We start from the raw sequence: 288,358 nt of genomic DNA on the forward strand, positions 1-288,358 counted from the left end.
TCTCCTGTACGACTACGATATGGTAATGTATCACACTTTTTATAGTTGCTGTACTTTTTTGTTATAATTATTTGAAATGGTGTATTGGTTAGCATAGAATACGTATGTAGAAAACTAGATAAATACATTTCAAAGCCGTAGAGCTCGAAATGCGTTTTTTTTCGGAATTTGAAGTTGTTACGCTCTTGTCACAAATGGGCGACATGTTTGTGACAGAAATAAATATAATACATAATATGTATACCTGAATTTGGAACATGACCATTAAAATAACCAGAACGGTTTTCCCTGGTCGTTTCTAACTCATTATACGAACGCTCTACTACATATGAGTTTTAATGGTGGGTAGGTCTTGACATTTAGATATACTATGGACCAGCCGATTCTACCTTCTTCTTACTAAGGTTAAATATTTTATATTTTATATATATTTTAAATGTCACATATAAATCAACATCCCTATCACCAATAAGTAATGGTATTGGTAAATAGGTTAAGTTATGTATTATATGTAAAGTGCAGGTTAAATTGTTAGTAAAATAATACAAAATTTTAGTATTTCTTACTCTTACAAGGGCCTTTTTCAGGATGCTACGGTACTGAAATTATACAATTCATATTACATTATTTCAGTAGCACAACGCTCTTATGGAGGCCCTCTATTTGGGTGAATAATACATGGTATTTACGAAAAAGATGTATATTTCATTATTTGAGATATTGTATTCATGGAAAAAACACATTTTTATATAATTTAATGAAAAAAAAAACAATAAAAAAAACCACAACAAAAAAACACGTTAAATGTTTTAAGGGTTTCTAAAAACTACTGCTTCGCATTCGGTTGTGTTTACAAACGGTTTATGGAATGGATTGGAATGGAATGGATTGGAGACTAGCATAAAACAGTCAGCCACAGCCAACTGTTATCTGCTAGTTATCAATTATTTTCACCGGGTCATTTGGGAGGCTAAATTATCTTAATAATTGTTTGAGCTTTTACGTAAACGCCAACCTTATTCCTGCTGGAAAGCTTTAAAGCTTTCCAGCAAGAATTCAGGAATTAGTATTTTTAAAGTACTGTGTATTTAAATACACAGTACTTTAAAAATACTAATAAGATTTAAAATCATAGGTTCAAAGAGGGCAATAACACCCTACGGTGGGGGCTAAAGAGATATGTTGCGGCATATAGGCCTAGGACACAGAAATGAAGGCTAGGAAGTAGACAATATATTTATATTCCTCCCCTATATCTATATGGTCACATTCTGGAAATTTAATTTCCTGAATCGACGTAATATTTTAGTAGGAGGTGCTTGACCAAAAAAGTTTCGGAACCTGTGGTTTAAGGTTATACAGTCATTGTTTTTATTAAGGAGTCTATAAACTGATATACCGGTGCAAAAGACATCAACATCAAAAGTATTTTAGGTTCCTGGTTCAATAAAAAATATGAAATTGTAAAGAAATTCTGGAGTTCTTTTGCCAGTTTCGGTTTTAAATCCGAACTAGGGCGAGCAATTTAATTTTATGACGAGGGTTGGTTTCAGGTTTCGCGAAGTGGGTTTGAAAGGATGTGTATTTTAACCGTTAAGTAAAGTGCTGCGATAAAAGGTTTGCCCCTTGTTCTTGAGTAACAATGCCAGCGAAGTGTGAAAAGTCGGCCAAATAAGGAATGGAGGTCGTGTTCAAAAGATTTCCGGATTTAAATTTTTTTCAGTCATTTTTAGTTCTTAATTATGATATAAACTGGTATATTTAAGAAGCTAATTTTCACGGTGTTAGTTAAAAAAAATATTTCAGCATCGAAACCATGTTAAAATACATATTCCTATAACGTTTCGGACATCCTTGCAGCGCTATTTCTCTGGGTACCAAATAATCCAAAAATAATTTGATGTCTACGTCCCATTTTTTTTCAACTCGATTTAGTAACTGGAAAGGCAAAGGTATTATACCCTATTCTATAGAAATGTAATTTTTTACTGTTTAATTCTAAAGATATCTATCATTTGCGTGTTTAAAAAAAAGTTTACAAGTATTCATGTATTTTTGTGATATTTTAAGAAATGTTTCATGTTTAAATGTTTATAAATTGTATATTTTCCTTTAAAATTAACAACTTTTTGCGATCTTATTTGTACATTGCAATTACATGCCTCTGCATAGATAGATTCTGACTTTGATAGAAAAATAAAGAAACTCATCCACTACAAGAAAAATATTTCTCCAGATATACGAAATTTAATACTTAAAAATAAATGAGTCACTTGAAGCGCTGTCTAGGGAGTAGGCAGGATGAGGGGGAAGTTCTCAGTTGAATTCCCTAATTTTCCGAGACGTGTACTCCGCCGCTGTTGGCAATTTTCTTCCGATAATTCATGCGTTACCCACTTTTAAAGCTGAGATCTTTTTCCAACCTCCTTTAGATGACGGAATATAATTTAATTTGATATGTGAGTTCGTTCGTAATTTGTTAGCAGTGTCAATTCCAGTTCTGTGCTAACGAGATTATTTAGAAAATCGTTATCGAATTCAGGAGACGCGTGCTTTTTACAGCAATCCATTTTTTTTTGTTTTTGTTGATAACCCTAAAGGAGACCTAATACTAACACAATAGCGTTTTGGTGCAAACTTTGAAATTTCTCCATACCAGAAAAAATACAAATATACTGGTTTTTAAATTGACCTTATTTTGTGCATTTCATATCAGGATTAAACTGGTTTAGTAGGGCATTGTTCCTGTGATATGAGTCATGGAAAGAGGGATTGTGGAAAGTGTACGTGAATTCATAGACTGACCTAAAATAAAAACAAGAAATTTAGCATAAAGTTTAAGCGTTATGACACTTTTCAACAGTTCAGCGATTTTAAACATATTTAAAAAAAAATAAATGCAGCTAGTTATTTTGCATTATTAATTTCTATTTATTAATTATTCTAAGCATTACTTATTAATTTTTATGCTTATTAGTTACTTTGATATTAACTTTGCTATTTAAGGTCCAATATACGATAAATCGCAATATGATTTTCTTCAAACCCAGCTAACATTTGGGGTAATTTTATTTTTCGCTTAAAACACCGTTTTTGTATTGAAAAAATATGTTTTTTTCGAAACAAATATATGGTTTTGAAAAAAAGAGTAATTGAAAAATAAGGAATTTAAAAAATTTATACAAATATTTTTTATAAGTTGTATCCTAAAAAAAACGAACGTGGAAGGACGTCTTAGCCCTCAACCCTCAGCCCTCAGATTTAAACGTTCGAGATCTCGGCTTTAATTAACTCCTCTATTATAAATTATTTTGCTTCAGTTTTCTTCATAAACTTCACATAAATACGATAAAGTATACGTCCAAAAGTATTTAATTAATTTGCATAATTTCATTGACGCGAATAATCAAAACGACAAATAAAAAATGTATCAAAGGAGAGATAACTTTGCCGCATTTTAGATTCGTATATTGTTATTCATTACAAAAAAGTGACTACTCGCACTAATAAAAAAAAGTTTATATATCTGAAAAGACATATTATATAAGACGTATTTGGCTCAAAATTGATATTCTTTATGCTTTGACGATAAACAATTTGGCACAAGTAAGAGAAATGTTATTTGTTAAATTAAAGTGATAATAAACTAAAGTGATTTATTTCGTTGCTGTGTTTTTAATGAAAAAAATTGTATTACAAGATACTGAATTAAACGAAAGAACGAATTAATCAGTGCCTATTCGTATAATTCAAAAATAAATAATAATGAATTCAACGTAAGAGGGATTATTTTAATGAGGCTCTCGAGCAGCTCAGGACTCCGAAGGATATAAAGAAAAACAAATTCAAACTGTATTTTGTTTCCCCCAAGGCAATAATACTTAATACGGTGGCCCAGATCAGATAATACAAAGTAGTGCTTGAAAATGATAAAATTTAAAAAAATGTTTATGCTTCATTATTTTAGAATGATTATTTCATCAAGAGTGTCTAACCTCTACGTTCGTACCGCCCCAGCCGTGGGTTCATAAAATACAAAACAAAGTCAGATAGCGTGTGGTTTCACGATTGGGGCATAAATTTTTTAAAATTGTTAATATTTATTGATTATGTGCGTGCCATATTATTAAAATGTTAATATTCAGCTTAAAAATTAGTTTATAATTTTTAAAAAAAAATAATTAAAAAATCTCTACAGGATACAACTTTTTCATTAATATCTTACTATTCGAGCTAATTTCCACAGGCTTGTATAAGTACGATTATGTAACCGCGAGTACTCTAGCCTCTGCTGTTTTTTTTCTTTACCAAACCACTATTACTTTTTAAAATTTCCTTTTCTATTATGTCATATACCTCCAACTTTATTTTACAAACGTGATAATTTGTATCCTATTAAATATATTGTACTTCTTGATCAAAGTATTTGGAACGTAGTACAAATAACCTTGTCTTGACGATCAAGTCAACATCGTGTTGATCCGATCTAGTGCTCTAAACATCACTGGTTGCGGAAAGAGGTCACAAGAATTTTAAGACAAAGACCATACACAAAACGTGACATTGAAAGGTACAATTCGTGTTGATGAATCTCGATTTCCGGCACTCTACAAAGGGTCAATTATAAAGGTCACTGTCGACGCTCCTCCCCATTTATTTATTAGTTTTTTTTTATTTAATTTTCTTTATGAGGTGTAGAGATTCTTTGAACGTAAATATTTTGTTTTCTCCACACACGTATTTCAATTCACGTAAGCGATTTATGTTTAAAAATAGGATCAAGTTGTGGTGAAGTGGGATCAAACTTAGTAACTCTGATTCCGCGACACTACTATGTGTTCTAAACCCGATTGCAGTTTATAAAAGTAGGTGCAGGATATATTTTCTTCTTTTTCTTCTAACTATTATCGACAACCAATGGTGCATAGGGCACTGCATTGTATTAACCCAGTGTTATCTTGATCGTTACTTAATATACATGAAGGCAAGGTGATCACTCCTGCGCTTCAGGGAACAGTCCAGGGTAATATTAAATAAATTAGAGTGCCATATCACTAATATATATTTTCACCGCCCCCCCTGGGAATCTAAAAGTAGCTAAACAAGCTAACCATTACACCATGGAGGCGAACAATATATGCAGGACATATCACCATACATAAAAATCACCAGGGTTGATTTCTATCCATACACATTTTGTATAGATAACATATCTGGGATACTTTTATGGGTGGATATAAAATAAATCCATATTCTTGATATGTGATATCTCTCGAAATACATAGTAGGTAACGGCGAGAATTAACGTCGCCTCTGGGGAGACATTTTTTTATTTCCTTCCGTTCTGAGTTGTTGCGGAAATTGGTCTACGACTCGCGTGTCAGGCTTTCCCTAATGGATGGGGATACATAAAAACACTTTTATTTGTAGATCACATCGCAAATTCTAAATGAATTTGTTTATACATTCTTAAGTATCACTGGTCTGTTTTTGGCTGATTGGAAGATAATGCTTCTCAGTTCTTCTCAGCTCGCGATTATACATTTATTTCCTACAAGAATTTTAGTAAATAAATATTAAGTTTTATAGAAATATAACTGTGCATAACATGAACCACTTCAAATATTTATAATGTAAAAAAGAATAATGCTTTATGAATACAACATGATCGAATAATAATTGTGCATGAAATGAAAAACTTTCAATATTAATAGTTCAAAAATTATGTTTTATAAATATGATTGAATAATAATAGTGCAAAACACGACTTTCAATATTTATAGTGCACAAAAATAATAATGCCTTATGACTATGGTTGAAAAGTAATTTTGTATAACATAAACAACTTTCAATATTTATAGTGCAAAAAAAGAAAAATGCTTTATAACTATCGTTGAATAATAACTGCATAAGACGAACAACGTTCAATATTTATTGTGCGAAAAAAGAATAATGCTTTATAAATATGATTCATTAATCACTGTGCATATCATGAACAACTTTGAAGAAGAAGAATATGGAAGTCTTGGCATTTACGGGGCTTACGACCGTCATAGGCTGGTTTAAGTGATCACTTTACACACGTGTAACATTCACCAATTGTACCCATTATTGACAACCACACTACTCAAATTCTTGGAAGTTCCATATATATGAACCAATTTAGAAACCTTGTTCATGAATCACTAGAACTTCACTAGAGACATCTATTGGTGAGATGTAAAGAAGCTTTTTATTAAGCAGAAACTCTTATATTAGTATGTGAGATCCGAATCCTGGATTATAATCACACACATGAGAAACGCCAGAAAATACCATTTTCATTTTTATTATTAATCTTATAATTTGACCAGATAATTTATTTAAATTAAAATTTTATTAATTTTATTATTTAATTTTTTATTTTATTTATTTATTTCCGTAAATGCCCAGACTTCCATATTCTTCTTCATCTTTGATGAGATATCAAAAAATAATATGAAAATAACTCCTGTAATTGGAGATAATCCAGATTTTGTGAACAAGTATTTGGACACACTCAAAATGTTGTAAATAAATTATCTGGTCAAATTATAAGCTTAATAATAAAAATGAAAATGATATTTTCTGGCGTTTCTCATGTGTGTGATTATAATCCAGGATTCGGATCTCACATACTAATATAAGAGTTTCTGCTTAATAAAAAGCTTCTTTACATCTCACCAATAGATGTCTGTAGTGAAGTTCTAGTGATTCATGAACAAGGTTTCTAAATTGGTTCTCATATATATAGAACTTCCAAGAATTTGAGTAGTGTGGTTGTCAATAATGGGTAGAATTGGTGAATGTTACACGTGTGTAAAGTGATCACTTAAACCAGCCTATGACGGTCGTAAGCCCCGTAAATGCCCAGACTTCCATATTCTTCTTCATCTTTGATGAGATATCAAATAATAATATGAAAATAACTCCTGTAATTGGAGATAATCCAGATTTTGTGAACAAGTATTTGGACACACTCAAAATGTTGCATAGCCTTGTATTGTAAGAGTAAAATTATAATTATATGGTACATACTTTATTATTTGAACATTTCTAAAGTTGCGAGGAAAGAATCTAAAATCCAAAATCTCAAATGTTCAGGAGATTTTTTTTTGTTGTTAAATTTTTTGCTCACAGTTTTAAGGGAAGAAGACGTATTTTTTTGATCAAATATGCTATAGATTGTTCTTATGTCTCACGCTTCAATTCTTTTACAAAAAAATATTGTATTCGTAATTTGTGATAATTGATTGATGACTGGAGTATAACATTGACGTTATCATGCCAGGCTATGCCAAATTGTAGTTTGTGTTGAACCATATTGGGGAATAAATTTCGGACAGAATATTATACGATTTATTTACTTTTAAAACTTATAATAATAATAATAAAACCCTTATCCGCACCCCAACGGTGCATAGGGCACTGCTTCATATGAACACAGTGTTATCTTGATCGTTTACACACGAAGGAAAGGTGATCAGCCCTCCGCTTCAGGTAACAGTCCAGGGAAATATTGAATAAATATTACAGTGAAAAAATCACTTATATTTATTTGACCCTCTGGGAATCGAATCCGGGATCTTCAGAACGGTAGCCGAGCGTGCTGACCATTACACTAAGGAGGCGGACAAAACTTATAAACGCTGATAAAATAAAACAGCCTTTAATATATTAATTAATTAACTCTAAATCAATTAGAACCGAAAGTTGGGTTGATTTGCCCTTGTTTAATATGTCAATTCATAAAGAAAAGCTTTTATGATTTTGTCTTAGGTACTTGTTTTGATAGTTATGTAAACACACGTACTTTTTTGCTGCTTTATATGTTATACATTTTTTTGTAACATTTTTAAGCTTTATAGTTTTAACCAGGGCTTTTTTAAACCAAAAAAGTTCCCGAAACTCACTTCACATCAAGCATTTTACTATATTTTTTTTTTTTTAAATATCATTTAATATTCATTAAAATACCATATTTTATCATTTTGACGAATTATAATAAAATATGTAGATCGTAATTACGTAAGCGCAAAAATTGTATTGCTTAATTGATTTTTAACCAATATTTAAAAACTTAACATTCAAAACTGAAGCATTCAAATATGTTCTGTTATACTAAAACCAAATCGTAAAAATGGGTTTAAAAATGTAAACCCAGAAAAGCTTATCAACTACAAAGCATGACAAAATGTTTTTTAATCAGCACCCCTTCTGAAAACAGCCACCATGCCCTACGATGTGCACCTATTTAGATTTTGTATTAAGTATTTAAGAAACAATTGAACATACAGAAAAATTGTTTTAATCGATCTGAGGAGAAAAATAATATTAAAAATAGTCTTTCGTAACAGCACAATAGGAGTATTATGGAATTAGATTTCAGTTTATATTATTATCTTCATATACTGTTACAGCTTAATTTAATACCCGAGAAATACAATAGAAATTTTATCGTTGTTTTAGTAGAAAAGACTTCATTTCAGGGTTTGATGATAAAATGGAGATTTTTATTTTTTGCAGTGAGCATTGCTTGAATATTTAATATGAAGGCGGCGGGCGGATGGTGTTTATCACTGGTAGGAAATGTTCCGGACATAACGTTAATTGTGCGTCACGAGATTCGTTCACGTCGAAATGACGCAATGTGAAAGCTGTCGGAATAATAATTCAGAGCTGTGCAGTGATTTTCACAACATTTAAGGCATTGACGGGAGAGTGACATGAGGTTTTGCATATCTGGTAAACAATATGGAAATTCTGCACAATGAATAAATTACGCATTTAAATGTTTATGTGCGAAGGATTATTTTTTACGAGGCTGAAATGTAAAATCGTAACAGCCTGTTCTCTACTTTGTGATATTAAAGAGGAAAATCTTTTGTCTCGGACGTTTTTTTGTCAATTACATGAAAAATAACATCAGTTTTTATTACTACACACACATCTTCCTTTGTAGTGGTGGTTGTTCGATTCCTAAGGGGTTAAAATAAATGTTTGTGATTTTTCACTCAATACATTTATTTACTTAAAGTATGTTTTCTAGGGATGGAAAAATTGATGAAGATATAGAAAGGATAAGAGTGAATGGTAAACTGAAATCAGTCATAGAGAATAAAAACTTTTCAGCGAAGCTAATCTGGCAGTGCACGATGGAGTCCTGGTTCCATCCTTAGTGTATGGAAGAAAAGCATGAGCTGGCAAAAGAAGGATGAAAGAAGACTGAAGACAGATTGGTGTATCGTTCTTATTTCTCTGCGTACCCCTACAGTAAGAGGCGTGATTGTTAGTAAGTTAGTTAGTTATATTTATTTAATATCACCTTGGAGCGCAGGATGGATTATCTTGCCTTCATATAATTAACGATCAAGATAACACTCGTCGATACGATACATTGCTTTGTACACATATGAGTTGAGGATAAGGATTCAAAGGAACATACATACATTTATTCCTTATTTTATATATTTTTATCATTCTCTTGTTTTTTGTACTCGATTTTTTAGTACCTACTTATCTTTAGAGTTAATCATATTTTTTGTTATTAAAAAACGTATGTAGTAAATTAGTTTTGTCATGGGAACCACTTAAGGATAGAAAGTTTCGGAACTTCTCTCTATATCATTTTCAATCACCTTCCGTATCACAACACATGTAGTAAGTAAGTCATGTAGTAAGTAATCGATTTCTATGCAAGATGTGTATTGAAGTAAGTATATCTTAGGGTGAAGGCAAACATTATGTTCGTTTATATATATATTTAGTATTGTACCCTTGCTGTGTATTTCGGTATCGTGGTTTGAATCCATGACGACGTCATGGGGTGAGATGATCTTATGAACAACCGTCCCTTAAGGGATTGTGATTGTAAGCTCTGTTTTTCGCCCTGACACAAAAATCAGCCCTTTCCTCCTGCAAAACCCTAAACAAATACCATTTGAAATGTGAAACTATTTTTGAAGGTAGTTAGAGCTTGAAAAGCTACAAAAAGATGATTTTGTTTGTATCTATCTGCTGTTGCTGCTCAAAACAACAAAAGTGATAAATCACTTCTTTTATCTTGACTTAACAAGTCATGTATATATATGTATACCATACTTCCATTTCTGTTCTCAAAAAAATGTAATTTATGCTGTGATGACTTTAATATTGATTACAAACCGTAGGGGGTTCAATTCGGTATCTGTGTACATAAATTTGAACGCACTGAAAATATTGGGAGTTTTACAGTTGTTGAAATAACAGAAGTTACTTAATTTTACGAAATTGTGAATATCAGAACATTAAGTGCAATCGATGTCCATTTCCCTTTTCTGAACGTAAAATCAACAATCAGAAATTACTGAAACAACTTTGAAGAAATCGTAAACAAATTTATTCAAGCCTTTTCGACAAATCGAACAAACAGCATCGAATGTTTTCGCTGCAGAAACATTGCCGTTTTATTGCTGAAGTAAATCAGAAAGATTTATATAATAGGTACCAAAAAAAGAAAATAAAAGATTGCTTGATTAGTATTTTTGTATTTCAAAAAGATAAAATTGATATTTCAAAGAGAATTAATTATAATAAAATACACGTTTTTTTTACAATTAAACACAGAAAAAAGTAGATAAAAAATTTGCACATCGAAAAAAATTGGTATATTTTTTATATTTTGTAAACTTATCTGAACTGGACCAAAGAAGAAAAGTGTAATTTTAATCAACAAAATAATTTTTAATATAAATATTTTTTTTAATGAAAACATTTTTTCAGTGACATAAAATTTTATAAATAGATAGATACATATGTTAAAATTTTGGTCTTGTAAAATGTACAAGATTCAAAATATATTTTAACCTATTAAGTCAAACATATTATCATGTTTTTGAAGTAAGCTGTTTTAAAGTTTAGAATCGTTTTAGATAGATGTAATTATTATTATCGGTAGGTTCATGGTATTTGAAAAAAGTATTGGAAATACGCTATTGGCTATATGTCCACTTCAATAAAGTATATGAAAAATATATCGAGAAAAAAATGGTTAACAAAGATTTAAATATATATTCACATGTTTCTGATAGATTTGATGAAATGAATACATTTTATATCTAAATTCATGTCATTTAAAAACACATATTATATATTTTTAAATGGAATAAAAATTGGGTTTACAGAGCTACAAGTAATATACTCTGTGGAATGTAATATAAATCACAATACTTATGTAAAATAATACACATACGATTTAATATCATTAATATAATTAAAAACGACATACAGAAATATTGAGTATATATCATTGCATTACTTCAAAAATTTGTCACTCGTGTTGGGTGTATATATATTTTATAAAATAAAGCATTAATAAGTAGGATAATTAATATGCATAAAAATAATACAATAATAAGTGATATTTATAAGTATTATTGTATCATAATATCATATTAATTATAATACTCCTACATTACAGTATTTATATTTTTACTTAAAAAGTTAAAAAAGAGGCTTGCTTTCAAGAAAAGCGATTTAAGGAAGAATGATTAAGTTATTTACATTTGTAATAAAATAAAATACTACAATCGACAACCGCAAAGAAGACTATCATAATAAAATGCACGCAGTGTCTGATTTTTCTTATGCATTGTTAATTATCATAGCTCTCATAGTCTTGTAAACATCTCAAGTGTTGTGCACAGTTTCTGGGGAAGAAGGATGATATGAAAAAATATTTGTAAAATAGCATTACGTTAATAATTATATTTTAACATGGTAGGTACATACGTTGATAAGTTATGTAAGTGTAAAATATTATATGTTTACGTGTAGTCAAAAATTAAATACATGGTACCTATCTAATTAATTAACATTTTAGATTCTTCATATAAACATTTTTTTAGTATTCCTTTAATCAATATACCATTTTATTTATGTTACTATTATGTGGACAATAAGTGTGACCAGGCAATAATAATAATAATTTGGATAATTTGTATAGCGCCATTTTCGTAAAATACTACCTCAAGGGCGCTTATGGACTTCGCAGGCAATTGTGGACTTCGTCATGTTTTCACTGGGTTGCTTGATAAAAATATCATCTTTGATTTCTAGATTATATTCATGCGATATAATGAAATATACAAATGATGGTTTCAATAGTTTGGATTTTTGACTACACGCGTATGTAATAACATGTGACAAAAAAAATCATGATCAAAAGTCAATAAAAATATATTTTGACAATGAACAAAGGTTAATCCAGGGTTTAAAACAATTTAATTTGCACTTAAATATTAATATGAAAAATCGTTAATTCACCTTTATTTTTAAATTTACAATCACAAACAAAATCAGAAGAGTTTTTCCAATAAGGTTCACAATGATTTCTGTTTAAGTAAAAATAACATAAATCAACAAAAATAACTACTTCAATCGATAGCCGATAGTGAATAAGGTAATGATGTTAATATTATGCAAACCTAACAGGTAAAAAGTATTTTCCCTCAGTTAACACACAGATTTTTTTTAAAATTTTAGTTCATGTAAATTGTGCAGGTTACTGTACACTTACGAGTAAATATGTTTGGATTTATAGGTTAAAATTATACAAAACTATGAATAATTATTTGCTTATAAGAAACTAAATGCTAGAGATGTATAAAATGCTACTAATTATAGTACTAATAGATATATCAAATTTATATAAAAATGGTGCGCGTTTAGATATACATAGTGTAAAAATATACAATGTAGAGCTTATTATACATACATATAATGTTTTGGGCTACAAGGAAAAAAGGTTATACTTAGAGAAGAAATATATACAGTTTGTTTTTGAAGATTTTATAGTAGGTATACAGATTTTTCACTTCGAATTAAACGTTTAACAAATAAAATTGAATTAAAAAAAAAAAGTGAGTTATAAATTGCATTTTATAAAAACAGATTGAGTTTTTTTAAAAAATACTCAATGATCCAAAGTACCCATTGAAGTACAGGTACACATCGCGCCCTATGACAGCGCGCCACGCATTTTGCTAGTCTTAAGAATATAAGATGTTGGCAGATATTAAAATTGACGGTAATATATTACTAACATGAATATATATTTTTTTAATTCTTGATTTTTTTCCATAATGCAATATGACGTCCAATGTGTTTTGTAAAAAGCCCAATTTGATTTTCCAAACGTCCATTTTGATTTGTAAAACATCCGATCTAAAGTGAAAAACCTGTTATAATTATTACAAAAATTTAAAGTATATTATATTGAATTTGTAGTCAACGTGTGTTGAAAGATTTAAATTAATTATATACTTATCAAAAAACTATAAATCATCATTGTTAAGAAAAAATACAAATTCGATCAATTAGTATATGGGTCAGATATTGATTGACATCAGAATTTCGTAATTTCTTACAATTCAACATAATCTCATTATAAATATTTTTAAATATAGAAATAAAACTAATTTGTACGTATTTAGATGATCAATACAATTAGTTTCATTATCAATTTAAAAATGAACCGTACAGTTTTTGTTCGGTGCTATTCATATTTATAAGTTTTATTTTTGATGGAATAGAAAAGTTAAGGAAGAATATTGTATTCGTTCTTTAAAGCGATGATTTTCTATATACGTAATAATTTGTGAATGTCTGTATATATATGTTTTCTGTTTGGATAAAGATAATTCATATATGAATATTATATATTAGATTGTTGAGGTTGAAATATTTGGCCAAGGATACTTAATAATTAAATTAATTTTAAATTCCGTAATAATTTATTACATATTGATTGAATACTTTCCCAATTATAGTAAACATTGTAAGCGATCTGACCACAGAGTCCAAAATGACAAAAAAGGAGAGAAAAAAACAGGAATTCGAATTTAAAAGAAGGTCGTTTAAAGGTTATCTGTTTTATCCATATTTCCTGTTCAATAACTAAAGCGTCTCATTCGCATTCATGTATCAACCCCTAACTCTGTCGATACAAACCTCATAATTTAGAAACGTAAGTTTTCGTATACGAAGTTTGAAAGTGATGCTGAGAGCATTGAAACACGTGTCGGATATGTAAAAGTTTAGGGATAATTTATGACAAAACCTTTAAAACGAAAAAATCGACCGTTTATATCTTTGACTAAAAGAAACTAATATCTCTATATTTAATATTTTACAGGTGAGATCTTGAAACCCAATTATTAAACTTCCATCAATGCAAATAAATTTTAAAAGTAATTTTATTTGAACTAGGTACTTAAAATATATCATATTTATTTGTTTAATTGAATGTATGAGAATAATTAAAAAATTACGTTTTATTCATTTAATTTATTACATAAAATTAGGTTACAATATTTTGAAAATTACGAGTACAGGAAACATTATAATTTGTTTATAACGGAATAATTCGTAGATAAAATTCATTTCCATAATTTTCTTTCTTGACATCCCATGACTTCCTTAATGCCTTAGTAGTCCTTTTTATATTATAATATTTTATGTATGTATTGTTAAATGAGATTAACTCTTTCGCTATTATGAAATAAATGTTTTAGTATAACAAAAATTAACCGGGTAACTTTGATTGTCTGTTTGATATTTTTTAGGTTCGTCTAAACTCTCACACTAACATAAAATCTCACAATTTATTCGCTGTCTTGTTTTAAATCTTATAAAATCACAACTATTTTTTTTTTAACAACCTTACTATTTTTTCTTAAATAAATAACACAACCGAAAAACGTTCACCTATTTTATGTGTAAGTTTGCAAAAGGTATGTTCATAAAATTAATGTAGAGAGATTTTTAGTTGTTTCAATACGTATTTATGTATGAAGATGGTCCAGTGATTTATATGTTAAGGTTTTCAAATTTTCCCAAGATCTAAAATAAAGATGTTGAACAAAATTTGTCGTTTTCAGGATATTGAGAAAACATTTTTTGTAGAGCAGAAGGGGGAAAATTTAATCGCTTTTCTTTTCAGATTTTCAGATACTTTCATAGCTCCGGGTTATTACGAATGATTAGACATTATAGGTTTTCAGGAAATCGAAATATCTCTGGTTATAATTATTACCAGATTTACAAACTAATACTAATTGCACGCCTAAAAAAGCATAATAATATAAAATAATCAAAATGTAAATTTTTTTCACAACGCATTTTCAAAAGACGTGTTACATATACTTAATTCAATAATTATTGTTGTTATTTATTTTTCTTGATACAATTTTACTCAAAAACAAATGAAAATAATAAACAAAATATATCACGCATTCTACAATTCATTGGTTATAACACTTAAAAACATATTTTAATACTTTTTTGTACGTATGTACATAAAGCTATTATTCAAGCAACTTATTTTTTGTAAGTTTTTTCAAATACCAAATTTATTGTGTTCAATATTAACCTATTTAAATTTGATATAATAGTTACAATGGTTTAATTCAAATAATTATTTGTAATTTTTTTAAATAAATAAAGAACGATTTCCAACGAACTAAAAAATAACACTCATACATAATTAATTTTCGTAAGTGTTTGGCAAGAAGTAAATATTGATTATATTTTTATTTATTCAAATAATTAGTTTGATGTTCATAAGGCCGTAAGTCGGGGACTTCCGTAATTTGATAATGTCATACAATGTGGATTAGATGAAATTGTTCCAACTTTTGACAGCATTGCAGAATTTGAATTAGGAGGAGCATTAAGTAATAAATATTTTCGTTATATGTATGCCAAACTAATTTAATGAGAGGTAGATTAAGAATATTATTCAGGGTTAAGTGATTGAACGTAATGTTTTTTATGGTTAGAATTTATTTATAAGAGGATAATTAGATTTAATGGTTAGTATAACTTGAAATCGAGATAAAAATGTGACCATCGTCATAACAAAACAAAAAATAATTCATGTGTTGAATTATATTTTGGTTTCTGTCTGTCTACTCTAATCAGATGCACAAGAGGTGTTAATTGCTAATTTGTGAGTGATAAATGCCATTTGTATTACTTACGTCAAATGCGTCCGAATGAGTAAAATTTATAGCTCGTAGAGTCTCGGTTTGTAGGTTATAATAAGCAAACTATGTTTAAGTTGAGTTATCTTGAGTTTTACTGGTGGAGGAATTTCTTTCAGTTCTACGAACACAGACGATGGGAGGTCTGGAGATAAATCTCATGGGTCCATTAACCAGCGGGCGATCTGGGGTGGGTGGGTAGGGGGAGGGGGTGCAGTAGGACGCCAGTGGAGACCCCATGTTAAGTAAATCCATTAAAATATACGTCACGATGTATGTAAAAACAATATTGCGAAGGTTTGATGCAATATTATACCTATTATAGTGGGTTTTCCATCTATAAAGATATAAAAATAAAGAACTAACATTTTAAGTATAAATATAAATCAGATTGAATTGAAGGAAAATGATGGTAACGTAATGTAAAACAAGACCAGTCTGAGGATGTCGGTTACAACGAAACCCGGTCAATGGTAAAATAAAATATATGTGGAAGAAATTATATATTTACTTGTTTTAATATTGTATGTAATGTAAAAATTTAGCTTGATGGTTTCAAAATAAAGGAATAGATAAAAAAATATACATAAAATTTATTTTTATGGAATGAATTGTGTAAAGGTACATTTTCCTAAAAACGGAAGATTATTGATTAACTTACTAAATCATTATTTTTAAAATCCATTTTTTCTAAAACAGTTTTTGATAAATGAAAAAAATATTTATAAAATGCTAATTGGAAAATAAAGGTACTGACAATCACAGTAATCCAGTCTCAAGTTTTTTTTTTAAATCATAAGGAAAAATAATCATTTGTTTTACAAACATCTACAGTTCGGCAATAACTTGCTTAAAATCGTCAAGTGAAAGAATTCAAATTTATTGTTATTTGTGATTCATAAAAAATCCCATAAAAAGTACTAGTCAGTCGGAAGTAATGAGTAAAACCTGTAAAATTTTACGAAGTGTATGTAACAACATAAAACTACAATATTCAATACTAACTAATACGAACTTATACTTCCAATTAGGAGGATAGAAATAAAAATGAAATGTTGGCAGAGTTTAAGATTACTTAAAAAATGCGTCAATAGTTTATAATTTAAGTGCGATTATTAAAAGATTTGCTTAAATACATTTTATTTAAAATAGGCTTTGAATTAGGGCATGCTTTACTGTATTTTAATAAACCCTTTTATCGGTAAAAAGGTTTGTAATAATCAATAATTTCGGCAAATTATTACCTACGTGATACCTATGTGATGAAATTTCTATAATCCTATTTGATACCTGCTTGATTTTTCGTTATTATTACTTTAATTCAATTGATTAAATAATGCATAAAGTAATCAAAAAGAAAATAAGATGAATAACTGTTGCTGTAATGGAGGTATTTTATGAAAATAAAATGTATTTTTATTCCTTTATGATTACGGGTAAACGGTATTATTTTATATTTTGACCCATTTTCCGAAATTTTTCCATGCCCTATATTAATTTAAATAAATCGTTTTTCATATATCGCTCACTCCTTTCAAGAACGTCATAAATCAAAGAACTTGATTTTTCAGGAGAACGCTTTTAAAGTTTTAAAATATAATACAATGTATTAAAAATATATATCAAGCCACTTATTGAAATTTTTACTGTGCAACAGATCTTTTTAGGTAAAACCTGAAGGTTTTTTCTCCATTGGAAAAATATATAGTATATTTAAAAAAATAATTAAACAATACCTTTTTTTCAAAATGCAAAAACAACACTTTCTGCCCTGTAGCGGGTAAATATTAAGCTAAAAATATGCGGCTTTTGCTGGGATATAGTACATTTTCTGAGCATTCCGAAAACACGCACAACTGAAAATTGACGATTTTTGATTTATGACGTTCTTGAAAGGAGTGAGCGATATGGTTGATTCTTTCTACACTTTATGCATTCGCCAAAAAATTGTGTAAAAATATGATATCATCATGAAGTCTAATATAGGAATACTACTTACTAATCTTTATAAACTTGTATTATTTTTTGACATCTCATCAAAGATGAAGAAGAATATGGAAGTCTGGACATTTACAGGGCTGACGACCGTCATAGGCTGATTTTAAACCAGCCTATGACGGTCGTCAGCTCCGTAAATGCCCAGACTTCCATATTCTTCTTCATCTTTGATGAGATCTTAAAAAAATAATATGAAAAATACTCCTATAATTGGAGATAATCCAGATTTTTTAACAAGTATTTGGACACACTCAAAATGTTCTTTATAAACTTATTGTAGAATTTTGTGTATTTCTAGCGAAAGCTAGACGATTTTCCTAAGATAATTGCTAAGATCGAGTGATATCTACGATATTAACGTACGTGTTTATTACGATTTGTAAAGATTAAGGCATAAGATTTAAGCTTCGAATAGCAACGATTCAGATGCTCTGCAATTTCATCAATTTCAATCATATTCCCAATTCATTATTCAACAAAGGAATGTTTTAATTGGTTTACAGCTAGCAGAGTAGGTACAAGACTTGACAAAGTATATTTTAATTACTTTCTTATATTAATGCGAATGTAATTTAACCCTTAACTTACAAATAGGTAGATACATTAAATATATATTAATTATTTCAGTTTATAATCAGCTTTACGAAGTAACACCAAAACATCTAAAGACGTACATTGAAAATCAAGTTAACTCAAAAAAGACTACGCTATAATATTTCATAGTAAAATTGCCTATCTAATGAGATTTAATGATTATTTTGAGTACAAAAGGCAAAATATACGATTTCCGAAAACACACTTGGAGCAAATTTCAGCAATCACAAAAAACAACCCCTTAAACACACGTTTTTTTTTGCAAAATATGTTAACGAGTACACAGGATAATGCCTCGTACTCGGTAGCTCACAACATTTACACAAACAACAGCTTTTAGGTAAGGAGGGTTGTGCTCGAAGGCCCAATGCCGTAAAAAGGTGCAATAAAATCCGATTCACGTATTTGTTACGTCGAAATCTCTTATCATCATATCCTAGCGGTAGAATTTATGAATACAAAATCGTTATTCGTAGCTTTAGTACTAACGTACCCGTTCGCTTTGTCGATTCGCAGTTTCCCCCAATTCGAATGATTTTTCGTTTTAAATATTGGACATTATCATATGTCTGCCATTACCGATCAGTTCTCTAGTGTCTGACGGGGTGACGGGGCCGGTACTAATGTTAGCGGAAAAGCTAGAGTAGGTATCCTTATTGAACATCTGCATACGTCTAGCTTCGTCTTCGATCCTATCGGACATCGAGTAATCCTCTTCCACTATCTGGCCGAGGTGGTGGTCGCGGTTGGCGTCGCCGTTGATGGCCACCGGGTTCACGAACCCGTGGTGTATGGGGGTGATAGTGTCTTCGGGAGACTTGGGGGAGCGAGGAGAGCGCGGGGACATCTCGTCTCCTGGGGAGCTCGTCTCGCCGAAGCCGCGCTCCTCGCCTTCCTTCTGCATGCGGCGCTCCCTTCGCGTGTGCTTGGTCAGCATGCCTCCCGTCTCCACGTCCCTCTCGAGCCGGTGTCCGGAGCGGGAGCGCGTCAGCTGTCGCTGGACGTAGTCCTCCAGATCTTCCTCCTCCTTCTTGGATATGTACTTGTTGAGCACGACCAGGAAGACGCCGAGCAGGATGGCGAAGAGGCCGCTGAAGACGAGCTCGTTCCACCAGCCGATGTTGGCGAGCGCGCTCCAGGAGCTGACGTCGTCCGGGATGAGGCCGGAGCCGACGAGGAAGAGGCCGAGTACGATGAAGACGACCCCCACGTGCAGCATGCCGAGGTGCGTGACCTTGGTGTCGAGCACATTCTCGCCGGAGGGCCGCTTGCGCAGCTGGGAGCGGCGCGAGCCCGCGCGGTCCAGCGAGCCGTGCGAGGCGTGCGGGGACGTGAGCCCGGACTCGGTGCTCTGCAGCGAGTAGCGCCGCTCCTTGGCGCGCCGCTGCTCCTCGCGCCGCTTGCGCTGCCGGCGGATGGCCAGCGCGGACTGCAGCCCCACGGCGTGCATCCTCGGGCCCTGCAACACGCCACACACCATCAGTCACCGCTACACCGCTACACCGCCACGCCGCCACACCGGCCCCCGGACACCGCGCTCCTTAATACTAACTCTTTCTCTCATAGAGTTTGATACACCACTTTGCCATTTCAGAAATCATTTTGGCCCATTGTAAAATATATCGCATTCCACATTTTCGCTGGTCGGGTTTCTCAATTAGATCTGTTAAGAGGAATTTGGCGAGATCCAAAGTGCTCCTGGGATTCCTCGAAATATTATTAACGTACTAAGGTTTTACGACTCTACTTTCGGACCTTTTCTTCTACTCTCACTTTGTATTATTATTTCATTCTGTTCATTTCATTCGCAGACATTTGGAAATTAGATAATATAGGTATGTTTTGAAATATTACGCGCTGCATGATTGTTTCCTTTATCCTCGAGAATTTCCGCAGAAATTTAACACCAATGTCAATCGCATTATTGAGAACGATTATGCTATTAGCGCTGATTTTCTGAGGGAGAAGATGGCCTAATAGATGGTTCAATGAAACGGAAGGTGTTATAGCGTCAGATTAATCTGTGAAGTATCTTAATCCATTCCAGTTTAGTCAATAGTAGTGAGTAGAAACTGAAGCTAAATATATATTTCGAAAATACTTTTTACTGTCTTTCAAATTCCATATGTATGTAGGAGTACAAAAATGTAAATATTAGGAAGCGATAAATGTCGTTTGATGATCAAATATTTGTTTTTTAGACTAATTCTGGATAGAGTTCAACACTTAATGGAACAAGCCGACGATAAATGGTATAACACAGCACGCACAATGAATCATAATAAGAGTGGAGGTGTTAAAATCATAATAAACATCAAATGTCGGATATTTAGGAAAATATAAACACCGCTGTTTATTATCAATTAATATCTTCACGATCTTTTAGTACAAACACATAATATAATATTGAGATGCGTATCGAATTGCGCAGGATGGCAGTACGGAATAACTCGAACTAATTATTGCCATCGGTTTAATTGCCAACATATCGGTTTTATATAGATAATATTTAACAGCTGTATACTTAACTATTTAACTTCGAAGATGCGTAAATATTTGATGGTTTTATCATATTTAATAGTTTTACATATTATTATTTCTTCTTTTTCTAACCCTTATCTTCACCGAATGATGCCTTGACGGAGTGTTATCTTGATAGTGTGATCTTACATAAAGGCAAGGTGATCGTGCCTTAGATACTAGTAGGGTAATATTAAATAAATATTAGAGGGTAGAATCACTAATACGCTTCCCACATGTAGAACAAACTCTTACAAGGTTCCTATATTTATCGTTCATCAAAATTAGTCAACGATGAATATGGGAATATTGATATGTTCTACTCGACATTGCCAGCACTGACATCGCGTACATAGTGAGTCGATATTCATATCGTGGTAGGTGTCAATTTTCACATAATTTGTCTTGGACTTAAGCTTTGATCCTTCCCTTTTCAACTTTTCCTCCATCCCGTCCCTCAATCAGGTATTTATGTAAATTATATGTTTGAAATTTTGTAACTAGAATGTTACAAATACCTCTCTTTTGTTACTTATTAATGTAAATGTATATATATAACTGTTCTGTAAAATTTCTAAATGAAATAATTTTATACCCCCCCTTCCTGGGAATCGGATCCAGAGTCTACAGTACGGTAGCTAAATGCGCTAATCATTATACTACGGAGACCGACAATATCCAATCATATTGATTTATTAGTTGATCCGGTTTTCGTAGAAACCACACATAGTAAATAGGTTTCAGAATAACAATATTGTTTACGATCGGTTAGAATAGACGAATGTTGAATGTTTGCTTAGATTAAAGGAATAATGTCCGATCCAGCCGACTGCACGTAAATGTTTACTGAAAACGTTTAACGGTAAAGTAAACGGTGGCTGAAAACAGATGAATATTTGTGGATCAAACCGCTATAAGGTTAGAGTTGAGAGAAAACAAGAAACAACATGTGTGTAACAACCTGAGTTGATTAATATCGATTTCGTGAATTTAACATTTTCGTAACCTTTAATACCAAAACCGCATAGCTTTTAATATTTTGTAAAGGTGTATCAACTTGATATAAAACATTCTAAGATGAAACTTAACAAACACCACAAACATATACAGACTAATCAATGGAAAACTAATCATGATAACTACCTCGTACCACATAAATATATATGTTCCCCTGTAATATGTATATTTTTATAAATATATAACATGATACTATAAACAAAAAAGTCCCTCTTCAAGCACAAGAGCGCAGTGTCTTTTTTGGAGAGGCTCAGCGCATCTAAAATTATAAGATTGTATTAAGTAGAAATCTATAGAAATTGTATGGAAAAGTAATTATATTAAATAAATAAAACATATCATTATTCCCTACATGAAAGAAGATTAAAATTTGAGCATCCTAGGGCTTACAGCCTGGCATTTGGCTAGCTAAAGCGATCACTTTATACACTTCTGTAACGTTCACCATTCTGCCCATTATTGAACGTTCATACTGTGTAAATTATTAAAACCTGTAAATATGCGACGGTCTAAAATCCTTTCGCATACCAGTAGGGTTTTCGATACATTCGTGAAGTATGGCCGATTTTTCAGTTCAGCGATTAATGATTTTTTTAAGTAAGCTTATTCCTTTTAAACATATTAAGCTATCATGAGTTAATGAAGTACCTACAAAAAATTAAGGATCCAAAGTATAACAGATTTTTTGTTACACAATCCGGTACCTAGCGCCGTGAAGCGGCTTTTTTCTACTGCTGATATTAAATAACTTTTGAATTGTCTGATTTCGACGGCTGTTAACATTAACATAATTCATTCTAACACTTTCGTTGAGCATAGGGTGGGAAAGTAACGTTTTCCCCTTCCCCCTGCCCCCTCCCGATTCAATGTAATATTACTAGGACATGTTTTTTGAACGATCTGTGAAAATTTATGAACCTACTTTTTATCAAGATAAGTTATGATTGATGAGATGACGTCTCTTTGCTTTATGTACCATATGTACGTGCGGTTACAGTAACAAAAAAGCGATCGGAAATCTCACCACCGAAATGCTGTACCACAAAATTGTGTCAACAATTGACGATACTTTAGTTTTCTGGTTTTCTAATTTTAAAAAAATCTATAAATATTTTAAACCCTTATTTGTAATACTTGAAAATGTAATTAAAACTTATTTGAAAATTGGCTATAAAACAATTTATTCAAGTACTAGTTTAATAAAAAAATGTTAAATAAACTTAGATATATATTTTTTAAACGTGAACCATTATGACGGGGGTTTAAAAGTTTTTTATATTTAATTTTTCAAAGATATTTTTTATTTTATTTTTATATGATACCATTTTTTTAAAATTAATACACCCGCACGTACAATTTTACCACCTGGATATATAATACAAAAAATACACAAGTTTTAACGGGATAGGTACCAGCTTTCCACAAACATTTACACATATATAATTTGTCGTCACCAATTTAATAAAATGTTTTTTTTTTATAAGCAAATTTTGCTGATAAAAAATGTGATACTCACATATTTAAAAGAAACTACAAAGAGAATATTTAATAAGAGAATCAGTTTGTATAGAATATAATGTCAACTTCGATATTCCTTCATTAAGATAACTCTTTACCGTGAATAAATATTATGCAAAACAAACTAACTAACTAACTAACTAACTAACCATCACGCCGCTTCCCCGCAGGGGTAGGCAGAGAGAATAGAGCGCCACACCACTCTGTCCTTAGTAATTAACAAACAACAAACATTTTTATCCTTAACAAACACTTTTAGTAATTTGCGTCACATTTTAATCGTTTAAAATTTTCAAAGATTGTCGGGATATCTCTTTATGAGCACTTGAGATGTTCACTTGATTTTCATTATTTTTATTGTTGTTTTTAGAATATTTCTGAATAGTTGGAACCGGTGAGTTGATTATTTTTCTAATTATGTTTAATTTTCAGAAACCTTGCATTTACAATCGATGTAGTTCAGTATGTATCCAGTCGTCAGACTACCACACCCTTATGTGGGGTACGGGTCGGTCCATCGTTCTACAAACCTTAATTTGATCCAGTGTCGCAATTAAATGGAATATCCAAGCTGATGATGGACTGTATATCAAACACATAGTAGATCATGACATTCCTTGATATATTTTAATTGAAAGTATATTAGGGTGGGTTTACTTTGCACCAAGTCAATTTTTTACATTATGTACGCTTGTCTTTAGCAAAATCAGATTTAATTTTTTGAGTTCTTGTTTAACCAACACCAAAATTATTATAACAAGCCATTTTTATAATTTTTTTTATGAAAATCCACATACCACGCTATTTTCATTAGCCAGGGAATTGACAACATTTGATTTGCATTCTCTCGTAAAACTATTGTTTATTAAATTTTGAAATGCACGTACAGTCATACCTAGATATGAGAGACATAAGTACAACTTCTTTAAAATAGTTAAAACAGTTGGTAAAAGAAGGATGTTAGTAGACTGAATGCAGTCGAAATGATATCTGTCAGACTAATGTGCGGCAAATGTTTGAATGGTGATATACAGAAATAACGCTGAGATAAGCATTATCGATAAAAATAAGAAAGGTGTGTTGAGATTGTTTGAACATGTTAATTAAAATGAGTGAAGAAAGAACTGTAAAATATATAAAGTTGGATATAAAAGCAGAGGAAAACCGAAAAAAACTGAGCATGATAAAGAACACTTGAAAGTGGTCAGGTCAGGAGTCGGAATAATCGGCGGGTAGGAGATGCATGAACGTGAAAGATGCGAAAATTATTTTCAAAGACAGATTAATGTGGCGTTGTATTCTCTCTGCCTACCTCTGCGGAGAAGTAGCGTGATGGTTCGTTAGTAAGTTTCTCTTTTTAAAAGAAAAATATCCCCAATCTCTTATATCCAGGTTGGACTGTAGACGTAAATATCACAGATTCCATTTAAAAATGTGATGTCACGTTCTAGGCTTAATTCACCTTAGACCAATGAAGTATTCCACGTTCTAGTTTAGTGCGACATTTTTTTGTAAAACGATAGTATGCAAACAATGTTCGTCTTGTAAGAATGTCACTTGTTGAAAGGGTACCGTTTTTGGTACAAAGTAGGCCCAAATTACGGTAACGTTAAACACCCATGCAACATACACAACACATAAACTAGATAAGCAGTGTATTGAGAGGGAAAGCGAAACAAAGGGAACGACAACTTACCCCGGTAGATGTTTTGCTAAATGAGATATCGCTCACTCCTTTCAAGAACGTCATAAATCAAAAATCGTCAATTTTCAGTTGTGTATGTTTTCGGAATGCCCAGAAAATGTACTATATCCCAGCAAAAGTGGCATATTTTTAACTTAATATTTACCCGATTCAGGGCAGAAAGTATAATTTTTGCATTTTGAAGAAAAGGTATTGTATTTTTTAAATATACTAAATTTTTTAAATATACTAAATATTTTTCAAATGGAAAAAAACCTTCAGTTTTTAACTAAAAAGTTCTGTTGCACAGTAAAAAGTTCAGTAAGTGGCTTGATATTTATTTTTAATACATTGTATTATATTTTTTAACTTTAAAACGTTCTCCTGAAAAATCAAGTATTTTGATTTATGACGTTCTTGAAAGGAGTGAGCGATATGTCGGTGAATCACTGTCAACGTTCTCATTATGGAAAAGTTTCAAATTAGATACTTGTATTTAAAAATATATATATTATATCTTATATGCGTTTGACTATCATGAATGAGATTTCGGAAATTTTACCTGAAGAGTATTCCAAAAAATAACAACTCTTTGACTATGTAGTGTCGATATTATACTTTAGATTACGTATATTTTTATTCAGTGATATTTTTTTTTACTATTGGAAAATATTAAGATCCGAACAATATAGATCAATACGAACAATAGGAACGTCTACGGGTTTAAAAAATACCTTAGTTCTTAGAAAAAAAAAAAAAACGAGAGAAGTAAAAGTTACCTTAAATTATCTACGCAGATAAATGCTTTGTAATAGACTCAGTTCAGCGTAAGACTAAATGGTATAAAGGCGATCCAACGTTAATATTCATATTTGTGTAAATATTTTTTTAAACAATAAACTCTCTACAGTAGAATTATATATTCATAAAATTAAATCTGTGAAAATATTAAAAAAAAAAGAAGTCAATCAAATATAAATCTCGTACTAAGCATAATTTTATCATATTTTACCCACTAAGTTCTTCATACTGTAGGTTTTTGAGAAATAAAATTTGATCATTCTAATCTTATTGCTTAAACATTTTTTTCTAATCAATTAATAAGTATTCAATTTTAGATTGAAGAGTTAACGGTAAAAAAAACATCTTTGAAAATACTAAGTAGCAGATACCCCAACGCAACTTGTCGATATAAAAGTGAAAAATTTTCCCGGATAACTTTAAATTATAGTACATATCAATAAAATCAAAAAAAAATTCCATGTCTGAAGGTAAAGGGTAAGCGTACAAATTTTATTCAGATTGCTCAAAGGGTGTAAAATATTTAATTTTATAGGTACCTACCTATATTGGATACATACGTTCATAGGAAATAACTGTCACATATGTACTATAAACAGGAGAAAGTATTATACCGACCATAAAATAAGTAATAACCATAAAATGGAAAACAAAAGAAAAAACATAAATTTGCAGCTCGCCATAAAAAACTTAATATCTGAAAATTTATATATTACAGAGATGCTCATTAAATATTATGCTATCTAGAAGAGTTTAAAATATATGTAACGCTTTTCAGTTATTTACTTTATCCTGTACTCCTTCAATTACGTTATCTATATCTTATCAAATATAATAAAGACTTTTCTACATATAATTGACGTTCAAGTTAACACCCCATCGATACAATCGGCGTCATATTCATCATTGGATGCAGATGGGGTTCAGACGAAGAAGACGTAAATTTTGCAAAAATATTTTATGAACCATAAAATGATAGCTATTAAAAAAAAAACAACGCTGGGATATTGCCTATTCTTAAGATGCCTCGTTTTGCAATATTGCTGATGAGAAACAAAAATACGGAGTTGTTTCTCATGCTCTTTTGGCTGACAACAGTCGATATATTTTATTTCTCATCAGCGATATTTGAAAACCAGGTATCTCGAGAATAGATAATAAAGCAGGGTTGCAAAAAAACGGTCAAAAATATATCCTTTTTTATATATTAAATTGTTTTTTTTTTTTTTATAAATACAAGAAATTTTATTGCATTTCATGTTTTTATTTAGAATAAATGAAAAATTAAACGCACCGTTACCTGATTTGTTACAAAAATGTATTAAATACAAACTCACATTTGCAAAATCGATAGTATCTTTTTTTGAATATTGAATTCCTAGCTGTCGAGTACGCAGCATTAAAGAAAGAATTTTAATGTAAATAATAGTTATTTTTAACCAATGAAAAAATAGCTAAATACACAATGTTAAAAAACGTTTCAACTACAATGCTAGTGACCCCGATTAAAAGGCATTAAATTGCCACAAATAACATGGATTTATTTCTCGAATTTGATTCTAACTTATTCAGCTGTAATGATACTTACATTCAGAATGTATAAAAATAAACTTAACAGTGTAATAACAGAGGAGAAAATATTTCGCACTAACTAACTAACCATCACTGATAAGCAGAGAGAATATTACGCCACACCAATCTTTGACTATTCCACATTTATATATGTCCTCATATCCGCCGTTTATTCCAACTCCTGACCTGACTGCTTTCAAGTATTTGAAATGCTGGATTATGGCAATTTTTCCTCGGTATTCCTCTGCTTCTATTACCAATTACATTCGCCTCATATTTTTTCTGTTTTTTTTCACTCATTCGATTTCCGTGCCGAAACTATCTCAAAACACCTTTCTTAATTTTATTGATAATGCTCATCTCAACCTTGCATTCATTCCTTATATCACCATTCGAAACGTCTAGCATAAATTGTTTCCCCGCACATTCGTCTGAGAGATCGCTTTTTGATTGCATTCAGTCTACTTTCATCCATCTTTTGCCATTTTTTTACCCTAGTTTTACTTACATTCATTTGTATGTTGAATATGCCAATTTAAACTTGTATTTGATATATGTAAGTAAACTATATCATATTGTATTTAGTGTCGTTTAAAAGTATTTGACTAAAAAAAATCTCAGTGAAAATAAGATTCACTATAAAAACAACATAGAATACTAATTTTAGACACGCGTTGCAACCTGGGATAACAACTTTCACCTCTAAACGAAAAAAAATAAGACTATCCAAATTTTTGTTGGCCAACGCTGCATTTAACTTTACTTACGGGTTGTTTACCACGATTTTTATCGATATCTTAACATAAATAAAGATGTTATTGTGATGGACAAAATAGACGTTTGGGTATTCACAGGGATTACGACCTATCGTTGGCCGGTTTAAGTGCTTACTTAACTAACTAAAACTAGCTTAGGTTCAAGTGTTTACTTGACCAACTACATAAAACTAGCTTACTTTATATGGTAAATCAATGGTTAAAAAAATAGTGGTACACGGTGTATAAGGTAAATACTCAAGCCTATCAAAGTGGTAACAATTACAGTAAATAACCTGACTTCCGTATAACCATTTTGATAACTTCTTAATTTTTTGTATTAGTTGATATATCGATAAAGATCTTAGTAAAAAATCATATCCTTTTACATTGCTGTATAATTAGATGTTGCCATTTTACTGCAGAAAGCATTTTTATTATAGAGCCGAGATTATTGAAAAAAGGGTGCAATATTTTCTGGTCGCACTGTAATCGGGAATAAAAACATCTGGCTAGCACAATATCATGATAGAGTGCAGTTAGCGTGGAGAGGAAGCGGAATATGCGTTTTGGCGTGCTTCAGCTATAAATACTCCATCAACATCCACGGGAATAGAAACTTCAATCGGACCATTCTCAATGAACACAATAACGCCGCGTACTCGTATTGCCGATCGATTCAAGTGCCGTAACTGGGGTGACCGAACTGCAGACATGCAGCGGACCACTTCAATTGCTGAGTAAAAATCTTATCCGTATAATAAACTGACAGTATCAATCGTGGTTATCATGTGTGATTATCATCAGTATCAAGTGTGAATATTAAAAAAAAACAATATGAAGAAAATGGCGTTATTAAAAAAGGCGCATGACTTTTTGCGTTTTGATAATGCAATAGTGTGTCCTATCACTTTCAATTCAAACCCTGATCCGCACCCCAATGGTGCGTAGGGCACTGCATTATACAAACACAGTGTAATCTTGATCGAACACACGAAGGAAAGGTGATCAGCCCTCCGCTTCAGGTACCAGTCCCGGGACCTCCAGAACGGTAACCGAGCGTCCTGACCATTACACTACGGAGGCGGACACTTTAGAAACCAGGAACTGTTTAATAATCAAATTGATTTTGGATAATTTATATAGCACGATTTTCATCTCAACAGTGTTTACACAAACGTCAATTATGATACAAAAATGATTAATTTTAGATTAAAAAAAATAATAATAAAAAACGCCGTCGTGGTTGAAAAAATAGTTTTAAAAGAGGAATATATCTTTTTGTTCCACTCTTAAATTATAATTTAAAGGAAATATAATGAAATTGAGCTTTATCCTTCGATATACAGAATTTAAAAAATCATGGTTCTCATCAATAAGACGAGTTCTCTGTTTGCTTTTAATAAGGTTATTGCTTGAAAAAGATTGTTCCCATAAATACGTAGTCGAAGAGTCGAAGAACCTTCCCGCGTATTGTACCGGATCCGCACTTAAATGGTTAAAGAGCCACATGCGGCTCCGGGGCAGTGGCGGTACTTCCATAAAAGCCCTTAAGCCTGGCTTGGCAAACAACTCCGAATAAAAATTACCAAATCTGCGTCAAATGATTGAAAATACATAAATGATGTATGGTTGTTTTCAAATTATCGCGCGCTTGTTCGTTGTACTGGAATAATCTAGCTAAGAATAGCGGAGATTACAATACATTGTTTATCTTTTTAATGTTTTTTGGGGGCTTACTGTACTAGGAATGGTAAGAAGTGAAGAAATCATAGGTACGTCATGTATTCACGAAAGTAAAAAATAAAGGCTTGCCTTACTGGTAAACCCTAGGCACGTCACTGCTCCGGAGCCACACTTTTCCGACCCATGGTATAATACTTATATTATTAACGTGTATTAACACGTTTCCGTGTTAAAATGTGCTGAAGATTGTATTATATTTTTTAAAAATTCTTTTAAGATATCAACCTGTCGTAGACGACCATAGTGTAACTATGTCATTAACTATAAGAGAGTTAAACTTAGAAGTTCCGTGAATGTTTGAAGAACGTCGTTACCGTGTAAATATTTGCGCTCCTGCGACGGAGTTAATTGTTTTCCGGGAACAAAAGACTCACTTGTCTGCTGGGTACTGATATTTAACTTGCTTTTGTGAGGAAATTTGCTGACGAAATCACGCAACGTACCCAAAACAAAGATAATCATAATTTAATATGTAAAACAACTACTTTGTCCTTGATACCAAACAATGTTCGTCGTATAATATTCTGTATTGTGCTGCACGTGTTATTAAATGCTAGGATTTAATACGCATATGAATTTCTGTAATGCCACTGGGTTCGCAGAAACATATTTTATTATAATAACATACGCCCAACATACGTTAAATTGCAACTAAAGTTTCTTTAAACCCAGATAACATTCGACATAATTAAATTTTTCTTAAAATACCATTTTTGTATTGAAAAAAAATAGGTCTTTCTTAGTAATAAAAACATGGTTTTGAAACGAAAAAAATGTTAAATGTAAGGAATAAAAAAAAATCACTATATATTCTAAAAAACAATAATAATAAAAATATATTCTAAAAAAAAGTGTCAAATGAAGCCGGACGCTTAATGAATTCTATTATTGCGAGAAAGGCCTTAACAGATTCAATGTGATTCGATAGGATTTTCAGACGGTGAAAACAGATTTCGTTCTGAGGATTATTTTTTGTATGGAAATTTTGTATGAAAACATGCGAAAAATTGCAATTTGAAACAGGAATTGCTGGAAAGGAAGAACAGTGAAGAAGAATAAACTTTTGCAGACAAAGCCGTTGATTATAAAATGTTAAGCAAACGTAGCGGGCGTTAACTACGCAGGAAATTTCCTACCCTATCTCATAGTAGATAATCAATTTTCCTTCAGCTTATCGGCAAACAAAGCCCCTCAGATTACGCAGTAATGGTAAATGGTTCGCCAGAAGCTAGTAGCTTGGAGTTATCAACACAAGTACGGTAAGTACATGAACATACCTGTATACGTAAATATATGTTCATAAGAAGATTTTTGTACATTTGGCGCCAGACAAACTATACTTTTTATTTATAATCGATACGACCTTATGCGAAATAATCTTAATTTATATATAATTTTTCTTTTAAACTAGTTCATTTCATAAATAAAGGCAGAAGAGGTCATTTGACTTTAAAATATAGTTAACATAATAAAATAACAGCTATATGGTTTTTTCTACATACATTTTATTCGACCAGTTTGTTTACCATTTGTAAGTATTTTACCGTGTATTGTTTACCATTTATAAGTATTTTAAATAATCCTGAAATACTCATATACGTCGGATAATTTTAAACTCCTTCAGATTATCAAGATTTCGTGAAATCACAGCATAGATTCAGAAATTTATTAAGATCGGTGATGGGTGATCGAATTAAAAAATCAAATAAAGTAACGACTTCTTTTAAATAAGTCGTAACATTCGGTTTTTGGATACGGCCGGCCAATGGTTTCGACAGAGAGCACAAGATTAAGCTCAAATGATCTCATTTCAAAGTTGCGAGTCTTTATTTTATGTATTTTTTAAATAAATACTTTCCAGATTTTACTACATCATTTGATCCGTATTCGCACCCAATAGTGCATAGGATACCCTATCCTGGGTATATCATAGAAGTGGGATGTATTTGACGTATAATTTTTAAAAACTATGCTTCTCTGCATTGTATGTATGTCCCTACAAGAATCAACATCACACACACACCCTCTTACACACTTCACACATGCACATTTTTTATCATAAATACGTGTTCATTTGGTAGATCTACACTAAATATTTTGTACTAATCTTTATGTTTCTGTGGTTAACTATAATCGGCTTGTTTAATGTATATCTTTTAATGTTTTGTTTTACCTACATTTGTTGCTGTTTTTAACCCAAATTATATAAAAAAAGAAACAAAAAATACATGGAATAAATGCACCAGTTCAAGAGTTCGGGATGGAGGAAATTAGCGCTATGTGGAAAGGGAATGAAAAAGGAATAGTGGGAAAAGGAGAGAACAGAAACGGATGGACACTCGGAGTTGCGTACCCTTACAAGCTTGCGTAAGTTGTTTACTTTTATATTATTTATTATGTAGAAAGTATTAATTTTTGATATTTCACATTATTTACGTCGCATGTTCATGCAAGATAACCTTTGTTTGATAAATATTATGTTACGGATATAATTATTCCGAATTTTAAATTAATAAAAATAATAAACCCTTATACGCACCCCAATGGTGCATAGGGCACTATATCTTATAAACGCAGTGTTATCTTGATCGTTAACACATGAAGGAAGGGTGATCAGCCCTCCGCTTCAGGTACCAGTCCAGGGTAATATTGAATAAGTATTACAGTAAAAAATACTTTTATTTATTTTACCCCCCCTGGGAATCGAACCCGGGACCTCCAGAACGGTAGCCGAGCGTGCTGACCATTACACTACGGAGGCGGACAAAATTAAATTTTAAATTATAAAAATGATTCAAGCGTTTGTCGAACGCAGAAAAATATTCCGAAAATAAACATCAACAAAATATGATTTAACTGAATCAAATGGATTTATCAGCCAGTGAACAAAAATAACATTTTTGATTAAAATCTTTACTGTCGGACGAACGCAGAAAAATTCACGATGGTTCTAGAAAAAAATCAGTTTTGCACTCCAAAAAATTAATTCAATAAAAAAAGACGGCTTGATAAGATTTTTGAAGCTTGTAAAGAGTCAAGTCATAAGCAGGATAGCGAATGTTTTGAAGTTTATAAAGTGATCACTTAAACCAGCCAATGACAGGCCGCAAGCGTTGTAAATGCTTAGATTTTCGCAATCATTTCTTAAAATACCTGTTCGTTTCTGCTGAGATATCTATAATACCCACTTATTAAGAATCCGTTTAGGGTATTTTATTGGTGTTCATACATATGGAGATACTCAAAATATAGGGAAATAATCTATTAGTAGTCGATGCGGTTGTTAATCAGTATTTTGGTGTACCATGTGGAGTCTGTTGTGTTTTGACTTATTTATAGGCAAAATTACCATGCTACGGCCTGTATACAATAACAATCCGTGGAAACAACAAGTTCTTTGCGATTTTAACGTGTTGTATCGGTGTTCTCGATTAGAAACAATACTAATCGATGTAGTAGAATAAGAGAGATAGCAGATATTTCTATAAGGGTTATATTGTTACCAAATACGAACATGTAATCTACACAACACCGAACAAATAAAGCGATATTTACCTGAGTTTTTGAGACAAAAAGACGAACAAATCTCCCGGTGAGTTTCTTCTCCAAGCGCTGGTCCAAAAATCACTTGTATAACCGATTTAAGTCCGACACCCTAATATCTATCGAATATATCACAAAATCATGTCAGTAAAAGTCATGACACAGCCATAAAGGATTGAATTTTGTAAGGATGAAACGAAACTTTTCTTGGTCGAGAGAAGAAATGGTTGCCGAGTTTTACAGCGAAGGGTCCAAGAAAACTGATAATATTACCATGTTTTGTACACAGAAGAATAAGGCTTACGGTTTCGCACAGTAAATTTTGATCCTTGCGATGGTTACAAAAAGCTCTTTGTGTAATTAAATTTTAAGTCCGTATTCGCTTGGACCCGAGCGGCGTAAACAAAATAAAAGATGGAGGTATGCCGACAGCGCTCTAAAACCTCCCGATCGCTCGATTTTCACCCTTTTTCCAGCGAAATAGTTCGTGAGCCGCGGGGAATCGCGATTATCTGGATGTTTTCTATTTTGGTTATTTGATTTCTAGACCGTTGTGGCGGTTTGCACTATATGTTTTGACGTGAAGAGGCCGGACGCGGCCAAACTGGATGGACGCTCGCTACGGACTGGCAAACGTGACCAGAATCCGTCCGGCTGGGTGGAACGAGCTGCGCGCGTCGCCTACGTTGTTACGGGGTAAAGCCCTGTTTCCACTCATATTTTCAGAGTCAGAAAAAGAGTAAGAAAAAGCTGAAATAAATTAACAAAAACGTTTTTTTTAAGTATGAATAAATATATCAAATTGAAACAACCTGCCTCCAGTTTATGTAATTACAATTCTGTATCCAGTCGAGTTCAAAGAATCAACCCCAACTGAACCAATAATTAAAAATAATGCAAAAAAAATAAACGAAAGTAATTTAGAAAATTAAACAAATGAAAATAATTTAACCCATAATTTAACATAAGATTATCGAATTTGTTATGAAGCATAAATTGAAGGTGCAACTTATGTACAGTAATAAATTATTTTTCGTCTAGTCTTTATCCACACCTAAGTAGTGCATAGGGCAACGCATCGAAGCATGATATTCATATGATCACAGGGTGATCGGTCCTGCCCTACATATTTTTGGATCAAGCAATAGAATATATTTGGTGGGGAAAAAGATAATGTAAGCAAAAGAGCAAAAGAGAGACATCAGTGCTTTATGTAAAAAAAAATGGAAAAGATATAAAGGAAATTGATAATATCAGCAATATCTGGGCCATTTGGAATCTCGTACCTGTTCTCGTATAAGTTCATGATAGCTACCACGAAGGTCTTCGAGTCCCTTGAAAGAATGAATATAATAACAATTTAATGATTAAAAAAATCATAATACTAATCATGATAGTAATATTTGAATAGATTAGAGAGTTGTACATAGATGAATCATCAAGTTATAACTTACGCAATAATTACCTGCACAAATATATATGGTTTATTCACTTCTTCTTCTTGGGCCTTGTGGCCTGTTTTTAAGAGAGATTAGTCTCCTGCCATGTCGATTCCTAGCTATCGATCCATCTCTTTGGTGGTCTACCCGGGAGTCAACTTCCATGGGGTTGGCCGTATAGTGCGATGTAAGGGAGTCTGGATGGTTCCATTCTCCTCACATGCGCATCCCATTGTCTCCTTCGTTGCCTTCCCCACCTAACGACATCTTCGATCTCGCATATTTCCCTAATCCTGGCGTTTCTTATTCTAACTCGCAGTGTTTATATACGGAGTATTTAAGACTTCGTGTATTAGTGTTATCTTCCAAGACAGATACACTTTTGTACAAAGCTCGAGTATTTGTTCATTTTGTTTGGAGTGGTGAGTAATGAGGATTGATTGGTATAATAACTAACCCTTTAAAAACATATTTTTATTAATTATAAACTTCTAAAAATAAAACATACAGGTGTACATGATCGATAAGAGATAAAAATTCAACTTTAAAATAATGTAAAGGGTATTATAATTACAAAATAAACGTCTTTTTTTCGCAGTTGTCATAAAGCGGCGTGTGAACGAACCTTTATGAAAATGGCATCCGTTTTCAGTTCTGGAGAGGGCGGGTAAAGCATCGCTAGTTCCTAGTGATGGGTGGAGAGCTGTCCTATTTTTACAATCCCTTGTTTGTTTTGCCGAGATATTGTTGTTTAACAGAAACCAATTTGTAACGTGTACAGGAGACGCCATCTTGAGTTACAATCATTGATATAGACGGGTTTGCTTTTATGCGTTTATATTCCGGAATTACGAATAAACTTAATATAAGATACATCTACATACGTACATTTTGTAAGAAAAATAATATCATTCTTAATGTTTTTACAAACAGTTAAAAATATTATCGGTATGCAACGCTAAGCAGAAAACGGGTATTTTTTCTGTAAAGGAAATATCTCGCGAAACATATTATGGTTCATGGCTATTAGTGGGTCTCTTAGGAAGAATAGGATGTGGTTACACATAAGTGAATTGTTCGGCGTCACTTCTTCACTTACAAAATGATTCTTTCACTTTCTATATTTCGACTTTAGAAAATGAGGATATTTGAATTTTCGTTGACCGGGAATATAAAATACATGATTGTTTTATGTGAAATCATGCAAATGAAGTCCCTTATATTTTTGGTTACTGTAAATGTAACATGTATGGCCAATAGTATACCTAGAAACAACTGCTTATAATACAGACATGTCATATTTTCTTCATCTAGACATTTTGATATCGATGTATAAAAAAAAAAGATTTTCAAATTTTCAGAATTATCCATGACTTACAAGTCAACAGTTAGGCTGGCGTTTGAATAATAATGAAATAATGAATAAAAATTTGGTAAGGTGTAATTTAAAAACGCAGCCAATTCGATTCCAGATAGTTACACAAATCTAAGCAATATTTATCATCAATTAATTTTGGTATTTTAATAAACGTATCATACAACACCATTATTTTTTAAGTCACACGCCAATACAAACCTGATAAGTAGGATTTTTCTTAAAATATATAAATATGCAAATATATAAATATATAAATATTTATTTATATATATATATATATATATATATATATATATATATATATATATATATATATATATATATATATATATATATATATATAAATGTATTATTAATTATTACTTTATACAATTATTATTTTTTCCGTTTTCAAGCTATTTTTTAATAAATATTTGAAACGTTTCACCATTTTCAGGCGTCAAAACGACAACCGATAATGGACAAAACGATAAATAACCCAATCTGAATAAAGTCGTAACAATTCAAAGATTAATAGCTCGTAATAAATGGGTTTATGACAATGACAATTTTATGTGTAAAGTTATCGGTCAATTATTTTTTTGGCCAGTATTTTTTTTCCACTGTCCTGGTCTGTACGTCGGGAGGAATGGTATATAAGATGTCCATTTCATTCTGTAAAAATAAAATATCCATCAGTAAATATAATGTGGTAATTTTTTTTTAGATAAAGATGTCAAAAATCAACATTTTAGAAACATTTTGACGCAGGTTACATATAGAAAACATATCGGAATTAAGGCGGATAATCAAAAGCCCGCAACTTAATTTAGTTAAACCCAGGTCAAAATTAACGTAATTGGATTTTTTGCTTTAAACACTGTTTTTGTAATGAAAAAATAAGTTTTTATTCGAAATAAATGTATCGTTTTGAAAAGAAAAGAGTTATTGAAAGGTTTCAATATATACTCTAAAAAAATTGCGCGGATAACACGTGTATTTCAGCCGGTCGAATACTGACTTTGAATATTTGAGAGTACACCCTTAACGTGTTTAAGGGTCTTTTGGATGAGATTCCAGAAGTGGACTGTATGCAGTGGCGTGCACAGAGAATTTATTAGGGTAGGTAGTAGAGATAGGTAGTAAGGTTAGCTAGGTACAACTTACCATACTTGAGTGGACAGTAGAGGTAGGTTGTAAAGAAAGCTGGTACTACTTAGTAAGGTAGGGTAGGTGCTGGTAGCGTTTTTATATGTCACGCGGGTAAGTTAGGATAGGTACTACTTTTCTGCCTATACGGAAGGCATGCCCCTGACTGTATGATAACTGACTGTAGAGAATGGATTACTACAATTGGTTTATTCTGGTGAACAGTTACTGACAGCTGTTATTAAACGGAGTTTCCACGGAGCAAGAATATTACGGAAAGATGACAAAGAGTATGCGTTTTACGTGGTTTTAAAAGTATCCAACACCAAAAAATATATTCAATGACTACCTGATCAGGGTTTCCATTCCAAACGGGAAGTCATACGTGTCTGGAATGTGAACAGAGTTTTCATCTTGTCCTTCTGGAGGCTTCAGCGCCATTTCCTTTCCCCATGCTTTAAGACCACGGTCTTCTGCTGATCCTAAATAAAATAAATGTACGTTAGTAATATTAGTACATAACCACTTACCGAGTTTTTGTCTACCGGTTTCGAGACGTACCCGTCTCTTCATCAGGACAATCACTACTACAGCATGCAAACAATACTACAAGTCACTACCATAGGTATGGTAGTGATTGTTTAGACGTGTAACTATTGAGGATAAAAATTTAGTATAAAACATCCTCAGATGTAAAAATTCAAATCAATAACTCATGGTAAAGAAAAGCGATAAGTAAGATCACAGCACAGCTAAGCGCTTTTAACACACTTGTAGCGGTCGATAAGGCTAACAACAGTAAATTCTCAGAATCCAAAAACTGCAACTATGTAGAACAAAGGAAGCAGTGACCGGGAACAAAAGAAGTGCACACGTCTAGTGAAAGGCAACCTGGATTTGTTTTGACTAACATGTCAACAGACTTTGATCCTCAACCGAGACAAAGGAACAAAGAGTTCCCAAACGATATAAAAGGGGTACAGCCCGTGCCTCCACATCTCATTCCTCCGCCAGGAACGCAGCTACTACGATCGACATCTCATTCCTCCGCCGGGAACGCGACTACGAAGATCCACATCTCATTCCTCCACCGGGAGCGTGACTACGAAGAACGACATCTCATTTCTCCGCCAGGAACGCGGCTACGACGATCGCCATCTCATTCCTCCGCCGGGAACGCGACTACGAAGATCCACATCTCATTCCTCCGCCGGGAACCCGCCAAGTAACACCGACGCCGTCACGAGAACACCGCATCAAGACCTCGCTACGATCTCCAGTCCAGCACCCTCGTCAACATCACGAAGATACTCCGGTCAGCCCGACAGTCCATCTACGACAACGCTACAACTACATCGATTCGACTCCGTCACGTTACACTACGTCGCCGCTACACTGCACCACTTCATGTAGCCTCTTTCGACCAATAAATACATATTCAATACGTCCGTCTTCTTCCTCTTCACCACAGCCCCAAAGTGGTGACCCCGACGTGATCGTCCAGCGTCCCCACACACATCCCCAAACACTTTATAGTCATGTATACAGAACTACAAGATATATAACACAAAAACACACTTAACAAAACCTGACACGTAGGTACCTTTTTTGATCAAAAGAACTTTGATTACTATGCAATAAAGTTGTACACCTGCCTCCATTATATAAATATAAAGTCATTAAAAATGAAAACTAATTATAAAAGTGCTATTCATAAGTGAATACTGGAAGTGGGTAGATCTGAAAAAGATCGCATCATTCAGTCATGTCGTATTTGATTGCATAAAACATTTTTTTTACATTATAATTTTATAAATTAATTTTACATAATGTGTCATCGGCACGGGAAAACTCAGTGAGGGCACATTATTATAATTTTTTCTCATTTGGAATAATGTATATGATGAAATACATATAATAAATTAATTAATTAAAGGACGAAGGATTTCATGGTTTCAGAACACAAATAATTGTATGGTACTCTGTGGAGCAGCTGTCTATAACAAGAGTCAGTTCACAACATTTACAGTGTGTCCAAATACTTGTTCACAAATCTGGATTATCTCCAATAACAGGAGTTATTAATCATATTATTTCTGACATCTCATCAAAGATGAAGAAGAATATGGATGTCTGGGCATTCATATATATATATAGAACTTCCAAGAATTTGAGTAGTGTGGTTGTCAATAATGGGTAGAATTGGTGAATGTTACACGTGTGTAAAGTGATGACTTAAATCAGCCTATGGCGGTCGTCAGCCCCGTAAATGCCCAGACTTTCATATTCTTCTTCATCTTTGGTGAGATGTCAAAAACAGTAAGAATCAGTTCAATGAAATTGTGAAAGTCATGACTGAAAACAGGCACAGTAGGTACATGAAATTCAAAGCGTGATAAAAAAAAAAAAAACAAATTACCCGGAATGACATTGTCTAGAAAGCATCCGGTGATTCCTCCTAACAGAATGGATGTGGACAGTAGGACACTCAACACAGAGTCCAATATCTCTGATCCTGTGTGAATGACTCCAGGGTTTGCTTCCATCCATTTGCTCATCACGAGAGGGAAGAATATGGAAAACCCGATAATGTATAGGTTCCTTGCGCTGTTCAAGTTCACAAATTGCAAAGCAGACAAACCTGAAATGGTAGAAAATAATGTACAATAGGTATGTTATAAAAAAATTCAGTAATAATAATTGTGATAATAATTGTGTCGGGTTGTGGTTCCGTGGTTAGTGTCGCGGACTCTTAAGTCAGAGTTTCTCGGTTCGAACCCATTCTACCACACTTTGATACCCATTTCTAATAATGAGCCGCTTAGGCTCACAGAAATAGTATGAAATTTAAATATTTGTGTAAATAATTAAAACACAAATATTTCTCTTTAAAAAAAAAACAAGTTTTATTTAAATATTATTATTTATTAAATCGGATACTGTATTATTCACACTACAAATGAGATGTCAATTTAAAGGTGTTTCAACTTAATATGAAACATGGAAAAAAGGGAAGAACGATACATGTTTCACGTCAAGTTAAAACACCTTTAAAGTTTTACTTCACTTGGAGCTTCATTTAAACTCGTTCTGACGTATACTATGTTTAGCAATACTACAACGCACAATAAAACATTGCAATATATCAATTTTTATAAATAAAAATTAAATTGTATGAAAGTTTAACACTTTAATTCTGCTAAAGTAATACACCGATTGCTTCGAAATTCAGAATGCAACGTTGCATTCAAATACCCGCATGTTTTTAAATTATCGATGTTATGGGTGTTTTTACCCTTGAAAGGGTAAAAAAAATTAAAACCACAATTGCAGCGTCATCCGTAGAACGCAATACTAAACATTGCTCAAGGCAGACAGCGTGCTCTTTGATAGCTGCTTAGCATTTTCAATGCCATTCGCAAGCATTGTGAAAATAGACATATCTGGAAAATCTATTGTTTCTTTTTTATTAAACTAGACTTAGCCAAAGCAACGTCTGAATGGGTAGAGTTTGTTAAGTATAAATATCTGTAATTGGGAGCTTTTTTTGGCGCAATATTTTCTCTCTGACTGCTGTCATATTATTTTATATCAAGATGCCTTTTTTTCTTCTTACTAACCAAATGCGGTAATCATCCCAAACATGACGCAGAAGAGTCCACCAACTATAGGTTCGGGGATGATTATGAAAACGGCTCCGAATTTGCTGATTAATCCTTGAATAATCATCAGGATCGCAGCCCATTGGATGACTCGACGGGAGCCGACCTAAAATATTTGAAAAGGTAAGCGATAGGTTAGATTGTTCAATTTTATTTTAAGTTGTAGGACAATGCAACTAATCGTGAAAGGCAAAAAAGAAAGTGGGCAGAAGGTACATTTCCTGGCTCCAGAATAAACGAGATTGGATGGGGATTAAACAGTAGAGGCGCTGTTTACAGCTGCCCAAGACAGGGACAAATACTCTTATTCTCAAGTGAAAGTCGACGTCGAGGGGATCTGACATGGCCTATAAAGAAGAAGAAGATGATGAACATATTAATAATTAATTAAAGACATTTGTATGTTATAATTCATCATTACAACATATATACGCCCTAAATTTATGATTATAATGTACGTGTAATTTATAAAATAATATTTAATTAACCTGTCTTCTACGGAGGTTCTATGTTCATTATGCTTTTTAGAATCGTTTAAGTAGCTTGCGCTAAAAAGAAATAATTCATATTACGCTTTTTAGAATGCAATTAAAAACCTAAATATACAATTATCTTCTTCATATTTTTTTAGTGGCTTTTCACCCTTCTAGAGTGTTCTGGTCAGTGTTGAGTTATTAAATAGAAATTAATAATAAACATTGAAACATAAATCTACAGACCATATAGACTTTGGTACAAATATTAAATCTAGGCAGATTTAATGTAAAATAATGTGATGAACACTAACCTTAGTGACTCCAATAGCACCAACGTTCTCCCCGAAAGTGTTGGTTCCATTACCAGATCCCCATATTCCCGCTAGCATGGTACCGAATCCTTCAACAGCTATACCTCTGTTGATGGCGTGTAAAGGGGGAGGCGGGGCAGCTATTATGAAATCAACAGTTCATAAATAAATTAATTCAACGTTAAAAAATTATAAAGAAACTCATCAATCATATTTGGGATATGTCCAAATATTAAGATAAAGTTATCTCAACGGTGATTAATATTTTTTTTGACATCTCAATATATTTTGATTATTTAACCAGGCTATGATATGGTATTCACAGGTCATAAGCCCTGTAAATACCCAGACTTTCACTTTTTTTTCATCTATGTAAGGATGTCAAAAAATTGTAAAAATAATTCCTTTGTTGAGAAAATCCAGATTTGTGAAGAAATGTTTAGACACACTCAAAATATTACAAATAATATATTTCAAGAAATATAAGTCAGGCCTCTTGTCAAATAAATGTGTAAATAAAGTAAATCAGCGTATGATGTGATCACTCTACCAAGACGACAGCACAATCTAAGTTCTACAGATGTAAGTATTCTATCTTCCATTTTGAGAAAAAATGAAAAAAAACTCATGTTTGCTTACCGCACATTCTGGCAGTTGTAGGGTAATAGCTGATGGACTCCACAGTGCAGGCGAGAACCCCGGCCAACATGCCAAGCACTCCGGGCAATGTCACAGTCGGCCAACCCCATTGACCTAATTGACACAAACCAACCATCGGAAGAGTGAAGAAAACAAATAAATTATAATCTATAAAAAATAATATCATTTCGTGGGTGTACTGGCAAAAACGATAACTTGAAAATATGCAATTTTGGCTTGATGCTGCATAAACTGGCTAAATACACTAATTAGTTTGAAATGTCATATTTATGTGGTTTTATAAGTGAATTCAACTTTAAGTTTAATAGCGGGTATTCAGGCTAAAAGTTTTAAATAACAGTGATTTTAGAGTTAACGTTTTTTGCTAGTTACGATTACGATTACACTCACGATTTATTATATCGGACTCTGGATACTTTACGAATGTGATGTCAATTTTAAATGAGTCTCAACTCGATAAGAAACAACTTCCCTTTTTATGAAAGAATATTAATACTGTCAATAATCAACTGGTCAAAAAAGAAGTAAATATTTTTTGAAATGTTATTTCAGACTCTGATTCCTAAAAAATATATGTGAACTAATCCGAAATGAAACTCGCCTATATTAAAAAAAAATAGGCTTAATAAAATCTTCACACATCTCTCAACTAATGTCGTAATAATCAGGCTACTTTCTGAATGTATAGAAAACCTTAACGGTGTGCGAAAGACCATTGTATAAATACAGGTTTCAAGAATTAAAGCAATATGGATATTTAACAATGGGCAGAATGGTAAACTTTACACAAGTGTAAACAGTGATCGCTTTAGCTAGCCAAATGCCAGGTCGTAAGCCCTGGGATACTCAGACTTCCATCTTCTTTCATAAAAAGGGAAGAATGGTACATGTTTCATATCATGTTGAGACACATTTCAAACCTATAAAAAATGCTAACCTGGGTATGGAAACCTGAACCACGGTGCGTCGGTGATGATGGAAAGCTTTAGATCAGTGCGAGCGGGGTGACCTGCTGGGAAGACATCGGTGAAAGTCAGAATACCACACAAAGACCACATCAGAACGATCGTCAAAAGAACCTGAATAATCAATAAAATGCAAGCTTAATTTTATAATAACCAAACGAGACAATAAAGCAACAAGGACTCCCTATCAACTGGAATAGTCAAAGGAAAAGAATAGATCAAAGATTAAAAAAAAAGTTTAGCAGTGAATATGAAAGTGTATGTGTGTATATTTATAAATATATTCCTATTTATAATCTCCTTACGTAGAAAAAAACCCTTTGACCACTCTCATTAATTCCTCTCTTTTCCTTCTCCTTCCTGCAAAATCTATTTTTTATACCATACCCTTACCTTTTACTCCCTTCCTCACACACACACATTCCTACTCTTTTTTCATTTTATTTTTTATCTCTTAATGTTTTATGATTTATAACATAAATGTGGAATCGTTTAATTGACTTTATTTTTATATTATTTATTTATGTAACTTTTTTTTATATACTTTCTTAAATGTACAATTCTGTGCGATTCCCAAACAAATAAAAAAATATGTACATAAATATATATATATATATATATATATATATATATATATATATATATATATATATATATATATATATATATATATATATATATATATATATATATATATATATATATATATATATATTCCAGCTAAACATTAAAATTTACATATATTGCTTTAAAAAGAATATTATTTACTCTCCTCTTACAAATTATCGCCTTTCATAAATTGATGTGGCAATCACTTTATGGTAATATACCTATACATTTTAATCAAAGTTTTTCTTGATAAATACCACTATTTACAGACAGACCAAAACACTACAGAAATAGTGGTATTTACCACGTAAAACATAAATTAAAAATAAATTATTGTATCATGAAATTGTATATCTATTGAAATTAATGGGGATTTTTCGGTGCTAAAACAAAGACATTGAAGATTGAAGACGTTGTTAAATTTGAAAAAGTTCACTAAATTAAATATGAACAAGATGGTAACATTCAAAGTTTAATTTGTAGGAATACAAGTCAAAGGAAATTTAATCAAATTGGCACGTTATGCAAACCAGCAAGAAATAATTACTTCTTATTAAAGAATATCACTTAAAGGACGACGTGATGCGCATTTAGAATAAAAAGATACTTCTCTAGTACGCAAGGTGACAGTAATTTTGGAATTTAAATAAACAATTCATTTCCAAAATAAAATTAACTGTTTCCGCTCAATAATAATAATAACCAAAATTGTAATTTTAAGTAGTACTTTATCCTGACGCAATAATACAAATATAAAATTATAATTGTCAAGATTTCATGGTATATCAAAAATAAATTATCGTAAATTAAAAAAAAACTTTACGTGTTTAAATTTAGTATAATATTATTAAAAAGGCATTAATAATTGAAGACATTGGGTAGTAAATTGAGGAGTAAATGCCATAAAAATAATGAGAATACGGTAAAATTATGAACTTCCATCTCTCGGGTAGTTTAATCCATGTGACCGGCATCATAAAAAGTGTTCAGAGTTACTTTTTTGTGTCAAAAATAAAGTTTTAATTTTATATTACGTCCATCATATTGTAACTTATAACCCGATATAATAAGAATAAGTAAACTTACCGGAAACAGTTTGAACAGCGGGAACCATTTTATTTGAAGTCCGACTGATTTTCTGTATGCGACGATAGGAAAGTTCACTTCTCCCATACATTGAGAGAAAATTGTTAGCAGACTAAAAGTTCTGGAAAAATAAATATAATATTTTTAGTTCGTATGTGATTTTTTTTCACGCCCAATATAGGGCGGGAAGTATTATTAAATATTATTTCAAGGGGTAATTGATGCGTCAATGATTATAATCGTAGAGTGTCGTTGGCCATTTGTATAGAAATGTCAGTTATGCGCATCTTTACGACATTTTGAGTGTGTCAATACTTGTTCACAAATGCAGATTATCTCTAGTATAATATGTGAATTTAATCCAAGATTCGGACCTTACATACAAATAAAAAGTTTTTGGTTAGTAAAAGCTATTTCTATTCCAACAAAGATACTGGTAGTAAACTCACATATACTGTGTCATGAGTTTGATCAATAAATATAGGAGTTCCGAAAATTGAGTATTATGGTTGTCAATAATGGGTAGAATTTGGTATATGTCACACGTGTGTAAAGTGATCACTTAACCAACCCTATGGCGGTCGTAAGCTCTATTAATACTCAGAGAACCATATTTTATTTATTTATTTAAACTTCATGTACAGAAAATATATTGGCGGGCTTATTGCTAAAAAGCAATATCTTCCAACCAACCAAAAACAGACAAGTAATATTGGTCAAAACGTTTGATACCATACATAGCTGTTTGTAATCAGAGGGTAGAAAGTACTTAACAAAAAAAAACTAAAAACAAACATAAATTACAAATTGATGATAAAAAGGAAGGCAAAGGAAAAAGGGAGTTTAGGGAAGGAGGTAGAGGGAAAAACTAAGGGAGGAAGTTTGATGGACAGTTAGGATTCTAATGATAGATAGTAATGTCTCAGACCTTTCTTAAAACTTATTAGAGAAGGTGCATTTTTAACAAGGAGAGGTAATTCATTCCATAGTCTGGCCGCTTGTACAGATAAGGAATTACTGAAGAATGATGTGTTATGGCGAGGAACGGAAAGTGTTCTTTCTTGTGAAATTGAAAGGAATGGAAAATATTCTTCTTCGTCTATATTGAGATGTAAAAACAATGCGAATCTTAATTACCTTTGAAGGTTTTAGAAGAGATACGTGTTTTAAGACAGTTGATGACTCTTTTCACAATTCGTAAATGTATAAAATGAATGAAATGTATTAGTCGAGTTGGTGTATTATTGACGAGAGGGCACAACACTAATGAGCAAAATGAGGTGGATATGGCTGAACTCATTCATACAATATAATCAAAAGTACGACAAAAGTTCTCTACATCAACCAATTAGGGTTCCTGACAAGAAAAATGCCTTAACGAGGACCCTGACAAGGGAGGGGAGATTACAAAGAAATATCTATATACAAAACTACGTAATTAATTAATTAGGTTTATTTGTGCTATATAGAAGGAAGAATGTTTAGATAGGTACAGTAACTAGACAGTTATTGAATACTTTCAGGCAATATTATGGATTCTGTATTCTGGACGAACCATTTCAATCTAAAAACTTGTTATCCATCTTACTTAAATTGAAAAAAAAATGTACAGTTTTTCTAGCACTAAAATAATATTTATATTTTTATATATATATATATATATATATATATATATATATATATATATATATATATATATATATATATATATATATATATGTATATATATATATATATATATAAATATATTTATATAAATATAAATATATATATATATATATATATATATATATATATATATATATATATATATATATATATATATATATATATATATATATATATATATATATATATATTTAAATTATTTTTTTTAATGACGTGTTCTAAAATTTACATTTAGGGTTTATTTTGATGGAATTTTTTTATCACTTGTAAATAATTTCAGTGTTTTTTGTTTCGTTTTATTAAAAAGATAATTAAAATGTATCTTCTTTAATTATTACTTTAGAAAAAAAACATGTGATATATTGGAGGCTGTAACAGTGTTTTATTAATATTACCTACTGTTTTATATGCTATTGTTTTCCAATTCAAGTTTTAGTTTTATAAAAAAAAATTAATAAGTTATCGGAAAAATTATCGACTGTTGTGAACTCGCAAGTTTAATGTACGGGAGTTTTATCAATATATACAGAAGTTACGAAAAATGAGGGCTGGGGTTGTCAATCATGGGTAGAATTGGTGAATGTTACGCGTGTGTAAAGTGATCACTTAACCAAGTATATGACGGTCGTACGCCCTGGAAATTCCCAGACTTCCATATTCTTCTTCACATATGTTGAGATTTCAAAATAAGAAACTATTAATCTATGGGAAAAAATGCATTTCAGTATTTGTATCAACGACAGAAGCATAATATTGATTACACTACGCTAACTCAACTAAACTTTTCATCAACTGTCTATAGTTCGTAAATACACTATTTACCCTCAATACCACTTCTAGTATTTAAAATATTATAATATCAATCGAAAGTCATGAAATCTGTTTATGTATAATATATCGCTCACTCCTTTCAACAACGTTATGTATATTTTATTTATTGTTTCGGCATTAACTTTGTGGTAAGACATTATACAGACAATAACAGACATTATACATATTCATTATAAGTTATTATACAGACCTGAATGATGGAAGTTTAACTTCTGAAACATGTAGTCTTTAATAAAAACTCAAGTGGTAAAAAACAAAGTGTTTTCTTTAATTATTATAACGTTATGTATATATAAAAAAAAACTTGTTTTCCGGAGATCTTTTTTTAAGTTTAAAAATATAATAAAATGCATTAAAAATTAATATCAAGCCACTTATTGAACTTTTTACTGTGCAACAGATCTTTTTAGGTAAAATCTGAAGGTTTTTTCTCCATTTGAAAAATATTTAGTGTATTTAAAAAAATAATTGAACAAAACTTTTCTTTAAAATGCAAAAACACTTTTTGGTCTGTAGCGGGTAAATATTAAGTTTAAAATATGTCGCTTTTGCTGGAATATGGTACATTTTGTGGGCGTTCCGAAAATATGCACAACTGAAAATTGACGATTTTTATATATGACGTTGCTGAAAGGAGTGAGCGATATGTAGAAATATCGAAACAACACCAAAATCATAAATATCATGAGCATGAAGTTCTTCAAGTCCATAAATATGAAAAGCTCATCGATTTAATATTTTTTACATTTTCTTCTTCTTAAAATTAATACCATTGGGAAAAGCATTTTCTTGATGTTGCCACAAGGTCTTAAATAATTCTTCGACTAGTGTTTTTCTACTTCTCTTATTGATAAACCTCGCCCAACAAGCTAAGAAGTTTATTCACAAGAAATGGAAAAATAATAAAGAAAATTGGTTTCATTTATTAGAAAGGTATTACCTGTGTTCATAAAACAATATGTAGATAGTTATGTTGGTACTTTGCAGTGGGAACGAATAACGCACGTCATTATCCTGAGTGCATGAGGCACCTATTATCGACCCATGTACAGATAGTTCGCGTTAAAGATATCTTTCGGAGAATGTAAGTTCATATTACTCGCAAACGTCAGAATATTATTCTACATTTTTTGACAACTCAACATAGATGAAGAAGAATTTGGAAGTCTGGGGATTTACAGGGTTTACGACCGTCATAGGCTTAGTTAAGTTATCACTTTACACACGCGTAACATTCACCAATTTTACCCATGATTGACAACTACACTACTCAAATTCTTGGAACTTCTATTTATATGGTTTAATTTCGAAACATAGTGCTTGAATCACTAGAATTACATTAGAAACATGTATTGGTGAGCTGAAAGAAACTTTTTATTCAGCAGATACTCTTTAATTTGTATGTAAGGTCTGAATCCTGTATAATACATGAGCAAGTTTCTCATGTATTATACAGGATTATATTATTGTTTCTTGTAGGTACACGAGAAACGCCAGAAAATAAACTTTCCATTTTTATTATTTTGGCTCATAATTTGACCACTTAATTTATTTACGACATTTTGTGTGTGTACTTGTTCACAAATCTGGATTTTCTTCAATTATAAGAGTTATTTGTCATATTATTTTTTGACACTCAACATAGAACTCTATGTTGAGATGTCAAACAAGTAGATATTTAACCCTGATGATGACAAGGTTCTAGTTGAAACCGGTTGGAGAAAAGTATAAATAAAAAGTGGTGAGAAAAAAAAAGTAGTTTTATTTTATAAAGTTTATAAAATGTGCCACAAAGTATCTGCGAAAAACAATTAAGTAATGTAAGTTTTTTTAAGGCGAGTACGATATTAGGATCAGTTAGCTAACTTTGCAAGTTGTATTGTATCTGTGGCAGAGTCGGGGGAATGCGGAGCGCTACAGATAGACGGAGTAGTGCTTGGTACACCGCATGCATAATGCCACATTGATGAAATGGGACGATCACCTGCAAACTGATTGAATAGTCAATCAGCATTTTATCTAGTTTGATGCAGCTTCCCGCTTTTACGCAACATGCGATAATTACAAAAAATCCAATTGCAATAAATTTACCCGAAGAAATATTGAAACATCCTTTTATTTATGGCCCAACATACAATAAATTCTTTGAACCCGGGTAACATTTGAAGTAATTATTTTTTTTGCTTAAAATAACGTTTTTGTATCGGAAAAGTAAGTTTTTCTTCGAAATAATTATATGGTTTTGAAAAGAAAAGAGTTATTTAAAGGTAAGGAGTTATAAAAATACTTTTTCAATATATTGTATATTCCGGATCGTGGTCCCGTGGTTAGTGTCGTGAACTCTTGAGTCAGAGTTTCTCGGTTCGACCCCACACTATCACAATTTGAAACCTATTTTAAAAAATGAATTTAGGAGTTCCAAAAATTTGAGTAGAGTGGTTGTCAAACATGGTAGAATGGTGAATGTTGCACATGTGTTAAGTGATCGTTCAATCAGTCTAAGATAGGTCACAAGCCCTGTAAATACCCAGACTTCTTATATTCTTCTTCATCTGTGTTGAGATGTCAAAAAATGTGAAAAGAGTACTCACCCTGCAGCTATACCCCAGTGTTTGGAGGCCGCATCACCAGCGTTTTGGAAGAGGGTTAGTCCGACAAGAGCCACAGTTGGTGCAATGGTGAGAGGCGTCACGAAACGCAGAAACTGACCAACCAACCCCGTACAACCTGACGTATAAAAATGGATACACCAATACTACAATATGGTTTCAGCAATTTTTATTATTTTGATCCATTCTTATTTTTAATTTGAAAACAAACATGCTATCTTAGTTAGCATTGAATTCAGTGGTTCTTAACTGTGTTGGAGGAACCGTAATCAGTTTTATATGCACGTTCACCGAACCCTTAATTGGAAAATTTATTCTTTTTTTGCTCGACATAGTATGAAGGGATTAACATATTAAAAAAGGTATCGCACAACGTACAATCACAGTTATTTCTAATATTAATATTTCTACAGTTACAATTCGACTATTGGGCTTATATGATATTCTCCGATTTCGTAAATCATGACACGTTATGACAATAGATCTAATAGGTATATTTGTTATAACTTATTTGAAGTCCCATCCCAGTAAAAAAATGTACTATGCGTAGTACGTGCATTATTTTAGCGTTTGAGGGACGATGGCGTGGAATGCTTTTCCATCAGTAGATAGAAATACAGTGAGAGAGGTGATCTTTAAAAAAAACTAGAAACAAATATCGCTCACTCCTTTCAAGAACGTCATAAATAAAAAAAAACTTGATTTTTCAGGAGAACGTTTTTAAGTTTAAAAATTTAATACAATGTATTAAAAATAAATATCAAGCCACTAATTGAACTTTTTACTGTGCAACAGATGTTTTTAGGTATAACCGGAATGTTTTTTACTTGAGTTAAAAAATATTAAGTATATTAAAAAAATAATTGAACAATACCTTTTCTTCAAAATACAAAAACAACACTTTCTGCCCTGTAGCGGGTAAATATTAAGTTAAAAATATGCCACTTTTGCTGGGATATAGTACATTTCTGGGCATTCCGAAAACACGCACAACTGAAAATTGACGATTTTTGATTTATGACGTTCTTGAAAGGAGTGAAAATTATCATTTTTTAACGTTGAAATATGGGAAATAGCTACCTATAAAGACTTGGAACATGGCGGATACTGCGATGGCGCCGGAGAGCTCGCACATCCTCTCCTTCCAGACGTGTTCCTTCTCCGCGGCACTCATGGCCTCTAGGACCTCGGGGGGCGGGCACTGCCACTGCGGCAGGTTCAGGATGGCCAGGGTGGGCACCAGGAAGGAGATGGTGCCGCCTTGCACGATGGGCAGCCGGCAGCCCAGCGAGGTCTGCAGCAGGGTCACCAGCCCTGGTCAAAGGGGAAGAGTATGACGATAACATCATTATACTATTTATCATTAGAATCCCAACTGCCTATCATACCTCCTCCCTTTCCTTCTCTAATTCCTTCTCTGTACAAGCGGCCGACTATGGAATGAATTACATCTCCTTGTTAAAAATGCACGTTCTCTAATAACTTTTAGGAAACGTCTTAGACATTACTATCTTTCATTAGAATCCTAACTGTCCATCAAACCTCCTCCCTTAGTTTTTTCCTCTATCTCGTTCCCTAAACTCCCCCTTTCCTTTGCCTTCCTTATTATCATATTTTGAAATGTATGTTTTTTTAAATATCAATTTGTAATTAATGTTTTTTTTTATGTTCAAGTACCTACTACCTCTGATTGCGAACAGCTATATATGGTATCAAACGTTTTGATCAATATCACAAGCCTGTTTTTGGTTGGTTGGAAGATATTGCTTTTCAGCTGTAACTTATATACTTATTTCTTTTCTGTATATGAAGTTTAAATAAATAAATATATAACATGGATTAGCTAGGAACCGATTTAAAGCGGGAGACGCTTATAAGCGTTAGATGCAAAAAAAACGTTGTACAAATCGGAATACGGTTTGTGGTTACTTGTGATTAGTATACGACCTTAATTAGTATACTGATTAGGTTCGGGGTTGATGAAAAAAACGCCCAACAACAATATGTTAGATGATTTGAAGCTAGTGTAAAAACGGGGTTATAATGGATACAGATGATTACTCAGCATGCAACATGTTTTCATATTTGTCAGAACTTGTGTCATTTGGCATTTATCATATAATCATTATATTAATTAAACGAGTACGAATTATAGAGGTGTCATTATATTGCAATGTGAATATTTAGAGTATGTACAGATACTACCTCGAGGGATTTGTTATCAAGATGATTGATTTGAATTATGTGATAGATTGTTATCAATGTTCTTTTACATTTTTGATAACAATCTATCAATTGTGGACTGGAACCTGAAATGTTGCGCTAATTACATTGCGTTTAAGTATGTAGTTTACGATCACAATGGCACTAAACAAATAAAACATTGTAAAAATAAATATATTGTTCGAAGTAGCCACCTTAATCATCGAGTCTGTCCAAGATGGCTTCACACGCAACACGAATATGGTGTGATGGTATGTTGTCCCATTCTCGTCGTTCATTTTTGGTCGATACTTTGGCCATAGGAATATACACCTTAATAGACCATATAGAAGAGTCCATCGGGTTTTAAACTCACGAAACAAGGTGGCCATTGCTGTGAAGAAATGAAACTAAGAACTTTCTAATGTTTAAAACGTTGGGTTTTACGGGTTTATAGGATGGTGCCGAGTCTTGTTGTAAATCAATCGAAAACAACGCTCCCTGCACGAATGTGTTCTTCGTAATCTTTCTCTTTTGCCAGAAATATATTGTTTTTTTGGGGATATTTTGAACCTTGAATTACTGAAAGTGTCTTATATTTACCTGTGACAAAGATCATCGTGGCTATTATCTGTCCTCTTGCTGGATCACTTTCTTCCATACAAAGTGCTGGACAGAGTATAAACGGGATGGCCACTATTGCTCCGATCATAGTTAAATAATGCTGAGAAAAAATGAAAATCTAGTTTAAATTTTGTAAATTAAAAGCACTGTTAACTTTGTGGTATTGTAATATATAACTCTCCTTATCATTCATCGTTCACTTTGTGTAATACCACATAAAATTTTAAGTGGTATTACACAAAGTGAACGATGAATGATAACGATAGTGTTAATCTAGTTTATATTTGTAGCCCTTAGCTTGCTTTATTTTACCTCAAAGTGGTGAATCCTACTTTATAACTAGTGTATTTTTATGAGTTTATGTAAATAATAAAACGAATAAAAAAGTACTGATAATGACCCTTTCTTGAGATAATATCGTAAACACCAATTAGGTCAAGATCGGTTTTTAGAGCGTTATAAATATATATTCATTTTCACCTTTTCCCCCCTGATCATGCGTATATTTTAAGTATTTTGATAATTGGCGTTTACGATGTTTTTCCGTGGAACTACAAACTTTGCATTTTTCTATTTGTATTCCCACTGAAAAAATAATTTATTGATAATTATTGTGTGATGTCATACGACCTCGAACAAAATATTGTAAGATAAGAACCTTATTATATATTTTTTGGTGTATTAGAAATAAATAGTAAAATTTAAGCTTATAAATTATAATTGAACTCGTATGTGACGGATATTAAATTGCATTCAAACCAAAAAAAAAGTTCATGCATCTTTTTCTTGATACCTACGATTTTTACGATGTAATATTATGAACTGATTCATCTGAAATTTGTTTTATAAATTTAAAATAAAAAAAGAGAAATATTTGTGTTTTTATTACATACAAAAAATTTCAATTTCATACTATTTCTGCGAGCCTAAGCGGCTCATTATTAGAAATAGGTATCAAATTGTGGTAGAGTGGCTTCCAACCGAGAAACTCTGACTTCTGAGTCCGCGACACTAACCACGGGACCTCAACCCGACACACGTTTTAACGACCTTTGCAAGGTTAAATTTACATCATACTCGTAAATCGGTCTCTATGCGAAAATAGACTTTCTTGCTTACCTGCAAAGCCATGAAAATGCACAGGTACCATGGGGGAACGTCATCTATACCATATGTGATGTCGGTTTTCACTTCAAGTTTTGGCGGTAAACCGTTTGAAGTTGAGTCGACACTCTTTTGTGGTACAGACTGAAATTTTTATTTAAATAAAAATATCGTAGTCATACAGGAGAAAGTGACCAAGTGCATTGTTTTACAAAAACGTGATCATTGACTATTTGATATCTTACTAGCTTAATATTGCCTTGAAAAAATCCCAAAGGATTTTAAACTTAGAAGTATAATATATTGACTTGTTAAAAATAACTAACTGCATTGATGTTTATTTTCTTGCCAAGCAAAAGTGACTTAAATGGCCCTCCTGAACATTTTACGTTTTGGTAGTTGGTCACTTTCTCCTGTACGACTACGATATATGGTATAATACATTACTGCCAGTAAAAGTTATAACCATCAACAAATCGCTCACCCCTTTCAAGAACGTCATAAATCAAAAAACTAGATTTTTCAGGAGAAGGATTTTTAAGTTTAAAAATGCTCCACATTGTATTAAAAATAAATATCAAGACACTTATTGAACTTTTTACTGTACAACAGATGTTTTTAGGTAAAACCTGAAGGTTTTATTTCCATTTGAAAAATATTTAGTATATTAAAAAAAAATATTAAACAATATTTTTTCTTCAAAAAGCAAAAACAACATTTTCTGCCCTGTAGCGGGTAAATATCAGTTGAAAATATGCCTCTTTTGCTGGTATATGGTACATTTTCTGGGCATTCCGAAAACATGCATAACTGAAAATTGACGAATTTTTATTTATGACGTTCTTGAAAGGAGTGAGCGAAATGTGTGAATTATAAACATAACTCGAGAATTAATACAACATTGAGCATCTTCATAAAAACAGAAACATATTAGTATAAAATTATGATACGGCAAAATACCGTTATCTTCTTCCTTGCTTCATCCCAACTTACGCCTTTAGGGTCAGTACCTAGGATTGTAGGTCCTTCTATCAACGTCACCTAGGTTATGCCTTCAAATCATGTTATCTTTCTCTAGCATCCATGATTTTTTTCGACTTCTAGATGTCTTTCGAGAAATATATATTTATAAATACATATATATATATATATATATATATATATATATATATATATATATATATATATATATATATATATATATATATACAAATATATATATATATATATATATATATATACAAATATATATATATATATATATATATATATATATATATATATATATATATATATATATATATATATATATATATATATATATATATATATATATATATATATATATATATATATATATATATATATATATATATATATATATATATATATATAAATATATATATATATATATAAGTGAGGTACTTACGCTCTCTGGAATGTCTAAGTTAATGTCGTCGGCATGGGCGTCCATCGTGATCAATACTTAGAGGTCCAATCGATTGACACTTCGTTGTGATCACGAGTCTCGTCGCTGACTGATTTCGGTTGATTAATACTGCAGTCGCAGTGCTGCAATAAGATTGATACGTTAACCCTTTAAACCAGAGTGAACTTGAGTAGATAAATGTTGCCAATATGTGATTATTTTAAAGTTATTTAGACTATTACAAATAACTTTTCTAATTGAAAAATTGACAGCAAATAAGGGTACATTTAAACATACACATCATGTAATAATATGGTATATTTTTATAGGTAACCTGTAGTCCAGCATCTAGTTCAGGGATTGCAAACCTTTTTCGCAAGTGGGTCGAATTTGTTTGTTTAAAAACATCCATTTCGCAGGTCACATAGGTTGAGTAGTTAAAACAATAATACATACAGACTATTTTATTTGTGTTATATCTGTGAAATCGGTGAGACGTTTTGATTCATTTTCCAAACGTTAGTGCTGTCACGGGGACAGCATAAAGAAAAAAAAAGCACAGTTGACGCCGGGCATTCTTTTTTTTTAAACTTTTTGCTTCGTGGGATAGATTTATCAGATATTTTTTGTAGATTTCGAGGTGCGATTTATCCAAGATGGCGTCTTTTTATTAAATGAAAGCTTTAAATAAAAACAATCAAATATATGTATAAAAGTTCAAGCGGGATAAATAATTTCTCACGGGGGTCCCTCGTTCGCTATCTCTGATCTAGTTTATTAATTATATTTTTAAAAAATCTCCTAACAGAGGTGTTAAAGGAAAAAATATAGAGAAATATATTTTATCCAAATAGAAATTACTTTGTAATTTATAATTTAATATAGTTTTTATTGAGTTAACTGTCGTTTTGATATTCGGAGTAATAAGTATATAAATATTTTTTGAGATTTTCAAACTAGTGTTTAGTGAATTAGTAAAGCAGTGTTTAGATTTAAATTTAGCAATTGTTTTCAAATTAAAATTGACTTTCTTAATCAGTTTACTGGTGAGATTATAATCGATACAACAGGTCTAATATAACGAATTTAACGAGCATATTAATGTTTTTTTGCATTTGGGTTTTCCGAATGAAATGGGGCCCTAGGCTTCAAGTAGTTTTTTTCTAGCGTATGGAATAAGGCATTAAATTAATAAGGACTTTAAAAATTTAAACTCGGAAATTCGAACACTTTGTTTATTTTATTAATATTTACAATCGAATATAACAGGCAAGAGTCTTCGAGATAGAATCAGAAACGCCAGGATCAGGGAAATATGCGAGATCGAAGATGTCGTTAGGTGGGGAAGCTAACAAAGGAGACAATGGTATGCGCATGTGAGGAGAATGGAACCATCCAGACTCCCCCACATCGCACTGTACGGCCAACTCCATAATAGACGACTCCCGGGCAGACCACCAAAGAAATGGGCCGATAGCTGGGAATCTATGTCGCAGGAGGCTAATCACTCTGAAAAACAGGCCGCAAGGCCTATAATAATAATAAGAAGAAGAAGAATTGATTTTGTCGTCTTTTGTGACAGATAACTGTTAATTTTGATGTTTGATATCCTTCATAGTTGAATTCCAGGTATGACTACATAAATTTTTTCACGTGTTGTATTCATTTTTTTGATGTTTGACCTTTTGCCTTATGTAATCTATTATTTTTATTCAAATAAAAAGCTTTTGAGAGCACTCAACTTTGTCGTTATATGGATAGTCTCTTGAACACATAAAAAATACATATTTAACCATTATAACTCACTATTTGCTTGTTGATTTATACAAATTAAATCAACAAGCTTCAATTAAGTCGGGTTGGGTATGTATCCTGGAGCTGATCTGAACTACAACTGAAGTGAGATGATATTGGCATCAAGACGTAAGCTTCGCAAACAAGAATTAATTCACTGACACAAATATATTTCCTTCACGAACAGGGCCGTACCCAACATGCAGGTTAATTAAAATTCTTATTGGAAAAGCCCCTTAGATGTGCTAAATTATTTTAAGACACTTAGACACGAGATTTTTTTACGTTTCTATTCCCGTGTATTGCAAACCGAATTAAAAAATTGTTTTATATTTGTCATCGACAATCCCTTTGTCTCTATTTTACCTGCAGAATGAGCATATATAAAAAGAAGCTCCGCGAGATATTCTTTTAGAAATATGATTGCCAATTGCAGGGAATGAGAATTAGCGGTGTAAAAAATAGTTGATTATAATGACCGCTTAAAACGCATGTGTGTTTTTCCTCGTTCGCCTAGCGTGTGTTTAAAAACCTTAGTACGAGTTTCAATCCTCATCGTGCATGAAATATTTTTTAAACAAATTAAATCTTCTACTCTTCTAGCAATATTACGAATTAAATTCCTTAAATATGGAATGTATGTAATGTATGGAAGTGAAACATGGAGTTGGCAAAAGAAGGATGAAAGTAGACTGAATGCAGTCGAAATGCGATCTCTCAGAAGAATGTGCGACAAAACGATGTATGATAGATGTTCGAATAGTGAAATAAGGAAGGAATGCAAAGCTGAGATAAAAGCATTATCGATAAAATTAAGAAGGGTGTGTTGAGATGGTTTGGACATGTAGAACGAATGAGTGAGGAAAGAACGGTAAAAAAATGAAGCGAATGAAATTGCAAAAAGGAGCAGAGGAAGGCCGAGAAAAACATGGCACGATCAGGTATGCCAAATACTTGAAAGTGGTCAGGTTAGGAGTCGTTATAATCGGTGGGTATGTATGAGGAGATGCATGAACGTGGAAGAAGCGAAGAATGTTTCCAAAGACAGAGTGGTGTGGCGTTCTATTCTCTCTGCCTACCCCTGCGGTGAATTGGCGTGATGGTTAGTCAGTTAGTTAAATTCCTTAAATTTTATTCCGGTACGTAAATAGTTTCATTTTGAGTGCTGGTCCTCATAATTATGATTGTAGTATAAAATCATGTTATCAGGTAGGCCCTTTATGGCAGTTTACAATACATTGGATCATAACGATTATGGTACATATTTATAACTGGTTAAATAATTGTCACATACTTGTCATTAAAGGCAAACATGCAAGATTACCAGCTTTATTTACTTATCCCATTTTAAACTACAGAGTGAGCTAGTACAAGATTTTATAGATAGGAATTGTTGGAGCGGTGCGCAAATCATGGCCCCTCGAAGGATTCGGGAGAAATTTTGTGAATATCTGCTGAAAATGGATCAAAATTTAATGGCATGGCTACAGAATATTTGTTATTTAAGGCAATGAATAAGATAACTAACTAACTAACTAACCATCACGCCACTTCGAACGCCACACCACTCTGTCTTTGCAAACATTCTTTGCCTCTTCTACATTCATGCATCTCCTCATACATACCCGACGATTATTACGACTCCTGACCCGGCCGCTTTCAAGTATTTGACATACCTGATTGTGCCAAGTTTTCCTCGGTCGTCCTCTGCTTCTTTTTCCAGCTACATTCGCCCCATAAATTTGTTTAACCGTTCTTTCTTCACTCATACGCTCCACATGTCCAAACCATCTCAACACACCTTTCTTAATTTTATCGATAATGCTTATCTCAGCCTTACATTCTTTCCTTATTTCATCATTCGAACATCTATCAAACATCGTTTTGCCACACATTCGTCTGAGGGATCGCATTTCGACTGCATTCAGTCTGCTTTCATCCTTCTTTTGCCAACTCCATGCTTCACTTCCATACATAAGGGTTGGAACCAGAACTCCATTGTGTACTGCCAGTTTAGCTTCCGCTGATAGATTTTTATTTGCTAAAACTGATTTTAGTGCACCATTCACTCTGTTCCCAGCATTCACTCTCCTTTCTATGTCTTTATCAATCTTTCCATCCCTAGAAAACATACTACCCAAATATATGAAATCATCTACCTGTTCCAAAATCTCCTAAAGGCCAAGGGTTTTTTAAAAGTACAGTTTAAAAAAAATGAAACTCATATTAAAAAAACATTAAACATGAAATAAAAGTTAACGGCTCTCAAATCCTCCATTGGGTAGTATATTTTTGTCAAATAAATATTTTCATAATCTTTTAGATTTCAATTTATAAGATATAGAGATTTTTATTTGATATATTAGTGAATGAATTTGTTTCATAGAAAATATGATGGTACAAAATAAAATTGTTCGTCGTTCGTTATTCTATAAACTTAAATGTTACAAGTAGGTACTCAAGTATTATTGTGATAACAAAAAAGTAATAATTTCAAACATTTGAATGTAACGGAAAAAGGTCCAAAAAATGTGGAACGCTTCACGATTTTGCGTGTCATCCTTGCGCAGGGGCCATGCTAATCTTCTCTGTATCGTTCCAATTTTAGTATATGTACTGCCGAAGCGAGTACGGAGGAAGAAAGTTTTGAATTGTATATATCCTACTAACTAAATAACCAACCACATGCGAGTTAACGCGATCTAAAAAAGGTGCAAAACACGGATAAGTTGTTTGAAAATATTATGCTGTTTGTTTGACAGATGTCGTTAGTCTCGCAAAAACGCTAAAAACGATATCCAATGACGGTTGCACTCTACCGGTGTAACGTCGAACATTTTGAAATTGCATTTGTTTTGAAAATGTAAACAAATATTATTTTAGAAAAATCAAATTGTGATATACACCAATATTTTAATTCAAAACTATTTTTAGGTAAGCCTCCGTAACTTGTGCTTAAACATAGAAATCAAGCTTTGACATAACGGGATGTCGAACTTAGAGCTTTTGACTCAAAGGTCGAAACACTAACCACAACCCTACTCTTATCATTATACGATTGAGATGTACAGTAAAACCCCCTATAACGTTGAAATAGGTACCGCATTATCAGAGGGAAGTGGTTAATTAAGAAAATCAATCAGCGTAAAAGACTGTAATGAGACATTTAATACACAATTTAAAAACATTAACCTCCCACAACGTTCCCATTGATAAACGGGGTACCTATCTCAACGTTATGGGGGGTTTACTGTATTTTAGAAATTCAAAGCTACTGTCAAATAGGCTAAATCAGTGTAACTTTAAATCACAATTAAAATGTATTTCTTTAAGTTATTTGGTTAACTAGTTTTTTAAATTTTCTGTAGAGAAGCCATTCTTCGATACATTTTCTCCTACAGCAGGATAGAGCGCTTATCAAAACTATTAAAAATGTTTGTACATTTTTTAAATGCAAACCTTCATTTGTCAATTGCTGTCATAATTAAATTAAGCATTTGACTATCTAGACACATCATATATCTGTGAAAGAATAGTTATTTGATTCACTCGAATGAAGGACATAAAAACTGAAGAAGGATAAGTCACAAGTTTTAACAATTAAGAAATATGGATGTATTTGAAATATCAGTATGATAGTTTTCTAATGAAGAATTAAAAATGACATGTATCCGAGATGACCAGTTCCACAATTTCTTTACAGAAGGTGGTGCAAAGTATTACCCATGGTGCAATGTACCCATGGTGTAATGTACCCACTACGGTACTTTATTATTTGTGTTCCAGTCTTGTTAACCTTAATCCCATGTGCCAAAATGAGAAATAGAAATTACTCATCGGGAATATTATATCAACGAGTATATATTACTTATGTATGTAATGTTTTGAAAAAAATAAAATAAAAATTATTTCTCAGCCTAAATCATATTTTCCATTACATACTTGTTTGTAATTTTGTAGAATTATGTTCTCTGCTGCTTTCAATGGTAGTAAGCGGGAACTAAGTAGTGAAAGAGTGGGGTGTTAAATTGTAAATTTCAAGTATTCAGTACTTCGAATTTGATTATGTTTCTGGTGTATTTATATCCATTGTTAAGCAATATATCCAAAATTAAACACGGTTATTGGATTGAATTCTACTTTCATTTACATATATATGTTAATATGTGATGCGTTTCACGTTAATAGTGTTTGATAATATCTTAGGGGGAGGTCCGATGTCTTGCAGGCAACCCGCTTGCGCAGCGCGGGTGTAAACTGTGCGACCCAAGCAATACGATAATATCTTAATAAGACAAAACGCGTCACATATTATCATATGCATATGTAAATAAAAGTAGAATTTAATCCAATAACCGTGTTTAATTTTGGATATATTATCCAACCGTCTGCAGTTACAATAAATTTATATTCATTATTTATTATGTGGTCATAAAGGTTTGTATATACAGTGAAACCTCTATCTATCGTTCCTCGAATAATCGTTTTCCCGGATGTGTCGTTTATTTCTTCTATCCCGACTCAATTTCATACTAAACTAAATCGAATCGATCGTTTCTCTATCACCATTTACCGCATTTATCATTCAAATTGAGCTGCATATTTGATACATTTTGTCTGTTTTTTTACATTATTTCCAATTTTCTTACATTCAACGGCAACATATGGGATAGAAACTATCGAAAGCTTGTGTAACCGATAGCAGGAGAGGTCAATATTGATGAAAAGGAGCCGCTGCCTGTACCTGCATTTCCAGAAGCGTGCACAATCTTTGAAAGAAAACTTTCTACAACGCACATTCAATAACCGATGCTGAAAAAAATACTATTTGCAAAGCCGAAAATATACTATTGACTTACGAAAGTAAAACAGTTAAAAAATAAAAGTAATTTTTAAATTCCATTCAGGTTTGTATTTTTTTTAAATAAATACACTTGCATCTGAAACATGTATTCCTCTTAGAATTTTAGCCTACAAATGGTTATGCAGATTGTGAGGACGGTACCTTTACTCGGTCGTATCTATTTGCGTATTGACCTCTTAATCCCGCATTCATAGTTTATTTTAAAAGGTCCCTTTAAAAACGATAGATAGAGGTTTCACTGTATTTCTTTTTGGAATAGGTCAAGTTTGCTTTGTTTTTTTTTCCTAAACAAAACTTTTTCTTAAAACCTCTGTATTGTTTCTTTGATGATAATTTTTTTAATATGTGGGGTATTTACATGTGGACAAATAAAAGATACAAATGTACGAAAAATACGTAACATAGAATATATTTTAATCAATCTTCAAAAGGCAATCTATATTTCATACATTAAACATTATCACAATAAAATATGTAGTGTTCAGTAATCAATTTGACCATTACTACATTATCATATTGTACATTGACATATTATTATACATTATACAATATTTAAACATGATAAATTTGTTCAGATTGTAATATGCTTGGATACATAATGGTTCAACTTTACAATGTACATTTTGAAACACTATATGTAATACTGGATTTACGCACACATATTCGTAATTGCCTCGTCACTTGCGAATGTGTAAATGTGGATCAATAGATGCACATAGATATTTCTAGTGGTTAACTCATTCAAAGAGCTGTCAATGCTGTAAAAATAATCTCATTATCATTAGGAATCAACCATTACTCTTTACACAATATTATTGATTTAATCCGTAAAATGGCACTTGGACACAATTTAGCTAACAAAAGCTCAATATCTGTTTTTTTCCATCTGTGGAGTTGACTACTTTACAGATTAAGCAGAGTACATGATATGTTTTCCATTTGTCTATTCATATTTCATTATTATTAAATGTTTTTTTTTCCTGAAATTTCACAATATTGCCTTTTTAAAATCTAATTAGAATTATTTTGGGGTTGTAAAAATAATGAAATATGAAGATACTAAAGGTGAATTCACCTAAAAAGTATAAAAATTTAAAAAAAGTAGGAAATATATAAATCGTCATAACGTAATTAATTACAGGACAATATCATTGAAAGCGATTTTTTTTTGTAAAACTTTGATTGCTTTGTTCATATCACACTTCATTATTTTTAAATGTTTTATTTTTTTCATGAAATTTCATATTATTGGCTTTTTTAAAAATCTAATTTGAATTATTTTGGGCTTTGTAAAAATAATGAAATATGAAGATACTAAAGATGAATTCCCCTTAAAAGTATAAAAATTATAAAGTAGGAAATAGAAGAATTGTGATTTTATTTTAAAACTTTGAAAAAAAAAACATTTGAGAAATGCAATAGCATTGTAAGTCTTAGTATTTTTTACTTTTGCAAATAAGATTGACCAAAAACTTTTTTATATTTGTAAAATTAATGAAGTAATCGCTGTCTAGTGAAAGCGATTTATGAAGTAGCAAGGTGTTTATTTAAGTAACAAACTTTGACAAACAGACTGCATCTTGCTAAATGGAACCTACTTTAGTGACAAGAAGATAAAAACGTAACATTAGCATTTTTTATTTTATTTTTCTAAAATATTCTCTTACAAGCGTTTTCAAAATCACCAAACAACTTTAAGTTTTTTTTTAATCACAGGATTTTGAACAATAATGCAAGTTCAATAAATTAGTAAAATAATAAAACACCCCTTTTCATCACTTTATCACTTGAATGCTTAAATCTACTAACTGTTTAATAACCTAGCGGAATCAGTAGGTTAACCAGTATTATTAAAATCACAACATAAGTATAAAAACTGTAACCTACAAAGAATTAGAAATAATGAAAAATATAGCCAATATAAAAAAGCTGAATTCATAAATATTTTTGGCCAACAATTAAACATGAATATAATGAAATCATTGACATTGCAAGATTTTTTACCTTTTTGGAAGAGTAGTTTATGTATTTTTTTATTGAAAATGTGAAGTATTTCACATGTAAATCTAGAAATAAAAATAATAACATATTGCAATAGAACTTAAGACAAAAAGGAATTTAATTTAACGAATGGTTATAAATTTTATTTCTTTTTCTTCTTATTATTTAATTGATGTTCTATGTTATCCCATAATGTGTTGGAGCCAGAAGAAATTGCTGGAGTTGATTGTACATTCTTGGTACTGCCAAGCAGTTTAGTTCTGTTTTGAGCTTGGTTGGCTACAAGATTTTGGTAAACCTCTTCAACAGAAAGTTCCTTGGTTGCGTATTTGGCTTTCTGCGGGTCTAATACTTGAGACTTCTTAGGCGTTATGGGTGGTGGTGCGGAGGTTGTTTCTCTGGCTTCTAATCTCCAGTTGGATTCATTCTCAGACACTTTTGGTTCTAATCTGTCTGCATTCTTCTTTTCAGTTTTATTTCCAGTTTTAAAAGTAAACGAATCAAAACCGAATGTGATAGGTTTTGGTTCCGCAATATCGGTTACATTTTTGGGGCACGTAACATTCGTCGAATCCGAAGATAACCAATCTAATACTTTGTTCTTGGCACTTGCACTTATTATTCTACGTGAACTGTGGGACGAACCGGGATCTTCATTGGAGTGATGAAGAGTTGCATTCTGACGTATTTGTCTCCTAAATTGTAACAGTGAATCGTTGCTATCTTCCGAAGATTCATCCGTCACTTGGTGTAACTCTACAATTTTTTTCTCTGGTTTCTTGACTCGGGTGGGGGAGGGGGAACCTTTTTGTGGAGCAACCTCCTTTTCTGGTTGTTTCTGAACACCCATCAAAGACAAAAAATGATCACTCACCTTTACGTTTTCTAGAACTGTTTGCGGTTCCCCGTGCAAGAAGCGTTCAAACATACTTTGCATCATGCAATTTCTTTTCATTTTCCTGTTTAATGCGGAAGAATGTGCTACTGGTTCGCTAACGGGAACACTTTTCCTTTCAGCTTCATTAGGAACAGGGGAACTGGATTCTGAGACAGATTCGAGGGAATAAATAGATTCATTTGCAGTGTCGAGGTCCATTGCTTGGACATCCTCAGATATATTGTTTACTTGGGAAGCAATTTCTGTCAGAGTGGCGCTAGGAATTTTGGACTCGGAAGGTGCATCAGTAGTCAGAACTGCAGTAGGAATAAATTCTGCCGATTCTGGATTGAGTGTTGTTTGTGAATTATCTAAATTAATGTTAACATTTTCGGCTTTGAGATGGGACTGTTTATCAGCACTTAACTCCATAGTTCTATCTAGTAAGAGACCCTGATATCCAAATGCCTCTTCTATTTTATCATTGGAGTAATTAGGAGCTGCCTAAAAATATAAAATATCATTTATTATGAGAAGAACACACAATCGTTTATTTATATATATATATATATATATATATATATATATATATATATATATATATATATATATATATATATATACATATATATATATATATACATATATATATATACATATATATATATATATATATATATATATATATATATATATATATATATATATATATATATATATATATATATATATATATATATATACATAAATACATATATATATATATATATATATATTTATATATATATATAAATACATATATAACATATCTCATTGATGTTTAGTTAGGCGTTAACCAAAAAATAATAATAATGAATAATACGACAGCAATGCTTAATAAACAATAATTACCAAAAAACTGTATACGCAAAATATATATTATAAGAAATGCACATAGGGCAATGTCATACCCATAACACATTTGGGGCACTGAGGGCCACAGGAGTTTAACCGACATTTGATATTGGTTTAATCTGAGTAAGCAGTTAGATGAAAAAAAAAATTTATGTATTACATGTTAAATCAAACACTGATGTTTTGAGACTACTAAGTTGTATTTTATAGTTAAAAAACATATAAAAATCAATTTTGTGACAATTGTTTCGCCAGATACTTACCAGAGCTAACATTACAAAATTGTTATATTCCAACTTCAACTATAATCGATAAAAGCTTTCAGAAATATTTAAATTTTTCCCGTTTTTAAACCGCATTTTTATTTGGTATTCAAAATACATATCACCGATGCATGCGGAAGTTTTGAGCACCGTAAGCGAAAGGTTAATGTTAATTCACATAACTCCTGAATAGGTAGGTACCTACGAATGAATGTGTATACCTGTTTTGCAAATTCCTCATCTCATAAAAAAAAGGTTTATCAGTGTTGGAATATAACATGCAATGGTTGAAACAAAGAAATATACTTACATTCCTTAGCATTGTAGTAATAAAATCTAAATTTGGTTTGGTAATATTCGTGTCTTCATCAGCAGTCAAATCTATATCATACGGTAGGTAATTGTCATCTAAAAGAAATATACATATTTAAATGGTAAACATAGTCTTAGTTGGCACATGTAACTAAACACATAAGGAACTATCTAACCTGGAGGCAACGACGCATCTTGAGACATTTCAGCATCATTTAAATTTAATAACTTTAAAAAAATCAAAAACTGAAATAACTGTCAAAGTTTTAAGAAAAATTCTATGCATGTTTAAATAAAAATTATTGTTGCAAAATTTTGTAGATACTAAGTAAGAACTTTTTATTTATTTACCTTTTTTTTTGGAAATCGATAAGGAATTTAAACAGAATATTAAAGTACCTACCTTTAATAAATCTGGAAAACTTTGGGCAACATTGGACAAAGCTGAAATATTTCATTTGTCGATTTCTACTTCTCCATAACTGGTGCAGTGTAAGAAGAGAATTTTTTTTCTTCATTTTGTTACATTGTTGATTTTAAAGTATATATATTTTTTTTATCAGTTACATACTGTGAATTGTTTTGCTTTAGCTAGACAATAAGACAGCATTAGTGAAATTTATTTTTATTTAATGCAAAACCTTGTTCTGTCTTTAAATGTTACTTAAGGTTAAATTTTACTACTGATCACTATTCTGAAGTGTCAAAAATGCATTACTTTAATATGTTCAGCATAATATGCATTTTAAAAAGTTTTTCCCGAGATTTTTCAAACCTAATTCTGATTGAAAAGCCGCTATACATTGTTTTTTAAAATAAATTTTGAAATTCCAGATGCATAGTACTTCTATCACAACAGTCAGCATTATGTTTATTCTAAGAACCAGAGAATTGAAGAATTTATAATATATCGCTCACTCCTTTCAAGAACGTCATAAATCAAAAATTTTACATTTTCAGTAGAGCATGTTTTCAGAATGCCCAGAAAATGTACTATATCCCAGCAATAGCGGCATAGTTTTTGGATTTTTAAGAAAATGTATTGTTTAATTATTTTTTTAAAAATACTAAATATTTTTCAAATGGAGAAAAAACCTTCAGGTTTCACCTAAAAAGATCTGTTGCACAGTAAAAAGTTCAATAAGTGGCTTGATATTTATTTTTAATACATTGTATTATATTTTTAAACTTTAAAAACGTTCTCCTGAAAAATCAAGTTTTTTGATTTATGACGTTCTTGAAAGTGAGCGATATTCTTAACATGCACATAATAGGTATGTGATAAGATAATATTTAAATGTATGTGAAATATGATAAGATTTTAGGTAGGAATATTAATTGATATATCAATTAATATTCTTTAGTACAAATGAAATATAAAAGGAACTTTTTTAAGTACAGAAGTTTGACATTATATGAATTATTACCATTCCTTGGAGGTGGTGGAGGAATTTCCTCCATTGTTAGCAATTTAATATTAATGGAAGATTTTTTGTCTCGGTGTGGATTAAAATCACAAAGTTGATCCAAGTCAGATAAAACATGGCGTTTACTATTCCACGGGATTGCCATCTTGTGTATTGCCTGGAATCGAATTTATAATAAATCATTAGAATTTTGCTGGGACATGAATTAAAATGCGAAAGTTGATATATTTATTGTTTTTCATCATTCATGTACCTCACAGATGAAAAATATTATATTTTTAAAGAGGATCTTTTGATCATCACAAATATAGGCTATTAAAAATTTAATTCAGAATAAATATGACTGAAAAACAAAATTCATAGAACATCAAAATAATAGGCAAGATGTACATTACATATATACTAACTACTGCACCATCACGCTGTTCCCTGCAGGGCTAGGCAGAGAGGATGGAACGCCACACTCTTCTGTCCTGGCATACACTCCACGCTTCTTTCACATCCATACATCTAGTCATACATGCCCTCTGATTATGCAGACTTTTGACACCACCAGATTTTAGGTATTGATTGATCTGATCGTGCCAAGTCTTTTTTGGCCTTCCTCGTTCTGTTCTCTCCCTCACATTCGCCAAATGTATTTGCTTAGTCATTTTCTCGTTATCCATTCACTTCACATGTCTATAACACCTTAAAGAACTCTTCTTAATCTTTGCAATTATCCCTTGTTCAGCCTTACATTCTTTTCTTTTATTTCATTAATGAGACAAATATCACCTAGATTTAGGAAGGTGTTGTGAGGGCCAATAGTGTTGCATTAATAATAAATGAACAACAACACAAAAAATTGTCCCTTCGCAGTCGGAACAGCTTTGTAATATTTCTTAGTAAAGACAGTTTTTTGATTAACAGAAGTGTAGAACATCAGATGTCCGTCGCCACATTATCAGGCAGTTGGAACAGAATCGTTTAACTATTCAATTTTGTCAAATATATGGAAGAATTTAAATAAACATTGATTCATAAAGCTTAAACAATATTTTTTACAATAACAATGATAAAATTGTATATTGCTTCATAAACTAATTATGAAACCTAAGAGTTGGTCATTTGTAAATAATCTTTTAATAGCACATTGTTTGCGGGAAACGCTTAAAAGCGTCTTTTACATACTGTTGGTAGAGAGTGGGAGACACTTATAAGCGTTCTATTTACTTATTTTTAGTAGAGCGCAAGTGAAATTTTAAACCCTCGTATAATGCATTTCGATTTGAAATATTTTTATTTTTGTCTTGCACTAAGCAATACATTTTTCTATATTAAAACAGCATTTTTTTAAATGCAGTTAAAGAATTTTTATTGAAAAGTTTTAAACACATGACTATATGACTATAAATATTTTGAAAGATCAACATTCACCTAACGTTTAGTCACTAGAGAATTTTGCCGCAAGTTGGATATTATGATTTTTACTGTAATGCTAATTTTTATTTGAGGAAAAGAAGTAAAATCATGCGAATATGTGTGCCAATCAAAAAAATTCAATACAAAAGTCGAAATTCGACTTAAACCATTATTTACATACTTATGTATCTCTTACCAAATATTTTATCTTGATGTTATTTAGTCTGAGGTTTATTTACTGCGACCTCTCGCAACAAAAAAATACATCTTTGTTAATAATATAATGCAGACTGGAATTGTACTACACACTCAAGTACAGACTTGACACTGGCAGAAATATCCCTTTATTGGGTAGTTGCCATGAACCAGAAAAAACATATGTTCAGCTGTGTGCCTTACAGGCGAACAAAGGTTTCCGACATTGAGTGTTTAAAATATTTAATGCATTAAGTTAAATCAAATAATGGAGGATTACTTACATAATGAAATATAAACGAGATAAGAAACATATTTTGTAATAAAAGAAAAAAATAGCTGTATTATGTTGACAAAACATTTAATAAAATCATAAAACCAGAAAAAAATACTATTAGGTAGAAGCAAAAATAACAGCTTTTGCTTTCCAGCATTATAAATAAAATACGATATTATTGCACTAACCTTAAAATTAAACACAGATTGTGAAAAATTAAAGGAGCTATGAAAGATTTCAAGTAAAAATTAAGAGATTTAAATCACACGAAGTGCAAGAACCCATGGCATGAGCTTTTAACAAGACCTAAATTTTGTTTACATTTAGTAAAACGAAGTAAAAGCAAAATTAGCAACTCAAACCACTTTACGCGTCAGATTGTACCATAGACAAGTAATTTTGTTGTTGTACCAGAGACTATACATTGCCATACGTCAAATATTGTAGGTACTACTTAGGTACCTACTGGAAAATCACTATTATCGTGTCAGCGTCCGTTAGCCTCTTTGTAAGCGGGCATTTTGGTTTCGTTTTTCTCTTTTAAAATTCCGAATGAATGCCTCTCATCGAAAAATATTTCGCGGAATATTTTCTAATTATGTAAATACGACTGTATGAATTGGCTGTTAAACGATGCAGTTGTTTATTTTTATTTTTACCTTAGTACGCAGTTTTTGCTTGGGATTCGACCATTTAGAATTCCGGGAGGACAAAAGGGCAGCAAACAATGCCGGAGAAACTTGCGTGTGCTGGCAGACAATTACTTAATCGACAATAAACTATAGACCACACTAGACCGGGGGTCAGCAACGTACGTCAGCACAGTAATTTGAATCTGACTTAAATAAATATATAAATGCATAAAAACTAATGTAATAACTTTGTTAACAAATGAATAAGTTTTTATTGTTTCTATATTTTAAAGGTAAAAAATTTAAATCTGAATGTTAGTGCATCACTTTTAATGAGTGTTTTTCCCAGTCAAGATTTGGTGTAACTGTTAAAGCTAAAATTGAAATAAAAGTAACACATTTGGAGTTTGTATTTATTGACATGGAAGCTGTTTACATTAAATGACAAGATTACATCATATTTTGATATGAATTATAACACCGAACATACATTTTATAATAAATTTTGAATACACGATCACATTCATAAAGGAAAACATTTTGTGTTGAGATTGTATGTGATAAAATTTTTCTTCAGAAACTGGAAATACAGTAGTTACATGATTCACGTTCTGAATTTCGATCCCAATCTGAGACAAATTGTGAATATGCTGTTACCATACATCCCGGGTCCTTATTTGTACTGATTTGTGAAATTGGTTACTTAGGATACTTATACAAAATGTTATAATGAGACTTGACAAGATGCAATGTTTCCATCATGATAATGATTACAACTCATATATTTGGGCAAACCGTACATTTAAACTTAGACCGTTAAGCCGCTTGTGCACTACACGGAATTTTACCGTCCGGCAGTCCAGTTTTGAAAAATAAAAGCGACTACGACAGTTTAGCGTGATCGAATTTACGTATTCATGCACCGATCAAAAGTACCGATCCGAAGAAAGATGGACAAAAGCAAAAACCAATCCAAGCCAATCATCGTTTTATCACGTTAACTGAAGTGCCGGACGGTAAAATTCCGTGTAGGGCACAAACGCCCTTACTAAACAAACTTTCAGCTAATAACGCCATCTATTTGAAAATAAGACTACTGGAAAATATCACTTTCATATCATAGTGGAATTTACAAATACTCAAAATATTTTACATTTACTATTCAGTATTTTTTGTTGTTGTTAAATAACGGTTTAGATTTGTGCGTGCGCGATGGAACTTGCAACAATTATATATTACTTAGCATCTTCTGTCCGATACAGCGGATGCTTCAAATGTCTCTATTTTTTGGTGCTCATGGTCTCATGGTCCACCTGTATTCTTGACTCACAGATTGAGAACTTTACTCAGACTGACTTGAGCAGTATACTTTTCTCTCCCCCATGAAACGAACATAAACATATTTTCGATTGTTTTATAAAATGTGTAAAATAATTACTTTATGATGGCGGGCACCATTTTAGATTTTTTGTTATGTATGATAACTCTACTATGGTTGAAAAAAAATAGGTTATTGTATAAAATATAAAAAAATATTTAGATTCTCACATTCATTCACAATAATATTTTTTACCTTAAAAACACGTTAATCTATAGATTTTAACATTAAATACATAAACACAAAACATCAATCAAATACAGCATAGGTAGATATTCTAACACAATAATAATAAAAACCGAATTTTTCAAAAGGACTTTTGTAAAACGTAAAACTTTGTTCTGAACCTTATACGTACCGAAACGGTGCACAGGGCACTGCATCGTATTGACGCATTGTTATTTTGATCGTTACTTACATGAAGGCAAGGTGATCACTCCTGCGCTTCAGTGACCAGTCCAGGGTAATATAAAATAAATATTAGAGTGTAAAATCACTAATATTTATTTTCATCCCCCCCCTGGGAATCGAACCAGGGACCTCCAGCACGGTACCTTAACACGCTAACCATTACACCACGGAGGCAGACAAAAACTTAATCTCTCTAAATTGTTATGAGTACCTACCTACCTATGTGTAGTATCTACCATATATATTTTGAAAAAATATTTTGGAGCACATTAATTACATTTTAAGTTAAAACAATGTACATATATTTAGTTACTTACTATACATAAATATATTTAGTTACTTGGAACGATACAAACAGGTTTTAAAAAAAAATACGATGTTAATTCATTTGAAGCATCATAATATATTTTTATATTTATATATATTTAATGTAGTATCAAAAGTAATATCTCAAGAAAGATATTACAGGCTTGGGGATTAAATGTGGAGCCTGAATGGTCACGTGTTATATTACCTAATTGATGGCTTTCTGCTTGCGAATATATTAACTATTAACTGAAAAACCAACCCTTATTTACGAGTATGAACGCAGTAGAGACTTCCAGGCTATCATGAATCAAGCGCGCTGTTAGTGAAAAGCAGATTTGTATTTTAACTGCAAACAGTAAATGGTCTAAACAGAAAAGTTGATCTCACACACTTTGTCTTTTTTTTGCACGTTTAGAGTGTTCAAGTTTATTTAGAGATACTAATAAACTAAAGTTTGAATCAGCTTTAAATCACAGAGGAAACTAGTGAAATCCATTTTAGCTCCATTGTGTAGATACAAATTCCACCGGTATACTTTTAAGTTCAACCGTAAAATGAAGAGAGTAATGTTGAAATATTCTTTGTTAAATATTGAACTTCCCATATAAATGTTCTAAGGGTGAAAAGTGAAAATCCTATGATTAGGCAACAAAATGTATATATATATATATATATATATATATATATATATATATATATATATATATATATATATATATATATATATATATATTTAGATATATTAATATTTATATATATATATATATATATATATATATATATATATACATATATATATATATATATATATATTTTTTAATTAACATACAGGCGGTAGAATTAGACATCGTGCGTAGAGTTGGTAAAACGATCACATAGTCAAGGGTGTAGGTATGTGATGTAAGTTTATCCGGTTAGATAAATAAATAGATACAACATTTTGGGTGTGTCCAAATACTTATTCACAAAATCTGGATTATCTCCAATTACAGGAGTTATTTCCATATTATTTTTTGACATCTTATCAAAGATGAAGAAGAATGGAATGGAAGTCTAGGCATTTATGGGGCTGACGACCGTCATAGGCTGGTTTAAGTGATCACTTTACACACGTGTAACATTCACCAATTCTACCAATTATTGACAACCACACTACTCAAATTCTTGGAAGTTCTGTATATATGAACCAATTTAGAAACCTTGTTCTTGAATCACTAGAACTTCACTAGAGACATCTATTGGTGTTATTATATAACTATTAATTGATATACTTTCCCCGGTAAACACTATAAACGCCAGTTAGGTTTAGATGGTTCTTTATCTTGGTAAATCTCCTCAAAATACACGTTAATCATGATATTTGGGGTGTCCTTCCATTGTTTTACACATTTCATTTAAGTAAAATGGAGACTTATTAAAATGATGAAGTAAAATGATCATTACAAAAGTGGAGTTTACGATGCTTTGCAGAGAAATCTCTTTATATATTATGTTACGTGGTTAGGTATTCATTTAACTTTTTGTAATTAAGTTATTATTAAAATACCTCATTTGTATTAATTGTCATTTCTTGGTGATACATATGACGAGTGAAATTGTTATATATATTACAGTATACTATGGTCCTTATGTTATATATATTACTAACTATTGTAAAATGTAAGACATTTAACATTCACCTATTTAATATTACGTATATACTCGTATATATAAACAATGGAAAAGCATTTCTTATCTTATTTTAAAATCGTAACATCAATTTTTTATATTTTTAACTTTTAAATATCTATCATAATTTATACACAGTAATCAGGAATGTGCACAATAGATATTTATGTTATATTTACTAAGTATAATGAATAATCATTTAACATAATTAAAACAAATTAATAAATGATATTTACAAAAGTACATACATTTATTTTCACGTATCTTAATTACTTGTAATTGTTTAAAAAATACTTGTATTTTACTCCTTGACTTCGATTAGGTACCTTAACTAATAAGGTTTAAAATAATTGAGTACTAAATTAGTTATTGTTGTTGGAGGGACTTTATTATATTGTGTAAAAATATACAGAATAAATTATTAATGTTACGATATTTCTTAAGGAGAAAATTTAAATTTATCTACACTACGAAGTTAAAATGTTAAAGCCGCATGGAATGATCCCCTGAAATTAAATATGAATTAAGTTAGTATTGAAACATGGACAAACTCCGCCTCCGTAGTGTAATGGTCAGCACGCTCGGCTACCGTTCTGGAGGTCCCGGGTTCGATTCCCAAGGGGGGTAAAATAAATATAAGTGATTTTTTCACTGTAATATTTATTCAAAATTACCATGGACTGGTACCTGAAGCGGAGGGCTGATCACCTTTCCTTCATGTATCAACGATCAAGATAACACTGCGTTTATATGACACAGTGCCCTATGCACCATTGGGGTGCGGATAAGGGTTTGTTATTATTATTGAAACATACTGCATGCAAGTGTGTGCGCGTTTATTCAACGCATTCTCACTAGTACGCATGAATAATGGTCTGGAAGGTGACATGGTAAACGTTTTCTCGAATGCATATGACGCAGGATCTATTTTGTTTCTATCGTTTGGTATTGTCTATAGTGTTTTCCGTTAGTCATGCATTTGCAGCGATCCGTTCATCGACGGTTTTTCGTCGCTCATCAAAGAAGCGGAAATCATTCATCCTATGTCGAATGTCGCGTATTTGAGTTATTTTTGCTTACAATAAGTCATGGCAACCCAAGATGAAGCGATCTGTCATGTCGCTCACTCCTTTCAAGAACGTCATAAATCAAAAATCGTTCATTTTCAGTTGTGCATGTTTTCTGAATGCCCAGAAAATGTACTATATCCCAGCAAAACAGGCATATTTTTAACTTAATATTTACCCGCTACAGGGCAGAAAGTGTTGTTTTTGCATTTTGTAGAAAAGGTCTTGTTTAATTATTTTTTTTTTTAAAACTAAATATTTTTCAAATAGAGAAAAAACCTTCAGGTTTTACCTAAAAAGATCTGTTGCACAGTAAAAAGATCAATAAGTGGCTTGATATTTATTTTTAATACATTTCATTATATTCTTAAACTTTAAAATCGATCTCCTGAAAAATCAAGTATTTTGATTTATGACGTTCTTGAAAGGAGTGAGCGATGTGATATTCATGGTTGCCAGGTTGAAATTCTGAAAATTACGGTCGGCCAGCTTACATACCAGGAAAGAAAAAAAGCGAATAATTCAGCTAGAAGTAATAGAACTAATGTGCATTAAATCAACGCTAGTGTGTAGCTGCCAATTTAATAAAAGTGCTTATATGTATCACTACTTCGATAACAGCATGTATCTTTCGACCAAAATGATTTGTTTGCTCTATGAATTCTCGCAAGTGTGCAAGTAAGCTTATTAAATTACATGGTAATGATGATGTAATTTAAAATATATCATAATACAATTTCAGTGGTCCCACTTACGGAATTAGTATACAATCTGAAAATATTTTTATCAGTCGAATTTCAGTAAAAAGGAGTTTTATATATTATTAAATCAAACGATATAAAACTTTCTACAAAAAGCATTTCCTTGGCTTTAAGTTTTATCTGTTTCAATAACAGAAGCCTTAAAAAATTTATAATTAAACAACGGAATTTATACTTAAAGTTTTTTTAAAAAAAAAATTAATGATAATAATTTGACTAGTTGATGAATAATCAACAAATATTTTGATAAAGAAAACCTACCCTTCTACGTATGTCGACAATCTGATAGCTATATACTACATAGATACTTAAATCATTTTATAGCTTTTGGACTTGGAATTTCTGGTAATTATTTAATAAGCAGTACGCTTTTTATGTGGATCTTATACTTATTTTCCTTTTTTTATTGTTGTTCATAATAACAATAGATCTGTCATTTTCATTTATTTATTTAATTCAAAGTTTATTATAGTATAACTACGTATTATAGGTAAGATTTTAATTTTTTAAACCTTTATACACCAATGCTCACTGATATGATAGCTTTGCACTTCGCACGCAGCAAATCACATCTGAGGACTTAATTCTCCTTGGAGGTGCTCACGTACGTTAATAATAATTACTCGTTCAAAAGTGCAACAAGGTGCCTGAAGGAGCTCTTTTCAATCTGGAAGCTCAGGCATCGTGGGATGCCAAGGCTTACATTGCCGGAAAGGAGAGGTTGAGGAAGACCTACAACCGTGAGTTGTGGAATTTGATTAACCAAACCTCTAACCATCCGTGGATGGATTTGGATTGAAAGAGGAAGATAAAAACCCAATTCACTTTATTTTCAAAAGTGGGTGAATTATCGTTTTCTAGTAGAACAGAGTAAAAACGAAGCAGGGTTGCTGCAATTTTTTACTCTGGAGGTGGGGGAAAAAGAACAACCCTGATTGTGAGTGTGGAGCTGAGCAGACCATAACACATAGTGCAGGACTGCCGGCTCAAAGGTTTCGATGGTGACCCTCGGGATATCCAGGAGGCGACCCCGTAGGCGGTGGACTGTCTTACAAAACTGGAGTCAAGACTTTAATCCCATAAGACACAACACGTATGCGTAAAGAAGAAGTCGGAGCCACAAGGCAAAGTAAAATAAAGTTAGTATCGTTTTCAACATATTAAAAGAAAAAACAAGATTTTTATTTGGGACTATCTTATACACCCTATACAATTTCAAAGTTTAAGTTTGTTCAGAGCTCCGATATTGATTAATAATTGGTACTTATCTTACAATTTACACATTTATATAAAATTGTTATTATCTACACACGAACAATAAATTATCTTCATGCATTGAACAACATTATCATGCATTGAAAAAATTGAAGTTAATTTAAAGCTTCAATACCCTCGTATCAAAATATTTCACTTATAACCATTCGTAAATTTGAAAAAAAAATATCCATAATCTTTTGCAAGGTATGCTAATGTTTATATGGTTATATATATTTTGGTTTTTATGATGCATGAAAAAATCATATTTTTACCAGCTAATTTACATGAATATTACATATTTAAATACTAGGCATATTCAAAACATTATTAATACAATATCACCGTTGATGGGCACAAGTACAAAATTAAAATTAATACTTACTACTACTGCTTTCACAAGTACATCAATTTGTAAACTAGTATATAAATATTAATAAATAATCAAACTGCATGTAAGGAGTGAATTCCATACCAGAAAATTATTATATGAAATTAATGTTAACTAAATCTTCTAAAATTTTTTTATACAAAATGTAACTATGGGCTTATCTTGTGATATTATTCAAATAGTTCTCAACATGCAAAATGAAAAAATATAGTTTTAAAATAAAATGTCATGTGTTTTTTGAAAATAACGTATTTTTCTTATTCTTTCATATACCTATACACACTTGTATATGCACAGGTAAAATATTATATTGTCATAAAGTAATTCATTTTATAATTTAATTTCAAAATGTTTTGGTTCGATTTTCCATGAGAACAGGGTTTCCACAATAGTTACATGTACGTTGTTTGTCCTTATTATAAACAGACTAGAGACATTCATTTTAATTTAAATAAATTACATTAACATATACATATTATTAGTGCTCTCAGATGTACCATTAGACAAATCTTCACTTATCTGATCATCACTGTATACAGCCTATGTATGCCATTTTCATCATTCACGTTTATCCAAGTATAAACAAACTAACCTCTTCCCTACGTATCTTCTTCGTCATGCCTTCGAATCATGTTTTCTTTTTGTAGCGTCTACGATTCTTTTAACGAAGTTGTGTTCACCAAATAAAACTTAAATTAATAAGGATAGATTACCACAAAGTGACTGCCGAATCAATCAATGAAATTATTATTTCAAACACTGGTTTATTCATCAGGTTGGGCCACGTTTGTATGGAGAAAAAATAATTGTCGGGCATTGAAAGAAAAAGGTGACAAATAATGCTTTTACCAAAATTTTATAAACATCGGATATCATCTCGGCTGTCCAAACTTGAAACACAGTAAGGGACATTTTTTTGTAGTAGGTTTTTTTGCATTTTTGGACTAAGTAGAATCTACTTAGTCCGAAAATGCAAGAAAAACGTACTAAAAAAAATGTCCTTTACTGAGTTTCGAGTTTGGATAGCCGATCTTGTGCCTCAAATATCCAAATCAATATTTCAAAGTCGATCCGTAATTGAATCAATTAATGAAAAAATAATTCAGCTGATATAATCCGGATTGTGATGGTCATGAGATCCTCAGAAGAAAGAGAATCCCTCTACAGCTCGTAGTCGAAGTCCCTGAAGGTGACCATGGGCGCGGAGCGGTGCGCGCGGCCGGGCGGGCAGCAGCAGCGGCAGGGAGGCGCGGGCGGCGGCGGCAGCGCCCCGTAGCCGGCGGGCAGGTCCTGCTGCGAGCGCGCGCAGCAGCGCCGCCCGGAGCCGACCAGCGCCGGCCAGCGCGGGCGCGGCCCGCAGCCGCCCGCCAGAAGCCCGGGCCGGCGCAGCAGGTCCGGCGTGTCGCACGCCACTGGAACATCGCGCAAATTACACTCGCAGAAGGGAACCACAAACATACCGTCTCTACAACAAACTAGACAAAATTATCGAAATCCTTTAGTACACAACCACGATACACGATTTACACATAACGAAGGTTTGATGGTCCCAAGAATTCACAATAAATATGGGAGTCGAACTCTGCAATATATCGTTCCGAACACTTTTAATTTGTTGCCGTTAAAGGTCAAAATAAAAAATGGAACAAAGGCAAAATAAAGGAATAGGTAAATGATCAACAGTTAATTTGATGAAATTTGTAAAATGTTTATATTCTTAATTTTTTTCTCTTTTTTGTGTCTATATTAGGTTGAAATCGTTAAAAACAATAAAAAAATTATTAAAAAAGAACTCCACCTGGGTCTCTGCAAAAAAGTTCAAAACATGTATAAATTGTGATTTAAATAAATGTATACAAATAAAAAAATAAAAAAAACTTTATAATACCTGTATAATATCACTCGGGAATAATATCTAATTTAACATTCTTAACCTATAAAGGATTGTGTATGACCGATAACCGATATAATCAATATTTTCATTCTTCATTTTCTTTTGTAAAATTCGCCTTCGTAAAAACGTTGTTTTCGTAAGTTACAGCTCTTAAAAGCAGATACATAAAGGGATACGCCCCAAAACACACCCGATGACGCAAAATTTTATGACGTATGTATAGCGTTGCCTGTTTTTTGTTTTATTAAAATATCTAAAGTTTAAACCTTCATATCTTCCTTACTTCACTACAGATATCAATAAGAATGTTACCGATAGTCTTGTGATTTTTCATATTATTTTATTAGCTAATACATCACGAGAATGATCCATTCTCCGTCTTATTCCTCATTACTGAGGGTTGTGATGACTCTCCATGGTATCTCTAGAATATTGATGATATTTAATTAATTTTATGTTTAATATTATATCGAGGTTTTACTGTATATTGTTTGTGTCCTCATTATTTTAAATAGTGTGAAATTATTTTTTCCCTTTTAACTACATTACGCAATGCATAATACATCATTCAATAGATACAGTATAATTTATATAATTTTGCAAGTTTATAAATTTATGTTCTCTGAAAGCAATAAAGCTTCGGAAAGATACATCTTCCACCCTCCTAATATTTTTTATTTGTCCATTATGTATGTACTTTTCTAGGCTTGTACCGCTTTATTTTTAAAACTATAAATATTCCAGTTTGGTACTCTTTTTTAGGTAACGTGATTAAGTAGACATTACAAAAGGGATAATCCTTACGGTCAGAGCTGCAGCTGGCCAATAGTGATGTTTGGGACACTTCCCTTCTGGCTCTCGCTTCTCTCCTACCTGCCTCTTCTCCTTCCAGCCAATATGTCAGCATTTCTCCTTTACCCTGAAACGAAATGACCATAAAATGTGATTGAATGACACACTATAAATAAAGTGTAGGTACATACACAAAATGACAAAACGGATATGGATAAATATATGGAAGGCCTGTGGAAGTTGGTCAACAGTCCGGCTTCTTCTGCGCAGTTTACTTGGTTTTCTCCCAGTAATATGCAAATGGTGATATGTTCCTGATTGGCCCACACTAAATTATCCCTCCTGTTCCCAACACAGATTAAAATAGCCAATAAAAAAAATCAACTCAATTATCTGTAAATTTTATACTAAACCTGGAAAATAATAATCGCAACTCTCATCTAAAAGAAAAGTAACAGATAAAAATATTTCTGACAGGTTCACTCCCTTTTAATGATTTTTTTAATCTTGATAATTTGGTACAATACTGGTTTTGAATCTAGACGTCGCTGTTTTGACAAGATGGTAAACAAAATAACATTACTCAAACAACAGATTTTCTCTTTTTCATGATTTCCAACTGAATATTATGAATATTGTCGATATACAAATATAATAAAAGCACTAGTACTTTAGTTCTAAAACAGCAGAATTTATTATGCCTCACGGAATACTAAGCCTGAAGCTGAATATCATATAGAAGAAAAATGTTTTATATTTAAGATAGGATAAGACATTTGAATATTTGGGAGCCCCGTGTAAGGGATGATAAATACGTATTGGATTGCTTTAACTTGTGATAGTGTATGGGTTACAGTCTAATGAAATATTTACACTCGTAAAAGTGTGTTGACTTTTCTAACTTGATAATGTCACCTTGTTAACCTTGTTATATGCAATGTAATGATCAGACCGGCTCACCCTTGAAAAAACTTTGGGATAAAATTTTGCGAAGTTCACAACAATACAAACATACTCTAATATTTAAAAAACAAAGCCATGTTAAGTATAACGTCTTTTTGTCTCTGAAAACAACATCTTTTATTACATCGCTTGTTATTTTATTGAAAAAAAATGTTGCTAGAAAATGACTTTTAAGATAAGATATGACAAAATGAAAATTTTGGGCAATACTGTGACTCAAATCCTGTATCTAAATGCGCATATAAAGTATTTGAATAAATAAGATAAAAAAACCCACTAATTATAATTAAAGTGCAAACAAATTTTATGACATTAATTATTAAGAAAATAAATTACCTGTTTGAAAACTCTGAGCCTAAATTCCATTCATAGGTTTATAAACCACTGCACCCAATATACATGTATTGCAAAATTATTTAAAAAATCTTTGACGTTTCGTTATTTCCAAAAATTTGTGTAATTTTTTCTTATTTTTGAAATAAGTAAACTAGTAAAATAATTTAATATCAGTAAATAAGTAAAGGAGTCTCAAATGGTAACCATTATAATCACAAAAAATAATCAAACCGAAAAAATTGTTTTCTTAATAATCCAAAATTTTTTTTTTGTTGTCACCCTATTTATTTATTCATTGTTTATTACTAGGCGCATAAAATAAAAAAAATACAAATGTTTAGATATTGTACATGGGGCACATTTATATTAATACAATATTTTTGAATGTACAGTTAATATTACGGATATTCTAATGATCTATATTATTTTTAAAAAAAGCTAACACACATTTTTTCTGACCGATAATTATTATTTTTCTTTTTATTTAAAATTTTCAAGCTAGCTTGTAAATTTAATTTGATGACTACAAACTATTTTAGTTTCTATTGTATTGTAGCAATGTAATTTTAAGACCGAATGTAATTTATGAGATTCCTTCGATCAAACATAATGTAAGAGTACTTTAGGCGTTTTCATTTTGCATTCAGAAATTATTAGATATTAATTTCTCTTGTAAAATAAACAACCATAAGAGAATCATTCGGCGTTTTATTGCGACTAGAAAAAGCGAGTTTGCCGTTTATGATATCGCTTTAATATTTAAAAGCGTTAAATAAGCCGGAATTGATTTTAAAGGCGTAGGAATTTCTAGGAAGAGCTCAACAGGCCGCCTAAAAATTTAAAAGATTTATTTATGTATTATTTTATCGTTGTACGATATAATTAAATTTGTACAATGCAAATATTATCTTACCTAAAACAACACCCCCCCAAATCCCTGTCTTGTATTTTCAAATTTCGTACATGGTTATTTAAAGAGTGTTACAAGAAAAGCATGTAAGGTAGGTGACCCAAATAAGGCCTACCTTATTATTTTTATTTTCTAACTAGTGGGTTTATAATAACAATCCACTGGTAATTTAAAGTATAAATATTTATTTATTTAACTTTGTAATAATTGAAACCAAATTGCTTTAAACACAAAAATCACACTTTTGTGAACACAAATAACTAAAATGTCACTTTGGCCTTATTGGGAACCCTGTGTCTTAATAAAGCCTAATTAAAAATAAGTAAACATTCAACTTCTTAATGAATAAAAAACGTTTTCAATACGTATATTAAATCTAATGTGATCCCATTAATTACTTTTTATCACTATAGATCAGATTTAACGAGTTATTTATCATGTAAAAGTACTATATTAATCAGCTTTTTCATATTTTTTTAAACAATCTGAACAGTAAAATATTTGATCAGGGGGTGTGAGTCCAACACACAGCTCATGATACCAACCGCCACAAGTAAGACATTGTCGCATATCATCAACTCGATCTTCTTTACAAGCTGGACAGTACCAAGAAGGTTTATTATCGTGACGTTTTGGTTTAGATTCCGTAAGCTTATCTGCTGTCAAAGAAGCAGTCTTTACTGAAGTTCGCTTTCGCGTTGCAGCAACTGCAGGTTGTGCAGATGTACAGCCAGTAACTGACGCTGATTTAGGTGTCTTTATGTTAATCTTTATCATGGATGAAGTACCAGAAATATCTTCTACTCTTGACGATGGTACAGTAATCTGTTTTATGGAATTCGTAGCACTGTCGCCAAATAAATCTTTTGTAACCTCTTGAGCCCTGTAATTCAGAGACTTCTTGAGTGGAGCAGTCGCTACAACTTTAAACTTAGGAGTTGGTAAAAATTCATGAATCTCACACGTGGTTGATTGATTGTCTATCTTCTGTGGAGTTCCAGCATTTAGATTGTTTTTTAAGAGCAAGGACAGTGGCAAATTCTCAGAATCTGTGTCTGGCCCATCTCGACATTTGCAGTTGAAATCTGGAGGTAAACTGTCTTGGAATTCTGGCTTTAGTCTCTTGCCTTTGAACAATATCATTGGCGAAATAGCTGATCCTATAGCATTTCCGCAGTCACACTTTCAGCATGCTCATTCGCTATTTGATGAACTCTCTTTCTTCCTTTGGCTGTCAGGACTTCCTGCTGATGATGCAAAGATATGCGACAATTTTTTTCATCGATGTTGTAAATGCTTTCAGGTTTATGTTCAATTCCAAGTCACACTTGGTGATACTTTTCTCACCGACATAAAACATTGTCCTAATAAGGCCTGTACCTGTGCCGTAATAAGGCCTTTACATTTTTTTTGTAGGCCTTATTAGGGCATGGCACATGGGTAAACAAAACAACAATTGTATGGAATACACCGATATTACAGCTTTTTGACTTATGTGAGGAGATGGCTACACGTATAATTATCCTATAGACAAAACACAGCACACCGTGTACAAATAAAAATAAAAATACTTACTGCTTAAACTGCCAGAATTTTATAAAAACAAGCGTGCGCTCCGCATCATTGTTGTTTTCGACTGTAGGTTCCAACATGCTCGCGGCACGGGCCACTTGCTGTGCTTAGGGGTGTTAGTTAATGTACACGCACACATCTACAAACGTTCATGGCCATTTGAAATCGTGAAGCGGGAAATTTAAAAAATAGGCCTTATTAGGACATAGGCCTTATTTGGGTCACCCACCTTATTTAATTAGGGTTTATTTCCTTTCCTCTGTAACCGTCACAATGACGTTAGTAATTTTAACCATTGGTTTTTGTATTTAAATGGATTTATTTATTCCATTTTTTTTAACCCTTATCCATATTGACGCAGTGTCATCTTGATCGTTGCTTACATGAAGGCAAGGTGATCACTCCTGCGCTTCAGGGACCAGTCCAGGGTAATATTTAATAAATATTAAAGTGTAAAACCACCGATATTTATTTTCACCCCCTCTGGGAATCGAACCCGGGACCTACAGCACAGTAGCTAAACACGCTAATCATTAAACCACGGAGGTGGACGATATATGGAAAATTATAGTATATTCGTGGTGAGTTGGGGTCCCGTGGTAAGTGTCGCGGACCCTTGTCAAGTTTCTCGGTTCGAACCCACTCTACCATAATTTGATACCTATTTGTAATAATGAGCCGCTTAGGCTCACAGAAATAGTATGATATTGAAGTATTTTTGCAAATAATAAAAACACATAGTAAACTAGTAGTGTTAAAACCAATCACATCGAATATATTAAAATAGTGTATCTGAACTGAAGTCCTATTTCACAGTGGAAAAGATTATTGGATATTAGCGTCTATCAATCTGTATTTAGGTGTAGAATCCAGAATACCAACCGTAGTGTTGGCAAATGGTGATACCGCTCGGGAGAGCAGCATTTATTCGAACGTAAGAAACGGATTTATTATGGAGATAGGTAATCCAAGACATTTATCCTAATATTATCAAGGCAATGTGATGTGCGGCGTAGTATTATGAATAGGTAATATTGAGAGAAAGAGCATTAAACTGAAAGATAAAACAATTTACACACACACAAGAGCTGCAGAATAATGTCAATAGGAATAGTATTTATGTATGAAAAGTATTTCAAAATCAGATGACTTTAAAATGGGGTATAAAGTTTCACGTGTAAGTTTTCATTAATTATGTGTAACAACACCTGATGTTGTTACACATAATCAATATCTAATGACGTTACAAAAAGTTAATGGTAAGAAAGTTCACGGGGTACATGGGACTATACCAACTATGTTGTGGCTTGAATGGTCTTATGCAGTGGTCGACAACACTTCGAAAGACTGGTATTTTTTTTTTAATTTTAATTTTCAAAAGTTAAAAATATATTATTTGTTACTTTTAAAAGTTCTTTAAAAACTTTTACAAATAACAAATAATACATTAACTTATGTGTAAATGCTAATTTATTTTATAAAACAAACATGTTTACTTACAAACTTTAAATTGAACTTAAAAAAACATTACTTTCTCAATTTATTTTTGTAATTGTTATTTTCCATGAATTTATAAAAAAATAAACAAAAATCATCAAATTATTTTTTGACATCTCATCAAAGATGAAGAAGAATATGGAAGTCTGGGCATTTACGGGGCTTACGACCGTCATAGGCTGGTTTGAGTGATCACTTTACACACGTGTAACATTCACCAATTCTACCCATTATTGACAACCACACTACTCAAATTCTAAATTCAAATTCATATTTTCTGGCGTTTCTCATGTGTGTGATTATAATCCGGGATTCGGATCTCACATACTAATATAAGAGTTTCTGCTTAATAAAAAGCTTCTTTACATCTCACCAATAGATGTCTCTAGTGAAGTTTTAGTGATTCATGAACAAGGTTTCTAAATTGGTTCATATATATAGAACTTCCAAGAATTTGAGTAGTGTGGTTGTCAATAATGGGTAGAATTGGTGAATGTTACACGTGTGTAAAGTGATCACTCAAACCAGCCTATGACGGTCGTAAGCCCCGTAAATGCCCAGACTTCCATATTCTTCTTCATCTTTGATGAGATGTCAAAAAATAATATGAAAATAACTCCTGTAATTGGAGATAATCCAGATTTTGTGAACAAGTATTTGGACACACTCAAAATGTTGTAAAAATCATCAACATATTTTTTTGGTATAAAGACTCTAAAGGGTCAATTTAAGTTTAGAGAAACAATGGTTGAATACTAAGAAGACGTAGAAGTTCTACTGAATATACAGATAAATAATAAGATAAATTTGTGAGACAGTGGATCGAAACCATAGGTCGTTTTGATGAAAAATGATGTAACGAGTACCTTGATCATGGTGAGTCCCCTCTCGGTGCAGTGGTACGGAAAGTGATGTTACCTTGATCATGGTGAGTCCCCTCTCGGTGCAGTGGTAGCCGCCCAGCTTGCGCAGTAGGCGGCACGTGGCGGCCGACACGTGGATGCGGAGAGGCTCCCCGGCGGACTCCATGCGGCTGGCCGTGTTCACGGTGTCCCCGAACAGGCAGTAGCGCGGCATCTTCAGCCCGACCACGCCGGCCACGCACTGCCCGGAGTGGATGCCTGGACAGAGGAATAGAGCTTATCAGCGAAAAATTGTAGCCGGAGAAGACAGCCGAGACATCTTCGCACAAAAATTAACGGCCCTGAAAATACAATACGTTTAATCACAAACATTATTACTTGAAGAACAATATCTTAATTTCAGCAATTACAAGCAATTACAATTACCAATTGTTATATGCGCTTTTGTTCTGTTATAATGACAATTAAGTACTTTCCTTAAACAATGGACTGGCCTTTATACCCCACATATAAATGATTTTTGGGGATATTATAAACTGTATGTTCATACCATCGCTTTCCTTAACAACTGACGTACAGTTTTCTTAAAATTTCTTATGTGTTAATTAGAAACAATAACTTTATCATAATTTCACCGTTAGGCAGATTTTGAGTATTTCAACACATTGTTTGCGGGAAACGCTTTAAAGCGTCTTTTACACACTGTTGGTAGAAAGCGAAAAACGCTCATCAGCGTTCTAATTGCTTACTTTTGGTAGAACACGAGATGCCAAAAAATATTGTAAAGATCGGGATTAGGTTGGCAGTTACTTGTTATTAGGTTGCTTGTCATTAGTAAACGACCCTAATTATTTTACGAATTAAGGTCGAGGTTGATAAAAAACTGCCCTACAACAATGTGTTAAAATATTTTCCACCCGTTTTTTTTAATGAGAAATAAAAAAAGGGAGACCACTCCTGAGTGAAAACCTAATATTTTAGATTAAATTAGGTGTAATTTTCACACGTAGAATTCTCTTCTGTGAAATTTGTGAAAACGTAGACACGACAAGTAGCAACACGATATATGAAGAATATGGCATGTTTTGAAATGTTTGCACAGCTTAAAAAAATTGAAAAAGATCATTTCTTTAACTGGAAAGTAAAAAAAAGCTTGTTAAAAGTAGATACATACTTATATATAAATGGCAAAAATATAAAAATGGAACTTGTAAAATATACATGTGCCTTATGAGAAACGGTTGACGAATTTCAAAAGCTGTCTTCTGCGCGGAATATAAATGTTGATAAAACTTTTAAACAACTTTCATGCGCCGATAACTTGATAATAATAAAAAAAGTATTCGTTATTTAATCCAAAGTTAAAATATCTTAATTTTTTTTGGTTGTTATAGTTCAATGAAACTCCTTTCACTTCCGCAACTCAAAATCATCCTGACGGAAAGAAGTTACAGTCGAAGGTACAGGAAGGGGTTATAGGAATTGAAAACGTAAAAATGTCCAGAAAGTAATCGAAAAGCTGGAAGAGCAACGTGTATCAGTAAAATACGTGTAATCTATCGTGTGTGTAAAACAAATGTCAACAAAAAAATAATTTCTTTATCATGAATGTCATTATGTTCCACACCGCTGAGGGATTAATTTTCTTTAAAAAAAAGTAGAGGTTATTTTTTTACCTATCCTCAGCTTCAGTCTGGTTCCTGGTCTATGTCTGACTTCGAGCCTCTTCACTCTCTCGAGGAGATGGAGCGCCATGGAAGCTATTTCTCCAGCATGTCTGTCACCATTCCTCAGTGGAAGACCAGAAACCACCATGTAAGCGTCTCCTATTGTCTCGACCTGAAAAAAAGATATTTAGTAAAATAAAATAAAAACAATGCAGTTTTTTTCCATATATGTTTTATTTGACCAGACAACTGGTTTTCATTGTAATAGACGTCATCAGACTAGTGATGTCGGTTACGACGAAACCCGGTCGCCGGTCAATTAAATTCATCTGGAAAAAAATTAATAGTTATTATTTTATTCTATACAATGCATTTCCACTAAGAAATGTCAGTATAAAACTTAAGATATTTAGTAAGCAAATAATACAGGGATAGGCCCCTAAAATGTCCAAAATTTGTATCCATGGAAAATTAACTATTAATATTCTGTTCCACGACGGAACTTATGTGTCACTCAAAAATAACTAATGTCGGAACTCTAAAATATGTGAAAAAGTACAAAAGTAAAAATTAATCGGTAGGTTTTTATTTAAAAATTAAATATGCTAGTTTTATTTCGTTATGAGTCATTTAACGTCACAAGGCTATAACAAAGATTTCAAACCTCAGAAAATCGTAAAAATTTATTCGACATTTTTTATTCAATTGTCATCATGTTCAAACATATAATTTTTTCAGTATTCTTTCTTCTTTTTATATGCTAAATTTCTCTTTTTCAAAAGCAAACAGACTTCTAAGGTTAAAAGATCTATTTTCACAAATATGCATTTCGCGAAAATTAATAAAAAAATAGTGACACAGAGATCGAACATTATATTAATGTCACTAGAAATGGAAGGTATACATTATGATTATGCAATTATATCAATGCTATAGAATTTCTAGTGTGTGTTTCTTAAACGGTTTACTCGTATCTATACTAGACTAATGCAAGCGATGTTGCAATGTCAAAAAGTAAAAGCCAACAAGAATACTGGATAATATTTATGTTTTTATAGAGATGGGATTTCATCAAAGCCAAACCGGATAGACCGCTATTTGCATTTATGAATTTATTCGACCGTCGAAAGAGGCTACAGGAAATGTGAATATAAACAATTTCCCCCTGTAAGGAAATAACCATAGAAAAACTACGGTTTGATATACGTATCACGAGTTTGTTATCCCTACTGCGTTGGGTCGGGATGTCGGGCAGTACAAACACAGCCTAAGCCTAAGGGATAGGGGTTGGTTCTAGCATAACAAACCTTGATGTTTGTTATAAATCTGAGAGATCAGATAAAAAATACTTGACACGATCAGATCAACAGAACCTCAAATCTGGTGGCGTCAATCAGAATCTATGTTATCAGAGGGCATGTATGACTAGATGTATGGATGTACAGGAAGCGAGGAGTGTATATCAGGGCAAAAGAATATGGCGTTCCAACCTCTCTGCCTATCCTGCGGGAACGGCGTGATAGTAGTGTTAGTAGTAGTAGTAGTAGTAGTAGTAGTAGGACTAGTAGTAGTAGGAGTAGTAGTAGTAGTAGGAGTAGTAGTAGTAGTAGTAGTAGTGAAATACTCATCTCAAAAACGTCTAATTTTACAGCTATGTAAACAATTTTATCTTTATATGTACTTTGTTCCTTTACAGGAATATTATTACGAAATTATCTTTGTACGTTAAAAAAAAACAAGAACATATATTTTAATTCACTATATATCCTAGGAATTAGGTAGTTCTTGAGATGTTTATCCCCCTTTGAAAGCTTAACGATGATGTTTTTTTCTTGTTTGTTTTTATTTCAACAGGGCATGTAAATATTATTCTGGCAATGTTCAAAACGTGTCGGTGGTTAACGGATTTATTTTGAAAACAATCAAACTTTAATCAATATTCCGATGAATAGAAAAAAAAAGAATGTGTTTCCGCGATGATCAGAAATAAATAAATCGAAAGAAAATATTTAAGTTATCGATTGAAACTCAAAATAGTACAACGGTAAGTGGTACATTTATCACCAATTCACATCCAGCGTAGATAATATCAAAAGCAAATCTATGCATGTACGAGTATGTGAGGATGTTATTGCGTTTTGATGAAACGCTCTTTTGTTATCCTTGTTGGGGTTGAAATAATATGAGAAAGGGGAGTAATAATACGGTTTAATAATTCTAACAAAATATTATCTTACCTTGTACACGTCGTAGTGGGAAATGATGGAATCGCAGCACGTATACAGGTCGTTTAGGAGTTCCACAACCTGTGAAAAATGTTGTTTAAAAATTAGTATTTTGAATTTTGTAAAAGTGGAATACTATGTAAAAAAATAACATATTATGATATTTATTACACAAATTAAATTATATTTTATTATATTCTCAATATTGTTAATATTTAAAGCATTTACTTTGTGGTTAGTCATTTTTACTTATTTTTTTTTTTTACAAAAATGTTAATAATATTAGTATATAACCACTCACCGTGATTTTTACGTCTACCGGTTTCGAGACGTACCCGTCTCTTCGTCAGGACAATCACTAACACAGCATGCAAACAATACTACCCTTCACCACCATAGCACCATTTGAGTGTGTAAATGGTGCTATGGTGGTGAAGGGTAGTATTGTTTGCATGCTGTGTTAGTGATTGTCCTGACGAAGAGACGGGTACTTCTCGAAACCGGTAGACGTAAAAATCTCGGTGAGTGGTTATAAACTAATTTTTTTAACATTTCTGTAAAATAATAAATAAGTATATTTTATTAATTCGTATTTTTTCTGTAATTAATATTCAATAAAATAATAACTTCTATCGCAATGAGTCTCCGTAGTGTAATCGTCACATTTTTCTGTCCTGACATACACTCCTGGTTTACACATCCGTACATCTAGTCATAAATGCCCTCCGATTATGTTGACTTTTGACACCACCAGGTTATTTCAGTTTTATTCAGGATTTTAGGTTCTTATTGATCTGGTCGTGCGTTCTCGTTCTGTTCATATTCTCCAAATATATTTTATTAGTTATTTTCTCGTTACCCATTCTCTCCAAAAGTCCATACCACCACTGTCTTCGTTCACCATACATTAAAAATAATAAAAAAGGTTTTAAGATATTTTTCGACGAGTTTTGTTAATTTAAAAATAAATACTCATAACCCAATTCATACAAAAAAGACATAAACTCAATTTATTTTAAATTTTAAATAATGATTTTCGAGCAGTAGATACGAATATTATATAAATATAATATTTCATTAAGTCATAAATTTTAACGAAACATACGGAAATACAAACATACAAAAATACGGCAATCATGAAATAATTTTACATTTCATTTCTGGATATTGTTTATTGGAAAGATTTATAGCGTCAACCGCACAGTTAACTTTCACCGTATGTCAGTTTTTTAATACAAATTCACCTAAAATTATCCTCGGTTAAAGACTAACGAGAAATTCAACCAAAAGAGGGATTTAACAAAGCATTTAACCACACCTTAATTTCAGATTCATTTGATGTAAATTATTTTTGGTGAACCTGCTTTGAAAATAAATTAAACCATTCATCTAATCAAAAACACATGCTTCCTGTAAAGAAAATGGAAGTTGTTATTTTATAAATGTCACGTTTTATTTGAGAGGGAATATTTCTTGACGGGAAATAAATCATTTATTTAAAAAAAATAAACAATTTATTAAAAAATAAAAATTAAATAATTTTTTATATCTCAGCATAGTTGAAGAAGAATATGGAAGTCATAAACCGTAAGCCCTGAGCATTTGTAGGGCTTACGGCTTACGACGAAAAAAGGGAGGAAAATGGAGCCGCCGTATTATTGCGTCTTCTTCTCGGTCTTCTCGGGCTGAAGCTTGGCCAAGGTGTTGTGCAGGACGCTTCCCTGAGCGATGGTAACGCCGAAGAGCAGCTTGTTGGTTACGGCGCGAATTCTCCGTATTTTTACCAAAGGACTCATTTCACTATTACGTATATAGGTGGTTTAAGCTGAGATTTTTTTTGTATACATTTATTTAAATCATTTTATTTTTGCAGAGACCCACCAAGGCACCTTGTGTGTCTTGTCGGTGGAGTTCTTTTTTAATACATTTTTATTGTTTTTAACGATTTCAACCTAATATAGACATAAAAAGAGAAAAAAATTAAGAATCTAAATATTTTACAATTTTCATAAAATTAACTCTTGATCATTTACCCATTCCATTATTTTGCCTTTGTTCCATATTTTATTTTGACCTCTAACATCCGTCGGCAACAAATTAAAAATGTTCGGAACGATATATTGCAGTGTTCGACTCCCATATTTATTGTTAATTCTAGGGACTGTCAAACCTTTGTTGTGTGTAAATCGTGTATCATGGTTGTGTACTAAAGAATTTCGATATTTTTGTCCAGTTTGTTGTTCAAATGATGAAACATCGATCGTTTTTATATGAAATGAGCGGAAATCTGACTAACCTAAGGCGTAAACCTGGTATTTGGCATATATACTTGTGTAACGTTTAACATTCTACCCAATACTGTAGAAATACCAATACATTGTTGTATTTCATCTCCTCAGCTGCCATTAGCACTGATGAGAGAACCAGGATATAACATATAAACTCATCGACTCTTTATAAACGATACAAAGAATTTGTTCATGTTACTTAATCCGCTCGATACCAGAGATTCAGTTTAACTCATGTTTATTGAGAGTCTTAGATTTAAAATCGAAGCTTCTCTCTAGCATATTAAATTTTTAATCTCCGCTTCTAATGCTGCAATAAAGGTGGTGTCATCAGCATACCTCAAGCTTGATATTACATTCCTATTATGATTAAACATTATACATTAGATATACGATAAAAGAATGTGAATTTTCGAGCGTCTGTATGATTTCGAAGACGTAATTTAATCATGATACTCTATTTTGAAATGGGAGAAGAAGATCCATAAAAAGCACATTTTTGCAATGAAAAAAAAAGACAAATATTAAGACATTGCCAGTTTGTAAAACGAACAAATATCTTTGAAAATAATAAACTTCAGTAAACACATATTAAAATATTATTTTATTATTATTATTTGTTGCTATTTATTTTGGTTAGATGTTTTATTAACAAATTGGTTCATACGTTAATACAAACGTAAATATGTAAGAAATAAAATAGGAGATGAATCTCAATCGTTAATATTCTGCAAATATAAAGTAAAAATTTATTGAATATTAAAAACCAGGCTAAAGAATATGAATGTGGTTAAATTAAGGAAAAAAAGGGTAGACCCGAACAGTCAAGGAAAACCCTAATTTTAATAAGACATTTGACATTTTTAATTACAGATTCATGGATGTAAGGATATAATAATATAAGTTGCATCTTATCTTTAAAAAAAAACATAAACATGTTTATTTAAATTAATAAAATATAGTATAAATGTAGTCTTTTTTCGAAATATAGGAGTTTAATAAAGTATAACATCGTTATTTGAAAAAACATTTTTTTTTCAATTCAAACCCTTATCCGCACCCCAATGGTGCATAGGGCACTGCATTATATAAACCCAGTGTTATCTTGATCGTTAACACACAAAGGAAAGGTGATCAGCCTTCCGCTTCACGTACCAGTCCAGGGTAGTACTGAATAAATATTAGAGTGAAAAAATCACTAAAATTTATTTGACCCCCCCCTGGGAATCGAACCCGGGACCTCCAGAACGGTAGCCGAGCGTGCTGACTATTACACTACGGAGGCGGACTAAAAAGGCGGAAAAAAAACAAATTAAATGTAATAAATTTTATTAAGGAATAAGTACTTACAATAAAACAAGATGTTACATACACATTAAAATTCAAAAGAAGAACCTTGAAATTGAGACTTTGAATATTTACCATTTATTTATTTTGATAAATATCAAAACAGTACAGAAATTGATATCGCACTCAAAGGAAATTTGGCTACCAAAGTTTAGTTTCAGAGACCCACATATGAAAAATATAGATTTTGAGCAAACAAGACCTCACAAAAGCAGTGCGAATCAAGATATTCGTTTTTCCGCTGCTACTCGCCCTCTGGGACTTCCCCTATCGCCTTATTATCTGAACAGAAAACGGAAACCGAAATCTCGTATCTAGACGACGTTTCATCTCTGATTTTTCGTTCAACACGTGTTTTGCAATATCAAACACGAATGATACCCCCCGTAATAAATGCAATGAAAAAGTAGGTTCTGTATAACCCTATTCCGAGGGCATTTATCCGAGGGGACTGCTACAAAGCATCGCATTTGAAGATGAATAGAAAAATATTGAGCTCGAAAAATATTGCGCAAAAACATTCTGTGAAATCAAATGTCTTTATATTTGGGCACTTACAGTGGCGTGCGTTTCATGTAAGCAAATACGAGTAAGTAATACTTACTCTACTTTTGTAGAAAAAAAACTACGATTGTTAAGAAAATGTTAGTTTAACAGAAAAAAGTCAGGGACAAAACGAACATTATTAGAATTTGGAGACTTGGAAGTAGGGTAGTCGTTCGTGACACGTTTAAAAAAATGTTTCGTCGCTGTTTTTTCTTCTGTGTACTCTGATTAAAAATTCTGTACACGCTACCCATGTTATGTAACCTATATACCTGCCGTCTTTTGTGTGCAAAAAGTACGTGAACAATCGTCGATGAAAACAAAATAAAATTGATATCGTTCAAATTGTTCTATTGTTCTCGCACTTTTTGTACATTCGGATACTATTTTCAATGTGCTGAACGTTGTAGTATCTATTGAAAATCCGATAAACCTAAGCTGTTTATTTATTGTAAACATAAAGGTTCAAGTGAACAAAACAGTTGATTAATATTATTGAGTTAACCAAAAATAAATTATGATGAATAAAAATGAAATTCTCTGCGTTTGTGGGTAAAAGACGATTGGGTCTGTGTCCATAGACACGGCTGACTTAGAAAACAACCCCGCACTATAAACGCTCCTACGTGTGGCTGAAAGATATTTAAATTATTGAAAACTTTGTCAAGTTTGGACATTATTTCAGATTGACTGACCACTAAAGGTAAGGGTCGAAACTAATATTGAAATGATATTAAATTTCATTGGCAATCGCTATTTTCGCTTGATCTTTACACTAAGTTCAATTTTCATTTGCAACTTCATTAAAACAATCGCAAAAAGTGCCATGAGCTTTGAAAGTTACAGTACATCCATTCGGTCGTAAAACAATATGTTGCGACTGCAAAAAAATGTGCCGGATGTCTTGCAGTATATTCGGCTATCCGGCTTGTAAGTCAGTCGGATATCCGGCATCCGATGTCCGACTAAATTACTATCCGTTTCATCACTAATTTTTACTATGCCGTTTAAGTTTGTTACAAAATATTCAAAATAATTCTGAAATAAACAGTTCTGAGAAACTGAAAAAGTTTAATTACAAATAAACTACTTAAGACGGAGTAATTAAAGATTATCGAGTTCGAAAATTCATGGAAACAGCTTATTCAAAGTTGGTTCAAAAACTTGTCTAACTTCAGTTTTGTTATCCAAGTGTTTCGGTTAGGAACTAATAGCATCAAGCTTAGTTACATCAAAAGTACGTTATTATTATACCCACTTAATACAGGTAATTGCTTTTAATCTGGTTCACTGTACAAAATATTCAAATGTTAATAAACTAATTAATAATTATTTATGATTTGCCTTCAGAATTACTTCTGAATGATAACTTTCATTTCAAAAATCACCCTGCTTACTCCACTCGGCTTTTACATAATTAATGAGGCCCAGGTACGGTCAATAAAACATTTTTAATGTGATTACATGATTGACGGTTTTAATGGAAATCATAATCACCAATTCGACGCTTCAATAAATTGTGAGTGCTCATGCAATCTTTGAATAGTAATTTTCTGTTTTTTTTAAACAAAAAAGGGTTCCGAAACTCACATCATGTCAAGCTTTTTACTAAAAAAATATATTTAAATATCATGTAATTATTATTGAAAAATTAATTTTGACGAATTATATACATATATTGTAGATGATATGAAATGCATGAACATTGTTTCGTGTGACTGATTTTGGAAATAAAAAAAAACATCTGTGAAAAAAGGTGCCGAAACGCCGTTCCAACGCGTTATTGTGTCGGGCTGTGGTGCCATGGTTACAGTCGCGGACTCTTATGTCAGAGTTTCTTGGTTCGAACCCACTATAAAACAATTTGATAACTATTTCTAATAATGAGTCGCTTAGGCTCACAGAAATAGTATGAAATTGAAATATTTGTATAAATAATAAAAAACACAAATATTTATCTTTTTCTACATACTTGAAAAAAAGCCCTCATAATTTCTATAATTAAGAAAATTGTCAAACGTATTTAGAAAAACATATATATGAATATTCAGTTTTTTAAAAACAAGTTTTTAATTTTCTTATAAGCTGTGATATGACTATATTCGGGCGTAAATATTTAAAGTCGTATATAAATTTTCACATTTGAAAAAAAAAAAAACTGCGTAAGTTTAAAATAGTAATGGAAATTTTATAGTTTATACCTTCAATTTTATATGTATGGTAAAGAATTCCTCCTAAGAGCATTTCAGCCTCTCAGCTATAAGGCTATAAGGCTATAAGGCTATAAGCTATAAGGTCGGTATCAATTATGAAAAAAAATAATACATCAAAAAATAATTTTGATAAGAGCTTGTTTTCAAAAATGTTGTTTATCATGAATTATTGAGTTAACGGTGTATATTTTCACTGAAACTAAAATGAATACATAAAACAGAATTTTTTGTGATACGGAATACAAACCCATTGATTTTTTTTTTCATTTTTCAAAGTAAAATATGAAACGTTTGCGAGTATATTTGATAAAATGTTCATTATATCAATAGTTTACGATAATAATATGATGAAAGATACAGAGATCCAATAGAATAAAATTATAATAAAATATTTACTGAATAGCGGAGGTGCGCTCGTTTTTATCTTCGAAAATAAACCATACAATATAAACTGATATAAGTACATTTTATAACTCAACCGCTTCATACCAGAATTTATTTCATTTTATAAATAATTAAATAGTTTCATGAAACTATATTTAAAAGTGGTTCTACGTACTCGAACATACAAAAAAATTAAATAATATCTGATAAAAAAATAATTTGACTATGTTTGAAGAAAATTGTACATGAATATTGAATTTTTTTTATTATAATAAATATTTTGTTTTTATTATTCAAATACTTATCGTTTTATTATTTATATATCCTCAGTGGTTATTCATAATTTATATATATACATATGTCCATGTATTGTAGTCGTATTATGTATTAAAAGTTATCATTGTATCAAACGGTAAAAATAAAATAATTTTACAAAAAGCAATGAAAGAATGTATTAATCGTCTCCAAAATATATTGATTGCAGCGTTTGACTACCATGCTGAAGATCCCGTGTTCACAAGTAGGGCGGTTCAAAGTAAAAATTGACGGTTTTTTTTAATGTAATATTTCCCTTTACTGGTTGGTATCTGAAGCATATGACTGATCGCCTTACCTTCATATGATTGACGATCGAGATAATATATCATTGTTAGCAATAATCCTTCATTACTTCACGTGTCCAGCATTTGAGAACAATATTTTAGGCACATTCAAAATATTGTGATTTATTTGAAATCAATTTCTAATATGCTTAAAGTAAAATGAAAATATGTAAATATTTAAAACGATTCTGTTAAATATCTTCTTGTTAATACTGGTTTAGAAAATAAATCTTTTATACAATTATGTTCAACATTTTGTTATTTATACTGGGTAAGACTTCAAACAATGGAGACCAAATTAAAAATTCAAAAGAAATCATATTTCACAGCTCTCACTAATAGCATTAAATTATAAGGCTACCTTCTATAACATGTAAAATGTATAAAAAGATGTGTAATGAAATAATTTGGCAAACAAATATAATAAATGAACATACTTAAGAATGATTGTGAAATATACTTTAAAAAAAATATCCTTGCATTTTCACAATGTTTTGTAACCATTATGGTTACCATTACATATGTTAACCATTCATGGTTACAATGTTTTGTAAGTAATCCCGCCCCTAAATTGCGCCTGCTCGCGTTTTAATACTATAATAATTCAATTCAAATAAAAAATAAATTAATGAAAGCAATTAAATTAAAGTTTGTAAATAATTGGATTAAATTATTCACAAACTTTATAATCTTCGTACTATACATATAATATGTCCCCTTCATTTAATATCTCCATACATAATAAAAGTTACTCAAGGTACTAACATTTCGTGAGACGAATTTTGAACGATAACTTTATTGTTGAAAATAAGTGCTGGGCGTTGTATAAGGTGTACATTAATATTTATCATTGTGAAAATGTTTTGGAAAAAGATTGATGTCTTAAAATACTTTCAGTATGGCGGAGTTTTTGCACAATATAGGAATACATCAAGCTATGATTACAATATTTAAAATAATGAACAACTAATGTCAAAAATATATGTATACACATTATAAAGGCCGAAAATCTTTTGGTAGAAAGAAATTTTAACGGTATCTATCTCTCATGAGTAAGTGCTGGTATTATCCATTTATTCATAGCTTTTTTCAAATGAGTTTCTCCCAGACAGATATGCATCTGCTACGATAAATTAGAGATGGGAATACATAAATATTTTTTAAAATCATCTACATAAAATAAAATAAATTCCATTGATTTTGTATGGTGTTTTGCAAATGATTTTAATCCAATGTAAACCAACTACGTAATACTTACGCTTTAAAGCTTTCAATACAAGTCCTCAAAAGAAATGTTTCATAAGTTGTCAAAAGGAAAATGAATCAAATACAGCATAAATTTGTCTTAGAAATGTTAAGCACAGCTGAAGAAAGAGGAGAAAAAATAAATCATGAATTATTTGAAATAAATTTTAACTTCAACAAGGGAGTTATGAGAACAACAGGAAGAAAAAGTAGTGAAATATGGCCTGTAATTTGATAATTTTGAAGTAGTAGGTAAAGTTAGTTTTTTTTATCACTGAGCTTTAAGAGAAGTAGACGAAGAAGAGTGCGTAGATAGAGTTTTTAGATATTGTACATTGTTAAAATATAATAAAAGAGCTAATTTTTTTCTCAAAATGTAAATGTAGTATTTTTATCGTTTTCATCTTTTGAAGTTAAATAAACTAAAATATTTAATAAAAAGTGAAATAATTGAAAATTCCATTCGGCCCAAGTTTCGTTCAAATACACAGCCGTGTAAAAGTACTCGTCGAACAAGTTTTCAACAACGTTTATTTTTATGATGAGAGGTTTTGAAGGGGAATGTTCTCCTTTTCTTGTCATCAGGTTAATGTCCTATGAGACGTAATTAAGTCTAAGTGCTAGCTTTGGGGTGTCAATCAAAACTGATTGTGTAATTGAGTTTGATTCCATTAACTTAAGTGTTTGTTTGTTATTATGCTAATGTTACTCACACCAATATTCAAAGGTATGAATGATGCTTTATTTCTCGCCGAGAGTACTTATCTACCACTGCCAAAGGTGAACGGCAGAGGCCTTCATTTTCAAAGTTTTGGAAAAAAAAATGTTCTTGCTGCAATTTTCGTTTTCTTTGTCAAATTTTAGAATAAAGGATGTCATATAATATATAAAAAAAAGAAGGTACACGTGGTCAATAATTTAGAAAGTATTTTGTCAGTTGAGATTGACTATTTTATGAAGGGATATGTCACAAACATCGAAGATATTTCTTTAAATGCTATGAGTTTGATATTTAAATAATAGTCGGAACTATAGAATATTTGTCATTTTAAGGCGTGAGGGTTGAGTGACATCAATAAATAAAAATATCACATTTTAAATTTATATTTTACTTGGTAAATACCACTTTTATTATAATCCATTGTGACACCTGTTTCGATGGATTTAGCATCATTTTCAAACATACGGTATTTGAAAATGATGCGGAACGCATCAAAATTCGTATCAACATAGATTTAAAAAAATAGTGCTATTTTTTACCAAGTAAAACTTACAAAATTTCTTATTAATTTCAATTATTGATGTTTTTTTAAAAATGGATCTTTAAAAATGGAAAATGGCAATGACCTCCCTGTAACTATATCTCGCCACCCCCTCTGCTCCCCGATGATCCCACCTGAATCCAGCCGGCTTCACAAATTTGTATCATATTTTACCTCTAAATTATTTTGCGGAAGGCTTTTTATATTTTCTATTGTAAAATATCAATCTCTTAATAAAGCGTAAATTTAATACAAATATAGGAGCAAAAATTCAGTGAAATTCTGTAATCTGTATTATTTTATTTTTGGTTATTTAAAAAAAATAATATTAAAAATAATTCCTAATTGGAGATAATCCATATTTGTGAACAAGTATTTAGACACACTAAAAATGTTGCAAGAAAGTTGACTAGTCAAATTATAAGCTAAAATAATATAATGAAAAGGATATTTTATAGAGTTTCTTATGTATGTGATTATAATCCAGGATTCGGACTTCACATACAAACGAAAGAATTTCTGCTCAATAAAAAGATCCTTTTATCTCACTTTAGATGTGTCTTGTGAAATTTTAGTGATTTAAGCACTATGTTTCGAATTTGAACAATATATATAAATATATATACATTTATATATATTTATATATATTGTTCAAATTCGTATCAAATATATATATATATATATATATATATATATATATATATATATATATATATATATATATATATATATATATATATATATATATATATATATATATATATATATATATATATATATATATATATATATAGAAGTTTCAAGAATATGAGTATGGTGGAATTGGTCTTCAATGCTACATGTGTGTAAAGTGATCACTTAAACCAGCCTATGACGGTCGTAAGCTCCGTAAATGACCAGTCGACCTTCCATATTCTTCTTCATCTATGTTGAGTCAATTTTTTAAATAAAAACTAACTCCTAATTGGAGATAATCCAGATTTGTGAACAAGTATTTAGACACACTCAAAATGTTGTAAATAGTGTCTTAGTGCAGAGTAATTATGTATCAAGATAATATATAATCTAAGCTTTCTGCAAAATGTATATAATTTCGGGGATGTATGAAATTTCATACACTACGCAGCTTATATCCCTTGAGAATAACGTATTCGAGGAATATTTTGTATCCACTTACATATAACGGTGTTTAAAGCAAGCTGTTCAGAATAATTCAATAAAATTGAACAATGACTTATTGATACCAAAGTAATATTGACAAGATAAGCCATATATAAAGAAAATGTATTATTTTTTGACATCTCATCAAAGATGAAGAAGAATATGGAAGTATGGGCATTTACGGGGCTGGCGACCGTCATAGGCTGGTTTAAGTGATCACTTTACACACGTGTAACATTCACCAATTCTACCCATTATTGACAACCACAACACTTAAATTCTTGGAAGTTCTATATATATGAACCAATTTAGAAACCTAAATGCCCAGACTTCCATATTCTTCTTCATCTTTGATGAGATGTCAAAAAATAATATGAAAATAACTCCTGCAATTGGAGATAATCCAGATTTTGTGAACAAGTATTTGGACACACTCAAAATGTTGTAAAGAAAATGTGCTAAAACCGTATGTGTTTGTGAATATAAACTGGATTAATATTCCTAAATCATTTAAATATGTATTCTTGGAATTCATAAAAAAATTCTGATCTATTTTACGTAAGAAAAACTAGGGACTAACTTAATATCAAACATTATTTATTACATCATTAACGCATACTTTTTAATTAAAATAGATTATTGATGAAAACAAATTACCAAAAAAATACTTGTTTGAAAACGTATTTGTCACGGAATATGAATTTTATAATACACATTCGTGAAAGGTGAGTAAATAGATCAATTAAAAAATATTATCACTTAACATTAATATAATTCTTCCAAATGAGTTGTATAATATTTTTACATTAGCAAGTGTGTGTGTATGCAACCTTGATTTTCTTAGCCTTTGTTACTACACTGTTTTTCCTCAATTTTCTCTATTTCTTTTCACAAATAACGTCCTTCACCCTGCACTCCTTAACTTTCATCATCTGTATACCATCAAATATATTCTAATCCTTCAAGAACCAATATAAACTTGCCTTTGAATACATAATGATCAAGATATCATCATATCAATTTACCATTTTGGTGCGGATTGGGTTAAAAAAGAAGAAGATAATAAATAGGTCGACACAGGTTATTTGGCACATGCGTCTTAAACAACAGTAATTTACTATAATATGTGATGATATAAATTACATAAGGGTAGAATTTATTTTTTGTATAAAATATTCGTTACAATATGAAACTTTATAACTTTGAAAATTCGTTTATTTATAATTCATCAAACACATAATTATAAACGACAAAAAAGTACCCTCATTGAGTTTTCTCGTCCCGAGGGTAATGAACCTTTAGAAAATTATTAATAGTTTTTCGAGAACATATTCCTTACTGGAGAATTGTAATATTGAAACTTATACTTTCATTATGTCAATGTACAAATGGATATGTGTATACCGATTTGTACATTGTCATTTTTTTATTGTTATTCAGATTTAAAGGTTTATTTTGTACAATATTTTTTAAATGTTGAAATGTCGTAGTATCACGTATACGTTTTTTTTTAATCAATGTAATACAGACCTGCATGGGAGTGCTGTCAGCAGACATCTCCGTGAAGCCGACTATATCGCTGAAATAAATTGTGACGCAGTTGAAACTTTCTGCCTGGACAGGATCTCCACGCTTCAGAGCTTCGGCTACACTCCTGAAAAAAAAGGAAATGTAAGTTTTGGTCTCGACTTTTGTGATTTTGACCTCAAAAAGTTCAAGAAATGTGAATGAAAGTAAAACAACGCCTTTATATATATATATATATATATATATATATATATATATATATATATATATATATATATATATATATATATATATATATATATATATATATATATATATATATATATATATATATATATTCATATATATATATATATATATATATATATATATATACATATATATATATATATATATATATATATATATATATATATATATATATATATATATATATATATCTATTTCACAATAATTTTGAAAATTAATGAAAAAAATATGGGGAAAATTAATGTTTATTATTGAATTCTCTAATACAAAAAAGGACCAAAAAATATTAATTTGGTAAAAAATGCTCATAAATAATATTAACAGCGTAAAAATACATTTTATAAATTCATAAATATATAAAAAATCAAATTTATAATACCCAGAAAAAATACGAAAAGAGGGCAAAATATTTGACTTGTAAATTTTCAGTTTGGACTGTTTACGAAATTTGATCAGTGAACTAAATAATAGGGATAAAATAATATTCCTGGAAATGACGGTTGAAAATAAAATTTGCAAAATCATTCCGATTTACATAAAGCAATGAATAAATTACTCAAATCGCTGGGCCGAATGTTTATACCAACAAGTTTTGACTTTAATGTGAACTAATTTTAATTATATTCCAGAACAGAATTATATGGCTGAATTGATCTAAATTATTTGATTGGCAGATTTTATGAATCGAACTGACATCTCATTTCTTATTCTCAATAGAGTTATAATAACATTTCTTAAACACAATATTACTTGTATATTTTGTACAGTTACTAAACAAACTACCGAATCTTTGTTTTAACCCTTACTGAACTAGTCCTATATTGAAGGGTCCTATATTTTCTTTCTTCTTTAACTTTCCAGTTGCTAGTGAAATAAATACCAAAGTATTTATTTAACCAGTTAGAATTTATTTAACAGTCCTAACCATAGTTAGAAAAACGTTGAAAAATCATATTAAAATCATACTAACATACTGCAAATTATTAACTTAATAGATCATTGATTATATCGATGTGATCGCATTGATCATAATCCAACACAAGAAAACTATCACTGAAAAGAATTTAATACACTCGAATTGACTTTAAAGGTTCTATTTCAATTCTCAAAAAAACCTTTCATCCGCAAAATACTCTTACCGAATTAAATCGCTTTTATACGTGACAGCGTGTAAAAGCGATGGTAAAAAGTTGACAAATTTATTATCCATAGTAAATAGTATGGAGTCCATTGCGTATACGAGTAAGCTACATTCCCTCGCTATGATGATACGCCTAGCATGATTACGATTTAACGTAATATAACCTTACTTAACCAAACATAACCTAATATTCTCTACCGTAATTTAAATACCAAATTTACACAAAAACAGTTTAAAAATATGTTTTTCCTATTTTTGTAAAGATTACAATAATAGCAATTCTTAAAGTATTATATTTCTTTTCTATTTTAATTGGTTAATTAATAAATCACTGCTGTTACGTGAAGACTATTGTGCGACAATCAATAATACTTGTAGGTACATTTTTCAATTGCATTATTTTATTTTTATACAAAATATACCAAATAATTATAGAAACTCCGAGAAAAAATAAAACAGTAATATTGTTTATAATATTACTTTTAGTACATAAATTAAAGTAAAATATTATGCAATATAAACGTTGAATATTAATAAATTTGGATGAGAAAGTGTTAAATTCTCGGAAATATTAACTTTGTTAATCATAATTAATTATGTTTTATTAAGTTAAGTAAACCAGATGAAATGGCTTTCTGTGTATAAACCCGAATTATTTAATGCCAATATCTACTGTTCCACTCTAAAATATTAAATTATCCATTTAAAAAACCCTGAAAAGGCACACGAGCAAAAAAGTTACTTACTTTGGCAGCATTCTGTGAAGGAGCTGATCAGTTCGCTTCTTCTCCTGCATAAGTTGTTCGGTCCTTTCTGCGACGAGCCCTTCCAAGTTATAGGCATATTTTTCCATCATAGCCAACATATTGTCGAATATGTTGGGTTTCCTGTACAAAAAAGTCCAAGATTCATGACAATGGAAGAAAATGCTTATTTGAAATTTTATTCGGAAAATAAATTCAAGATTTTTAGAGCATGTCTAAATCTTTGTACATAAATACTGGCTTTAACCCCCGAGGGGTTGTTATTAAGATATTTAATCTATTTAAACAGAGACGAAGACGTTTTTTTGAATAATGAAATATGGTTCTTATCACAAAAAGATACAAAGAATTTACAGATATCAAATAAATATGGCCAGATTCATAGACAGAATGTTAAGCGATGTTAAATATGAACAGAATGTTGAATATTCTTATCTAGATGCATTTACATTGAAAATCAACGGAATGTGTGAGGAGATGCATGAATGTGGAAGAGGCGAAGATTATTTTTAAATATAGATTGGTGTGGCGTTTTTATTTATTCTCCCTGCATACCCCTGCGGGGAAGCAGAGTGATGGGTTGTTAGTTAGTAAAATGATTTTTTCCATAAGAGACAAGTATAAATTCTCAGTGGCTTGCATGTCATGCAAGCTTGTATGAGTACGGGTATGCTACACTGAGTGCTCTCGCTACTACTTTTCCTACAGTTTCTTCTCTATTTACTTTCCAATGTGTGTCTTTCATCCTAAACGCCTTCACTTTTGTCATCTATATCTGATTAAATATATTTTACACATACTCGTATGCCCGAAAATCGATAAGAGGAGGACTGATCACCTTCGCATAATTAGTGACAGTATTAACATTTCGTCAATTCAATGGAGTGCCCTATACACCACTTGGGTAAGGACAGGGGTCAAAGGACATTTAAGTTAAGATTTTTTAAGAAATAGGCTGATTAACTATAAAATGAAGACTGTACATTTTAAAAATATAATTTAATAAACATTGTCAGGTCATAAGTTTTGTAAATATTCTGTGAACCTCCATATTTAATTTTCAAATAACTTTGTTAAGATACAAAATAATAAAATAGGGATTTAACTTCTAACTAAAAAAGTAAAAAGTAAACTTTTGTCCGCCTCCGTAGTGTAATGGTCAGCACGCTCGGCTACCGTTCTGGAGGTCCCGGGTTCGATTCCCAAGGGGGGTAAAAATAAATATAAGTGATTTTTTCACTGTAATATTTATTCAATATTACCATGGACCGGTACCTGAAGCAGAGGGCTGATCACCTTTCCTTCATGTGTAAAACGATCATGATAACACTGCGTTTATAAGACACAGTGCCCTATGCACCATTGGGGTGCGGATAAAAATTTTATTATTATATTATTATTAAAAAAGTAAATATATCGCTCACTCCTTTCAAAAAACTTTTTTGGAGATTTTTCAGGAGAACGTTTTTAAAGTTTAAAAATATCATACAATCTATTAAAAATAAATATAAAGCCACTTACTGATCTTTTTACTGTGCAACAGATCTTTTTAGGTAAAATCTGAAGGTTTTTTCTCCATTTGAAAAATATTTAGTTTATTTAAAAAAATAATTAAACAAAACCTTTTCTTTAACATACAAAAACTTTCTGCCCTAGAGCGGGTAAATATTAAGTTAAAAATATGCCGCTTTTGCTGGGATATATTAAATTTTATGGGAATTCTGAAAAAATGCAAAACTGAAAATTGACGATTTTTGATATATGACGTTGTTGATAAGAGTGAGCGATATATATGTTAGGTAAAGCAGTTATTATGAACGAACGTAATAATATCAATGTAATAATAATTTTTATCTCGGACCTTATTGGAGAAATAATAACAAAAAATGATAAATACAATTCGAATATTATAAAAAAGGTAGCCCGTGAGGGTTAAAAGAACTCGAAAATAAATCCGAAAAGCTTGAATCAGGATGGGTCACTGACTTGTAAAATATTCAAGAATTGAATAATGTCGTATATTTAATCAATGACAGTATGATCATCTATCTAGCCGACCGTAATGGCTTACAATTTATTTCTGAATTCTTGGATGTTTTTCTACCCACTTTAAAAATGAAGAACACAGATAACCAACGTGAATCGAGATTAAAGAAAAGATGGAATTATCTTTATCTATTCTTATCTGTATTTGATGGTACTATTGGCACCTTATCTGCGGAGTAATGTGTACTAAAAACATTGCTTCCCATGGTTTTCAGACAAACAAAGCCATAAGAAAAACGGATAAAGCATAAAGAAAAATATCAAAAAGATTGATCATTATTTTTATTTTTTACTTATGGTATTCATTTGCGAATAAGCCAATGGTTAAAATGATGAACTTTTTTCGAATTCTGTAGTAGACAGTTCATTTATTCAGAGAAACCATTATATTCTTTTTTTTAACTGATGTTTTACCTAGAAAATACCACTTTTTCTTAAAATCTACTGTGACACGTGTTTCGATGCATTCCGCATCATTTTCAAACACTGTATTATCGTGAAATTATATTGTTATGTTCAATTAAAAAAAAAAGATTTTTACTAAAGAGAGATGCTCCTATCCTATGTAATGAATTGCTTTTTAGCTCTAACGAAAAATCCAACTAAATAACTAATCATCACGCCGCTTCCCCTCAGGGTAGGTAGAGATAATAGAACGCCACATTCCACACTTTTCCACATTCATACATCACCTCAACATATACGCCGATTATTCCGATTCCTGACTTTTTTTATTTTTTATTTTAACTCACAGTCCTTGTTGCATTTCCTTCAGCCGAACCCTGACGAAGCGGATATCCGGCCTCTGTTCCGGTTCCTCGTGCCAGCAAGCCTCCATGCAGCGCAGGACGTAGGAAGCTGTTCCCAAGGCTGACAAGGGACCGAGGGGTGGTCTGATGTACACCTTATCTATGGGTTGTCGCACACGACCCACGATTTCTGAAGAAGAGTTATGTTTTAAGGCGGGATATTCGTTTGCCCGCAACTTATTTTTTTTTAAACCCTACTAACATTTAATTTAATTGATTTTTTTTGCTTAAAACAACGTTTTTCTTCAAAATAAATACTGTATATCGTTTTAAAAAAAAGGGTCATTGAAAGGTAAGGAGTTAAAAAGATAATAAAATGATTTTTTCAATTTACGTATATGTATCTATTTTTTTTTATTCCAATACAAATTCTAATAAAAATTGTTCGTGGACACACGGGTGGCTTTTCGTGCAGCCGGTCACGTACTGACTTGTATATTTGCGAGTACACCCTTAATCTAAGCGTTTTTTTTACATTAAAGGTAGTTAATTTTTTACCTCATAGCTATGGTATGCCATGAGGCGAAAAATATGGTACTTTTACCACTATCCATAGCGGTAAAAGTAAATAAGGTCCCTGAATAAATATTTTCTCAATATATGTATATACATTCCAAAAACTCAAATTCCAATGAATAATCTAAAAAGAATGGGGCTAATACACGTGTGGCATGTACTGAATTCTATGTTTGCGAGTACCTCCTTAAACTATCATGTATTTTTATTACAAAACGACCAGAATCGGTTCGTAATTGTCAGTTACCATGCATATTTGGGGGAAATGAAGAAGGTTATTATGTATTTTGATGTGTAAGCAACATTACTTATGCATTGTTGGGTAATATATATAAAATAAAACACGGTTTTTTTAATTGAATTCTTCATTTATTTATGTATATATTAATACGTGACCCGTTTCGTCTTCTTTAGACATTATCAAACACGTGTTTGATAATGTCACGGAGTATTTGATAATGTTCTAAGAAGACTAAACACGTCACGTATTAAAATATGTATAAATAAATGTAGAATTCAATTTAAAAAAACATATTTTATTTATGATATATTACCCAACAATTCCATATGGAATTCTACCAACTGTCTGCAGTTACGATAAATAAATTACTTATGCATCAAGTTACTTACCCGCATTGGATAGAGTAGTATGACCCCATGGACCGGCTCTGCCAATGATTTCATAGAGGACGATGGCGAAGGAGTACACATCTCCTTTCTGGGTGCCGCGTGCTGGTGGAATGGAGCATCTCAAGAGCTCGGGAGCTCTCCACAAAGCCCGCCTCTCCTCTCTCAAGGCGCCATCGGGCTCCTCTTGTCCAGCTTTAAATAATTGTGGACGAAAAATAACATCACGTCTTATAAATTTCCATACACATTTTGTGTCGGGTTGTGGTCTCGTGGTTAGTGTCAAGGAATCTTAAGTCAGAGTTCTCGGTTCAAACCGACTCTACCACAGTTTGATACCTACCTATTTCTAATAATGAGCCACGTAGGCTCACAGAAAATGTATGAAAGTGAAGTATTTTTGTAAATAATAAAATCACAAATATTAATCTTAAAAAAAAATAATAATATTCGTTGCATGTATCGTATAAATTTTGCATTTATCGAATAAAAGATATTGATATTTCAACAACGATGAAGAAGAATATAGAAGTCTGAGTTTTTACAGGGCTTACTACCTATCATAGTTCGGTTTTGTGACACTCGCGAATTCTCCTCACGATTGACGACCAGTTTTTTTAAACTTTGGAAGTTACAATTTTATGCTTCAATCGATACCTTCTTTCAGATGTTACGTTTTAGCACCATCTATGATTCGCCTAGTTATAGCATTTTCAAACGAATGTGTTGACACACACAGTTGTATTTTATTGTTAAAAAAACACATAAAAATCAATTTTGTGATAATTGTTCCACTCAAAATGTCAGTGATTGATTAAACATTTAATACATAAATTAAAAGTTGACATTTCCTGTTACCTTTGAACTCGTGCAATCCAAAGTCCGAGATCTGCAGGACCCATCTGCTGTCGATGAGGCAGTTGGTAGAGCGCAGGTTGCCGTGCGAGACGATCTCGCTGTCGTGCAGGTAGGCCAGCCCCTTGAGCAGGTCGCTGACCAGCGAGGAGACGAACATGCCGTCAAGGTGCAGATCGCTGTTGGCCAGCACGTCGTGCAGGCTGCCGCGCGCGCAGTACGCGCTCACGATGGCCAGGTGGCCGTGCTCCACGCACGCCCCGATGAAGGGCAGAAGGTTCTCGTGACGGACTTCCCTGATCTAAGATAAATTAAAAAAGACGAGTTTTAGGATGGAGATCACAAATCCGGATTATCACCAATTATGAGTTATTTGACAAATTATTTTTTGACACTTCAACATAGATGAAGAAGAATATGGAAGTCTGGACATTTACGGGGCTTCGAACCAATTAAACCAGCCTATATCCAGATTCTTATATGGAAGTCTTGGCATTTACGGGGCTGACGACCGTTATAGGCTGGTTTAAGTGATCACTTTACACACGTGTAACATTCACCAATTCTACCCATTATTGAGTTAAGTTCTATATATATATATATATATATATATATATATATATATATATATATATATATATATATATAAAAAAATATATACTATATATATATATATATATATATATATATATATATATATATATATATATATATATATATATATATATATATATGTATATATATATGTATATATATATATATATATATATATATATATATATATATATATATATATATATATATATATATATATACAACTTCCAAGAATTTGAGTTGTGTGGTTGTCAATAATGGGTAGAATTGGTGAATGTTACACGTGTGTAAAGTGATCACTTAAACCATCCAATGACGGTTGTTAGCCCCGTAAATGCCCAGACTACCATATTCTTCTTCATCTTTGATGAGATGTCAAAAAATAAGATGAAAGTCACTCCTGTAATTGGAGATAATCCAGATTTTGTGAACAAGTATTTGGACACACTCAAAATGTTGTTCCAGATTCTTCTTCATCATTACATATAAATCTTTAAAAAATATATAAAAAGTACTATTATAACATTAATTATATAAAATAATAAACCATGAGTGTTAGTCCCTCTCCAAGCACAAGAGCTCAGTCACTTTTTTGGAGAGGCACGGCGAATCTAAAACTAAAAGTTTGCCATACGTATAAATTTTAGGAAATGTATTATGTTGTACTTAAAAATGTAACTATATTAAATAAATAAAAAAAATCTATTTTGAGATGTTAAAAATTAATTTTTAAAATAATTTTTTACTTGTATACATTTATTTAAATCACAGTTTATACAAATTTATATATTTTTTTGCAGACCCACCAAGCCACCTTGTGTGTCTAGTCGATGGAGTTCTTTTTTAATACATTTTTATTTTTTTAACGATTTTAACCTAATATAGACACAAAAAAGAGAAAAAAACAATACAATTAACTCCGGTCGTATAATGTTCAACCGGCCGTGTATGAAAGAGCTAGTCGTACGATGCTATTGGCAGGAAGGAACAACCTCAATCCTTTCAGCCAACACGAATACTAATTCATTTATCTTCACAATAGAAATGAGTTGACACTCAGTATAATTCACAATATAATATATCCACTTACATGTTTCAGTTCCTTCCTGATGGTCCTCGTGATGTCGACACTCTTCTTGTGCACGGGCTTGAGCGCCACCACGTTGCCCCGGTACAGGCCGATGCGCGTGTAGGCTCGGCTCCCGCCGCCCTCCGAGGGGCCCGCGGCGCCGCCCGCCGCCCCCGCGCCCCCCGACAGCAGCAGGCTCGCGCGGCAGGACTGCATCTGGCGAGAGGGTGTCTCACTATCAGTCGTGGTCGAGCGAAGACGAGATGAGCGAAGATGATTTAACCCTTTGACTATCGAAATCCGATATATCGATATTCTGTCGGATCCGACGTCATGATTTAAAAAAATATCAGATACAACACTCTCCATATCATTCATCGTTCACTTTGTGAACTCAATAGTAAAAATACTACTTCATGACTACCGATTTCTGAAAAATTATTTCATCATCAAGTCAAATGTAGACTACACAATGCGAACGATGAATGAAAAGGAGAGTGTTATATAATATTACCATAACATTATATAACACTCTCCTTTTCATTAGAGTTACGAGTAACAATGCTTTTAATATACAAAATATAGTATTAAATTCATTTTGGACAGTATGTAAGGGTTTTTTTCTACAATAAGTTATACATCGATATTTATTATATAATTAAATGATCATTTATACCCTTCAATCAGTTTTAACATTTCAAAACTTGAAGTTATAAAAATACTTATACGAGAAACGAGAAACACGAGAAACGTTTCCGACACTCCGAAGATAAAACCTTATAACAGATTTGTTCAACAATGGCACAGTGTTAATAAATTATAGGAGACATTTTCTTTTGAATTAGATATCGTGCTATTTCTGGAAAAGTTACCCCAAAAGTCTTGGTAGCCAAAGGGTTAAATATTAAAAAAAAACTTTCTTTTTTAATGATGATAAGTTCAATTTTTAAGTTTATTGAAAACCAATTTAATAAAAGGAGGTTTTTTTCTTTGTTTTCTTCGATTCGAATTGGTTTTCTCAAAAAAGTACTCACATGACTTTAATAAAAGAGCATGTATTTAAAAAAATAAAGATATGAGAAAGTATTAAATTAAACGATAAAAAACTAAGCTCTTCAACTCTTATTATTTTCAATTTTGAGAATCGAATCAGTTTTTTTTGTTGTGGATCAAGAAGGGATAAAGTTTTTTAATTTAAAGAAATTCACTCTGAAAAACATCTCTGTTTTTCAGGTTTTGTTTTTAAGAGAGTCATGATGAATACAGATTTTATTTTCAGGAGTGTTTACATTTAATTGTGAAACGGAATGTCGTCACAAAGATAATTGTAAGGCCTGTTTAACGATTCGAACAGAAAACGTAATTTGATATTTTATTCATTTAAAAAAAAACAGCACTGAAAAGTATAAAGGAAGATAATAATTCAGCATAAGAAGATGAAAACAACACAATTGAAGATAAAGAAACGTAAAAAAAGACAAAAAATTACAGGAAGAAGAAAAAAACCTCGAAATTTAGGTAATGGTATCCAGTTTGTGACAATATCATTTGAATAATAAAATGATCCAAATGGTTAAATTTTCAGACTTTAATGGAGGTCCACACAACGTAAACGAACTAGCCACAGATATCAAAACTGTCATGTACCGTAGACGATAATTTTATTATGTTTATCTAAATACAATTCAAAATACGTATTTTTAGAGATGACAAATCTTTTTAATTTATCAGTTTTATGTAGATGCGTCCTCAAAACTAAAATTTTCGGATTGGTTAAAAAAAAAAAAATTAATATTTAATATTTAATATTTGAGAATGTCTCTAAAATGAGAATGGTAACCTTTGTATAAACTACAAACGTAATGAAATTATAAAAGGCTATTGTAAAAAGTTTTCGGTGAATAATGTCCTACTTTTTTACAAGAAAGTCGTTCAACGTTTGAACTTTTTTAATGCTCGAAGGGGGTCACCCCCTAACTCTCGAAAACACCAGACTGGTAACCAGTGGTCGTTTGATGTAATATAATACATATTCAGTCAAGGTGTTGAATAATATGAAAAGTTTTGGAAAGCATAGAAAGAATCACTGAAAAGCGAGGAGGGGAAAAACACGTTCATAAAAGGCTATCCCAAGATCGATTTCCTGTAAAATGTATGAATATTAAATTAAAATTTGTATGTACAGTAAACCCTTTTATAACGCTGAGATAAATACCGCATTATCGGAGGGAACTTTATATGGGGTTAATGCTTTAAATTGAATATTTACATTTTAACCAGCGGAAAAGACTTAAATGAGTCGTTTAAAATTAAATACAATTTAAAAACATTAACCCCATATAAAGTTCCCTCCAACAACGCGATATCTATATCAACGTTATAGGGGGTGTACTATATTCGTTCATGTTGCGGTCAAAGCTTCAGTCCCTCCTTTATAAGACACTCTGAGAAGTGACCAACGCCCACAGGTAAAATCCACAGACGAACACACATACACACACACACACACACACACACACACACACACACACACACACACACACACACACACACACACACACATACACATACATACACCTGTGTATATGTGTATGTGTGTGTGTGAGTTCGTCCGCCTCCATAGTGAAATGGTTAGCACGTTTGGCTACCTTGCTGGAGGTCCCGGGTTCGATTCCAAGGGGGGAGGGGTCAAATAAATAATAAAAATAAAAATATAAGTGATTTTACACTCTAGTATTTGTTTAATATTACCCTGCCTGAAGCGGAGTGCTGATCTCCTTTCCTTCGTGTATTAACGATAAAGGTAACACTGTATTTTTATGATGCAGTGCCCTATGCGCCATCTATGTATGTGTGAACATAAGTGGATGTAGACAGGGTTCAGAAGGGGTTGCTTACCAACATCTTTTATTCGTTCATATTAGGCAGAAAGTAGTTCAAATTTAGCTGATTTATCACGGGTACTTACGTGTAAATTTAAAACGTGACTTTTTGTTATCGATGTAGGTATCCTGAATACCATCCTTTCAAAGAAAGTTCTCGTGATAGCACTTTGAGAAAACGACTGTCGGCGCTCGTATCTCAAGCCTCTATATTACGTAATAAAGTTATTGGGAGGTTCGTTTCAAATCGCGACAAGAGAAAGGTAAACTTGTGTATCTACTTGACTTCACATTTGTTATTTTCCAAATGGAAACCTTCGGAAATCATAATTTAAGCATGAATTTATTCTTCGACTAAATGTGCCAAAAATAATACATTAAAGCCCAATATATAAAAGATAACATGTCTTTATCTCAACTTAATTAATTGTTTGTAAAACCCGAAAATGGTACTGCATTATATTGATGCTAACGTGATTTATGTATTAATATTTTAATCAAACACAGATTTTTTGATTCTACTAGGTTGTATTTTATTAACAAAAACAAATAATATTTTTTTTTAGTTGATTATCGATTTTTTAATTTTTAATTTTTTTTTTATATATTTATTTCATAATAATAGATACATTCAATTATACATATTTATTTCATATATACATTTACTATATGTATTACGGCTCTTTAGGCATGACAAAACTTGTTTTAACGGCTGGGCCAATATAGTTTTTATTTAATGCTGCCCGGGTTCGAATAATTTGTTGCGTCCTTACCTTTTTCATTTTATTCCAGAAGTGAATCAGTGCTTCCTTGATGAACAGTTGCCGTACGTCTAGTACCATATAGCTTGTAAATAGCTTATTGGATGGGTGTGTCGAGATACGTTTATTTATGATTCTTAAGATAAGCTTTTGGACTAGTTATAGCTCATTGTGACAATGCCATAACTAGGCGAAACAATTGTCACAATATTAATTTATTATGTGTTTTTGTTAATAAAATGCAACCTAGTAGACTAAAAAATCTATTTTCAATTTAAAAATTAGTACATAAATTAAAATGGAGTTCTATAAATTAAACGCCAAATCAATAAATAAGCTAACGTGATTATTAACTTGATATACGATGGTGAGGTAATAATTATTCCTATGGTTTAGGTATACGTTCAGGGTGATATTTAATAAATTTACTTTCTTCTTCTTCTTCAAATCCTTATCTGCACCCATCGCGTTAACACATGAAGGAAAGGTGCCTCACCCTCAGCTTCAGGTATCAGTCTAGGGTAATATTAAATAAATATTAGAGTGAACAAAATCACTTATATTTATTTGATTGCCCCTTGAAATTGAACCCGGGACCTCCAGCGTGGTAGCCGAGCGTGCTGACCATTACACTACAGAGGCGGACAAACATAAAGGTTCAGGGTAATATTGAAGAAATTTATGAGTGACATAATAACCATTAATATTTACCATTAAAGAGACGAAAAATATAAGTAGGTACCTATATAGTAAAAATGTTATATAAAGCAATCTAGATTATTAATAATTTGGACTTCAATAGAAAGTACGAACAACACGTGCCACAATCTTGTGTTACACAATATTTTGTCGTAGAGTAATTTGGTACGTATTATTAAGTTTTTTTTTAACACCTAAAGCGCGATGCCCTCAAACAAAACGCGCCCAGCGGTGGTGGGTCTGATCTGACCCAGTACAGAAATCGCCTTTTAGACGTTTTTTGTCGGGTTTTTATATTTTATATATTAATCAAAATAGGCTACATAGCAATAGGATAATGTGTCATAAGTTTTGTATGAGAATTTTCAAGTTTTTGATAGTTTTGAATTTAAATTATCCAAGGGTTTCATTTTACATGCGAACTCGACCGAGCGCAGCTGCTAACTACCACCGCGTAGCATGTCGCATCCGCGTGAGGCATGATCGGCATGAAGCAGTGGTTGTAAACATGTTTATTTTTACTGAATTCAAATAATTTGTGTTTTTAATTTTTTAACTATATTTTAAGTCAACATCATAAAAGATAGAATTTTTAACTTTTATTTGTTATCTTCAAATATAAAACGTGGCGGTTAGCTCCAAAAACCACAAAATGATTCTGGGATTTTGACTTGAGTTCATAATTCAAGATAAATTTTTGTCCATAATGCAATTAAAATTTATTTTAAATACAGTGAAAATGGTAAATTTTTCATTGAAAAATATAAACAGAATTGCCCAAAATGGTGTAAATATTCATTTAATGTTCGCCATTTCTTACATAGATTTGCGGGTCTTAGAAATTATGAATATAATTTTGTACGGTACTAAATAAAACTAATTTTTGGGTATAAATTATTTTTATATACAAGTTCGTTAGACATAATAGGTAACAAATTTAATTTTAATATTGACAAGTAAATTATTATCAAAAAATCAGAAGACAATCGCTACTTTTCTTGTTAAAATCGATGTCTTCATCACTTACTGACATTTCTTACAAAACCAAGTTTTCTGTTTCACTTTAAAATTCTGTATCTAAGGTTTTTGAATTCTAAATCACTGTCATCTACACTACTTTCTCACTTTTCTTTCAATTTTAGAACTGTCCAAAAGTCGTCCAATCTCGTTATGAGATATTTATTTTTTTCCTGCCATTCATTGTGGTAAAGTGTCGTAAAGATTTTTTTTTTAAAAACTAGAAATTGTTCAAACATAAAACAGTTTATTGTGAAGTTTTGAAGTTAGTAACTTTGTGTATGTCGGTGTTGTATATATACATAAATCTATTGTATACTATATATTACCACTATTTGTGGTATTTTCTAAGTAAAACTTAAATTAAAAATGGTTAGATTTTACCAAAAAGTAACTGCCGAATCAATTTATGAAAATATTAACAACTTATGTAATAATTACACTTTTTTAAACGTGATCCTTAGTATTTTTCATACAAGTAAACAAATAAATCAGTTTAAAACGAATGTAAAAAAAACAATACACAGAATCAATCGCCAAAGATTGACAATGTTTGCTTTTGTTTTGGGGAGTTCGAGGGCACGGCAGACGGCACACTAACACATTGATAGCGAACAACTGACCTTACTCAATATGATTTTTGATCTTTTATTTGTTCTTTTTTTTTAAATAACTCATTCGAATCTGGTCCGATAATTTTTGTTTATATCTCAATTTGTAGGTAATTGTTTGAAGAACGATTACACTGAAGGAAAACGACGTAAAAAAATTACCTATTAAGTAATTAATAATTTTCCGCGATGGTGGGTCTGATCAGACCCACCATCGCAGAGGAGGTGTTAAAAGGTTTTTTGTCTTACACGTGATTTACCAGTAAAATTACTAGTAAATGACGTGTAAGATAAAAACGTATTCCTGACAACATTATTATAAGTTATCCAATAAAAATAATTGGAAACCGACGCTGTTTTGGAAAAAAATCAACCCCCGAGGTTTATAAATAACAGATATAAAACCTTATACCTGCTAAGTAACGAAAAGTCTGGCTTGAATGAATTTTACTCTTGAAAAAACGATTACAAGACTAGAAAAACTGTTTTGAAGATTAATCGCTAAATGTCTTAAATAATTCAAAAATATACAGGGTGTATTGAAAGTATGGTAAGAGAGAGAGAGAGGACAATATGAAAATAATAACCTGCAAAGCCTCTACTATTAGAGGTTTGTTTGGAGGTAGGATATTAAGGATATGCACGGTAAGTATGCAAAGTACATCACAAATACCCAGACCAAATGAAAAAAAAAATCATGAATTAATTTTGCAAACATATTTATATTTTTCCACTAAATGTAAGTTATTTAAAAAAGTATATATATAAAAAAAAACTATAAAACAATGAACCTTTAGTAATGTTTATCTAGTTTAAAGTCGTTGAGTAATTAAAAAAAGGTTTGGTAAGTGAGTTCAGAGTAAACAAGCTTAGTGCGCAATGGGTGCGCGTAGGAGAGAATCCAATGTTTTAACATGTACGTTCAAAATATGTAGTAAATTAAATTTTATTGAGAAGAAGTCCTTACCACGCTTTTATTCCTCGTAACAGAGTCAGCAGCTTCTGTAGGGATAATTGTGATATCCTTGAGGTCGATTTTCCAGAGTAAGCAAGCCAATTTTTGCTCATATCTGTAGTGTCTGAAAGAAAAATAAATGATTCAATCACATCGATATTAAAAGGAATAAAATTAGTTTTATTCTGTATTATTCAATTTTATGGTGTATATATATATATATATATATATATATATATATATATATATATATATATATATATATATACACACACATGTAAGTGTAAGATTGCCACATATGGGATAGAGACCAGAGCATACACAGCGAGAGCCAAATTTTTTCTAAGAACTTCAGTAAGTAGGACATTGAGGTGCATAACCGGAAACATATGAAGAGTTCGAATAAGGAACACGGAAGTTCGGAAAATCAGATGGGGAAGACAGCAAAGACGATTCTAGAATGCACATGTTAATAGAATGCAAGAAAATAGACTGGCCCGAATTGCTCTAAGCGCAATTGCCGAAAGCGATCGATGGCGTGACAGCAGATAGTCCACATAACAAGATACGGATAACGGAATAGACAGATCATCGGATGTATAAGAAGAAAGAAATATAAAAACGAGGCTTTACTCGAATAGTCGTGCCATGAATGGCTCTCGATGTCACTGTGACCAGTGTAAATTTACTGAGGCAAGAAGGCTGCATTACTGGTGAAGTGAGGTCAAAAGGCAATGGGCAAGTAAGTGTGAGAATTGTTGCTTTTGATTTAAAAAACCTTTTCATAATATTTGTTCAGTATGGAGAAAAGAGCAATTATCTAAAATAAACGTAACTTTGATTTCGAATACTTGCCATGAATACCCACTTTAAAAATGAAGTGGTTGTAGGAAAAAACCTCTTAAGATCCCTATTTTATAATTTTACACACTGAAACGTAAGACCGCAGACTTCACAAAAAAATACTCTTATTGTCTTAAAATTACATTGAATAATTTCTTTCTCCTTAAAAATGTTACGCATTTTACAGAACCACATAATTTAATTCATATTTAAATATTTTTTTTTTAGTATGAGTTTATCTGAAATCATACGGAGGCGACTGGCAGGCTGTGGGTGTTATTTGAGATTGAGGCTTTTGAATAAACATTATGTAAATAAGTTTAAAATATACTTAAAGAAAAAGTTGATCAGGGCTTTTAAGCATGTTTTACCAGTATTTTTATTATTTCAAGCAGGTGAACCATAAGACCTATTAAATATTTTGAAATCACATTGGAGAAAATCTATTTTTATTAAGTTAGTCTGGTTTCTAAAAAATCAAGTAATTAAACGAAATCGGGAATTAAAAAATAAGAATTTTCACTCTCATACTAAGTTCCTTTGAATTAGTTTAGTGGTACTCAACCTTTTTTTTTCTTGGGTCCACATTACGCTGCCCGCAACACCATATTGGTATGACAAAAAATCATGAAATACCCCCCCTTCAGAAATCAATTTTGAGATTTAAAAAGTATGAACTAAAACAAAATAATAACACTTCATATCGCTTATCAGCATACTGTTTCACAACAAACAAACAATTTATTTTTGTCTGACAAACATTGGTTTTTTGGAATAAATCGAGCGTGTGCAATAGCAACACTCTTATACTAGAACTGATGTGGATGATAATGACAATCGTCTTCGGGTATTACTATTTGTGTATCAAAGTTGAAATAGATTGTAAGAAATTTAGAATACCAGATTTATTAAATAAAGCTCCTGATAATAAATGTGTATAGGGTCGCACATAAATGCTTGGTGGACCGCATGTCTTTTAGCTCAACTAAAATATTTTAGCCCATATTAATATATTTTTCTTACTATCATTTGGATAGCAATAATGTCAAAAATATCTACCTATTAAACTGAATGTTTCAGTATCAAATCATGGCTCAAATAAAAAGCAGAATAAACATCACACGAGATTACGATGCTATTTTACATTAAAAAAAAACAAATACAGTACAACAAACTTTTGTTTTTCTTTATTTTTCGGTTCCTATCTGTAAGTACCTCGTTGTTATTCAACGCGTTCAAAACAATATGTTGTCAAAAACATTAAAGTACAATATTTCAAAACACTCACCCCAATCCACGTTATTTTTGGCAAACAATTTTCATAACATTGTTCGCCGCAGGTTATAAAGGTAAGATTAATATTCATTACTCATAATACTCAATTTCAAGACCTTTAAAAATTACTGTCTTTCTTATATTATATTTATCTATATGTTGGCTTGCTATGCATACGAGCATATGATATAATCAACAATTTGATCGCGTACTTTTACCTTCAACCCTATCTTATGTACAATAAAGCATTTAAATATGTATATTATATATTATGTATTATATATATATATATATATATATATATATATATATATATATATATATATATATATATATATATATATATATATATATATATATATATATATATATATATATATATATATATATATATATATATATATATATATATATTATTGAACAGGGAACTTTAAAAATGTCCTTGATATCTTTTTCTAATAATCTAATAAAGATGTAAGTTCAAATTCTTTCTAAAATAATATAAAAAAGCATAATAGAAATCAGTTATTAGAGATAAATTTATGAAATCTTTCTGAAAATTATTAGAGCGAAAATCCTCTCTTCGACAAATGAATTAGAAAAAAACGCTCAAGTTTAAAAATATATAAAAATATATATTAAAATATAGAATATATATTAAATATACTTGTACAAAACTTCACAGTTGCGTGGATACGATCGCTGAGTTTCCTTTTTTTCAACTATTATTGAAAGCTGTTCCACCGCATTCCCAGATCTGATACAGAAGCATCTACGCTTCCTAACAGACCTTCTCTTGCAAATAAAATTTTATTTTTGTGTTATGAATTTAGTTGCGAAATTTAAAGATAATGTGAAACAAAATTGTGTCCTGATTTTACTGTGAATTTACATTTCAAGGCTTTCAATATCCCTGTCACTGCCAATCTAAACAAATACAAGTTTGTTGAACCACCACCGAATTCCCCAAAAAAACCCCGGTGTAGGCAGTGAAAGGGATAAGTAGTTAGTTTTTTATATATTTATTTTAAAACAGAAATATTTGGGTTTTTAATTATTTACAAAAATACTTCTATTTAATCAAATAGGTATCAAATTGTGGTAGAGTGGGTTCTCTGACTCAAGAGTCCGCAACAATAACCACAGGACCACAACCTTAGTTCAGTTAGCCAGCTATATTTGAGTCCGACCCGACGTTGGCCGGTGCACAAACGCCTCTACAACCCCGACCAGCACAGCAGACGGACACAGAACAGTGCACAGACATTTGCAGAAAATGCTGAGTCATCGCATTTCATCTAAGCAAGATGCGTCAATATCCAATTCAAACCATTACGATTATTTTTACTTTCTTTTTTGTGTGTATATTAGGTTAAAATCGTTAAAAATAATAAAAAAAATGTATTAAAAAAGAACTCCACCGACGAAACACACAACGTGGCTTGGTGGGTCTTTGCAAAAAATTGTTTAAAATTGTAATTTAAATAAATGTTTACAATTTATGTTAATAACGAAATACATATAAATCCACCTAAATAGTGTAATGGTTCCGGGTTTGATTCCCAGGGGGGGGGGGTCAAATAAATACAAGTGACTTTTTCACTCTAATATTTATTTAATATCACCCTGGACTGGTACCTGAAGCGGAGGGCTGATCACCTTTCCTTCATGTGTTAACGATCAAGATAACACTGAGTTTATATGCAGTGCCCTATGCACCACTGGGGTGCAGATAAGGGTTTGTCATTATATATATATATATATATATATATATATATATATATATATATATATATATATATATATATATATATATATGTATATATATATATATAAATATATATATATATATATATGTATATATATATATTTATATACAATATATATATATATATATATATATATATATATATATATATATATATATATATATATATATATATATATATATATATATATATATATATATATATATATATATATATATATATATATATATATATATATATATATATATATATATATATATATATATATATATATATATTCTTCTTCTCCGTCTTAATCCTCATTGCTGAGGGTTGTGACCCTTGCAGAAGCAATGACTCTTCTCCAGTTATCCCTTGACTGCGCTGCACGTAGCGCTCCAACCACTGAGGTGCCTGCTGCTGCCTTAATTTGATCGGTCCATCGTGTGGGGATCTTCTTCTCCCTCTCTTTCCCTCCAGGCTACCGATCACAACTAGTCGTTCCAGGCTATCCTCGTTGCCATGCGCAACGTGTCCAACTGGAAAATCCGTCGGGTACAGATATTGGCCAGAGACAAGCCATCCAAGCGTAGTTCCTGGCGAATGGACTCATTGGTGCGTCTAGCTGTCCATGGAATTCGGAGCATGCGCCTCCAACACCACATTTCGAAGGCATCAATTTTTCTCCTTTCTGCTGCTTTTATAGTCCATGTTTCAGCAGCATAGAGAAAAATGGAGTGGACCAAGCTCCTGACAAGCTTCATCTTGGTGTTGTTACTCACACCCCGGTCTTTCCAAATTTTGTCTAGCTTAGACATGGCACTTTTGGCGATGGCGATACGACGTCTAATCTCTCCTTCACAAGTTCCTTCATTGCTGATTTGAGATCCAAGGAACTGGAACTCATTTATTATCTCTAAATCTTCCAGTGAGTTCCCGAGATCACCAAACTTCTTAGATCGATCAATGATCATGATCTTGGTCTTGCTTTGGTTAATCTCTAGTCCCAGTGCCTTGCTCTCAATCTCTACTCGTTTAAGGAGATCTACCATCTCTTTTGGGTCTTTGGCCAGAAGTGTTGTGTCGTCCGCATATCGTATATTGGACAGCTTTACGCCACCAATGGACACTCCTCCATTCCATTCGTAGAGAGCCCTGCGCATGATGTATTCCCCATAGATGTTAAACAGGTCAGGGGAGAGTATGCATCCCTGTCTTACACCTTTCTCAGTGGGGAAGCTTGCAGTGTTTATGTCATTGATTCTTACGATTGCCTTACTTTGGGCATAAAGTCCATGGATGAGTTTTATCAAATGGGATGGGACTCCCATCTCCATGAGTACTTTCCCACTTCACGCAGTCGAAAGCTTTTTTGTAATCGATAAAGCATAAAACTGTTGGCGTCAGGGACTCTCGGCTTTTTTCGATCACTTGGCGGATGTTGAGGATCTGCTCTCTTGTTCCTCTTCCTTTCACAAAACCAGCTTGTTCCTTTGGTATTTGCCATCCAATGTAACTGTGTAATCGTGCTTTTAGAACATATAGCATTATCTTGCTGGTGTATACATATATATATATATATATATATATATATATATATATATATATATATATATATATATATATATATATATATATATATACATATATATATAAATATATGGAGCATTTAGCTTCTTATTTCATTATTCTTATCTCTTTCAGATAGGCACCATCTCTCGCAGCCATAGAGAAATGAGAGAAGACGATTAAGGTGGAGAACTTACTTGAGCAGGAAGATTCCGGCAACGATGACAGTGAGGGCCACGAAGGCCGTGACGGCGAGGAGGCGCCAGTCCGGGGCGCGCTCGCACTTCTCCCCGAAGAAGCCGCACGCGGGCTCCGCCCTCGGGGGGCCCGTGCCGCTTACCCACTGGATGGGCTTTGACGGGTCCACGTAAAGAAACTCCTGTTGATTTTTTCAAGTTACATAATTATATTAAAAAAAAAACACTTAAAATAGGCACTCATATATTTTTTAAAAAATTATAAAAAATGTTAATTTTTTTATTGGTTCGGCATTTACTTTGTGGAATGACATATTCATATTTAAAAAAAAAAATAAGTAAACGCTTCTATAACCAGTAAATGAGTTTTATTTTGTTACACACTAGTTCCGAAAACTAACAGATGTTTTCATCTACAAGTGAAAAGTAATGTTTAACTTTTCACCAGTAGATAAAAACATCTGTTAGTTTTCGAAACTAGTGTGTAATGACATAAAACTAATTAAGGGGTTAATAAAGTGTTTAAATATAAAAAAGTCATAAATACATAATATTCCCGATGAGTGATTTTATTGATCTAAAATAAAAATGTAATATTTTTTATTCATTCATTACCTAAATCGTAGTCATTCAAGAGAAAGTGACCAAGTGCATTTTTTACAAAAACGTTATCATTGACTATTTGATATCTCACTAGCTTAATATTGCCCTGCAAAAATCCCAAAGGATTTTAAGCTTGGAAGTAATATAAATTGACTTGTTAAAAATGACTAACTGCATTGATGTTTATTTTCTTGCCAAGCAAAAGTGACTTTACATGGCCCTCCTGAACATTTTACGTTTTGTTAGTTGGTCACATTCTCCTGTGCAACTGCGAAATATAAATTAAAGAGCATTTTCGAAACCAAAATCCTTCCTTTTTCTCTAATTTTTATAAAACATTCAGTAATTTGAAAGACCCTATTGCACTATTTACGTTCGGATTAGGGAGCTCGCATTGTTTACCTGAAATAAAGGGTCTATAATATATTTTTTTGAATTCCAAGTTATAACACTAATAAAACTATATATTTACAAATTGTAATAATAATGAAATTCAAATACGTTGTAGCCGTCTGTTCACGCCATTTGGTGTTGTCAGGTTGACAACACTGAATTATACTGCTACTGTCAGGTTGACAACACTGAGCGGATTCAACAAAAGCAGCCAACCTGAGAGCGGGTGCGAGAATCGCCTGCCATCGCTTGATTGTTAAAGAACGTATATTGTAGCTTCATATTTCATTCAAAGTTCAATAATCAATTAGATAAATTATAATAAGTTAATATCAAATCATTATCAAATCATGTAAGAATTTTATATCAATAAACAAACTGTAAGTACGCATTTCTTTTAAATATCCTGCTCTGGCATCCCGTCAATACTACACAAACACTTGCTCACCAAAACGTAATGGAATCAACTACAGAAAATTAAAGATCAACGGCAAAAGTTAAACTAGCAGAGCTAAACTAGCAAGTTATTTTATGAGAAACGTGAGTGCTACCATGTGCATCATGCAGAGAGGCGTGAGACTAAAAAACGTTTTAGCACATCTAGATATTTGCTTCTTCTCCTTGCGTATGTTATTTTAAACAAAACACACAAAAAAAGCCTGTTTCATTATTGCTTTATTTTTAAAATTATTTATGAATTTGCTAAAACAGTATCACTTAAATTTTATGTCACCTGTTTTAATTTAGTATTATTTAAAAGACTAAAATGATATAATCTTCCATTTTAAACGCCTTATAAACCTTTTAATCCTTATAAACCCTGTAAAAAATCCTTACAGAAGATCAAAATCCCGTAGTAAATTTACTCAGTTATTCTATGGTATATTTGGACACAGCGAATGTATGTATTGTATGTATATTATTTATATGTATTTAAGTATATCGTTTTATTACTTATTTCACGCCACAGTAATAACATTTAAAACAAACGAGAGATTACCTTAACGGTGAAAGGATTTTTCGTTGCTATAAGGACTTTGTGGAATTAAGTATTGAGATAATTTGAACAAATGTTACGACGTTACGAGAAAATAAAATGTTCTAAGTGGCTTAAAAATCCTTTGGTTAAGTACCTCTTACAAGGATTTTTTTCCCTTTTATATCTCAAAGTTGTGATATACTTGTTTGATCCCCTGACAGTTCATCCCCCATTATGAAAAGCGGTGTTGCAAAAGCCGTAGTCACTTGGAAATTAGGACATTCCACAAACCCCCAAGACAATTCCTCTTTGTCATTTTATCCTTCAGGCAGGTGATTCCTTGAAAAGTTCATCCTATACCCATTGATCCAACTGAAAATCGATACTTTAAAGTTTATTCGTGAATTTCAATTCGTAAATACCATTATTTAAAAAAAATATAGAATATAATATTATATTGAAAAAACGTTGATAAAATTGCTGTTCGAATATCAGATACTTCAGATGTTCAAATTTTAAAATTAAATCGTCTTTATATTTAATACTGATATATAATTTTTATTTTTATTTTTGTTCTTCTGATTTTCATGTGTAATATAGGATATACATAGGGTATTGTAAAAATCAGGTAACATGTATTTTATGTATATATATTTTTATATTTATATATGTATATTCAAAGAAATGAAGAGCTGTGCTAAAACAATAGACAACATCTGTACCAATGTTATTCTTAACTGAATTATAATGTAACAAAATATTTAATTAAAATAGTGATTCTTTTTTTCAAATGATCGTTTGAAGACAACATTCTGTAACTTTTTACGAAATGCCGAACACGAGGCATCTTTATATTATAATGATATTTTATTAAAGACCTTGAATAGTATAATTTGATACATTCCAAATTTGACAGATTTGAAATACGATAAGTAGTTTCATTTTGTAAACGGAATAATTGTCTGAAGGGCTTTGTTGCCAAGAACTCGATCGTTTTATGGGGGTTTATAAAGGGAAAATATCAAATAACGTTAGAATAATTGTATATAATAATTGTGAATAATAATATATACATCCTAAATTCCATTTCAAATTTCATAATTTAATATACGAGAATATGTAAAAACGTAATAAATATATTATAAACAAAACAGGAATGGGGAATGAAGGAAAATCTGTTTCTTCCTGTAAAATTACAATTATATTACATATATTGTATTGAACTATGGTATGACATACCACAACGTAGGATATATCTTTTTCATACTATGTATAATCTCTTAACTTGCATTTTTACTTTTTTCCCTTAAAAAATACATTACTTTGAGTAAAATCTTCAAAGTTCTACTACTGAAAACCAATAATTTTTACCTTTACTTAATAATATTCCTTGCTGAGCAACATTCACACAAGCATCTTCTTGGCTGTTTTTATTCGGATTCGTGTAACCTACCACTTCGATTTTATTAATGAGATGCAAAAATCCATTTTTTTTTACATTTTTTACAAAAACATGTATTTAAAAAAGAAACATTTACCGGAAGCTCGTGAGTTCCGCCGGATCCATTAGCTCCATAACGGAAGTAGCCGACTGGTTGCATACTCATCCTGAGGGATCCATTTACTTGTTGATCGTCCAAAAGTGCCACTACAGTGAAGTTTCCTTCAGCATCTCCTCTGGCGTCTATGAGGACCTGGTGATGAACACAGAAAATAGAATTGATAAAAAAATAAAATAAGATGAATGACGGATTTAAAAACAGTAATAATATTTTAAATAACAAATATGTCAATATTTCCACATAACTTTTCCATATTATTTATTGATTCAGCATCGACTTTGTGGAATGACATGTTGGTTATTTTTTTTAAAAATAAAACATTAGTATAATATCACTTTATAAGTTTTATGCCAAAACACATGACATAAAACTTATACAGTAGTATTATGAGTAGTTTCGAAAACTAACAAACGTTTTTGTTTACAGGTTAAAAGTAAAACTATAATTTTAACTAAAATATGAGCTCATTAGATTTAGGTAAGATCCGGTCATTCATAAGATCTGCATCAGAAAATCTGTATCACCTAAATTAACCGACTGAGTTTTTCAGTCGTTCTGTCATTTCGTTTTATTTTACAGTCGAATAATCTCGTAGAACAAAAAATTGTTGAGGAATTCTTTTGTATTAAATCGCAAATCTTATTGATGGCGACAGCTTACGACCAACAAAAGTTCGACAACATATTAATCCAATCAACGAGTCGACGAATCAGTGAAACACGAAAGTGAAAATCAGTGAATCTGTGAACCAGTGAATCGGTGAAGTAGTGTATCAGTGAATGAACGGATCAGCGTTCGTGAACGTCGTTTACTAAAAGTTATGATTCGGTCATTCGATAAGTGCTTTCAAATCCTGGCAGTGCGCAGAACAAATCCTAACATTTTCAATGCATTACCACTGACCACCTCTATGTGATCGTGAAATTTCAGAATGCTCATAAACCTGACGGGGAAATCCCTTACATTCGACGCTACTTTCAGATTTTGGTCGTTAATTTTTTGCGATGTATATATATATTTTTTTTTAACAAAGGATTATCAAAATTTAATGTTCATAGCGTTAATGCCAACGCATTTTCTCTTTTATAGTTCATTTTAAATAATTTATTTTTTTAAATTTTGGTTTTCTTGCAATTGGTTCACGCGCTTTGTTCACTGGAAAATTTAACTTTACGAGTTACATAAATTTTTATTAAGAAGTATAACATAATAAAGAAAAATAATCATACATACATAATCAAAGATTAAAATACATATAACCAATCAACATTTTGGCGAGTCAAAATATCCATAATTGAATATGGTGGCTAACGCAAAAGGGTCTTAGATATTCACGATAAGACTATGAATGATAAAAGAAGAAAAATGTGCTGTATTTAATTCATGCAATTTTTACGGTAGACAGCGAGTGGAATAAATAATGAGTACGACAAGACTTTTATTCTAGAAGATAATATTATTATACAAAGCTTATTCCTTTTATATTACAGATTTTAAGATTTAATCACAAGACACAAGAAGGGAACATCATTTGCAAATATTATCACGTAATTTTCCAACATCAAAATACTATTCAATGCCCGAAGGCTTATTTGCTTTCCTATTAGTATACAGGAGAAAAAGGTTCTTCCAATTAAAGTTCATATTTTATTTTATTCGCTGCACGTTGACATTATACATCATTATAAACCTTTTGATTCTTGAAAGCGAATTATATTTTTCGTCTTATTAAGAAAAATTATTTCTATGGTATATTTAAAAAATGTCTATGGGATATTTAAAATTTATCCGCCTCCGTAGCGTAATGGTCAGCACACTCGGCAACCGTACTGGAGGTCCCGGGTTCGATTCCCAGGGGGGTCAAATAAATATAAGTGATTTTTTCACTCTTATATTTATTCAATATTACCTTGGACTGGTACCGGAAGCTGAGGGCTGATCACCTTTCCTTCATGTATTAACGATCGAGATAACACTGCGTTTATATTATGCAGTACCCTATGCACCATTTGGGTGCGAAAAGGGTTTGAATGAATGAAATATTAAAAAAAAAGATAAATTTATCCTTACGTCGTATCCTTGTATAGATCTGTATGATCTGGAAAGGATTCTCTTTAAGAGGGCAGTTCCATTTCTCGGATCCTCACCCCTCTCTAAGGCTTCCGTCAAGGCTCTGGCATAGATCATAACAGCATCGTAGAGATGAGCTGCTTCAATTGGTACCTGTGAAAAATGTTTTAATAGTTAACTAACGTGTTGAGTATATTTTGTACATTAAAAGCATTGTCAACTTTGTGGTATGGTAATATAACACTCTCCTTATCATTCATCATTTGCTTTGTGTAATACCACTTTGATAAACACTTATTCGTGGTTACCAGTGTGGAATCATTCCATCATTAGGTCATTATAATCAAAATATTACGGTCCGACATTTATACAAAAACATTTCTCTCTTTCAAAATTTTATTTTTGTGTGAATGTCAGACCGTAATAATTATCAACGCGTTAAGTACCCAGAATGGGTTTCCCTCCACTGAGGAATAAAATAAAATAAAATAAGTTATGATTTGTTCCTTAGGGGCGTACCAACGTATTATTTTCTCACACACTTATTCTACCTTGAACTCTTGATTCACAAATGAAAATGGTTTATTTAAAACAAATATACAAAATAACACCAATCAAATTTCATTCATGTGTTTTTTAAAATCGTTAATTTTGCTTTTCAAAGTTTGTGTTATTGATTGTTGCAGAAAGAAAAAAAAGGGGCAAGTCAATTTGCCTTAATTTTATTCAGTATTGTGCTCTATTTAAAGTGCTCTAGTTAAAGTAATATATTTTTCGTTTGATAATCTTTGATGATACATAAAATGTGAAATGTATAAAGGATTTCCTAAAATGTTTTTTGAAGTTATCTTCGTGTACCCATATCAGATAAAGTTAGCTTTCAAGATGTTTCAATCACAAGGCATTTTTCTTGAAAAGAGACGAATACGATAATATTGGTTATAGATTCAAGGGGTCTCTAGATGGTTTGAACAAATCACCCGATCAATATTTGGGGGGAAAATTTTATTGTATTCCATAAAAAAATACTTTTGATGTTGTCAATCAGACAAGTGATAAGAAAATCTATGAAACGCTGTATTTTTATTTTTCCATTTCATCGTACAATAATATAAAACAAGCCCTCTTAAGGAATCGATTGATAAAATCTAACAGTATATTGGAGATATTACTTTATCTTGTTAAGAGTTCGCTATGTATCGAAAAATCAATAAAAAACAAAAAAAAGGATAAGCACCCCTTGCGTTCCTTCACTATTAAGTAATTTTCCCTTTTAAATTACCGTCACTTAAGGCGCACATGTTAGCAACTTATCTCTTCAATAAAAATAATGATATCAATTCGTAATATTTAACGATATTCCATTTATTGTTGAATAAGATTATGTTACTTTATTTTATGTATAGTATGTATATATATATATATATATATATATATATATATATATATATATATATATATATATATATATATATATATATATATATATATATATATATATATATATATATATATATATATATATATATATATATATATATATATATATATATATATATATAAATGTAAATTGGTTCATACCATAATTTTGAAATTTACAAATTTTCTTTTTGCAAACATGTCAAAAGAAATGTTTGCAAATATGTATTATGCATTTTTGCAATATTTTGAGTGTATTCAAATCTTAAACAGTTATACGTTTGTAGAGTGATCACTTAAATCAGCTTTTGACAGGTCGTAAACCCTGTAAACGCCCAAACTTCAAAATACTATATTCTTCTTCATCAATGTTGAAATATCATAAAAATTGCGTTGCATATATCTATATGTATATAAATTTAATGAGAAAAATAAATACGTTTTACGTTGCGTAACACATTTCAATATTCCAAATAAAGTCACCCTGTTGTATCTAAGAATAGGCAATATAGATATTTTCCAAGCCCATTGCATTAGTAGTATTACAAAATAACAGTGGAGCAGCCTTTATTTAATACGTGAGTTCAAACCCAAGTAAGCGAATAAGAAGAATGAAGAAAAAATACAATTTCATTAAGGGATCACAATTCTCGTTTATTTTTTTCCGTCTTTGAAACTTTTTTTTACTTGCATCAAAACTGACTGCGAGCAGTTTTTAGGATAGTCAAAGGTAGTAAGGTTAATAGCGCGTAAAACAAAAAGGAAAAAATACTTTGACCCTTTTTTGTTAAGTTTAAGATTGATATTTCTTGGTGGAACTATATTTTATATAATGAAATAACTATACAGTTTTTTTCCACATTTATTTTACTTTACCACTTGTCGGGTTTCGCCATTACCGATACCATCAGACAAGTGGGAGGCTAGACAAAATTATATGTTTAATATACAAAAAAAACAGGGGTTTGAAAATTAAGATTTGTATTTTGATATATACTTTTTTTAATACAGAAATGGATTTTAGTGGATGGATTTTAAATTTTACACAAAAACCCTTACCATAAGTTAAATGTTTTATAATTATTATTTTAATACACTTCTAATATTCATTCAATTTGAACTTATTTTGTTGATTTTTTGTGTTAAATCATTTTATTTTTAAGTAATGAGAAATATTCGTGTTTTTTATTATTTTCACTGATATTTCAATTTCATACTATTTCTGTGAGCCTAAGCGGCTTATTGTTAGAAATAAGTATCAAATTGCGGTAGAGGGATTCGAACCGAGAAACTCTGACTTAAGAGTCCGCGACACTTAACACGGGACCACAAACCAACACGGTTTTGGCCATGGTTATTAATCCTGCTTTGTCGAGTAAATATATAAATTTAGAATTTCTTCAAGTCTCTCACCAGTCTGATGATGTTGATAATGACTAACCCCGGTCACTGGTCAAACAAAAGAAATGTGGAAAAGCTATAAAGTTTATATTTTATTAATGTAATAATATAAATTATAATTATTCTCATAGTAATTTCAATTCAAAATAATGTACAATGATGTAATTGAAGTTTATTTTTTTTTGCAAAAGAAACAGATATACAAACAGATAAACAAAAAAAAAAAACAAAAAAAAAACAGATTTGTTTGAGCCAGATAAATTTGAGAAATTTAGTCAAAGAAAAAATTGGTTTGTTAACTACGATTGTCAGTTTAACCTTAATTGATTGGTACTGGGGAAAAAGCAACCCCCTGTATTTTTTATTCAAGGTTATGTATAATTAAAAGTAAAATTGGTTTAATTAAAGTAACTGACTGACTAAATATTAAGAAGGGGCTGTGGGCTAATCCCTAGGTAGTTAATTACTGAAAAAGGTGAGGGGAGTGGTAAATTTAATTATATCGTCGCTATATTTATTAATTAGCCAGTCATAATTATTTATATCTTGAGTATAATTTAATTACGTTACTGAAACTTTAGTTAACTTCAAATAATTATTTAATGCTGTTATTACCTACAAAGTGAACATTTTCATTGAGAGCGAAAATTTTTTTAATTTTAATTAAAATTTGCGATGCACGTACTATATTTATATAGCTTACAGATTTTTTCAAAATATACATTGTAATTATACATTGTTTTGTCCGCCTCCGTAGTGAAATGGTCAGCACGATTGGCTACCGTTCTGGAGGTCCCGGGTTCGATTCCCAAGGGGGGTAAAATAAATATAAGTGATTTTTTCACTGTTATATTAATTCAATATTACCCTGAAGCAGAGGGCTGATCACCTTTCCTTCATGTGTAAACGATCAAGATAACACTGCGTTTCTATGAAACAGTGCCCTATGCACCATTGGTGTGCGGATAAGGGTTTTATTATTATTATATACATCGTAATGTTGTTAAAATTGTTTTATATACTATAAAGGTATTTCCAAGAGCCTTAAAATATAAAAAAGTTCTTGTTAAAAAAACTCTAATGCATATGTGAAGTTATTTTAAGAACATTATTAACTATAAAACACGCAATGAGGTAACCCTTTTAATTCATTATTTTTATTTTTATTATATGTATATTGTGAAAGTTTTTTCCCGCATTTCTTCATTACTATATTTTTACATAAAATATTAGAGTTTTATTCGAGTTGTTTCATTTATAGATTGTTTAAAATTTTAATTATTTTGCGGAAATTATATTATTTCCATGAAAATCATAATAAATTTAATGCAGAATAATGAAAAAAAAACCTTAAATTTTATGTGTCAAAAAATCACAATTGATTGTACAACTTTTGTTCGTAAATTTTTAGTATTTTGTGATACGAAATAGCATTGATATAAAGTTTAATATCATATCTAAAATCGTGCGATAAAATAAATAAATTTTTTGAATTTGTGCGTTTATTATAAAAAAAATAAGAAAAGCTTATTTTGTCAAAATAAAAACGTTATAACTTACTTTAAACGGTTTTACATTTCACATTGTCATTTTTAAAGAAATAGACACCAAGACAATTTGCTCTAATTTGTCGAGGAAAAGCAACGCGGCAACAAGCGAACATCAATTATAATAAATTCGTTTTATAATGGCTTCAAATTTATTTGCTTTTCAAGACACCGAAGGATTTTCATGAAATATTGAATGACAAACTGTAATGTATATTTTTTGTTTCATTCGGTTTCAAGAAAAAAGAAGCCATTTATTCTTAGCGTTTTGGGGTTTCTATTTATCCCGATTCCTGATTCGTCGAGATATGGCACACTTATTGACGCTGGTGTCCAGAAATGACGGATCCTTCTGAAGACCGGGAGAAATGAGACAAGTTAATTTTAAATGGTCATTACCAACTGGAAAAAATGTAAAATGAATATCTGGAAAAGTTTAGAATATTCCAGAATATCCGAAAACTAGCAGTGATTTTATTTTTATTTCTATCCAAAAGAGGACTTTTCTCATTTCTTCAATCCTGTTATATTTATCCTTTTGAAGTAATCGTATTACTCTCATTGACATACTATATTTAACATCACTTGTAGTTTCTTGAGGTTGCCTTTGTTGGCTAAGTATAAAGCAATAATTAATATAAGGAGAATTTAGGTCATATTTGTAAATTAACCAGTACTCAATATTTTTATACTCTCTCAAGATTTTTTCGATTTCTTAAGACATAGTCAAAGTTTGCTGACAACGTTAATTTCGAGTCTTAAATCACATCCGAGATATATTTCATCCACCTTTTCAATAACATCACCGTTTAGGTTTGCCTGTGAAAGATTGTACAACATTTCGTAAAATTATTCAGTATTATACTTTTATCATGAATATTTTATCATGAACGCTTTAACAGACTTTAAAATTTTTGAAAGAAGTAATTTTATATCTTCAAGTGCATTAAATATGGTTGTGCTACATCTCACCTTGTAAAGGTATTTTAAGGTCATGTCAGGAATATAATTTGAGATGCTTTTAATGTAAGCACCGTTCCTAATGTTTAAACCCACAAAGAAGCGTTAAAAGTGATATGTTTTTTTTACATTAACTTTGCTATATGCTTTACTTTCATAAACAACGCACCTCCAATATATAACGTTGAACTATTATTTTCAACTTCGTAGAATTATTTGCTGAACTTTTTACCTATTTATATTTGACATTCAAGTGCGTGCAAGGGTCGTAGTCAAGTGACGCCGAGATGTTGGTGACATTTTATTTTAATGGAATAAAGAGGAGAGACCATTTTACAAATTGAATCTTACTTCGTATACAAAAATAGGAACGAAGTTTGTTCAGAGTTAAGGAAAATTGTGATTTTCGAGAAAGCGCCTGATACCCTCGTTTCCGAATTTTTATTCGGAAACGAGGGTATTACACTCTACTACAATTTGATACATATTTTTAATTATGAACCGAAATGCCACGAAATTATTAAGTATTTTTGTAAATAATTAAAACACAAATGTTTTTTAACTTAATATTTTTTTTATTTCATATATAAAAGTTAACGTTCAAAATATGATATTTTAATGGTTATATAGCTCTTTTATACAATATTTTTATGCCTTTAAGTTTCTTTTTCAGTCTTATATACCAAGGACATATTTTGTAACAATATAATTTTTTGATAAATCACAAGTCAAAGGAAGTCCTATTTTTGTGATTTTTAACTTAACTTTGAATACAATGTGTTATACGAAATAAAAACATAAGTTCCGTTGGAAATAATGAATAAAAATATAACAACAATAAGGAATTGAAATCCTATAACGACTGAATTTTCAGATTTGAGAGAAATACAGTGTCGAGTATAAAATAAATCCTTTATGAAAATAAACACGTATATTGAACTGTGAATTCCGCCTAAAGGAAAATAAAATGTGGGATTGATATTTGTAAAAATATTAAAAACTGAAAACTTTTTTTGAATGGATTGGTGATAAAAAACACTATATCGTGGGTATTCTGGCAATAATCTCTGTTTGAATAATCCCTCTTTTTTAAAGCCTGAATAAAATACCCGCTATAAAACTTAAAGTTGAATTTACTTTAAAAAAAACATATGTATGACATTTCAAACTACTTAGTGTATTTTGCTAGTTTATAAAACTTTATAATATGCATTATTAAGTCAAAATAGCATATTTTCGAGTTTAGGGTTTTTGCCAGTGCACCCACGATATCATACATATACCATATACCACCTTTAAAAAGTGGTAGATGTATGACATTTACCACTTTTTAAAGGAAAAATAAACAAGAAACAGTGTTTGGATAGATTGATTTACAAAAATTGTTGTACTATCGGGGTTCAAATGATGAGACTTGAATTTATTTAGTGTAAAAACATGTAGAAAAAAAAACAAATATAAAAAATGAGTATGAAACATCTTTGAGAAAAAATGCATGAAAAAAAACTAATAAAAAACAACCCTTAAAAGAAAAGAAAAAAACACCCCTTTGAAGACATTAAGGGGAAAGGGAGGAGGGAATATTTTCAATTTTTTTTTAGACTTTTCAGTTTTTTTTGTAAATTTTTCTATCCACGTGGATTCACACAATACTTCCTAGTATGGAATGAATATAATTTTTATTATTTTATGTTAATTCCATGCCTAAAATAACAAGAAGAAGCTGCAATATCTTTATTATAGGATTTTTATAACAGAAAGGAAATTAAATCATGAATATTTGGAATCGTGATTCGAGGATGTCAGAATTGATAATGTCACATTGTGAATAATGCATATTAATGCCAACTCACTTCTAATACAGAAAAAATAGAATTGAGGGTAAACTCGTGAAAAGTCTTTACTGATATATTTTAAACATATTTTTAAAAAAGCCTACGAGCCAAAACGTCATGTTGTCAGCAACTAGTAAAAATTGTTGTTATTTTTTTCGTTTTAATTTTGGTTAGGTATCCTTCAAAACGTAGATAAAAAGTAATAAATGGACTATCGTTTTCTTTTCAAAAGAGAGTCCAACCTTTTTAATTAATAGAAGATAAAGATTTAAACTGTATGACGGACAAATCAAATCAAATTGTATTTAAGAACATTTATATCATTTTTGACATTTCATCAAAGATGAAGAAGAATATGGAAGTCTGGGCATTTACGAGGCTGACGACCGTCAAGGCTGGTTTAAGTGATCACTTTACACACGTGTGACATTCAACAATTCTACCTATTATTGACAACCGAAAAACTCAAATTCTAATATGAAAAATAACTCCCAGTATTTGGACACACTCAAAATGTTGTAAGAATATTAATCAAACACAACACACGTTATTCTCCAATATGTATGTATATACTGTTTCAAATTCTCTTAATTTTAAAGAAATAGATAAAAAAATGTTTTTGAGTGTGTCTCAATTAATATTTACAATTGTTGAATGACTATCACTACACCAAGTAGTTATTTACCATATATCAATATTTATTTGCTATCTCAAAACAAGTAGATGAAGAAGTCTATAGATATGAAACATGGAACTTAAAAAAATTATACAGTTTACACAGTGTCTCAAATGAACACTTAAATCAGCCAATGACAGGTGCGTAGATACCCAAACTTCTTTATTTCTATGTCAATAAACTTCTTACTTGAGATAAAAATGAAATAGCGGTTTCAAATTTCGTTAAACCTAACGATCGCTACCTTTAAAAGATACGCTTGCCTGGAAACAAAATAACACGAGTCCTGAGCGATGGAAGTCCGAACGACAAATTCGCTAACCATACACGAATGTGGTAACCAACATACGGTCCGCGGGCCGATTCCGGCCCTGCAAAGATTTTCATGCGGGTATATAGAATTTGTTCGCCTCCGTAGTGTAATGGTCAGCGTGCTCGGCTACTGGAGATCCTAGGTTCGATTCTCAAAGGAGGGGGGGTCAAATAAATATAATGATTTCTCACTCTAATATTTCACGCCTGAGGCAGAGCGCTGATCACATTTCCTTTGTGTGTAAATGGTCAAGATCACACTGCATTTATATGATGCAGTGCCCTTTGCAACATTGAATGTGGATAAGAGTTTAAAGAATATATAAATATACACACACACATATATATATATAAATATAAATATAAATAAATATAATATATATATATATATATATATATATATATATATATATATATATATATATATATATATATATATATATATATATATATATATATATTTATATATATATATATATATATATATATATATATATATATATATATATATATATATATATATATATATTTATATATATATATATATATATATATATATATATATATATATATATATATATATATATATATATATATATATATACATATATATATATTATTTTAAAGAAATTTGTTATTTGGTTGTGAATTCACGGCAGCTGTACATATTTAAATTCATAAATTATTATTCGATTGGGTAGTGGATGCAATGTAAAAAATGTTAGATACGAGTATTAGGAAAACAATTTTTTTTCATGCACCCCCTCCCCGGTTTAAGAAAATATCATTCAATCTGGCCCTTTCTCAAAAAAGTTGGTGACCACAGCACTACGGTGAAGCTATCAATAGATAATGTAAGAATGTTACATTTTATACATGTAATATTAAGGTTCATTGTGCTCATATAAAAATACAAAATGTTTTCCAGAAAAATACTTACGGAGATGCTGTCGAATATTTTGTGGTAATTCGGTACACAGAATGGCGGCATGGCTGAGAGCTTGCGGATGTGTTTGCATACTTCCCTGGAAATAAGAAAATAAAATGAAATGAACCGGAAATCCTTCCTGTTGCAGGATTTCAAGAAAAAGGAAAAAAATGACATATTTGGCATTCAACATTCTTAACGTATAATTCCCATCTCATGTTATTTTTACCTCACAAGCAAGAATTCACAATATAGGAAAACCTCGATATAACGTATCTCTATTTACCGAACTTCGGATATAGCGGACAATAATCCGGTCAAATGTCAAAAACCGGAAACCGATTGGAGAAAAAAATTATCTTTAAAAAGTGGTTAAAAAAAATGTTTTTAGTTTTTATATAAGGTTTGAAAACATCCTGTTAATTTTTTTAAAAGCCTGCCTCAGTAGTGTAGTGGTTAGCGTATTTAGCTACCGTACTGGAGGTCACAAGCCAATCATCCGTTTTTTCATGCTAACCGGACTGCCAGACAGTAAAATTCCGTGTAGGGCACAAGTGTTCTTACCTTGCCAAAGATGAATTTATCAGCGGTAAGATCACATATCGACGATCTAATACCATTTTTTTTACTATTTAATTGTCACATAATGAAGTTTAACTATATTATACACATTCTCGTAATTTTAGAGAGTTGATTAAAATGTAAGAGTTGATAACGACAGAGTGGTGTGGCGTTCTATTCTCTCTGCCCACCCCTGCGGAGAAGCGGCGTGGTGGTTAGTTGGTTAGTTGATATTAAAAATGCAAATAAAACATACATTTTTCAAAGCAGGATTACCGCAGCAACCGCGTCGATATCAAACAGCAAAATCAAATCACCAGGAGTGTCCGTAGACTATGAATAGATTTGTGTTTTATATTGTTTATTTAAATACATCTAAACAGAGTGTTAATGTTTTTTTAAAAAATGGTCGAGTTTTAAACTTTTTTAGTACTAAACGGACTTTCGGCTTTAACGGACACCCCTCCCCCAAGTAGTCCGTTATATCGAGGTTTTACTGTATAAGAATATTATATAGCGGGCTGGTATAATTACATCAGTGGGTGGCTTCTATATTTCAATGTCTAAGTCGTTTATTTATCGTTAACAACGAATAATTAACGAAGCGTCATTTTCGTATAATTTTAGCGATTCCGAAAGCTGTCTGATTTGAACAGTCTTTCCACTTAGTCTTTGGGGTCGACCGTTTGCCAAATAAAAAGTAACTCAAGAGTAGATCTGTCATTTGGATATGAAACATGTTGTAAAAGGGTGTGTTTTTATTAACATTCATTATTTATTTATATTCTTTCACGATGAGAAATGTCATATTAGTTTCAAAACATTAACTTTATTACTTATTTGAGAACAAAAATATAAAAATGGTACAAAATTTGCAATTTTCCATTATATTTTTTTTTACTAATCTTTCTTCAAACCTTTATCTGCACCCGATGGTGCATAGGGCATTATATTATATGAACACAGTGTTATCTTGATTGTTAACACAAGAAGGAAAGGTGATCAGATCTCCGCTTCAGGTACCAGTCCAGGGTAATATATAATAAACATAAGAGTGAAAAAATCACAATTTTTTTTTTAACCCCCCCGTGGAAATCGAACCCGGGACTTCCAGTATTGTAGCCGAGCGTGCTGACCATTACAGTACGGAGGCGGACAAAATCACTGTACGAGCATATAACTTAAGTCGAACGAGGAATATTGTGGATGGGTATCTTAAGCAACTAACTACAACAGTAGTTGACAGGCGCCGTGGTGTAGACGCTGGACTACGAAACTAACCTCGAGGGCTCGATTCCCGCCAATTTCAAAATAAATTCAAGATTTATTTTCAATTGGTCTGAGTGTTGTATTTTTCACATTAACCTTCCCTATCCTTACAATCTTTGCGAGGTGTTCCTTTAAAAAATATATAAAATAGTTAAAAGTATACAAATCCTTTCATACACCCACAACAAAGGGTTATAAACTCCAAGAGAAAAAATAAATATGGAAGTAGAACACTTCAATATATGGTTCCTTCCATTTTTAATTTGTTGCCGACGGAGGTAAAAGGGTAAACATTATAGTGCAAAGAAAAAATAATGAGTTGGTGCTCAAAAGTTCATATATCAGGAATCGTAAAATAGTTTTTTGTCTTTCTTGTTGTGAGTATATACATGTTATCTTCTTTTTATCATTTTTCAAATTAGTTGAAAATAATGAAAATGTAAAAAAAATTCTACGAACAAGCCACATCAGAGGACTTCATGCGTTCCTTAGATATGTAAAACAAAATTTTAAATGTGACACTGTAGAAGTAAAAAAAAAGGTTTTTTTAAAAATTATTTAGTTGTCCCCAAAAATTGGATGTTTGAATCAGAAACGCATTTTTTCGATTACTTATGGTATCACTGTTGGACTTTTTATTTTATTTTTTATTTTTGTGATATTTTATAAGCAGCAAAAATCAGAACTTAATGCTCCACAGCAGTCAATGTCATACGTGTGTTCTTTTTTTCCCAATATGTACCTAAGTACTACCTTGCCGAGGCTGAGACTTATTAACCACACGCGGTTTCGGACTGTTTGAATGGTAATTCACAAGTTTTAAACGTGCTTATTTTTCGATTAGATGACATGGATATATAATATTTTTGCCTGAATAGGATCCTAGATTATTGCATTTTCTTTTGTTAGTTTTTTTTTTAAATTTAGTCACCTGAATTTTTTATTTTCATTGCTTTCGGTGATGAAATAGTTGCAAATATGACAAATAATACCATTAATTTATTAATTTATGCTATACTTGACCACCTCCGTAGCGCAGTGGTCACGTTTGGGTACCGTGCTGGAGGTCCCGGGTTCGATTTCCAGGGGGGTCAAAATAAGTATGGCCGATTTTCATTCTCATATTTATTTAATATCACCCTGGACTGGTACAAGAAGCGCAGGGTTGATCCCTTGCCTTCATGCAATTAACGATAAAGATAACACTGCGTCGCTACGATGCAGTGCCCTATGCACCATTGGGTGCGGATAAGGGTTAGAAGAAGAAGAAGAATACTTAAGAAATGCAAGTTTTTCCCCATTTCTTACAGTTCATATGAAGACCACAGGGTAAAAAATAAAGAGGGTACCTAAAGAACATTTCGAGATAATTGCAGTTAAAAAAAGGGTGTGGTTTGTTACGTAATTTATACCATATCGCCCAGTGTCGTTTCAATGACGGTCTTAGTGTTGAGCTAGGAATAAGTCCATAATCTGTAGTTAATACGCAATTTGTCGTCCTTTTTATCAAGGGTTGTGAAATTTATTTTTAGAAATATCGTCATTAATGTTTTGGTGTGAGAAATATAACAATATATTTTCAAACCCACCACAGTAAATATGTCATGAGCGTGTCTCAAATACCAATTGGAAATCTATTGAAAAGGGTAAATGAAGGTTTTTTAAATAAAAAATAGTTCCATTTATATATCTAGATTGAGTATTATTATGTTGCCGAAGGGTTTTATGACTGAGAAGAAAACGCAAATAGAATCGCCTCCAGAAATACTTCATTTGTGATTTTCAACCAACTTTATTTTGTTTGCTATTTGTGTTTGGGGTTCTAGGCACACACGCGTGTATATAAAATGTTGTTATTTGTTTAAAGGCAATATTTTGTAGCCAAAAGGTTGTCTGTGCACTAGCGGAATTCAAATTGTCCCTTGTCACATAAAATATATACAGAGGTTTCATAAAATAGTGAATATGTCATAGTCATTCATGGGTTACATAGAGTACAAAATGATTACTTAAAGTAACCAATGAAATGTTGGAAGCCATCGTGAGACATTCATAATATTTTTGTTTCTCAACATTTATAAAATTTAAGACGCAGTTAAGGTTTTTGCTTTATTACTCCTTATAAAAACGGTAGCTGACCTTTTTTGTATGTTTTTTCCTGACCGTTGTGGATCTTGTTAAGTTAATCAGACAATGCTGTATTTTTTTATGCATTTATTTTTTTAATTTTTTAGGATTCACTATTTTTTTCAATAATTTTAATACCTTCTTCTTCTTCTTCTTATAAGCCTTATCCGCACCCAATAGTGTATAAGGCACTGCATAGTATCGTCGCAGTGCTATCTTAATCATTAACAGATGAAGGCAAGGTTATATTACTCCTGCGCTTCATAGACCAGTCGAAGGTTATATTACTTAAATATTAGAAAAATCATTTCAAATCTTATATTTATTTGACTTCATATTGGGAATCAAACCCAGGACCTCTAGTACGTTAGGCAAGCGTGCTGGCCATTACACAACGGAGGCGGACAATACATAGGACGGATATTTTAAATACGAGTATGTATTCTCATTTCTCTTAAGTTTTTTTCTGTCTTCATGTTTTCGCATATGAATTCATAATTATTAATTTAATTTGTATGGTTAGTTTCAGCTTTAGTTGATGTCTGGTATTCATTTATTTGGTTATAAGTTATAAATTTTCAATTTGAGTATAAAACGTGAGATGAAAAACTCTTAAAAAATTAAGTTGCACATCGTTATACTCTTTTTAATGACAAAAAAGTACCGAAATATTTGCATTATGTGGACTTATTTATTTTAAATGTGAAATATCCTAAATATCTTAATTACCTCGATTACGCCAACTCCCATTCGTATGAAAGCGAAAGTGGAAAACCTCAGAGACAAAACCATCATGTCGGATCACGGAAGGGCGGCAAAAGAGGATAAAAGTGAAGTCCCGTTTGAACTGTGCTAGTCTGGAAGTTAGAAATTGGCCATCCACAATGACGAGGAGCTGAATAAGCTGCCCTCCAGCGTGACAACCATCGCTCAGGAAGGCGTCCTGCCCAACACCTTGGCCATTCTCCAGACCATGGGATCAAGAGGGAGGCGTTTTAATTTGCCGGCTCATCTTTTCCCCGCTCCAGACTCGATTTATTTTTTGTTTATCATTATCATCATCATCCTACTACTATTATTATTATCCATGTCTTTATAAGCGCCCTTGACGTAGAACTTTACGAAAATGTCGCTTTACAAATAATCCAAATTATTATTACTATTCTTTTTTGACATCTCATCAAAGATGAAGAAGAATATGGAAGTCTGGGCATTTACGGGGATGACAACCATCATAGGCTGGTTTAAGTGATCACTTTATACACGTGTAACATTCACCAATTCTACCCATTATTGACAACCACACTACTCAAATTCTTGGAAGTTCTATATATATGAACCAATTTAGAAACCTTGTTCTTGAATCACTAGAATTTCACTAGAGGCATCTATTGGTGAGATGTAAAGAAGCTTTTTACTAAGCAGAAACTTTTATATTAGTATGTGAGGTCCGAATTCTGGATTCCTATCACACACATGAGAAACGCCAGAAAATACCATTTTCATTTTTATTATTTAAGCTTATAATTTGACCAGATAATTTATTTATAACATTTAAATGTTGTAAATTATTAATATTATTATCCCTAATTTGGAGAGAATATACTTGATATTCTCAGTTTCTCTATTTACGACCCTCGCCAGGAACCATCGCGGATACGGTGATAGAGGGGGCACTATATACTGTAACATGTTGAATAATATTATGATGAATAGCGAATACCTGTAGTCTGGATTGCTGGGGTGAGAAGGCGTAAGTTTCAGGACGGACCGGAAGGCGAACAGATCCTGACTTCCGTTCAGGAATGGGTCCAGGTACGCTGTAAAGAAGGGAATCAAATTATTTCAACAAAATAGCACGTCTATACTTCTTGACACTTTTCATAGTGACCTTAAACTATCCCATGTGACATTTCTTAGATAAATACAAAAAAGGATATCTCAAAAATTTGAAAGGATTTATATCAGAAATGTGCTTTATTAGAAAGAGTTTAAAAATATGTATTAATTTTAAATCAAACACAGATTTTTTTGAGTCTACAAAGTTGTATTTTATTAACAAAAACACATAAAAAATTTATATTGTGACAATTGTTTCGCCTTGTTAGGGCATTATCAAACGAATGATTTCGTTTGATAATGCCCTTATATCCATTCGTTTGATAATGCCCTAACAAGGCAAAACAATTGTCACAATGTAATTTTTTTATGTGTTTTTGTCAATAAAATACAACTTAGTAGACTCAACAAATCAGTGTTTGATTTGAATTACTACATAAATTAAAATGGAGTTCTACAAATTAAACGCCAAATCAATAAATATGTTTAAAAATAAGTTAATTGGCAACATATGTGTCCATATATGAACATAACTGTTCACAAATCTTGGTTACTTCACTTTAGAGTTATTTTAAATTTTTGACATTTTTAACAAAGATAAAAAAGAATAGGGAACTTCGCGGTTTTACAGGGCTTACAACCCTTAATAGGTCGGTTTAAGTGATCACTCTATACACGGGTAATATTCACTCCTCTAACCATGATTGATAACTACGCTACTCAAAATTTTGGAACTCATACATATATGATATAATTCTAACGTTGCTTCAGGTGCGAGTTTACGGCAGTATCTCTGATTGATTTTATTGAGCTTTTTTTTAATCGGAGACCCTTTTAATTGAATGTATGCAAGATTCTTATTCATGATCACTTAAACCAACCTATGATAAGCCCCGTATATACCAAGGCTTTGACAATAATAATATTAATTAATTTATAAGGTGATCAATTTGCGGAACATCAGATATAAAATTTTTCAATTTAAAAAATAAAACAGTTTAAAATAAATAGACTTAACGTGATAAATTTGTAGAAATCATGATATTAAACCGTGGAATTTAATACTAGTACAAATATAGCCGAAATGTTCTCCCGATTAACTCTTTTTATCTGCTATTAGACAAACATTAGATAAAAGAGTTGGTTGTGTTATTTAAGTACATAATTCAATTAAATATTATTTTTAGGCCTAAGCGGCTCGTTATTCAAAATAGAAACCAAGTCATGGTAGACTGGGCTCGAACCCGGAAATTCTGACTTACAAAAAATGCGCGACGAAATCTTTGAGCTTAGATACCGTAAAAGTTAAAGGTCGTTTAAACTTTATTTATAGATATAGAAAAAGAAAATAAAATTCAATTATATTAGATTATTTTTGAAAAAACAAGAACGTTATAAAAATTCGAAAAAAGGATCAAAGATGCTGTTTTAATACTTTGTGAAATTTACTATTGTTAGTCTGAAGAGCAGCAATATGAGAAATCGATATATTTCGTACCTATTGACGAAATAATAGATTTGGTGTAAAACTATTGATAATGTTGAGAAGTGAATTTTTTATTTGATCCTTTTTTGTCTTTGTTAAGATAGTAACTATTTGTGAATATTACCAAAAGATTTAGCTGCAGAATATATGGTTTCAACCAATAAAAGAATTTAGAATTGATAAAATACATCTCTAGTGACGTAAATAAAAGAGCAATCTGTTAAAAAAATATTTATAAAATCTTCAAAAATTGCTTTGTATGGTGCAAAAGCTCTTTTGATGTAAAATCCAATTTATTTATTGGACATAAAGCGATTGGTTTTTTAACCGTTTGCGTTATTCTTGTATGATGTATTTATATATTCACGAATTATTCTTGATAATCGTTTAATATCGCACTCACAACGAATTGTAAACTTACCCTATAATGCAAATATACCTCCCGCATAGAATAATAATGTTATTCTTAGCCACATTTTCTCGTTCTTTACTCATATACGTATATTTATCTCGAGTCATTTCGAATGAATTATTGGTGAGAACAACGTCTGGTGTTTTAACCCCAGACATCCATTCCAGGTGGTCCGTTACATTGGACAGATAAGGCGTTAACTATAATACCGATTCTCTAAAAATTACACGTGATCCGAAGCGGGGTACCAAAAGACCCCAGTTCGTATTTGTATGGAAATCATAACACGCAGTTCGCAGCAAGTGCCAACTCGCCGTCAGCTGAGTCATAGATGGTACGTCTGGTCTAACGCGCCGCCAAGCACCGACCGAATTCTACCATCCAATAAGCGAGAGTCCGGAAGTTTATATTTGATTCACTATCTCTGTATGGTAATATCAAATATATTTGAGTGAAAGAAATAACATGTCGCTCGCAGACAAGAAATTAACGTGCTTATAACATATGATTGTTTTTTTTATTATAAAAAATGACATTTTGAAACATTAAACGATTTTAAATAATGTAAATAAAAAAGGCACTTTTAATTATTATTTTTAAGATAATACAAATATAGAGCAGCTCTTATAAAACTAAAGTTATCGAATTAAAATTAATATATGGGGGATTTCAATACCCCTGTTAGATCCGGTTAGGTTAACTTTAGTTCAATACTTTATTTTCAACGACATTGGCATGTTGAAACCTATTATCGATTTGTAATATCAAGACGTTAAACGATTATTTTTTAACGTTGGTTGACACTTTCTTAACGCGTAAATTTTTATTTGAAATTGACGTCTTGGGTCCCATTTCGTAAGCCAATGAAAATATTATGGTCATTAAATTTAAATACAATTCTGCAAACTGGTTACTGTAGGGATACACTGTAGAGAGTAAATAAAAGAGTAAAGCATTTGACTCACACACTATAAAATTATTACACTCAAAGGGCAAGCCATAAACATTTTGGAAAATTTCAATATACATCACAATTTAAATAGGGTAAAGTCGCCAAATAACGTCCCCTTTTTATAAAATATTCGTAAAAAAAAAATATCACGAGTAAAGTAATAATTACGTCAAAGTTTAGATTGAACATTCCTTTATTAATTTAAATAATCAAAAACCCGTTAACTTTGTTACTTTTTTTACAAAAAAGCTTTAACAAAAAAGGAGAAATTCTGAAGAAATATTTTTGAGCACCTAATTTCGTCCCGGGGACGATATTTAGATCACAATAATCAGTATGTAAACTTAAATTGTATTTTTAACAATAATTATAAGAAATTATAATTATAATATCTACTCGGACTTTTATTTATCATTGGTATTACATTAAGTAATTTTAATTCTCCGATAAAATTGAACAGATAAAATATGTTGCTGGATTTTCAATACAATTCTCATGCATCAATTGGAAACGTGCACCTTATCCATTTCTCTCCCTTTTTATCTTGTGAAAAACTTTTATAACAAACTGGGCATTCAGCGTCATCATTATCAATATCTTCTTCGTCGTTACGTAAGGGGATGATATTAGGAATTTGCCAATTGTGTTGGTAACCTCCATTCAACAAAAAACACATGTCATAAGCTAAATGAAATTAAAATTATTTTAAATCTAAGGAGGAACAACTAATTGTCAGAAAATTTCGTTTCAACAAGTCAAACACATCATAGTTTAAATATAAACGAAAGTATTTCAATAAAAAACTCACCTTCAACAGTTTTTTTCTTTTTTAAATATCTTAACCCAGGAGTGACGTTTCACCGTCAAATGTTTGCAATGGCCGACTATTAAAACTAACTTGAGATTCAAAGAATAAAAACTAGATGGTGTTGCTTAGTAAAAAGAAACCAATGGGGATGATATTAGGTTCGGGGACGAAATTCGCCGACTATACCTTACTGATAGAACATTAATTTATAATATGCTTTTCCAAAAATCATCTTCATTATTGTCTACGTTGCTATTATACAAAGTCCCACCCCTGAACCCCCTCTCTCTAGTTATTACCTCATCCACCTCTACTAATACATAAATAATTTTTTACTTGTTTTTGTAATCACCCGTCAATGAAAACATCTGTAGTTTTTGGAACTAGTCGTGTGAAATGAAATCAAACTCAATAAGTGATATGAAAAAAATGTTTAATTCTCAATAAGTTCATTAAAAAGCTATGTAAAAAGATAAACACAAGACTCGAGAAATTGTCAGTAATATTATGACCGCGTTATTTAATTTTGTTATGGGGGTATGAATAATAATCCGATTATTGCTTTGCAATATGATTTGGCGGAATGTATTATGCATAAGGCTTTAGAACAGCCATCAAGCGGGGATGAATATTAACTTGACGTCAATATTATACAAAATACAAATAATACGTTAAAAGGGCTATGACTTTGATGTCGTATAAGATTAAAATGTTTATTGAGATGTAAATACGCAAGTCTGGGTATTAAGAGGATTTTTATCTGTGCTCATTTTTGACTGACTGAGTTAAGTGATCCATTTATATACAGTGTAATGTTCAACATTCTTTATTTGATTTACAGTATTACTGACTTTAATGTTCAGTAAAAACAAAGTTTTAAACAATGACGCTTATGAGATATTTTAATTATTTTTATTTCATTTTTCTTTTTTAAAAGAATAACTTCATATCACGTTATATTATACGGACAATATTTGAAGTTAGTCAATAAAACTGTCAATAAAGTGGGATAAATACAGTAATGAAAAACAAAAATTAGGATTTATTCAAATCACATGACTATGTCTTAAAAATATTTTTTTCTCACACCTATTCACACCCAATGGTGCATAGGGCACTGTATCGTGTTGACACAGTGTTATCTTAATCGTTACTAACCATAACACCGCGGGAGCGGATATATTTACACAAAAATCGGGGATAAAAATATTATTAAAAAAAACTCTATTCCTAAGAATAGTTCAATATCGGTTTTCAATTTCAGAAAATATTTCAGATTAAAATCTATAGTGAAAATTGAATATAAATTAATATATCGAACTAGTTGACATTTTCTGGGCAAACCTTTCGGGCTTTGAAAACTTCTAACAAAATAAATATTTATATTCCAGAAAATATGAATGGAATTCCCGAAAGCCATTGAAATGTTAGTCACGAAGTAATTTACATTCGGAAAAAATCCTACTAAGGCAGACGTTATTCCATATATTTTCCAGAGTTCAGTACACTCATAAACCTTTGATAAACCTTTCTGCATAATAATATTGACTGTCATGAAATTACTGAAAATTTTGTTAAGATCCAATCAAACACCAATTTGAGGAAACATGCTCGAGAATATTAACAGGATGCTTGTTTCTAAGCTTCGCGAAACACTAAACGACACGGATTTCATTACTAAATTTTGCAAATCGATTTGTTTATTTGGGAAACGCGACAAATTTAAAAGCTTTCCTCATTATTCACCGGTACTTAGTTATAATTATCGAGGTTGTGTGAACAAGCATTAATTTTAGAACGTTTTCACGAAGCGATCTCCAAAATCCTTGATGGTAAGGAGACACGATTTTATCAATGAATACATATGTACTTAAAGTTAATAATCCATTTTAAACAAGGATCAAGTTTAATTAGGATTAAGAAAACGTGAGCTCAAAGATTATTACAAACAATTGGTATTTATGAAATTAAGTGTGCAGATTGCGATAGAAAGTACATATATAGGTCAAACTATTCAATTTTGCAAATCGATTTGTTTATTTGGGAAACGCGACAAATTTAAAAGCTTCCCTCATTATTCACCGGTACTTAGTTATAATTATCGAGGTTGTGTGAACAAGCATTAATTTTAGAACGTTTTCACGAAGCGATCTCCAAAATCCTTGATGGTAAGGAGACACAATTTTATAAATGAATACATATGTACTTAAAGTTAATAATCCATTTTAAACAAGGATCAAGTTTAATTAGGATTAAGAAAACGTGAGCTCAAAGATTATTACAAACAAGTGGTATTTATGAAATTAAGTGTGCAGATTGCGATAGAAAATATATAGGTCAAACCGCGAGAAATTAAAAGATAAGGATTAAAGAACATCGTAGCGGTCTTGTTAGCAATTATTTTTCGGAATTTGCAAATCACATGATAGATACAAATCACTCATTCCCCTCTCACAAACTAAAATTATTATACGTTGTACCCCACAAAAGCCAAATTATGAATTATTTAGAAAATTTATAAATCCAAAATAACCTTAATTCTAATAATAATTTAATTAATATAATTTTATTTTAAAATTTTCACCTTTGTTTCCATTTTTCCTTTATTTTTAAACTCCACCTCTTTGACCCCCCCTCCCTTAACTTACGCCTCTTTATTATTTTATTTTTTATTTATAATTTTTTATTATTTATTCATAGAACAGTTACTTTATTATTTATTTATAGAACAGTTTTTTTATTAATTATGTTTTAGTTATTATTTTGACCTGAAGATGGAAACTTAGCTTCCAAAACTAGTAGTCATAAATAAACTCAAGTGGTAAAAAAACAAGTGTTTTATTTAATAATTTCAAAGATTATTTTACTTGGTACCCATTATTTCAGAATTTTCCCAGAAGTCTGTAAAATAATTTTTTTTTTTTAGTAAATTCTTTATATCAGAATATTTTTTATTATTTATTTCAATATTATTTATATAAAGCATGAAGAACTTTGAAAATTAATATGGAAATTAGTAGTACCTACAGTTATGATATCCGATTCACATTTCCAACCCTGAATCTACGCAAGATTTAGTGTTGTAAGACTTTCGAAATATTTATTTTTATGCTGCTTTTTCCTTTGTGGTAAATTTAAACGTATCTCGACGGTAAATAGAGGTTTTATTTACAATTTCACTGACAAAAACGTTGGTCTTAGAAGGTTGTGTAAAATCAAGAACGGTTTTACTTAAAACAAACTGTAAGTACCGCCCATACCTAGGATTTTTATTTTATTTTTATTATTTCAGAAGAGTTTTCACAAAATATGATTGCCTGTACATAATATCATTGAACACGAAAATATAGTATTATTGTGTTTGTGTGTATGTGTGTTTCATTCGCTTTTACCTTGTAATTATGTGGTAGAATCATCATGGATAAAGCATTGTTATTTTCTGTCTATTTATTTCTGTTTATAACATCAAACTAAATTATATTTCTTTATCCTATTTACCAAGTTAAATAATATATTTTTTCAAAATTCTTTACCTTTGCATTCAATTTTTTCTTCGTTTTCAAACTCCGCCCCTTGACTTACCCCCTCCCCCTAACTTACCGCTCTTCTTATTTAAACAACAGTTTTTTTTTATATATTAGTTATTATTCAGGCCTAACAATGGAAGTTCAGAAACTAGTAGTCATTAATAAACTCAAGTGATTTTAAAACAAGTGATTTCGTTATCATTTTAACATGTCTTACCACAAAGTAAATGCCGAAACAATAAATAAATTAAGTTAAGAAATCTCGCACCAAGGCAAACAGTCATTGATTCACAATTTGATTATTATGATTTATAAAATTATATAAAGAAATACGTAAAACAAATGTTTATAGCATAATATTAATTATAGATCATCAATGTTCTACATTAAGTTTCATCCATCTCTGAATGGTGATTTTATTGCTCGGAATTTACCGTATTTTTTGGGTGGTGAAAGCAAATTTACCAATTTGGATCTTCAGAATCTTATCCTTTTGAGTTCAAAAGAGGTTTTTTCTTTAGACCTTACTATGTTGGTCATCGTATTATGGTTGTGAGCTGAATGCTGATTGAGTACTGCTTAAGCCACTATTTTTCAATAGGCGTGAAAAACCTGCTGCTAATATTTGCTTGAATTTAAGAAAAATTCTTAAATTCACACAAAAAGTTAATAAAAACAATTCAATTCGACATAATAATACTATATTTCATAAATTCCTTAATATGCATGCATTTTTTTGGGTACGCAATTTGTTTTAAGATCCTACCTTGAGTTTTTATCAAAGGTAACCCCAAATATGTATTTAATATGATACTTTTATGAAATAAATAAATAAAAACGAAATTGGTTTTGAATTATTCCAGTCATAAATTTTACTGTAATATTTTTTGTTCATACCAGAATCGTATTACTGATCTATTTTATTTCACAAAATTCACAATCAACCTGTTTTTGAATTGACTAAGTGCCAAAAACATCGAAGAGTGTTAAAAGAACAATGGAAGGTATTATTTTTAAAATAGTATTAATTTCTTAAATGTTTTTCGCAGATACTTTGCGGCACATTTTATAAACTTTATAAAATTAAACAACTTTGGTGTACGGAGTGTGTGGAAGTTTTTGGTAAGGGAATGTTATTAACTATGAGTATTTTAATGTTTTAGAATTTAATAAACCCTGATGATGACAGGGTTCTTCGTCGAAACCGATTGTAGTATACTTATAATAAGTATACTTATAATAAAAAAGTTGTTAAAACAAAGTTGTTTAATTTTATAAAGTATTAATTAATATAATTTTATATTCTTCTTCTCGACTTTCTCACACGAGTGTCTTAACGTTTTAAAGCAGGTGATGTTTATTCCAGATCACCTATTTTTAAATATTTTTTTTTACACATTTACCCGGTTTTTGTATAATCGTTGGTTTCGGCATTTATTTAAACTAAGAGGACTAAACACAAAGGGATCATTACGCACATTTGAAAAGGCAAAGAGCAAGTTAATTATAAAAATGGCAGCGCTTTAATCGTTTGCCGTAAATACCCCAGTCGAATACGGTAACCTTTCTTTTTTAATCCGTTTTTTCTACAACTGTTCATTTTCACTCGAAATTATTTTTTTTTACTAAAAAACTACAGAATGAATAGAAATAGACTTTACATTTCGACATCTTAACAAAGATGAAGAATATTGGAAGTCTCGGTATTCTTGAGGCGCTAAGGGCACTAAATTAATTTAAGAACTTTTTAAGTTTACTATTGTTATTACAGGGCTTTCGATCTCATACGCTGGTAAAGATGTCATTTTACACACGTGCAACTTTCACCCACGATTGACAACCATAATGCTTAAATTTTCTATATTCAAACTCCTAGATATAATTAATATATGTATTGATCAATCTTATGATGTACAAATGAGTTTACAACAGCTATCTATGTTGGATAGAGAAAGTTTTTATTTGGCAAAGACCCTTTTATTCGTATGCAAGATGTCAACCCCGGATTATTTTAAGATACTGGAAGATGCCTGAAAACATGATTATAATTTTTTTAATGTAGCTTATAATTGTACTTTAAGTTTGATTTAACTTAATTAATCTTTGACAAGCCATAGGCCATGTAAACACCTAGATTTCAATTTTTTTCCATCTATGTTGAGATGTTAAAAAGTAAAAATAACTCCTAAATCTCAGATTTGTGAACAAGTATCAGAACACACTTAAAATGTCGTGAAGAAATAGACTTATTTATTTAAAAGGAATCCTATTCGCTTAGCAGAAAATAAAGGAAGGAAATAAAGGATGAGGGGGGATAACGATTTCGGAGTAAATGAAAACAATTTAATATCTAACTCATTTTAACTGTACACAAATGTAAATATTTGCACAGCTTTTCATATAACTCTTGAAAAGAAATTAAATATCTGCTGAGAAAACCGAGAGGAATTTAATTATCGTTTCCTCTTTATTGCTTATTACTTAAAAACAAAAATATTGGTGCTTTTTAGGTATTTATTTAATAAAGTATGAAATAAGATTGACCTAAGAATATCTAAAAAGATTTATGTGTGAAAGCTCTAATTTAAACATAATGAAAAAAAACTTGAGTAAGACCACTTTTAAGTTAGTTAATGTTAGATTAACGCAGAGAACATCATAGTCTAAGCTTAACTCGAAGGTGCACAGTTTACACCCGTGCTGTGCCAGGCGGGTTTCCCGCAAGGTATCGGACCCTCCCAGTGTAAAATGTAAACCTTGTACATAATAAGCAAGGTAAATAATAAATGCAATTCCCATCTAAAAAAAAAAAGTTAGTTAATGTAAACATTTTTACTTTCTAAAACTAAACTTGTTCTCGGTAACAAGTGAAAATACAAACAATATGAATTTTCACATCATGGGATTATCTATAGTTCTAGAAAGATATCGTATTTACATTAATAAACTCAAAAGTGTATTAAACAACTGTTTTATTTTCATATTAAACCATCACAATACAATTCATTTTTTGGAAATAACTTTTCAAAACTAACTAGTTGTATAAATAACATAATCAAATAATACGAATGATAAAAAAGTTTCTGAAGTCATGGCTCGCAGCTAAGCCAGAAATTGATCATTAAAATCGGTTAGGGGGGCGAGATATTCTAAGGCGAAAAAATTGCGACGCCAAAAATCCATTGTTGTGAAACATTTGTTACGAATTGTAGAGTAGCTAAGTCAGTATTTTACTCACTTAAATCTTGTCACAAAATTAGCGTTTAATATTCAAATCCTCTTCAAGAAATTAAAAAAAGTGGTCTTTTGATTAAATTTTGGTAAAAGCACCTCGGGGAATCGTTCAAAGCCTTATTCTTGTAAAAACAATAAAGATCAACTTAGGGTAGATGACAAAATTATCGTTTTTCTTCAACTTGTTGTGACAATGAACAAAAACCAGTTCGTTCGATAGGCTTCTTTTTAAAATGTAATAATTTTCAAATTGTAGGGTCTCTAAGTTGGTGTCAATTGAGAATCGTAAACAAGATTCAAAATTCCTCGAGCTACTATGCAATACATCATGGAGCCTTTGGCGGTATATTTGGTCAATAAATTAGAACATTCTAGACACTGCAGGGTGAAAGCAGTCCACAAGAAACCCAGTGAACGAGATCACTACGACTTCTTATGCATAGTATAATCGCAGTGTTATCTTGATCGTTAATTGCATGATGGCAAGGTGATAAGTACTGCTCTATTTGTATCAATCCAGGTGATAAATAAATTAAACAAACAAAATAGTAAAAATCACCCATATTTAATTTTATCCCCCTGGGATCGATTGTAGGATCTCTAGCATGATAGTTAAATGCGTTAACCACTAGACTATATTTTAAATTTTTATTAGATGTTCAGTTGCATCGTGCCTCATAAATAAATTTATTAGTGCGGTAGATTTATTTATTATTTTAGCACAGTTCATTAAAACAATTTTTTGCATATATCTATATAAATACTTTATATACTTTTATATACATAAATTCTCCCTTTAAAACCATCTCTACTTTTATGAGAGTAATAATTCTAAGATTGTTTTTATAAAATATATAAATATACAAAGTATTCAAATATAGAATAAAATGTAATTTTAAAACAACCATGTATTTTTTTCCACATGAAAGTTATTTGTCCAGCAACCGGGTTTCGTCGTAACCTACATCACCAGTCTGATTATGTTGGTTACGATGAAACCCGGTTGCTGGTCAAATAATATTAATGTGGAAAAAATTACATAGTTCTTATTTTATTCTATAAAATGTTCCACCAAGAAATGTAAGTGCAAAACTGAAATATTCAAATATGTAATCTACAGGTTATCGATGGTAGTCTTGTATTGTATTTAGCACGAAGGTTTAATATTAATAAGTTCGGGGATAAACTTTTAATTAATTTTATTAGTTACTTACCTCTCTGCACAATATCATGTTTCCGCTGCGGGTCGTAGATCTGATCATCCACTGAGATGACTATGTACTCTCCGTGGTCCAGGAGTCGTCTTCTCTGGAGGCAGGACACGAAGTCCACTAGGGCAATGTGCTCTCCCAGAAATACGTACACTGTGAACAAACCAAATTGATAATGAAATGACTTTCAAAGAACTCACAGATGCGATGTATTTCTGAATCTTTACGCATAATTTATTTACAAGAGTATTATCGACAATACTTTCGGCGAAAAAAAGATAAGAACGGGTTTATTCATATTTGCAAAAACTAAAAATAATTTAAAAAATTTTTGAATCGCGTTAATTTGTGTATTTGTGTAATAAATAATCCCAATTTGTATAATATTTATTGATCCAAACACTGCATTTCAACATTTTATTTTATTTTGTTTTTGGCATTTTATTTTGATCGATAAAACACGAAGGAAAGGTGATCAGCTCTCAGTTTCAGATGGAATAAAAAACAGTGGGAAATATCACTTATATTTTTTAATCGAATCTGGAACCATTGTAGTCTAGAATGCGAATCAGAACACTATGGAGGCGTTCATTAATAACCCATTTGAATGTTATCAATTAAGAAAACCAAGTAGTTTGTGATGAATAGAAATTGAGAATTATCACTAAAATTAAAATAGGTGTGTTGATATAGTTTGGGCATGTGAAACAGAGAAATGCCGATGGAAACTCGGCATGATCAAAATATTTAAATACTTTTAAAGTATCAGGATCAGGAATAATCGGCGGGTATGAATGAGTAATTATGAGCCTCCGTACGCATAGTGAAATGGTCAGCACGCTCGGCTACCGTACTGGAAGTCCCAGGTTCAATTCCCGAGAGGGGGGGGGGGTCAAATAAATATAACTCATTTTTCACTCTAATATTAATTTAATATTACCGTGGACTGGTACCTGAAGCGGAGGGAAGCACTTTTCCTTCATGTATTAACGATCAAGATAACACGGCGTTTACATGATGCAGTGCCCTATGCACCATAGCGTGCGGATAAGGGTTGAATGTACGTATGTATGGGGAAATGCATGAATCTGGAAGAGGCGAATAACGAATGTAGAGACAGAGTGGTGTGGCGTTCTATTTTATCTGCCGACCAGGGTTATGTTCAGTAAGTTAGTTAGTAATACTTATTTTTGAATACATTCATGAATTTCAGCAAAGCAATAACTTTATATGATTAACCGATTGTTCCATTTCCCACTATTTTGCGTGCCCATTAGCACGTGTTTGGTCCGAATAAGCTATTCCTGTGAAACCGCACAATATATCACTATCCCTACTTATACATTCACATCATAAAATCCAAAGGAGTCCTCTGCATACAAAACTCCGCTTTATCACGGCTTGAACAGCACTTTTCTCCGTGCTGTCCCTGTGGACTCCTTAGAACAGCACTTTTAGGCCCAATACCCAGTTCAAATAGAACACCTTACTTTACTCAAGAGTGTTTGGACTAGGTTCCGTTGATATAATTACAGTAGAAAATTAACGAAAAATAATTAAACTGCCATTTTCAATTTGTGTAACGTATAATTATATTACTGTTTCGTATTTCTATCTAAATAAATAATAATTAATGTCAAAGTCCGTTTGTTTAAAATCTTGAATCTCCGAAAGTAATTCAACGATTACTTAAAAAAATTCACATAGCTTTGGATTTGAGCCCCTTATCATACCTATTAAAATATACCCGAGACGGGTAAAACATGTTTTTTTTTTAAGAAAAAAAAATGTAACGCTATGTCATCTGTTGATCGTAACAGTAATACAACAATACTTAATTGTATTGCTCATGGCGAATAGTGTACTTCATAACAGATGTTGTCACTTAGGATTTAAGTTGAGTTGCGTCAACAAATTGCGGTCAACATATTAAAAGTTCAACATTTTTTTTGTTTCTTTTAAATTTAATCAGATATAACCATAGCAACGCGTGATTGGATTTAGCTTATTTACAATAATGAAACAAATTAATATGTGTCAGAAAATGAAACAGTGAAAATTCTTGACAAATAATAGAAGAAAACAATTTTTTTTGTTTATAATAAAGTATTTAAAAATTTCGACACTTTAAAGTTTGTTATTCATTTATTTTTAGTCCTCTTCTGCTACACGTTATTAATTACATTAATTACTCTTTGAAACGTCACTATTTCATCAGTAAGGATGACAGCGTCACTAGCATGGTGGATATTATTTATCAATTGTCCATTTATAATTATCCCACCGATATGGGTGTTCAAGTGGGTTTTGTCTTTCGAGCGTGTTGATTGCCAACTGTTCAAAACCCTTCAGCGAGAATTGTCATAATGGGAAAGAGAATTTTTCTTAAATTTTGAGATCCATCATTAAAGAAAATATCTTTTCGATAGCTGGAATAATCTCGGTTCAGTCGATATACCAAATAGTACGTGTATCACAGAGATGAAGTACTATGTAGGATGTTTTGAATATTGAAAGCATTAACTTTGTGTATCATATTGATATATTATTTTGAGAAATAAAAAGACTTAATTTTTTTATCCACACACATTTTTATTAACAACCAACTAGTTTCGGCAACAACCTGTTGTCCTCTTCAGGGTTAAATTTATTACTATAATTTATGAGTCATAAATTAAACCCTGAAGAGGGCAACAGGTTGTTGCCGAAACTAGTTGGTTGTGAATAAAAATGTGAGTGGATCAAAAAACAAATTCGTTTTATTTCTCAAAATAATTTAATATGTGGGATTTTAAATCTTTGGAAATGTAATAATATGGCAAGAATACCGCATTTTAATAAGAAAAGATTGCTGTGTACGTGGATACTTTATAAAAATCTACGTGGGTGTGTAAATGTATGTTTATGCGTGTGTGTGTGTGTGTGTGTGTGTGTGTGTGTGTGTGTGTGTGTGTGTGTGTGTGTGTGTGTGTGTGTGTGCGTGTGTGCGTGTGTGTGTGTGTGTGTGTGTAGGTTTGTATGTGTGTGTGGGTGTGTTTGTGTTTGTATATGTGCGTGTGCGTTTGAGTTGTGTATGTCAGCGTGCGTGCGCGCGTGTGTGTAAGTGTGTTCATGTGGGTTCGTATGTGTGTGTGTTTGTAAGTAAAATTACAATCCTACAGCGAGCGTTTAAGCTTGTGTTCATTCATGGAAGTTGAGGGGTGGAGGATTTCAAGAAGTGAGTTCGTAACTGAAGATCCTTTTGATGCCATTATTACTCATCTAAAATAAATTTACGTTTATAAATTTATAATTAAGTGTAAGGTAATTAGTGTTGCACATTGAACTCAAGTGCTTAGTACTGATTAAAACGCGTTGTATATTTTATACATATATATGTATATATATATATATATATATATATATATATATATATATATATATATATATATATATATATATATATATATATATATATATATATATATATATATATATATATATATATATATATATAAAATAGCAGCTTCAGTAAACTCTATTCGACAGTAAAATAAAATAAGAAGTTTATAGCTATAGACGTTCCTCACAAAGTCAAACCAACGCCACAGTACTGCCGAAATTCATCTTAAACACCTATTATAAACGCTCAGCGTTAGCTATGCTTTCTGAATTTTATTTTATTTAGAAAGTAAACGAATCGTTTATTAGCCGTCGAGTTTTTCTTTCTGAATACTAATTTTATTTCTAAGAAGGAAAGGTAGAAGAAATTGAGTTTTTTAAGCTTCTTTAAGACGACGAAGAAAATACCTCAATATACTTTGAGTTGTTGGCATAGTCAAGTGATGAAAATTTTTAGTATATTTATCTTCTTTTATTTTTATCTTTCTATCTTTTTATTTATCTTTTATTTACAATGTGCGCTATCTTTTTTATTTAACTTTCTATCTTTTTTATTATCTTTTATTTACAATTTAAAAAATTAAAATGTTAAAGAGTTTTTGTGACTTCTTGTGAAATATGATGGATACTTTTAAGAAATATAATATTATAAACGTCTGGATAAAAAAATAATGGGAGTAGTTTTTGTATTTCATATTTTTTTTTAGTAAGAGTATTATTCAACTATTGAAGTGAAAATATGTTCATACCCATAAGAATTTCTGTTTAAATATTTTTTGTTGGTAGTTACTTAATAAGTTTTAATAATTTGTGTAAAATATAATTATTACTCGTTTTTGACAGTCACCGTGGAGAAGTTGGATAGTCTCTTTTCAAAACTAGTATCGTTGGTTCGATTCCCCCTATTGCAAAACGAATAATATATGTATAATATTTTCATTTAGCCTACACGTTTGCGATGCAATTAATAACTACCTCTCCTATCATTACTATCTTCGATACAGACAAGCCTGTAAAATTTCAATTTCATAAAAATTTATAATGAGCGTAAACGTAAACGTGTTTTTGAACAAAAAGTGTGTAAAACATTTAATACAATTTAAATTCAATTTAGAATTGAGAATTGTATTATACGATTTGAGTTATTTTCTATAAATTGTCTTCCTCAAGTTACAACCAAAATGGAGAGAGCTCGGTCTTTACTCTAATTGTATTAACAAATTTACATATTATATTCCTAAATATTAAGATGGTTGATATTTAGATATTTCGCTAATTTATTAAATTATCACTAAAGCGCTAATTTCTCAGAGCCTTCTTAGTAAAGTAATCAAAAATGTTCGTACAATATACATTTGTAATTATATTATCTTTTGACATCTCATCAAAGATGAAGAAGAATATGGAAGTCTGGGCATTTACGGGGCTGAAGACCGTCATAGGCTGGTTTAAGTGATCACTTTACATACGTGTAACATTCACCAATTCTACCCATTTTTGACAACCACACTGGGTAGAATTGGTGAATGTTACACGTGTGTAAAGTGATCACTTAAACTAGCCTATGCCATATTCTTCTTCATCTTTGATGAGATGTCAAAAGATAATATGAAAATAACTCCTATAATTGGAGATAATCCAGATTTTGTGAACAAGTATTTGGACACACTCAAAATGTTGTAAACATTTGTAATTATTAAATGGAATATTTTTACAAAATCCAGTTTATTTTTTGAACGGACGATTTAAAAGAAATGTATTCAAAAATCGACAAGTCGAAATTTCATGGTTCACAATTTAAATTATGAGTGTAACCGGGTTGAAAAATCTAATATACACATTATAAAAACAAATCTTATATGTAAAGGAGACCAAGATAATTCAGAAATGTTTTTCCTTTTATAGTATATTTTAAGGTACCTTAAATATTTTTTAGGAAAAAGGTTAAATTTGTAATCACAAAAAAGCATTGTATATAGGATACTGGTGAAATTAGTGAAGAGCCCTGGTTGAAGGACATCACTCGTTTATGGGAAAGGAAACAAAGGTGGAGCAGAACGTACAAATAGAAGACCGTCTATGCTAGGGTACTTTGGGTTGCATACTCATACTTGTATAATGTATCAAAAATTAAGTAATCATATTGATGAGTTTCCTGATTTAAAATAAATTTTCAAGCTTTTAATGTCGTAAATATTTATTACGTTGTAAAAATAGCATTTTAAATTATTTAGTAACAATCTTTGATGGTATTAGTTAACTTTTTGAAGCGTTTTAAATTGATTACTGTTTAAAAGTTCTTAATGACTTGTATAATTGTAACTTTTAAAACAACTCTTTATTTTACTAGAAATTGTATTTCTTCTTTACTATAATTTGGAGTTTATTTGATTGGTTTTTGATTGACCTACTTTCATTTCTGAATGATAATACGTACTTCTTACTGACTGATAACGATATTTAATCTTTTTCGTACGCAATAAACAATTATTATCGGGCTTATTTTCAAAAAGCAATATCTTCCAACCAAACGAAAATAGCCTTGCAATACTGGTAAAAGTTTGAACCTTTTACAGACTTTTAGAATTAGAGGAAAAACAGTTCTAACATCGTTTTTTCCTGTGAAAATATATTTCATGTTAACACAATAAATTGCAAAAATTTGATGCCACAATGACGGTTGAAAACATGGATGTAACAGAGGTGTGTTTTGACTGTTAATCGTTGTATGAAAAGAGCATTAGTTAAATTGAGCAATTTGTCTAAACGTATGTTTGTAAGGTAATTTTTTTTAGTAAAAAATAATAATATCCTTACCTCGTGTTCTGGAAAATGTTGCATCGACAATTCTCTCCATATCAGCAATATGGCGAGGAATGTAGTCTGAATACTGATGTTGAGCCGTTATGGTGAGACCATGAATTGTGGCAAGCTCCTGAAAAAAATAATTTTGGTGAAGAAAAATAGTAACGATGTGGTAAAAATAATCATTTAAAGCAAACATATCGTTAAATTGCGAATGGAAGAAAGTCAGTCGCAACTTAAAAAGGCGTTTCTTAATTTAAACTCCTGAATTTTTATAGCATTCCATAGGGCATAGGGCACTGCACCATTGATGAATAATCTGATAAAAGTCAGCCTCTCAGTTATGGAATTAATGTATAGGGTTATATGAAATTGATAAAAAAAATTGTCGTAGGATTCGTAGTGGGATATTCATTAGTTATATAACGCTTTTACTACTATACCACGGAGGCGGGCAAATTTAATAATTATATTTTTTACATGATATTGAGAGTGTAAAAAGCAAACTTAGAACTATCCGATGAGATGAGAAATCAGTTATAAATACAAAAATTCGATTAACACAACAAACTACATTACGAAATTGAGAATGAAGTTTAAAAACTTTACAGTACTTAAAAACGTTCAAATTTTCAACAACTTACAAATCAGAATGTATTTTTACCAAAAGAATTCATTTCAATATTTTTAATAACCCTCATAATGTTTTTCATGAAAAGTAATGAATTTTCACTGTACTATTTTTCAAGTAATAAAAAATCCTAGGGGTGTGTTGGCAAATAAGTAAATAAATCGTGAGCGGACCTCACAAAAATGATACCGGGTGATTGGAATGCACCGGAGAATAAAAGTGTGTCAATCTTTGCTGATCGTTTTCAACATATTAAATCGTGAGGATTCAGAAAATTAGTTTCTTTGTCTCTTTTTGCGCTTGTGTCAAAATTGCCTGCAGCTATTTACTCAACCAAACCTCATATACCGTTTGTAGATATACATATATGTAATATATTTTTTTAATGAATTGATTCGACAGTCGCTTTGTGGTATAATCCATCCATTTTTTATTCAAGTTTTACTTGTTTACCACTGTTTTGCGGACTGCTTCAAACACGTCTCATGAAAGATTTTAATAAATAGTGGTATTTACCAAGTAAAACTTAAATTAAAAAGAAATATATTTAACCCAGTACATAAATACATACATATCAACATATAATACTAAGTATGAGCTCCAGATTAATAAAAAATTGTATAATTTTTTGCTTATTCATTGGCAATAGAGATTAACTTACTAACCAACTACAACGCCGCTTCTCTGCAGGGGTAGTCAGAGAGAATATAACGTCAAACTGCTGTGTCTTTGCAAACATACTTCGTCTCTTCCGTATTCATGAGCCTCATACACCCCCGCCGATTATTTCGACTCCTGGCCCGACCGCTTTCAAGTATTTGACGTTTAGACGATTGAAGTTTTCATCGCTCTTCTTCTACTCATTTTTCAACTCAATTTGCCTCATAAATTTGTTTTGGCGTTCTTTCCTAACTCATTCGTTCCACATGCCCAAACGATCTCAACACATCTTACTAAAATAACTGCTTTCAATTATTAGACATACCCAATAAAGATATTTGACAACCTAGAGATATAGAAGTAAAATATATACGAAATATACAGAAAATAAAAAAAAATATGTTTGTGGCGATGAGGTCAAAACAAATGAAAAGAAGAATAAAAAAAAAAAAAATATTCAGTAACGGTTTCTCGGAAAAAGAATATCTAATATCTTTAGGAACTCCTTAAGTATTACAGTATACATCTTAAGGATTTCAATAAAAAATGACCTATTCAAGGGTATATTTACGCAACCTTTCAAACAAACGACTAGACATTCGAATGACCTACCTTTATACTTAACAGACCTTTTTAATAACTTCTAAGTAATATCAGCAAATAAACTATTCCTTTATCGAGAAATTTTTACTTTGTTACATTTTCTTTGATTCATAATCCATTACATGATTAACAGCAATATTAAGATATATATATTTTTTTCATTAAAATATTTGAATGGTCAAAACGGCGTTATTGTCATAAAAATAATTTATTGTTTATTTATAAGTGTACGGAATTGAATTTACTTATAGTTATAAAAAAATACCATTCCGATATTTTTTTGCCAGTTTTCGTTTATTATTGAACGCATTATTCTACAAAAAATAAATGAAATTCAAGATAGAGTAAAAAACATTTACTATTAATCCGATGTGGGTGGCACAAATACATTTAAAAAATAAAAATGATTGAGGTGTATTTTGGAAATGATAAAAATAATATCTGCCTGAAAAAACAGCTTCCAAATTAATTGAGGAACAAAAAGGTCGTAAAAAATGGCTTTTGATGAAATGATGTCAAATAAACAAATTCGACAAAGATACCGTCGAATATATTTTTACAAATCTTCAAAACAATGATGTTTATTTTTAATTATAAAGGTGCTCCAAACGATTGGTCCTTTTACACGGTCCCATAAAAATGTTTTTTAAAGTGGTTAAAAAAAATGTATTGGCACGAATAGAATACAGTACTGAATATATCACGCCGATTATAGTTTTAAATAACAAATATAAGATAATATTCAGAACAATATTAAAAATTAGTGAAAAAAAAAAATTTTTAATGAAAGATCCAAGATACATATCATAAGTTTTTTTTTCTAATATGTTGATTACATACACATTTTGTCCGCCACCGTAGTGTAATGGTCAGCACGCTCGGCTACCGTTCTGGAGGTCCCGAGTTCGATTCCCAAAGGAGGTAAAATAAATATAAGTTATTTTTTCACTGTAATATTTATTCAATATTACCATGGACTGGTACCTGAAGCGGAGGGCTGATCACCTTTCCTTCATGTGTAAAACGATCATGATAACACTGCGTTTATAAGACACAGTGCCTTATGCACCATTGGGGTGCGGATAAGGGTTTTAATAAATAATAACATACACATTTCTGCTTAAAAATGGTCATAAATATAAAAATTTAATTTCACATTGTAAGACCAATAATTGAAATACAAAATGAAAGTATCTTTCCTACAAAAAACTATTTTTTAAAGTAATTACTTCACTGACTTAGGATATCATTTTCGAGGCAGGAAATACAGTAGTTACCATATTTAATCTGTGACATTTTGTTTTTTTGGTTGATACTACAGTAGTGACTTTTTATAACTAAGTTTTTGCGTAATAATGTACTAGTTTAAACAAGGTTTCCGAAATCATTTTTCTGTTGTAAACAAATAGGTCCGATAAAATAATTTAATATTTTTTTTGGCAATTAAAATTTTATTTTTGATTTACTACTTTGTACAACTTTTTTAAAAGCTTATTTGATTTTTATTCCGAAATATTCAAAATCAGATACATATTCTTAAATTTGAAAAAAAAATAGAAATAAAAAAACACGTAAAATTTATATAGCCAATAAATATTTGGGCTGGATTTATCAATGTTTCATACATAAGCATATTAGTGGTTAACTTTCGCCAAATTATGAACATATTTTAACATCTTATCGAGACATATCGCTCACTCCTTTCAAGAACGTCATAAATCAAAAAATGTAAATTTTCAGTTGTGCATGGTTTTAGAATGCCCAGAAAATTTACTATATCCCAGCAAAAGCGGCAAATTTTTAACTTAAACTTTACCCGCTACAGGGCAAAAAGTGTTGTTTTTGCATTTTGAAGAAAATGTATTGCTTAATTATTTTTTTAAATATACTAAACATATTTCAAATGGAGAAAAAACTTCAGTTTTTACCTAAAAAGATCTGCTGCACAGTAAAAAGTTCAATAAGTGGCTTGATATTTATTTTTAAAACATTGTATTATATTTTTAAACTTTAAAAACGTTCTCCTGAAAAATCAAGTTTTTTGAATTATGACGTTCTTGAAAGGAGTGAGCGATATGCTGAATTAAAAACATATTACCAATCTTCGTAAAAATCACAAAAACTAAATAAAAAAATAAATTCTTTCTGGTGAAATATTGAAATGTGTAAATAAATAAATTGAAGCCTAAGAAAACACCAAAAAATCGGTCAACATTTAATTGTGGTCAGGTATTGGTTTAAAGGCACCCATTATTTAAATATATTACCATTATAAAATAATATGTCACAACATTATTATTTTATTATTAAAAACCTTTATATAATGATTGCAAAGTGGTAGTTGCTAAATAAGTAGTTGTTAAAAATAATCACGGATAACTGATAAAAATAATTAGTTTGTAGACCATTATGGGAATAAATCAACAGGAAATTAATATTTTTAATTAAAATTGTACAGATAAGAGTTTGTCCCTAATCCTAAGTCTATTGGTACATGATGACACTTCCTGGAGGCTAAACGTCAGATTAATTCTCACCTGTTACCCTAAAAATGTCAATCTTCTTTCCCAACGAATGCGTAGTGTTACTTTTTCCATAAATCATACTAAACTAAATTTCACGAAAGATAAAAAACCAATAAAACCCTACTCTCAGTTGACGGTTTACGCTTGAAGACAAACTGAGTAGAAAATTATTTTTTCTTTATTAAAATTTTAGTCAATTATTTTTTTTAAATCAGCCGATTTCATTCAACCCTCTGTCATGTGTATTACTATGATTTTGATTTCGGATCAATTTATTTCAATCCCCATAAAATATTTTGTTTTAAAATTCACAGCTTATGGGTGATGTTTTCACATTGTATCGTTTTATTGAAAAAGAACTAAAATGTATTAAAAAAAGAACTAAGTTTTATTTTTACTGGTCATTTCAATTTAAACATTTTCCAAAAATTAGCAACTCTAGTAAACGTACGTATTGTATCGTTTTATTAAAAACAGAACTAAAATTTGTCAATGGTCGAAAAGATCTAAGTAAAAAGTAATAAAATGTTTTTTCAATGTTTTTCGCAGATACTTCGTGGCAAATTTTATGAAACTTAAAATAAAGCTAATTTTTTTTGGTTTATTTTATAAATTTACCACTTTTATGTGTATGTGTGTGTATGTTTATGGCATAACCGTACTTTTGAAAAGATTCACGGCATGTGAGTACATAAACATTAACAGTATCCTAGCTGCAGATCTTAGTGATATAAATTGTTTTGTTGATTGTCTTCGACAAAGCGATTGTGGTAGCGTTCACTTTCGGTTTGTTGGCACATGTCTTATCTTACGAAATACGAAAGATCTGAATTGAGATGACATTGAGTAGTAGGCTGAAAGCACACACACACAAACGTACGTGTAGGTACGAAAATCTTATAGTACAAACAGAATATTCGCAGATTACCATTTTCATAGTATTATCGTGATGTAAGGCTTCACAAACCAAGCACGTATTTCAGCGATCATTTCAAACCGAGATCTATCTTATTATGAAAAAGGGTGAATTTTAAATGTACCCAATGTTTGACATACACCGTCTTCGCATGTCAATATTGCGTATGACATCACATACAAATATACTCGTACATACATATCGACTCCCCCTCAGCAAAGAGATTTGTTAGATTAGTTAGCATGACAATCTTATATGAAATTTGTTATAAAATAAAACTAGAAATTTTAGAACGTTTTTTAACGACTTTTATTTATGGTAATTTTCTCCAAGCGTTTTTGATAAGTCATCTTTTGGGATAAACATTTACCAAACGTTTTAAGCGCATTTTGACATTTACTAAATGTTATTAATGTTTTTTTATATTACCCCTTTTGCATCTAGTGGTGCATAGGCCACATTATTGGATAGACTAATGTGTGAATACAAATTTCATACTTACATATTTACCTCTCAACTTCCAGATTAATACCCGGAGCCATCATAAGATTTTTAACATATTAAACATTATTCCATTTCGTTATATAATTTAACTACATTTACCCTACTCCAGATTTTTATTCCTTAAGTTTTCTAAATAACGTAAACTTACGAATAAACTTAACCATACAACTCTGCTTGAAATATATACATCTTACGAAATATGGAGTGATATTGTTATCAATCCTAAGAAGAGGAATATATGTTACATAGTGTATGAAATTATTGCTTAAACCAGCCAACAAAATCCCATCTTTTTATTTTGAATTATTATCAAAGACTCAATTGAAGAGAATCTATTGTTCTAATTTATATTAATATTCTGCCCTAAAGAATCTATTGTTATAACCTATTATTCACAAATAAATTTTACTTGTTAAGTTTGTTTATACCATTATAAACATTATGCTAAATACAGTATGTAAATATTGTATCTGCAGACAGTTGGTAGAATTCCATATTGAATTGTTGGGTAATATATCCAAAACAAAACAAGGTTTGTTGGATTGAATTCTACATTTATTTATGTATATGTTAATACGAATTAATATATATATATATATATATATATATATATATATATATATATATATATATATATATATATATATATATATATATATATATATATATATATATATATATATATATATATATATATATATATATATATATATATTTATAAATAAATGTAGAATTCAATCCAACAAACCTTGTTTTACTTTGGATATATTACCCAACAATACATTATTTATGTTAACTTTGTATGCACTGTGTTTTTCCTATATCAAATAAGACGAATGTAAAATATGCTAAGATATACAAGAAAATGAGGTTGAACAATGACATCCCATCCCCATTGGCAGGTTATTTACGTTATCTTTCCAAAACAGGAGATTGTTTGCTTCTAGAGACAGCTGGGTCCACTATTGTCAGACGCGAGTAGTACGACGATCGTCATCATGGGAAAAAGGGCGTTAAAAATGTCGAAAAAAGAGTCTTAGACGACTACTCAGGAACGACGACGACTCCATCTTTTAGTTATCATAAGATGACTAAAAGATGGAGTCTATCATAATCTGAAACCTTTTTAGTAGAAAATTTACATACCAACTTTTGAACAGGCTATCAATGAAGACAGGAGAATTAAATTTTGAGTGGCACTTGACAAAATGTGAAGAAGACGATTAATTTGTTGTGATGAGACCGTTCGCACCATTCGCATTCAGGCAATTCAACTTTGTTTTCATACTTCTTATTTTTAAACATCTCATCAAAGATGAAGAAGAATATGGATGTCTGGGCATTTACGGGGCTGACGACCGTCATAGGCTGGTTTAAGTGATCACTTTACACACGTGTAACATTCACCAATTCTACCCGTTATTGACAACCACACTTATCAAATTCTTGGAAGTTCTATATATATGAACCAATTTTGAAACATTGTTCTTAAATCACTAGAACTTCACTAGAAACATCTATTGGTGAGATAAAAAGAAGCTTTTTACTGAGCAGAAACTCTTTTATTAGTATGTGAGGTCCGAATCCTGGATTATACATTATAATCACACACATGAGAAACGCCAAAAAATATCATTTTTATTTTCATCATTTTAGCTATAATTTTACCAGATAATTTATTTACAACATTTTGAGTGTGTCCAAATACTTTTTCACAAATCTGAATTATCTCCAATTTAATTGGAGATAATCCAGATTTAGTGAACAAGTATTTGGACACACTCAAAATGTTGTTCAAACTTCTGTCAAAATTAAACATCTTTGTAGTCTGGTTTCTGTGAAAGTCAAATCTACAGCAACAACAATAAAAATCAGTTTGGATTGATCATCAGAAATATAATTTAGTAGTTTTTTGTGGCATTCTACATATGTTTTAAAGTTACTTTTAAACATAATTCCCTTTACCTATATTTTCTTAACAGTTAATAATTTTAAATCTAGCATTCCTATTTACAATATTTATATTGATTCAATATTTCATTATTATTTTTTTTCTCACTGGTCTTATACTATACGAGTATATACTATAAATCCTTTTTTGTTATAAATTTTATAAACATTTATAAAATAATAAACCATGCTTATAAAATAAAAAATTAAAGTCAAACGTTATTTTGAAAGATTTCAGTGTATTAAATGCTCAATTTTTTATACAACATGTTTTTGTTTTAAAGGACAAAGTTTTATATCGTTTGGTTTAATACGCCTAAGGCGACTGTAAACCTCATTAAAATCGATATTCGGATCGTGTCTCTTTTGAACTTTTCTTAATAAGTTATTTTATTTTGATGTTACGGTTTTGAACGAAAAAATTTTAAAAGTTGCTGTTCAAAATTAGTATATATTTTTATGGATGATAGATGATTTTCGCGTAATATTTTATACAAGAGTTATAGTTATTAAAAAAATATTTTCCTACTAGTTGTCAATAAAAACTTGATTAAGTCACTTTGTGGTAATATGTATCTATTTATAATTTTAATTTAGCGTTCTTAATACCACTTACTCTTAAAAACTGTTTTGATACGTGTTTCAATGCATTCACCGTATTATCAACGGTATTTAATAATACTCTCAATTTAATCATATTCAATCGCCCTTGGAGTAGTATCCAACGAAAATAGTCATATATATTTTTTAACTGTTCAATTTTTTATTATTATGAATGCTGAATGCATGGAAACACGTGTCAGAATGAATTTGAATAAATAGTGATGTTTTAAAAGTCAAATTGAAATATAAAAAAAACCCAACTACATTAATCAAAAACTTAGATAAAATATATGTATGTTATGTATGTATGTACATATGTTATGAAAGCAAAGTGTATTTACATTAAAAAATACATGAGTTTCACCACAAGATTTGTCAAGATTCAAAAAAATATTATATTTGATTACATTTTCACTGCTCAAATAAAAATAAATTAATAAAAAAATAATATACCATATTTGGTATACCCGTGCCTTATAAAGACGATTGTTTGTTTAATTATTTAAAAAAATATTCTCTCTAAAAACATCTTAAGCAATTCTCCTTCTCCAATTCTAACAAAGGGACATTTTCACAAAGAATTTTAAATCCTTGGTGTGACAAAAAAATCGTATTACAGAATGTCACGTGCAAAGGCGGAATTCCCTTGACAGTGAAACCCTGGAACCGCACAGTAGTCTTAAGTCTGATATAAATTATTAATGAGAACTAGAATTTTCAGTAATTGAAATTTCTAAAATGCTTTGACACATATATTTGTGAACGGACAAGCCTGGTATACATCTTCACAAGTTGCGGGAGTTTGCAACACGTCTGGGAGAGTTGATAAGGATAGTTTAAGAATGGCTTCGCAGAAATCTTGCCTTCCTTTAGTATCCTCACCTGATGGACAGTTCTATACTATAGCGCAAGCTACTTTTTTTTTACAACATTTTAAGTGTGTCCAAATACTTGTTCTCAAATCTGGATTATCTCCAATTATATGGATATTCTTCTTCATCTTTGATGAGATGTCAAAAAATAATTTGAAAAATACTCCTATGATTAGAGATAATCCAGATTTGTGAAAAATATTTGGACACACTCAAAATGTTGTAAATAAATTATCTGGTAAAATTATAGCTAAAATGATAAAAATGATATTTTCTGGCTTTTCTCATGTGTGTCATTATAATACAGGATTCAGATCTCAAATACTAATAAAAGAGTTTCTGCTCAATAAAAAGCTTATTTTCATCTCACCAATAGATGTCTCTAGTGAAGTTCTAGTGATTCAAGAACAATGTTTCAAAATGTGTTCATAAACATATATAGAACTTCCAAGAATTTGATTAGTGTGGTTGTCAATAATGGGTAGAATTGGTGAATGTTACACGTGTGTAAAGTGATCACTTAAACCAGCCTATGACGGTCGTCAGCCCCGTAAATGCCCAGACTTCCATATTCTTCTTCATCTTTGATGAGATGTCAAAAAATAATATGAAAATAACTCCTGTAATTGGAGATAATCCAGATTTTGTAAACAAGTATTTGGACACACTCAAAATGTTGTAAATAGCATTTATATTCCATTCGATGAGATGAGATGTCAAAAAAGATTTTTTTTGACATCTCGTTTGTTTTTATACCCTTTGTATGAGAGAATATTTAAATGTGTACATTTAATGAAGAAATAAAAATAAATCAACATTTTGAGTGTGTCCAAATACTTGTTCACAAAATCTGGATTATCTCCAATTACAGGAGTTATTTTCATATTATTTTGTAACATGCCCAGACTTCCATATTCTTCTTCATCTTGATGAGTTGTTACAAAATAATATAAAAATAAATCAATTTGGGTTGGAACGAAATATTTTCTAAATAGCCTTCCATGTTATTTAAGCATGCCCCAACATATTTATTGAAATTCTGCACCTTTTCAGATTTTTGAAATATCGCACAAGAGCAATGGTAGGTACATAAAATCACAAGTGGACACGAAATAATATGTTTAAATAACTAAATTTTACCATGTCCATACGTAGACGTTGTTATATAATATATCTGTGCAGAAAAAAAATTCCATGGGAAATAAATCATGGGAAGAGTCCACATTGTTTGGGATGATACTCTAATGACGCAGCCTATAATTCCAGGGTTCGACTTTTATTTCATTTTAATGTGTCAGGATAGAATTTTAATTAGTAAACAAAATGCGTCGTAGTTTGAGGAATACTTAATTGCTGAGAACGACGCGATGTGAATCATAAAAAGTAGGACCCTTACCGACTGAAGAGATATTTTAAATTGTCGACACCATCGTATGATTGAATTGATTGAACGAATCACCTAATTCATATGCGGAATTCGCAACGCACACATCAGTACGTCTTAACTATTTATTTATACGATCGAAACGTGCTACTCAATACTATTAGACTCCACAGTAATAAATAAATATGTTGACAGATAAATGATTATTTTTTATTTTTGCAAAATCACCGTGTGAGCCACCTTTTAGCCGTCAAAATCCACAAGACTTATTGGAAAATCACAAAGAGGAATCATATATTCATTCTATGTAAACCGTGCTTTAGTTCTATTCCGGTAATTAATTCTATTTTGGGTTAAACCAATAACATCTACCCGTACGGAGTATTTAAGAGGGTGAATAATACGATTAAGAATTATGTTTTTGATCGAAGTTAAGAAAAAAAAGAAAAGCAAATGTGAAGAAAACTAATTTATGATATCAGTATTTTTATGTAAATAAGTCTATAAGAGAATAAGGGACTGTAGGTTTAAAATTAAAAAAATTATTTGATATACGACGCGAGAAGTAGGATATGAAGCTCAAGAACAGTGTTGTGAATAGCGATGATATGTCTGATGATTGTGAGAGCCAGCAAATGCCTCCCAAAGTTATCGTAGCATGAAATCCAAGGACCGAGCTATGAAATCATTCATTTGCATAACATGCACTGTTTATTGTTTTATGGAATAATAAAACCCGGCTGTTATACTAACAATAGTTTATTTATTTATTGATTTGGCGTTTAATTTGTAGAACTCCATTTTAATTTATGTATTAATTTTAAATCAAAATCAAAGTTGTATTTTATTAACAAAAACACATAAAAAATTATACTGTGACAATTGTTTCACCTTGTTAGGGCATTATCAAACAAATGTGAAGATCAAATGGACTACGGTCCTTATGTAGCTATACAATTCTAAGTGACAGTTTTAACACGTGCAGCAATAATTTATGGGAGACAACAGTAGCTAATGGGGGATGTAGGTATGTACCCTTACATTTATTTTCTGGGAAAGGAAGAATTTATTGACATGGCCATATTTTGGAGAATTAATATTTTAAAGCTTAATACAATTGTTAGTAATATTATTTTTAAGAATTTGTATATGTAGATGTAATTATTAGTTTATCAATAACGCATCATGCAAGCGTTTACATAGAGAGAGATGATGTACAGTAATAGTCTATTTAAATATGTTTAGCAGTAGTGAAGACCTAAGGTTGGTTTGTTCATTAGGTAGTGGGGAATGTAGGTATGTACCCTTATATTTATTTTCTGGGAAAGGGAGAATTTATTGATATGGCAATTTTTATTTTTATTTTAAGAAAGAATTTATACATGTAGATATAATTAATTATATAAGTAGATATAATTATTACTAGACATGGCAATTTTAATTTTCATTTTAAGAAAGAATTTATATATGTAGATTTATTAGTTTAACAATAAGTTATTGTTAAACTAATAATAAATTATTAGTTTAACAATAACGCATCATGCAAGCGTTTACATAGAGAGAGATGATGTATAATACTGTACATCAACTGTCTCTATGTAAACGCTTGCATGATGCGTTATTGATAAATTAATAATTACATCTACATATACAAATTCTTAAAAATAATATTACCAACAATTGTGTTAAGCTTTAAAATATTAATTCTCTAAAATATGGCCATGTCAATAAATTCTTCCTTTCCCAGAAAATAAATATAAGCTACATACCTACATCCCCCATTAGCTACTGTTGTCTCCCATAAATTATTGCTGCACGTGTTAAAACTGTCACTTAGAATTGTATAGCTACATAAGGACCGTAGTCCATTTGATCTTCACATTCGTTTGATAATGCCCTAATAAGGCGAAACAATTGTCACAATATATTTTTTTTTTGTGTTTTATTCATAATATACAACTTAGTAGACTCAAAAAATCTGTGTTTGATTTAAAATTAATACATAAAACAATAGTTTGAATAAAGTATTAAGAAATAACATAGATAACGTCGATAAATATAATAAATCTGGTTTGTTCCTTACAATGCTCATCGTGTCCCAGCTTATATATAATAAAAACATCTAGAAATTTTAACATCCAATGTAAAGAGCATACAAGATGTCTAAATAATAATAATTACTCTGATTTTGCCGATCACCTATTAGAAAATAATCCCTTATTTGATAAAAATAAAGGTCTAAATATATTACACACATGAAATAGAGGACTTAAATTAGATTACTTAGAAATATTGGAAATAAAAAAGGCAATTAATAATAATTTGCAATCAATAAATACACAAGTGAATGATTTTTCTAAAAGTCCGTCATTCAAAATGTTTCCAATCATTCATCATCCCTGATCCCTTTTTACTGTGATTGCCAATCAACACAAAAAAAATCACTTGAGATCTACCCAAGTTCATTTGCCTAACCGTCAAAATATTTTGAATATTGTTAAGTACATAGATGGTGTTTTAGTATAAATCAGTCTTGATGAAGAGGGGGTTAGCTTCGAAACCGGTAGACATTAAAATCACTATAAATAGTTATAGTAAAATATTTATAGTGATTTCAAAACAAAATGACATTTTAATTATGTAATGGAAAATCACAGAGTTAGTGCTTTTAACATAACTTATATGTTTTAGAAAGAGTTGAAGAGCACGAAATTGAGGCACGAAACGCCGATATCGAAGGTTCGCAGAATGTGTCCCCTTGCTGCCTGGTGGCGTTTTTCCCATAAAATAATGAAACAAGCTTGAAGCCTAAGGGTCGAGCTATTGAAGCGTATATTACATCAAATATACCGCTTATTTGTGAAAAGTAACTGTCGGAATTTTGAGATAAAAAATTCGTGCGATTATTCTAACATGTAAATTAAAGTAACATCCAAAAGGGCTCCGATGTAAGGGGATAAAAATGAACAATTTATTTCGATCCTTATCTGTGTCAAAATAAAGCATTTTTCACATTTTTTGGACATAGTAACAAAGGCGAAAAGTATGTAAAAGTTTGGGTATTTGCAGAATTTATGACCTGTCATAGGCTAGTTAAGTGACCACTTGACACACGTGCAACATTCACCATTCTACCTCTGATTGAATGGCGAATGTTGCACGTGTGTAAAATGCAAATTAACCAGTCTATGACAGGTAATAAGCCTTGTAAATACACAGAACTCCATATAATTTTTCATCAATGTTTAGATGTCAATTTTTTTAAACCCAGATTTGTGAACAAGTATTTGAACACACTCAAATGTTGTGAAAACATTTTTCCTTTATGATAATTTCTTGTTTTGACCCTTATCTGCACCCCATAGCGCTTAGAGCACCGCATTATCATTTAATTATTGCTTAAACGCAATATGATCATACCCGCGTAGCATACTCCAGTAGCCAAGTACAGGGTGACATTAAATAGATATTGCAGTGAAAAATCACTAATATTTTTTCGTTATTTTTATCTCCTGAAAATGGAATCGGAACCTTCAGCGCGGTAGCCAAACGCCCCAACTACTGCACTAAAGAGGCGGACCTATTAAAGATTATGCGATAATTAGGAAAAATTCTCGCACTGTCTAAAGTACTCGATCAAATCACTCATACTACTTTATATATTACAAAAAGATTTCTAGATAAAATTTTAAAATAACCTTAATTGAAATGATTAATGTATTTAAGTTTAGTTCCAAGTTTTGTTTAATGTGTTTTGTGTTAAAATCTATTTTGGACTACCAAATATTATAATATTATTGATTACTCAGTCGACTTTGCAAGCAAACTATAAATAAAAACAACAACTAAAATCTTTTGAGTTGTAAAAGTTTTTAAGACATGTTTGTGACATTAATAGTATAAAAAAGTGTTCGAGGAACTTAAAATAGAACTTATATGCTCGCAGTGTTGAAAAAAAATGTTTATTATAATTTTGTGTATGTATACGGATAAAGAGATCCGAGATGTTATTATGGTTTGTATTATAAAGCAGGATGTTGTGAGAAATTGTCAACTACAATCTGAAATGAGTTATTGGTTACTGGTATTGCGACTATTTTTTTTTGGCATAAAATAAAAGTATTGTGATTGATTTTTACTCAGAATCAGGTGATTTTAATTTATTTTTTTAATTTTATTTTTTCAAAGGAATAATCCGCAAAGCGTCTATTTTAGAGGCTTGTCTGCAGGTAGGATAGTAAGGATAGGGATGATAAATGAGAAAAATACATCAGAAACACCCAGACCTATCATAAATAAATGTTTCTTAAATTCATTTTGCAATTGGTGATAATGGAACCCGCGACGCCAGTTTCGCAGTCTGGCGTCCATGGCGCCTGTTTGTTGCCTGGCGTTGTTTCTAAACAATCTGTTTGTAATTTAAAAAATGACAATTAAATAAAAAGCGACACTCATACAGACAAAATATTATCATTTCATCTTCTGATATATATTCAGTCAACTTATTCTCATATAACACGAAAATGATTTTTCTTGTAGTGAATTGCTTTAGAAGAACATAAATATATACCCCTTTACAATCATCTTCAATTCTTTATTACTCAATATTCGTTTTATTTGTAAAAATTGAAGAATTTCTTATTCCAGTTGGTCCTGCGATACAAGTAACCTCGCTCTTATTTACATATTCGTGCATATGTATGAACATTGTTGATGTATTCGTAGAGGAAACTAAATCGTTTATGATGGACGCAGAATATTCTTTGAAAATTTTATATTTTTTTGTGAAGGGTAGGTTTTGTATGCTCATGTTACGCTTTTTTGTTTTCGCTTTATTTCAGCATGGATTTAATGATTCAACCCATAACATGAAAAGAAAGCGGTTTTCAAATATGGTAATTTATTTTTGAATACATTTCAGTCATTCATCAAAATTAACAAGTTCAGAATAAAAAGTGTATCCAGGGACTACAAAATATCGTTTTAGACCAGAGGTTCCTAACCCCGTGCCCGCGAGAACGATTCGCATGTGTCCGCCACTATTAAAGAGAGAAAGAATTTTTTCATAAAAATGAATTAAACATGTGAATTATTTTTATTTATTTGTTAAATATATATTTTTGAGTGTCTAAGTTTATTAAATACGTTCATATGTTTGCGATATTGTATGAACGAGTGGTTTCTTTGCTGACAGTACTTAAAAATAAGGCAATTAAAAATATGTGGCGCCCGCCACCCTACCGATATTTTAGAATGTGCTCTAGAGAACAAAAAGGTTGGGATCCCCTGGTTTAGACAATAAACAATGCGAGACAAAATATGATAAAGATGAATGATTTTGAATTGTCAACTCATTTCCATCAAATGATGGATGAATCTGACAATCTGTTTACGAGTATTAATCATATTTTCCTTAGTTTTTGTGTAATATTATTAAATATTACTTAACCATACTTAAAAAGTATTGCTAGTATCAAACTTTTGATTAAGAAAACTGCCTGAAATTTTGTTATATGGTTTTTTAGACGTCGCAAAACGAAATTGTACGAAAAGGAATAAAATAATTAATTCCATAAAAAAATATATTTGAAAACTTTTTATATCCAAATATTGTAAATATCAAATGGCTTTAAATGAAAATATTTGGACGATTTCCTTTCAACCTCTTCAGAATTTATTACTCAGTACATAGTGATTTAAAAAAAGAGTTTTTCAATTATTTTCAGACTTTTATATAATATTTTATTTTATACATCTTGAAAAGGATGTCACATAAAATAATAAAACATAAATCAAATTCAGTGTAGTGAAAATTAAAGTGTAAAAAGTACGAAGGGCACCAAATAATTTTTCATTAAAAATTCAAAATTTTGTTAGTACTGTCATTATTTGCCCGTCGCCGGAATTTTCTTCCTTCTGATGTTATCATTTTTTTGCTCTTGGACATTCTTGTGTTGTTGTGTAACTGTGTTCTTGTAAATCTGGTATTATTATTACTGTATACGTTTAGGTAATTTATGTTGGATTTCAGTAGGACATCCACATCTCTTAGTATTTTATTTCACAGGACGATTTTTAAGATAAATTTATTTTGGAATTTTCAACATTTCAAATAAAGTCAAATTTATGACAATTGTGATTATTATCATTATTAAAATTTACTTCAATTTTCACCTTTATTTTAATTGATTTTTTTTGTTTTTGTAAAGAGAAAAATAAAATTGTCTTTACACTGTTTTAAAATACAGATCAATGTCAAAATACAGATAGATGTTATGTCAGAGTAAGGATCGGACCAAAAGCTGACTCCACTGCACTAACACCGGGACTAAAACTTGAATTCAATTAGCATCTATAGTTCTATTGTTACCATATATGTTTTAAAATGTTGACTCGTATTCTTCAATGTATTCGGTATGTTATGAATGAATAATGTTTAAATTCATGTTTTTTCAAACAATCTTTAATAGAATTATGAAGTCTGTAAGTAACACAATAAAAATAAATCTAGTAGATTCACCAATTTTAAAGTACGAGCACCTTGTACTGAGAAATATATATGTACATATATATATATATATATATATATATATATATATATATATATATATATATATATATATATATATATATATATATATATATATATATATTTATATTTATAGTTATATATTTATATTTATATTTATATATATACAATATATATATATATATATATATATATATATATATATATATATATATATATATATATATATATATATATATATATATATATATATATATATATATATATTATATATATATATATACATATATAAATATTTATATATATGTATATAAATATATATATATATACATATATATACATATATATATATATATATATATATATATATATATATATATAAATATATATATATACATATATATATATATATATATATATATATATATATATATATATATATATATATATATATATATATATATATATATATATATATATATATATACATATATATATTTACAAACACATAAAAATAAATCTTTTTCGTATTATTAGAGCCAACCCTTGACAGTTAATAATGTTATTGTATTTATATTACGGTTAGTCGATTAAGCCGGGAAAAAGAGCCCTTACAGTAACTTTCAATCACGCATTACTTTCACCTTTACCGGAAAGTTACTATGTAAGAGTTATTGAAAGCACTAATGTGGAATAATAAATTATTTTGATAAATTAGTACAAAGCGAAGCAAAGTTTCTTAGATTACTCACTGAAATTACAAAATAAGTACGCTTTGTTCTATGGTTGACGGGTAAAAGTTCTCGTCACTCTCAATTAAACTTTTAACTCAATTATGGTGTGAATACCAAATAACAAGGGAGAGCTTTGCCGGGATATTTTTACAAAATGAAGTACATAAAACCGTTGTACGCGATTTTTTGTAAACATGCCCTCGTCCTTAAACAGAATCCATTAATGAAAGTATGTAGGCTCACCTTTAGATGGATGTATTGTAAAGGGTGAATAAATTCTAAATAAGGGTAGAAAGGATTCCGAAGAATACTAAAAAATAAATCAAATTTAAGAGAAACCATGCTTTAAGAAGGGTGACTTTACAATTTGTACATCAAACAATTTTTTTGCGCAATATAAATCATTGGGGTATATTCCTTGAAAGCCTTAATTAAACTTGACGAAAGAGTTTTCTTGAACCGTTTTAATTAACGTGTAAACATTTTTTATTACCCGTTATATAATTGATAATTCCTGCGAGAAAAAAAAACATTTGATTAATAATTATCTACAAAATAAATCATGTTTGGTAACCAATAAAGATTGAGATATGAAAAATGAACGATGGAACGAAGGATTTGCAATCAGATTAACAATGGAGAGATGCTGGAATGGAAATGATAATACTCATTGAGTTCGAAAAAGCGTTCATAAATATTTATTACAAAAAAATTTAACAGCAGTTATTTTAAAGTACAAAGTAATCTAAAATCAAATAAGTAACTAAAAAGCATATAAACATCGAACTCCAGATGCACTAGTGAAATGAAGAGTAGGATAGAAATGGTCATAAAGCTATTTATCGTGAAAACATCACTTTTCACTGTTTGAATAACATAAAAGCAACAGCATTAAAGACAAATGTATACTATAATACATAGAGTATACTTGGAGTATGTGACTTGATAAAGTGAAACTTAGCAAACATTTAAAAGGAAAAAGAAATATTAACGTGCTTGTATTATGGTATTGGAGAATGATAGAAAGTTAACAGGATGGAAAAAGTGACAATCGAAGGCGTTTTAATAAGGGTGAAAGAAAAAATTACCCTATTAAGAAACAATATTTTAAGTGTATCCAAATTATTATTCACAAACTCTGGCCGGTCTCCACTTCGCAATTATATTGATAACTAAAATAATTGCACAAAGTGATCACTTAAACTAGCCTATGACAAGTTGTAAGCCATGTAAATTACCAGACTTTAATATTATTTTATTTATAGAGTCGGCAGTCACTTTGTGGTAATACCAATGCATTTTGAATTTAAGTTTTACATGGTATAAACTACTATTTCTTCAAGTGTATTGTGACACGTGTTTTGAGGCGTTTCGTGTCATTTCCAAACAAATGCGGAAATAGATCGAAACACGTGTCACAAAAGGTTTAAAAAAATAATGGTATTTACCTAGTAAAAGCCAAATTTCAAATTGCATATTCTATTTTTTTTTGACATCTCATCAAAGATTTTGAAGAATATGGAAGTCTGGGCATTTACGGGGCTGACGAACGTCATAGGCTGGTTTAAGTGATCACTTTACACACAAGTAACGTCCACCAATTCTACCCATTATTGACAACCACATTACTCAAATTCTTGGAAGTTCTATATATGAACCAATTTCGAAACGATGTTTTCGTTCACTAGACACATCTATTGGTGAGATGAAAATAAAAATAAATATTTCATATTCTTCTTCATCTACGTTGAGTTATACTTATAAGAAGTAATAAAAAACAAAAGAGGAAAGACAGTAATATATGTTTTGCTCACTATCACTAATATGGAAGAAGGGAAGATTTTGAGATTTGATCACGATAATTGTCTTACCTTGATGGCTTCCATCTGGTTGCTGCCCCACGCCGGTCTCGAACCGGAGACTACCGCAAACTGGTTCCATTCGAAGGCCCTTAGTAGGGCCACCACACTCTTGGATACCTTATTGGAAGGAGGGAGAGTCCTGGCGAAGGTCTTGTAGACCAATTTGTCACTGACTCCAGTCTCCGAACATTTCTACAGAAAGTAATAAAGTATAATTAATTAAATTTTATTAAAAGAAAAAAACTTGTACTATTTAGTTTACGCACGATAAAACAAGAATTTTGTTTTCAGGCCTAACCCATCCTTATTTGTATATATTTTTAAAATTCGTCTAACTCTTATCTGCACCTAACGGTGGATAGGGCATTGCATCGTATTGACGCAGTGTTATATTAGTCGTTACTTACATGAAGGCAAGGCGATTACTCCTGCGTTTAAGGGACCAGTCCAGGGTTATATGGAACAAATATTAGGGTGTAAAATCACTTACGTCCGCCTCCGTACGTTAGCGTGCTTAGGTACCATGCTGGAGATTCCGGGTTCTATTCTTAGGGGGGGTTTATAAGAAATATTTGTGATTTTACAATCTAATATTTATCTAATACCCTGGACTGGTCCCTAGAGTGCACTAGTGATCACCTTGCCTTCATGTAAGTAACGATCAAGATAACACTACGTCAATACAATACAGTGCCCTATGCACTATTGAGTGAGGGTAAGGGTTTTGAAGAAACATGTAAAATAACTAATATTTATTTTCTCCCCGCCCTGGGAATCGAACCCGGGACCTCCAGCACCGTAGCTAAACACGCTAACCTAATGGCGTAATCGCCACGGAGGCAAACTATTGTAATAATACTTTTGTTTTACATTTTTAAGGGTTAAATTCTCTATATTATTAAACATATTTTATTTTTTGTTAATAATATGCTGCAATTTTTCACAAATTTATTGTTTCCATAGAGAAGTTAATTGTTTCATTCATCAGTTTGTTTTTTTTTGTTTTATTTCAATTTATTCCTATTTAAATTGGTAAATGTGTAGGTAAATAATATAAAAATGGTAAAAACAAACATTTATTACGTTGTGGCTACTAGTGGAAAACAACGTAGGTTGTAATCCCTAGTAGGGATTTTCTTCAACCTTATTACAGCATAGGTTGTAATAAGGTTGAAGAATTTTAAAGCAGCAACGGCAATGTAGGTATTTTACATACGTTTAAAAAGTAATGAAACCTTGAAAATTTTCATAAAAAAATACCTGAAAGGAGATTTTATTTAACGTTATTGCGCCTTACATTCCACGTTCTTTGCCAGACTCATACATATGTACCACCCCAATAACCACACGCCTACTTTCAACGAATGTGTGTAGAATAATATTTTTATGAATTTCGTTTGAATTTAATAAACTAACTTGCTGCTCGGGATAGGTATTTCAATATATTAAATGTTAAAATCAAGCACTGATTTTAAGAGTCTACTAAATTATATTTTATTGAATAATAATAATAATAATAAAACCCTCATCCGCACCCCAATGGTGCATAGGGCACTGCATCATATAAACGCAGTGTTATCTTGATCTTTTACACATGAAGGAAAGGTGATCAGCCCTCCGCTTCAGGTACCAGTCCAGGGTAATATTGAATAAATATTACAGTGAAAAAATCACTAATATTTATTTTACCCCCCTGGGAATCGAACCCGGGACCTCCAGAACGGTAGCCGAGCGTGCTGACCATTACACTACGGAGGCGGACAAAAATTGAAACACATAAAAATATTTCTTTGACAATTGTTTCGCCTTGTTGTGGTATTTTCAAACTAATGTGAAGATTAAATGGACTGATGGTCATTTTATAGCCATACAATTCTAGGTGCTAGAGTAAAAGATGTGAAGTTTACGGGAGAAACAATAGTTTATGGAGCATGTCGGTGCGTATACTTATATTTATTTTCAGGGAAAGGAAGAATCTATTGACATGGCATTGTGAGACATTAAATATTTTTTTAGTTTTATACAAATGCTTGTACCATTATAATAGTTAAGTGTTATTTGACTCCAATTTATGACTAAAGTATCAAGTGTTCAATGAGTAATGGGATATATTTAATATTTTATTACAATTTCATTTCTTCATTTTCACTGTCGTTCGAAATCAAAATGATAGAAAATAATTTGTCCTGTTTATAAAAAGAGACCATTTTCCAGTTAAATTAATTTAAAATTTAATTTTGACCTTCACACATGGTATTGTTCATGCTCATGTAATTGTTAAATAAAACAGTGGTTAAACGATATACAATATACATCAGACATTTTAATCCGTGAATTTGCAAAACTCTACAACAACATTGGGAACAGCTTTGTAAACACATTTGGCTGACATTTATGAACAAACGGACTAAAAAGCTCACCAATATACGAGTATACGTGTTTTGTACGAGACTTCAATAAAATAAAATAAAAAGAATTGAATCAATAAAATCACTGAACCAACCATGATTTGATTTAACACCGTGTATTGAGACCTTGTATTGGCCTTGGAGGTGTATAAATTTATACGCAAATATAGCTTTGGGTGAGTTATGATCCGATATTTTTCGAGGCCTCATTAATCGCAAAAACAAATGATTTTCATCACTGAAGGTGTCACCAAATGACGTAGATTAATCACCTTATTACAAATTGCCATGGGTACTTTAACTGAAGGATGCCTACTATCGATCAGTAAAATTTTGGTTTAGCTTATCATTCTATTTAATTTAATTAAATCACGGTAAATAGAAAATAATCAGTTTTTTCCACAATGATTAATGAAATTACTTTTTTCAGTGAAAGATTTAAAGTAATCAGTAGGATTTATAAAGATGATTTTTAAACTTTAGGTAGGGCATAATGCCACGTATTCATAGGTTTACAATCGAACATATTGAATCATTATAAACAGATTATTGATGTGGTCGTAATGTGTAAAATCTAAATTGTTTATATGGTATTATACACATTCAGTATTGTAAAGGCCAATGGCAAAATAAACCAAAAAATCAAAGAATGCCGAACACTACAAAAGATGGAAGCGTATAAAGAGTTTTGTACTTCTTTAAGAAAAAATAACTAATTTTTAATGTAAAAAATGTTTACAGAAATTATTATAATATTATATTTTAGAATACATTGTAGAAGGAACAAAAAATTATTCAAAAAAATTGTTTTGAAAATTAAACAACTTTAAACTACCATGTATTTGAAATAATATTATTTAAGAGAGAGATATTATTTTATTTGTGAAAAAGCTTCGACAAAATTTTGTTATTAATTCACACAATGTGTAACGTGATTTAGTTTTACACGTGCAGCCAGTTAGGTATTTTATTTCAGAAAGAGGGAGAGAAGATCGTATGCGGGAACTTAAATAAACTCTTTATGGATTCTTCTGTCGGGGTTGTTTGTATCTTGTATGGGTTGTTTTGAAGTTATTACGTACAATATATAAATTGGCATGATGACGTATTTCAAGTATTTCAAATACTTCAAGGTAGTCGGTTCAGGAGTCAGGATAATCGGCGAGTAGATGGAGATGCAGGAGTAGGCAGAGAGAATAGAATGCCACATCACTCTGTCTTTGCGAACAATCTTTGGCTCTTCAACATTCATGCTTCTCCTCATACGCACCCGCTTATTATTCCCACTCCGGATCAGACCACATTCAAGTATTTAAAATACTTGATCATGTCAATCTTTTCTCGGTCTTTCCCTGCTACTATTTCCAACTATATTCGCCTCATATATTTATTTTGCCATTCTTTCCGCCTCCGTAGTGTAATGGTCAGCGTGTTTAGCTGCCGTAACGGAGGTCCCGGGTTCGGTTCCCCTGGGAAAACTCGGCACAATCAGGTATGTCAAATATTTGAAAAAATCAGGAGTCGAAATAAACGGGCATGTTTGAGTAGATGCATGAATGTGGAAGAGGCGAAAAATGTTTGAAAAGACAGGGTGGTATTGCGTTCTCTTTCTCTCTGCCCAAATTTTATTATATTGTATTACGAATTTTTTATATTACTTTTTATATTATATTACGATTTTTTTTTGTAAGTAAGTTGAAAAAATACGTTCTTAAGAAGTGAGTTTTCCAAGGGCTGTTTTTGTTTCTTCGAAATTTTACAACCTAATTCGAATGAATTTCTATCTCTAATAAAAAAATTATTTGATTCTTTGTGTGCATGTATTAAAGTTGTATTAGATTTGTATTCTGAGAAAAACCTTGAAAAAATTGATGTTGAATAATAAACCTTGTTCAACTGGGAAAAAAGTATTACGATGAATTCTTAAGAACGGAAATAAATAATTTAGTAATTAAAATCTAACTTTGCTTTAAAATCACTATAAATATTTTATTATTACTTAATTATAATGTCTACCGGTTTCGAAGCTTACCGCTTTTTTATCAAGACTGATTAATACAGCGGTTAGCTTCGAAACCGGTAGACATTATAATTAAGTTAAAATATAATATTTAAGCGATTTTAAAATTAAGTTACATTTTAATTTTAAAATGGATAATCCCAAGTTAGTGCTTCAAATATAAATAATAAATAATTTAGTCTTTATCTTATTCTTACGAAGCATGAAGAAATGTATTGATTTATTTTATTTTTAAGAAAGGTATTAATCACATGAAAGCCAATAAAACAGAAGTAATTTAAAAAAAACAAATAATAATATAAATGCCTACTTTAGATTGGTGTGCATAATATTAAAATAGCGTTAAGATTTATTGTATTCAACTGAGAGTGGTTAAATTTAACACAGTTAGGATTCATGATAGAGTAGTGGAGAGAATTCATACACTGGTAAAAGGTTCAAGTTCAGTAATTCGTTTTCGATGATATCATTTATTTTATTGTTTTCTTTATTTGAATATATAAAGCTTCATTTTAGGGGCTTGTTAGCAGGTAGGAAAAAAGGGCGAGGAAAAAGGTAAGAAAAAAATATATAACCCACCCGGACAAATTGAAAAAAAAAACTTGAAATCACATTGAAATTGACAGATATCAAACCTTTGATACCAGTTCTACCTTACTACGCTTCTATGCATACAATGATGATTTATTCTACATTTCTTATAAAATCACAGATTTTGGGTCGATGTGGATTATTTGTTTATTGGGCCGTAATGTCACATTCGGATATATTTCATTGAAATTATTATATTTAATACGATTTTTTTTCGAATGTCGAGTACATGTTGCAATTAACAATGTAAATAATAATCTGCTTATATTTACCTAATATGGAAAAAAATAGTTGTTGAAAATACATGATATGTATGTAACGTTTTCTTGATCTGAAAAGTCCAATATATTTTATCTTGTTCTATCGATTTTTTTAAGAAGTAGTTTGTCCACTTTCATAGCATAATGGTCAGCACGTTCAGCTACTATACTGGAGGTTCCGGGTTCGATTCCCAGGAGCGGTCAGTTAAAAATAAAATTTTTTCACTCCAATATTTATTCAATATTACCCTGGACTGGTACCTGAAGCGGATGGCTAACGCCTTTCCTCGATCCGTTAACGATCAAGATATATATTGATGTGTTTATATGATGCAGTGCCATATGTACCATCGGGTGCGGATATAGGTTGGAAGAAGAAGATTTATTTATAATATTTAGAAATAAATAACTAATTAAAGAATACTTACGTAAGAGATAATAGGCAAGTTCCATGCTGCAGCGACCAGGGCCTCAGAAGAGCAAGTATCGTCAGGTCCGATGAAAGCGACTGCCCCTCGATCCCTCATTTGAGTCATAGCCCTTAAAAAAAATTAACAAATACTTGGTAATATTCTGTGATTCTGTTATAAGATCGATATTTCATATGCTTTGTACTTTGTAAGTGGATGGTGAGACTTCTATAATCCCATTAAAATAACTTTTCCGTCTTTGTAGACATATCAATAAGAAGTCTATTCTCAATTCAATTTTGTTTACCAATATAATGAAAGCCACCGTTTGGCACTGAAAAAAATTTTTTTTCTTGAAAATAATATTTTATGGTTTTGAAAAGAAAAGACCTTTTGAAAGGTAAGGAGATAAAAAAAATAAAAATATTTTGCTGCATTATCTAAAAAACAAAAAATGATCCAATATTTAAAAAAATGCGATTTGCGATGATCTCCGGTTGAATGAATTCTGTGTTAGCAAATATCCCCTCAAAAGCGCCCTCGGGGTAGATTTACGAATATTGCGCTTTATAAATGGTCAAAATTTAGCCAGTATAAAATATGTCACTACAATTTTTTTTTCGAAATGCTTAATTCCTTCATCGTATTTTCATCAATCCAAAAACATCATTTTCTTTACTAAGTTCTTGTCGTTAAACTCAATATTCTAAAACAAATGCATCGTGCTAACAAAGTATCGTTACCGTAACTGATTCGTTTTACTAAAATAAAATTCAAACATTATTCTAACTCCAAGAGAAACATCATCAATTCATTTATTTAAATCTATGGTACATTTGATTTTCTGATTAATTAAAAATTAGTTAAAGTTGCACATTTTATTTTCTGATTCATTACAAATTAGCTAAAGTTGTCAAAATATTAGGTCTAGACGCTCATGTATGGATTTTTTTTTGATTGGTTGAATTTTAAAACCTTTCAATGATTTAAAAAAAAACATTCAATGATATAATATTTTGATTGTGTTCAAATTTTTGTTCACAAAGCTAGCTTTGTCTAATAAGGAGTTTAAAAAAAATAAATAATACCTCAACCAAGATGAAGAAGAATACGGAAGTCTTACGTTCACCTATTGAAGAATATAATACCAACATGTTAATTGAACGATAAATACTAATTCCAAAATTTGTTTAGTTTGGTTGTCAATCTCGGGTAGAAAGGTAAATGGTATACGTGTATAAAGTGATCGCATAAACTTGCCCGTGACAGATTGGAAGCCCTGTAAATACCCAGACTTCTATATTATTCTTTTTTATATATATTGAGATATCAAAATTGAATGATATTTGAATGACGTGTTTATATATTTCTTTTGGTTTAAAAAAAAACGATTCAATAATACAGCCATTCGTCTACATATGGTATATGAACAAAATATTGTAAGGATTTTAAATACTACACTTAATTTATATATAGAGATGAAATAAGCCAGAACAATAAGTGTTACTATCTCAGAATTGAATACTAACATCACAATATGATCAATCAGTACCGGTGAAGCTGTGGTAACGACATCTATTCATAACGAAAAACCCAATTTTGCGTCTAGTCGAGTTATTGTATCCACAATTCCGGCTGGTTTGTTATGATTTTTGACTATATAATTTAAGGGTATTTCTACGTCGTATCACGAATTCCAAGGTCTTATAGATTTACTATTCCATGAGTATTTCAGGGTAAGGAAATATTTAAAAGGTATAAGAGAAACTAACAATCGTATGAAAACAAGTAATTAAAATAGGCAACGGGGAGTAACACATTTTTAGTTAAAAAAAGCTTGTATTATTTTGAGAAATAAAAAGATATTTGATCCACTCACATTTTTATTAACAACAAACTACTTTTGGCAACAACCTGTTGATATCTTCAGGTTTATTTTATGACTGCACCTTAAACTAAACCCTGAAAAGGGTGAACCCTAAACTAAACCTTGAGCTAAGCCCTGAAGAGGGCAACAGGTTGTTGCCGAAACTACAAAGTTGGTTGTTAATAAAAATGTGAGTGGATCAAAAAACAAAGTCTTTTTATTTATCAAAATAATATATCACTATGATCCACAATGTTAATGCTTTCAATATTCAAAATATAAAAAGCTTGAAACCAAAATGAATATTAGAGAGTTTAAGAAAATATGTGGATTTTACCAGCGGTAAAATTTTCATTATTTTCAGTTTTTTATTACAAAATCTGATACGAATATATTAAATATACTTAATTTTATTATTCTTCAATAAAAAGATCATTTCTGTATATTTTTCATACATTTTCTGATGTTCCCTTCAGGCTTTATGATTTTATAATGATCGAAGAAATCAGTATTTTTATAGGATATGAAATATCTATACTGTTGATATTTCAATTGACCTTTTAAATTGGTATCTGAAATTAGATTTAGAAGTTTGTTGAGATGGTAATATAAAACCACTTTTCGAAATTTGTGTGAAACGGTTGTTAATCACATTGAAATCATAATGAATGTTACACACTCAAACCAGCCAATGCCAGACCCTAAACCTTTTTAATATTCAGAACTCTATATCCCTACCCTCATAAATTTTATTCATCAATGTTAAGTCATCCATCATTTTTTTTTAAATTTCTGTACCACCTGTGTAGAATGTAATGCGTTATTTATTGATTTGGAAAGATTTGGACACATTCAACATATCGTTAATTATGTCGGGTTGTGATCCCGTGGTAAGTATCGCAGACTCTTGAGTAAGAGGTTCTCGGTTCGAACCCACTCTACCACAATTTGATACCTATTTCTAATAATGAGCCGCTTAGGCTCACGGGAAAAGTATGAACTTGAAATATTTGTGTAAATAATAAAAACATAAATATTTCTCTTTAAAAAAAAAAAAACAAAATTGAAAGATGATTTCTAAACGAATCTATAGAGTTTCCCAAAGAAAGGTGTAAGACAAGTTAAAAATTGATATATATTCTTTTATTTTTTAAAAATTACATTCACACAATTTTTTTTAACTGAAAATATTGATTGGGATTTGGATATCGGCAACTATTTAAGCACGACCGGAGGGAATAAAAATTTCATTCAAAATATTTTATGTTTTGTAGACGGAGTACTTACTAATGAAACTTAAATATCCCCTGAAGAATAAAGTATGAAAAATATGGAAAAGACTTTCGAAACGCGTGACAGTTTATGAGGAATAACAAGTTTTTTCAGGCTCCCAAAAGATAATTCTATTTTACTGGCCGATTTCATACAAAATATTGTTCGAGGGAGGACGGAAAGTTAAAGAAATAATTTTATTGTAACATATGAATGGGTAGATTCAATTTATGTGATATTTGTGGCACTGAAGATCAGTACCATGATAAATATTCGTTTCTATAGCCAAGATAGTAAAAAATAAACCTACATGGATGAGTAAAATTTTAGAATCATGCTAATTAAGAAGTTCTTAAAAGAGTAGAGGAACTTCTAGAACCTTAGTTTTAGAAAGATGATTAGAAGTACGTCATGTCCAAATATTGAATGTAAAATTAGTGTTGATTGCTGTTCCCGGGTAAAAGGTGTTTTTTATGTCCTTATGTAACCCTAGATTACGGGACATTCGTAAAATTTACGACAGACATTTAAGCTGTAGGGGGCACCGAGGCAACACATATAAAGAATGTAGTGACAACTAGCGAATATCCTAATTTCTTACTAATATTTTATGTTATTTTTTTATTTAACGTTCAGAAAAAATGTGTTGCACTTATTTTTCAAATGTTTTTGGTAAAATGTGAGTTTTTGTTATCACCGTACATTTTACGATAGTCCTGTATAAAGTTACATTGAATAAAGTCACGTGGACGAGGGTTAAGATAAGGTTGTCAATTATGGGTAGAATGGAGATTGTTGCACGTGTATAAAGAAATCAGCCTTTGATAGATCATAAGCCCTGTGAATACTAAACACTTGTGAATACAATATTCTTCTTTATCTATATTGCTTCGGGCGCTTCCGTTTAAGTTCGCATGTCAAATTGCATGAAAATAGAGAACTTAGGAATCCAATCCACTCTTGTGTTGATGAATTTCCTCAATTTGTTTAATAAGGTACACGGATAATGCATGCTAGGTTTTACTCAAATATAAGGAGCAAAACCAAGCAACGTCTCAACTTCCCTATATTTTGCCTTAGTCAATCGACACTCAAAAGTCCTTAATCGGTAAATGTGGAACATCCTGTAATATTTTTCATAGCGAACTTCGTGCCGTATTTCGAAACATAAATATTTTATCAATAAATTATACGTATTTAAACAGCATTTTGGGCGGCAGCTTGCTTTATGTGTAAACAAGGATTGTACCGTGATTTTGAATAAAGCTTAACTTAGTGTACCAAAACTAGGCATCGGCATTACTTTTACTTAAATATCATTATATCCATAAAGTTATAAATGACTTAGCCTCGGTCCAGCTACAAGCGGCAAGCGGCAGAAAGAACAATATAATAGCTCATTTATTGTTTGAACTTAGTATCTTAGATATCGGTAGTTCCTAGCTATAATGTATAAAAGCAGTGGGGCGAACGCTCTTTGAAGTCGTAGCTACGCGTGCTACCAATATTTTTGGTATAAAACAACAACAAAAAACAATAAAATATTCTGATAATGTAACAAAAAAAAGTAAGCAGGTAAAAATAAATAAGTTGGAAAAAACTACAATATGTAGTAAATGTTTTATTATTTTAAAAAACAACATATGGGTTAATCAGCATTGCTGCTTGCCCTTTGATGTGCGTTTCGCATCGCGGCCATAGTTTAAGGGTATGTTATAATGTTATCAAGGAGTTCCATAAATTCCTCTGAATTTTGTGAAGATATAATAGCCGTAAGAAATCCTTGAAACAAATTTAATACCCTAGATATCCGCTACCCTTAAGATTAATGTTGGTTCCATAAACAATATTAGACCTATATTATATGTTAATAAATCTACAAATGCGTAGAAAATTTTGAGATGAATATTTATATCTACCATTGTTAAGATCATTCGATTTTAAACTTACGTTAAAAATATTAAACTTACGTTAAAAGTATTCTTTGGTAAAAAAAAGTAGGAAAAACTCATAGAGTTATTATATTATAGAAATGAAATTGAATATAACACAAATGGAAATACATAAGTGGAACTTAATTATTTAATGGCACTGTTTATTTATTAATTGACAGGCGCTGTGGCGTAGTTGGGTAGACGCTCGACTGCAAAATTGGCGTCACGGGTTCGACTCCCGCTAATTACAAAATGAATTCAAGAAAGATTTATTTTTAATTGGTCTGGTTATTTGAAATTTTTACATTTATCTTCCCTATCCTTACTATACTATCTAAATTTAAGTCTCTAAAAGTAGAGGCTTTGCGGGTTATTCCTTAAAAAAATACTTAATAGAAAACAAACGGAAATAAGTGATATTAAATTATTAATGGGCACAAAAGGGAGTTACATAAAATTACAATATAAAAACACAATAATTTTTTTGCTCTGTTCTAGTCACCAGTTTAAATTTTTTTTATAAAAATATACATAAATACGATAAGAGATAGAAATAATAATTTGTAATAACGTATGTACGTTTGTATTTCACGTCATTTGTAATTTTACAATTTTGTGAAAAAAATTGTTTGGGAAATACATTTATTATAAGGTATAAAATGTATATTTTATATAAAAATGTTGGTAGTCCACTTAGATAATATTGGATGTGACATGATCAAAAGTAATTCTTAAAATACAATATAAATTGGATCACTGAAGGTTTCATATTCCACGTTGTCATAAAAATATAAAGTTCCACAGTTTGTTCGGATTTTAACAAGTGACCTACAATAAAAGTCGAAAATACAGTTCAGAATACAATTGCCATTTTACGAAGATGGTAAATCAAAATAATGAATTCCTAAAACAGAATTTTAATACCAAATAGATTTACGAGTATGTACACAATTAAGATGTAGCCGTATATCGGAAAAATATCTTATGTTGTACTGGTAGCTAAAATATTAAAATAATATGTAAATATAGATATGAATTGATTTATACTCGAAGAAGTGATTTTATATAACACTCTCCTTTTCATTAATCGTTCATTTTGTGTAATACCACTTGATAAACACTAATTTGTGACTACCGGTTTCGGAATAATCATTTCATCATGAGGTCATTGAAATAAAATAAAATTATTAAGAAAGAAAATTATTGAGAAAGAAGACAAATTTGTAACCTTAAAATGTTATTTTCTTCTTCAAATTAATAGGAACATTCAGAGACAATAACATTAAAGAATAAATACTCTTTATAGCCTTAAAACATTTTTTCTCGGCATAACTAAGAAAATTATAACTATTCAGAATCAGGACTTCCACTTTTTAACAGTTATTTTTTTCTAAGATTTATAATTTAACGTTGTCGTAATCAGCCGTGTATTAATGTAACATTAAGATTAAAAAAAATATTCGTTTACAAATATGTAAAAAACAAAAGTATTGATTTTTTGGTATTGGAAAAAACCGCACATATTTTACTATCTCCAAAATGAAAAAAAAAGTAATATGCTAAACAGGAGGGTGCATAAACTGAATGATTTGAAAGTATAATTTAAGGCTAAGGGTGCCTACGAAACGGAGGTGGAGGTGGGTTGGCAGTACGGCACACTTCCTGAATACCTGGTTGAAAACATGACATTTATATTGGTGATCTTATAAGCGCCCGTTTTATTGCTTTTAAGCTCAATCGTGTCATGAAGTAATTATTATATACACCGTGTTTCAGAGGGAGACAGGAAAAATTCACAAGGACATTATCTCGTCAAAATTTAGATTTTTTTTAAATCGCTTTTTTATAATTGTGTACAATGTGTTTTATTATTTATTTAAACTTATTACCCCTAGATTTTTTAAACCTTCAAACGCGATAGTATTTATTGTTATTTTTATTCATAATTGCCCGCCTCCATGGTGTAATGGTCAGCACGCTCGGCTACCGTTCTGGAGGTCCCGGGTTCGATTCCCAGGGAGGGTCAAATAAATATAAGTGATTTTTTCACTGTAATATTTATTCAACATTACCCTGAAGCGGAGGGCTGATCACCTTTCCTTCATGTGAAAACGATCAAGATAGCACTACGTTTATATAAAGCAGTGCCCTATGCACAATTGGGGTGCGGATAAGGGTTTTATTATTAATTATAATTATTGATCATAATAATAACATCTGCGTTATGTTTTTATTTAGAAATTCAGTGTTTTCCTGGGAGTTTCCGCGGTGTATTGTTGAAGATAAAAGATATGGTGATATTTGAATGGATAATATTTTCTACAAAGTATACACAAAATAGTATCGAGAGATTCTTATGCCCCGCATCATAAACCTACGTCAGAAATATAACGAATTGTCTAGAAACAGAACAAATACTATGGATCATTCGATGACATCACCATAACCATCAAAATAACCAACGGCTACGGGCACTTTCGCCATTGAAATATAAAGTATAATTTTGTTACTATCTAGTCGTACATGCTCTCCGATTTTGCAGACTTCTAACACCACCAGATTTAAGGTTCTGATTGATCTGATCGTGCCAAGTCTTTTTCGGTCGTCCTCGTTCTGTTTTCCCGCTCACATTCGCCACATATATTTTCTTAGTCATTCTCTCGTTATACATACGCTCCACGTGTCCATACTACCGTAAATAACTCTTCCTCATCTTTTTAATTATTCTTTGTTTAGCCTTACATTCCTTTCTTATATCTCCGTTTTTAATTCTGTCATATAATGATTTTCCACACATTCGTCTGATGGAGCGCATTTCAACAGCGTTCACTCTGCTTTCGTCCTTTCTTTCCCAGTTTCATGTTTTGCTTCCAAACATTAGTGTCGGTTGTGATCCGCTAGCTTAGCTTCCATGGATATATTTTTATTTGTAATCACTCTGTTCAAAGCACATTTATTCTATTCCCTGCATTCACTCTTCTCTCAATGACCTCATCCACTTTTCCATCCCTTGTGATCATGCTTCCTAGACATAAAAATTCTTGCAATTAAAAATTGAAAATAAAAGTCAGGATGAGTCGTAAATTACCGAGAATTGACGGAGTTGCCAACCGGTAGCGGTGAAGATTCATCATATAATAAAAAAAAACTAAAATATGGTTGCTATATGTCGTTATATCCGGGAATAAAAATGTCTTCCTAATTTCGAGGAGACACATTGCCGGCTTTGGTAGGGGTAGACGGATAGGGTTTCTGGCTCTACCTTTTCACTACCGATAAAAGTTTGGACTGGTGAACATTAGGGCTTTCATTTTCTAGCAAATAGTGAAAACGACAGAAACTGAAAATTTACTTCCATAAATTCGTTTTTTTTTCTAATTGATTCGTCACGTGGAAATTTAGTAAAGAGGAATTTAGATGTAAAAATCAAAGTAAATAAAAATTACATAAACTAAGTACGAATAAAAAGGTACATTGATTTTTCGTTTCATCTCATATCTCGCAATTTATTTTTTCTCCGGTGTTTTGAGTTCAAGGAATTCAATCATTTTATCATCAAAACATCCATATGAAAAGGGCTTCTGACATAAAAAAAAGATATACGAATTTGCCCATGTGGAAGAAATTTTGATGATAAAAACTTATATTTTATTTTAATAGCTGTTTTAACTTTTTTTATTTATTTTTATTTTCAGTCACTTAGTGAAAGAACGTTTCTACCAGTGTCAAGTATTTTTTTAAATTTACAAACAAAATAATAGAAGAAAATAATAATTACAATTAATACAAAATTTCATAGTTTAAATGCGTTAAGCTTTATTATTTTAGATATTATGATCGCATTTTTAGAATTAGGTTGAGGTCGTGATGTGAATAATCTGAAAATTTATGATAGTCAGACGAATAATTTAATGATTCGCTGATTTAGTTATGACCTATCATACTTGTACAGAAAATCTGAATAAACATTATAAAGTTTAATAATACATTTTCTATTATTAATCAGCTGCATGTTTATTCTACATATCATAAACCTTGGTCATAAGGAATGAAAATAATAACTGCAAATCAAAATTAATAAAAGTTCAATGCATTTTCACTTTGTTTTTTTGTTTTTTGTTTTTTTCTGAACAGGGTGTCCAAAAAAATACTTGATTCGGGTTATTTGACCTAAACTACTATTTTTATTTTATTATTCGGTGTAATTAGGCTATATTATGTAGACGCCTTAGATAATTGCAAAATAATATTTTTAAATAAAAAAAACACTGGCAAAATTAAAAGGTAAAATTTGAGTTAATTTCAATATTACCATAAACTAACATTGATTGCTGTGTGTCATATCCAATATTTTGATTATTTTGCCAATAAGGTCACAGTTTGGTATTTTATCGGTTGGATGGTTTCAGAAAAATTAAAAAAAATATATCTAAATTGAACAAATCCAACCATCTTCATGGTTGCGATTGTTCGAAATTGTTTTTTTCTTCTTCTATATAGTTCAAAGTCGACTACCCCAGAACCCAAGTAATTACAACTTATATATGCAAGGTATGATAAGATGCCTGAATGTATGAAGAACGAAAAAAGTATGGAAAAATTTAAAAAGAAATGTTCTGTTAACTGTAAGAAGACGTAAATATATAATATATGATGTAATATACGTGTAAATAATAGTTTGTATTAAATGTAATATAAACTAACCGAAGAAATAAAAAAAAAATATTGTAAGTGTTTTTTTTAATATATTTGAAAATATATTATTTTATTTTAGTTTGCATAATTTTATTATAAGTTTGTATTAAATGTAATATAAACTAACCGAAGAAATAAAAATTAAATAACGTGTTTTTTTAAATATGTTCGAATGTATATTATTTTACTTCTTTAGTTTGTATTATTTTATTATTAGTTTGTGTTAAATGTTATATAAACCAACCGAAGAAATAAAAATTAAAGTACGTGATTTTTTAATATGTTCGAATATATATAATTTTAAACTTGAAAACGCAAGTTCAAGTCCTTAAGGGTTATTGTCCTCGTTATGACACTACCTACCACAACCAGACTATGAATAATAATATTGTATTGCCATTGGGGGTTAACTGTCAGCAGAATGTTAGCCATTAAAACGAGTGTTAATTGTTCTTGTTGGTGAATTGTGGTACGAATTACGGCGATAAATCACAAATTTACAAACGAATCGCTCGAAATATTTTCCTGTGCTTTGCTCAAAATAATTTCTTTGCCAAAAGTTCGAATCACTGAGCGCTTCATGCCGCACGACATCAGTTTAGTGGAACCATTCTGACCACTAAGTAAAGCTGTCAAATAACAATGTAATTAGTACACAAAGCTGTCAAATAACAATGTAATTAGTAGGTATATTATTTCCTGAATTTCATTTATAAGCAGTTTTATACAAAAAAAAACACAATATTAATTTCTTCACAGCGTACAAATGAGTCTCTTTTTGAAGAATAACTATTTGTTCAATCTAAATAAAATATACTTCATAGCATTAATTATGCATTGGGTTTGATAATTTAAAGAAATTAAAAATAAATATGTAAAAAAAAATGCTAATTTTCCCCCCTTATTTATTTCAATAAAACTATGAATTATATAAACAGTTACAAGTACACAATAGTTATAAGTATACTTAAATGCAATATTATTTAACCCTTAACTGCACCCAAGTGGTGCAAAGAGAATTATCAAATCGACTTGGTGTTAGCTCGATCGCAATTATATGAAGGGAAGGTGATTATTCTTGCGCTCCTGTTTCATGGTGATGAGATGATACGAAATCATGTTAAATCAACGAGTTAAGAAATAATAATCATAAGATCCTTCAATTTGAAAAGTCTTTTTTGTAATCAGTTTTTTTTCTTAAATTTATTTTTCCTTCATTTATTTTATAAAGTGCCTACAAAGAAATAGAAACATAAAAAATAATTCAGCTCATCAAACATGTTCCACTCCTACATTTTAAGAAACTGGATCGCTTTTTAATTTTTTTCTTTTACATAGCCTTTATGTAATTTTATGTTATTGTAAGAATATTCGAGAATAAAATTATGATTAAACATAAAACGAATATCGTATAAGAATATTTTTACCAGCGGTTTTTGAAATCAAAAAAGAAGTTAAAAAAACGGTCAGTTAAAAATAATCATTAATAAGCGAGTATACAAAAATTAGATAAATACGTTTTTTTTCAATCGAGCATCCTGTCTCAATTAATATATATATATATATATATATATATATATATATATATATATATATATATATATATATATATATATATATATATATATATATATATATATATATATATATATATATATATATATATATATATATATATATATATATATATGTGTGTGTGTGTGTAGTTGTGTAGTGCTTTAAATTTTAAAAAGGTCTAAAGTCTGTAACTAGATAAGAATGTATGAGTAATATTCTTATTATAATTTATATTTGAAGCTCTAACTTTCCATTTCATAATTAAAATGTAACTTTGTTTTAAAATCACTATAAATTTATAGTGATTTTAAAACAAAGTTATATTTTAATAATTATTAAATCTGAGAAACAAGTTTAGAAAACATACACTATTGTCATTAGATATCTGTCATAAAACTTCATAATTGAGATATGTCTCTGTATTAATTAGTTTTTTACTTAGCAAAAAGCAATTTTAAAAAGATGTCATTGTTTTGTCAATTTAAGAATAGGATCACTATTGTTTGACATTTTCAGAGATTTTTTCAGCGTCTAATCATACCAAGTATCGAAAAAAGATAATCTAACAACAATTTAACAAAAGTCATCTTTCAAACTGACATTTCTAAGAGAACAAAAGCACAAAAAAAGTCCAAAATAAAAGGCTTTGCCAAATAAATACGTCTTGCATTAAAACAAATTCTCTAAATAAAAGGAATTGGGTTGCATTTGTATGGATTTTTTTAAATGTATTCAAAGCCTCTCATTTACTAGGAAAAATTAAAATGATAAACGAGTGAAGGTAGGATACAGTGGCCAGAAATAACTGCTTAATATACTTTTAGTACGAAGTTTACATTACAAAGTAAAACTATTATTAGATTTTGTAAATAAATTTTTTATAAATCTGAACGTTTTTTCCGTTTTTTAGTAACTTTTAAACATCTATTTATTTTATAAAATTTATAAAAACATGACCCAAATTTTTTAAAGCAACTTTTATTTACTTTGCGTCCTTGGAGTGTATTTTTGAGAAGTGAAGGTATTTGAATTATAAAAAGTATAAAATAAAAGGGATGAATTACACACGGATCTTTCTACCCCCGAACGCTAAGTAGTTTTAAAAACTAGTGTAGTATTAGTTAAGTACATAGTGTGGGGTTAGTTATTTTATACCTGGTACGTAAAGTAAACTCATATCCTGTGTAAACTCATAAGTCAAATAATAGAACTAAAATCAAATATCCAAGTAGCTTTATTGCCAACATAGAATCACTAGATTGTTTAAAATCATGCTTTCAACTATAATTTTCACTCATAATTATATACAATTATAGTAACTTTAATCATAAAGAGTAAATTCACTCTCAAGTAGGTTAAGGCTATGAGACTTAAAAGTTGAAGCCTAAGTAGAGCCATAATAAGCTGTGTTGCATAAGCCGTAGCTAGATTTCATCAAGATGGTCACTTAGACGTTAGTTAATTCAAAAAGGATTTTGCAGGATTGAAAACTATACGGTATTATTGTTTTTGTATTTATTGTATTGATTATACGATATTTCAGTTGAATAGGCTCTTTATTCAAACAACTCGTATATAATAATAGTACCAATAAGTGCAATTATTTATATGCCAACACCAACTATTCATGATCAAATTACCATTATTTTGATTAGTACACTCAAGGTAAACCAATAATGTGAAAATACAAGTTACGTACTAATAATGATTTATTATTTACCTTCTAAGAAATGCGTTATCAAGAGATAGAAATGTAAAACGTGAAATAAAAAGAAAAGTCAACGGAAGGAATGGAATAAATGTTATTTGTAACAGAAGTATATTGTATTTCCATGGAATCTAAACAGTTAATGCATCACGAAACTAATAAATGGAAATGAAACGTGGAAATGGTAAAAGAAGGAGGTAAGCACAGCGAATACTGTCAGAATGCAATATCTTGAAAAGATGTATGGAACCTTAAAACGTATGTGACAGAATTGATGTATTGATGAAAATAGAACGTGTAGATTGATATAATATATCTAGTTGAAAAGATTATTAGTTGTTCTCTCTGCAGATAAAATGAGTGATGATTGTTGTTCAATATAGAAAATTGTCCCACTTTATTCCCAGATATTTTGTTTGTCCAAAGCAATATTTTGTTAATTTTATGAATTCAGTTTGCGAAATTTATAGAAAATGTTAAGCAAAATTGAATTAACGTTTAAAAGCTTTCAATATCCCTGTCACTGCCAATCTTAACAAATACAAGTTTGCAAAACCACCACCAAATTTTCTAGAAGTCCTTGCTGTAGGCAGTGAAAGGGATTAGTAGTTAGTTAGTTCAGTTAGTCAGCTAGATCCGATTCCGACCCGACGTTGGCCGGTACACAAACGCCTCCACAACCACGACAGTGCAAAGGTAGTTGTATAATAGGAAGTTACTGACCTTATAGCGAGGGCTGCAAGGGAAGAAGCCTTCCTTCCTCGACCTGCAGCTGTGTTGGTTCCAATATCCGCCGCCAGGAACTTAAGTCGTCTATTCGGCAAGAGTGTTGGGTCTCTGTTCACTGCTGATATAGCGAGGGGTAGAGCTCCAAGTACCACCTAAATAAAAAAAATTGTTTGATATGTTTAATGATACCGTTTGTGATAGTGATCAAGGTTTCTACCTTATGTTATTAAGCTGTTTGAAATTTCATACAAACATTGTTATTTGCCACTTTTATTTTTATTACTTTTATTCCAACCGGTTTCAACATACATCTTATTGTCATCAAGGACGGATATGTATGTACCTACGGATACGTACAATATATTCGAGATGGATATGTACATACGTACAGAAGAACCCGTAAGAAACCGGGGTTTTATTTATTTTTTAAAGTTAATAAAATGTGACACAAAGTATAAGAACAAATCATTCAAAAAGTTGTGTTTTAAATTAGAGGGCAAATAGTACTAGTGGGAAAATTTCTCCTGCGGATTACAGCTTGAAATCGCAATTATTTGCTCTTGCGTAGCATGATTATCAAATTATCTATATATTATATGGAATTCAGAGAACGCAAAGCGGTTTGCCTCTAATTGTTGATTGGCACATCGCTCACTCCTTTCAACAACGTCATATATAAAAAAAAAGATTTTTCAGGAGATCGTTTTTAAAGTTTAAAAATATAATCAAATGTTTTAAAAATAAATATCAAGCCACTTATTGAACTTTTTACTATGCAACAGATCTTTTAAGGTGAAACCTAAATGTTTTTTTTCCATTTGAAAAATATTAAGTATATTTAAAAAAAAACCTTTTCTTCAAAATGCAAAAACAACACTTTTTGCCATGTAGCGGGTAAATATTAAGTTAAAAATAAATATAATTAAAACATTTTTTGGGCATTCCGAAAACGCGCACAACTGAAAATTGAGGATTTTTGAAATATGACGTTTTTGAAAGGAGTGAGCGATATGTGTGGTTAAATTTAATACAAATGAAGTGTACACGAATATCCATCAATATTTGAAAATCAATGTGATTTTTATAAAAAATTGTATGATCTAACTAATAAATGTGATATAAATAATTTCCCAAGAAATGATATATATATGATTCGCCATATAAAAAAACCAAATTTTCTTAGCATTCATTAGTTAAATTAAACCTGTAAAGCAAGTGCTGTGGATACAATAATGAAATTTTAGCTTCCACACTTTACATATCGCCCCTGGCATTTAAGGGACCTTGACTCTTGACTCATAACAATTGTGTTTTTTTTTACTACGAAAACTTAATAAACAAAAACTCCAAAATGGATTTGCACATGATGTTATCGCGTAAGATCACGACTACACACAAAAACACAAATGTAATTTATTAACTAAAATACTGAATTTTTTATGCAAGTCTAAATTTTGTGCTCTTAATTTTTTCAACTGTAGGAAAAAAGGTGAAATAAAGAATATTCTTAGCAATTTTGGATTTTCGCCAGATATTTAGTTAGGAAAGCCACAGTTATTCAGTGTAGGTAGGAACAGTATAAATCAAGTTAGGGTTTGATCGAATTGACACGCGTCTCGAGGGGTTAAAGTGTGAAGATTTACAGACTTGATGTATCGCAATTAATTTTTTTCGTACACCCACTACGCAAACGACAAATAAATGACCTTCGAAGTAAGAATTGTATCGACGAGTAATATACACTTAACTCCCTTTTAACACATTTTTTTTTACGATTTCGAAATAATTAAAAAACGAACACTCGTTTAACAACGCTTAACAATAATTTGAAGTTATTACATCCCTCGTTTGTACCCACTTCTCAATACTACATATATGCGCGGAGAGAGATGCAGAATTTATAAAAGTATTTTGTAAATAAAATTTACCGATAATGATTTTTTTGATATTCGGAATTGATTTTTTTTTCATCATTTTTTTATTTTATTATTTAAGAAAACCTTTTTTTGCAAATAACGTATCTATCTCGTAAATGGGTAATTTCGTGTTTACAATTTAAATGAAAAATGTTTTGCGCTAATCGTATATTAGGTCTTAAAGTAACGTAGCTTTATTTCTGCTTTGTATAGAGCTCCGTTTTCTTAACACGAGAAGGTCTTTTATAATCTTGTATAAAGCAATTCACTCAGAGGGGTATTCTAGTCTAGAACATATTTTTTCCCCTCATATTCAAAGTTTTGAATTTTAAGAATAAGCTATTAAGAGGAATTTTGGAAATTCCAAATATTTTCAGAGTTAAAGTTATATTTCTATGTTGTATAATAAATAACACAACACGTAGTTTTTTTTCTTCGTAACATTTTTATAAGCTTTTATTTAAATTTGAACTCATTATTTACATTTATGGTACTCGTTTTACATAGACTAGTAAAATTAAAGTTAATTAATTCATTTGTTAATTAGTCTTAGTTTAACAAGTTATATTTTGTTATAACAGAATTCCGAGGGAAGATGTTAATTACTGAAATCGATAACGTTGAAGGTTGTATCCATATAATTTCAAACAAAAGAAACATGATACTGCGCAAATGTTATTGTGACGCGTAGCTTGAGCTTATCTTGTGTCAAGGTAAGAGATATTAAATGTTTTCAATAAGGGTACGTTAACTTTTTAGCAGGACTCTAAATTAACGCATCAATAATGCTGAACCAACTTTCAGTTAAAAATTTGTTTTATACACCATAAATAATAAAAGCACGATGAAAGTTTCGGAATACTTTCCTCAGTGTTTTGAGATTGTATTTGTAAGAAGATAAAGCTTTGTAAACGATCTCGTAAAAACTCATTCTAATAAAAATTTGATTCAAAACTGCAACATTTATGTTTGTTTCTGCCGGTTTGAGTTCAACCGTAAAATGAAGACAGTAATGTTGGAATATTATTAGGTAAATATTGAACTTCCCATATAAATGTCCGAGGGGTGAAAAATGAAAATTATATTCGCGTTGGTTACCGCGTTTGGTGACAATGCTGGAGGTTACAGGTAAAATTCCCAGGGGTTGAAAATAAATATATCGAGTTTTGTGTTTTTTAACCATCATTTTTATTTAATGTTACCCTGGAATTGTTAACCTGAGTCGTAAAACTGATTTCTATGCCTTCATGCCATTTACGATTAACTTTACATTGCATCCATTTAATGCAGTGTCGTATGCACCAAAAGTTGCGGATGAGAGTAATAAGAAGAACAAGATAATGTGAAAAATTTCACGTATTATATCTGTGATGTACATAATATATTCGTGAAGGGATGAACTGTTTTTTTGTGAAGGGATGAATATACCGCATCTGGGCTACGGGCCGCTATTAGGTGACCCCTGGCCGAAAGGGTGAGAAGTTTCGTAAATGGAATGTTTCTAATAGCACCATCATTATCCCGAAGAATGATTAGTGAGTCTATTTGAGCAGAATTCTACAAATTTCTCAGAGACTGTGAACCGTGAATAAGTTGAGAACTTTATATGTGCATATTATAACATATAGAAGGTTACTGGTACTGCGAATTATTTTAATTTTATTACTTAAAAAATATAAATACCCCCCACTGAGTTTTCCCGTACCAAGGACAAATATTTATTTATTGAATTATATGAATGAAAAATGTTATAATGCAATCAAATACGTCAAGGCTGAAAGATGCGATCTATTTGATACCTACCCACTTCCACTATCCATTTATGAATAGCACTTTAACAATAGGTTTATATTTTTAATGATGTTGGGAATAATTCTATAACATTAAAATTAACGTAATTTTGATCGAAAGTGGTTTGTGTTAGGTTTTGTTTAATGTATTTCTGTCCTTTGGATCTTGTAATTCTATGTACGTTTCCATAAAGTGTTTTAATTTTGATTTGGGTGCTTTGCTGGGAGGTTGATTAGTTCAATAATAATAAATAAGCTTTAATAAAGGTTATATTTGTACGCTTACTTAATTAACACCGATATATTAACTATTATTTTATCCGCCTCCGTAGTGTAGTGATTAACACATAAAGTTAGCATGCTGGAGGTCCCAAGTTCAATTCCCAGGGCGGTTAAAACAAATATGTGTTTTAAAAAATATATTCTAATGTTTATTTAATATTACTTTATAGTTTAGTTTTAAAAGCTACAATTTTTTTGTTGATATATACATTACACGTATACAGAATATGCATATTCATGAAACATAAATTGTTATCAAGTTCAACGATTGAGTGACAACACTGAGGCACTGAATTTTTGATGACACGAGTTTTCACATTGATATCTAAAGAACTTTATACGAGTTTAGGGAGAAATGTTAAATTTATACTACCGTTCGTAAACTGCCAATAAAATTTTAAGGAATAATTACTGTTTTAATCCCTAAACTTGCAACTTAATAAATAATTTATTGTTCAGTTACAGGTTAAGGAATCATTAAGTTAATATTACATTTTACGTGGAAATAGGGTGGCTGTTACTTTCTGGGACACTTACAACACTTTTTTACGATGACATTTTCTGCATTGGTTCATCGTGTAACTGAAATAAAATACTTTGGTTTACAATATATATATATTTGGTATATAATACCTCAACAAATATGAAAAAAAACGTCTGCCTCCGTAGTGTAATGGTCAGCACGATCGGCTACCATTCTGGAGGTCCCGGGTTCGATTCCCAGGGGGGGTCAAATAAAAATTAAAAGTGATTTTATTCATGTAATATTTATTAAATTTTACCCTGGACTGGTACCTGAAGCGGGGGGCTGATCACCTTTCCTTCATTTGTAAACGATCAAGATAACACTGCGTTATATGACGCAGTGCCCTATGCGCCATTGGGGTGCAGATAAGGGTTTTATTATTTATTATTATTAATATGAAAAATAATATGGAAGTTAGGGTATTTATAGTGTTTACCACCTATCATAGGCTGGTTTAAGTGACCACTTTATGCACATTCTCTATTCCGTGATTTGCCAAGCACACTATTAAAGTTTCGGTAGTTGTATTTATCCTTTAATTAACAATTTTGTTCACATGCGAGTTCTCGGCACCATATAAATTCGGTATTTTTTAAAATCTTTTTTGAGACTTTTATGAATTATATGTAAGATTCTTCCCAAATTATCTTACATACTAGGACACGTTTTGAAAACATGATTTTTGTTTTTTTGAACTTATTATTTGAACAGTTATTTTATTCACAATGTTTTGAGTATGACTTAATCTTGTTTCACAAATCTGGATTTATCAGATATGCATAGATATCAGCAGGGTAAAATAAAATAAATATTATTGTGAGAAATGAATAATATTTATAGAATAAAATAAAAACAGTTTTTTTTTCACGTAAAAACTACATCATTTTTATTTTATTCTATAACATTCTCGAAATCAAATGCACAAAAACTAAATGGTTTTTATTTAATTATATAAAAAAACTTGGCACGATCAACTATACCAAATACTTGAAAACTGTCAGGTTAAGAGTCAATAATAATTGGCGGGTGTTTATGAGGAAATGCTAATAATAAATGTTAATAAAATTAGTATATAACCACTCACCGAGATTTTTACGTCTACCGGTTTCGAGACGTACCCGTTTAAATATTAATAATATTGAGAATAAATGCATGAATGTTGAAGAGGCGAAGATCATTTGCAAAGACAGAGTGGTGGGGGTTTTATTATCTCTGCCCACCCCCTTGCAGAAGCGGCGTTATGGTTAGTTAGTTAGTTCAAATGCAGTTCCACCAAGAAATGTCAGTACAAACCTAATATTCATTATGTTTTCTTATAATTATTTTACCCTCCTCCGCCTTGGGGATCAAACCTAATATCATATAAAATGCAAAAATATATATCCAGACTCCTAAAAACAATGCTGTTAGTAATTATCATAGCATCGACGAAATGCTTGAATATTGTCGTATTTTGTTGGTCCAACACAGAATCATACTCATGTGTCATATTTGACACGACTTGAAATAGCGTTCTTCGAAATGTTTTACTTCTGGGACTTAGACTCATAAAGCGGGATAAAATATAAAGTACGTTTATTAACGTTTAGGAGCTAGTCCTCAATTATAACTACTTATTTTCTATGGCTTGGGTCTCGAAGTCATAGCTTGGTTGAGTTAATCGGATTTAATGGCGGGGTTCAATGATTTGGTAAGAATTCATTTTATTTTATGTCAATCGTAAAAAAAGTATATTTAATGTTCGTACTAAACGGTAGAAAGGAACCTATACATGAATAATTTGATTTTACGAGCTTCCTTTATTTGATTGAATAGCCTTACTTAGTTGTTTATGCCGATAAATCCTTTAATGGCGTCGATAAAAAAATCGCGAATCTACCTTTGCGAATCATGAATAAAAAAATCAAAAAGGATTTTTAATTTGTTTAAAAGGATTTTTTTGTTTCATTAATTGATTCAGCAGTTACTTTGTGGTAATATTAATGCATTTTTTATTCAAGTTTTACTTGGTGCATATCAGTATTTCTTAAAATCTATTGTGACATATTTCGATCATTTTCAAACACCTTATAAGAAACTGAGTCTAAATTTTTGAATTACGAAACACAAATCACGTTGATTTTGATATTTGTAAAAGATTTGACCCGAGATCAAACATTGCTTTTCTAAAAAAGAGGTTCATCGAGATTTTATATACTTTATATATACTATACAGCAGTATTTATACTATATATTTTAGCATTAACTAATGGAATGCATTATCTGCTATTTTATCTGGCCTAAACAAAGCATAGTTAATATCTCATTTCCTTAAACAATTACATTTGCCCAGTACTCTAATTGTGTCATGGAAACAAAACAAAAGATAGATACTTCCACTTCATTCCTTTAAATCTCCAAGAAAGGAAGATGTTGGAAAGAATAAAACGATAGTATAAATCTAAACTAAATACAAAAGCTTTTAGTAAAGAATAAACAGAGTAGCAGTAATTGGAAAGGACGTCTTTTGTAATGTTTTCAATGTCCGTTTTCGTCAGTAATTTAAGGAACAATAAAAAGAACGGATCAATCGGAAGAGAACTTTCAATTAATAAAAATAAAATTGTACTAAAAAAAAAGTTTTGCGGAACTTTCAAATTTGTGACATTAATTTGAGCCTATATACCTTTCAACTACTTTTATTATAATCGTACGTACTTTTCTCTTATAATATTGGATGAATATGCTGGTCAAGTTGGGCAAACAATTACAACCATTTAATTATTATTTATTTATATATATATATATATATATATATATATATATATATATATATATATATATATATATATATATATATATATATATATATATATATGTAATAAAATACCTAGGTACCTACCTATACATTTTATTAAGTACTTACAAAAAGTACCTACATGAAACAGTTCTACCACAAGATGCCGCATGCGTCGCTCAGAATAAAACAAAAGACTTCCGATAATATTATTAACTGTCAGAATAAGATAGATAGATAGATAGATAGATATAAAAATTATTATAAAGATAAATTAAGAATAAACTTTAATTACAAAGCAACACATTGTTTATTTTATTATTATACACCCACTTTACATATTATTTACACTTAATTTTCAAAAGGAAAATATTACCACGTTATAAAACGACAATTTTGTTAATCAAAAATAAAAAAACAAAATAAAAAAAAAATGGATACTGCTCCTCAAACATTAGAAAACTTACTAGAAAAATTAATACAAAATGCTCAGGTAAGCAAACATCAAAATTTAAAAGATATTTCAGAGAAGTTCATCATTGAAAAATTTACAAGCAAAAATCCTAATGCAAACCAGTGGATGGATATTTTTGAAAAAGAATGTACACGTTTTGAGGTGACAACGGATGAGAAAAAAATTGAAATATTAAGATTGTTTATGGATAAAAGTTGTGAAGATTGGTACAGTTCGATGATGATAAAATTTTCCATGAACTCAGAATGGATAGTATGGAAAAATAACTTTTGTAAAACATTTACAAACAAGGGATGGAACCATGTAATGTTTGCATTATCTTTTAAATATAACGACGGTTCCTTGTTAGACTATGCCATAAGGAAGGAAAAACTTTTGTTGGAGATGAGAAGAACGATCGACATGGGTACCTTAGTAGATCTTATTGTGGCTGGTTTACCAGAATTTATAATTAATAAGATTGATAGAGAAAAATTAGAAGATACAGTCGATTTATTCAATGAAGTAAAAAAACACGAAAACATTGTAAATAAAAAAAGGTTTTCGGATCAAAGAAGATATGGAAATCTAAGAACTAGTGGTAAAATTAAAGATAAAAGTCCATGTAAGATTTGTGAAAAATTAAATAAGGGAACTCGATATCACCCTGAAGTAACGTGCTGGTTTAGAACAAAGGAAGATGATAAGTTTAATAATAAAAATACTATCAGACATGTAAACAATTCAGTTATAGAAGCTAAGTTAAACGAAACCGATCAAAAAAACGAATAATAACACCATTAATAAATGTCAAACTATTACTAAATGATCAAATTGAAATATTTGGAATTTACGATTCAGGTTCAAATGTTTCTCTAATAAATTCTAAGTTATTAAAACTAAAAGGAAAAGGAAACAATATGAATGAAGCAGATTTAGTAACAATTAATGGTGTTAAAAAGACAAACGGTTTGACGACTTTGAAAATAAAAATATTTGAATTGGAAAAAAACGTTGATGTATATATTATTGATGAAGAAAATTTCAAATATAATTTTATGATAGGATTAGACATGATAAAAAAATTTAAACTAATCCAAAATGAAGACTTAAAAATAACACAAAGACAATGCTTGAAAAATGAAAATAAAAAGAAAGTAGAAAAAATTTCTACAAAATATAAAATTAAAAATAGTGAATTTAAAAATACAGAAAATAACAACAGCAAGGAATGCAAAATAAATTATAATGAACATGTAAAAGAAGAAGATTTTGAAATAAAAATAAATCATTTAAATCAATTTCAAAAATCTAAAATAAATGAACTGATTTGCAAATATAAATCCGTTTTTGCAAAAGACAAATATGATATCGGCACTGTTAGTGGATACGAAGCGAGGATAGACTTACTAGTAGACAGATATTGCAGTAAGAGGCCTTACAGATGTACTGTAGAAGATAAAAAGGAGATAGAAAAACAAATTGCAAAATTACTGGATAATAAGCTAATAGAAGAATCCTACAGTCCATTTGCTGCACCTGTTACATTGGCATTTAAAAAAGAGGAAAACAAAAAATCCAGACTGTGTATAGATTTCAGAGACTTGAATAAAATAGTAGTGCCTCAAGCTCAACCATTTCCTTTAATTGAAGACCTAATGATAAAGACCAGGAATTGCAAATTTTTTTCAACACTAGATATAAACTCAGCGTTTTGGTCTATTCCTTTACGAATCGAAGACAGAAAAAAGACGGGATTTGTTACACAAGAAGGACATTTCCAATGGACTTGCCTACCATTTGGATTGAAGACCTCACCAGCAATTTTTCAAAGGATACTAGGTAACATATTAAGAAAGTATAAACTTACTGATTTCACCGTTAATTACATAGATGATATTCTTATATTTTCTAAAACTTTTGCTGAGCACATTAAACATCTAACACAGTTGCTGGAAGCGATCGAAACAGAAGGTTTCAGGTTAAAATTTACAAAATGCGCATTTGCGTCAGACTTGGTAAAATATCTAGGTCATATAATTCAAAATAATTCAATAAAACCAGTAAAGGATAATTTGATTTCAATAAAGAATTTTCCTGTTCCAAAAACGATAAAAAATGTAAGACAATTTCTGGGGAAAATAAACTTTTACCATGAATACATACCAAAGAGTGCAATAATACTAGATCCATTGCATAACTTACTAAGGAAAAATCAAAAATTTATTTGGTGTGATAAATGCCAAAAAGCATTTGAAATAACAAAAAGCATGCTTTGCTCACAGCCCGTTCTAGAAATTTTTGATCAGGATTTACCAATCAACATTTATACCGATGCTTCTTTAGAAGGTGTTGGGGCCATTTTGAAACAAAAGCAGCCCGATGGTAGAGAAAAACCAGTGGCATACTTTTCAAAAAAACTAAATGAAGCCCAGAAGAAAAAAAAGCAATATATTTAGAATGTTTAGCAATTAAGGAAGCAGTAAGATACTGGCAATACTGGTTAATAGGTAAATCATTTACGGTTTATTCAGATCACAAACCTTTGGAAAATATGAATCTGAAATCTAGGACCGATGAAGAGTTAGGCGATTTAACATATTATTTATCGCAATATGAATTTGAAATAAAATATAATCCAGGAAAGAAGAATTTAGAAGCAGATTGTCTAAGCAGGAATCCAGTATTAGAATCGAGTGAAAATGCAGATGAACAATTAAAAGTTGTAAATTTGGTTAAATTAGAAGATATTTTAAGAGATCAGAATAAAAATGAAAGAATTCAACAGAAAAAAAACAAATGGATTGAAAAAAACAATGTCTATTTTAAAAAGGTCAAGAAAAAAGAAAAAATAATTCTTTCAGAACCGTTTAGCATCGAAATCATAAAAGACATACATGAAAACCTATGCCATATTGGAATTGGACAAATGCAAAAGACTATTAGTCCACATTACACAGCCGAAAATTTGACGAAAAACATAAAAACAATTTGTAGAAATTGTGAAATTTGTATTAAAAATAAATCAAGAGGACAAAAGAAATTTGGATTTATGTCTCATCTAGGCCCGGCCACAAAGCCTTTTGAAATAATATCTTAAGACACAATTGGAGGTTTAGGAGGTTCAAGATCAACGAAAAAATATCTACATCTCTTAGTGGATCACTTTACAAGATACGCATTTATTTTAACCTCGAAAACTCAGAATGCAAATGATTTTATAAAACTAGTCATGAAAATAACAGAAACCGAGGATATTGGTATGCTTCTCACCGACCAATACCCAGGAATAAACTCGAAAGAATTCAAGGAATTCTTAAATGACAAGCAGATCCCAATAATCTTCACTGCAGTAAATGCACCATTCTCAAATGGCCTAAATGAAAGGCTGAATCAAACATTGGTGAACAAAATCAGATGCAAAATAAATGAAAAAGGGAAAAGAAGAGCATGGACCACAATAGCTCAAGAATGTGTTAATAAATATAATAATACTAATCACTCAGTCACTGACTTTTCCCCAAGTTATCTTTTATATGGTACAGATGTAAATATTTTACCCAACGAATTAAAACAAGGAAAATCTAATAATGACTGGATTAGAGACAGGCAAATAGCGCTTGAAAATACAATAAAATCACATAATTACAATAAAACATTATTTGACAAAAATAGAATAGGCTGCGAATTCAACGTAGGAGACATGGTGTATGTGGAAAATGGAAACAAGCTAAACAGAAAAAAATTGGATGAACTAAAAATTGGACCTTATAAAATTATTGAAAAAATTTCTAACTCAATATACAGAATTGATACAGGTCACAAAAAAATAAAATCAAACCTTTATCATATCACTAAACTTATACCAGTCCCTTCACTACAAGAAGATGATCCGGAGGACGAGTGAAAATTTTACTATGAATTTTCATCCCCAAGGGGGGAGATGTAATAAAATACCTAGGTACCTACCTATACATTTTATTAAGTACTTACAAAAAGTACCTACATGAAACAGTTCTACCACCAGATGCCGCATGCGTCGCTCAGAATAAAACAAAAGACTTCCGATAATATTATTAACTGTCAGAATAAGATAGATAGATAGATATAAAAATTATTATAAAGATAAATTAAGAATAAACTTTAATTACAAAGCAACACATTGTTTATTTTATTATTATACACCCACTTTACATATTATTTACACTTAATTTTCAAAAGGAAAATATTACCACGTTATATATATATATATATATATATATATATATATATATATATATATATATATATATATATATATATATATATATATATATACATATATATATATATATATATATGTGTGTGTGTGTGTGTAGTTGTGTAGTGCTTTAAATTTTAAAAAGGTCTTAAGTCTTTAACTAGATAAGAATGTCTGAGTAATATTCTTATTATAATTTATATTTGAAGCACTAACTTTCCATTTCATAATTAAAATGTAACTTTGTAATTAAGTAATTTAAAGAACAATAAAAAGAACGGATCAATCGGAAGAGAACTTTTAATTAATAAAAATAAAATTGTACTAAAAAAAAAAAGTTTTGTGGAACTTTTAAATTTGTGACATTAATTTGAACCTTTCAACTACTTTTATTATAATCGTACGTACTTTTTTCTTATAATAGATTTATATTATCCACTGACACTTCGTGATGGAATTGCATTTTTAATTTATTATTGGATTAAAACCAATATTTTTAGCTTTTCCACTTTTTTATTTGACCAGCGACCGGGTTTCGTCGTTACCGACATGATGTTACCAGTCTGATGATGTCGGTAACGACGAAACCCGGTCGCTGGTCAAATAAAAAAGTGGAAAAGCTAAAAACATTGTTTTTTTTTTCTTATAATATTGGATGAATATGCTGGTCAAGTTGGGCAAACAATTACTACCATTTAATTATTATTTATATATATATTATATATATATATATATATATATATATATATATATATATATATATATATATATATATATATATATATATATATATATATATATATATATATATATATATATATATATATATATATATATATATATATATATTTATATTTATATATATATATATCCATATATATATGTAAATATATATATATATATATATATATATATATATATATATATATATATATATATATATATATATATATATATATATATATATATATATATATATATATATATATATATATATATATATATATATATATTATGTATATATTATAATTTGGTACATAACATTCTTACGTTAAGTACAATTTTTACATAACACATGATGCGGCATTGGAGCACAGTGTCAATATTATTTAAGAATTCTTAATTACATTTTATTTAATCGTCTGTATTTTTTTCGATACTTTTTATATAAACAAAATAGGGTTGGCTTACACTTACTACTTAATCAACAAACTTTTCGATAGTATAAATGTAAATTTTTAGTACCAAATCATTGTTTTCGATATTTTGCCCTACATATTAGGTAAGTTTTTCGATTGCCTTTTAAATTAAATGAACTGTTCAGTTATGTTCCAACAAACCCAACAACATAGTTTGCAGAATGTCTCTTAACTTTTAAACAGTTCCGGTTTAGTATTGGGCACTAACATTGTTGTGAAAAAATCGCATTCCACTGTTGGTGTATCATCATTACCAGATCAAATCTGTTTCTCCTCAAATATCGCGTTACGTAAGACCCTGAATGAATATTGTTAATTTAACTTTAATTGCTTTGTTTACCCATAGAATTACCCGAAAGGAAATGGTTTTACCAGGAAGAACAATTTGTACGCGGTACGCGGTTTCACCTAATTTCTTGGAAGGAAATCCCCGCTTAAATAATAGCAGCATTTATGAATAATAATATCGAAAATTTTTGGGAATTAGACATGTATTTTCGTTCAAGGAGTTTCTTTTCTAGAAAAAATAATTAAATAACCATAATTTGTTGATTTATTGTAGGTACACTTAAAACAAATCATTTAAAAAAAAAAAAAAACATAACTTGAGCAGATCAACTTTAGGAAATTTAAAATTTCAAACAAATGAATAATATTATTTTTATTTATAAAGCTCGAAGTTGCGGGATAACATAATCTTTAAAATACAAAAATAAAACACCTGTATGAGATCACTATTGATTTTATTAATTTAAACCCAGTTTGAACTTTTTTGCCATCTCGACATAGAGGAAGAATAATATGGAAGTAAACGTGCACGTTTAACCTCGGCTCGTAATGCATATTTGTGCTGAAACTTTTAGTGCATGTTGGTCTTGGGGTCGACCAAAAATCGCATGTGTTAAACATTTTGTGTAGTGTTAAGTGTGTAAATAGTGCTATGGTAGTGAAAGGTAGTATTGTTTGCATGCTGTGGCAGTGATTGTCCTGACGAAGAGACGGGTACGTCTCGAAACCGTTAGACATAAAATCTCGGTGAGTGGTTAAATACTAATATTATTAACATTTTTGCATTATGATTAAAGAAGACACTTGTTTTTTACCACTTGAGTTTTATTATAGACTACATGTTTCAGAAGTTAAACTTCCATCATTCAGGTCTGTATAATAATATGTAATCGATATAATCTGTTTAATATAATAATGTCTTATTATACAGACCTGAATGATGGAAGTTTAACTTCTGAAACATGTAGTCTATAATAAAACTCAAGTGGTAAAAAACAAGTGTTTTCTTTAATCATTGTAACATGTCTTACCACAAAGTTAATGCCGAAACAATAAATAAAATATTTTTGCATAACAATAAATAAGTAAAAATGACTTACCATAAAGTAAATGCTTTAAATATTAATAATACTGAGAATGTTGTAGTCTAGTTGACATTAATAAACTCAAAAGTGGTATTATACAATCGTTTTATTTTATATTATATCTAAATGCCTATAGTAGATTTCGCAATGATTGGAAACGAAATCGTATTTACAAGATGGTATTGACCTCCTCAGCAAACATAAAGGGATGTTAATTTGTGATAAACCAATATATTAGTTTCTAACTCGAAAGACTCCACTACCCTTCTTGGAATGTCCCTCGAGCTTTGGAATAATACAGAAAGCGTAGGCGTCAAATAAACCCCCATTTAAGTGAATCAAACAGGCGACATAAGTTTATCCACGAGGAAAACGGAGTTATATTGATAATGTTATATTGTAACCTACATGAAGTGTCGGAGGAGGATGGAAAATATGCACTAGTTTTAAAAAAAAATATGCACTGGAATTAGTTATTTACAACATTTTGAGTGTGTCCAAATACTTGTTCAAAGATCTGGATTATCTCCAATTATAGGAGTATTATTCAGATGAACCATCTTTGATGAGATGTCAAAAAATAATATGAAAAATACTCCTCTAATTACAGATTTTCCAGATTTGTGAACAAGTATTTGGACACACTCAAAATGTTGTTGATAAATTATCTCGACAAATTATAAGCCAAAATGATAAAAATGAAAATACTTTTTTTCTGGCGTTTCTCATGTGTGTGATTATAATCCAGGATTCAGACCTCACATACTAATAAAAGAGTTTCTGCTCAATAAAAAGGTTTTTTTCATCTCACCAATAGATGCCTCTAGTGAAGTTCTAGTGAAAAAATTGGTTTATATATAGAACTTCTAAGAATTTGAGTAGTGTGGTTGTCAATAATGGGTAGAATTGGTGAATGTTACACGTGTGTAAAGTGATCACTTAAACCAGCCTATGACGGTCGTCAGCCCCGTAAATGCCCAGACTTCCATATTCTTCTTCATCTTTGATGAGATGTTAAAAAATATGGAATAAGTTATGTTAAAGAGAAGTATGTCAATTGAAAAAACAAAAGGATGGATAAATTATGTGCAATTTGAATGTGTCTAAATACTTGTTCACCAATCTGAACTATCTCCGCTTAGGAGTTACATTTACATTTTAGACATCTTAATAAATGACGAAGATTATGGAAGTCCGGGTTACAGAAGTGCAGGTTTTACAACCGTCATAATCATGGTTAGGTGATCACTTTACATAGGTGGAACATTCACCAATTTTACCCATAATTGACAACTACACTTCTGAATTGTTTGGCTGAGTAGTGTGGTTCTAGTAAAGTGATACTTATCCAAGCCTATGATTGTTGTAAGCGCTGGAGATGCCTGATCTTATGTCAAGATGTCGAAAATAATAAAAATTTAATTTAGGGTTCTGATAACCTAAAATCTGGCTGTGTCAAAAGTCTGCGTAATCGGAGGGCATGTATGACTAGATGTATGGAGGTGAAGGAGGCGAGGAGTATATGTAAGAACAGAAGAGTGTGGCGTTCCATCCTCTCTGCCTACCCCTGCGGGAAAACGGCGTGATGGTAGTAGTAGTAGTAGTAGTTTAATTGAGGGAAAGGTTGAATAAAAGGTCAGCCGGAAAAACTAAAAAAAGGTTACGTTCAAAGATTAGGAGAAAGTGTATGGTCATGTCGTTTTAAGAAGTTGGAAACTGATCCAAAGTCCCTTTAAACTTCTATAAAAATACACTTATTTACAAAAATGAGCACCTATCTTAATTTTTTAAATTTATTTTGTTATATGAAGGTCTATTTCAATTGTGATAAATGCTTATATATAATTTATAAATTTCGCCTATAATATGAACGCCTTTGCCATTCTATTCGATTTGTAACATCCTATTCTTCAAAGCTTTTATTCCTTTATTTAAAATAAATCTAAATAAAATGTTATAAATTATCATTTTCAATATGTACTTTAAAAGCCTCGAAGGCATTAGGACACGTTCTTGGATCTCAGATTAATCATTTTCAAGGATACCGTTCTAACATCGAATTTTCCCAAACAATGGTATTTGTATAAGGATTTGTAAGGAAGTAAACTTAATGCCGTAGGCGACACCTATAATGGGAAAAGATTTAAAACGTTGGCCTTAATTTATATTACTAGTACATAATCTTAAACGATAAATATATTTTATATACATATGCTTGTATATATATATATATATATATATATATACATATATATATATATATATATATATATATATATATATATATATATATATATATATATATATATATATATATATATATATATATATAATTATATAAATATATATATACATATATATATATATATATATATATATATATATATATATATATATATATATATATATATATATATATATATAATATATATATATATATATATATATATATATATATATATATATATATATATATATATATATATATATATATATATATATATATATATATATATATATTTATTTAAATATTTATGTTATTTATATATAAATATTTCCATGGAAGCCAAGCTAGCGGTTCACAACAGCGTGCTGGTACCGACACTAATGTATGGAAGCGAAACATGGAACTGGCAAAGGAAGGATGAAGCAGATTGAACGCTGTTGAAATGCGCTCCATCAGACGAATGTGTGGAAAGTCATTGTATGACAGAATTTAAAACGAAGACATAAGAAAGGAATGTAAGGCTGAACGAGGAATAATTGTAAAGATTACGAAGAGTTCTTTATGGTGGTACGGACATGTGGAGCGAATGGATAACGAGAGAGTGACTAAGAAAATATATGTGGCGAATGTGAGAGGGAAAACAGAACGAGGACGACCGAAAAAGACTTGGCACGATCAGATCAATCAGAACCTAAAATCTGGCGGTGTCAAAAGGCGTGATGGTAGTAGTAGTAGTATATATATATATTTATATATATATATATATATATATATATATATATATATATATATATATATATATATATATATATATATATATATATATATATATATATATATATATATATATATAAATATATATATTTGTATATAATTTACATTAAATGCAAATTAATCCTTAAAGGAACATAACGATATTCCTTTTCAGTAAAAAATGTTTTTGATAACGACCAATAAATCTTTTAACAATGGTATTTTATACAATTGTAAGACCTTGAGATATAATTTATTTGGACCGGACATTTAGGTAAAAATATCAATCCGCGGGGGGGATATTTATTTGAGGGTATAAAGTAATAAGAGAGGATAGATGGGTTCACTACTTAATCTGAACTCAGCATTCTCTTTCCTACACGTTCACATACCTTATCTTTTAAATTATCCAAACTTTATAAATTCCACTTTGAAACAGAGTTTTCTTGACGTGCCATATCTTTTACGATCTCCTTTCGAATATCTTAAAAGTTAAAGGTATCCGGTAGAATAGCTATAACGGATTAAACAACAATGAAAACACGTCCAAATATTTTCCCAAGGTAAGGTCTTTACCTAACACGGGATACCTTAAAACTTATACTTTTATAAGGAAATCACGGATTTTGAATATGTGAATGTCAATATGTGTGTCCGCCTCCGTAGCGTAACGGTCAGCACGCTAGGCTACCGTTCTGGAGGTTCCGGTTCCTTCGATTCCCAGGGGGGGGGGTTATATTGTCACTCTTATATTTATTCAATATTACCTTGATACCTAAGGCGGAGGGTTGATCACATTTCCTTTATATGTTAACGATCAAGATAACACTGCGTTTATATGATGCAGTGCCCTATGCACCATTGTAGTGCAGATATGGTTTTGAAAAAGATGAAGAAACATGTATCTGTGTGTGTGTGTATGAGAGAGAGTATGTGTGTGTGTGTGTGTGTGTACATTTATAGAGATAATATATGTTACAAAAAACAAACATCGCTAAGGTGAATTTTTCTAATTACTACTTATCCAATCAATTGTACTGCGTGTATTTCAAAACGCTCATTTATTTTTTTATCTTTAAATGGTTTGATAAGTAAGCAGAGATAAATTAAATAAGGTAATTATATTTTAAGAGGGTGAAAAAGCATCGGAAGGCTCTTGAAACGTGATTCTATTTATAAAGAGGCCTTTAAAGATTCGTCTTCATATTTACGTACTTGAAAAATAACATGCGAATCTACGCTTTGCTCTTTGATGTATTCGGTCTTGAAAGCTTGTTTGATAGGACGTTTCTTGGATCTCCCCATATAAAGGTGTTTGTACTGCTGTTGATGGGTAATTCTGATTTTCTCAAAGACATGAAAGTTTATTTTTCTTTTATTTTCTGAAATTCCGTTTGTGTTTGTGTTTGTTTTTGTTGTTGTTAAGAATTTATTAAAATTAAAAGTTCATTATCTCAGAGTCACATTTAGATTTTTTAAAACATTTATACCAAGTGAAAAAATACACGTGCCAAAAATCAAACAACAATGAGCAGGACATTCTGCAAGACAGGACCCCATAAAATGGACCCCAAGTTTTTTTTCGGTGGAGGTCTTGGGAGAACAAAAGAGGTGTCGCTAGACCAAAAAGATATGGTTCGACGACAAAGTAGCTATGGCACATGGCGAGTAGAAACTGGCTGCAAGCAGCAACCGACCGCAGGAAATGGAAAGAAGGGGAAAAGGTTTATATCCAACAGTAGAGGATAGACGACTTACGAAGAAGAAGAAGAAGAAAAATATGCTTTTGTTAATAAAAAAAAAGTATATTATATACTTTTAATATATTTTACCATTAAAATCTCTCACAGAAACATTAAAACCGAGTCAATTGCTTGAGTACGTCCCGAATTGCCTCGTATTCTCTATGAAATATTGTCAGAAAGCTACATCATTAAATTTTAAATAACATGAACGTTGTTCAAGTACAATTATATTTAAAATTAATATACTAATTTCGGCAACGGGTGACCATCGTTCTGTAAATAATAATCGTCTTATATTTGTGTAAAAGTATTTTTTTACTGCATGGCAGTTTGCAAATATATTTTTGAGTTAGTTGAAATGAAAGTTTTTTTAGAGGTATACAAATTCAAATTTCTCAAAGGATTTCTCTTTTCTGTGTAGGACATACATACCATATATATCATATTTTTAACATACCGCAAAATAATATTTAAAAAAAAACCGTACCGTGCTTTTAAAATTAGCAAGGTTTTTAAATTTCATTTTAAATTTCATATAAAACAATATCAGACATTAGGTTTTCTAAAACTATAATTTTGTTTTTTATTTTTAACTTAAGGAAATCGTTTGTGTAAAGAAATTTTTGCAATTCAATTGTTTTAAGTTAGAACGATGGAGAAGGAAGATGTTAAATATAAATCTCTAATCCTCCGCCATTCGAAAATGTTTAATTTGCTTATTTATTTTTTATTAAATATTATGGTTTGAGACCACTGAACTTTTCAGTGACGCCGACGCCAGTATCACAGTCGATAGTCTACACTTCACCATGGCGCCTATAAACTGGAATATGAAAATTAAGATTATAATTAGAAGTTCACGACCTTATTTACTTCTCTCTTATTTCTTCTAATATTTTGTTTGTTCGTATTTATTATAATTTCGTCATTTTTTAATCGCTATTTCTTATGGTATTTTAAGTAAAGATTTATTGAATATGTGATAAAACGATGTATAATAGACGTTTGAATGGCGAAATAAGGAAAAGATGCAAGGCTGCGATAAGTATTATCGATAAAATTAAGAAAGTGTGTTTCGATGATTTCGATATATGGAACGAATGAGTGAGGAAAGAAAAAAAAAACCTTATTATTAATGATTAAATTTATGAACAATATTTGTGTATTTAGAAACAGGAGCAGAGGAAGATCAAGGAAATTTTGGCACGATAAGTTACCTTATCGTCAAACACACTAGAAAGCGGCCGTATCGGAAGTCAAAATAATCGGCTGGTATGTATGAAGAGATGCATAATTGTAAAAGAGGCGAAGAATGTTTGCAAAGACAGTGGTAGAGCATTCTATTCTCCCTGTTTGTTCTCCCTATTTAATAGCGGTTAAGAAAAAACTTTCTTACACGCTTTTAATACTTTATCTGAAGAGTTAAAAAAGAATGTTGAACAAAATCATATACATGACCTTGTTCTTAATTATTTTGCTACCATGATTTTCAATTAAGAAGTTTTAAAAGAAAGAATAAAAAAATATTTGGAATTCAAAGGACAAAAAAGAAATTAATTTTCTCGCAAAAATTTAAGAAAATAACTCCAAATTAAGGAAACATTTTTTTGCTAATTAAATTCCACGTCGCTAATTTAATAACTATCCTAACATTTAATAGTAAAATGAAAACATCTAAAATTCAATGGAATATAATAAGGAGATATTTAGGACATTTCTTGCGATAAATTTTCTTACATATTTTGTTTTGTTTTAAATTTAACACAAGTCGTGACTCATAAACACGAAATATTTTATTATCTCATTTGTGCTGTATTTTTTTATTGTTCATTTACTAGCTTTTTATTTTCAGGAAAATGGGAGGCACGGTTAATGAATCTCTAACAGTAACATACGCAAAAAAATGCCTTTGGAAGCTAACTGCGTCTTTGGGAGCGTACATAATGATAATCAGTTATGTTTGGATGATAAGTTAGCAGACCCTGAGCTTTGAATGAATATGACATTGAACAACCATAGGGAGGATAATGAAGTAGGATGTCCATTTTTCTTCATAAGAAAAAACATACACTGAAAACATGTTTCCCGTCATCGCTTTCATACTCAACATTAAAATAATTAAACCGACCATGACACATATAGAAGGTCCAACGTATAATTGGTGTAAGTCATATTTTTTTCATAAATACGTTTACTTAAAGCACCTAGCACGAAAAAAAAAATGCCCAGAATCTCTAAATCATTAGTTCAAGGCTGGTCCACTGCAGTGATTTTTAGGTTGGAATCTGATCGTCTCTAGTAAGTCATAGAATCAGTAATTGAAAATATTAGAATTTTGTTACTTGTTAACTTTACAAATGAATTACATAATATGATTAAAGAGACTACAAGCAAAAAGTGATTTTATTTATCTAAAAATTAGTGAATAAGAATCGGGGTAAAAATATGGAATATGGAATATATATATATATATATATATATATATATATATATATATATATATATATATATATATATATATATATATATATATATATGTATATATATATATATATATACATAATATATATATATATATATATATATATATATATATATATATTTATATATATAAATATATATATATATATTTATATATGTATATATATATATATATATATATATATATATATATATATATATATATATATATATATATATATATATATATATATATATATATATATATATATATATATATATATTGTTTAAATAATTCTATCATGAAGTTCTTTTTTTGTTGTAATTTTTAACTCGGGTTTGATAATAAAGAAACATAAAAATAGAGCATTAACGGTATGATTAAATAGTGGCACTACTCGTACATTAAGCAAATGCTTAATTGTCTCCGTTCAGTCATTTGTGGACTTACACCGATTGACCTATGAAGCCATAATGCGGTTAATTCTACCGTGTGTAACATTCTGCACCTAATAGGGGATGATTCAGCATATCCTTTTGAAATTGACCAATTGTGTGTGTCTAGTCCGGACACTGTTAAGGGTTGAGAATGATTAATTAAAAGCTCAATGGAAGGCGCTGACAAGTTAATCTAAGACAAGGGTTGGAATCAACTGCTGTAGGTCCAATATAATAGACAGTATATAAATTAGCTTGATTTATTTTTATTCATTCTAATTAAACTTAATTCAGAAAAAGCGTTCAAGCCAGTTAGAGAAAAAAAAACCTTCAAATGTTTTTAAGACAATTTCTTACAGAAAAAACATACGTGAAATGGTCGAGTCACTATTTTAAAGGGAATTTCTGTATTTAGGTACAAGAAAGTATCGTGGGTGTACTGAAAAAAAACGTTAACTCGAAAATATGCAATTTCGACTTAATGATGCATATATTAAAGTTTTCATCGTTCTATAAACTGACAAAATACACGTAGTAGTATTTTGTAGTTTAAAATGTCATTTATATGAGGTTTTATTTTGATAACAAGGTAATTTTGAGTGCTAGCCTACGACTCAATATAAAATATCATGGGTATACTGGCAAAAAAACGTTAACGCTAAAATTCCTGTTTAAATGATCCCTGTTGTTAAAAGCATTTAGCCAGAATAAAAAAATCGATAGTTTCTTTAACATTGAAACATATGGTTCTAATTTAATTTTGTGTTTTGATACAGAAAAAAGTATTTACTTTAATATTAAATGGTTTTTAAACATGGGATTAAACTAACATAGTTTTAATCAGTACTCTTGATTCTGACTATTGATGATTTAACATTTACACGTTTCATGGAAAATGGAAAGAGTATTTTTTTAAAAAATATTATGTTTATAAATTCGGATTGAAATAAAAAAGTTGCTTTTACTTTTCAGTGATCCTGAGCGACTAGTATTTGAAAACAGTAATCCAGTTGTGGCAGAGTGAGGAGCCAGAAGAGTACAAACCTCGCCACTCACTAACAAAACTGGAAATCTTACGATTTACATAAATACTAATCGACAGACAAAATTAATAAAATGAAACGAGATATTTATCCTATATACTTCTGAACTCACCAAGGGTCATCATTTATTGAATTCAAGCCAAACTGACTTTTTTATATTAGCAATACTGATTTAGTTTATTGAAAAGAGATTAAGAAGGCCCGAGTAATTAGTTTTTGGTAGTTTTATTTCACTGTTTAAAAAGATAAATGTACCATTTTGATCTTTGACATTAAGGTAGCTTACTTTGAAATGGTTATAACCTCATGAAGCTCGTTAATAAGTTGAAAAAGTAATTTAAGGATTTTATGGGCGGCACTAAAAGTATAATTGCTATAAAATGTAACGTTTCAACTAAGAATTGACTAAAAACAGTTTTACAACATTTTGAGTGTGTCCAAATACTTGTTCACAAATCTAGTTCATCTTCGGAGTATTGGAGTATTTTTCATATTATTTTTTGACATCTCATCAAAGATGAAGAAGAATATGGGGTCGTCAGCCCCGTAAATGCCCAGACTTCCATATTCTTCCTCATCTTTGATGAAATGTCAACAAAATAATAAGAACAGTTTTAATTAGTGCGGAATTAGCGCTTAATAAGTATTTGCCCATTGGGTAAAAAAAAGTTTAATCGAAATACTTGGTCAAATGGCTGGTAAGTTTTTCGATAGTTTTTGCCAAAATAATTAAGTTCGTAATACTTAGAAATCCTCTCACTCAATACTGGCAAAAAGTTATTTTTAAATTTACACGCTGTATTAAAACATGGATTCTTTTTGCAAGTAGTGTAACAATATAAATACAGGGTGCGTTAAAATAATGTACGATTTTGAAATGTCTGAAAAAGGGCAAAACATATTTAATTTTGTTATATTTGAAGTTGGTAATTTTTTATTTTACATTGAAACTACCACAATATTTTTTTAAAATTCATCTTTCATTATTATAGGTTTTATTTCATCGCAGTTTCGTTGTTTTGAGGGCTTTGATTGTTATCGGTGTTTTCTTGTGTACTGCGATTACAGGTGTTATTGATCCCATAAACATAAATCGTAGACCGTTTCTGATTTCCTATAGATTTATGGTAGATATTTTCATACTGTGGTTATACATCACAAAAAGGAATCCGGCTGGAAATGCTGCGTAATGTGATGATGAGCTTGGAAAATGTCGAAAATTTTTAATTTCTTTTGTAATGAATCAATTTATTATTTTAACAATTTTACTTTCACATTTTAAAGAAATTCACAGAAACGGTTTTATATTCAAACTCTCATCCGCAACAAATGGTGCATTATATAAATGCAGTGTTATTTTGATCGTTAACATACGAAGTAAAGGTGATCAGCCTTCCGCTTCAGGTACTAGTCTAGGGTAATATTGAATGAATATTAGAGTGAAAAAATTACTTGTATTTGTTTGACCCCCCTGGTAATCGAACTCGGGACCTCTAGAACGGTAGCCGAGCGTACAGACCATTACACTACGGAGGCGGACTCTTTATATAAGAAGTAATAATATTATTCATAATATTTAAAGCATTTACTTTACAGTTAGTCATTTTTCATTTTATATTTAAAAAAAATATAGTGTACATTATTTTTCATTTGAAATTCTATTGACCATTAAGTTTGACAAAATAAACATAAAAAGTTAACGTTCAGTGACAATATAAAAGAAGATAAATCTAAGTTAATACTAGTTAATATCTTAACTAAACCACGATCCCGGAAAAGTACTTTCAAACCTGTTGTGATCTTGGAATTCAATCAAATTAGATCCCCAATTTCAAAGGATAGACATTCATATTATATGTACCCAAATAACCTTTGAAAGTTTAGCGAGTCCAGAACATTATCACTCAATATTATTGGCACTTTCAATTATCCTTATCTCGTGTGAACCTGCTTACAAAAATCAATATACAGATGGAGGTAACAGGAAAAAGCATGAATGTAATTTGCAATTTTTTAAAGAAAATAATTTGACGTTTTTTATGGACCATTACTTCCTAACATGGAAAAGTCTTTTAATACAAATTCACGAGAAACGTGGGATAAGCTTTAGGATAAACAAAATTAGTCATATTCACTGTAGAATTGTAATGATTACATTCCATACACATCTCATTTCTCCGAAATTATTCTAAAGCAGTGTTAATAATGTAAATAATACAACAAACAATTGGGGCACAGTTTGTTTTAATTTATATAGATCCCTTGAGAAAATTAAAATGAATTTGGTGTTCGAGACATATTACTTGCTTCCAATTCATGAATTAGTCACGCTTCTTAACTGTTCATTCAGGTACACTAAATCTTCATTTCTTTTCACGACGCATCTCCTTCGTAATTATTTGTTTTATTTTTCATTTCCTTTTTAATTAACAATATTTAAACCCTTTTTATTCATTATTTTTCTCACGAAAAAAAACATTTATTTATTTATTTTTATAAATACGGCAGATAATGACTTTTACAAGTAATGCATTGAAAAAGAATTAAAAAAATACTGTTTTAATAGTATTTTTTCATTAAATTCTGAACCGCGTTATTTTTGATCACTAATATTGAGAGGTTTAAGAATTTTTTTACCTATGTTTTTTCTACTTTTAAGAGTTGCGAATATTATTTCAGAAACATATTTTTGATAACGAATTAGAATAAATTTCCCGTTTCGAAAACAGTCATGGAAACATTTGAAAAATACATACCTTTTCAAAAAAGCTACCATGTGAATAAACTGCTTATTTGAAGAGAAATAAAAACCCCATTAAATTCACTGTGAAGAAATTTCAATTAGTTTTAATGTTTGCAATCCCAGGTTATTGCAAATATTATGAATTACAGGGAATTTAATTAGCAGTCAAATTTACCATTTGTATCATTTACTCGGGTTCCGATTATCCAAACATATATTTTTATCCAAGAATTTAAACATTAATGTAAATTCGAAACATTTAAATTGTTGAAGTTAATAACTGGATATGTATATATAGTTCCGGTTTTTGCTTCTCAGAGCTTTTAAAGTTCAAACTTTCTTTGAAATCATATCGACGACAAAAAAAGGTCGTTGGCCCACAAAGTTTTATATTAAGTTTTTCAGGATTGCTTTACATCCGTAAGGATTTTGATGATGTAAAATTTTCTGTCGGCGAGAAGATAGATCTCAATCAGGATTTTTCCGGCACCAAAATTCTCTATTGCACTGGGGGTTAAAGAGACTAGCTGTTCTTCACTTTCTTTTGTTTTGTTCCTCGAAATTGCTTGGAAACGAAAAGGAATGATATCATCTGCTTTTAAAATTTTCGTCACCGCTCAAGTTTGAGGATTTTCAGTGGTGCTTCATCAGACTTTCATGACTTGACCACCAATACCAGTGCTGTTTACGTATCATAATTCTACACATAGTTAACCTTTTCAAACAGTGTACTCAAATTTGCTAATAACGGGAATTTTAAATTAAAATTGACTGAATGTCGATGAGTGACCAGGGAAATCTACTTTACTGTTTTATTTATTTATTTAAGAATTATACAGCTCATCCATTAAAATAATTTAGATTGACAATAATAAAAGCCAATTAAATAATTCTACAAATATGTTATAAATACTTTATATATTAAGAGAGAAAAGAGAAACGAGTGTGTGTGTAAGAGAGAGTGTATGTAAGGGTGTGTGTGTGAGAGTAAACAAAATAATTTCATATAGTTTTATAAATAAGTTTTATAAAATATACTCTCGATACAGAAAAACTCAGTAAGGGCGCATTATTGTGAATTGTAATTTGTAATTATGTGTATGATGAGAAATTAAAAATAAACTTAATCCATTATTTAATCACACCCTTGGGTGGAACATTAAAAGGCAAAACTGATCACTTTACCTTGATTTTATAAACCATAAAGATAAAACTAATTTGATATGATGGAAAACCTTATGCGCTACTGCGTACGGATAAGGATTAGTGAATGAATAAGCATCCTTTTTTTGCCTAATGGAGGGGGTTCCTTGGAGCTTTTAACGATTGACCAGCGCCATTTAGTTTAGTTATAAAAAGCGAAAAAACGAGGCGTTTTTTTTCCAAAAATAACAAATGAAGCCTCGCCGATTTTAAAAACATTCGTTTAATCTCTTTCAATACAACGAGGTATTAGACAATCATAGAAAAAATACAATGGAATTTTTTAAACCTTTTAAAACGTACTAATGGAGTGTCTGACTCGTCATTAGAGTGACAAATAAGGGAGGGAAGAAAATACGAACCTTCATCTCAAATGAAGATTAACGAGTGATATTCAGATAAAATGACTGTGACAAAATCTGATGCTCAATCTAATGTACCTTATACATTATTCAAAACATGTATAATCGACAGTCCTTGACATTCGACGAACGTGTTGTATGAATATGAATAGAAAAGTTATACGAGTTGAACAATTAATTTTATAATGTAAATATCTGTCATACAATAATTATGTTTTTAAAATTTTACCCTTTAACTAAAACTTTGCTTGTCTCAGGCTATTTTTTGTTTATTGTTGTACTTAGTGTAACTTTATTCTTAATTTTAATTACTTTTCACAGATTCTATTTTTAAACGAAAAAATAAATATTCTTCAAATTGGTATATATATATATATATATATATATATATATATATATATATATATATATATATATATATATATATATATATATATATATATATATGTATTTATATATAGATATATATATATATATATATATATATATATATATATATATATATATATATATATATATATATATATATATATATATATATACATATATCATCCCGGAGCTGACGACTTGGCATTAGCTGGCTTACGTGGTAACTTTATCCGAGTACGCTTGTAATGTTCACTCTTACCCCTTGTGTTGAACACCCATATTGCATTTTTCTTTAAAGATATTGTCATGTACTTACTGTTTACTTACATTTCTTTCATACGTTAATTGTAATTTTTTATCTTAGATCTTCCTCAAAAGTTATCTAGAGGAAGATCAAAATTCATGGGTACTGCAGTAGGATAACATGATTCGAAGGCATGGCCTCGGTGACGTTGTCCAGGACAGGAGAACCTACAACCTGAGGACGAAGAGAGCTGACTCCAGCAGTCTACAAAGACGATAAGTTGGGATGTAGTCAGGAAGAAGAGTTGTAATTTTTTATTTATTTGAAATTTGGGGTGACGGTGACTTAAAATTTATGTAGATAATTATTCATGGGGTAAATAATCTAGTATCTAATAAAAAAAAATATTTTTTTTTACTTATTTTGCACTGAAATGACTTTATTTCAAAATATTAATAAGAAGGGAAAGTTGGGATATTATCAACATGTTTATTTTTGTGCGCATTTTCATCTCTTACGTGGCACGTAAATTTGTCGTATGTAATTTCTGAAGTGTAATTTAATCAGCCAACTTTTCAAATGGATGTCGTATTAGTTAACATGCCGCAGTTGCCAAACCGACAGAAACTTTTTTTTTTCGAATTCCAAATCTTCATTTTCAACATTGCCGACGAAAATATATGAAGTTGCTTGCAAAGCATTTCTCGAACGGCATAAAAAAAATTGAGTCGAATTGCTTTACAAAATTACAAAATAAATTATTTTTATTCGTCTACCTGGGGAATGAAATAGGCATCGAGATAGTTTACAAATTTATTCATTCTATTGAGAAAACAACTTACATCAAGTCGTACTGAAATATTGAATAGTTTGTTTGTATTGTGAGTACATAACATGTCATAAACAAAAAATTGAAATTGGATCTGTCACCAAGTCTCAGGATAAATTTCGGAAGTTAATTAAGTTCACGAGAGTAAATTTAAATTATGTATAACACTAAATAAATTATTAAACTAAATTAATAAATAAGGTCATGGTTGAATGAATACTGTCATTTTATACGTAGATAAATTTAAAAGAAAATCTAGACATTTACTTCTAAAGACTTCGGTTTATTAAACTGGAAGTAAGAAAATAAATCTAATTAATTTTTCATTAATTGATTCGGAAGTCACTACATGGTAATATCTTTTTATTTTTAATTAATTTTGTTGTTGATTGATGTTGATTTGAATGGATTGGAACGAAAAAAAACCTATGTTTTATTTTTCCCTCATTCACATCAAATGGTGCATAGGGCATTGCATCGAATTGATGCAATGTTAATTGAAGGCATAGTGATTAGTTTTTAGCTTTAGCAACGAGTCAAGGATTATTTTAGCCTGTCCGGGAGTAAGTTATTTTTCTATTTTGTTTTTACTGTTTTATCATGTTTTATATCAAAATCATCGATGGTTTATTTCTTGCGTTTTCTTTGACAGTATTATTACAATGACGTAACACAAACTTTATTTAAGTAAAATATCACAATTAAAATAAAAATAAAACATAATCTGAAGTGTAGTTTTAGTGTATAATTACAAACACAGATGATGATGACCAGTGTCCTATGCACCATTGGGGTGCGAATAAGGGTTTTATTATTATTATTATTAATTCATGAGTGAAAATTCTAGGCAAAAACACTCGCAACAACCCCGCGTTCAAGAGCGAAGATATATTTAAAGTTAAATCCAAAACTTTTAAGATTAGATAACATATTCATTTCATTGTTTAGATTTTTAGGTACTGGAATATGTTAGTTAAGTTATATATTCACAACATTTAACGTAACTTACGTGTACTATAGAATCTATGAATATTTGAGAAAGGAGTCATACAAATATTTAACATTCGAAGTAACGTTTCAATAGGTACCTACACGTATTCGTATCGTGCTATGGCCCACTGTTCCTCAAAGTGTGTGACACGGCACACTGGTGTACCATGGTGACGTGGTGAGCCGTGGAAAAAAATCTAGTTTTGTGAAGATATTACATAAATAAACTATGTTATGATATTATTTGTTTTCATATTATATTTTGATAATAAATTCTTATTAAACAAACTTTGTTTTTCTTCTTTGTTGTACCTCTGAAATTCCTTGATTCGGAAGGGGTACCTTAAACAGAAAAGGTTTGCGGAACACTGCTATAGCCGAACATATTGTACTTCAGGATAAAGTTAGTCGCGTGAAGTTCCGTTGTGTGCCTTACCTAAATTTGATATGAAATTTGGCAAGGTTATGAAAACGTGATCATTGTCAGAGTTAATAACGTACATAAATAATACCATCTCCCTATGACCCCAATCTTGAAGTGGTATTGTAATACAAATGAATCAACCACGTGGTGTAGATAAACTTTATTCAGCTGAATTGGGAAAAAAGTAATACGTTTTTTTATTACTATAATATTAACTTCCCCGCAATACGGATATTGGAATTGAAATAAAAGTCCAAGAATTAGGCAAAATTGTAAATCAGAACAATTGATTTTTACCATTTGAGCTGTATTTATTTTATTTTAACGACTAGTTTCAGAAGCAATGGTCAGGCACTAGTGGTCAGCACGCTCGGCTACCGTTCTGGAGGTCCCGGGTTCGATTCCCACGGGGGGTAAAATAAATATAAGTGATTTTTTCACTGTAATATTTATTCAATATTACCCTGGACGGCACCTGAAGCGGAGGGCTGATCACCTTTCCTTCGTGTGTAAACGATCAAGATAACACTGCGTTTTTATGACTCAGTGCCCTATGCACCATTGGGGTGCGGATAAGGGTTTTATTATTATTATTATTAGTTTCAGAAGTTAAAGATGCTTCCATCTACAGATCAGAATATAAACTACGAGTATATTCACATCCGTACATGAAAGTATCTGTAGCTTCCGATTCTAGGCGTTAAAGTAAAATAAATATAACTCAAGTGGTAAAAAACAAGTGTTCTCATTTACTATTTAATATTTAGTTTGTAAAATATAAAAGACTTTCCTTATCATTCAGTGTAATACCACTTTTTAAGTGGTATAACACTGAATTTTATTACCACACCACAAAATTAAAAATGCTTTTAATTGACAGACACCATGGCGTAGTTGGGTAGACGCTCGACTGTGAAACTGGTGTCGCAGATTCGATTCCCTCCAATGGGAAAATAAATTTAAGAAAGATTTATTTTCAATTGGTTCAGGTGCTTGTGATGTATTTTTCACATTAACCCTCTCAATCCTTTTTATCTTACCTGTAGACGAGCCTTGTAAAAGAAGAGGCTTTGTAGGTTATTCCCTTAAAAAATATACAGTGAAACCTGTCATAACGAGCATAATTTGTTCCAGAATCTTACTCGTTAAGCGATTTTTTTTTACTGGCGCAGAAGGCCCGGCTCACAAGTGAATGTCGTCAAAAAGGGACTTGCCCTTTATCTGTAACTCGTTATGCGAAATGTCGTTCGTTAAGGAAGAAAAATGTACACATTTTTTTGCTCGCTATGCAAATTACTCATCATGAGAGGTACTCGTTATAAGAGGTTGCACCGTATACATATATGAAAAACTATACGTAAAATATAAACCTACCTGAGTTTGTCCGTATGCTCCCAGAAATCCGATGGTGATGGTCTCATTAAAGTTATGGACTCCAACTCCGGTCAAGTACTCGTAGAGGAAGCTGTAGTCGTCGGACTGTTGTGGTTCCGTTTTCAGCGCGATGACGTCATAGGTGGCCACCTCGTCCTCGTGCATTTCCAGATCATCGGCGCCGAAGCCAAACGCCTCTGCGGTGAAGTTGTACCCTTCTTCCATGCGGCCCAGCAGGATGGGGCACGTTCGGTTGCTGGTCGCCGGGGCGCCCGAGATCGCCGTCGCGAGGGCAGACGTCACCATGAACAGGAAGAAAACGCCCCCCCGTACGCGATATTGGCGGGATTTCGCATCCCACTTGGCGGCCATTTTCGTCAGGTTTTTCACCAAACAGGTTTTTCAGTAAAATCACTCAACATTGTCTTGTGGATTTTCACTCAAAGCACTGTATGAAACTGAGTCGTTTTCTTTTTGGAATCACATTGTGGGATATTGTTCACATTCAATTGTTTTTTAAAAAGTATTTCAACTGTTATAAATTAAATACATTATATATATGTTTATATATACATATGTATGTATATAAATAAATAATATATATACATTTAAATATATATATATATATATATATATATATATATATATATATATATATATATATATATATATATATATATATATTTATATATAAATATATATATATATATATATATATATATATATATATATATATATATATATATATATATATATATATATAAATATATATATATATATATATATATATATATTTATATATATATATATACATATATATATATATTTATATAAATGTACATAGTAATATGTACATCTAATATTTTCCTTACCATTCATCATTCAATTTGTGTAATACTACTATTAAAATGGTATTACACAAAGTGAACGATGAATGTTAAAGAGACTATTATATTACCATACCATAAAGATAATAATGTTGTTAATGTACAAAACATATGTGTATCTTATGACTCGGATGGTGTACTTCAAAGTTGATTTGTATTGAGGGTGCCGTGGATGCCGATTTAAAAAGTGTTATTGCTTTAGTTATATGCGTATTGTTTAGTTATTATTCTTCTAACCCTAATCTGTACTCTGACTATGGCTCATAGACAGGATCAAAACTCAATTTTAAAAGCAGATAATGTTTAGTGAGCATAATCATTAAACAAATTTATCCGCAAAAACTAAATAAAATTAAAAAAAGCAACGATAAAGTGATTTGTTTGACGTGCTTTTATTTTGGGTCCGAACGGAAACCAAGCGTTATTATACCGGACCTGGAAATATGGCGACAGCTTTTAGAAGGCTTTTATTGTATTACCGATATTATGGTGGCTTAAAATATTCGATATTTTTTATAAAGTTTAATTTTTTTTAAATTTCTTACAGTAAACAAAACATTTATTTTAAAATTATTAAAGACTCGTTTTTAAAATATTTTAAATATTTTTTGTAAATTACGGGGTTTATGCATTTTTTACAAAATAAAAATTAATTTTTGAGACTAAAATTTAACTCTTCATCTAATCATAAAAAAATTTTCTTCTGAGTATTTTTTTAAAATCGTTTTCGTTTCAACTACGTATGGGTATGTCCAGCCCTTGTGTATAAGACTCCAATTTCAGAGGTTCTATTTGAGTGAAATATAACGCATCATTTATTGCACAAGGGCTTTATTAGCCTGAACTTGTCCGGATAATATATGATGGGGTTAGTTGCATGCGGGAAACAACATTTATTATGAAAACCGGATATATGGTTATACAGAATAAAAGCATATTATGTCCACAAAAAGTAAATAAGAGACGTATAAGCTAGACACTGACGATAGCAGACAACGTTATATATAATATAATAATAAAACACTAAATGTATACTACTGTTGAAAAACATCATGTCCCAAAATAAAGACATAAACCAACGTTATTAGAACGAATAAGAATAGTTGTATTTTTTAAAACCATAAAAAAATGGTGCATAGGCCACTGGATCATATAAACGTAGTGTTACCTTGATTGTTAACACATAAAGGAAAGGTCATCAGCCTTCCGCTTCAGGTACAAGTCCAGGGTAAAATTGAATGATATTAGAGTTAAAAAAAACATTTTTATTTATTTGAACCCCCCCTGGGAATCAAACCCGACACCTCCAGATAGGTAGCCGGGCTGACCATTATACTACGGAGACGGATAATAAAGACAAGAAAGTATTATACTACTGAAAAACATTATGTCTTACTCAAAGATAATAACAGAAACCAGCGTTATTAGAACGTGTTTATTTAGTTATTACAATAGAAAGCGTCGGGTTGTGGTCCGTGGTTAGTGTCGTGGACTCTTGAGTCAGAATTTCTCGGTTCGAACCCACTCTTAATCACAATTTGATACCTATTTGTAATAATTAGCTGCTTAGGCTCACAGAAATATAATGAAATTGAAGTAGTTTTGTTAACAATAAAAAATTCAAATATTTCTATTAAAAAATACATTTATATTATATATTTATAAATGTATATATTTATAAAGAACGATTGCCGTTTGAAAATATAATATATAGTGGTAAAACAAATCTACCTAGAAAGCTTGTTAGACTAAATCACTAAAAGTTTTAAAGGCAAGATGGCCATTTAAAAAGAATGCCAAATGAAAGGGCTTCAAAAGTCCTTTTCAAAAGAGTGTTCTAACGTAAGTGATAGCGCAGTGATGAGTTTAGAAAACGCTGAATAGATTATATGGAAGATGACAAGAGTAGAATAGGAAGCAAAGGGTCCCGAAGATGGATGGCCAGGTATAGGAAGCGAACTTGTGGAGAAGACCAAATCTCTTCCCTAGTTATAGCACGGAAAATAATAATAAGTAAAATTAAAATATACCTTTGTTTATAAATCACTATAAATATTTTATTATAACTTTATTATAATGTCTACCGGTTTCGAAGCTAACCGCTTCTAAGACTAGTCTTAAAGAAGAAGTGGTTAGGTTCGAAACCGGTAGACATTATAATTAAGTTATAATAAAATATTTATAGTGATTTTAAAACAAAGTTATATTTTAATAATAAAATGGAAAATCACACAGTTATTGCTTCAAATATAAATTATATAATAATAAGTTTTTTCCTTATTTATATCTCAATACAGATGAAGAAATATGGAAGTCATAGGCTGGTTTAAGTTTAAAAAATCTATTTTTGAATAACCCCTAAATGAACAAACCCTGGTTTGAGAACAAAGATTTGGAAACACACAAAATATGGCGAAGTTTTTCCTTCTTTTGTTCGAGCTGGGGTCTTCTCAAATTGTGGAGTGGGTAGTATTTATTCAAATATTTGAATAATTTTCCAGGAATTTTGTTTTACAAATTCAGAACGTAAACGTAGTTATTTTGGCCAAAATAAATACCAGGAAAATCAAAAATCACTAAGAATTACGTAATTCCCGAACCGTTGATTCAAACACTCTTTGATGTATTTTATAACCTGCTTTCGTTGATCCACAACTGATGAAACACTCTGTACTTTATATATGTTATAAGCCCAAAGCTACAAATTATTGTTTTATTCTTTGTGCATCGACTTTATAATTGTTGTTTTTATTTTATTTAAAAAAGGATTTAAGCCAAATTTTCCTTGAGCATCGTCTACGTGGTCAGATAAAGCAAATATGATGTAAAGTATTCGCAGGGCAAGGCTAGTCGTGACCCATATTCATGAATTATAATTCCGATATTCTGTGAATATTCTATGTAAAAATTAGACGAAAACGAACGGAATTTAAGATCTGAAGATAAATATTCGAAAATTATATTAAATACCATCTAACTTAGCTTTTCTCCTTTTTGTTTTTTCAACCCTTACCACATGGAATGTCAAATCATATCCTAAGGGCTGGAAAAAGAATTTAACATTTATTTCGCGTATGTAGTTTTTTTCAGCTTCATCATTTACCAATAACTCATTTTCGTTTTCTTTTCAGTTCCAACGTTTTCGTTTGATGAATTTGTAAGTGTAATTTTAAAGTAACTGTACATTGAAGTCTCGTTTCATTTGAACTAATTTCAATTGTAAACTGCTATTTTATTTAAATTTTCTTAAGTAATAATTTCAAAATTCAGTTATTTTTGTTCCGACTGTTGATAAAAAAACAAAGAATTCTTAACTATTTGAAAGCATTTTATAACTGAAATATTAATTTATCTGTATAAATAAAAACGTAAATGTCAATTAATCTAATCCATTAAGTTAATTTTTTTAAACTATTCACCTATTGCTTTTGCTTTGAAATTTTGACAAAACGTCCCATTAAAAAAAAGCGCGAAAAGAAAAAATACATGAATTTGCCTAAAAACAACTTTTGACCGCTATGGTATGCGCTACCAGTTAAAGTAATCAGTTAAAAGTAACAGAATCATTTTTTTTGTATGCTGGACAGTGAACTTATAGACAGCAGCTTGGATGTCCAAACTTAAAACACAGTAAGGGACATTTTTTTTGTAGTACGTTTTTTTTGCATTTTTGGAAGTAGAATCCACTTTGTCCAAAAATGCAAAATAAAACGTACTACAAAAAACGTCCCTTACTGTGTTTTGAGTTTGTTTTTTTTTAACATTTCTATTCTATTATTTTTTCAAAGATTTTAAATTTTTATTGCTTCACTAGCATTGCAAAAATAATAAAAAAATGTGTACTTTCTATTTAATTTTTTTGATTATTTTTTTATTATTTTTTGATTATTTATGACTATTTTTTTTTATTTAACTAAACGCGGGGTCGGATGAAACTAGTTAAACTTAGAAATTTTATAAACTTATCTCTTTTTCTGAGTAAACAACATTAAAAATTCTTCGAAAAACATATTGAATTTCTGACTAAATGAATAAATTTATAAATATAGAAAGAGTGGGACTCGAGTTCAATAAAACATGCGTATTAATTGAGAAAAATGAACGTTTAAAACAAAAATAAATTATTTTAGATTAAAATTAAAACATAAACAAAATGTCTGTGAAGTATAAGTTGTGTGGTTGTCAATCATGGGTGAATATTACGAGTGTATAAAGTGAGCACTTAATCAGCCTTTATCAGACAGATCAAGCCCTTTCTTCCAAATTCTTCATCTTTGTTGAGATATTTTATATGACTAATCTATAACACACATCAATGACTAAGAATCACCTAAACGATGTGAAAATTAAAATAATGTTGGGGTGAGAAAAAGACGAAAAACTAAACTTTCAGCTCATGTAATAAGAGCGAGAGAAAGAGATATCTAGAATGTAATAGAATGGTGTAATAGAATGACAACCAAAAATTTCAGATATTAGATAAGGTTGGCCCTTTATGTGGTCTCATGCATAGCGGTCCATTTAAGGCCAAATATCATTTTTTCCGTATCATTAGATTCTTTCCTAACCATTTCGTTTTCTAGGTTTCTACGCTCATGGATGGATAGCCCAAATATACAAACACGCTAAAAAATATTTAAAATAAAAAAAAAAATGTTTTATTTTATAACTTCATTAGTAAGTTTAAATCTAGGTATTATACAGTTGGTATTGTTAACCTCTGTAATGTAATGCAAGTACGTTTGATCGTTCTATAGGTCCTTTGTTCGATTCCTAGGGATGAAAAAAAAGGTGATTATTATTCTTATATTTATTTGATGTCACCCTGGAATATGCAATGGACTGATAACCTTGACTATTAATATAAAATTGCGTTGATGCGATGCCCTTTACACCATTAGTTGCAGATACAGATAATAAGAAGAAAAATGATATTATGTTATTAATAATAAAATAAATATAATTAAAACCCTTACCCGCACCAAATGGTGCATAGGGCACTGCTTCATATAAATGCAGTGTTATCTTGATCGTTTACACATGAAGGAAAGGTGATCAGCCCTCCGCTTCAGGTACCAGTCCAGGGTAATATTAAATAAATATTACAGCGAAAAAATCACTTATATTTATTTTTCCCCCCCCTGGGAATCGAACCCAGGACTTCCAGAGCGGTAGCCAAGCGTACTGACCATTACACTACGGAGGCAGACATTTAATAAGATTAACATTTTTTAAATATTTACGATCCTGGCACTAAAAATACTAATTAACAAGAAATTCACACAAAAATGGTAAGCAAACATAAAAATTATATTAAAATTAAGGCCATAGGTAAAAAGGTAAATATTTGTTTTAAAACAGTGTATTGTATATTTCCAAGAAATAATATAGTTCAAATAGTATATTTTCCATAGGGAATATCCGTACACAAAAGATATTATAATGTGAAACTGCCTACGGCCCATTTTCAGTTCTGGTTTAGACATTGCTCATATATTATTTGTTGTAAAACTAATATGATATTTACAATATATACCAAAAAAAACTTTTTCTACAGATTTATTTCATTTGAAGAAAATATGTAAATGTGCTTTTATTTTTGAATACTGTAAAGCACAATAACCCGATTGATTTAAATGCTATTTTACCATTTTTTATTCATGAGTACAAAGGTATGTATATGAACAAACTCTTAAAAATAAGCATGCAAATATATATTTTTTTTGAAACTGAGATAATAAATATTTTTTATTTCGGATAAATCATTACCTTTTTTCTATGACTTTATTAAAGAGAAAGTTTAAATACTTAAAAAATGACAATGTGTAAAATATGTACTTCAATTTAAAGTTACTATAAATTTTAAAACTATTTTTTTTTTGTTAATTGAATAAACTAAAAATAAAGTTACTGAATAAAAAAATTAATCCTTAATTAGATAAGTCACGTGTTTTGGACAGAAAATTTATTTATTAATATTTTATCTTTTTTACTCTTTTCAAAAATAAAAATATTAAAGTAAACAATAATTAATTACAAAAAAAATGTTTTCATTTTTAAAAATTCACGTAAAATACTTTAAAAACATACCAGTGTTATTTTAGCCTACATTTCGTAGGAACTCACTAAAATTTAAAGTTTATCAGTTTTTTTTACACACTTTGTTTATGAAATCTTCAATAACATACGTTTAATTTCCTTATTATTGCAAAGTTCAAAGCTAGAAACTTTTCTCGTCAAACGGAAAATGAAACTTCAGCGCTCGTAGAATGTCTACGCTTCAGAAGTCCGCTTCTAACTGAGGCTGAAAGGCGATCTTTCAGATACGCTTTCAGGGAGTTGGCGCTACGCGTCTACCTACATCTGCGCATCCATCTCCATCTACGCAGCCACTTTAAAACTTTCACGGTGGTTGTCTACCACTTAATGCCAAAAAATATCGTACGTACACTTTAAATTTTAAGATGAAGGTGGTTTGAAATGGCTGATTTATGTGATGTTAAGAAAGTTTTTTTTGAAGGATTAAAAAGTGACAATATTGAAATTGATGTTTGTGTATTTTTCTTGTAATATTCGTCAAATATTAACATAAAATTTTCACATTGCAAAAAAACTGTACGACGATAAACATTAAAATTCGCTATGACAAGATAAATAATAATAGTGTGATATGTTCAAACCCTTATCCGCACCCCAATGGTGCATAGGGCAATGCATCATATAAACGGACTGTTATTATGATCGTTAACACACAAAGGAAAGGTGATCAGCCCTCCGCTTCAGGTATCTGTTTAAGGTAGTATTAAATAAATATAAGAGTGAAAAAATTACTTATATTTATTTTACCCCCCCTGGGAATCGAGCCCGGGACCTACAGAACGATAGTCGAGCGTGCTGACCATAATTCTCCCAAAAATCACTCATAAACGAGTGGAGGCTTTAAAATGAGTACAAGTTATGAATTGATATTATAAAGCAAGGAAAGCGAGAGTCATTGGCTCATTTATGAGGGAAGAGAAATACGAAGTAAAATATATTACATTTAAAGGAAAGTTCGAAAGTAAATGTAGCAAAGAAAGATGACGTACATTCTAGCTTGAGAACTTAAAAGTGTCGTTTTACTTTACCACTGAACACTATAGATGATATAGGGGCTATAGATGAAATAAAAAAGACTACGATGATTGTTAACCTACAGCAGGGAGGGCGCAATTTAAAACGCAAAATGATATTTAAAATTATACCGTCTGTTGACATATGGCGATTATTCTGAAATCTTTCAAACAAGATTTTTCATGATTGGAGGAAATTGAATTAAAAATTCTTCAAATTATTGTACTTAACTGTCTCTCATAAATTTTAACAAAAAATATTTAATCTTATTGTATACTTAATTGTGTGATTTGATTTTAATCGACCAAATAGTGCTGCACTTTTTGCTCTACAAATAATGGAGAACAGATATTCATATTAAAACTTTGCTTACTATTTGATATAAATATTATTTGAATTTTGAGAAATTATGCCACAGCAGAAATCAATATAAGGTATTATGATAAATTTTAAAAGTTCTTGAATATGTTTATGGGTGAATAAACAGTTGTGAAATATTTCTCAAGTTCAGCTTCGCGTCACGATTATTTACAGTAAAAGGCAAATCATTTCAACTGGAAAATGGAAGATCAAAATATTATGAATTGGGTATATTATTTTTTCCTTTTACAAGTTTTGACTTTCATATTGAATATAAAAAGAAAATTTTTGCAAAGTTTCCATTATAATGAGAACCATAACATTCAGGTTAGAACTATTACAATATTTCATTCTATTATGATGAACTCAATTTCCAACAACATTAAAAACTTTGAACGAAAGTTGCTTTTAAAAAATTTGCAATTGGGTATTACCAACACCTTTCCTTTTAAATATTGTCGTGTGTATGATATATTGAATATGTTAAGATTACAGAAATCTTAGTAATAAAACTCAAATAGTTCACGAAGTTTTTTTTATAGTTGGTGGAGTGATTTCCAATGTAGAAAGGGTTTTGAATTTTTACGACTCAAAACCTATATGTTGCGTCATACGAAAATGATGCATCTTCTCATCATTATTGAAAAATCGCTTTTGTCTGCTTTTTTCTTTTATTTCTTTATATTGAAAATTACGAACGAAGTTCTGTGACAAGTTCACTTCAAAAATTCTAATAATTTAGTTATAGTTTGTTTGTGTTGTTAAGTAGTTACAGCGCTATATTTAACACATACGTGTACATTTATTTGCAAGTTAAATGGTAATGGATTAAACTATCGCGACCTTTATCAATAATAACTTTAAATTACTTGTAAAATAAAACTAATCGAATAACTTTTCTAGCAAGACTTAAAAATATGTTACAATGGTATACGTTTAACTTAAAGAAAGCTTAAAATATCTCGTTATGCTTATCTACAGGTTGGCTCAAAGCTAATCACCCTATCAAAAGATCTTATAATTGTCATGTGCAAAGGCAAATAAAAACAGTAGTTTTGAGATAAACGCGTTTATAGTCAACTTAAAATGATGCTTTTTGCCAATACATGTATGAAATAAATAAAAATTTTCGGCTTCTTAGATAATGAATATCTCAGTAAAGGAAAGAGATAGAGCATACATGATATATCTCTGTGATTGTATATGATAGAGGCCAGTTATAAGAATGCTTTGAGCGGTATTACGCCAAACAGACGCCACTTGAGTTATGGCTAGTTTCCTTTACACATTATAATTTTTGCGAATAGCGTCGTACGTCAATCCTATTTCACATTTGTGAACTATATAGCTGCAGTATACAAACAAATTGATAAAACGGTCACAAAAATATATCAACACTGGCGGCAGCCACATGATGGATATCATATTTTCCACCTTACAAAAAAAAGTCAATTTTCAAATAAGGATTTTCATAGCTGAAAATATTTTTTTTACTTAGTAAAAAAGTTATTCAAAAACTAAAATTGGATGATTCATTTTGCGTCACTCTAAATATGTTTGTACGCTACAGCTGTCTAGTACTACAAATGACAGATATGATTTTGACGTACGACGCTATTTGAAAGAATTAAAAAATATTTCGATAGGGCGATTGATATTGTGCCATCCTGGATGTATGTATTCATCAGGATTTGTCTTTTATCTTCGGCCCCTTACCTTGAAAACAACCCCTTGTCTTTTACAATGCATCGAAGGGGATCTTCGAGAGTAGCCATAATTATCGCTACGGGGGGGTTGATTTTCCCTGATTTGATTACTAGTTACGCTGTGCCTGAGTATGAAATTAATTATAATTTTACTCGTTACACTTTGTACATACGTCATTTGAGAAAATAAACCTAGTTGCACAGTTTTACATTATTTGGTATCTCCACGGATTTCCGTTTATATATGTATTCGCATTGTAATCAAAACTGCGTCAATACGATACAGTGTTATATGCACCATTGGGTGCGAATAAGGGTTAGAAAAAAATGTTGTATTCAGACAATGGATTTTTTACTCTGCGGATGATATACGAGTGCCAATTTATTATATATTATATGTATGTAGGAATCAAGTGAGACAAAACACTTTATCGTTTTATACAAAAGGAGATTTTTGCTGGCTTGAGTGATCACTCATTAAAGATTGTTCGCAAAGACAGATTAGTGTGGCGTTCTATTCTCTACCAAAAGTAGCGTGATGGCTTTCATAGTTAGTTAGTTAGCTTTTAATAGTAAAGGAAGATAGTAATTAGACTTTTATATTCCCATTTCAATAACTTTTCTGCTCAAAACAAAAACAAAAAAATTAATCCGCTTCTGTAGTGTAATGGTCAGCACGCTCGGCTACCGTTCTGGAGGTCCCGGGTTCGATTCCTAGGGGGGTCAAATAAATATGAGTGATTTTTTCACTGTAATATTTATTCAATATTACCCTGGACTGGTACATGAAGCGGAGGGCTGATCACCTTTCCTTCGTGTATAAACGATCAAGATAACAATGTGTTCATATGAAGCAGTGCCCTATGTACCATTGGGGTGAGAAAAAGGGTTTTATTATTATTAAATTCCCATTTCAATAAATTTTCTTCTCAAAACTCTTCTTAAAACGTGGATATTTTTTATACATAAATACATCATGGCGACATAGTTTAATAAGTTAACGCCAACAATTCATAGAGTGCAATCTTCATAAAGATTTTTGGAGACACCTATATTGCTCACTCATTTTAACAACGTCTTATATCAAAAATCGACAATTTCCAGTTTTGCATGTTTTGGGAATGCCCAGAAAATGTACTTAATCTCAGCAAAGGCGGCATATTTTTAACTTAATATTTACCCGCCACGGGGCAGAAAGTGTTGTTTTTGCATTTTGAAGAAAAGGTATTGTTTAATTTTTTTTTAAAATACAATAAATATTTTTCAAATGGAGAAAAAACCTTCAAGTTTTACCTAAAAAGATTTTGCACGGTAAAAAGTTCAATAAGTGGCTTGATATTTATTTTTAATACATTTAATTTTATTCTTAAACATTAAAAACGATTTCCTGAAAAATATAGTTTTTTGAGATATGACGTTGTTGAAACGAGTGAGCGATATGATATCTCACCACATTTTCTCGATAGTGCAGAACGTTCTCAAGTAATTTACGACTTGAGTTTTGTAGGATGTTGACCCTTCATAAGTTCAATGAGGTGTTAGTCGAGATGAAATAAGAAATGTATCTAACAGAAAGTTGTAAAGATGGGGAAAAGTTTTGGTAAGAACTTCAATTAAAATACTACCATTCATTAAAAGTAATATATAAAGTGCTTAGAAGTTTTTTTTATAATCAAAAGCGTATTTAAACAAGTAATATCATTACAATCTAACTTTATTTAATTTAATTCTGAATATACCCGGCTTTGCATTGATGTGGCTCAATCTGGTTAAATGGAAAAGTAAGGAAAGAGACACCACATATTTGTAATATATTTAATATGATAAGCATACACTATTTAAGTATCTGTTTGTCCACCTCCGTAGTGTAATGGTCAGCACGCTCGGCTACCGTTCTGTAGGTCCCGGATTCGATCCCCAGGGGGGGGTCAGAAAATTATAAGTGACTTTTTCACTCTAATATTTATTCAATATTACCCTGGACTGTGCTACCTGAAGCGGAGGACTGATCACCTTTCCTTCATGTGTTACCGATCGAGATAAGGGTGAAAGTTACAAAAATATCCTCTCCGCCATGAGAAAAGTTTAGTATTGCATGTATTGCTATTACATTCAACAGATGGCACTGCCATTGCGATCAAAACTATAATTTTTTCATTGAAAAATGTTTTTACCTGTTACAGGTATACAAAAATGCGCGTATTTGAATTTAAACAGTATTAACATTTTTAAGCAATCGGTGAATTACAAAACGTTTGAATCTTTAATGTTTTAAACAAACTAACATTTAAATTTTTTTTTATATTAACAAATTATTTTAAATGCTGAATTCAATTTATTTTTGTACGTCTAGTCTCATAAACTCCAATTAGGGTCTTAGACTGCATCCAAATTAAGGACTTTCAGGAGTATTGTATAGAATGAACAGCTTCTAAAAAAACGGTTCAATGAAAACTTCAACCTTTTTGTTGTTTAGAATACAATATCCGAAACAAAAATTAAGTTTTTGATAAATGATATACTTTATTACCACATAGTTACTGCCGAATCAATTACGAAATGAACAAAAATCTCTTTAAAGTAATTTATTTAAGGTATAACTCGTAATAATTTACATACCCACAAATAGAAAATACAAAATTTATTTGAGCATAAAAAATACTTACATTATTATTCAATTGGTAATCAAAAGACGTAATACACAATAAATATGCCTTAAAATCACATTGAAAAAAAAGTATTTTCAATGTGATTTTAAGGTAAAAAAAAAGTATAAAGGTATGACAACAAAGGGTAGAATTGGTGAATGTTACACGTGTGTAAAGTGATAACTAAAACCAGCCTATGACGGTCGTAAGCCCCGTTAATGCCCAAACATTCATATTCTTCTTTCATCTTTATTGAGATGTAAAAAAATAATATATAAAATAACTCCAATTGGAGATAATTCAGATTTGTGAACAAATATTTCTACACACTCAAAATGTTGTGCATTGGTTATGAGCATAATAAACCCAACTCAGAAACGTAATTTTATTTTCGTTTTAAACGTACAGAGTATACGGAGATTCATCGTGATGGTATATTTTCAATGGGTACCTACCTATCTTCTGAGGATTCACACAGAGTTATTAGAAGTATGGTCAATATACGACTATGTGAGGAAGAGAAAAGGATTTCCGATTATCTGTGTGATGTATTGATAGAGAAAGATATAGAAAACATAATATCCGGTCTAGCAGATACCAAGATAGTGATTTTAAGAGTGTCTGCAGACTCAGACTGAATTCATCTGTTTTTCAGGACGTATGACATTTGATGAAAATAATAAAATATATTTATATCTTCTATATTTTGGAACAGGTAGATGATTTCGTGTATTTGGGTAGTATGTTTTCTAGGGATGGAAAGATTGATAAAGACATAGAAAGGAGAGTGAATGCTGGGAACAAAGTGAATGGTGCACTGAAATCAGTTATAGCAAATAAAAACCTATCAGCGGAAGCTAAACTGGCAGTGCACAACGGAGTCCTGGTTCCAACTCTAATGTATGGAAGTGAAACATGGAGTTGGCAAAAGAAGGATGAAAGTAGACTGAATGCAGTCGAAATGCGATCTCTTAGAAGAATGTGTAACAAAACGATGTATGATAGATGTGCGAATAGTGAAATAAGGAAGGAATGCAAAGCTGAGATAAGCATTATCGATAAAATTAAGAAAGGTGTGTTGAGATGGTTTGGACATGTAGAACGAATGAGTGAGGAAAGAACGGTAAAACAAATTTATGAGGCGAATGTTAGCGGGAAAAGAAGCAGAGGAAGACCGAGAAAAACATGGCACGATCAGGTATGCCAAATACTTGAAAGTGGTCAGGTTAGGAGTCGTAACAATCGGCTGGTATGTATGAGGAGATGCATGAATGTGGAAGAGGCGAAGAATGTTTGCAAGGACAGAGTGGTGTGGCGCTCTATTCTCTCTGCCTACCCCTGCGGGGAAGCGGCGTGATGGTTAGTTAGTAGTTAGTTAGTTAGTTATCTTCTATATTTATATTTTCATATTTTATTAAGGTATCCTTGTGAATCCAAGAATGATAATATAAAAAATGTCGTTTCAAAGAAATTAATAAAAGCTGAAAAATGAAATTAAATTAGAAATAGCGCTATTACAATTAGTTAATTAATACTGTTGTCATATTTTCTCTCTGGTTTATGTGAAAAAGCTAAAAACCTTGAATATGTTTTTCTCCTTACTAATTTTATAAAGGAGTACTTTTTACTCATCCATTAGTGCATGAAAACTCATTTCACAAATGGAATATGTAGAAAAATAATACACATTATATATATTTTTATGTAATTTTTATAAATAATATATGTACATAGATGCGTAATCAAAATATGAATTAATTAAATCGAGTTTCATAATTATTTAATTATTTTATTTAATGAAGTTTCGATTTTATTTAGGCCTGTTTACGAAAAATAATTACTAAATTATATAAAAGTTGGAGAAAGGGAAATCTATCAAGAAGTGAGGGAAAAAGTTCAATCCATTTTATTTACTATATCTAATCAGAAAAAATAATTTGGTCTGAATTCTGAAGAATATTGGTGTAAATTTGTATTAAAATTTATTAATTTCATCATCGATGCTACACCATGTGCTTAGTTCTTCTTATTGACATCAGAAGTTTAACTCTTACTCAAGTTCATTTAAATAATATATTCGAAAAAAAAGCTACGATTATAGATCATAGTTTCTTAAACTTTTACGTACCGTAGACTACGTGTTATTTTTTCATTTTCCTTAGAGCCCCTGCCTAGTATTGAATTTTTCTACACTTCATCAACTTCAAATCTGTTTTTGACGGATAATACAGTGTTGTTGAATAAAACAAGTCCGTGCAAAGTTTTTGTTATAAGTCTGCACAGCTGTCATTCATCAAACGTTATGTTGGGTGGATGAAAACTTGTAAGAACTTGGTAATGAACGTAGCACAAGTGTTTTCAAATGTTTATAAGTATTTTTTAAGATGTTTTATCTCATATTTATTTATGTTACCCTGGACTGGTACCAAAAACGCAGGACTGATCACTTTGTATTCATGCAAATAAAGATCAAGATAACACTACGGCGCTACGATGCAGTGTCCTATGCACCATTGGTTGCAAATAAGGATTTAAAAAATGTTTTTATATTTGCATATATATATATATATATATATATATATATATATATATATATATATATATATATATATATATATATTATATATATATATATATATATATATATATATATATATAAATATAAATATATATATATAAATATATATATATATATATATATATTTATATATAAATATATATATATATATATATATATATATATATATATATATATATATATATATATATATATATATATATATATATATATATATATATATATATATATAAATATATATATATATATATATATATATATATATATATATATATATATATATATATATATATATATCTATATATATATATATATATTCGCCAGGAACTACGCTTGGATGGCTTGTCTCTGGCCAATATCTGTACCCGACGGATTCTCCAGTTCTTTGGACACGTTGCGCGTGGCAACGAGGATAGCCTGGAACGCCTAGTTGTGATCGGTAGCCTGGAGGGAAAGAGAGGGAGAGGAAGATCCCCCACACGATGGACCGATCAAATTAAGGCAGCAGCAGGCACCTCAGTGGTTGGAGCGCTACGTGCAGCGCAGTCAAGGGATAACTGGAGAAGAGTCATTGCTTCTGCAAGGGTCACAACCCTCAGCAATGAGGATTAAGACGGAGAAGAATATATATATATATATATATATATATATATATATATATATATATATATATATATATATATATATATATATATATATATATATATATATATATATATATATATATATATATATATATATATATATATACATATATATATATATATATAGATATATATATATATATATATATATATATATATATATATATATATATATATATATATATATATATATATATATATTTGTGTAAATTTATTTGTGTGTGTCTGTACATCACAAAAATACGTGGAAATATTCGAAAAAGTTTTGTTTTGATCTAACATACATATATTTTCATTTCGGAAAGCATTATTTCTTTGAAAGCATTATTTGTAACACAATCCTGCTTATTTGGTTTCAAATAACGTGGAAAAGAAAACCTCTTTTTAAAAAAAACATACCTTAGTCATCTGAGTGGGTACCTTCTTTATTTTGCTTGTCGGAACTTGTCAATAGAACATTGATTGACATTATTGACTGACATTATTTGTTTCATAATTCCGAATTTTTCTGACGGCAAACAAAAACAAATGCGTATCACTATCCTCTTTGGTTATCTTAACCACAATTTTTCCATATTATGTGCAAAAAAATGCTTTGTGTTGTGAATCTATATGTTGTGAACATATAAATACATCCATTTTAATGATTATCATGAGGTCTCTGATTTAATTACCGGATTATCATCAAAATATTATTTGTTACTTTGAACAGGTATTCAAAAAGTTAAACAGATCACCTTGCCCTCATATAATTTTCGACCATATCGCTCACTCCTTTCATATACCAAAAAACTTTATTTTTCAGGAGATCGTTTTTAAAGTTTAAAAATACAATAAAATGTATAAAAAAATAAATATCAAACCAACTATTGAAGTTTTTACTGTGCAACAGACCTTTTTGGGTAAAACCTGACTGTTTTTTCTCCATTTGAAAAATATTTAGTTTATTAAAAAAAATAATTAAACAATACCTTTTTATCAAAATGCAAAAACAACACTTTCTGCCCTGTAGCGGGTAAATATTAAGTTAAAAAATATGCCGCTTTTGCTGGGGTATAGTACATTTTCTGGGCATTCCGAAAACATGCACAATTGAAAATTGTCGATTTTCGATATATGACATTGTTGAAAGGAGTGAGCGAAATACAGATAGTTCTGCATCATCTCGTGCAGTACTCTGTGCACTATTTATCTCTGATAAGACGCAAACGAGGAAGATATTTTATTTATTACGCATGTTTTTAAATTTTTGTTATAAAATAGTTACAAATACCATATGCTCGTTAGTTGTATTGGTACAATAATTTGTTTGATATTAATAAAATCCATTACCAATTAATTAAATTTGGTCATCAGTACTTTGTAAAACTCAATAATAAAACTAATAAAATATTACAGATCAGAGAAGTACAAAAAATATGAAGTCTGCCTTAATAAGGTTTTTTTCATAGGGCATTAGTTTGTTACCGTCTATGACCAGCTCTCATCTGTTACTGTCTGTAAGTGGTCCACTTTAGTCGTAGAATGCGTATATTACGTGACACGACTTGGTTTGATATCTAATTGAAATTAAGGGTTAATCATATAACTTTTGATTTCAGGGAAATGTAATTTCTATATTTTCCCTTCGGTTTGTTCTCAGTTTAACCAGTGTTCTTATTAACGGTGTCCATGCCCGGCATGCTAGTGCTAGGAAGGTCTCTAATTTAGTATGAAAGCAGGTATTTTATTTAGTACGTAGTTTTCCCTTGTATATTATTACTTAAGAACCAAAAATTTCGTCTAGGTGTTAATTTCTCTCTTATCTGTTTTTTGACCATCCGTTTCTCGACTGAAATTATAAGGGTTTAGATATATGTATTTATCCCCCCAGTTTAACGGTCCATACATAGTTAATTGCATTGATTACGTTGCATTGCACTTTTGCTTGTCATTTGTTTTATTGCATTGTCATGATTCAATTCAGACCTTACTTGATTTGCTATGCTAATTTAGTGATTCTAGCGTATATTGTAAATGTTTCGGATCCCCGACGTCGACTATATGAGAGTAATTGTCCTTGTCTTGGGCAGATCTAAGCAGCGCCACGGTCCTAATCCTCATCCAATCTCGTATATTCCGGAGCCAGGAGATCTGTCTTCTACCCACACCTCGTAGAATCTATAATTTGGCTTTCATTATTAGGTGCAAAAACTGGTATTTCTCTCCCCGTAGCACATGCCCCAGATAGTTTACCTTCCGGACCTTGATCATCGACTCATGAAGTCATCAACTGTCTCCCTACTCTTGCTCTTTGGAGCACATTTGCGTTACTGACCATATCAGTCCACGGAATGCGTAGCATTCTATGATGTAGGCACATTTCAAATGCCTCTAATCGGTTCAAAGTGCTGATCTCGAGGGTCCACGATTCTCCGTATAAAAATATTTATGCTCCGTATAAAAATACTGACTAAACATAAAAAATAAATCATTCTTTGCCAAAGTTTCAGATCGAGGCTGTCGTTACAGAATATATTTATTTCTCATCTTATTAGAAGTCTCTGATTAAAGGTTTCTGGGTCGACGTTTCCAACAAGGACACTTCCCATGTACTCAAATTTCACGACTCTCTCTATACTGGACCCATTTAATGTGAGACGGTCTTGTGCGTGATCGTCTAATTCGTCTTTATGGTTTATTTTTAATTCAGCTTATGGATTAGATCTGTTGCGGACAGATTTAACATGATGTCTGCTCGCTCAATGTTTAGTATTTATCTATGACTTTGCTTGACTCAAAAAGTTTTCAAGAAAAAATAAGATTAAAACGGTAGAGTCAGTGATGATATTTCCATTAATGAAATTCGAGAAATGTTTAGAAGATTTTCCCGGGTGAAATGATTTTGGCGTACAGGACCTTAAGTAATATCCTTTACTGAATAAAGTGAAACGCTTTCCACCCACGCTTCATCTATTTCAAGAAAGTGGCGTTAGAAGTAAACAAAAACACTTTGATGAGTTTTTCTAGAAAATATTATTCCATTTCTCGCAAATCCTTTAATGGAAAATGACGTTCTCGGTTGATTTGCTACGTGATTTCGTGATTGTTAGTTGGACCATTGTTTACTCCTTAGTCAGAAGGCATGACGGATCGTGGCAACACTTGCAACTGGAGGATGACAGAGATCAAGTTCTTACATTTGTGTGTAAACGATAAATAAAACAGTTTTTGCATACAAGCGATGAAGGTGAACACAATGTTATGAAAACAATATTAATTTGAATAAGGTAAACGCACTTTGGCAATAATTGTTGACAGCTAAAATAATTAGTACAATTATCCTAATCCGTAATGTAGTGGTCATCGCATTAGGCTACAGTGCTGGAGGTCCCAGGTTCAATTCTTAGGGAATCGAAATAAATATAAGTGATTTTTCACAATAATTTTTACTTAATGTTATCCTGAACTGGTGCCTTACTTGCAAGACTGTTCACTTTTCCTTTATGTATTTAACAATCAAGATTACACTGCTTCTATGCGTGCGTATGTGTGTGTTACCTAAACAAAAAATAATAAAGATTTATTAAAACGTTAACAATACTTGATTGAACTAAAAAAAAACATTTTCAATAATGTAAAATAAAAAATAATAAAATTATGCTTAAATTAATGCTTCTTTGATCAACAACAATTGTCAATTTTGTCTCCATCAATTAATGCCTCTCTTTATCCAAATTTCAAGAATGTCGAGTAAAATAAGATGTTGGTTCATAGAGCCAGACATACACCAATTTATTGAACAAGACGCTTTTGAACGAGTTTTCAGTGATCAAAATAAATATTATACATTGAGAGTGATTTTAACGAACAATAGCGAGCAATTTTCTTCGTAGATTCTAATCATTTTGAATCGCACACTACATAGTAAATAACATTCGGTGTAAATAACATTCCATTTCACAAATTTATATTAAAAAATATTTTTTTAGTTTTTTTAAAAATATCTACAACGATTTAAGTAAGTTTATATATATATATATATATATATATATATATATATATATATATATATATATATATATATATATATATATATATATATATATATATTTATATGTTTATATATATTTATATATATATATATATATATATATATATATATATATATATATATATATATATATATAAATATGTATATAAACACATATATAAACATTTATAAATATATTAATCGGGATCGGGTAGTACTAAACTGACTGACAATGGGAATGATTTTTAATTACCTTATTTAATAATAAAAAATAAAATCCTCATCTGCACCCCAATGGTGAATAGGGCACTGTGTCATATAAACGCAGTGTTATCTTGATCGTTAACACATGAGGGAAAGGTGATCGGCCCTCCGCTTCAGGTACCAGTCCATGGTAATATTGAATAAATATTACAGTGAAAAAAATCACTTATATTTATTTTACCCCCCTTGGGAATCGAACCCGGGACCTCCAGAACGGTAGCGGAGCGTGCTGACCATTACACTACGGAGGGGAAAAAAAGGCGGCCTTATTTAATAAAAGCATATAATTTTAGTATTGTAGATTTGAGTTGCAAAATAGATAAGAATCTTTATGAAAACATACGTAGCAATTTGAACATTGATAAACTACCATATACTGCTTTATGGCCACAACTAAATACATGACTTAAATAAGGTCCCCTGACCTATTGATAAAAGTAACATTGTATGGTAAACGTAATGAAGTAAATTTTGCAATATACAAAAAAACATTCTTTCAAAAATGTGTCAACCGGTGTCAACCAATGTAGCCTTCAGTCTTTTAAATGTGACAAGGATATTTGTTCGAAGACAATCAGTTATGTTTGAAAGGGTTGATTCCCATTGAATTGTGAATATTGTTCGAAACGCCTACATCACGTAACGTCGCGCGTCGCGACGTTAAACGACGCGTCGTCTAATGTCGGCAGTCAGAAATGTCACTCGTTACTTTTGTATATTTTTGTTTTTGGATTTCAGTTTGAATTTATACCAGTTGATAGTGAGTGCAAACTTGTGTAAAATAAGTTCCATATATTGATGTATTACAATGATGTATTTACGCAGGCGTTTCTAAAAGTCATTTTAAAATATAAATAAAAAAGACTGGCAAAAAGGCATTAAAATAAACATTTTAGATCACATGTAATGTGCAAAGGCAAATAGCCGTAAGTTAAAAACAGTAGTTTTGAGATAAACGAGTTTAACGATAACTTAAAATGATGCTTTTTGCCAAAACATGTATTAAATTAATACAATTTACGGCTATTTGGATAATGAATATCTCAGTAAAGAAAAAAGATACAGAAAAATCTGTGATTGTATTTGGAGGCCAGTTATAAGAATGCTTTAAGCCGTGGTAAGCCAAACAGTTGCAACTTGAGTTACGGCTAGTTGTCTTTACACATTAGACATGGCATAGCAATTCTTTTAGACCTTTCTGGAAAATGAAAAATTCCAACTGAAGATTGCAAACCTGGAGTTTATTTAAAAAAAAATGCTTAATACATGTAGTTTATTCAAGTTAAATGGTTTGTCAATCATGGACTGAATGGTAATATAAATGTTACAACGGCGTACATATAAATTGATCGTATGAAATCAGCCATTAAAGGTTTTGTAAGGTTCGTTAGCCCTGTCAATTCCCAGACGTCCATGTTTAAAGTCTTCATCCATAATACAGGTTCCATGTAAACAAAAATGTAAATGTGAGTTTGCCTAAAATCATAATTTCTTTAAATTTTCATAAAATGTTTCTCTCGAATACGTGCGTGTTTTTTATGCGACAATTTTAACAGCGATAGGTAAAAACACGTATTTTCTTAAAAACACATTTTTACAGAAATAATAAAATCTTTTGAGAATAATATTAGCACACTAGATATTAAACATCGTCCATGGCAGACGGTTCGTTTCTGCTTACATATTATCTACCTATATGCATGGCAAAATTAAACATATTAGTAATGCGTGTTTTCTTTCTTTTCAATTATATTTAACCAAACTGAGCCACAGAAAAGCGTGGTCGGTTACAGCTACAATAAAATTCTAACATATTGCATGGTGAGGATCATTCAATTTGAATGGATTCCATATTTGCAAACAAAAGTGCCGTTGCATCCTGTTACAATACCCGATGAATTAAATAGGAAGGAGCTTACATTCTGTTTGATATCTTTCTCTTTATCCTACATATTCAAGCTTTAAATAATGAGCTTTTGTTTTCGTAATGTGGCAACAAAATATTGTGCCTATATTTCAATTTTTTTAATCTACTGTGTCGCACATTTGAGTAGTATAAAATATAATTATTTCTCAGTGAAAATTTATAATGATATGCTAATTGCCTATCAACAGGCGTCGTAGAAAATATTTTCACAACCTACTTAAATCGTTACTACGTTCAATGAATTTCACGATTTGATGACTTAAGGTTTACATAAGACTTAAGTTTTTTCTTCGTATTTTAAAAATAGAACCCTAAGTGCCATGTCAAAGATAGAAGAGCTTTATAGAGACAGAGAGAGAGAGTGAGGAGAGAGCTATATCCTGCTATTCATGATAGGATTAGGAGTTGACGTTTATAAACAGCTAGACAGTAAAATACTAAGATTGATATGAAGGTAAAATATTCACTGCTTTTAACACTGGAACTGCTGAAAATAACTTCAAAACCTGTAACTATTACAGCGGGGACAAATACCACTTAGAAACATATAAATATTATTAAATAAATATTTATATTTTTCTAGGTGGATTTGTAGACGTGTTTTTATTCGTATTTTTTACATTTAATAGGTATAATTTGAAAATGCGAACTATTATTATTCTCATTAACAATGTAGTTAGGTGGCGAAGACAGCAAAGAAGACAATGGTATTCGCATGAGAAGAGAATGGAACCATCCCTACTCCCCCTAACCCAATGTAGGCGACTCCTGGGCAGACCACCAAACAGGTGGACTGAGAGCTGGGAATCAACATCACAGGAGGCGAATCCATCTTAAAAATAGGCTGCAAGGCCTACACCATGCGCAAGAAGGAGAAGAGTAATAAGTACTTCTTATTGTCCCTTAATGATTTATTCTCAAACTATCCCCAAGTAAAAACGTCTTTATTGCACGATGTTTCTGCTACTTCTGTCTTCACCGCATAATTCCGTCAATTAGGTAGAAAATAAAATTTTAATCGAAGATTTAGTATCTTAGGTATTCAAACAATATTTTTTTGATTGTCCGAAAATATTTCCTAAAGCATTTTATCGGCAAGTGGCGAGGGGAAAACATTGTTTTCTTACTCCGTTCCCTTGCTAAAATAATAATCAATGTGTTCATCAATAATAATAATATAAATAATCACTGAAAATGCGTTGGTATCAATACTTAAAATTGTTTGAATATTTTATCCTATCTCCATATAAAATATGTGCGCATTGATAAATGAATTGAATTTTCAATAAAAAAAGATTCCGTGGATACAAAAAATGATAAATTTTGCCAATATTTTTAAGTGTCAATTAAAAATATCTGTTAATAATTAAAACTAACTGATTATCATGCCGCTTCCCCGCAAGGGTGGGAAGAGATAATAGTACGCCACACCAATCTATCATTGCTAAACAATATTCGCCTCTTCCACACTCATGCATCTTCTTATAGATTCCCACCGATTATTCCTACTCTTGACCTGACCACTTTCAAGTATTCGAAATACTTGATCATGCTAAGTTTTCTTCGGTCTTCTTCTTCTTCTATTACCGACCACATTCGCCTCATAAATAATTGACAGATTATAATTTCTTGGTCATAAATTACCATTTATTTAATTACAGTTGGGTTATTATTGAAAATAAAGTATATACTTTCTAAAAGGCCCTAGTAAAAAAAAGATGATTTTGAAAACAGCATTAAAAATTGATTGATATTTTTTTGATTGCAGATTGAATTAAAATTATTTTATAAATAAATAGGACTTAGAAAAATAAACATTTCAAAAGACGCGTTTATATTAGAGAACGCCCACGGACTGGCGCCACTCACATCGACCAGAAATATTGTGAATAAGTTGTGGAAAAATACCATTTCAGAAGATTCGATTATTTAATGTAATTATTTTATTTGTTAAGCCATCGTTTTGTTGAAACTTTTGTACGAGCATAATAGAGACCAGCTGTTTTTATACTATGCGTTATAAAATACTCGAAATCAAGTGAAAATAATCATTATGTGCACAACATTTTCACAAGTACTTCAAAAAAACAAAAACTCTAAATACTAGAACCAGGATCAATATTTGAACTTAATCAGCAATGTGCTTTCATCATTAGAGCTTTGGTGACACCATTGCCAATAAATATAAAAAAAAACTCTCAAATCAGAACTCAAATGGCAAGGAAAATCACTGCGCATACTACAATTTACATAAAGCTTTTGATCTAAAACTTTGAGTAACTTTTATAGAGCATACTAAAAATAACACAAAGATTAAATAAAAATTTTGGGCAACCTTTTGTACAGGCAAGCCAGGGCGTGTCAATAGACTCAAAAATACATTGTTTTTATATTAAATAAATACAATTGAAAAATGGCCATGACATTTCGAAATTATTTATTTGTTTTGTATGTACACAACTATTGGTTCTCATATTAAACCGAAATAAGGAAAGTTGTAGGAGTGTATTATAAGGAGATTTATAATACAAGGATTTAAATTCAATTACTTTGATAGACGTGTGAGGACTTTGAGAAGAGAAGCAATTATTTTCTAAGCGACGCGATGTTTAAATTTGATGTAGTTTAGGTGCTGAAGGCTAAAACCATTTGAGCGTTGAATCGTGTTGTTAGCAAGGACGCGCCCGTTTGTTAATTTAATAATATTACTCGTAATCCTTATTAATGAATAAACTCACTTCTCTTATCAGGAGCGGCTTTAGACATGCATGATCAGGTTGACTAATCTGGAAATAGTTTTTACAGAATGTGGTTTTTTAAATCCTCTCTTATTTTCGTCCTCCGCTCCGTCTTATGTAACGTAATGGATAAATACCATGCTGGAGGTCCCGGGTTCGATTCATTCATCTTCTTCTAACCCATGTAAGCACCAAATGGTGCATAGAGCATGGCATTGCATATACGCAGTGTTAAATTGATCGTAAATTACATGAAGGCAAGTGATCAGTCCTGCGCTTCAAGTACCAGTCTAAAAAAATATTGAATAAATATTATAGTGACAAATCACAAAAAACCCCATGTCGAACACGGTACTTCCAGCAAAGGATCTAAACGCGATTACCACTGCACCACAGACGCGGATTCAAAATAAATATATGTGATTTTTCACTCTAAAATTAATTTAATATTGCCCTAGACTGGGTAAGATTGATCTACTTGCGCCTTCATGTCACAAACACGAGTTAAAAATATAATACCGTTGAGTAAAATACAAATAAATATTTACAAATCTAAATAGAAAATTTAAAGGTTTAGTCCAGTGAAATTAGACAAAAACTATTTTTTCATAATTTTTCATAACAGTCTAATTATATTTATCTTATTTTCTAAACATCATCTGTTTATTTATCTTTATTACAAGCCTATTTATTATATTTTATTTTCTAAACATCATCTATTCATTTATCTTTATTCCAAGCCTATGTATTATATTTTATTTTCTAAATATCATCTATTTTTTATCTTTATTCGAGGCCAATGGATTATATTTAATTTTATAAACATCATCTATTTATTTATCTTTATTCCAAGCCTATGGATTATATTTTATTTTCCAAACATCATCTATTTATTTAACTTTATTCCAAACCGATGGATTATATTTTATTTTCTAAACATCATCTATTTTTTCATCTTTATTCCAAGCCAATGGATTATATATCATTTTCTAAACATCATCTTTTTGTTTATTTTTATTCCAAGCCCATGGGATTATATTTTATTTTCTTAACATCATCTATTTATTCATCTTTATTCCAAGCCTATGGAGGCGAATAATAACCGAAACGTAGTACTGATCATCTTGATTTCATATAGTAAGCGATCAAGATAACACTACGTCATTACGATGCACTGCTCTATACACCATTGGATACGAATAAGGGCTAGAAGAGGAAGAATTATTTCAATTTTTTATCCTATTTTTGAAGTTACGCTTTTAGGAAATCGGTTGCTGATTGGAATATTGTAAGGTGATAAGATTCCTCGTATAACAAATAAATATACTAAGTATACTACTACAGTGGTAAACTAGAATTTTGGAATTTGATAGTGAACTTTTTTTTAATGGAAGGCAGAGTAATTATATAATCAGTCATTCTAAAAAAATATTTGAATGATTTTTCGATTATTGACACCAAAAAAAGGGGAAATCCGGAAATCTTGAACCGCATAAAACATTGTTACGGCGTCCTTGTTCCCAGTCCTTGAACGAGGATTTGATTTAATTCTTCCCTAAATAATATATAATATTACCACCGTCGCTATTTACTCTTTAAATGTTATTAAATTCTGGAGATCAAAAATAAGATTTTATATGAATTGTGAATGTTCTCTTTTAATTATTAAATTTCAACAAATTGTGCTTAAAGCAAATACCTAAGTACATAAAAAACAAGTATTTAAAGTAAAATAGAACGAATATTATTCCGAGAAAAACAATTAACCAAATTGGGATTTAAATTCGAAGTATTCCCTTCTGATTTAGGTCTTTTAAATATTTTTTTAATAAAGGAAAAACCCGCGAAAATATTTTTGTGAGGTAAGTCTTTGGGTGGTAGAGAAAGGATGGGGAGGAAACCACTATAACAGCCACGGCAGGCGCTAAGCCTGTTTATTTATAATTTGATACAACTTAAAATATTACAAATAATTCCGTAGATACATTGAGTTATTATTGGTAACGCTTTAAGATTTTTACATGTAGATTTTTTATTATTTTTAATATCAATATTTCTACTTCTGTCAAAATAGTTTCACCGTTTCAAAACAAATGGAATATACAGTATGTCCCAAAATCCGACGTATTCCTTTTGAGGGATGTTAGGCCAGCTTATGACTCACCAAAAAATGAAAATATGACCTCAGTAAAAGTGCCTTAGTTTTCCAGATATTTCCACTTTTATGAATTTTCCGAACATCTACGCCTTAGATCAGTTTTTTGAGTGCCACTTTTTCAATTTTTCATATTTTAACATTTTAATTTTTGTTTTATGATACTGAATATCTATTCTATTGATCACACTCCAAAATATTACCAATACTGGCTTGCCTTTGCGGAAAAAAATATAAATGCCCGGTCAATGATTTTGAAATAAATTTTTAGGTGACTTTGACTCTTCACCCTGAAAAAATGACACTAACCTGGCAAGTTATAGTAAAAGTTTGCTCAGTTTATGTTTTTTTTAAAACAGTATAACACTTACTTTATTTTACATTAGAAAAAAAGATATTGCTTTTTTAATGCAAAATGAGCTGATATTATAATTATTTCATTTATTAGGAATTCCGATGTAAAGAATTGCTTTGTTTTAGTAAAGTGAATAGTGTTTTATTAAATTATTTTTGTGTTTTATTGTGAAACAGAAATTAGAATCCTAAAATATGAAAATTTGAAGAAGTGGGATTATTGGACACCCTGATGTACCAATATCGATTGAATCGGAGCGTTCCATTTTTTTAAATTTAACCTACCTACGGTCAAAACAACTCAAAAGACGAAGTGTTGTATTGACATCGTCAAAATTACGCATATGAGGGACCCATACACCCGACATAAAAAGTGTGAGTTTAACTAACAAACCATCACGCCGCTTCTCCGTAGGGGTAGACAGAGAGAATAGAACGCCACACCAAACATTCTTAGCCTGAAGAGGAAGTACCCATCAATTATTTCGACTCCTAACCTGACCGTTTTCAAGTGGTGGTCAAAAAAAATGTGGTTCTATTTTGATTTATACAATACTCAATTAGTAAGACTACTACTTAAGTATCGTATAATGAGAATTCTTATATTGTCTTTGTGATATCTTGAATTATTTTGTTTTTTTCTAATAAGTTCGACATACTTTACGGTAGGTACATATACCCTTTGTTCGTCTCTGGCCTGAAAGTAAGATTTTCAATCATGTATCAGTATTTTTACTACTATTCAGTTAGAGATGAATAGTACAATTCCATAATTGTGTCGGGTTATGGTCCCGTGGGTAGCGTCGCGGATTCTTAAGTCAGAGTTTCTCGTTTCGAACCCCTCTCCCGCAATTTGATACCTATTTCTATTAATGAGCCGCTTAGGCTCACACAGATAGTATGAAATTGAAATATTTGTGAAAATAATAAAAACACAAATACTTCTCCTTTTAAAAAATAAATAATAAATAACATTTTTAGATATAATTTTGTATGCTAAAAAAAAGGTCTTTCGTATTCTGTGTTCCCTTATTTAAAAAAAATATATATTTGTGTTTAAATTTCAACATTTATATGAAATAAACTAAGTATCTATCTATTTACGTATAGTGGATGACTAGAATAGACGGTTATCTTATTTTTATCTGGATAGGGACTTAAAGGTGCATATATTATATTTTGCAAATGCCATCGACATCTATGAATAAGAAATTGGTAATACAAATAATTTAGTTATCTGTTTCAAAATGGTGTGAATCTTTGCTGGATTTAGGCGCGAAGTCAAATATTGATACATATATCGCTCACTCCTTTCAAGAACGTCATAAATCAAAAATCGTCAATTTTCAGTTGTGCATGTTTTCGGAATGCCCAATAAATGTACTATATCCCAGAAAAAGTGGCATATTTTTAAATTAATATTTACCCGCTACAGGGCAGAAAATGTTGTTTTTGCATTTTGAAGAAAATGTATTGTTTAATTATTTTTTTTAAATATATAAAATATTTTTCAAATGGACAAAAAACCTTCATGTTTTACCTAAAAAGATGTGTTGCACAATAAAAAGTTCTTTAAGTGGCTTGATATTTATTTTTAATACATTGTGTTATATTTTTAAACTTTAAAAACGTTCTCCTGAAAAATCAAGTTTTTTGATTTATGACGTTCTTGAAAGGAGTGAGCGATATGTTCATACATACCATATCACATAAATGGTGATGTTTTTTTTCGACTTAATTATTGATGAATTTATAAAATATTTTGTTTTGAAATCAACAGATAACTGATTAAACAAGACAAATTTAAGACACAGAAGAAATAATTCAAAATGTTTTTTCAAATGTGAAAAAGAATCAATTTTAGTTTTCGGCGGCCAACGCATGCGCACGACAATCCAATTTGTATAAATGGACGGAGTCGCAATGAAACTGTCAAAAATAATAAGGCGCGGCTCTTGCCCGCCAGTGTTTGGTCGACTTTTCAAAAAATCTCAAATAAATTGCTTGTATTTTAATACGAATTGTTTGATTTTCTTAGTAAAGTATATATTATTACGGTTATCACCCAGGAAAAATTGGACAGGGAAAATTTCAGATAAATATCTATATTCTTTCAAACTTGTAAGTAGGTAGATAGCTTAGTCACCAGATTCCTTCAATCGATATTTCAGACGTGTTTACACTGTCACTTATAAGCCCAGTCGCTATGTACCGTAAAATTTCTGAAATGGCATTAATGTAACGGAACCAATTTTTATTTTGTAATTTTTGTGGGGGGGGGGGTTATTGGTAGACGTAATTCAGATTTTGGAATTTCAACCCAGTTACATTAACCGCCATCATAAAGAATACATATTTTCAGTTTTAGGGTTTTTTAGGATCATTTTTCTTAAGTGTATTTTGTTTTGTTAAAAATTAATCGACTATTGCGTTTGTACAACATACCTATATAAAAGTATAAATATTATAACAACACTTGAATTGTTCAAGTGTTTATAGATGGTTGATATTCAATTCAATCTCGTCGACTTATCTCAGCTAAATAATAACGATAAAAGGTTAAATAAACCAGTAACGTCATATATTTAATATTGGAATATTTATATCTATTTAGCCGTGTAAAAACGGACGACACGTCTTATCTCGCTCAGTAACTGGATCGACTCCGTTCTTCGTCGGTTGTGTCTGTTTTACTTCGTGAATAATTTTACACAAGTTCCTACTTTCCAACGTTCAGGTACGTCCACCAGTCAATATTAAGTAATAAGAATCTAAGTTACCTATCTTCTATTTATCATTTTGTCTGAGGTTATTCAAATTACGAACGTTGAATTTTAATTCCTGAAATTCGGAACGCTAAATAAAGTTGGGAACATTTTGACAGCCGGTAGGTACGTGTCATGAATTTTCGCAGCACATTTAACACTTTTTAAGTTCTTTAAATATGAGATCTACATTATCAACACGGCAAAACAATTTTTCTTCAGTAATATGTCTGTAGTTTTACATAGAATGTAAAATTCAATATGTATTCGTATATATATACTCTCAGGTAAAGGCTGGAATCAAGAAACTCGATCCAAACATGGAACAAAACAAACTCACCGCTTGTATACAGATCGTTAAAGCTTAAGACGCCCTTGCCCTTAGGCCGATATGGATATACATATAATAAAAACATCCGAGTTTGTATTTGTTTGGCTCAACATATTTGGTTTCAGCTCTTCCTATCTACCATCAACCGAGGTTAGTTTGTATCTGCAGGCATGGATGATATCGGAAAAAAATAAATAAAGAACTTAGGTTGATTTGAGCATCCTGTGATTTGAATGAAAAAGTACCAAATAAAATCATATGTAATATTTTTTAATTTTTATTTTTTTACATTTTTTAATTATTATATGTATTACAGCATTTTAGGCATGGCCTGTGTTAAGCCGAAATACTTACATGTTAATACAATTATTTATTTTAAACATTACATTCAATAGATGCAATAGCAATAATAATATATGTTTGTAACAGCCACCTCATCCTTACTTTAAGATATAAATTGAAAAAAAAATTATTTCATTTTCAAGTACCTAGTACATATTTATAAAATGGTAAAAAAGTAAATCTAAGTATTAAAGAAATCTCTTTCAATTTACCCACTTTAAAATATACTTGTGTAGTTATCTTCAATTTTTATATTTGGATTATTTTTGCTAAAATAATATTTATTTTAATAAGGTATGAGTATTAAAAACAACTTACACTTCATGTACATTAAAAAGTTAAAAAAATATTACTGAAACGGGTATTTTTTTTACATATAGCAAACACACACACACACACACACACACACATATATATATATATATATATATATATATATATATATATATATATATATATATATATATATATATATATATATATATATATATATATGTATGTAAATATAAATATATGTACATATTTAATGTCATTTTTTATTACTTTGTGTTATCAATGATAATCAATCGTGACAATACGTTTTATCCAATAATTACGCAAAGTATTGGTTGAAATAAAATTTGCTGCGTTGTGAATGATTATTATTGCACAATACTATCGCGATCATGTTACATATTTGTTAATAAAATATTGTTACGCGCTTTTCAATAATGCTATATTGTTAAGCGCTTTTTAAAAATGCATTCGAGGCACAGTAGGGTAGAAACAGTTCCAAATGACGAAAAACCCAATGGACGAGATCCCCTTAACCTGCTTTTTATAAACGTTTTTGGTTTGAAAATATCTATACCCCTTAAAATTATTGATGTTAACTAATTAACATGCTTCTCACTTCAGATAACGGTGAAATATAAATACATATATACTTAATTAGTTTAAAAACATTATCGCATTTCTGGTTTCGTTATAGGTATGTGAATATATGATTTTATTACATAAACTTGAGTAAATCGCATATGTTTATTTTGAACGCAGATTCTTAAGGAAAATAAGATTACAATGAATTTTTTAATAATTATCTTTATCTTTAAATGTATGTTATTTATTAATGTATGGCAGATTGGGTCTAAGCGAATTACTATAATATTTATAAACGAATCATACAGTTGAACTGGGCTATTCAAATCATTTTTTACATATAAATGTGGAGTAGACTGAGATGAATTATATCACTATTTTTAAACTTAAAGTAAATTGAATCACTCTTAGTAAATGCTCTTAAATTATTAACACGTCTAGCTTTTTTTACAAAATGTTTCTATCCTACACTGATTTTTAAGCTACATGTGATACAAAACTTTAATTTGACGTGATATTATATTGAGTACCGTAAAGTGGGTATACATTGCACCAAAATACTGCATTTTTTCAAAAAATTGTCTATTCAGATCAGGTTTTTTACTTTTTCTGAGGTTTCAACTATTGCAATGTAATAACACATATACCTGTAACATGTCTGATACGTTTTTAAATTTTTATCTATTTTGCCTGTATTTTTTTTTTATATTTATATTTTGGTGCAAAGTATCCCGGGGTAAAGTACAACTTTGCACCATGATATTTTCTCTACACTTTTCGTACTAGAATCCAAATTTATGCAAAGTAAAGGCTATCCTACAAGTTTTGTTGCACCTTATGAAGGGTTTTGGCTCACAGTTCACTAAATGCAGATTATAATATTGTATAATTATGGAAAAATAAGACACTTGATAGAAATTCAAAAAAATATATATTGAAAAATCTAACAAAAATGTTTTTTTTTTCAATACTGAAGGTTTAAAATTATATAAAATAAAAAGGTGGATATTAAAACATATCGTACTATATAGGTAATAGGAATTAAAATTAAAATAGGTCTAAATATGGTCAAGTTCCGGGACGGTAAAGAAACCTCTTTTAGATTGCATTTTCGGTTCTTTTATGGAACCCGCTACATCCTTCCAAGAATATTGAAGAAAGTCATCCTTCATCGGCCACTTCCACGATTTGAGACTCTCCTGCATGGATTTAACAGCTCTGTCTTTCTTTATTTCCAAAATCTGTCCCGGAAATTTTTCTCCTTCATAATGAAATACGACATATTTTCCCACCTTCTTTTTTACTGGTCCTAATGAAACGGAAGAACAAATACGATAACTGGTTTCAGTCATCGTTTTTGTTCTTTTCCCTCTTCCTCAAAGCTTCCGTGTGAACTATAATCAGTTAATGCTAGACATGCTGGAAGTTTCGATGCGGAAGGTGGGATCATTATGTAGTTGGTTCAGGTAGCATTTGTGTCTCGTCAACGTTCATTTCGACATTTGGATCGTGAGCAATGCTCTTGCCTGGTTCTATCGGTATCGTTTTCCTGCGTTTTAAGACTGAATTCTTTGGGTTGAATCTGTTTTCTTCCAAAAACTGTTGAAAACTCTGGCGCACGTCATCGTCATACGCTTTTAATGGCAACCGATTAAGCAACTGACTAGTTTTAGCAAGAGTCAAGGTTTTATGTCTTTGCAAAAATGATCTTATCCATTCAGAGCCTGGTACGTTGTTCTTTAATATTCGTACTCTTCTGCCAAATCTATCCAAAAAGGCTATTAGAATGTAGCGAATGTTAAAAGCACTCACTGGGAAACCGTACTCACTCATGTCTACTATGCAGTTTACGAAGGATTGCTCTTCGCCCTTGTCACATATCGGAGGTTTTCCCACAGGTTTTGTGTGCTGACCTTTGAGCTTATAGTTAATCGTCCTTCTGGGGATTTTGAAAATTTCTTCAGCCTTTCTTTGACTGATTGTACCATTTCGAATGGCCTCCAAACACTGCTCCACTCTCTTCGGTGTAAAATCGCAGTATCGTCTGGCATAAGGCCGCTGTTTGTGTGTTCTTGACATTTTTGAAAAAAATATACCATCAGGAATTAAGTAAGTACACAAAACCAATAGATATTTAGCAAACATGTCAAGTTGTATTAGTCGTTTTACGACTTTTCATCAAATTAATTAACTATGGCCTTTTGTGGATACTTTGCACTTGGTGCAATGTTACCCCAAATGTGGTCAATACAAGTCAGTTCTTAAAAAAATATTATTTTTACATAAACTTGACAACGTAACTAAAAAATATAGCATTTGAGAAAAGCAGGGCCTATCTACCTACGATTTAGAGACCACTCACTTGTTGTAACTAGTTTCAGTATACTGATTCCACTGGATTTTTTCGGACACAATTTTCAGACAGAAAACTTTCTTTACGTTCGGACAGGAAAAACGCATTGAAGCAATAGCGACCGACTGTTACTTCTGTAAACTAAAAAGTAGATTGAAGTGCCATCTATCAGAAACAATAGAAAGTAGAATGAAAAATGACATGTATCAGAGATGACCAGCTCTACAATTTCTTTACAGAAGGTGGTGCAAAGTATCACCCATGGTGCAAAGTATACCCACTTTACGGTACTTATTTTTATTAGATTACTTCAACATTCAATTTGCCACTGGTAGAAGAGGATCATACAAAGGGCTACACGGATCCCAGATTTAATTTTAAACTGATAAAACGTTTTTAACTTTTAAGACAAAAAGTCGAATTTAAAAAAAATATTCAATTTAACCAGAAAAATTAACAAGTCTACATGGTGCAAAACATAAAAATAAAATAAAATTGCACTCCCTTTTGCTTTAATTGCCATAAATATGTAAGTATACATATTTTTTCATATAGTCGACTATGAGCCAAAAAAAGTTTATAGAAAACTTCTGCCAATAAAAAAACGTCGGCCAATAAAAAGTAGGGTAATAATAATGAGTCAGTGAATCTAAATATTTATTGTTTCGGTTGCAGGATGTTGCAAGATATACCTTCTCTCGAATCTTTGGTGGCGAAATGTAGAGAAAGTTTTAAGAAACATTTCGGGGTCGAACCTACTATAGCAGCATGCGCTCCTGGGAGAGTGAATCTTATTGGAGAACACACAGACTACAACGATGGGTTCGTCCTCCCTATGGTAAGATATTTTTAAAATTAAAAATCTTTATTTTATTCATTTCATCATTCACATAATTACAAATTATAATAATGTGACCTCATTGAAATTTCCCGTGCCGAGGGCACATTTTACAATATGTATTTATAAAATTTCATGAAAGAAAATTGTTTACAACATACAATCAAATACGACATAGCCAAATGATGCGATCTATTTCAGATCTACCCACTCCCATTATCTATTTATGAATAGTTCTTTCATATTAAGTTTCTATTTTCAATGACTTTATGGATAGTGGAAGCATGTTGTTTAACTTGCAAAATAATAAAAGTTCTTTTGATGAAAAGAGGTATGCCTTAGTTTTTGTTTTTCTAAGTATCTATTTCTATGTTTTGGATTTCGTAGTTCTATGTACATTACCATAAAGTGTATTAATTGTGAATTGTGTGCTAAGAGGTGTTTTAAAAAAATGTTATGTGAGAGTAATTCTTAAATGTGAGGATTGTTTTAGCATATCGTAGTCATTCAGGAGAAAGTGACCTAGTGCATTTTTTTTTTATAAAAACGTGATTATTGACTATTTGATATCTTACTAGCTTAATATTGCCCCGAAAAAATCCTAAAGCGATTTTAAACTTGAAAGTATAATATATATACTTGTTAAAAATTATTAACTGCATTGATGTTTATTTTCTTGCCAAACAAAAGTGACTAAAAATGGCCCTCCTGAACATTTTACGCTTTGTCAATCACTTTCTCCTGTACGACTACGATATATTGGTTAACCTGTCATATGTTGTAATTTGTAGAATATTTCCTCTATGGGAGTCCGTCGCAAAATTTATTTGAAAAAAATATTTTTGGGCAAAATTAACACTTTTTTATAATATTATTCGTACCACCCAAACCAATAATCCCATACTGTATAAGAGACTAACATAAAGCCTAGTATTTTTTACAAATTATTTTGTAATTAGGATGTTACCAGTTTGCAAATACCATTTTAAGTTTTTGTCTATTTGTAAACGTAAATATTTTTCTATTTGTACATCTAAATATTAAGCTACTTTTGTTAATTCAGGGCGGTTTCATGTATTGTTAATGTTAATATTGTATTCAGTAATGGCCTTTGGGGATAGAGATCGACAATGAACGAGGAAATGTACGATATAGGTGTCTGGGGGTCTAAAAATGGCACTTGAAAAAATTCCTCCCCTTCCCGTTCTACGATTTTTATTGTAACCAACAAAGTACATATTTTCAGCCGTCCATATGACGTTAAATGAAAATATTATTTTCAAGGGTTCGCACGAGGGAGGCAAGGCGTCAAAGACCCGAAATGATTGTATTTATACCACTCTCAGATAAAAAGCCCCACCTTTTGAATTTTGAAAAGTGTTTACAATAGAAAATTAAATACAGTAAACAGTAATTGTAAAAATAATAACCATTTTCAATTTTCATTAGTTGTCTATTACATATTACTCATATTGTATGACACTGTCATAATAAAATTAATATTTGTTATTTACTTCTTGAGGTGCCGTACTCGCTTGTTCATTTTCTTTGGTCCTTAGAGGCTCATGTGGCCGTCTGCTTAAATTGATCTATTACTTTGCAGTATAAAAGATATAAGTGTTGATCTTTCATCAAAGAAATTGATATAGCCGATAAAAGCGCTTGCTCCTGATGTAGAAATTATTACTAAGTAAAGCCACCGACCGTCACAAATGAAGGATAAAAGCATATCAAAATATGTACAAAATGTTTTGTTTTTTTATTCGGGAAAAATAATAATAAACTTATCTTAAAATACAGTAAAAAACTATAACTGATCATTACGCCGCATCTCCGCAGGGGTAGGCAGAGAGAATAATACGCAATATTCTTGGCCTCTTAACTTTCATGCATCTCCTCATACATACCCGATGACTATTCCGACTCCCTGATCTGACTACTTTCTAGTATTTGAAGTACTTGATCGTGCCAAATTTTCCTCGAACTTCCTCTTCTTCTTCCAACTACATTCGCCTCATATATATTTTTTACCGTTCTTCGCTTAAACATTCGTTTTACATTTCCAAACCGTCTCAAGATACCAATCTTGATTTCATTGATAAAGCTTATCTTGCATTCTTTCCTTATTTGACATAATATCCCTATCATACATAGTTTTGCCGCACATTCGTATGAAAGATTGCATTTCGGCTAAAAAGCTGTACATCGTATTTCAGGGGGATATGGCGAAAATTTATGTACAAATTCCTTCCTCGAGAAATCTACTAAAATCAATTAAGAAAAAGTGGATTTTGAATTAAAGTTGGTTAAATAACGGATTTACTGTGTTATTGAAAACTGGATTTTTTTTTCAAAATCATCAAAGATCCATGAAATCCTAGAAAATTTGATCGACTGAATAAAAATTATATTTGATATATATATGAATGTATTTTAAAAATATACTATTGTTTTTATTATTTACGTGCAGAGTTCTAAGTCAGTAAAATTTAGAACTGACGACTTTTATGTGCAAAATTAATTTATTGATCAATTAATTTTTCTATTTTTTCAATTTTATCACCACGCCAACTTCGCAGTTAGAATTTTATGATTCAAATACGACGGATATTGGAGTACCTTTCAGCAAACGATTTCTTGGAAAGTATTTCTCATTTTCAATTGTATCGAACAACAGAAAACTGTAGATGTGCGATGGTTGTTTACCGGTGAGTAGGTACAAAGAGCCGCTTGTAATATGAGAAGTGTACTGTACACTGTGTTTGCTGTTACTTTGCAATTTAACTGATGCACTTTTGTTTCTTTAAATGTGCAAAATTACCAACTTAGTTACAACGGATATGCCATACTTAAAGTGACCATACGTCCCGTTTTGAACGGGACCGTCCCGTTTTTAGATAGCCTATCCCGTTGTCTCCAAGTAAAGTTTCGGGACGTCGAAATGTCCCGTTTTCAAAAAAAGAGCAAAACAGTAACAATTTTTAAAAAAAATTGCAAAAAATCGGCGGTAGTTTGTAGTATAGCCGTTTCATATAAATTTGCTTTCATAATTTTTTCATTATAGGTACTTATATATTATTTATTCTTTTAATTTTCTTTGTCAACGTTCCTTTTCTTTTTATTAATACATAAAGCTATGAAAAAATACGTACCATTTTCTTGAATATACATACTATTACGTGAAAATTGGAAGATGTCCCGTTTTGAGGACAAAAATAAATGGTCAGTTTGGCCATACTACAAAATGAAAAAAAAAAACGTTCAGGTCATGCAGTCTAGTACGTAATCTATGGGTGCTTGTGCACTACACGGAATTTTACCGTCCGGCAGTCTAGTTTTTAAAAATAAAAGCGACTACGACAGTTTAGCGTGATCGAATTTACGCGCAACGTGTTCACGCACCGATCCGAAAAAAGATGGACAAAAGCACAAGCCAATCATCGTTTTAAAACGCTAACTGACGTGCCGAACGGTAAAATTCCGTGTAGTGGACAAACGCCCTTAGGGATAAAAGCCCTTAGGATTGGCTTGGATTGGCTTGTGCTTTTGTCCATCTTTCTTCGTTTGGTATCAGAAAAATATTAAATGACATTTCAATGAAATATTTGGCGGGAAATTGTGAATTCCTTGATTGGACTATGAACTCAACCTATGTTGGTTTGTGTCAAAAAAACTTTTGTAAAGAATTTAATTTTATAACATAGGTATATTACATATATATTTCATATAATGGCAAAACGAATATGTTTCACACATTGTTTGTGGAGGTAATCGAAATCTAAGATAACCAAACTTCAAAGTTTTCATTTTTAGACCCATGTGTTGATACCAATTTTATTACAAAGATTTTACTTCAAAATAAATAAAAATTATAATTTTGTATACTGTACAATAACCCCGAAAACATAATTTTTAGTAATAATTTTAAGTTAAAGTTTATATTAATTTTGTAATTTTTTTCATCAGGCATTGCCTCTAGTAACTGTTGTGGTCGGCAAAGCTAATGGAACCAATTCCTGCAATATTATGACCTTGGCCGATGTTGACGCCAAAGTGAATGAAAAGACTACATTTGACCTACCCAAGGAGAAAGGGAAGAACTGCACACTTAAACCGGGGATGCCTCACTGGGCCAACTATGTGAAAGGAGTTGTCGCTAACTTTAACAGTAAGATCACATTTTTTTTAGATTTAGGCGCTGAATCCAATTTCAATATACCATCTACTCCACTTTAAAGATAAATTGAGTATAAATAAATACATTTTTCCACTTCACTCTGCTTGTCTGTTAGTTAATGCTTATTTTTATAGAAATAAATTAATTAGTGTTCTATAAAACTTTCACATAAAATTTAAAAAATTTCAAAAACTTATTTGATTTGTTATAAGGATCCAATTTAAATATATATACCATCTACTCAACATTTTGAGTGTGTCCAAATACTTGTTCACAAAATCTGGATTATCTCCAATTACAGGAGTTATTTTCATATTATAATATAAGAGTTTCTGCTTAATAAAAAGCTTCTTTACATCTCACCAATAGATGTCTCTAGTGAAGTTTTAGTGATTCATGAACAAGGTTTCTAAATTGGTTCATATATATAGAACTTCCAAGAATTTGAGTGGTGTGGTTGTCAATAATGGGTAGAATTGGTGAATGTTACACGTGTGTAAAGTGATCACTCAAACCAGCCTATGACGGTCGTAAGCCCCGTAAATGCCCAGACTTCCATATTCTTCTTCATCTTTGATGAGATGTCAAAAAAAAAAAAAAATAATACCATCTACTCCATCTAAAAGATATGCTGAGTGTAAATAAATACATTTTCCACTTCACTCTGCTGGTTTTAATGGAAATAAACCAAATAGAGCGTACTATAAAATCTTTACATAAAATAAGTTCTTCCGGTTTTTGCTCCAAGAATTTTATAATTCCATTCATTATGAGCTGCATTGTGAGTCCATCATTCTAGGAAATGTGTGGCCAACCCGCGGCCCGCGGGACGCCCTTACATGCGGTCCGTGGTCATGTATGACGAATATATTTTTAAACCAATGATATAAATGTGATACACTGTTTGATACAGCAACAAAATTTATGCGCTCAAGTATTATCTATGAGCCAAGTCATGCATGTTGTTATAAAAACCGTAAACTATATCCGTTCGCATTCTCTTTAGCATTGTCAATTTAAGGCAACCTCGAAAAATTTCGAAAACCAATTAAGGTGTGCAATTTCAACTATTGAAATAGCTTTAGAAAAATTAAGTAAAAGAAATTAAATTAAAATCTCGCACTGAGTGGCCATTGATAAATGGGTTTTATTTAAAATAAAATTGGTAATATTGTTTGATTTATGTGTCCTAATTAATATTTTTGACTGTTAAAATTTTTCAAAATGTTTATTACTATACTGATAATATTTTTGTTGGTTCAATGTTGGTTTCCTTCTCAAATCTGATCATAGTAATGTTTTTTTTTTCTTCACAACTATCCTGATTGTATTTTCTGATTACAAATACTTCAATAAGTTTGAAATTCGTTGTTATATTTTTTTTCTAGTGTCTGTATGCGGCCCTTGGGAAAATTTTAGGTTATCGATGCGGCCCGGGGTGCAATTTGGGTTGGCCAGGCCTGTTCTAGGAGATCAGCAGTTTTTTAACATTCTTATTTTGTGTTCAAAATAAAAGCAAATATTTCTGTTTGTCTATCTCAGAAATAAGAAAAATGATTTATTGATATATGTAATTTATTCTATTTTAGATGAGGTGATTGGATTTGATATGACAATATGCAGCACTGTTCCGTTGGGCGGAGGACTGTCCAGCAGTGCAGCATTAGAAGTGGCCACATTCACATTTTTAGAAGCACTTACTAATTTTACAGCCAAGTGAGTTGATTGGCCAGTTAACTGCTATCTATCAGGTCCTGGGTTTGATGACTGGTAGGGCCACCATGAATCCTTACAGCACTGGACCTAAAAATATCCATGGTATATGGATACAACGCTTAGCAAGTCCTGGAAGAATCGATTGAAAAAAATACAAGACTGTAAAATGAATGAAAAACATATTCTGAAGATAGCAAAGGGCTAGCAGTGTTAATATGGAATATGAGTGACACAATTAACACATTTCGTACGGGAAAGATATTTATACCCGTTCGGTCAACTGATACTCAAGGATGGGAAGGATATTTTTACCTTCCGCACCGGTCTTATTTCAAAGTCAGAAAAGAAAGAATTATCCCATGTTTATGTTTAAATATTTTTACCAATCTCGTTCTAAGGTCTTAATCACATGTACATAATTATCAAATCCCGTCGCCAGCGGTCCGTTGGCATAATTAATAAAAAGAAAAAAATTATGCATTAAATTTAAATCAAACACAGATTTTTTGATTCTACTAAGTTGTATTTTATCAATGAAAACACACAAAAAATTTGTGTTTGATTTAAAATTAATACATAAATTTAAATGGAGTTCTAAAAATTAAAAGCCAAATAAATAAATAAAAAAAATACTCATCTGAAATGTGTCAAGTAATGCACGATGAACTAAGTATGAAATTATGTATGTTTCAGGCCACAGGATAAAGCTTTAATTTGTCAGAAGGCTGAACATGAGTTTGCTGGAATGCCCTGCGGAATAATGGATCAATTTATTTCGACAATGGCTACAGAAAAACATGCTTTGTTGATTGACTGCAAGTAAGAAAATATCAAGTTTATCTTCTTCAAATCTTCTAACCCATACTACTAAAATGTGTCACCTTATAACAAAACTTCGAGAGAATAAATTAATTCACTATTAATATGCCTTTCAGAACTCTCGATACAACACTCATTCCTTTAGACGATAAGGACGTCGTATTTTTAATAACCAATTCAAACGTCAAACACAAGTTAACCGGAAGTGAATATCCACAAAGAAGGGCACAATGTCAGAATGCTGCAACTCTTTTGGGAGAACCCTCTCTGAGGAATGTCAAAATGGAGGAACTCGACGGTAAGAAAACAATTTAAAGTATACAAAACTGAATTCATTGACTAAATATTATTATTGTAATGATTTCAATATTTATTTTATGAATGTGTTACCTTTTTACAGTGCTAAGAAACCTAAAGGTAGATCAGATGACTATCAACCGTGCTGAACATGTAATATCAGAAATCAGAAGGACAATTGAAGCTGCTAAAGCCTTGAAAGATCATGATATAATAAAGGTGAGATAATTATAATATGTTGTCTACTTCCGTGGTGTACTGGTGAGTGTGTTTAGGTACCGTGCTAGAGGTCCCGGATTCGATTCCCAGGCGGAGGTGAAGATAAATATAATTGATACTCTGATATTAATTTAATTTTACATTGGACTAGTCCTTGAAGTGCAGAGGTGATCACCTTGTCTTCATGTAAGTAACAATCAAGAAAACACTGCATCGAAACGACGCGGTGGTCTATGCACCATTGGGTGTGGATAAAGGTTATTCTCTATACTCTATACTCTTTAGAGTATTCTAAATATAAATTACTTTTTTTTTCTATTCCCACATAAAAAAATCATTTCTGTTAAGAGATACTGTAATTAAAAAAGTAATTACACATATACAGTTTACTTTTTCACTTGCCAATAGATTAACCGTCGTCAGTTTATCCTCCGTTGTCAGTTTATAGTAACTCGGGCAAGGATTTTGTGTTGCATTAATGAGTCCGAGTGCTGCTCGGGCAAATCGTATTCCAACATGGTGGTATGTTTTGATTTGCTTGAGCCAAATATATTGGTTTTTATTGATTTACCCGAGCAGTGTTTGGGTTCGAGTTGTTTGGTGATTTCCTACTCTGACAAATTTACTTGCCAAAATCTGACTGTTAAGTGGTTAAAAGGCAAAAATATTATTGCTGTTGTTTTAAAACAAGTTTTTTGATTTTGCCAGATGGGGAAACTAATGAACGAGTCTCATGATTCATTGCGTGACCTTTTCGAGGTTTCATGTCCTGAACTGGATGCTCTAGTAGATATAGCGAGGTCTGTGGATGGAGTTCTCGGTTCAAGAATGACAGGGGGAGGATTTGGTGGATGCACCGTTACATTGGTAAGATTCTAAGGATTTATAAATAAAAAACGGTAATAAGTCACACAAAATATTTTATTTCCTAAATATTATATTTGAAAGAAAGTACACATATTAATAAATATCAGGTGATAAGATTGAAAAAAAAAATTATGGTTACCTTTTGGCGCTATTCAAACATCTGACATAATTTAGCAAAACATTTCCAAATTTATCATTTTGATTTTATAAACATATATTGTGTACTTGAACATCTAGTAACATATTTTTTTCAAAATATAAAATGAGTATTCATTTAATTATTTAAAAAAAAAAATTATACTTTAAAAAGGTCATTATTAACTGAAGATGTTTGAATATTACAGTAGGGTGAAGATATGAATATGCTGTTAAAAGGTTATCGCATACTTATCGCCTTGGCACCTTATCTCACCGACTCAACTCAGTTTTGATTTATTTATATGGAGCTCCATACAGCACACTCATAAGCACCTATCTTCAAAGTCTTACCTTAGAAATTGGAACGACTCAAGTTGAGGCGAAGGTAATATGGTGCCGAGGCAATAAAAGTAGAGCGGTCCTTTGCCTAATAGAGATTTACAAAATCAGATCTTCATCTAAATAAGAGACCAGTTTTATTTTTCTTCCTATTTTTAGATGCCTATCTTTTCCTTTCGAAACTTTCCTGAAGGGTTTCAGTTTGATTTGTTCCAATATGTAAGGTGTATCTTCAAAGTCTTACCTTAGAAATTTGAACCACTCAAGTTGAGGCGAAGGTAATATGGTGCCGAGGCAATAAAAGTAGAGCGGTCCTTTGCCTAATAGAGATTTACAAAATCAGATCTTCATCTAAATAAGAGACCAGTTTTATTTTTCTTCCTATTTTTAGATGCCTATCTTTTCCTTTCGAAACTTTCCTGAAGGGTTTCAGTTTGATTTGTTCCAATATGTAAGGTGTATCTTCAAAGTCTTACCTTAGAAATTTGAACCACTCAAGTTGAGGCGAAGGTAATATGGTGCCGAGGCAATAAAAGTAGAGCGGTCCTTTGCCTAATAGAGATTTACAAAATCAGATCTTCATCTAAATAAGAGACCAGTTTTATTTTTCGTCCTATTTTTAGATGCCTTTCTTTTCCTTTCGAAACTTTCCTGAAGGGTTTCAGTTTGATTTGTTTCAATATGTAAGGTGTTTCTTTTCAGGTAAAAAAATCCTCAGTGGATAAACTGATCAAAGCTATTAGCACAAAATACATTGGAACTCCGACTTTCTACGTTTGTTCACCCGCTGATAAAGCAAGAATCATTCCTTTAGCTTAATTTTTCTAAATTTAAACTACAAATATATTAAAGGATTTTTCATATACTGACAATGTATCTTCCGATAGATATAATGTTTATAATTAAATCAAGATATGTAAATATAATCTGTTATAGAAATAATAAGATATATTTGTCAAAATATTGTTATGGAAAATAATTTAATTAGTCTTTAGCTTTATGACTTTTGAACTTCTTAATACCAAACCTAATTCTAAAACATCATTAATAAATATTATCTAATAAATATTGTAATTTAAACAAACATTCCTTGATTAAAGTGATTTAAAATATGTATTAAGTTACAAATTTTTGTATGTAAGCTTATTTAAAATAAATGACAGTTTAAAAAATAAATTAGTCTGAAAAATCAACTAGTGACTTGTATTATTTCACTAATATATACTTCAGAATTTTGGATATTTTGCGTGGCGAAATTTTTGTAAAAAGATACTACCTCAAGCGTGCTTATCATTACTTTTATGGTAAAACTCATCATATTTTAATGAATAAAACTCATTAAACACAAGGATGGCCAGATCTCCCTTACCATGTAAAAAAAAAACTTATGCTATTACTATATTTTTATTTTTGTTTCAGTAGATATTCCATATTTATATTCTATGAAATTTTCTTAATTAAAATAATTTTGGTAATCAGTATATATATATATATATATTAAAATCTATTTTTTTTGGCGTACCATCACTAAAATACACAGAGAATGTTTATGGTTTCAGATCTCAAAACTTAAATTTATAAAAGTTGTGAAATTATTTAACAAAAGTGATACATACAAGAGTCTACGAGAAAGAGTAAGAAACGCTAGGATAAGGAAAATATGCAAGATAGAAGATGTCGTTAGATGGGGAAGGCAACGAAGGAGACAATGGTATGCACATGTGAGGAGAATGGAACCATCCAGACTCCCCACATTGCACTGTACGGCCAACCCCGGGCAGACCACCAAAGAGATGGATCAACAGTTGGGAATCGACATTGCAGGAGACTAATCCCTCTTAAAAACAGACCACAAGGCCTGCACCAAGAAGGAAAAGATATAAAAAATTACAATAAATATTATCAGACACTTATCGCCTTGGCATGGTATCAACAAACATCATGGTAACTTGATTTGGGTCAATTTCTAGTAACATGGAAATCTATAAAGCAATGCACATTTCAAGCGCAATGGAGTGTTGTGAATGCCTCACCCTCAAGATCGGAATGAACTCAAATTAAGGCATTAGCAGTTAGCCTAGAAACTTTATTTTCATTATCATTTTGAAATTATTATTTAGAAAATACATACAGATTACACAATATTCTAAATAATACCACAAATACTGTTATTTATTATTATCACACAAATACTAGTTTTCTAAACATCTTAGTAATTTACTCCACCAAGTTTGGCACGGTATTATAAAAGTTTTATGTTTATGTATACACAGCTAGTAAAGATATATATTTAACTGCATTATATCTATCCATTTGATTGTTATACAATCAGGGGAAAATAAATACTTTTCTAATTTTAATAGACTTGTATGTTATATTAAAAATAAAATATACATATTCAATAAATATTTACAGATGTACAAATCTGTCTATGAATAATACATATTTGGCAGAAGCAATTTAACATTCTTAAAAAATATATATGTCTTAGTTAAAAATTTGGTAAAAAACTAAATATATATTTTTTCTATTTTAAAACAGAAACATTTTAAATTTTTTTTGTACATATCTATGAATCTATTTATGCTTATATATGCAATTATAATGATTTAAAAAAATACACAGTCATGTCCGTGACAGCAAAGAAACAATAAATATCTCTAATTTTGTTGTCAGTAGACAATGTTTGAAATAAAATGTGCCAATCGCATCCACCTTTAACCTTAAGTTAACAGTGATCTAATTATGTAGAAAATGCATTTTGTGAGATAAAAGGGAGAATAGTATGTAAGTAAGAAGTTGTTAACAATCATTTATTTAAATGACTAAGTGGAAGATATAATCTGATTAAAAATGGAATAAAAGGCAATGGGCAAAATTTATTTTTTATTTTTTCAGCAGACATTGAAAAAATGCTATTTTATGACTTCAAACCCTTATCCGCACCCCAGTGGTGCATAGGGCACTGCATATAAACGCAGTGTTATCTTGATCATTAACACATGAAGAAAAGGTGATCAGCCCTTCGCCTCAGGTACCACTCCAGGGTGATATTGAATAAATATTAGAGTGAAAAAAATCACTTATATTTATTTGACCCCCCCCCTGGGAATCGAACCCGGGACCTCCAGAATGGTAGCCGAGCGTGCTGACCATTACACTATGGAGGCGGGCAGATTTATGACTAGGGATCAATATTTAAAAAAAAATACATGTTATTTTATATTATACAATAAACCAAATTGTAGCCAAATTGTGGACTTAAGTGTTGCAATAATACTGGTCAAGATCGTTATAATTATCATTTACAGGTTTAAATTGCATTACTGCAAATTCTTGACTCTTTTTATTATGTTCAGAGGATACTGATTGCCCATTACCTTTTATGGAGCCAATATAATCTATGACATCAAATGGGATCTTTAATAGCTACTACAAACAAGCCATTATTAATATTCATTTCAAAAGCCCCAAGCTCCTGAGTTCCATGCTGAGAAAAGCTTTCATTCCGGGATCTTCAATTTTCTCCAAGATTTTCTGAGCGATGACAGGGTCTGCTGAAGCCATTTGTTTGGATAGAGCTTCTGCCCACGCTATGTACACACAGTTAGCGCAGCCAGACATACAGCATGTGGTCGGTGGATCATCAATTGAGACCTAATGAAAGTAAACACTATATAATAAAAGTATTAAAAAAGTTCTGTGCGATATCACCGAGTTTGTTTAAAAAAACATAATGCAAACCGTCACACGAGATTCGGTTTCATGCTTCATTACTTATTGCAATTGTTCATAAACAATAAAGTGAACTGCTGAGTTCTGAAGAAATAAATATTATTTGGACATTGTTCGAAATTTTTATAGTAATACGCAGCTGTTAGCTTAAAGTATTGGCACATAAAACCACTTCTTTTTTAACACATTGTGATAATTAAAATTTTACACAAATATTAAGTAGTCTAATATAGATAAAGTTTCAGCATAAAATAATGGGAGATTGTAGATAGCACATTTGTGCGGCTAACTACATTCTCCCATTATGTTCTCCTGTTTTCTTTAAAATTATTTGACTGTTTGTATCCAATCACTTGAAAAATGTATTTTTTTTGTACAAAAAATAATTTAAACTAATTATTAACCATTCTAACCTACTCACTGGCTCTTCGGGTATGTACATCGGTTTAGTCGGCTTATCCTGGTTGGTTATGAAGCTTTTTTCATTTCCATTATCACTGTTTAGTGCCATAAACCTCAAAAATGATACAATTCTTGTTAAACAATGATTTTTTTTGAGAGAGCAGAGACAACCAATCGTCTAAAAATATGAATTGAAACATTTAAAATATTAGTATGTACATTTAAATAAAGACAATATTATAATGGGTGATTTTTTAAGACCTATCGGTTTAAAAAAAAAAAAAAACACATTTAATTCAGAAAAATGCATGAAATCTTTATTTGAATCAATAGTGCGGTCCATATAATTTATTGTTTGAAAATTATTTCATTCAAATGTTGACCGCAGCTGCGCCTCAAATGGTCCATCCGCTTAGTCCAATTTTGGCATACACTTTCCAACATTTCGGCCGGTATCTCACGAATAAATGCTTTAATGTCGTCTTACAATGAGCCAGTCGAAGCGGGCTTGTTAGTATAGACATGAGCCTTAACATAGCCCCACAAAAAATAATCTAAAGGCGTTAAATCGCACGATCTAGGCGGCCAATTGACCGGTCCCAAACGTTAAATAAACTGTTCACCGAACTTGCCTCTCAATTGGTTCATTGTTTCGCAGCTGTGTGGCATGTGGCACCGTCTTGTTGAAACCACATGTCATGCAAGTCAAGCTCTTCCATTTTGGGCAAAAAAATGTTGGATATCATTTCACGGTAGCGCTCACCATTCACAGTTACATTGCGATTCGCATCATCTTTGAAGAAGTACGGTCCAATGATGCCACCAGCCCATAATCTGCACCAAACAGTAACTTTTTCTGGATGCATTGATAGCTCTGTATTTCGGTGTGTCTAACAATGTAAATTTGGTGCGAAATTTAGTCACAATAGCCCGAATAGCCGCTTCAGTGGGTCGATTAAACTCCTAGAGATATCGGCCGAAATGTTGGAAAGTGTATGCCAAAATCGGACTAAGCGGATGGACCATTAGAGGCGCAGCTGCGGTCAACATTTGAATGAAATAATTTTCAAACATTAAATTATATGGATCGTACTGTTGATTCAAATAAAGCTTCATGCATTTTCCTGAATTCAATGTGTTTTTAAAAAAAAAAACAATATCTCTTAAAAAATCACCCTTAACAAGACCATATTGTAGCTTTTTTAATTTTCCGTAAGCAATTGAAAGAGCATAATTTTTTTTTCACAAAAATGTATTTGCTGCACTTATTACTTCAGTGAATAGAGTCTGGGTAAGTTTTTTTTAAAAAGCAAAACATTGTTTTTTTTACATCGGAGAGAATGTTATAAAGGGCAAATGTTTTTAAATCGTATTCTAATTTAATAATGACTCATTTCAGTCATTTCTGCTCGTTAAAATGTAAAAATACAATTTAAAACATTAACCTCTTATAATGTTCCCTCCAATAATGCAGTACATATTTCAACGTTATAGGAGTGGTTTAATATACAGATAGAGAAATAAACATCAAGTTAAATAGCAATAAATTTACATTACACATACCAGAAAATAAGAAAATGCGTACGCGTAAACGCAATAAGAAATGATACTAATTTATGATAATAAAAATAAAGTAAGTCTTACGTTCATCAGACAGCAAGTAATTCGCAATCAAGTAGCAAATTATACATACGAAGTTACAAATGTATCAAGAGTGGAGCAAAAAACCGTATTTTTTTTACCACCTAATAGTAAATAACCATATAACAATAACACTGCAAACAAGGCTATAATTATGTAACTAATTAAAAACACAAGAATATTCCAAAGAGGATACATCTGTCAGCCGTCAGTCAGATTTATTTCGAAGAAAACCACAAAAGGTTATTGATTACCACAGACTAACAATTTATATACACAAAATAATAAGGTTTTTTTTTTGTTTAGCCTGATATATAAAGGTCTAAATACACATGCTATATTTGAGCAATTAAGCATACTATATTTGATCAAATGCTAGAAATGAGCATGCTCAAAAATTGACAGCTGTTTGATTTTCGGACATGCTACTTGCAGCGAGGGTGGAAAGGGATTTGTTTTGAGCATGTATGAACAGGTTTGCTTATAAGCATACTAATTTCAATCATGTTTATAGTAGGGTTTCCTGCACGATTTCGCTCCAAAATATCTTGCTTGGGAGATGAGAAAACATTTAATTTTGTAAGTTTATATCAGAACAATGAAATTCTCTAGAATCAGCAATCGCCTCTATTTAAAAATAATATTGAGAGAAATAATGCATTTCAAAATTTGATAACCAACATGAATGACCGAATTCTGACTATAAAAATTATAAAAACAAACATTATGAACTTGAAAATTTTTCAGTTTTAAGACGCATTCCGTTGCAAGCAAAATAATGATTTTATTCAGTTTCAGGCGAACTATTGCATTGTTTTCCATTTTTCACTACACTAAGCCGACAGAGAGCTTGCCAGTAAATGTCTTGTGTGTCTGAGTATTTGATTTGAGCATGCTTATTGACGACCATGCTCAAAACTAGCAAGCTTATTAGTGTATGTATATCTTTACATTTATGCAATAATAGTGGATAATAGACAATATTTTCAAAGAAAAATAAACTGTCAGTTCAAATTTCGTGAAGTTACCAGTGTTGAAAATCATCAAACTTCATGGCATAATCGAACAGGCGTTACCGGAAATAAACCGCCCCGTCATTTCCAGGGGGGGTCGACTCGTAAACGTCAGATTGTTCAAAAAACGACCAGAAAATGACGAGACACACTAATACACTAACAAAAACACCAAAACGGGAACGAAAAATACGAGATACCAACAAGTTGTTCAAATATTTCAAATAAATATGGACAGACTATGGTTATAGACAATTATCGATAGAAAAATAGAAATCCGTCTATGAAGAACTTTATAATATTGAGTATTATGCCAAAGTTAAAGTTAAATTTTGCGTATGAAAGTGTAGTTATTTTTACTTAACACAACGCTCCCTTGAACTTCTGCAGCACCCCCCAAATGCTAAAAATTTAAAAACGCCTAGCCAGACTTCCAAAACGCCCACAAAGGGGCGCTGGCACCCCCGTTAAGAAACATAACTTCAGAAAGTGGTGGGCACTCCTTCCGCCGTTTTAAAATATTGTATTTTCTAGAATTTTAAATATAATATAGTAATTTGAAAATTCTATCGTTTTTGTTTTTGTTGAAAAGCCTTATATTTATACATAGTTTGAGATAATAATTCCAAAACCACCATTACCATTACCATTTACCATTGTAAGGCTGAGTTGAGTAACCATTATTAATCGCCTGAACTCTTTTTATAAATGTCGCGTTTTAGCCGTGACCTTTCTATTTTTGTTTACACTGAAATAAATAAATTTAGATAGTGAAATATATTCTTTGTAATATTAGTATTATAATTTTGAAAATATGTAATACAACAAATTTCAATATAAATACCATTTAACCTGAAAAATGAATGATAAATATTTCGGCGGCTGGATTTGATATTCAGCCGCGGCGAAGTCACGCCCAGCCGGGAGCTTAGTACTTCTAGCCGTTTACGTCACTTCCGGCCGCTGGCGAATATCACTTCCAGCCATAAAAAATCGAGGCAGTTGGCGGTCTTTATATAAATTAGTTAGTCTGTGGTCATTTCTATTTGAGAAAATTCGAGTGAATTGGTTCGTCGGCGGCCGCCTGAAATACTTACGTATTTTTTGTTTTGTAGTGTTTAATTTAGTCTTTCACTGGTAAGTTTATTGTTTTACTTTATATATTGCAATTTGGATTTTTTAAAAACTGTAGTTGTTTTGTAAGTAGGGGGTCTTCACCGTTTTGACTTTATTGTCGGCGTTTCGCCGGTGTCATTTGTCTCGATTGACTCATAATTTTTGTACATAGATAAGCCGCCAGTTGCATTATTGATTTATTTCACACGTGTGTTTCTTACAAAAGTATTGCGCTAGTTATCGCCTGACCCGCCGTTGGAATTATAATCAGTGAATTGGTTATTGTTTCAGTTGATTTAAAATGTCAGGAGATAAGGATGTCGCTATTACCCCTGATGAAGGAGACGAAGAAATAGTCACCACTTACAAACCTCCTCCAGAGAAGTCCATCGAGGCCATCATCGCTGCAGACCAGGACGATGAATCTTTGAGGAAATATAAAGAAGCTCTCCTAGGGCAGGCCCAACAGGGTGAAGTTATAGTGGGTAAGTTTAACCCAAAAATATCTTATTATCTAAAACACTTTACGCAATTTTAAACATATCGCTCACTCCTTCAAGAACGTCATAAATCAAAAAATTGATTTTTCAGGAGAATGTTTTTAAAGTTTAAAAATATAATACAATGTATTAAAAATAAATATCAAGCCACTTATGAACTTTTTACTGTGCAACGATCTTTTTAGGTAAAACCTGGATATTTTTTCTCCATTTGAAAAATATTTAGCTCAATTAAAAAAAAAATAATTAAACAATACTTTTTCTTCAAAATGCAAAAACGGTTAATATTAAGTCAAAAATATGCCTCTTGCTGGGATATAGTACATTTTCTGGGCATTCCGAAAACATGGACAACTGAAAATAGACTATTTTTGATTTATGACGTTGAAAGGAGTGAGCGATGTGAGTGAGGAGTGAGTTTTCTAGTACCTTTTAAATTTTTTACCTATTAACCTTTAAAATTCTCATTCCATAAATTTGCTTCGTCTGAAAAATCCTTTTGTGACATATTTAAAATATTCTTACTTTTTTAATTTTTTACTCTCTACTGTAGCCAAATGCTCTAACCACTACACTCCAGAATGAGGACTCCACAAGCTATACATAAAGTGACCCAAGTTGGGACTCTGTTTAGTAAAATTACCATAGTGAAAGTATTCATATTGATTTTTTTAGGACCCATTGAATGTTTTATAGAAATACCTTATTTCTAGCCTAGCTTTACAGTTTATGAACAGTAAAACCCGGATTTTACGTCACTGGATTTAACATTTTCCCACCAATTGCGTGTAGTTATTTAAGTCCCGATATATTTTCGTACATTTATTACCTGCATTAACTTTTTTTCCCCGCCCAGTTTATGTAAAAAAATATCTTGTCATTCGATTTTTTACTTAATTTGTAATGCTTATTTTTTTTACATTATTCGCTATCATCGTTTACGTGTAATTTTTTTGTTTGTTTTATTCGGTAAGTCATTACAATTTTTATGAAAAAATGAAATTTAAAATGTTTTTTTTATACCCCCCCCCCAATTTATACGTTCCCTTCATTTAGGTATGCAAAAAATCTCATCTACATGATTTTTACAAAAAATAAATAAAATTCAATTAAATTACTCCGCATTTACATTTTCCCTCCATATAAGTTTTTTTTAAGTCCCTTAAATGTAAAATAGGGGTTTCACTGTAATAATTTAGCTCATTTGCCACAGCACTCTTCCCTCTTCTCTCAGTTTGTCTATCGTCTTTTCCAACTTGGTTAAACCATGCAAAATGCACACATCTTGATTTTTTCCATATGTATCTGGTTAAACCATTATCTGTTTTATCCCTAGTATTAATGTAATCTCTGTATCATGATAAAGATAGTGAAGGACATTGGTAAACCGAGCTAGGATACAACATACCGAACCTCTTCTAGTAGAACGGAACGACAGTCAACAGTCGGAACAACAGTCAACAGTCCGGCTTCTCCTGAGGGGTTTTATGTAGTTTCCTCCCAGCAATGAGCAAATGCTGAGAAGTTCCTGATTGGCTCACGCTAGATTATCCCTCCTGTTACCAACACAGATTTAATAAATATATTTTTTTATGTCAGAAGAAATAAAAATCCACTAAATGATCTATAAACCTTATACATAATAAGCAGGGTAAATATTAAATGCAAATCTCTGAAAAAAAAAAAATTTAACTTAGCTCGTGCGAAATACAACTTATTAACAGTTATTGACGACACCCATGGAAATCAACGCACATATTAGTCATTTGGCCATCGATTTGGACAGTGTACAGATATTTATTTCTTATTAATCTAAACTACTGTGTTATTCTGAGCTCATTGTTTATTTTATCTCTCGAAAAGCATACAACGAATTTCCTTGAATAAAAAATCAAGACCATTTTTTCTCTTTCCGTATTCTATTAATAGTCCGCAGTAAACATTGAACACAGTTCCTGAATAGTTATTTAAATCAACTTGCATCATTCGCTCCCAATAATTGTTCACATAAATAGAGGAACTAGTTGTGTATTGGTCTCTGGCTAATAGCAGTCTGACTCAAATGAATTTTCATGGAAACTTTCGAAACCGTTTTAACACTGCCAACATTTCCGAAAATTTATAATTTAAATGTGTATTACGATAACAATTTCACTACCATTAATGTTGATTTTAACAAATAACCTGAAATGTGTTTTATGATAACGATTTCACTACCATTAATGTTGATTTTAACAAATAACCTTGAATCAATATTCTTGGTTTCCTCAGGAGTGTGTTAGCAGATTGGGCTGGAACATACATGGCCTTGGGTTCAATTTCTGATTTTGTCAATTCAATAATTAACTGATTTTAGTAAGAAAATAAATAAGCAAATGTTGTGCCTTCTTGCAATATAACAATATTTATTAAGTTGAATTCTCATACTTTCTTTGTATTGCACTTATGTATTCTTAAATCATTTTATACACTGCTGGTCCAAACTATTGCATACTTAGATTCTATATGCATGTTAGATAACTTAAAAATCATTGTCTTGTTACCATCACCCTTTTC

The 288,358-nt window shown here is 30.8% G+C and overlaps 7 protein-coding genes and 1 non-coding gene across 11 annotated transcripts in view; 2 read left to right on the forward strand and 6 right to left on the reverse strand.

Moving 5' to 3' along the window:
* Positions 1–18,190: 18,190 nt before the first annotated feature.
* LOC148301249 (uncharacterized) lies at positions 18,191–34,410 on the reverse strand. Its single transcript, XM_088273587.1, has 2 exons — positions 33,801–34,410; positions 18,191–20,091 (listed from the first exon to the last, which is right to left on the reverse strand). Exon 2 carries the CDS (start codon positions 20,080–20,082, stop codon positions 19,177–19,179), a length of 906 nt encoding a protein of 301 aa, XP_088129713.1. The 5' UTR covers positions 20,083–20,091; positions 33,801–34,410; the 3' UTR covers positions 18,191–19,176.
* A 2,583-nt stretch (positions 34,411–36,993) lies between these two features.
* On the reverse strand, positions 36,994–57,847 carry LOC148301250 (solute carrier family 23 member 2). Its single transcript, XM_088273576.1, has 14 exons — positions 57,776–57,847; positions 55,970–56,112; positions 54,556–54,684; positions 53,416–53,536; positions 51,691–51,924; positions 50,593–50,728; positions 45,503–45,623; positions 43,780–43,921; positions 42,822–42,935; positions 42,183–42,322; positions 41,354–41,501; positions 40,153–40,374; positions 38,083–38,215; positions 36,994–37,259 (listed from the first exon to the last, which is right to left on the reverse strand). Exons 2-14 carry the CDS (start codon positions 56,012–56,014, stop codon positions 37,175–37,177), a joined length of 1,770 nt encoding a protein of 589 aa, XP_088129702.1. The 5' UTR covers positions 56,015–56,112; positions 57,776–57,847; the 3' UTR covers positions 36,994–37,174.
* A 2,441-nt stretch (positions 57,848–60,288) lies between these two features.
* On the reverse strand, positions 60,289–60,395 carry LOC148301251 (U6 spliceosomal RNA). The gene has a single exon (XR_015838834.1). It is a non-coding gene; the product is annotated as a U6 spliceosomal RNA (small nuclear RNA).
* A 2,614-nt stretch (positions 60,396–63,009) lies between these two features.
* LOC148301252 (uncharacterized) lies at positions 63,010–70,672 on the reverse strand. 3 transcript variants are annotated; one of them, XM_088273546.1, is made up of 4 exons: positions 70,466–70,672; positions 68,402–68,558; positions 66,973–67,070; positions 63,010–66,009 (listed from the first exon to the last, which is right to left on the reverse strand). In XM_088273546.1, the coding sequence occupies exons 2-4, from the start codon at positions 68,544–68,546 to the stop codon at positions 64,771–64,773; spliced, it is 1,482 nt and encodes a 493-aa protein (XP_088129672.1). In that variant the 5' UTR covers positions 68,547–68,558; positions 70,466–70,672; the 3' UTR covers positions 63,010–64,770. The 3 variants fall into 3 exon arrangements, with proteins under 3 accessions (XP_088129672.1, XP_088129673.1, XP_088129671.1); XM_088273547.1 differs by having other exon boundaries at positions 70,002–70,672; XM_088273545.1 differs by having other exon boundaries at positions 63,016–66,009; positions 70,285–70,672.
* An 8,637-nt stretch (positions 70,673–79,309) lies between these two features.
* On the reverse strand, positions 79,310–234,322 carry LOC148301253 (guanylate cyclase 32E-like). Its single transcript, XM_088273586.1, has 23 exons — positions 233,951–234,322; positions 202,185–202,342; positions 188,447–188,558; positions 182,749–182,931; positions 162,979–163,096; positions 156,784–156,933; positions 145,035–145,131; positions 139,367–139,451; positions 130,277–130,429; positions 128,183–128,338; positions 124,670–124,851; positions 119,050–119,161; positions 112,134–112,253; positions 110,453–110,750; positions 109,598–109,789; positions 108,395–108,581; positions 105,579–105,719; positions 103,446–103,569; positions 90,880–90,948; positions 88,652–88,814; positions 87,031–87,233; positions 80,847–80,961; positions 79,310–79,560 (listed from the first exon to the last, which is right to left on the reverse strand). The coding sequence occupies exons 1-23, from the start codon at positions 234,320–234,322 to the stop codon at positions 79,310–79,312; spliced, it is 3,741 nt and encodes a 1,246-aa protein (XP_088129712.1).
* Positions 234,323–263,934: 29,612 nt separating this feature from the next.
* LOC148301254 (galactokinase-like) lies at positions 263,935–278,588 on the forward strand. The gene is made up of 9 exons (XM_088273611.1): positions 263,935–264,073; positions 268,661–268,823; positions 272,790–272,991; positions 274,590–274,716; positions 275,410–275,535; positions 275,652–275,833; positions 275,936–276,051; positions 276,760–276,918; positions 278,098–278,588. Exons 2-9 carry the CDS (start codon positions 268,662–268,664, stop codon positions 278,212–278,214), a joined length of 1,191 nt encoding a protein of 396 aa, XP_088129737.1. The 5' UTR covers positions 263,935–264,073; position 268,661; the 3' UTR covers positions 278,215–278,588.
* A 1,566-nt stretch (positions 278,589–280,154) lies between these two features.
* On the reverse strand, positions 280,155–283,609 carry LOC148301255 (oxidoreductase-like domain-containing protein 1). Of its 2 annotated transcripts, none has more exons than XM_088273612.1 (3): positions 283,177–283,609; positions 281,552–281,710; positions 280,155–281,052 (listed from the first exon to the last, which is right to left on the reverse strand). In XM_088273612.1, the coding sequence occupies exons 1-3, from the start codon at positions 283,180–283,182 to the stop codon at positions 280,852–280,854; spliced, it is 366 nt and encodes a 121-aa protein (XP_088129738.1). In that variant the 5' UTR covers positions 283,183–283,609; the 3' UTR covers positions 280,155–280,851. The 2 variants fall into 2 exon arrangements, with proteins under 2 accessions (XP_088129738.1, XP_088129739.1); XM_088273613.1 differs by having other exon boundaries at positions 280,708–281,052; positions 281,552–281,645; positions 283,177–283,271.
* Positions 283,610–285,224: 1,615 nt separating this feature from the next.
* Positions 285,225–288,358, forward strand: part of RhoGDI (rho GDP-dissociation inhibitor) — a 10,157-nt gene continuing 7,023 nt past the window's right edge. Inside the window, exons 1-2 of the mRNA XM_088273620.1 lie at positions 285,225–285,323; positions 285,594–285,787. Coding sequence (XP_088129746.1) covers positions 285,604–285,787 — 184 coding nt within the window. The 5' untranslated portion in view covers positions 285,225–285,323; positions 285,594–285,603. The remainder of the gene's footprint in view (positions 285,324–285,593; positions 285,788–288,358) is intronic.

This window comes from Brachycentrus maculatus, unplaced genomic scaffold (genome assembly GCF_059751285.1).
Source record: "Brachycentrus maculatus isolate JH-2025_06_01 unplaced genomic scaffold, ASM5975128v1 h1tg000589l, whole genome shotgun sequence".
Classification (NCBI taxonomy): Eukaryota; Metazoa; Arthropoda; class Insecta; order Trichoptera; family Brachycentridae; genus Brachycentrus; species Brachycentrus maculatus.

Bases quoted from the DNA above. Each gene is read 5' to 3' on its own strand.
- LOC148301249 (XM_088273587.1), bottom strand. From the start codon at position 20,082: ATGCACGCCGTGGGGCTGCAGTCCGCGCTGGCCATCCGCCGGCAGCGC.
- LOC148301250 (XM_088273576.1), bottom strand. From the start codon at position 56,014: ATGGACGCCCATGCCGACGACATTAACTTAGACATTCCAGAGAGC. The intron at 54,685-55,969 runs GTAAGTACCTCA...TAAAAATTTCAG, and splicing joins ACTTAGACATTCCAGAGAGC to TCTGTACCACAAAAGAGTGT. The intron at 37,260-38,082 runs GTAGTCATTGAA...TTATTTTTACAG, and splicing joins GGAATGGAAACCCTGATCAG to AATGAAATGGACATCTTATA.
- LOC148301252 (XM_088273545.1), bottom strand. From the start codon at position 70,314: ATGTTTCTTATCTCGTTTATATTTCATTAT. The intron at 68,559-70,284 runs GTAAGTAATCCT...ATTCGATTCCAG, and splicing joins TCTCGTTTATATTTCATTAT to GCAATACACAAGATGGCAAT. The intron at 66,010-66,972 runs GTAAGTATATTT...TTATATTTTTAG, and splicing joins TTACTACAATGCTAAGGAAT to GCAGCTCCTAATTACTCCAA.
- LOC148301253 (XM_088273586.1), bottom strand. From the start codon at position 234,322: ATGGCCGCCAAGTGGGATGCGAAATCCCGCCAATATCGCGTACGGGGG. The intron at 188,559-202,184 runs GTCAGTAACTTC...ATTTTTTTTAAG, and splicing joins CTTGCAGCCCTCGCTATAAG to GGCTATGACTCAAATGAGGG. The intron at 112,254-119,049 runs GTAAGGACTTCT...GGCCCCTCGGAG, and splicing joins TTACGAGGAATAAAAGCGTG to GGCGGCGGGAGCCGAGCCTA.
- LOC148301254 (XM_088273611.1), top strand. From the start codon at position 268,662: ATGTTGCAAGATATACCTTCTCTCGAATCTTTGGTGGCGAAATGTAGA. The intron at 272,992-274,589 runs GTAAGATCACAT...ATTCTATTTTAG, and splicing joins AGTTGTCGCTAACTTTAACA to ATGAGGTGATTGGATTTGAT. The intron at 275,536-275,651 runs GTAAGAAAATAT...TATGCCTTTCAG, and splicing joins GCTTTGTTGATTGACTGCAA to AACTCTCGATACAACACTCA.
- LOC148301255 (XM_088273612.1), bottom strand. The intron at 281,053-281,551 runs GTGAGTAGGTTA...TACTTTCATTAG, and splicing joins TGTACATACCCGAAGAGCCA to GTCTCAATTGATGATCCACC.